Source organism: Balaenoptera ricei, chromosome 10, assembly GCF_028023285.1.
Source record: "Balaenoptera ricei isolate mBalRic1 chromosome 10, mBalRic1.hap2, whole genome shotgun sequence".
Taxonomy (NCBI): Eukaryota; Metazoa; Chordata; class Mammalia; order Artiodactyla; family Balaenopteridae; genus Balaenoptera; species Balaenoptera ricei.
In genome coordinates, this window is record NC_082648.1 from 54,254,547 (window position 1) to 54,476,624 (window position 222,078).

Sequence of the window (222,078 nt, forward strand, 5' to 3'; positions counted from 1 at the left end):
GTCACCTTGCAATTCTGCTCACTCCCTGACACTATTAAACATATGTATTTGCGGGCTATATAACACATATATACACATATGTATATATATTATATACACACGTATATATACACGTGTATATATATGTGTGTGTGTGCACGTTATATCTACATATACACCTCTGTGTGTGTATGTGTGTGTGTATCTGGCAAAATCATAAAGACAAACAGCAAACTGAGATGAGTATATGCACTAAATATGACAATGTGTTAATATTCTTATTGTGTAGTGGGGAACATCAGTTAAATGAAAGAGAAAGAGAGAGCTTGGCTATTTCAAGTAGCCAGAAGCCTCTTATGTACAATATAGCTGCACACTGGGATCATTTGGGAGCTTTAACAAACCCTCATGCCTGGGTCTCATCCCCAGTTGGGTGTGGGTATGGCCTGGGCAGCAAGAGGTTCTAAGAACCACTCAAGTGATGCCAATGTGGAGCTAAGGTAGCGAAGCACTGGTTGAGGACCAGACAGTAAGTCGTTTTGGAGCAGATTTTGTTACCTTTGTGAGGAGTCACTCTACATCTAAGGCGGATTGTTACCCTTTCCTCCAGAGGAAGAGCTTCAGGGATGGGGACCTTTCCTTGTGGTTTGACAGAGGACAAGTGTGGAGAGGAACCCAGGATATTTTCAGGAGAGAAGCGATCAAGATTTTGACCCCTACTTTTCTGAGATTCAAACTTCCAGTGGATTGAGATGGTTCCAGTGAAGGTCCATCACCAAGAAAAGATCCCAAAGGGTCCCAAGAAGAATCTTTCATGAGAGAAGGGGGAGTCTGATAATATGGGCCCAATGTGAGGCCACATTTATAGCACTAATGATAAAAACAGGGACAGATTGCTCTGAGACTTTTTACCCTAAGTGATTTTGTTGACCTGGTTCTGTGTGTTCAGCCTGCAAGTAGGTGGCATACAGTGATTAATATTAATAGTCCCATCAGGGTGACCTGGCTGGGAGAGCATCAGTTCTGTAATGGAAAGATGGATAGTCGGCTGGTGAAAACCCAGCAGATGTGCATCCTTCTTCCAGCTAGTTGGTGAACTCATTGCCTTGAGGGCAATGACTCTGTTTGGCTCTCCAGCTTCAACCTTCTTTGAAGATACTAAGAACATGGTTAATTATCAGCTTGCTCTACTCTTTTTTCAGCTGAGGCTTCACCTTAGATTTCTGCTCAGTTTCCTTGCTGCTAAATTATTTTCCTGGACTTGTGAGGGATACCTCGTTGGAACGAGGAAAAGTATTTACACAGAAGTACCTGTTCTGTGCTGAATGGGAAAGATAAGAGGCACCTCAACCGTGGTGTTCGGCCTCCAGGACCCTTTGAGCAATGGGGGCAGAGGCTGCTGGCACCCCCACTGGAAGACAATTCATTTCAAGTCTCAACAATCCTTGAAGTCCTTTGCATGCTCTTAGAGAGGCTGAATGAGTGTCACTTCAGATGTGGTGAGAAGCTGAAATGGAAACTATTATATCAAAACATTTCATTTGGTGGGGGGACTGTTTGGAAAAAATCTTAATTATTTTTTTAAGGAACAAAGAGGAGTTGATGAAAGGATTTGAGGTTATAATGACCAAAGTCTCCACTGCCTCTCTTTTCTCCCACCCTTCTTCCAAAATGGAGAAAAGAAATGAAGCCAGAGAAATGTCTTAAATATTGTCAGTCTGGCAGGCCAAGCTTTTAGCTAGGATAGCGTGTAGTAGTAATACCTTTTAATTACAGTTGTACAATTATAAATAGGAAAGAAATGAAAAGATGAAGATGCGGTTTGTAATGAAATTACCATAAATACCATGGCAAGCTTTAAAGTCGTCACAAAAATCCGTAATACCAAAACATGAATGTGGAGGTTAACTTCTACCAAGGGTAGAAATTAAAATTTTGTGGATTTGTGGTCTTCCTTGTTAGTTTGGTATTTCCTCCTAAGTACACATAAGTACCATTATTTTACAGACACAGACAGACCTTTAAAAAGTCAGAGTCCTGGTTGGCAACTCTTATGTTCTCCAAGCCACTTGGGCAAGCTGACATAGAAATAACTTGGGTTACCAAGGCAAGTGGTGGGAACATCAAAAGAAATCTAGTCCAACTGCCTGGAGGGTTTTGATTACTTCTCCTTTTGGAAGCAGGCATGTATTTTGTTTGTGATGCACAAGTTTATCTTCAGTCTTTATTTAAAGACCCATTTTACTTCCCACTGAATGGACACATTTTTATGACTGAGGATAGGGGATCATGACTGTGAACTGCTGTATTGGTCTTGAGGTGAATAAGCTGAGCTATTCGATCGGAGCCCTTAGATGCGTTACATCATCTTTTGGTGCCTTTGCTTTTCTCACAAGTTAGCTCCTGTTTGTTAAAATATTGCTAATGAGATCAACATCATGAGGTCAATTTCCATAAGTCTGTTCCCTAGCTGCACACTGCTAAGAGATCTTGAAAACATGAAACTTTGATCAGAAGAGAGATCAAATAAATGAGTTTGGCTCACTTTATTTCAAACCTTTCTCCAACATTGTGAAAATCCTTAACACATGTCCTGGTGATGGTAGATTGTGTCCTCTCTTTGCACATGACAAGAAACTTTTTTCTTTTTCTAAACCAAGAACATTGATTTTGCTACTTTTTCCTGCCATTAGCGTATGGGCTAGCACAATCAATTAAGAGGTATATTTTTCTGCCTCTGCTAGGAATAAGAAATTATGCTGTGATGGTTATCTAGGATTAAAGATGGGACAGCAAAGTAAATCTGAGGATGCCAAATAGAGGAAAGTATTGAGAAAAAAGGGCAGATTAGAGAAGGCTTTTTATGTGGACTTAAAAAAAAATCCAGTGGATAATGGAGAGTCATTGAAGGTATTTGAGCATGGAAACGACATCATGAAAGTGGTATTTTGGGATAAATCGAAAGGTAAATAAATTGGAAGCTGGTCATTGCCTGCCCTGGAGACACTGTGGGGATAGGAACAAAGTGACAATAACTTTTCCTTAGCTTGAGGCTATGGGAAACCTAAAGCCCAGCTACTAATACCAATGGTGGGTGGGAAGTCTGGCTCCTGAGAATTCCCTCTTCCTTTGTCCCACTGCCCCTACCAGTTGGGCTAGGTGATTTCAAGTGAGGAGTGCAGCTCTCCAAGTACTGCAGTACCCCAGGTGGAAGGAGAGGGAGGTTCTTGGAGGGTGGGACCTCCTGGCTGAGGATGCATGTAGTTGTGTGTGGTAGTGGTGGTGGAGTTTGAAATAGCCAAGAAGAAGTGGTCTCACTCCTCTCTGCCACTTTCTAAACTCTCATGAAAGAATCAATATAAGACTTGGATGACTTTGATTAGCCCCTCCATCTGGTGCCACATTGCTAGCCAAGAGAGCTGATATGCTGAGTTCATTGGGGGAAAATAAGGAGAGATTGGAGGAGCTTGGCTGCTGTAAAAGAAAGATAACAAGTTGAACAACTTATAACAAAGGAAGTTAGAATTAATGGGTCAGAGCACAAGCATATAAAATACACATAATAAATATCCTCAAAGGAAAAAATATCAGAAATGGAAGAAAGAAATGAGCAGTCCTAAAGAAGATCCTACCAGAGATACTGGGTAAGATGAAGACAATAGATGAAGAACTCAGTAGAGGGATTGAATAGTAGAATGAAAACCTTGGATGAACTAATCAATGAGCTGGAAGACCAAGCCCTTAGGCATCAGAAACAGACAATAAGGAGAAAGATTGGATAAAAGAAAAGTTAAGAGAAAAAGAGAAGTGCCAATATGATAGGGATCCTAGAATGGGAAAGAAAGAGAAAGTAATGAAGAAATATTTCAAGAATTAATAACTATATAGAAATATGGATAAAAGACTTTAGATTGAAAGGGTTTTAAGTAGAGATAAGGAAAAATCGTACAATAGAGATAAGGGAAAATCAACACAATCCACATTATAAAGACATTTAAGAACTTGGAAGACAAAGAAGAAATTCCAGAAGATTCTTGAGAGAAAGAGCAGATGACCTCGAAAGGAACAAGAATAAACTGCCATCACACTTCTCAAGAGCAACACTCGATGCAAGGAGACAGTGGAGTAATAGTCTCAAAGCACTAGTACATTGTTCCTGAGGTTTTATACCCAGCTAAATTATCATTGAAATGCAAGGGGTGACATGAAGATATTCTTAGCTATACAGAGTCTGAGAATGTTTACCTCATAAAGACAAGCTTCGAAATGCTATTGGAAGATGAAAAACCATTCCAGCAGGATGCTAAGAGTATGGGAAGTGTATCAGTCAGTCAGGGAACAAATCATTTTAGATGTTTCAAGCTGAGAGGGATTTAATGAGGGGAGTTGATTACAAAGATGTTGAAAGACTCGGAGGAGCAAAAGGGAAAGGGTGGTCTACTCAGAGCTCAAGGAGCTGCTATTGCACCTGGGCTGGAGCCTCTGAGCCCACACTCGCTCTGGCTGCTCCTGGAGCTGCATTGCCAGTGCTGCTGGAAGCATGGGGCTGACACTGGGCAGGAGCCATCACTGTTGAAGCTGAGGTGCTATCAGAAACAGAATGGCTCTGATCAACTTTCTACCTGCCGATCAGGTGCAGGTGCCTCCCATTGGCAGAACCTAACTAGGATTTGGCCAGCAAGGAAGTCTGGGAAATGTAGAGCCTTTTGCTTGCCCTTCTCCCAGAAAAGAATATAGAAGAGTAAGTGTGAGACTAGGAGCTGAAGACAAATATCTGGCCTGGGAGCTAAGGGCATGTAAATAAACTAGAAAAGTTAATTCCTGTCTAAATAAGGGGAACAAAGAGAGAAGACAAGAAGGTCACGTCCATTATAATCTAGAACAAAAATGAACAGTACCATTTCATTGGCAGGGAGGTGAGAGTGTGCTAAAGTATCTGTCTGGTAAAGATATAGATACTGAAAAATGTAAGAGACTGATAGTGTTCTATCTCACTAGTCATTGTACAAAACATAACTAAAGCAATAGTGAGATAACACTTTACAGACATCAGAGTGGCAAATATTATAAAATTGAATGCCTTCAAATATAGGCAAGAATTTGGTAAAAAAGGAACCCTCGTGCATGTGAGAGTGACTGGTACAGCCACTGTCTGGCAATACTTATAGACACTGAGGAGCTAGCCAAACCACTCCTGGGATTATAGGCCAGAGAAACAGATGCATCATAAGGGGACATGAACAATGATGTCCACTGCTGCATGTGTGTGGTAGCAGACTGGTGGAGGCTAAGAACTTAGATACCTATCACTAGGAGACTGAATAAGTAAAACATGGGGAAGCTTACTATGGAATATAAACTAGGTACCTAGGGCATTATGAAAACACAAAAACATAATGTTAAGTGAAAATAGTAAGATATAGAATAAGATGTATAGGGAAATATTACTTATGAAAAATAACATGTATACCCAAAACCTCCACATAGCATTTAAGGATACCATAGTGGGTTGAATGGTAGCCCCCGCAAAAGATATGCTCACATCCTGGAATTTGTGAATGTGATTTTTTTTGTTTGTTTGTTTTGGAAAAAGGGTCTTTGCAAAAGTACTTAAGTGAAGATCCCAAGATGAGATCATCCTGGATTATCTGGATGGGCCCTAAAGCCAATGACAAATGTTCTTAAAAGAGACACACAGAGTGGAAACAGAAGAGAAGGCAGCCAGGTGAAGACAAGCAGAGACTGGAGTGATGCAGTCCCAGACAAGGACACCTGGAGCCTCCAGAAGCTGAAAGAGGTAAGGAATGGAATCTCCCCTGGAGCATCCAGAGGGAGTGTGAGCCTGCTGATACCTTGACCTTGGACTTCTGCACCTCCAGGGCTGTGAGAGGATAAATTTATGTTGTTTTAACCTACCATGTTGGAGATAATATGTTACAGTAGTCACAGGACACTAATACAGATGCCTTTTAAACCTTTATTTGATAGATTTCTAAAGCTGTACATGAGGTGCAGTCAGTCCACCAGGGGTCCACAGGGACTAGACGGCAGTGTCAGGAGGCTGCCTTGGTGACCTGTGCACTGTGCTCCTCTTCCACACCATCTCCCCCTTCCCCTTAGAATCTGTCTTTACCCTGTGTATTGGTTATCCACTGCTGGGTAACAAATTACCCCCGTATTCAGCAGTTTAAAACAACAAGCGTTTATCATCTCACAGCTCCTGTGGATTGGGAATCTGAGTGGTGTGGCTTAGCTGGGTGCCTCTGACTTACCATCTCTTATAAGGCTACAATCAAGGTACTGGCCAGGGCTGGAGTCATCTCAAGGTAGGATTCACTTTCAAGCTCACTCATGTGGCTGTTGGCAGGCCTCAGGTTTTCACTGGCCAGAGACATCAGTCCCATAACCTATGGGCTCCATAGGGCTGTTGACGACGTGGTAGTCTGTTTCCCCCAGAGTGAGGGATGAAAGAGATGAGAGAGAGAGAGAGAGAGAGAGAGAGAGAGAGAGAGAGAGAGAGAGAGGGAGGCCACAACAGAAGCTGTGATCTTTTATAACCTAATCTTGGAAGTGACATCCTGTCACTTCTCTCTATTCTGTTCGTTAGAAGTGAGTCACCACATCTAGCCCGTACTCAAGGGGGTGGGGAGGTTACCCAAGAGGTGGGTACCAGGAGGCAGGGATCACTGGAGGCTGTCTGAGAAGCTGCCTAAAATACTCCAAGAGGAAGTTAGAGAAATAGAGTACTCTCTCTCAGTAGGGAGTAGGATGTACCCGAGTTGAGAGAGGCCATAGGAATTCTTATGAGAAAATGTGTCATAAGCAGAGTTAAACATTTACTCATACCTCTGCCATTTCTCTCTGGCCTCTTCTCTGGGTTCTATGTGATTAACCAAACCAACTGAACAAAAACTAAGAAACTGACTTCCATGCCGATCACTTCTCCAAATTTCAAATTCCATCTCCCTCCACAAACTGTTTGCTGTTGTTTAGTTTCCGAAATCCTCAGGAGTTATTTTTTATATTTTGTCCGGCGTTTATAGTAGTTAGCGGGAAGGTTGTTCTGTAAGCAACTTACACCGCTGTAGTAAACATGCAACTCTATTTAAAATGCATTTGATCAGTGTTTGAAAATATGTTACCCTGGTTACAGTGGGAGGGAAAAGGATGAAAAAGCCTAGGAATTGCTGGGTCAGAACAACTTGTTTGGGCTTCTGTAAAAGACTCTTAAGTATTCTAAAATTCATGTTTTTTCCTGGAGTAGAAAGAACATGAACTGGAGAGCTTGATGGATCTGGTTTAAGTTCCAGTTCTACCATTACTAGCAGAGTGACCTCATGCAAGTGACTTAATCTGTGCTTTAATTTCCTCATCTGTAAACATCAGGTAAAGATATATGGCTCTTTGGAATGTACAGGGTCAACCAAAGCAATGTATGTGAAATGCACGCAGTACCCTGCACGGAACACAGGCGGCCTTCTTCAGAGCTCTGTACGCTGTCCTTCCCTCCCTTCATTATCCAGTTATCCGGTAAGCGCATAGAGCCAACATAGTTTGGCATTTGCTAGGCCATCATCCGGAGCATCCCAGCGTGCACGGAAAGGAAACAGCTCATTGAGAATAGCTGTCTTTGTAGGGAGAGTGTGGTGTGTGCGTAGGGCTGGCTCCCCGCCTGGGATGCAGGGGTCAGCGGGGCTGCCGCCAGCCGTCTGCTGTGTTAGCCCGGGAAATCAACTCACAGCCCTCCTGGCACCTACTGCTGGCCTTGGGTAAACATAATTAGAGTCTCTAAAAAGAGAAGAGGGAACAGCAACCAAGATCCCCACTCACCACGTAAACAGGATGTCCACTGAATGGCAGCCGTGGAGATGTTTATGTTCTGTTCAGGGGACAATTGACAAAAGGCCTCTGGGAACCTTTATTGCTGCCTGGAGCAACGGTCTGCCAACAGTGGTGGTGGCTGCGTTCTTCCCCGGTTTGTACTGTGGCTGCTCAGCTTCCGCTGAGAGCTCTGGGGCCGTGCTGTCTGGAACCAGATGTCGTCCTTTCGCATGCTGGGTCTGGTTATCAGCTCGAGGCCCTTTAATACACAGAGGAGGGCATTCTGGCCTCTGTTGCTCAGTTTCCAGCGTGCCTCCTATGACCTAGAGGCTGGCTGGTTGAGGCCTTTATGGAATAATAATCACTGATAGCTACCATTTACCCAGAGCTAGGCAGCGGGCCAAATACTTCACATGGATGATCTCATTTAACCCTCATTATAACCCTTTGTGGTAATTTTATTGTCCTGAGGAGGCCCTGCAAAGCTAAGCAACTGGATTAGAAGTCAGATCAGTTGGATCTCAAACCTGTGCTTAAATAGTAAGCTTAGGTGAAGGCAGGGACCATTGTCAAGTTCAGCACTCCATCTCTATGGCCCAGCATAGTGTGTGAGAAAACACTTGTTGAATGAATAATTTTTCAGAAAAAAAAAATTCTACCCAAATGCTGCTCTCCACTGATTTTCTGGGGAGCACATTTTCCCCTAGTAGTGAGGGTGTGTTGCGTGGTTTACTCCACACATTCCTTTCCACCCTGGCAACTCAGGGCGCTCACTGGTCAGTTCTGGCTGCAGTTGGGTCTTGGGTATGGACTGAGGCACCAAGGCAGTGACCAATTGGCTAAGTGTCTAACCAAGAAGCCAAGTCCTAATTTAGTCCGGTCTTCTCTGGAATTCCAGGCAGGGAAAGCATCTCTTGAGACCATCCAATTGCCTGCCCCCAAAGCAGCAGTAACAGTGAAAGCAGATGCTCATCTCAGCTGGCCTTTGTCTCTGGTGCACAAGCCCTGGAGAGTGGTTTCACTGCCCTTCTTCCAGGACACAGGAGGGTTTAAATGGAACTGTGAAGATAGGCTGAGCAGATTTTCCAGGAATGCCAGGAGGTGGTTCCTCTCCCCTTATAATTCCAAATGCAATAGACGGAGACCCAAGAACCCTTTAGTCTTCAAATTCCTGAATAGAAGGGAGGGGCATGCTTGTTCTGCAGGATGGATTAAGACATCGACATGTCCAGGTCCAGAACAGAGCATGGGCTTTATCTTAAGGCTGAGTTTTTAGATTAGAGGGAAATGCAGCCTTATCTCTCTCTATTCAGGTCTCCTTCTGGGGAGGCACTTGGGTGGTGGCAGGGACCCTCCCTGGAGTTGATCATTTCCCTGCCTAGAGCTGAGGCCATAGTGATCTCAGTATTGTTACTAAGTCTTAGTCAAGTGCAGGTGGTTGTTTTAAAGTGGCCCAAGTTGTTGGGATATTGCTGGAAAATAAAAGCAAGCCAAGGATTGCCCAAACTGGTATTATTTGGTTGATGGTAAAATGATGGAAATGATGAGGTCTTGTGCTGTGTGTGTGTTCATTGTTGATGGTGGATTTTTTTTTTTTTTTTTTGCATTTTAACCATCACATCCCTCTGTCCCAGATTCTGGACCCATTGGTTGATGATGTGTCCTCTTGGGATACACCAGACTTGCAGATAGGCCTGGGATTTCTGGGAGCAGTCTGGGACCAAAGGTATAATTCAACATGCTTCTCAGTGATCTCTTTTCCTTATGTTTATTCATTCCTGCACACGGCATGGCCTTCCACCATATTGCTGCCTCTCATCTTTCAGTCCCAGTGTCCAGTCTAGGCCCCCATTCCAGCTGCTTCTCACATAGGCTGTAGCTTCAGGAAGCAGAGTGGCCTGTCCGGCTCCCCTGGCATGCCAGTGTATAACAGCTTCTTTATCTTGCCTTATGAAGAGAGATCCTATACTTGTTTTACCAGGGGCAGAGCTCGCGGTTCCTCAGCTCTAAGAAGTAAAGGACAGCCTGCTGGGGACTGGGGCAGGAGGGGAAGCAGCTGCAGCCACGGCAGCTGGGAAGACTGTGGGTTCTGCTGACCCTCATTTGGCTGAGTCAATAGAAGAACAAGCATGATAATGGAATGGATACTCTTTTTTAAAAAATTAATTAATTTTATTTATCTATTTTTGGCTGCTTTGGTTCTTCGTTGCTGCACGGGCTTTCTCTAGTTGCGGCGAGCGGGGGCTACTCTTCGTTGCGGTGCGTGGGCTTCTCATTGTGGTGGCTTCTCTTGTTGTGGAGCACGGGCTCTAGGCGTGCGGGCTTCAAGAGTTGTGGCTCGCAGGCTCAGGAGTTGTGGCTCACGGGCTCTAGAGCGCAGGCTCAGTAGTTGCGGCGCACGGGCTTAGTTGCTCCATGGTATGTGGGATCTTCCCGGACCAGGGCTTAAACCCGTCTCACCTGCAGTGGCAGGCGGACTCTTAACCACTGTGCCACCAGGGAAGCCCTGGAATGGATACTCTTGATTGATACGTACTGATAAAAGTCTTGGTGGAGGCTGTGGGAGGCTGGGGGAAAAGGGTTAAGATCTGAGTAGAAAGAGTTTGAAAACCGATTCAGTTTCATTAAAGTTGCTGGTGGAGATTGTTAATGATTCAAAGTGTTTCTGTGGATCAGAGAGTCACGGGGCTCTTTTAAATTGAGCATTTTTTTTTTAATTAAAAAAAGGAACTAGCAGATTCCCCCAAAATATAAATTGGGCTTTGGCAGTAAACTGCTTCTTCTTGCCATCAGAGAGTCATGCGAGTCTCAGGAATGGCAAACATCTGTTTGACGGGCATCCCGACCTTGGTTTGGCAGAGAACTCAGAAGAAACAGCAACACAATTTGATGCGTAGTTTTCATTTGAGATAGCAAGCACGGTGGGTAGCAGTGAGGCCAAGTATTCAGAGCAGAGTAGCTATTTAATAAATATTTACTGAGTGTCTACTACGAGCCAGTTACTATGCTATGTGCTGGGGATACAACGGTTACTAGGACACACCTAGGACACAAATAGCTTAGCTTCACACAGACCCTGGGGATAAAAGTTCACAGAATGTTGTCATGAGTATTCTATACCTTATTGTGGTTCTTTCTTGTGCAGCTACTGGACAGCCAGGCATTTTTTTCTCTTCACCATTTGCTCATTAGCCTACTAGCAGACCTTTTCAGGGTGTTTGTATTAAGATTAAAATTATAAAAATAGTCGGAGATTCATGAGTGCAAGTTTGCTCTTGTAAACCTTGTGTCAGATACTTTTCAGAATTCATAATTTTTCAGACTTTATATAAGTAAAATGGTAGATTTATAATATAAATACGCCCAGCAGGTACTGGGGCGATATCTTTTAATAAAACATTTAAATATTTTTGCCACTAGGTGGATATATATGAATATTGACACTGATTGTGATAAAGATTGTAAGTAACCTCATATCATTTCAAGTCAGGCAGGCATTGCTGCGAAGTGAATTATGAAAAATATTCAATTTTCAAAGATTTAAAAAATTCTCACAATTGTAGATAAAGGAATTGTGGAGAGTATCGATGAAGATCATTCACTATGACCCATATAGTTTATTGCTTCATACAGACACTGGAATAAAAGTTTACAAAGTGTGTTGCCATGAACGTAATCACCTTTGCTGTGATTATTTCATCAGATTTACCTAGAAAACAATTTTGACTTTTCCCTACAAACAAGTTTAATCAGAGGAAAATCAACACCACCACCCACCGCAGATCTTCTGCCATTCATGTTTGGATTCTTTCCCCAGGCTGCAAGGCTGGCATTCTATTGGAATCACACTGCTAGTTGACTTCTTGTGAACCGTCATGTGAAGTGGGAAATAGAATTCCACCAGAGCTACGCTAAATCTTCTAATTAGAACCAGGAAGTATTTTATTTGATGCACAAAACAACATAAAGCCACCATCCTGGCCCATGGGCCCCATGACATCCACATCAGTGGCTGGATGGAGAGTAGGGGCAGGAGGGAGCTATGGATAGGTTGGTGAATGTAACCACGCTGGCCTCGTTTCTGTATCTTGTGCACTCCAAACTTCTTCGCAGCCTATGTGCTTTCTGTTTCTTCTTCTTGGAATACACTTCTTGTGACTTCTGAAGAACTAATTCCTTCTTGTCATTTAGGCATCTCCTAATGGCACCTCCTGTGACAGACGTTCCTTGACCACCCTATTTAATGTTGTCCAACTTCAGTCACTCTTTATAACATTACCCTATTTTATTTTCTTCAAAGCATTTCTATGAGATGACCCTGCTATTTGTTAACTTATTTACTTGTTCATTATTTTTCTCCTTCACAGAACAAAGACCTTTCTGCCTCACTGATAGGATTTTTAGTCCCTGGAGCAGTGCCTGGCATATGAAGGGGCTCACTAAACATTTGTTGGATGCATGAACGCCCCCTACAATGTCACTAGTTCCCCTATTTTACGGTGCCTCCCTCTTCTCCCCTCCCAACATCCCAGTGTTCCTTTTGTGACAGACGTCTCAGAAGAAAAAATACTGCAAATGTGGGAAACGTGATAGAGCATGAAGTGTGGTAGAATATTAAATTAGCTTCATAAACTGTGAGTCATAAATCATGGTTCCATCTGTTCTGTGACAGAGTGAAAACAGCACAATCTTCCACAAGATAGGGGCTAAAAACAAAGAGAAGCCATGAGTTTTGACTCATGAGCCTGTTACTATTATTTTGGATTGTCTTCTCTTTCCCACACTCCTCAGCAGTCATTTTAGTCATGCTATGCCCTTCTGAAATAAGCCCAGGAATCTGTTCATAGTAGGTATTGGTTCCCTCCAACCTACAAGTTTCTACCCCTTAGCTCCATACCTGGCACCTTGAAGCCATTCAACAAATATTTGAGGGCTATTAATGGTAAATTCCACTGTTACAGATTTCTTCTTCTGAGTCAATTATGTTATTTTTTTCTAAAACAAAAAGATCCTTTAGAATTAATACAATCTAGTATTCACTGATAAATCTCACTGAAAGATTTGATGGGGTATAGAGTACAGGATAGTTTTTTAAGCATGAGTCATTACTTGAGCAGGAGAGGTCTGGGTGAGGCATGGTCAGGGGCCGCACAAGGGCACAGGTTGTCCTGAGAAATGATGGGACATTCAGAGGGGAGAGAGGAATGAAGAAGAGTTTCCAAGACAGCTGGTTCACATTACAGTTTTGCCTAAGGCCAACACGGTGACAGATGCTGTTCTGGGAGACCTGGTGCCTTCAGATTATGCCTATTGGCTAAAAGCATGGCGAAGGCAGGAGGTCACCAGGACATCCTGGGACTGACAAAACCATAGTTTTATCTTGGGGAAATTAAGTTAAAATGAACATCAGTACACAGATGACATTTCCGACAGGCTTCCCAAGAAGTTGATGCCAGTGATTGCCTCTGGGGAACAAAAATGAGGGGCTGTAGGTTAGTGGGTGCGTCGGTAGAGTTTTGTTTTTCTCTTTATAACCTTTTCTAGAATTTTAATTCTCCCCCATGACATGTAATTTGTTTCACAATTACAAAATTTAAAAATCAATATCTTTTAAAGACTTTACCATATTAAAATGCTAGCTGAGTAAAAGTGAATATCACAGCAATTGTAATAAAATAGTAGTAGGGGGACATTATGACAGGGTTCAAATTAACATATTAATATAAGAAGAAAACCCTTCCATTTGTAAAACACCGTTATTCATGAATAGTTTTCAGTCTTCTGTGTAGTGTTGTTCAATCCCTCAAGACGCTATAGCAGCTCCAGAAACAGACCCGGCAATGGTTCTAGAACACAGACCCTCAGGCTTAAAATTCTCTGACATAATGCCTCCTGCTCTACTCAGTCTGCTCTCCTTGTGACTTGGTTTCCTTTTTTCCTCTCTCATTACCAATTAGACTGCTGCCTCTGAGTGTTTTGAATTCAAGCCCTGCAAGACAAGAGTTGACTGTCATTGTGCAGTACTCAGGGTAGTAATAATTTCCTAGGCTTGTTCACTCCCCTGTACCTTTATCATAAAATGCAATCACCTGAGGTCACATGCAAATGCATCTGATCTTTTCAACCTGAAAACTTCTAACGCATAACTCCCGTACTTAAAAAATCCCAATACTACCTCCTTACATTGATAGCACAATGAACAGATTTTCAAGCTCCCTTATGCAGTCCTACTTCATCTCTAGAAAAGAGGGGACTTTCCTTTTTTGATCCCCTTCTATCATGGAAGGAGCTGTTTAATTCACAATTACACGTAGGGGAAGAAGATTTGCACAAGGTATGAAGGTATCATGATCTATAGCTGTTGGGGAGTAAAAGGTTTTTCCAGTTATGATCTGCTTCCGGAACAGCATGCCTTGTTTAGTCTAAAAGACATGAAGTAAGCCGGGCACTGTGGTTTTACCCAAGCATTAGTCAAACGTTTTGGATAATTGTAATTTGTGTAAGAGAAGAGTTGTGCAGAGCTGTGGTAGTAGTAGAGCTGCACCAAACAGTTTGGGGGGTTTTCTTTTTCATTTTCTACTCTCATAATTTAGAAAGGCCAGGGGACTTTCATGAGTGAGAACTATAGGCGTGACCTTATTTGGAGCAGGAGGAAGATCAGAGAGATTGTTGAGGCATCGTCTTGCTCTGTGATTTTTTTCAGTGTTGACACAGTTAACACTTGTCTGATTTCCTCGGAATTGCAATAAGTTACAGCCCCCTTCCTGGCCTTACAAGAGCAATTCGTTGCAGATAAACTCCTTGCAGGCAGACTTCTTGTAGGTAAAAAATGGAATATCCATTGAAATTATTACTGCATCGTTATTTTAAAAATTAACAAAGCCTGTGTGTATATATAATTGAACCTTGGTGGAGAAATCTATTTGTTCACCAAACATATGTTCTTTCCCCTTTACCAGGGAGACCTGTGCTCTGCCATGTGGTGTGAAAGGGGGAATGTTCAGAGAGGTGGTGCCCAGACAGAGGCTATCTTTCCCAGGCCCTTTGCCTCATGTGTGACGGCTTCTTGCCGATAAAAGTGAGAGCCGGTGTGCATCACTTCCAGGCCGGGGTTTTAAGAAGAGATGTACATTTTCCAATGTACTTGTCTCCAGGATTCCACTGGATGCAGAGTACACTGAGGTTTAGGGGCTGGTGGAGCCAAAAGAAGCCTGGATCCCTGAATCACCATGTGTTCAGGTCAACCAAGAACACCTGCATCGGACTATTACATAGCAAGGAAAAAAACCTGTATTGTGCAAAGCCACTGAAGTTTGGAGTTTATTTATCCCCCTAGCTTGAGGGTCAGAAAACGTTTTCTGTAAAGACCCAGATAGTAAATATTTTAGGCTTTGTGGGCCACATATGATCTCTGTCTTGTGTTCTTCTTTTTTTGGCTGAAAAAAATGCTATTTATTTATTCTTTTCAGTTTTTTTAGGTATAATTGACATATAAAATTGTAAATTTAAAGTGTGCAACATGATGATTTGATACATATATATATCTTCTTTTTTTAATAACCCTTTAAAAATATAAAAATCGTTCTTAGCTCACAGGCTGTGCAAAAACAGCTGCAGGCTTAACTAAAACAGACTTTTAATACATAACAAAACAACAACAAAACCCCACACAACAAAACGGTGTAAATGGTGTGTGAGATATTACTACTATTGACCAGCAAACCATGGAGACTGGAGAGAAGACCTTTAGGCCACTTGGGCCAACCATTCCACCATTAGGATGGCTGCACGTGGTTGTCCATTGTGGTTCCCAAGACACACACAGTCCAAATTTATTCTCATAAATGCAAAAAATGCCTCCAAAGTTGAAGTTGGTGTACTGCATCAAACTACTAGAAGAGTTAAAATCTCCTAACCGAATTGGCATATCTAAGGATATGAATGGACTAGGGCTTCCTCTTCCACCATCTTCCTTTGTCATCATACAGCACTTCTTCCACCACTCTTTGTTTTTGGTTCCTTTGCTCCTGTTAGTGGGGTCTTCAAACAGTAGATCAAGATCAACTAGCAGATCTTGAAGCTCCACATGGTAAGATTCCAAGATGGTGTCTCCATTTCCCTGATCTGTCACCATCACAGACCCAGGTTTCCCAGGTGGATGGTGGGGCTGCCAGCCCTGGCACCTTCCGTTCCACCCAGGCCCTTGTCTCAGTCAGCACGGAACCCAAGACCACTCAGCTTTGAGGAAAGCGAGCATCCAACAATAAGATGAGATAATACATGATAGATTCTCCCATGAAGATTTCAAAGAATTTCCAATGGTGTGAGAAAAAGCTTGTGGAAGAATATTAAGTGAAAGAGCAGAATTGAAAATTACATATTCAATATGATCCCAATTGTATAAAAACATAGACTTGAAGGAAATACACCAGAATGTTAACAGCGGTGTTCCAGGGTGGTGGACTATGAATGATTAAAAAAAAATTCTGTTCTGTGCTTTCTTGAAAATATGTACAAATGGGCCTGTGTTATTTTTCAAAAGGATCAAGAAAATTCATGGTAGTTCTTCCTACAAAGTCTTTGGAGAGCCCTGCTCTGCAGAGTGAGTTCCAGCTCAAGTCTTGCTCTCTGAGTTTCTGCTCTGAGAAGTTCTTAGGGGACCCTGAAGCCCATGTTCAGATCAGGAGCAGGAAAGGCAAGAGGAGTGTGAATGACAGAGTTCTGAATATGAGTGAGCATAAGATTTGAACTGGAGGAAATCTGGAGGCCCAGAGCAATGTTTGTTTGGTGAGCTCTGTTTCTTCCCTGCCTGCAGGTATTCAACTTGTTTCAGATCCAGTGTCTTATCCCCAAATATACCCTGTCCAGTCTGGTTCTCCATCCCGACTCGGTACTCCCTGAGTCCTGGCACAGGAAACAAAACAAGAAAGGCTTGTAGACCCAGGCTGTCCTGTCCTCTCTTTCTCGCCCTTCCACATGGGGGTCAGAGCAGAAGCCTCCCCATGCTCTGTGCTTGCAACCCTCACCCCTGTGGTCCACACCCTTCCTGCTGCCCCTCATCCTTCTCGAATGATCGTTGCAGGCCTATGCTGTGGTAACCCCCCACAGGTCATCATTTTGTTTGCACACGTGCAAGTGTACGCACATGCTCCCTGGACCGTTTACGGGTCCGCTGCTGAGCACGGGGTTACGCAGAACACTCGTTCATTCAGCCAGTCAGCAAATTGCCTTGTAGGTGCCAGGGTACAGAAGAAGCCAGATAGAAAAAGTCCCTTCCCTCTTGGAACAGACTTTCCACTAGGGAGATAGACAGTAAGCAAATACATATATATGCTGTAATGTAGAGGAGTGGTAAGTGCTATAAAGAAAAATAAGGCTGGGGAAGAGGCTAGCAACCTGGGATAGAAGGTGCCTTTAGAGAGACTGGTCAGAGAAGGCTTCTCTGTGGAAGTTCCATTTTAGCAGAGACTTTGATGCAGTGAGAGAAAGAGCTAAGTGCAGAGTGGGGACAAGTGTTCTGGCTGAGGGAATAGTAAGTGCAAAAGCCTTGAGTCAGGACCAAGCTTGATACCCGTCCTCAGGTTGCTTGCATTGTAGTGAAAGAGACAGATGGGTAAACAGACAATTGCAATATTGTGTGATAGACATTTATCCCTCAGTGTTTATAACTGTCTAAGTTTTATGACATTTAAAAATGTATGTTATCTATTGTCTGTGACCCCAATAGAAAATAAGCTCCATGAGGGTGGAGATTTTTGCATTTTTTTGTTCACAACAGTGTCTCCAGGTCCTAAAACAGCTACAGGCACGTAGCAGATGCTCAATATTGTTTAAATGGAGGAGAGAATCCCACACTTGCCCCTATTCTCCCAGAGGCAACCACTTATTAGGCCCTGGGAGGAGTGTTATTTAAATGGACCACCACGGTCTCCACCCAGCTTTCAGGTGCGTCTCTGAGTATGCCAGGAGGTGGAGGGTGCCACCCCCCCCAGCTGTCATGTGAGCTGCAATAGACACTGGTTCCCTGGTGATACTCAGGACCTGGGTGCCCTTCCCGGTGGTTGCGGAGCGAAGGAGGTAATCAGGCAACTCCGGCTTAACCCCGCATCCTGAATTCAGGCTTCCATGAGGACTTGGCACTTAGGAAAGAACATGCCCACTGCCCTACCCAATGGGGACCATTCCTTCAGCTTATGCCATATCTTACACAGGAGATCTGGCAGCAGATATTCTTTCTGCATGTGAGTGTGTAAAGCCAGGGCTGGCACAGGCCTCAGTGCCCTAAATGTTGGGAGTCTTTGCTTTTGCAGTGGCCTTGATGCACCACCCCTGAGCGGCACCCTGGCCAGGGACCATCTCAGAATGGGAAATAACGCAAGTATCAAATCATCCACATAGAGTATCTGGGGAGTCAAACTGAATTTTCCGTCATTTCCTTCATAGACAAACAAGGCAGGAATACTCCTGAATTTTATACTTGGGGCCATTTACAATTTAAAGTATTAGGAGAAAAAAAAAAGTATTAGGTGAGAAGAAATCAATAATTACTGAGTGTCCATTATTCTTGTTAGATTAATTAGAAAACTGTGGTCCAGAAAATTTAAATGTGCCCAAGACCACACAGCTGGTAAGAGAATGGTTACTTAATTAGTTTTAGAAAATTAAAGCAGGACTCCTTGCCTCGAAGCACATCTCCTAAAAGGCAGTTTCCTTCTGATGTCTGCAAGGCCCCATTCAGGTTTCATTCTGTCTCTTTAAATCCCTTGGGTCAAGTTACTACATCTTAGGGTTCCGAGTACCCACCACAAAGCCTAGCACTTTGTAGATACAATAAATGTTTGTTAATAAACGGAAGAAAAAACTTAGTCACTAACACTCTGTGTGAATTAGAATTAGTCTACTGATTATTTTCCCTCATACAGGAATAGCGTATTTGCTAATTATAACAGTTACCATGACTTTGCTCTTTCAGTTAGCGGCCACTGAATTCTTCCATTTGTTCAGCCAAAGTCTGTGGAGCTATCCTTGACTCTTCCTCTCCTCTCACACCTTTACATCCAACATACCATCAAATTCTCCTGTTTCCCCCTCAAGAGGTGTCCTGATCTGACTGATTCTCACATCTCCCCTGCTACCACCCTGGTTCAAGCCACCAACAGCTCCTACCTGGATCACTGCACTAGCTTCCTCCCGGCCAATGGGCTTCTGCCTGTGCTCCCACCAGCATATTCCAGAATAGCAACCAGAGCAAATCCTATGAAAATGTGTCAGATCACATGACTCCTACATGGTCCGTGCCCCCCTCCCCACCTCCATCCTGGGACCTATGCCCCCCATCCAGTTTTATTGAGATGTAATTGACATGTAACATTGTATAAGTTTAAGGGATACAACATGATGATTTGATGCATGTATACTTTGCAAAATGACTGCAGTTAACATCCATCACCTCACAGAGTTACATTGTTTTTTCTTATGATGAGAACATTTCATATCTACTGTCTTAGCAACTTTCTGCTATACAACACAGTAGTGTTAACTCCAGTCACCATGGTGTACATTACATTCCCAGAGCTTACTTATCTTATAACTGGCAGTTTGTACCTTTTGACCACCTTCAGCCATTTCCCTCACCCCAACCCTCCACCTCTGGCAACCACCAATCTGTTCTCTGTTTCTATGAGTTCTGTTGTTTTAGATTCCACATATAAGTGAGATCACACAGTGCTTGTCTTTCTCTGACTTATTTCACTTAGCATAACGCCCTCAAGGTCCATCCAAGTTGTTGCAAATGGCTGGACTTCCTTCTTTTTTTTATGGCCGAATAATATTCCATTGTGTGTGTGTGTGTGTGTCTCTCTCTCTCTCTCTCTCTCTCTATATATATATATATATGCGCCACATTTTCTTTATCCATTCAACTGTTGATGGACATTTAGATTGTTTCCATGTCTTGGCTGTCATAAATAATGCTGGAGGGACCATGGAGGTGCAGATATCTCTTTGCAATAGCGATTTCGTTTCTTTTGGGTATATACCCAGAAGTGGAATTGCTGGATCATATAGTAGTTCTATTTTTAATTATTTGAGAACTTCCATACTTATTTCCATGGTGGAGCATCAATTTACCTTCCCACCAGCAGTGCACAAGCGTTCCCTTTTCTCCACAGCCTCGCTAATGCTCGTTATCTCTTGTCTTTTTGATGATAGCCATCCTAACAGGTGTGAGGTGATAGCTCATTGTGGTTTTATTTGCATTTCCCTGATGATTTGTGATGCTTAGCATCTTTTCATGTTCCTGTTTGTTGTTTGAATATCTTCTTTGGAAAAATGTCTATTCAGGTACATTGCCCATTTTTAAATTGGATTTTTTTCTATTGGGGTGTATGGATTCATGTATTTTGGATATTAACCTCTTATGAGATGTGTAGTTTGCAAATATTTTCTCTCATTCTGTATGTTGCCTTTTCATTTTGTTGATTGTTTCTTTTGCTGTGCAAAAGCTTTTTAGTTTGATGTAGACCCACCTGTTTAGTTTTTGTTTTGTGACTTACTTGTGCTCTAGGTCTCAAATCCAAAAAAATCATTGCCAAAACCAATGTCAATGAGATTTTACCCTATGCTTTTCTTCTGGGAATTTTGTGCTTTCAGGTATTAAATTTAAGTATTTAACCCATTTTGAGTTAATTTTTGTGAGTGGTATAAGATAGGGGTCTAGTCTCATTCTTTTATGTGTGAATAATTTTTCCCAGTATCATTTGTTGAAGAGACTGTCTTTTCTCCATTGAGTATTCTTGGCTCCCTTATTAAATATTAGTTGACCGTATCCTGAGACCTTTTTGACCTCATCTCCTATCGCTCTCTCTTTCCTCTTTGGTATTTTTGACTCAGTAAAAGATTTGTTTTATTTTCCTGTTGGATGCTGTTTCTTTGAATTTGTCTGCATCCTGTAGTACCATGAGTTTACAAAGGTTATCCTACAATTTTATTAACTTCTTACTCTGTGCCATGGCTTTATGTAATCTGGTGGTTTTCCACTCTGGCTGCACATTAGAATCCCCTGGGGATCATTAAAGAAATACCAGTGTCTAGGTCTCCCCTGCAGGGATTTTGAAGTAACCATTTCTGGGAGGTAGATGGCTATAGGACATCAGTATTTCTTTTTAAAGCTCCCTGGGGGATTTAATATGCAGTTGTCACCAAGAAGCACTTATGTAATTCTTTAAAAAAATCTCCTGAAATATGTGTTAGTATTCTCATTTTGAGCCCTGGGATGGCAGGGACTTCACGTGTCTTTTTTTACTGGTATAGTTTCAGTGCCTAGTAGAGTGAATGACATATAATTATTGCTCAATAAATATTTAATCAGTGAATGAGGAAACTGAGGCATTAAAGGCTTAAGTACCTTGTCTAAGGTCCACACAGTTAGTGATGAGAATTATAACCCATATCTGTTTCCAAAGCCAACACATTTAGCCATATATTACACTTTCTTGCTAGACTCTTACCCTGTAAGTGTAGGAGGCAGTGCAAGATGGAAGGTAGGTGACACTGAAGACAGATTTTTATTTCACAACTTCTGGGATTTTGACAAAAATACTGCTTTGTTAAAATGGGTTAGAATTGATATGGAAGATGTTCCAGGAATATTTGATGAGACCATACCTTTCAGGAGCAGAATGAATTACATTGGAGGAAGGGGCTTATAATTTTGTTTTCCCTGGACTGAACTGACCCATAGTATATTTTAGGGCTAAAACAAAAGCTTTCTGTAAAAATTCTGTTCTATAGTAATTGAACCACAAAGTCTTTTCTAAAACAGCATAAATCTATGTTTCCTGAGGTGAAAGTGTATGCCACAAACCATGTCTTGACATTTCGTGTATTATCATGTGGTTAGCCTCTGCTTTTAAACTTTAGTTATCTTAATGATAGAGATTTTCTATAAAACACTGTGTGAATGGAGATGTGAGTGTGGCTGTATGAAAGAGAGAAAGAGAAAGATTACAGAAAAAAAAATGGGAAAGAAATTACACCAAGAACCAAACAATGTTATATCCAGATACCTTTTGTTATAGGCTAAATGTTTGTGTTCCCCCTCCCCCCCACCCCAATTTATATGTTGAATCCCTAAACCTCAGTGTGGTTGAGTTTGGTGATGGGGCCTTTAAGGAAGTAATTAAGGTTAAATGAGGTCATAAGGGTGGGGTCCTGATCCAGTAGGATTAGTGTCCTTGCAGGTTCTCTGGTGAGAGGCACCAGAGAACTTGCTCTGTCTCCCCATGAACATATATGGAGGAAAGACCACGTGAGGACATAGCAAGAAGGTGACCATCTACAAGCTGGGAAGAGAGTCCTCACCGGAAGCTGTATCAGCTGGAATCTTGATCTTGGACTTCTGGCTTCCAGAACTGTGAGAAAATACATTTCTTTTGTTTAAACCACCATCTGTGGTATTTTATTATGGCAGCCCTAGCAGACTAATATACGTTTGGAGGAGTGTTGGGGGCTGTAAAGACATGAAAATGTTATTTTTGTGTCAAAAGCCAGTAACTAATACTATGCCAAAGTCTTTTATTGAAGTTTATTACCAGAATCTTAATTAGAGGGAAATTTCAGAAAATGGGGTGGAATGTATATGAAACTATTTTTCCCAGATGAAAAAGCAGATTAGTGCCATCTATAAGTTAACTCTTAAACCAAGTTAGAATACTACAGAAAGAAAATGGCAGTGCATACTCATGGAAAGCTATGGGCAGAATTACTCCATGGCAGGACAGATGCAGGTTTCATAGGCCAAGAGGACCTTTTTGAATAATAAAATTAAAATAATTAACAGTACATTTTGTTCATGCTTCAGGTAATATCACCTAACCAACCTTCTTAATTTACTTTAAATTTCCTAGTCCTTCAACCTTCTCTTGTGAATATATTGCATTCTCTTTGTTGTCCTTAACAAATCTGATTTTCCAATCTTTTTTTTTTTCATGTTTGGGAAACAGCTTAAAAGAATTGATTATGAACTCAGGCTTTGTGGGGGTTTCTGCTTCTGGGGAGAATAGACAAGGACACGGGAGACCTTCTCTCCCATTGAAACAATAAGGAAAACCTAGAAAAAATTATTTTCTATGGGGCCAGGCAGGGGTGGTATTCACATGAGGAAGCTTTGATTAACCTTAATCTCTCTTGAATTTCAGAGAGAAAGAAGCCTGTATAAGAGCAGAGAGTGAAGGCAGCCTTCCCTACCTAAGAAACCTTCCTCATAGGGAAACAGGATCAAGGGGAAATAGGCTAGGCTTTGGACCAGGTGGGGCTGTCAGGAGTTAAAGTTAAATTAAAGTCTGAAAAGCCCCAAATTCTGGGACAGATTCCTGGGATCTGCCTGCTCTTTTGAAGACCCTCCCCAACCATGAGTTTTGGTAAGATAGTAGCAGTGGAGGAAGGGCTGGTAAGCAGAGAGAAATTGCTTAGGTCTGTGCCTTCCTGTGGTGTTTGGATTCCAGATCCCTGCCTGGAGATGAATCCAAAGATTAAAAATATTCCAAAAATATATGAAACTGCAGCCAATTTTCTTGCAGCTCAGCTACTGAAAGCATAAAAAAGGTTGTGACTCAGGAGGTTGGGGGTTGGACTACTCACAGGTGATTTCAATCGATTTAAAGCTGTACCCCAGATATAGCTGAACTTGACTTTAAAAGAAATATTAATGATAAGCTCCTCACCCTAACTTCCAGATAGAGAAAGGGCTTGTATTTGCTGTGGAATAAAACAAAGTAAAACAAAACTAAGTATTTTACTCCAGTCATCACTGTTCTTTTATATATAATATTTAGAATACAATAAAAGAATTATGAAGCACACTAGGAAACAGGAAAATAGGATCTATAATCAAAAGAAAAAATAGTCAATAGAAACAGACCCATAGATTACTCAGTTATTGGAATTAATAAACTGAACTTTAAAACAACTAATACACATATGTTTTTTAAAATTTTCAGGAAATGATAGCTATAATGGGTAAAAAGATTGGGTATTTCAGAAGAGATATGGAAAACTCTAAAAAAAGAACAAAATAGAAATTCTAGAATTGAAAAATACAGTATCTGAATCAAACACTCATTAGATGGGCTTAACATTAGATTGAACACTGTCAAAGTGAGGATCAGTGAACTTGAAGACAGACAACCAATGTATCTATATTAATGTCAGATAGAGTAGACTTTAAGGCAAGAAGCATTACCAAATGAAAGGAGGACATTTCATAAGGATGAAAGGGAAAATCATTAAGAGGACAATAGTGTTAAGTGTGAGTGAACCTCAAAATATATGAAGCAAAAATGGATAGAAATAAAGCCACAGTATAGTTGGAGATCTTAATACACTCCTCTCTCAGTAACTGATAGATTAAGTAGACAAAAAATGAGAAAGGATATAGAAAGTCTGAACCATTCTCTCAACTATATTAACTTGACATTTACATAACACTACACCAAACAGCTCCAAAATACTCATTCTTTTCAAGTGCATTTAGAATACTTACCAAGATAGAACTCGTGCTGAACTGTAAAAAGAAGTCTGAATAAATTCAAAAGACAGAACTTATACAGAGTATGTTCTTAGAACACAATAGAAAATAACAACAAAAAGAAATCAAGAGAAGCCCCCACATATTTAGAAATAAACAACATACTTCAAAGAAGGAATTGCAAGCAAAAAGAGAAAATATTTTGAACTGAGTTATAACAAAAACACAACAGAATTTGTGGATGCAGTAAATAGTGCTTAAAGAGAAATTTATAGCATTAGTGGCCTGCATTACAAAATAAAAAATTTTTAAAAATCAGTGCTCTCATCTTCCACCTTTAGGAACTACTAAAAGAAAAGCAAATTAAGTACAAAGTAAGTAGAAAGAAGGAAAAAATAAAGAGCAGAAATCAATGAAATAGAAAGAGTCAACAAGGCCAAAACTTGGCTCATTGAAACACCTTATAACATTTATAAACCTTTAACAAAAGAGAGAAAATGTAAATTACCAATGTTAGGAGTGAAAGGGAGGCATCATTAGAGACCCTAGAGACATAAAATGTTAACAAGGTGATATCATAGCCTATGTTATGCCAATAAATCCAACGACTTAGATGAAGTGAACAAACTCCTTGAAAAACACGAATTAACAAACCTGACAAAAAAGAGATAAAATTTCTAAGCCCTATATCTGTTAAGGAAATTATATTTAAAATGAGAAAACGTCCCACAAAGAAAATCTCAGACCCAGATGATTTCACTGGTGAATTCTCCCAAATATTTAAGGAGAAATAATACCAATTTTACACAAATTAGATCAACATTAGAGGTTGTTGTTATTGCCATCAATATGCTTTTCCTAAGTCTCTTCCCTCAGTTTTCAGCATCTATCTTAAAACAGAGAACAGAAATTTTCCTTGTCTTCTACAAAAAGTCTGAGTTCAATGGGAGGTTATTTTGTAAATCCTTCCTTTCCTATCTGTGTTCCTTTGACTTCATGATATGTGGTGTTTGCAAAACACTCTATGTTGCCGTTGCCTCTGACTTTAATCTTCCGTAACCTTTTTACACAAAACCAATTGTTCTTCTGGGACTCAAGAAAAAGGCCTGCCCAGCAGCGTGATCAAAAGTTTTTCAGAATCCTATCACAACTGGTTTTTTGGTGTCTTTTAATAACAACTAAAACTTTGTTTACTTGTTTCTTCATTTCTTTTGGATAAGCCTTTTCTAGAGAATGACAGAGAATTGTTCAGATCAAGTGTTTCCTGCTTTAATTTGGTTTCATATAATGGCTGAGATTTAAATTTGCATAGTAAATGGAAAATTTGTGAGCAATCACAATAATGGCTGGAGGAAGCTTTTTTTCCTGCCTTTCTTCAGAAATACTAAGAGGCAGTTAGACTAAATCCTTCAGAAGCATTCTTTATTGCTGTTGTTTGATGTGGTTCCAGCCACATCAAACACAGGAGGCATCCAAACTTCTCTGACTTGAAATGACTGAGGTTGCATTTTTCAGAGACCCCAGGAAACTGGTAGTAATGACCAAAGAGTAGTCACAGTGAGAATGCCTGACCTGAGTGACAAAGCATTCATAACTGACTAAATGAAGAGGGAGCTGTTGCTCTGGACACCCCTTCTCCCTACCCGTTCTGGTTTTTTTTCACTTGATTTCCCCAGTGGCCGAAAGCTGAATTTTGTATCTGAAGGGCTGTGATATTCCACTGTATTAGAATACAGATTAAGCTGCTATAACAGATACTCTAAAATACAGTAGCTTTAATAAGATAATTTTTTTCTCTCTCATGTAACAGTTAGGAGGTAGGTTGGAAATCCATGGCAAGTAGATGGGTCTGTTCCACAAGGTCATCCTATATCTTATTTCTCCATCATCCCCCAGAGCAAGGTCTTAACCTTTGATCCATGGACCCTTGGGAGGCCATGCGTAGAAGTTAGGGAATCTGTTGAACTTGGATGGAAAATGTTAACTCTTTATTTTTCATTCACCTCTAAATAAGATTTAGTACTTCTTTCACTTTCAAACGTAGACAACAACCAACAATGATACTAGCAGTACCTATGACTTTGCCACCAAGAGAAACGACAGATAATTTTATGTCATATTAATTTGTTGCAAATATCTTATAATATCACACTACATCACTACTAACAATAGACCTGCCTTTAGAGCTTGCTATTTAATGGGTTAATAAACACATACTTATTATAGTAAAACTTCTAAACATAATTTTGAGATGTATATTTTAATATATTTTCCTTTTTAACCTTATGTATCTTTTTTTTTTAATTTTATTTATTTATTTATTTATTTATTTATGGCTGTGTTGGGTCTTCGTTTCTGTGAGAGGGCTTTCTCTAGTTGCGGCAAGTGGGGGCCACCCTTCATCGCGGTGCGCGGGCCTCTCACTATCGCGGCCTCTCTTGTTGCGGAGCACAGGCTCCAGACGCGCAGGCTCAGCAATTGTGGCTCACGGGCCTAGTCGCTCCGCGGCATGTGGGATCTTCCCAGACCAGGGCTCGAACCCGTGTCCCCTGCATTGGCAGGCAGACCCTCAACCACTGTGCCACCAGGGAAGCCCCAACCTTATGTATCTTATTTTATGCATTTATAAACTTTACTCTAAGAAGGGCTCCGTAGGTTTTACCAGACTGCCTAAGAGATCCACAGCACAAAATTGGTTAAAATCTCTGCTCTGAGATGTTTCCCTTGTCCTCATGGTAAAATCTTGCTTCTCTGATCCACGTCATTTATTCTAGTCAGAAGGAAGGGAGAAAGAGGAAGTGGGGTCAAGCATTTTCCTTATAAGAAAACGTCCTAGAAGTTGCATACATCCCTTCTGCTTATATTATGCTAGTGGTAATATGGTCAAATGGCCACATCTAGCTGCAAGGAATGCAGGGACTGTACTGTCTAGGGGCCATGGGTGATGCTAAATAATGATGATAATGGTGGGGTGCTCTAGAGCTAAAATGAAGAGTAGGCGAATACATACAGGGTGTAGCTGACAATCTCTACTCCCACATAATTCTATCTGGACTCTGAAATATTTCAGTGATGCTTCAGTAAAATGTATGATTTCTCTTGATCTGGAGGGACAAGCACATTTTTAGTCATATTTGAACTGTGTCTATACTGTCTTTCTCCCAAAAGTTCAGGACACATTGCAGACACTTTCATGAGAAATTGGTCTGTAAGATTTTCAGATAGACCACTGTGTTTTTGTTTTGTTTTGTTTTAGTTCCAAAAGAAAGGACTTAGTTTTCTTTTAATTGAAGTATAGTTGATTTACAATATTGTGTTAGTTTCAGGGGTACAGCATAGTGATTCAGTTTTTTTGTAGATTATATTCCATTATAGGATATTATAGGATATTGAGTGTAATTCCCTGTGCTGTATAGTAAATCCTTGTTGCTGATCTTTTTTATGTATAGTAGTTTGTATCTGTTAATCCCGTACCCCTAATTTGTCTTTCTCTGTCTGACTTATTTTCACTAAGCACAATATTCTCTAGGTCCATCCACATCACTACAAATGGCAGAATTTCATTCTTTTTTAGGGATGAGTAATATTCCATTATATATATATATATATATATATATATATATATATATATATATGTATTACATCTTTTTAAGCCAGTCCTCTGTTGATGGGCATGTGAGTTTCTTCCATGTCTTGCCTATTGTACATAGTGCTGCTATGAACTGACCATTGTGTTTGTGGGCTAGAAAAGCATTATGAATGTAGAAGGTGCTTTCGTTAAATGGGAAGACCATACAAATTCAGATAACTACATTCAACACGAGTGATAAAAACATTCATGATCAATCCATCTGGTTGTGGAAGTCCTTTGTATAGAGTTAAAAGCTTTATTCAAGTTCTGTTTCTTTATTCAAGTTCTGTTTCTGGGTAAACATACATTGAATGTCTATTCTGTTACATGCAAGATGCTGGGGACTGGGTACACCAACATTAATGAGACAGATTTCTTATCTCCAAGAAGCTCAGAATCACATTTGAATGTGGGTGTGCATGTATGCTTGTGTATGTTGGGGTGGGGAGGATGGCACATGTAAGTAAAGTAAATTGTCTTTAAGTGTGATTGTTGCTAAAATAGAGAATAAAGGTGTTGTGGATATAGAAAAAAGATAGAAGGAAATGAATGTCCAAGTAAGGAATGGAAGATTAATTCTCAGAGGTGGAATTTATTATTTTTATTATTACACATCTAATCAATAAATCATCTGTCCCTGAGATGTATCTCTGTTTTCACCCTCTTTTGACTTGGAAACAGGTATCAACAGTTCTTTGCAAGCTTCTTAAAGAATTTTCTACTATCAAAACACAAGGCAGCAGTACAAATTTTATTGAATATTTTGTAAGGGATGAGGGTAACTGACATTGCACAGTTCAATGTTATTTCTCTCCAAATTATTTCACTTCAGAACATCCCTTGAGACCTTCCTCTTTTTCAGTCTCTCCAATCCAAAGTCAGTTAGGGGTTCATCTCTGCTGTTCCTCCAGAGCTAGCTCTTCTGCTCTGGTTTCTCTTACACTGGAATCTACAGCACCCTCTCCCTGGCCTGCAACTGGTCTTTCTTCTGCAGAGCAACTTAGTTTTACCCAGCAGTGCAACTCTGTTTACCTATATCCATAGTATAGTAGGGTCTTTTAAGTATAGAAAAGGCCACTCTTTCACATTGTATCGAGATGACGAATTTAAAAAAACATTGTGGCTACATCCAGAACTGTTCAGGACATCACTTGCGTTAGTGATGTGAGTGAAGCAAGATGCCGTAACATAGTGTTGGGGAAGTAGGGTTGGGTGATAAGGTGGCTCATTTTAATGATTATGTTACTTATGATTGCCTTTAATTGTATATAACAGTGACTCAGAGTGAATCAGAGTGACTGAGAGCTCCAAAGGGGCTCTTGAAATTCTGTATCTTCCCTACTCCTTAATGCTGTACAATATTTAGGTTCATCTTTTCAAGTTTCCTAGAGAAACTAAATATTGTGCATAACTTGGAAGTAAAGGAAGGCCATGAAGAGAGAGGAGAGAGGAAGATGTACTAGGTTGGAAAAAACGGCAGAAGTAATGCTGGGACATTGGGGTGGTGGTGGAGGTGAGGGCAGAATCAGGAGCTCTTCATCCCACGTCAAACTTCTATCTCCCTAAAGTTAACATAGCCAAACATTCGCTCAGCTCATTTCTAGTTTGGAAGGGTAGGATGAGAATGCCTTTCTAGCAGCTCTCTCTTGGTGTGTGTGTGTGTGTGTGTGTGTGTGTGTAAAAATGGCTAATTGAACTGGAGTCAAGGAAGGAGAAGGAAGGGTGGAGAGAGCAGGTTATAATGGGGGTGACAGATACTAAATATTTCTCTAGGAGTGGCGAGTAGAGGAGGGAAAGAGAGAGTGGGTGTGCCTTTATTAGAGCTCCAACGGTTGTTTCACTTTATGTTACAAGTATTAGCAAACCTAACTCAAGCTTTTTTCAACGATAGGATTTTCATTAGACCATCGTTAAGAGAGTAGGCTTTGGAATAAGACTGCTTGGGTTTGAATTCTGGCTTTAACCTTCTGATCTTGAGTAAGTTACTTAATCCTGGTGTCAGTTTCATCATTTGAATTAAATAAATTCATTAAATTGAATTAATAACGGTAAAGCACATAGAAAAGTGGCTTCTGGCAAGCCTTTCAACAAGTCTTAACTACTATTTGTTATTATCATGTTAGTAAAACCAACATCCCAAATCTATAAAGTCAGTTTGCAGAAGCTCACCAGGTAAACGGAAGTAATAATATTCTTCACTTTGCTGTACTTTTATACACTGAGTATTTTAAATCATTATATTCAGTGTTAACTGTGCCATTCTCTCCACAAAATTGTGTGTGTACATATGAATCACGGGGCTCTAATTTGAAACTCTGAACAAGCTGCATATGTAGTCACTTTAATTGTACAACAAACCTACAAAATATTTAAGTGTAAATTATGATGATGATTTTTAAAAATTTATTTATTTATTTTTGGCTGCGTTGGGTCTTCGTGGCTGCACGCGGGCTTTCTCTAGTTGTGGCCAGCGGTGGCTACTCTTTGTTTCAGTGTGCGGGCTTATTGCGGTGGCTTCTCTTGTTGCGGAGCACGGGCTCTAGGCACATGGGTTAAGTAATTGTGGCTCGCGGGCTCTAGAGCGCAGGCTCAGTAGTTGTGGCGCGCGGGCTTAGTTGCTCCGTGGCATGTGGGATCTTCCCAGACCAGACCAGGGCTCGAACCCGTGTTCCCTGTATTGGCAGGCGGATTCTTAACCACTGCACCACCAGGGAAGTCCCTATGATGATGATTAAACACAGATAAGCTGCAGTTATCAAAACCTGGACCCAAATTGACTCTACAGGATGAATAATTAGGTAGCAGTGTAAAGAATGCTCGTGAGGACCCAGCTGCTGATTAGATCCGTGCTGTTTCAATGTTCTCCCAGTTGGAATGGCCAAAAAAGCAGTCAGACATTAGCCTGTGGCTTTTGGGGGTAATTTACAGTCTGTTGACACAGGGGTGGCGTGAACACTATGGCACTCCTCAGGCTGCTGGTTAGCATACTGTAGTTTTAATCTCTTAAACCAATAAATGAAGGAGAGAAAAAGAAGCCCAGACTGTAACTGGAGGAAAGGAGAGAAAGAAAGGGAAAACAGAAGGAAGAATAATTTTCATGAAATGTCTTCTTTGGGCCACTTTCTAGGAACTTTCAAATATTATTCTCACATCAACCCTGTGGGAAAGATATTCCTATCCCCACTGGTCACAGACATCGTTGGCTGTCCGTGTAACAACTATTTCTCTCCTTTTTTTTTTTCTTGCTGGTTGAGCTTCACTTTTTTTGAGTGTTTACCTCTTTCGTATAACTTAGGTCCTTCACATGTTCCCATCCCTCAGTAACAAAGGTAATCCGGATGGGTCACTGCTTTCCCATTATCCTCGACAGGAATTGTGTAGCCCTGAACAAGAGATAAAATTCTAGTCAATGAAAGGTGACGACCAGGATGCTGGGAAGATTCTGAGCAAGATTTCTTTATTCTCTAAATGAGACCCTGGAAGGAGGCAGGCCTTCTTATGCAGCTGTGCATAGTTGCATCTGCACAGGTTGCATGAATGAGTGGGGGTCGTCTTGGGGTCATAAGCGGAGCCAGCCTGAGGACAAAACAGACACACTGAAGTGCCTCCTGTCTTTGGACTTTAGTGCATGATTATAAACAGTCTCTTTGTCTAATCCTCTTTGGGGTGGGGTTCTATTACTTGTAGACAAAAACATCTAACTGATATACCATTTTCCATATTATGAGAAAACTGAGGTACAGAAAGGTAAAGAGACCTACCTACACTTGCATGCATGATAAGGAGTAGAGAGAGCAGGTTATGCCTTCTGGTATGGAGATAAGATGTGTGTCTTTTAAACAGCACTGCCTCCCACCCCCAACACACACTCACACTCCAATCTGACAATTTCTGTCTTTGAACTGGTAATTTGCACTTACTGTAGTTACTGATACATTGGATCTGTTGCTCTTGTTTAGGTAATTATTTCAATTTGTTCCACTTTTTCCATATTTCTTTTGAATACGTTTTACTTAGAAAAACAGACATCTCTGTCTTCCCCCCAACAAGATGAGAAGTCTACATATGCTTATGCTCTTAAAACTCTCCCCCTACCTTTCTCTACGCTGATCTCATCATTTTGATGTTATCTAGAAATTTAATTAGGGGTTATTATGTGTATATATATTTCTTTTTCTCTTCTTCAAATTTAACTATTTTTAAATAACAGAAACTCTAACAAGATACTTATTCATCTATCTTACTATAAATTTGTCTTATAGTTAAAATTCATAATATTTACTTATTCTAAAGTTAATCAGCGGCCTGATGAGTGGCCTTATGTTGGTCTCCAGTATGTTAAAAGTTGTGTATAGTGGTTGTTTCATTGCAAATTTAAAATTCCTTCTAAAATTTGTGAATTTGAGTCAAGCATTTGTGTACCCTTTGAAGTCCTCAGGGAACTATACTCAATATCTTGTAATAACCTATAATGGAAAAGAATATATATACCATTTTAAAAAAATACTGAAAGAAAAGATCCTAGCACTTCCTGTTAGTTAGACATGTGGGCAAGATAAAAATACATTCAGCTATTCAATGTCTCAGAAGAATGGTCACATTAAGACTCACATTGAAGAAGTGTTTAGGATAAAGTACTTTAAAAAGAAGGAAAATGCAAGAGATGCTGCATGAGATATATGAAATAAAGGTATTTAAATATCTTAGTGAAGAAAAAAAATGTATTCTACTGAGGAGTATAGTTCCCTGTGCTATACAGTAGGTCCTTGTTGTTTATCTATTTTATATATAGTAGTGTGTGTATATTAATCCCATATTCCTAATTTATCCCTTCTCCCCACCTTTCCCCTTTGGTAACCATAAGTTTGTTTTCTATGTCTGTGAGTCTATTTCTGTTTTGTAAATAAGTTTATTTGTATCATTTTTTTTTAGATTCCACATATAAGTGATATCATATAAGATCTGTCTTTCTTTACCTGACTTACTTCACTTAATATGATAATCTCTAGGTCCATCCATATTGCTGCAAATGACATTGTTTCATTCTTTTTTATGGATGACTAATATTCCACTGTGTATGTACAACATCTCTTCTTTATTCATCTGTCGATGGCCATTCAGGTTGCTTCCATGTCTTGACTATTGTAAATAGTGCTGCACTGAACATTGGGGTGCATGTATCTTTTTGAATTAGAGTTTTCATCTTTTCCGGATATATGCCCAGGAGTGAGAATGCTGGATCATATGGTAACTCTATTTTTAGTTTTTGAGTAACCTCCATACTGTTCTCCATAGTGGCTGCACCACTTTACATTCCCACCAACAGTGTAGGAGGGTTCCCTTTTTTTCCACACCCTCTCCAGCATTTATTATTTGTAAGCTTTTTAATGATGTCCATTCTGACTGGTGTGAGGTGATACCTCATTGTAGTTTTGATTTTCATTTCTCTAATAATAAGTGATATTGAACATATTTTCATATGCCTGTTGGCCATCTGTACGTCTTCTTTGGAGAAATGTCTATTTAGGTCTTCTGCCCATTTTTTGATTTGGTTACTTGTTTTTTTTTTTTTTTGATATTAAGCTGTATGAGCTGTTTGTATATTTTGGAAATTAATCCCTTGTCAGTCGCATCACTTGCAAACGTTTCTCCCAGACCATAGGTTGTCTTTTCCTTTGCTGTGCCAAAGCTTTTAGGTTTAATTAGGTCCCATTTGTTTATTTTTGTTTTTATTTCCATTACTCTAGAAGGATGGATCAAAAGAAATATTGCTGGGATTTATGTCAAAGAGTGTTCTGCCTATGTTTTCCTCTAGGAGTTTTATAGTATCTGGTCTTACATTTAGGTCTTCAATCCATTTTGAGTTTATTTTTGTATGTGGTGTTAGAGAATGTTCTAATTTCATTCTTTTACATGTAGCTGTCCAGTTTTCCCAGTACCACTTATTGAAGAGAGTGTCTTTTCTTCATTGTATATTCTTGCCTCCTTTGTTGTAGATTAATTGATCATAAATGCATGGATTTATTTCTGGACTTTCTATCCTGTTCCATTGATCTATGTGTCTGCTTTTGTGCCAGTATCACACTGTTTTTATGACTGTAGCTTTGTAGTATAGTCTGAAGCCAGGAAGCATGATTCCTCCAGCTCCATTCTTCTTTCTCAAGATTGTTTCTCAAGATTCGGGGTCTTTTGTGTTTCCATACAAATTAAAATTTTTTTGTTCTAGTTCTGTGAAGAATGCCATTGGTAATTTGATAGGGATTGCATTGAATCTGTAGATTGCCTTGGGTAGTATGGTCATTTTAACAATGTTTATTCTTCCAATCCAAGAACATGGTATATCTTTCCATCTGTTTGAGTCGTCTTCAATTTCTTTCATCAGCATCTTATAGTTTTCAGAGTACAGGGTCTTACAGTTTTCAAAACTCCTTAGGTAGGTTTATTCCTAGGTATTTTATTCTTTTTGATGTCATGGTAAATGGGATTGCTCCCTTAATTTCTGTTTCTGATATTTCATTGTTCGTTTAGCGAAATGCAGCAGATTTCTGTATATTAGTTTTGTATCCAGCAGTTTTACCAACTTCATTGATGAGCTCTAGTAGTTTTCTGGTAGCATCTTTAGGATTTTCTATGCATAGCATCATATCCCCTGCAGACAGTGACAGTTTTACTTCTTCTCCAATTTGGATTCCTTTTATTTCTTTTTCATCTTTCTCTGATTGCCATGGCTAGGACTTCCAAAACTATGTTGAATAAAAGTGGTGAGAGTGGATGTCCTTGTCTTGTTCCTGATCTTAGAAGAAATGCTTTCTGCTTTTCTCCATTGAGTATGATGTTAGCTGTAGGTTTGTCATATATGGCCTTTATTATGTTGAGGTATGTTCCCTCAATGCCCACTTGCTAGAGAGCTTTTTATTGTAAATGGGTGTTGAATTTTGTCAAAAGCTTTTTCTGAATCTATTGAGATGATCATATGGTTTTTCTTCATTTTGTTGATGCAGTGTATCACACTGATTGATTTGCAGATATTGAAAAATCCTTGCATCCCTGGGATAAATCCCACTTGATCATGGTATATGATCCTTTCAATGTATTGTTGGAGTTGGTTTGCTAGTATTTTGTTGCCGATTTTTGCATCTATGTTCATCAGTGATATTGACCTGTAATTTTTTTGTGTGTGTGACATCTTTGTCTGGTTTTGGTATCACGATGATGGCCTCATAGAATGAGTGCAGAAGTGTTCCTTCCTCTGCAATTAGAGATGGTTTTTTAAAATAAACCAACCTGTTTCATCTGTGCTATAGGCTATGGAGGGAAGGGTCACATGTCTACACGTGAGCCAGAGTATTTATTAAGTGGACAGGAACATGGCCTGACTCCTCACTGGCCACCATGGTGTGAGACCTCACCAAGGAGAAAGTGAATCTGGAAGAAGAGTGAATAGCAGAGGCCATCTGGTTTTGTGCCACACCCCCACAGAGAGATTCTCTTGCAGAGGTAAACTTAAAAGATTTGGGCTTTTATAAAGGGAAGGACAATTTTCACTTTATACCTCTACCCTCACAGTGGCATAGCAGGGCAGGTTTTCCTGACAGGGTTCTGTAACTGTCACTCATCACTCACTATCAAGCCTCCAGCAAGGCAGATACAAGAAACGACTGCAATTCTTTTTCCTACAGAGCCTGTCTGCTTTCAGACTCCTTCTCAAAGCAGAGCTCCAGGCACCAGCCAACACTAATTGTGGAGGGCTGACACACTAGATAAAACTTATTTGCTGCTCCACCTCTGTGCTTTTCCTAACTTCCCTCAAAAAGAAATACACTAGTGCCCTGCCCATTCTATGAGGTGCTGCTTTTGCTAAGATGCAAAGCTTGTTAATGGGTTGATGTGTTTTCCTTCCAGGTAATATATTTCTCTTTAAAGTGTAGAGAGTGTTTTAATGTGGAGGAATGATCTAAAGGCTGGAAGTTTCAGTAAGTCAAGTGAACAGGAAGGCAGCATAATATGGCAAAAAGGGCACAGATTGTGGCATAATAGGCACTCGGTAAATGTTAGTTCCAGTTCTGTTTTTGTGTTGAGTGCCTCCCGATTATCTAGTACTGTAACAAAGACCTGATCTTGGGTGGCCTCGGCCTGCAACGGCTTGAAGCAGGATTTTGGTTCCTGGCCAGAGAGTGAGGTCGGGCAGCGGCAGTGAGAGTGCTGAATCCTAGCCACCAGACCACCAGGGACCAGCGGCCAGTGACAAGGCCCTGGCCCATCGGCTTTGTAGAAATGAATTTCCCCATAGAGACGGAAACTAGTGAAGCAAGTAAAGTATTTATTAGGAGGAAAACAGTACAGTAGGTGTGGATAGACACACAGGTGGGCTCAGAGAGAGAGTCGCACCCTCATGGTAGTTTGAATCACTTTTTTGGGGCATTTCTTCCGGGTTTCCTTTGACCAATCATCCTGCTTTGCCTGGTTCTGAGTCCGTATTTGGTTTATCTCAGAATCCTCCCGTGTGCTCACGCATCTCTTAGCCAAAATGGATTCTAGTGAAAAGGCCAATGGGTAGTTGACATCACTTACTATGGGGTGGCACCCCCTCCCTTTTTGACCTCCAAGGAGCCTTTCTGTGCATGTGTAGTTGGGAAGGTCTCCTTGACTTCAAGAATGAGGAATATGTGGTCTTTTATCTCTTATCTGGGCAGGGCCCAGCCTCCTCTATCATCCTGCTTTTATGGAGTTTCTGCTGTTACGGAGTTTCTGTCCACAGGGGAGAAACTGTTCAGCCTGGGACCCATCTATCTCCTGCTTCATACCCACAAAAGTTTAAGATATGGACCTTTTCTTTAAGAAGGTTTTATTTATATTGATGAGATGATACAAGACAATCTTTTCTTTTTCTTCAGAGACTACTGTATTACAGGCAGCAGTGTGGGCAATACAACTGACTTAAAATTTGGAAAGAAAACAGCAGTCAGTTATCTGCTGTGTTGTCTACACAATCTCAAACCAGCAGCTGAGTTTTTTTCACTGAACTCTTTTGGGTATTAGAAGGCAGACTAAATATTTTACTTTCTGCCCAGCAACTTGAGGATGGAAAACACATCGTTTGATTAATTAAAAGCAAAAGGTTGGAACTACTTACCTTTCCATTCTTTAATTAACAAAGCCCACAGGCCACATGAGGAAGTAATAACACTCATTATGTTGTGATGAAGGACTGTGATGATGAGTTAAGTCAGACAGGACTCCAGGCACGATTCCCTTCAAGGCTTCCCCAAGATGTTGTCCCGAATGTAGACAGATCCTTACTTGTTGAAGAATTCGATCTCACCAGTCCTGGCACATGCTTTTTCAGAGAGTACATTTCCTTTTGCAAGGGAAAGAAGAGCCCTTGAAACAAAGGGTTATATTTTAATTAAGCCTAGGCATCCTTTCTGGAATTTCCTTTATTGAAAGAACACCTCCTTTGATTTGTATCTGTTTGTGTTAGTCTTTGGCACAAAAAAAAGACTGATCCCTTCCAGGCAGAACTGTCCCATCTGAATGATCAAAAACTACATCAACTGACTTACAAACCAACAAATTATTTTCTTATTGTCCCTTAAATCTCCCAGGAAGCACTGGGAGATTTTTGAAGATAGTCTCCATTCCCCAGGCTTTGTTCACCATCCTTCATGCCTGTGGGTGGTCTCGAGGAATTTGAGGAAATGACACTCATTCTGCCTGCAGGTGGAAGCCCCCCCCATCCCCTTCCTCCAGAGTCCTTGGCTCTGGTGCTTAGTGTGAGAGCTTCCCGTGCTGTATCACCGAGGCATCGCTGAAATTTTTAGTCAAGTGGCTTGTCACCCCCAGGAAAAGTGAGCTTTAAAATAATATTTGCTGCTTATTCAACTACGGCAGCATCAGTTAAGACGCTTTGTCCACATAAATGTAAAAGAGGAATGAAATAGCAGACTCACTTTCTTTTCCTAAGTCCACTCTCTGGTGGGAATAAGAAATAACTCTTGGGAGATTGGGATGGACATATATACACTAATATGTATAAAATGGATAACTAATAAGAACCTGCTGTATTAAAAAATAAAAAAATAAAAAAATAAAAAAAAAATTCAAAAAAAACAAAGAAATAAATCAGTAGCATTAGTATGAGACATTGGGTGTCAAGATTTTTGCCCTCGTTTCCATTTTTTTTTGAGATTAAATTCAACATCTCCATTATCTTTAAGAATCAGAGATGGTGATAGGTTTTCAATTGGATTTTTTTTTCCCAGAAAGGAAATAAAGGCCTGTAAAAAAAAGACTCTTTTTAAATGATCTCATGGGAAGCCCCAAATTGAGCAGCAATTGGATTTTCTAGAAGTCTAACAAATATGCTTTTTAAGTGACCCTCTGATGGAATACCTGTAAAAAAAATCCTTGCTTCTTCACATGAAGATTCATTCACCAAGTTTGATTGTATAATAGAAGTCACCATTTTAAGTTAAACGAATTCTAAACTGTTACTTACTTCTTGTTTTTATTTTAATGGCGTGATGGAGTCTTTGCTGGAAATTTAGAAAAATTTTGTGGCTGACTTTGCATGCCACATTTCAGCAAGTTGTAAATTTTATGGCTCTGGAAATACAGTGTTAGCAGTGGAAATGCTGACCCCTCTCTGATTATAGTGGCACAAATAACAATGCTATAATCTCTGTCATTGAAAATATTGCATAATGCTAGAACCTTGAACATGACCTGAATTGTAGAATATTTTAAAACTAGCTGAGGGAAAGCATCCCCAATTCCATGGAGTCAGTGCCTGTCTTCACCAAGCTGGTTTAGCTGCAGGTACGGAAGGCCTCCAAATGTACTTTCTCCTTCTTTTAGATCCTGACATAATCTGGTAGGATATGAGGAGCCCCACCTCCAGTAATAGGCAGGTGGAATCTGAAACTTGAAGTCCCTCATTAAATCTGGTATCTGTTGTGATTAATGTGAACCTGGGCTGACACCACCCTGGTACAAACTACCACTAACTCTTGCCTGGTTATTGACCTTACCTCTTGTCTGGTCTTCCCAGATCCCCTCTGACACGCCTATCATCCATTCTCACACAGCCTCCAATTTGGCAATCAGATTATGTCTTTGAGTTGTGTTAGTTTGCATCCTCTGAGAAGCATATGGCAAAACAGGATTAGACGTGCCTGCTTACTTGTTGGGGGAAAAGGAGAGAGGGCTGAACAAGATGGAGAGAATCTTCAGACAGACATACAGGCCTGATCCCTCCGAAGGAGGCTGGTGGGAAGAGTGTCAGACTGCAGTGCAGGTCTAAGAAAGTTTCTCGCTGCCTGATGAGGAGTACGTGAGTCAAAATTGCCATGTGTCATGTGTTGTGAGAATGAGTCTGCATTATTATCCCTGTGTCAACAAAAAAATAATCAGTCGATCTAAGAAAGAAATGGAAAATTTTATTCAAGCCAAGTTGAGGATTATAACACGGGAACAGCACCTCAGAAAGCTCTGAGAACTGTTCTGCCCGTTAGAAGTCAAGGCACAGTTATATAAGTATTTTGAGATAGAGGGCTGTAGAGTAAATGACACATTATTGTACGTATTATTGACAGTTTACACAATCCAGATCTAAGAGTCATTGTGGCCCCTTACAAGATCAAGAAGGAATGTTATCTTTTAAGGACCTGTCTTGTTGATGCTAGGAGAATGTTTCTCTTTTTGGTTGACCAGGTATTTCTGCCGATGGGGAAGCTTTGGTCAATGCATAATGCAGATACACAATGCACAGTAGAGGGGAGAGAGGAGGCCAAAGGGCAGAGAACATTTTTTTATGTTTAAATTTTTCTTGTGTTGCCATGAAATACGAACTTTATTTCACACCTGCTGTACTTTGTCCTTGGCTGACAGCAACCGTGGGAAGTGTGGCCTCAGTGTGGACATCTATTACAGATTCAGAGCACAGCACTTGGGGAAATCTGAGACAGCCACCATGGGTGTGCTCTGGAGACCTCTAGCTCCTTGCTAATATCATCCTCAGAGGTCTGTCAAAGAAACAATCTTAATAAAGAGTGTTCTGCAAATCGAGCTCAAAGACTGGGCCGTTTTTGAATCAGATTGTCACCACTAAGTACTTCCATCTTTGGTGTCTCCCTCATTGTGATGGTTCATTTTATGTGTCAACTTGACAGGGCCACAGGGTGCCCAGATATTTGGTTAAACATTATTTCTGGGTGTTTTGGATGAGATTAGCATTTGAATCAGTAGACTGAGTAAAAGCAGATTGCTCTCTTTAATTTGGGTGGGCCTTGTCTAATACAGTGAGAGCCTAAATAAAACAAAAAGGCTGAATAAGCCTCCTCCCGACCTTCTCCCCGGCCGGCCGCGCAGGAGGGAGGCCAAGATGGCAGATGAGATCGCTAAGGCTCAGGCCGCCCGGCCTGGTGGCGACACGATCTTCGGGAAGATCATTCACAAGGAAATCCCAGCCAAAATCATTTATGAGGATGACCAGTGTCTTGCTTTCCATGACGTTTCCCCTCAAGCACCAACACATTTTCTGGTGATACCCAAGAAACATATATCCCAGATTTCTGCAGCAGAAGATGACGATGAAGGTCTTCTTGGACATTTAATGATTGTTGGCAAGAAATGTGCTGCTGATCTGGGCCTGAAGAAGGGTTATCGAATGGTGGTGAATAAAGGTTCAGATGGGGGACAGTCTGTCTATCATGTTCATCTCCATGTTCTTGGAGGTCGGCAGATGAATTGGCCTCCTGGTTAAGTGTGTTGTAGGGATCATTTTCCCTTCTCTATGCAGTGATCAGGTCTGCAAGTTCCAATATGCAAAACAATACTTTTTTTTGGCCTGTGTATGGAGAGATTGCAGAAATAATTTTAAAAACCCATACGTAATAAAAGACATTGTTGCATGGTCAAAAAAAAAAAAAAAAAAAAGCTGAATAAGAGATAATTTGCTCTTTGCCTGACTGCCGAGCTGGGGTATCAGTCTTCTTCTACCCTCGGACTGGGACTTCTACCGTTGGAGCTCCTTGTTCTCAGGCCTTTAGACTCAGACTGGGACCACACATTGGCTTCTTGGGTCTCCAGCTTGCAGATGGCAGATTGGCAGATTTGTATAAATTTGTCTCCTTCATTGTATAAGCCAATTCCTTATAGTAAATATCTCTCGCCATGTCTCTCTCTCTCTCCCCTATTGGTTCTGTTTCTCTGGAGAAGCCTGACTAATACACTCATGCTAAAACTATTTTGTGCTTTTCTGTTTTTCTTCAGATAAAACTTAGCATCCTTTTAAAAACCTTAGAAGAAAAAAAAAAGAAAAACAAAAAACCTTAGAAGACTTCATATCTCTACCTCTAGTTTCATCTCACTCTTGTAAGGCATGGAGAGACCTGAACACTTTTTAAGTTGATGAGGACTTATCAGTTAAGGTTTTTGGTCATAAGTAATAGAATCCAATTGTTGTTAACCTAAAAGAAGGAAAAAAAGACTGAAAGGATATGGGGTGATTCACATCACACCATCAGATGACTTCCTGCCATCAAACAACAGTTGGATTTCACACTAGAGGGGAGAAACCATTAAACTCTGTATTCTCCAGTGTAATGGCAGTGTTTTGAGTCCATAACAATGAAACCATTGCCTTGGGTCATCTGTTAATTCCCTATGTGGCTAAACATTAAGCCTGGACAGTCATCAATTACAAAAGAAAAGGGACTAGAGTAAGACATAAAAATAAATAGAAAAGGAGCATCTGAAAAGGCATGAGGCAAAGCTCTCCAGAGCCCAGGATGCTGGCTTCTATGTAGTAGCCAACTGTGGTCTGTAAAATCCAGTAATCAATTGTATGAGACTTGGAGGAAATGCCAGGTCAGGGATTCATCAATGCCATGTGTATATTGCCACGCAACAGTCAACAGTTTGGGAACTGTGTGAGGCTGTTTTCTGGCTGGACTGATTTATGGATTTAAAAATGCTTTTTGTTCAAGCTGGAATATCCAAGGGGGAAAAGGCCGTCTTTTAGACTTCCCCTTGTGATGAAGGACTCAGAGAGGCTGTGAAGTTGGTGGATTTGGTAGATGGGACTTTTACCCTTTATGCCTTTCCAACAGTTACACTCAAGATAAAGCACTCCACAATCTGAGCAATAGAACCAGGGAGACACAAACACTTTCTGGCAGGAACAACTTCTAGGCTTTTTCAAAGTTGCCAAAGATCATGGGAAGAAGGGAACATGAGAGAGTAGTGGAAACATCCAAGAATGTGTTGAAAGAGTCACAAAATTCAGCATGAAAGGAAATAAATATTAGAGATGACAATTAACTAAGGAGAAAATGAATTCCAGGATCCCTGTGCTACTCATTGAATTGAAACTGGTTTGCTGTCTTGAAGCTAATGAATAGAGGGTAATCTAGAAAGTCAGGCCATATTATGATTTTAGATCTAGTGCTGATAGAAATTATTATATAGGATTTGAGTTTGAATTTTCTTATATCCTGTTTCTCTCTATAAAGTTAGTTGCTGCAGCTGTGATAAGGAACAGGGAACAAAAGTAAATATAAAACTGTGGCTTCTTTAGAAGCTGTTTTGTTTACTGCAACATGTGTGATGGAAGGCACATTAGAGATTTTCTAGCATACTATTCCTATGACTGAGGTCCAGAGAAAATAAATGACATACAGTTAAAGATGAATGAAACAGGACTTTTGCATTCTGCATAGGATGTAGGAAGCTGGAAAGAGCATCATTCTCACTCTAACAACCACAAAAAAATGCCAGTATGCAAATTCACAATTTTCTTGAGCCCATCAGAGCACTCAGGGCAATCAACCAACATGAAGTCTAAAGAAAAACAGGTGCTTCCAAGGAGCAGTGAGACTCAACTACTTGTTTACAGGGGCAGACCCACTGATAAGTAGAATTTGAGTATAATTTTTAACAAATCGCTAACGGCTGAATGTGGGCTAGGTTGGAGAATATATAACCTCAGGAAGCTGCAGACACAAGGGGACTTCACAGCACTTTGGAATTTTTCTCTATGGACCTCATCAAGTGCTCACAAAAAGACTGGGGGCAGGATGAGAATCCCGAGAAAGCCTCCATCACAGAGCAGACCTGGGGGAGGGGAACAGGTGCCACTGTGGGAAAGGCACAAGTCCTTCTTCTCCCCATCTCTCATGTGGGACAAACACTTAAATCACTAGTGCATTGTTGCTTTTAGGACACCGGAGAAACCCAGTGTAACTGTGGGAGGGAAACTGCAAAAAACTCTATCATGGGGGTGGGGCAGGAATATGAGCTGGTCCCAGACCCACAACTGAGGGTGGGGTAGGATCACTGAAATAGCCCAACTCTGGGGATCCAAGGAACATGGTGCTTGACGAAGACTGCAGATAAGCAAAACAACTGAGATATTCTCTGCAAACTGCCACCTGCTGTCTGCTCCCAAAACCAGGCTAAAAAAACAATTGGACAATTAAATAAAATTGTACTTGTACAATTAACAAGTAACAGCACTGAGGGGTAGTGAAATGGAAGACCTAAAGCTGTGTGGAACAGACATTCAGAAGAAAACCTCCTACAATCCAGCACCCACCCTAAACACCAGGTAATGTTAGAGTAATTTAAAGCTGTTGGTGCACTCAAGGTAACTATAACAACAAATCACAAACTCAGCTCAAATCCTGACTAGATTGATTCAGCTCCTCCACACTAAAGACCTTGCAGAAGGAAATGCATGCCCATATGTAGACACACAAACTAGTAGCCTTAATGTCTACTGACCTACACAAGAAGTTTGGCTTTCAACAAACAGTTACAAGGCAGACAAAGAAGCAAGAAAACAGACACAGAGTCAGGGGGCAAAGCATTTAACAGAACCAGACTCATATGTGACGCAGATGTTGGGACCATCAGACAGGGGCTCTAAATAGCTATGATTAATATGTTAAGGGCTCTGATGGAAAAGGTGGACAACATGCATAAAAAGGTGGCTACATTCAGCATAGAGATGGAAACAAAAGGAAAAGAATTGGTGGATAAATGGAAAACAGGAACAGAGGTGAAGAATTCCTTTGACAGACTCATCCATAAACTCAAAACAGCTGAGGAAAAAATAAGTGAACTTGAAGATAGACCAATAGAAATTACTCCGATTGAAACACAGAGAAAAACAAGTGAATAAACAGAACAGAATGTTCAAGAGCCATGGGACAATTTCAAATGGTCTTAGATTAACAATGATCTGAACACTGACTTTCAGTAGCATTTGACACAGTGGCTACTTCTTTTCCATGATGAACTTTCTTCACTTGGTTCCAAGGGCCCAACACTCTCTTCATCTCCTTTGTTCTTCACTGGCTGCTGCTTTTCAGTTTTCTTTGCAGGTCCCTCCTTTTCTTCTAACCCATAATGTTGGAGTGACAAAGGGCTCAACCCTTGGTCTCTTCTCCCTTCTACAGTCATTCCATTGCTGATCTCGTCTAGTCTCATGGCTTTAAATATCACTTATGTTCTGGTGACTCTCACATTTATATCTCCAGCCCAGACCTCATTCCTGAACTCCAGATTTATATATTCAACAGGTTATTGGCATATCTTCCTGAATGTCTAGTAAGCATCTCAAAGCTTATATGCCTCGACTTAAACTCTTATATATCTCCCCACAAGACTATTCCTCTTGTAGCCTTCCAGTGTCAATGGTAGCAGTTCCATTCTTCCAATCTCAGGCCAAAAACCATGGCATCATCCTTGACGTCACTCTTTCTCTCACATTCCACGTCCTAATCACCAGGAAATCCCATTGACTACCTTAGAAATATATCCTGAATCTGACTCTTTTCCTCTCCTCTACTGCTACCACTCTGGACCTAGTCACCACCACTTTCTACCTGAATTATTGAAGTATCCTCCTAACCAGTCTCCTTGTTTCTAGTCTTATCCTCATTCCACTTTAGCCTGTTTCAAACAGCTGCCAAAGTGGACATTTAAACCATAAATCAAATTATGCCACTCATCTGTTCAGAACCATCCAGTGGCTCCCAATATTCAGAGTAAAAGCCTGGTATGGGCTGAATTATGTCCCCCAAATTCATATGTTGAAGTCCTAGCCCCCAGCACCACAAAGTGTGTCTGTATTTGGAGATAAAGTCTTTAAAGAGGTAATTAAAGTAAAATGAGATGCTATGGGTGGACCCTAATCCAATATGACTAGTGCCCTTACAAGAAGAGGAGATGAGGACACAGATAACATGAAGACCGAAGGATGACTATGTGAACACACAGCAATAAGACAGCATCTGCAAGCCAAGGAGAGAGTTCTCAGAAGAAACCAACCGTACCAACACCTTGATGTCACACTTCCAGCCTCCAGAACTGTGAGACAATAAATTTCTGTTGTTTAAGCCACCTAGTGTGTGGTACTTTGTTATCACAGCCCCAGCAAACTAATACAAAGCCCAAATCCTTTCAAAGGCCTGTAAGGACCTACATGATTTGGTTCCCAAATCTGTATCTTACCTCATTTCCTCCTCCTCTCCCCCTTTCTCATGCTACTCCAGCCACACTGGTTTTGAGCAAGCCAGGCATACTCTTGCTTTAGGACCTTTGCCCAAAACTGTTCCTATTGCCTGGACTACTCTTCCTCCAAATATAAGTGGCTAATACACTTTCCTCTCTCTAGTCTTTGCTCAAATGTGACTTTCTTAATGAAACCTACCCTGAAAACTCTATTTAAAACTTCAGTCTTTCCTCTCTCCCTTCCCCAATACTCATAACCCACTTTTTCTGTTCTGTTACCTTCTAACGTGATATAATTTACTTGTTTGTTATTGTGCCAGAAATGTCCTTTGCTCCTTCAGATCCACTCTTTACCCTTTTCCACCCTGCTCTGTGCCCTGAGAAGGTGACATCTGTGGGTGGTATCAACAATCTTCCTTGCTCTCTGGCTTCTAGTTGAGTTCAGCCACGGGAGGCTCAGTCAAAAGATTGGATGTGGGGAAAAGAGAGAGTTCAGGGTGTGTATGTCCCCAGATTCTTCTGTCAAAGGAGACTAGACTGGTCAGCACAGTGTCCCTTTGCTTTTGGAGAAGGAAGGAGTTGAGGGATCAGCAGACTTTCAGAGGCTTCAGTTGGTTGGCTTCACCTGTAGAATTTGTTACTCACAAGTCTCTTGTTGGTTGGTTGACTCTTAGAGGCGTGTTTACTGAGTGAGTCTGTCCCTGTTCGGCTGACTTTCAGAATGAAGGCCTGACAGTAGTTGGCTTGCAAAAGTATGTTCACTGAAGTGTGTTTTTGATGATCATTTGAACTGGTTTAAAAGTGGTTCTGATGACTACTTATTACCATGGATATAACTTTTTCTAAGTGTGTGGCAAGTTCTGAATTCTCACCTCTCTGCCATGCTGTGCTTTGCTCTTTTCAATCCTCTGGTAATGGCTTCCTCCTGTTGCTAGCCTTGGGGTCCTTTATCAGGAAAGAGTCATTGAACTATGTGTATTCACTCCTTTTGAGTATGTAGTCTATTTTCTGGAGGGATTCTGATACACTGTTTGTTTGTCCTTCTTCCCCTGCTAGAAAGTATACTCCATGAGGGCAAGGATTTTTTTCCCCCCAGTTTTGCTCATTGATGTATCCAAGTGCCTGGAACAGTGTCTGGCATATAATGGTGCTCAATAAACATTTGTTGTTTGCTTGATATACTGGTCCTAAAATTCTTATTGGATATGAATTTATACCTCTCAATCTGTACCTCTCTGTATCACTTTTTTTTTTTTTTATTTAATTTATTTTATTTTTATTTATGGCTGTGTTGGGTCTTCGTTTCTGTGCGAGGGCTTTCTCCAGTCGCGGCAAGCGAGGGCCACTCTTCATCGCGGTGCATGGGCCTCTCACCATCGCGGCCTCCCTTGTTGCGGAGCACAGGCTCCAGACGCGCAGGCTCAGTAATTGTGGCTCACGGGCCCAGCCGCTCCGCGGCATGTGGGAATCTTCCCAGACCAGGGCTCGAACCCGTGTCCCCTGCATCGGCAGGCAGATTCTCAACCACTGCGCCACCAGGGAAGCCCCTCTGTATCACTTTTAATATTTATTTCTCTTTTTGTTCTCTGTATAAATATCTCAGTACTATTTCCCAATTTATATTTCTCTCTTCATCTTGTCCAGCCCAGAATTTATGTCATCTAATGGATGTCTTATTTCAATGACTATATCTTTCATTTTATTTCTAATTGTTCTTTTTCTAATCCAACTGTTCTGATTTCATTTCTGGCTGTTTATGCTTCATAATTTTTTGTTCTTTTTATAGCTATTTTGGCTTCTTTTGTCTCTCTGAGGACCATAAACACACTTATATTAAAGTTGTTTTTATATAGTTCAGTATTATTTTGCTTGGGTTGATTTTTTTTTTAATCTCTCGATTGTAGATTTTATGACTATTTTTCTTAGTTTTCCTCACATGTTTTGGAATTTTGTTATATAGGCTCATCTTGAATTGGAGTTTTCTTTTTATTCCTTGATTTTGCTCTCTTTCTCTCTCTGGGCTCACCTCACCCTGAGTAGACATTTCGTGGTTGACTCCATACAGTACTCTAGGGATCCTTAACACAGAACCAGGTCTTGGTTTGGGCTCCAGACCTGTGGTGATGTTAAAGAGAGAGTAAATCCTATCACCAAGCATGTGGACAAGTTGGTCCTGGGACTGGGGGTTATATCTGCATTCTCCTCCCATCATAGAGAAGTGGGCATAAGTAACACATAGCCTCAGGAAGTAGTCAGTTGAAGCATTTTCAGCCTTCTTAAGGGCAGGAAAACCTACTTAAGTCCCTGGGTTTGAACAGTGAATCTGGCTCAGGTCCCAGACTATCTACAGCTTCATAATATTTTCTGGTTTGTATTTCTGTTCTGTCTGTGGTTCGCAAAATGATAAACTTCTGTTTGAGGTTAGGCTGTCTCTATTTTCTCTTTTTATATTTTATCTATCATTGCTATGTGATTAAAGTAGGGATGGTACTTTAAAGCATAGATTTCTAACATATCTTGACTTGGAGTCAAATGGTCTCCCATAGCATAATTTTTTTAAACATCTTTATTGGAGTATAATTGCTTTACAATGGTGTGTTAGTTTCTGCTTTATAACAAAGTGAATCAGCTATACATATACATATATCCCCATATCTCCTCCCTCTTGCATCTCCCTCCCACCCTCTCTATCCCACCCCTCTAGGTGGTCACAAAGCATCGGTTATCTCCCTGTGCTATTCAGCAGCTTCCCACTAGCCATCCATTTTACATTTGGTAGTGTATGTATGTCAATGCTACTCTCTCACTTCGTCCCAGCTTCCCCTTCCCCCCTTGTGTCCTCAAGTCCATTCTCTACATGTGACTTTTTCTTAAATTCAGTCATCTTTGTCTCTATCTGGTAATGGGTTCCCATTGTATCAACAGTAAGTATGGAAACTGGCAGTTGCAGTTTACTTTTATTTCCCAACGGGATTAAACAAATTATCATTGGCTAAAATCTTGAATTGTCTGGGTGCATTCTGCTTTGTTCTATAGATCAAAAACCCTGAATGAGAGTTCAGAGAAATCCAGTATTGCTTAGAAAACGGTTCTGTGATGCCCAGCTTGCTTAATTTCACCACTGCTGACTCAGTGTTTGTCTATTTTTATATTTTCTAGAAAGAACATATTTTGGACTGCTTATCAGGTTTATGAACTTCTTATGGGTTCACATAAAAGACTGAGCTCTAACCAGCCTAGCTTAGAAAAAGAAGCCTAAGTTAGACAAAAGGAAAAGGTAATTCAGTGGAGAGAAAGAACTTCCCTGCATTTCCAGGTATTTAGTTTCCTTGGTATCTTTACTAGTGAAACTTACTGGAAAAAAGAAACTGATTTGACATGAAAGTTGTAGCTTACTAACTGGTATCTGGTCTCTTGGAAATGAACCAACCAGAAACTTTTAACTCAGTAAATTTAATAAAAGGCAGAACTGAAAGGGCCAAAATTGATGGTCTCCAAATGAGAAAGTTGGAGCACTGCTCCCCACCCTGCCTTAGAAATAAAGTGCCTTTTGTTAGTGGTTTACAGATGCAGAGAATAGTTGCTATACCGATTCCACATTGTTTTTCATGTTTGAACCAAAACAAATTTCCAGAAAGTTTGGATTTTTCCAGAAAAATTTCTAGGAAAGAGGGATAGGATATAGGTTACATAAGAGGCTGTATTCAGTTGCTCAGTAGACAAACCTGAACATAACTTCCTGTTACTGTTGGACCAGATGGTGACTTTAAGGCATCTTTAAAACCAAAAACCCCACAAGAAAACAACACACACACACACACACACAGACACACCAGACACACACCAAAAACCAAAGACCTCACCAACATGGCCAGACTGTTTTCCTTGCTCCTGAACATACTACTCATATGGGATTTTGAACTGTTAGGCACACTATCCCTCCTTAACATTCTTCCTTCAGTTTACTTCAGTCCAGCTTCCACTTCCACCATTCTGCCAAAGCTGCTTTCATCAAGATCACCATTGACTTCCATGTTGCCAAATGCTACTTATTCTTTTCTCAACTTACTGTTGAGAAACGAATGAATAAGCTACTTTTTGTTAATTTTTCTTTACTCTTACCCCTCTTTTAAAATATTATAGGTTAACTGTGCATACTAATGAATCTCTTAATTCAAGTTTGTGAGTTGTAATTTTGGCTATTTATAAGTGATGACATTTTGTCCTCTAAAATCTCAGTGATTTAGATAAAACCTATCTTTCTTTCCCTCCCTTCTTTCTTTCCTTCAACTTCCTCCCTCCCTCCCTCCCTCCTTTCCTTCCTCTGTTTTTCACTTTCTTCCTCCCTTTCTTCCTTCTCCAAACATTTATAGAGCAAGAATACTTGATTAAGGAGACTTCCACGATCACCTCTATTACCCTTAGCACTGCTAAGATGTAGTCATAGATGGGCTAGACCAAAAATAGACTCTAAAATAGAAGCAACTTCATCCTCATTCTTTAGGTCAAGATTGAAGCACATGTGTGGAGCTGTAATGGAAAAGAACATTTAAAATTTTTATTTTCTTGAAGTATAGTTGATTTACAATGTTATGTTAGTTTCAGGTGTACAACAAAGTGATTCAGATATATATATATATATATATACATATGTATATATATATTCTTTTTCATATTCTTTTCCATTATGGTTTATTACAGGATATTGAATTCCCTGTGCTATACAGTAGGACCTTGATTTTTATCCATTCTATATATCGTAGTTTGCATCTGCTCGTCCCAAACTCCCAATCCATCTTCCCCACCCCCCTTCCCCCTTGGCAACCACAAGTCTGTTCTCTATATTTGTGAGTTTCTGTTTCATGGATAAGTTCATTTGTGTCATATTTTAGATCCCACATGTAAGTGATATCATATAGTATTTGTCCTTCTCTTTCTGACTTGCTTCACTTTGTATGATAATCTCTAGGTCTGTCCATGTTGCTGCAAATGGCATTATTTCATTATTTTGTATGGCTGAGTAGTATTCCTTTGTATATATGTACCACATCTTCTTTATCCATTCACCTGTTGATGGACATTAAGGTTGTTTCCACCTTTTGGCTATTGTAAATAGTGCTGCTATGAACACAGGGGTGCATATATCTTTTTGAATTGGAGATTTGTCTGGATATATGCCCAGGAGTGGAATTGCTGGATCATATGACAACTCTATTTTTAGTTTTTTGAGGAACCTCCATACTGTTCTGCATAGTGGCTGCACCAATAAACATTCCCACCAACAGTGTAGGAGGATTCCAAAAAGAACATTTTTAATCTACTATTATCAGTTGGCACCTTATATTCATACCTGGTTCACTCAGGCTAAGGCAGAAATGTTACATCATTCTAAATACTCAAATCTGTGATTTAGGTAATAAGACAAGTAGTTAAATAATTGAATTTTTTCACTGTAATATTGGTAGAAAGTATATTGGATTTGGGCTATCTGGTTTGAGAAATAGTTCTGCCCATACTGGGAATGTGATTGTGAGCAAGTCATTTGACCTCTTTGAAATTTAGATTCCTCTGCTTTAAATTGGGGCCATGTGACTTCATCTCGCTTAGTGAAGTATGAATAGAATGGAAACATTTAGGAACTGGTGCATGACTCTCTAGCCTCATGCCAGGGTGACTACTGATGTTCCAGATGGCAGAGCCTCCATCAGCCTTTGTCCTGAGTGAGTGTGCTGCAATGGACATGTAAATGAAGCCTATGTAGCATTAGTAAGCAGTTAGCTTTTTGCATATTTATATTAGGTCACTGAATTTTAGGGGTTGTTTGTTACTGCGACCTAACCTAGCCTATGGTTCTGAAGAACCTAGGGGCAGGACAGGAATTAAGACACAGACGTAGAGAATGGACTTGAGGACACAGGGAGGGGGAAGGGTAAGCTGGGACGAAGTGAGAGAGTGGCATGGACTTATATATACTACCGAATGTAAAATAGCTAGCTAGTGGGAAGCGGCCGCATAGCACAGGGAGATCAGCTCTGTGCTTTGTGACCATCTAGAGGGGTGGGATAGGGAGGGTGGGAGGGAGATGCAAGAGGGAGGAGATATGGGGATATATGTATATGTAAAGCTGATTCACTTTGTTATAAAGCAGAAACTAACACATCATTGTAAAGCAATTATACCCCAATAAAGATGTTAAAAAAAATAACTAATATAGAGGGAAGAAAAAAAATAAGGCAAAAAGTAGAGGAAAATCTAAGATTTAAGTTGGATAATTTTAGGTTGGAAGAAACTTGAACCTACCTATAGGCTAAAGAGAAGGAGCTAATAGAGAAGGATAAATTGAATATATAGGGAAGAGGGTGGCAGGTCATGGAAGGATAAGAAGCAGGCTGGCCTTTAACATGAGGAAAGAGACTTCATCTCTGAGACTGGATGAGAAGCTTGTAGATTGTGGGGTGAGATGTTTAGGGAATTAAATCCCTGATCACTCATTTTCTTTGGTTAAGTATAAAGTAAGTTTATTTGCTGAGGGGGAGGAAGGATGGAGTTGAATGAAAAGAACTTGAGGAAGTTGGATTGGTGGAGATTTGGAATGGTTGCCAATGAGCGTGAGAAAGGGAGCTGACCAAAGACAAGTAAAGGACTTGACTGTCTCTTACACTCAATTATGAGCTCTTAAAGGCAAAGGATGTATCTTTATTCCTCTGTATTATCAGATTCAAGCACAGTGCCTGACATACTAGAAGTGCTCAAGAAATTCTTGCCAAAAACATGACTGCCAGTCATTGCTATTTGACCCATAGCTTTGACACTGAATGGCTGGGATTTTCCCCTTAACCTTGAAATATCAGCTTGCCCCAGACTTACTCTTACTTATTTCCTATAAAAGTTATTATTAAAAGAAACAAAAACAAAATCCAGTTCCTAATTGGAAAACTAAATCCCAGTATACCCAGGAAGCAAATGCACAGACACAGTAAGACTAATCAGTCGTGTTTCTCTTGTTGTATTTCAAACTCTTTCAACAGTAGTGGCAATTTTCCAAAAGGACTTTTTTTAACAGAAAGCTTTCATCATGTTCAGTTCTCATATCAAGCAGGTAGTATTGCAATGCATTTGCAGTGTGAATTGCAGTTAACATTCTAAAGAGATATGTGAATTTTGGGGATGCCTCGTGTGGCAATTAAGCTCTGGAGGAGTTAACATCATGGCTCCGTTTTAAATAAAGTGATGCATTTTTAAAAACTTTAAAAATTACCAAAATAATGTTTACCCATTGAAACCAGTAAAACAATGCAAAAATACGTAAAGGATAAGTTAAAAATTTCCACCTTTCCCATGCCCATCCACTGGAGATGATGTTAATAGCTTGGAGTATATTCTTCTTTATGCTTTTCTCTATGCTCAGACAAATATATGTAGCCCTATGGATGACTTTTTCTTATTGTTTTATGTTTTACTAAAACTACATACATTACTCTGCAACTTGCACGTGTAATCGTCTAATTTATCATGTATATTTTCCCCAGATTAATGACTTTAGTTTGAACTGTATTCCCTAATGTATTAAATTTTCCCTTTTTCGTAAATATTCAAGTTTGCTAGTTTCCTGCCATTTAAAAAAAGCTGCAACAAATGTCCTTGGTTGTACCTTCTCATGTTTTTAATTTCTTTTTCATAGCATCCCCAGAAATACTCTTTTGGGGTTTGTTATGAGAAAGCCCATTCTAGATATCGGGGGGAAAAATGTGTCCAACAAAAGCTAACGTGTGGGACAGTGCACCAAATGGGGAGCAGAGTGAGAGAAAATCAGAAGTGGGTTCTAAGTCTTGTTCCAGGTTTGCTGTGTGTTGGGGAAATCTCCATGACTTCATCCCTTTCCTTGAAATTGAATTTTTAATGTTTTCCTTGTCATCACAATAGCCCCTCATTATTTCTGCTATACAGAAAATGCTGCTTATTTATCATATATACATGATTATGCATATAATACAAATGACTGCTGGCTCCATAGCTCCCACTCATATTTCCCCCAAACCATTTACTTTAAAAAATTTTCCAAAGGGATGCTTATATGCTGCCCAAAAAGTTATTTGGAGAAGCTTTATGCTCACTTGCCATCAGGAGGTGACAATATTCTTGTCAAGGGACTGACTCCAAATGCTCCATGCTTCCAGTCCTCTTGGTCCCTAAGGGTCCCAGGTTCTGCCATCTGCCACTGGGATGCCCAGACAACTCTGCTAGGTACAGTCATACAAGGTTTTTCCTGAACTGCCCCCCATGACTTTCTGACCCTCTTCTCTCCCTAACCACTGGGCCTCAAACTCGGTCCAAGGGGCTGGATGGAAAGCACACCCTTTCCATTGTTGACTTCTTCTTTTGGAAGCTCTGATCTTTTGGGCAGTCTTCTGATGACCTCTTTCCAAACTCTTGTTCCAAGACAAGTTTCAGACGAAAGTTCGCAAGGTTACAATAGAAAGCAAATAGATATATTTAGAGGAGGAGGACAGCCTATTCCAAATGCCCTGTTACATATATACCTATAAGGTGTAGCTATGTTCAATATTCTGAAGCTTAAGTGTTCTGTTAATTAAATATGAGGGTTTTATGAATGAAGAATAACACAGAAAGTAAGAAAACTCAAAAGGGAAGTCATTACTTTCACCACACATACAGGTGAAGGGGTGGTTCTCATATTTGGTGGCATTTCATATGCAAACACACATATAGTGAGGAAAATGTAAACAAAAAAGTATCTGTAAGGAGAGATTTTTTTAAGGAAGTATTTTTTTAATGGCTACATTTAATTTTTTTAAGACTTTATTTTTTAGAGCAGTTTTAGGTTCAGAGGAAGATTGAGAGAAGGTACAGAGATTTTTCATATACCCCCTACCTCTACGCATATGTAACTTTCCCCATTATCAACATCCCCTACTTGAATGTTACATTTGTTATAATCAGTGAACCTATACTGACATATCATAAACTCCCAAAGTCCATAGTTTATGTTAGGGTTCACTCTTGGTGTTGTACATTCTGTGAGTTTGGACAAATTATGATGACATGTATCCATCATTATAGTGTCATACAGAGTATTTTCACTGTCCTAAAAATCCTCTGTGCTTTGCCTATTTATCCCCCTCACCCACACCCTGCCAACCACTGGCAATCACTGATTTTGTACTATTTCCATAGTTTTGCCTTTTCTAGAATGTCATATAGTTGGAGTCATACAGTATGCAGCCTTTTCACATTGGCTTCTCTCACTTAGTAATATGCATTTCTGTTTCCTCTGTGTCTTTTCATAGCTTGATAGCTTATTTCTATTTAGTGCTGAATAATATTACATTGTATGTTCTGGGTATACTACAGTTTATTTATCCATTCACCTACTGAAGGACATCTTTGTTGCTTCTGAGTTTTGGCAATTATGAATAAAGCTGCTGTAAACATCTGTGTGTAGGTGTTTGTGTGGACATTAAGTTTTCAGCTCCTTTGGGTAAATTGATTGCTGAATTGTATGGTAAGAGTATGTTTAGTTTTGTAAGAAACCACCAAACTATCTTCCAAGGTGGCTGTACCACTTTGCATTCCCACCAGCAATGAATGAGTTCCTGTTGCTCCACATCCTTGTCAGCATTTGGTGTTGTCAGTGTTCCAGATTTTGGCCTTTCTAAAAGATGTTTAGTGGTATCTCACTGTGGTTTTAATTTGCATGTCTCTGATGACATATGATGTAGACCATCTTTTCATAGGTTTATTTGCCATCTGTTTTTCTTCTTTGGTGAACTGTCTGTTAAGATCTAAGGCCCAATTTTTAATTAGGTTGCTTGTTTTCTTATTGTTGAGTTTGAAGAGTTCTTTGTGTATTTTGGATAACTGTCCTTTATCAGATGTGTCTTTTGCAAATATTTTCTCCTATTTTGTGGTTTGTCTTCTCATTCTCTTAACGTTGTGTTTCACAGAGCAGAAGTTTTTAATTTTAATGAAGTCCAGCTTAACAATTATTTCTTTCATGAATTATGCCTTTGGTGTTACATCTAAAAAGTCATTAACATACCTAAGGTTATCTAGGTTGTCTCCTATGTTATCTTTTAGGAGTTTTATAGTTTTACGGTTTACATTTAGGTCTATGATCCATTTTGAGGTAATTTTTTGGAATGGTGTAAGGTCTGTGTCCAGATTCTTTTTTTTTGCATGTGGATGTTACAGGACCATTTGTTGAAAAGACTGTTTTTGCCTATTGCATTGCCTTTGCCCCTTTGTCAAAGATCAGTTGTCTATATTTATGTGGTTCTATTTCTGGGTTCTTTATTCAGTTCCGTTGATCTATTTGTCTATTCTTCCATTAATGCCATGCTGTCTTGATTACTGTAGCTTTATGATAAGTCTTGAAGTCATGTAGTGTCAGTCCTCCAACTTTGTTCTTTTTGAATATTATGTTGGTTATTCTGGATCTTTTGCCTTCTGTATAAACTTTAAAATCAGTTTGTCAATATCCACAAAAAAAAACTTGCTGGGATTTTCCTTGGGGTTGCATTGAATCTATAGATCAAGTTGGGAAGAACTGACATTTTGACAATATTGAGCCTTCCTATCCGTGAACATGGCATATCTCTCCATTTATTTAATTCTTTGATTTCATTCATCAGAGTTTTGTGTTTTTCCACATATAGATCTTGTACATATTTTGTTAGATTTTTACCTAAGTATTTCATTTTTGTAAATGATATTGTATTTTTAATTTCAAATTCCACTTGTTCATTTCTGGTACTGGCATACCTCGGAGATATTGTGGGTTTGGTTCCAGACCATCACAATAAAGAAAATAAGACAATAAAGTGAGTCACATGATGTTTTGGTTTCGCAGTGCATGTAAAAGTTATGTTTACACATTACTGTAGTCTATTAAGTGTGCAATAGCATTTCTTAAAAAAAACAATCTACATACTTTAATTAAAAATACTTTATTGCTAAAAAATGCTAAACATCATCTGAGCCTTCAGTGAGTCATAATCTTTTTGCTGGTGGAAGGTCTTGCCTTGATGTTACAGCTGTTGACTGATCAGGGTGGTGGTTGCTGAAGGTTGGGGAGGTTGTGGCAGTTTCTTAAAATAAGACAACAATGAAGTTTGCCACATCGATTAACTCTTCCTGTCATGAACTATTTCTCTGTAGCATGCAGTGCTATTTGATAGCATTTTACCCACAGTAGGACTTCTTTCAAAATTGGAGTCAATCCTCTCAAACCCTGCTGCTACTTTGTCAAGTAAGTTTATGCAATATTCCACATCCTTTGTTGTCATTTCAGTAATCTTCACAGCATCTTCACCAGGAGTAGATTCCATCTCCAAAAAACCAATTTCTCTGCTCATCCACAAGAAGCATCTCCTCATCTGTGAAAGTTTCATTACGAGATTGCAGCAATTCAGTCACATATTTGGGCTTCACTTCTAATCCTAGTTCTCTTGCTATTTCCACCATATCTGCAGTTACTTCCACCACTGAAGTCTTGAACCCCTCACAGTTATTCAGGAGGGTTGGAATCAACTTCTTCCAAACTCCTGTTCATGTTGATATTTTGACCTCTTCCCATGAATCACAAATGTTCTTAATAGCATCTAGAATGCTGAATCCTTTCCAGAAGGTTTTCAATTTACTCTGTCCAGATCCATCAGAGGAATCACTATCTATGGCAGCTATAGCTTCATGAAATGTATTTCTTAAGTAATAAGACTTGAAAGTTAAAATTACTCCTGGATCCATGGGCTGTAGAATGGATGCTGTGTTAGCAGACATGGAAACAAGGTTAATCTTGTACATCTCCATCAGCGCTCAAAACGAACAAAGACCCCCGTCTTTGTGAAGTTTACATTCTAATGAGAGGAGAACCAGTAGACATAGAAAATAAGTAAATTATATAGTATATTAAAACTTCATAAATGTTACTGAAAAAGAAAAAGAAGGGCAGGGGAAGTGGGGTCAGGAGTGTGGGGCTGGAGGGCAGGATGCAATTTTAAATAGAGTGGTCAGGGTAGGCCCTATTCAGAAGGTGAGATTGAGCAACGGTTTGAAGGAGGTGCCCAAGCTGGTCATTTGGGCACCTGGGGAATAAGCATTGCGGGCAGAGGGAAGAGCAGTTGCCCTAAGGTAAGTGTGTGACTGACACACAGCAAGGAGACCAGCATTCCTGGAGAAGGAACAGTAGTGACTGCAGTAAGAGAGCTTATGAAAGTGGTGTAGGATCATGTAATCATCTGTAATCATTTTATATAGCTCATTTTACCATCAACTTTTTAGCTCCTTCAGCCAAGATGTGTTTAATACTTCTTTTTTGCTGGCACTGGAGGCATTTAATAATTACTGATTTTTTTTTAAATTAGAAAAATTTTTTTATTGAAGTATAGTTTATTTACAATATCGTTTTAGTTTCAGGTGTACAGCACAGTCATTCAGTTACACACACACACACACATACACACACACATACCATATACATATATTCCTTTTCAGATTCTTTTACCTTATTGATTATTACAAAATATTGAGTATAGTTTCCTGTGCTATACAGTAGGTCCTTGTTGGTTATCTATTTTATATATATTAGTGTGTATCTGTTAATCCTAACTTCCTAATTTATACCTCTTCCATCACCCTTTCCCCTTTGGTAACCATAAATTTGTTTTCTATGTCTGTGGGTCTATTTTCATTTTGTAAATATGTTCACTTGTATCATTTTTTTTTAGATTCCATATGTAAGCAATATCATATGATATTTGTCTTTCTCTGTCTGGCTTACTTCACTTAGTATGATAATCTCTAGGTCCATCCGTGTTGCTGTGTTTTTAAAAAAATTAAAAAAAAAAAAAGAAATTTGTGGGAATTATTTGAGCATGGGCCTAGAGTAACAAGGTGACCAGCTAAATTCTCTTTTGCAGTTCTACATATCTCTAAATTCTAGACAAGGGTTGCACTTAGTCCTGAATTATAGCGAAACATCTCCAGTTTCCATTCAGATCCATGCTTGTTCTGTTGGCAAAGTCTCAAAGAGTCCGGCTGGAGCAAGAAGATACTCATTCAACATTGTGCCTTGATTCCATAAGTCACTCAAAGATCACATTCCAGGAGATAAAGAAGTCAGCAGGTTAACATGGCACTTAGCTCAAAAGCACAGGGACTCATGGTAACAGATGCTTTTGCCTAAAAAAGAGCAACGTTCTTATTTAACATTTAGGTAAAGGAGATAGCTGTAAATAGTCATCCTAGGAAATTTATTGCAGGATTTTTCCTGGCCCACCCCACAGAGACACTTCAACTCAGTGATTTATATTTTCTATCTTTGAAATTGATATTTGTATAGCAAATCTAACAAAAAGAAATTAACAGGTGTCAGTCCTGTCTAATTGATTAACATAATGTCTGGCCCCGAATCCCATCTTATATAAAAACTTTATTTGAGCAGAAATTACTTGTTTTCTGAAGGGGATCTGGATGAGAAGCCAGGAGCTGAGCATCTAACAAGTTACTTTCCTGTTTGAACAACTAGAGAAATGTGAGGAGCATGTTGGAAAAAGAAGATTGCTCTTCAGTGTCTGTTAAGAATTAGCTGTCTGTCTTTGTACCGTGTACAAGTACAATCTGTAAAATATCACATTCCTAGAAGGCAGATTAATGAAATTCTGAAACCATCAAAATACGCTACACCTCTTGGGTAATCTTACATGTGTTAAAATTATTACAGACATTTTCCCATCACCACAATGACAATCTTTTTTTGGCGTGTGAGGAAAAAGAGGGAAAGAATTCATAAAATTAACATTATGTCCTCAACATGTGGCAAGTCGATCAGCTATGTGATAAATCTTTTTCAGAGCTGCACTCTATAGGGCAAGAGTGCCTATTCTCTTCCACTACGTCCTGGCTTTCAATAACTCAGTACTTCAATTTGTCTAATTGAGCTTTGCATGAGAGCAAAGTTCCAAAGGCCCCCCAGTGGGCAGTTTGTTTCTTGCTGAGCACATTTTAAGGTTGTATTTTGACTTGTTTGTCTTTCCTCCCCTTGAATGCCATGAAACAGTTTACTGGAGCAGAATTGCTTTTATGTGTCCTTTCTCTTTCATGTCCATTGCTGGCTGGCTCTTCAATAGTGTGGTCATTAGCATGAGCCCTAATGCTCGGCTAACTGGACAAGCAATTAGTCAAGCCAGACAGATCTTCTTTTTTTTTAGCCAGGCTCTCCTGGCTTCTCCAAACACAGCCAGAGAAACAAAGGCCATGGGAAGAAACCAAACAGTAAGTCATTTCTTTCTTTAAAAGAAACAAACTCAAAACATCATTAAGTTGCCATTTTGTAGCTGAGGACAAGCTGCTTCAGGAACCAATGCCATAGGGGTAATGTTGGAGGGGATGGCTGGGTGCCATCCCAGCCCGGAATTTCCTGTGCTGACCCTTCTGTGCCACCCTGCCTCTGTTGTAGCACATCACCTTGGGGAAAACATTCAGATTCCACATCAACGCATGGCTAGTGGAAGACGCTTCTGGAAATCTCCAGACATACTGAGAAGCCGGCTCGAAAGGGAAGAACTCTGTGAGACACCTCTTCAAACATCTTGGAAACAAATGACAGATTAATACTGGAGCTGTAATTAGAGGCTGAGTTGAGATTTCTTCCGTCCTGGAAACTAAACAAACTAGAGGAAGGAAAAAAAAAATCCAAATATAATTTATAGACACAAAAGGAACAATTGAATTAGTAAGAGTAGGCAAGAGCTCAAAGATAAATTGGAGCATGAATTCTGTCAGCACGGGATCAGATGAAATGTATTTTTTAAAGCTTTTCAAACCTCTGAATCCTGTTGCTCTTGAAACACGGTTGAAGAAATGGAAAAAGCATGACTTAGAAGGTCTGTTGAAGCCAGGAGAGTAGAAATTCTTGGTTCTAGCAGGCTGAGCTCATCTCAGGGATGGGGAATGAAGAGTGAAAGAAATTGTGTTCCCACATCATCCCTGTAGAGTACATGAGAAATGTAGCCTCACCCCTCATCTTTGTAGACACCATATGGGATCAATCTTGGTGATGATGATAAGTCCTTGGTGACTGTGATATTTCCCTTTAAGATCCTTCAGATTTGACATGAGAGTGGGTTGGAGTGGAAGGGTGGAGAACGGGAGGGAGAAAAAGGGATCATAGGGGATGAAAGAGGGTAATGAATTTCAAACAAACCACAGGAAGACAAAAGATTGGACTCATCAGAAAAGTTTCAACACTTCCAAAACAAGTAAGTTAGGGAAACCTCACGAAATGTGCTGCCCATGATTAAAGGTAGTAAGGGAGAGGGTTCTTTTGTATTCTGCTTTCCGAAGCTGGAATAATTCTGATGGCTGCTTTTGCAAAAGCTGTAATTCTTCCTTTCTCAACTTGCTGGAGCTTGCCACTAAGCAGGACACCTAGGATGAGTCTCTTGTGTGTTTTACCAGTTTACAAGAACAATCATGAGGGAAAGAGCGCCGAGTTGGGAGACTGCAGATGTGGGCTTCTGCCACTACTTGTGCAACCTTAGGCAAATCAGATAGCATCTCTGGACCTGCTTTCTAATCTGTAAAATGAAGACATTGGGTTGGATGACCTTTCAGAACCCTCTAAGTTCTTTATGCCCTCAAATATAACATTCTATGGCTTTATCTTGTGTCTCTTAGTCACCCCTTCTGGCAACCTCCTCAAAATTCTCTTGAAAAGGAAAATTTCATATAAAATATTTCTTATATAGTGAAAGAGTTCGGAACACACCACCCCCAAATATTCTGCTCTTGCCTTTAACTCAAAATGTTGAGTTAAAGGCATTTCAGAAACAGCAGAAGGGCATTCTGACCTTCCTTTTTCTTCCTGAAAGCAGGAGATGAAACTCACATATGGAAGATGTCCTGCATATTTCAGGAGGAAAGAAACATTCTTATCACCAGGGATGGGGAGAAATTAGTTCAAACAAACCCTATTAAGCTCATTCTCATCCTCCTAATCACTCTTCGGCAATTAATTACTCTAGCCCAAGCCCCTTTGCCTTGTTGTATTTTCACAATTTACTCCACCTTAATTGTCCAACTTAATGTATAAGTGTTCGGCTTTGGCTGCTTCTTTGGGTCTTCATTTCTCTTGTGAGGGCTCCAATGTACAAGTAAAAAGAAATTGAAACTTGTATGGTTTTTCCCTATTAATCTATCTTTTGTCCTTCTAATTCTTTAATTAGACCCAGTTGGAGACCCTAAGAGATTAGAGGAGAAAATTTTCTTTCCCTACAATAGCAGTATATGTCTCTAGTTTTTATTTGCTAAAGACGTGACAGGGACTTCCCTGGTGGCGCAGTGGTTAAGAATCCACCTGCCAATGCAGAGGACATGGGTTTGAACCCTGGTCCAGGAAGATCCCACATGCTGGAGAGCAACTAAGCCCGTGCGCCACAACAACTGAACCTGTGCTCTAGAGCCCGCGAGCCGCAACTACTGAGCCCGCGTGCCACAACTGCCGAAGCCCACGTGCCTAGAGCCCGTGCTCCGCAACAAGAGAAGCCACCGCAATGAGAAGCCCGTGCACCACAACAAAGAGTAGCCCCTGCTTGCCGCAACTAGAGAAAGCCCGCACACAGCAATGGATACCCAGTGCAGCCAAAAATAACTAAATAAATTTATTAAAAAAAAAAAAAAAAGACCTGTGACAAACATTGCCATCCATAGGCGTGTGCTTCTCTTCCCTGCCTTTCTTCTGCGGGAAAGTCTTCTTCCTTTCTTTCTGTTCTTAGTAGGAATTGCAGATGATGAGGCCCAAGTAGAACCCTTAAAAATAATATAAAGTGAAGGAAAAAGAAAGGAAGAGAAAAGTGAAAAGGAGAATCTGGCCAAAATGAGAGGAAAAGGAGGAGGAGATGAGAAAGGAATTGGTGAGGGAAGGAACTACAGCCACAGTGAGGAATGGACTTTACCCCTGGGTAGCCCTCAGGATGAGAGGAGTTCAACAGTTGTGAGTTCGACAGCCGTCCAATTGCTCAAAATTTCTAAAAAGAACTAGAGATGCTTTAACTGGCCTAGCTGAGTCTATGCACCTACTTCTTCTTGAGCTCTATGGACTTTATGTTACACCAATAAAAGGACACGTCAACTTAGTCTGTGAGACAGACGTGGGATCTACTGACTATAAAAGTGAGCAGTCCTACGGGCGCAGCACCACCATGGGAAACTGGGGCGGCATCCCTTCAGGCTTCCTGTTAAAGAAGCCGGGGCTAGGTTCCTTTTGGGATGCCTAAGACTCATGCAAGCCCATGACTTGCCATTGGATCTGTGAATAAAGGTCACTCTGCCTCTCCATTCACTTTCCCAACCCAAACAACTCGCACACTCAGGGTTGCCACTAGGCCTTTGTGTGAGATGGACACGCAGTATCCCTCCATATTCCATCTGGTCTGGCGAAAGGGGCCCGGCTGGATTGGAGCAGGGGTCCCTGCTGGCAGCTGTATTCAGCAGCCCTGCTCAAACTCTTTCATATGGGAATTATTGTCCAGGTCCGTTCGAGGCAAAACTCAAATTGCCACCCATTAATCAGCAACTTGTAGCATTACGGAGAATCAGAATCTGGTAAAGCACAGGGAGTACAATGTTAGTATTGTTCCCCAGAAGGAGAGGCTCTGTTCTGGAAAAACCAGTACTTAGTTTTCCTCCCTTAAATCTCCTTGAAAAGTGAACTTCTTTCTGAAAAACTTGGCTTTGTTAAAGGTCAGGAGAGTGCTTAACCTTGGCTAGGGGTCAGGGAAGGAGTGGTAGTGATTGGAAAGAGCAAGGAAACTTCTGGGCACTGGTAAAGTTCTCTTTCTTGATTTGGGTTCTGGTTACACAGGTGTGTTTGGTTTATGAAAATTCACTGAGCGGTACAATTATGATCTGTGTGCTTTCTTGTGTATATGTTACAGTGCAAGTAAAAAATGTTTTCTTTAAAAGGTACCCAAGTTGTACTCTCCTTGAGGTGAGGGATTGTGATTTTTTTTTTTTAATAGCTACTCTATTTATTTATTTATTTATTTTTAGCTGTGTTGGGTCTTTGTTTCGTGCGAGGGCTTTCTCTAGTTGCGGCAAGCGGGGACCACTCTTCATCGCGGTGCGCGGGCCTCTCACTATCACGGCCCCTCCCGTTGCAGGGCACAGGCTCCAGACGCGCAGGCTCAGCAGTTGTGGCTCACAGGCCCAGTTGCTCCACGGCATGTGGGATCTTCCCAGACCAGGGCTCGAACCCGTGTCCCCTGCATTAGCAGGCAGATTCTCAACCACTGCGCCACCAGGGAAGCCCAGGGATTGTGATTTTATTCACACTCTATCCCCTGCTTTGAGCACAATGTCTGGCTCATAATAAGTACTTAATAAATTTTTTTTTCAATGAAACAAAAGGAGGGAATGGCTTTCCTCTGGTATCCCAGCACCAACCATTTGTCGACCTTCAGAGGCGTTGGCTCCTGACCAGTGAGCTGCTGCAACTACACAGTTTATAGAGGTCAGCTGGTCAGCACTACCTTGGCAAGGGTACTTAAGGGACAGGTGCCTGGCTTTTTGTGTTCTAAGTTCTCTTAAGCATAGGATAGATTTTCAAGCCTGGAGAAACCATGTTGATTACAACATTTATCATAAATGGGTGTTGAATTTTGTTGAAAGCTTTTTCTGCATCTATTGAGATGATCATATTGTTTTTATCCATGTTTGTTAATATGGTGTATCACATTGATTGATTTGAGTATATTGAAGAATCCTTGCATTCCTGGGATAAACCCCACTTGATCATGGTGTATGATCCTTTTAATGTGCTGTTGGATTCTGTTTGCTAGTGTTTTTCTGATGATTTTTGCATCTATGTTCATCAGTGATATTAGCCTGTAGTTTTCTTTCTTTGTGACATCTTTGTCTGGTTTTCTTTCTTTGTGACATCTTTGTCTAATCACCGCTGTGATTAGAACTGATCATATGAATAGTGGTGTTTGGAATTGTGTTATAGCAGGTGGTTTTATGTTGCTAATAATAGTGATCAAATTAATAGCCCCGAGAATTGAGGATACACCAGCTAAATGTAGACAGAAAATAGTAAGGTCAGCTGAAGCTCCTGGATGTGCTAAGTTTCCTGCTAAGGGTAGATACACAGTTCAGCCTGTACCTGCACTGGCTTTGACTATTGATGATGTTAGTAGTAATAGGAAAGAAGGAGGGAGTAGTCAGAAACTTATATTTTATTTTACGGGGGAAAGCTATATCGGGTGCCCCAATTATTAGGGGCACTAGCCAGTTTCCAAACCCACCATTTATAATGGGTATGACTATAAAGAAGATTATTACAAATGTGTGGGCTGTTACAACCACATTATAAATTTGGTTGTCTCCGAGCAGTGTGCCCGGTTGGCCTAGTTCAGCGCGAATTAATAAACTTAGGCCAGTGCCCACCATTCCTGCTCAGGCACCAAATAGTAAGTATAAGGTGCCAATGTCTTTGTGGTTGGTTGAGAATAATCAGCGATTTATGAACACAGGTAAAATGGTCGAGCAGGTATTAGACTGTAAATCTAAAGACAGAGGTTGAGCCCTCTTTTTGCCAAGTCCTGTGGTGAATGATCATTTTGAATTGCAAATTCAAGGAAGCAGCTTCAACCCTGCCGGGACTTCTCCCGCCTTTTTTTTCTTCTCGCGGCGGGAGAAGTAGATTGAAGCCAGTTGATTAGGGTATTTAGCTGTTAACTAAAAGTTTGTGGGAAATGTATCCCTGCAATCTAGTGAGGATTTAGCTTAATTAAAGTGTTTGATTTGCATTCAATTGATTGCAATCCTTATTGGGCAGGAATTAAGTAAATTGTACTTGCTTAGGGCTTTGAAGGCCCTTGGTCTGGTCTAACCTAAATTCCTATTCTAGGATTGACAGTATTGGTGTGAGACGTAGAAGTATTGTGGATATTACGATTATGGTTGTTAAAAGGGTTATTTGTTTTGTGGAGTTGAATTGTCACTTTATCTTCATGTTGTTTGTAGAGGGAAGTAAAGTTAGTGCTGTGGAGTATGTGAGCCGTATGTAGAAGTATAGGTTGAGTAGTGCTGTGATGGCTATGAGTGTGGGCAGGATAATGGTATTATTTTTTGTTATTTCTGGAATGATCATTCATTTAAGCATGAATCCTGATAGGGGTGGGAGTTCTCCCATTGAGAGTAGAGTGAGTATGGTGAGGGTTGTGGTGACAGGTATTTTGTTTCATGTGTGATAGTTATAGTGTGGTGGTTGTTGAGCTTTGAATAAATAGTATGAATATAGTGAGGGTTGTTATGATGTAGATTAGTAGGTTTAGGATGGTTATGGTTGGGTTATACAGTAAGATGGCTGTTATTCATCCCATGTGGGCAATTGATGAGTAGGCCATGATTTTTCAGAGTTGTGTTTGGTTTAATCCACCTCAACCTCTGATTAGAATAGAAAGTATGGATAGGGCTAATATTAGATTTAGATTGATTGATGGTGAAATCTGATATAGGATTGACAGGGGTGCAAGCTTTTGTCATGTTAGTAGGATTAGGCCTGCTGTTAAGGGGATGCCTTGTGCTACTTCGGGCACTCAAAAGTGAAAGGGGGATAGTCCTACTTTAATAGCTAGTGCTATTGTTATTATTATGGATGCTGTTGGGTTGAATAGTTTTGTGATGGTTCATTGGCCGGAATGCAACAGGTTAATGATGAGTGCTATTATAAGTAATATGGATGCGGTGGCCTGTGTTAGAAAATATTTAGTGGAGGCTTCTATGGCTCGTGGATTAAAGTTTTTTATTATAATAGGGATGATGGCTATTATATTTATTTCAAACCCAATTCAGGTTAGCAGTCAGTGAGAGCTGGTAATTATGATTATAGTTCCTAAAATGACAGTTGTAAGGATAATAATAAAGATAATGGGATTTATTAGTATGGGAAGGATAGAAACCAACATTTTCGGGGTATGGGCCCGATAGCTTGTTTAGCTGACCTTACTGTAGAATGTAGTGTAATGTGGTAGCACGGAGAATTTTGAATTCTTAAGGGTAGGTTCAATGCCTATGATTCTAGAAATAAGAGAGTTTGAACCTCTATTATTTACTCTATCAAAGTAACTCTTTTATCAGACATATTTCTTATGTTTGTGGAGGGTGCTTGCTGTTATGATGGGTAGTGACACATGTCATATACATAGGGCTAGTGTTAGAGGTAGGAAGTTTTTTCAGAGTAAGTGTATTAGTTGGTCATATCGAAATCGAGGGTAGGATGCTCGAATCCATAGGAAGGATGTTGTTAGTAGCAGTGTTTTAATAATGAAGTGAATTGTGCATAGTTCTGGTGTGTAGGGGTTGTGGAATGTTCCTAGGAATAGAATTGTTGTGAATATATTTATTATAATGATGTTGGCATATTCTGCTAAGAAGAATATGGCGAAGGGGCCTGCTGCGTACTCTACATTGAAGCCGGATACGAGTTCGGATTCCCCTTCTGTTAAATCAAAGGAGGCTCGGTTGGTTTCTGCTCAGGTAGAAATAAATCATATTATGACCAGTGGTCATGATGGGAAGACTAGTCATAGTTGTTCTTGTGTTGTGGTTAGGGTTGACAGGGTGAAGGATCCATTTTTTAAGAGTACTGATAAGAGGATGATTGCTAGTGTTACTTCGTATGAGATTGTTTGTGCTCCTGCTCATAGGGCTCCAATTAATGCGTATTTTGAGTTGGAGGCCCAGCCAGATCATAGAATGGAGTATATGGCTAGACTTGATATCGCTAGTATGAATAATACTCCCAGGTTTATGTTCATGAGGGGGTATGGTATGGGTAGAGGGATTCATATTGTGAGGGCTAGGGTTAGGGCTAAGATGGGTGCAATGATAAATATGGAGGTGGAAGATGTGGCTGGTCGTAGGGGTTCCTTAGTGAATAGTTTGATTGCATCGGCAAAGGGTTGGAGTAGGCCACGAGGGCCTACAATGTTTGGTGCTTTTCGGAGTTGTATGTAGCCTAGGATTTTACGTTCTACTAGTGTCAGGAATGCTACGGCTAGGAGCATAGTAATGATCAACATTAAAATGTTAATTATAAACATTTTGTTGGGGAGAGGGTTTGAACCTCTGAGTATAAAGGTTTAAGTTTTACACAATTACCAGGCTCTGCCACCCCAACAAAACCCTGGTGTTGGGTGATTAGTTTGTGCTTGCTTATTAAGTTGAGATTAGATCATTAATTGTTTTGAAGGCGCTTATTTAAAGTGGGCCTTATTTCTCTTGTCCTTTCATACTGGGAGAAATGCGTAATAGATAGAAACCGACCTGGATTGCTCCAGTCTGAGCTCAGATCACGTAGGACTTTAATCATTGAACAAACGAAACCTTAATAGTGGTTATACCATTAGGATGTCCTGATCCAACATCGAGGTCATAAACCCTATTGTCGATATGGACTCTAGAATAGGATTGTGCTGTTATCCCTAGGGTAACTTGTTCCGTTGATCAATTTTTTGGATCAATAAGTGATATTATGCTTTGGCTAGTAGGTCTAGGCTTTAATCACTCAGGGGGTTTTTTGTGCTCTGAGGTCACTGAAATTGTCAACCCATGTGAAATTTTGTTATTCCTTGGTGGTTTAAGATTATGGTTTTGGGGTTGATTAATTGAAGCTCCGTAGGGTCTTCTCGTCTTATTTTGTTATCCCTGCCTCTTTACAGGGAGGTCAATTTCACTGATTAAAAGACGAGACAGTAAAACCCTCGTGTGGCCATTCGTACAAGTCCTTATTTACAGAACAAATGATTATGCTACCTTTGCACGGTCAGGATACCACGGCCATTTAACGATTGTCACTGGGCTGGCGGTGCCTCTAATACTGGTGATGCTAGAGGTGATGTTTTGGTAAACAGGTGGGGTTTGTGTTTGCCGAGTTCCTTTTACTTTTTTAAATCTTTCCTTAAGTGCACGCCTGTGTTGGGTTAACAGTGTTTTTAATAAACAGTTTAGTGTTGGATTATATTTATTTACTGTTAATTATCAGTATATTATTTGTTGCTGATGTAAGCTTGTGCAAGGAGAAATATTTCTTGTTACTCATGTTAACAGTATTGCTTCTATAGTCTTATAGATTAGTCCAGTAATAAGGCTAGGAGTTGATTTACTTAGTATTGGAATTGAAATGTGTTTTGTTGTTGAGCTTGAATGCTTTCTTAGTTGGTGGCTGCTTTTAGGCCAACTATGGTATTGTTTGCTTTTACTCTCTAGTCAAGGTTGTATCCATTTCTAAAAAGCTGTACCTTTTTAGACTAACGTTTAAATATACGTTGAAGCTTATTGTGGTTTTTAGTATTATTTAACATTGAACTGAAATTCTTTTCCTGGACAATCAGCTATCACCAGGCTCGTTAGGCTTGTCACCTCTACTTATAAATCTTCTCACTATTTTGCCACATAGATGAGTTTGTTCTAGTAACTGTTCATAAGTAGCTCGTCTGGTTTCGGGTATTTTAGCTTAAATTCTCTTTGTTAAATTGTTACTAGTTAAGACATTATGCAAAAGGTACAAGGGATAAGCTTTGCTTTTTATTACTTTTAATATTTCTTTCATCATTCCCTTATGGTACTTTCTCTATAGCACCATCAGTGTTTAAATTTCTATCTCCTATACTTTAGATGTCTGGTGAATGTTTTATTTGACTAGCTTGTGTTAGTATGGTGGGAAAGGTGTGGGCTAGGTTTAGTTCAAGACATACATAGATCATGAAATCTTCTAGGTGTAAACTAGGTGCTTTATTTAAGCTATGTCTTGTTTTATCCAAACACACTTTCCAGTATGCTTACCTTGTTACGACTTATCTCCTCTCATATAATTGTTTAGCATGTATTGATAGATTATGGCTTTGTCATAGCACTTGAGGATGGTGACGGGCAAGGTGTGCATGCTTCATGGCCTTATTCAATTAAGCGCTCTACTCTTAATTTACTACTAAATCCTCGTTTAGTTTTTTAGGTTTCATAAAAACTTTCGTGTGGATAAAGGGTGTTCTTGATGTAGAAAATGTAGCCCATTTCTTCCCACCCCATAGGTTACACCTTGATCTAAAGATTTTATGTGTCATAATTATGCTTACTTTTGCTTCTTTTTAGGGTTTGCTGAAGATGGTGGTATATAGACTGGAGTAGCAAGGGTTGGTGAGGTTTATTGGGGTTTATCGATTATAGAACAGACTTCTCTAGAGGGGTGTGAAGCACCACCAAGTCCTTTGAGTTTTAAGCTGTTGCTAGTAGTACTCTGGTGAATAGTCTAGTTCTTATGATTATTTGGGTTTAGGGCTAAGCATAGTGGGGTATCTAATCCCAGTTTGGGTCTTAGCTATTGTGTGATCAGGATATATTAAAGTCACTTTTGTAGTTTATTTTTGTTTTAATTATGGCTTTTTACAGCTTAATTAAGGTTTAACTTTATCTTGTATGGTTCTTTAACACTCTTTACGCCATAGTTCTATTAATTCGGGTCAGTCATATGACCGCGGTGGCTGGCATGAAATTTACCAACCCTAGTTAATATGGCTTAGTCAAACTTTCATTTATGGCTTAATTTTTATCACTGCTGTCTCCCGTGGGGGTGTGGTTGAGCAAGGTGTTGTGAGCTGCTGGTGTGGCGTGATTGATACCTGCTCCTTTTAATCTTAGTGATTTAGAGGGCATTCTCACTGGGGTGCGGATACTTGCATGCGTAATTCTATTAAAAACTAATAGAAAGGCTGGGACCAAACCTTTATGTTCATGGGGCTGGTGAGCCCATCTAGACATTTTCAGTGTCTTGCTTTATGAGATGTTTAAGCTACATTAACTTGCTGCATGTAGGTGAGGTTTGTATGGTTGTATTATGTGGTTTATGTCAGATTTAGTATTAGATTTTTGATAGGATGGTTGGCGAATCTAGGGGGAAGTCTGTCTTTATGGGTGGTGAATATCTAAATAGCTCATTGGTATGATAGGAGGCGGAGTTGAGGTTGATTCATTATGATATATAACTATTTTAAGCCAGGGGGGAATAGTGAAGTGCTATGTCCTGTAACCATTAACTGACTGCACAACGTAGGTTGCTCTAGCCAAATAACAAATACATACAGGTCCAGCTACAATTTGCTTGACTGCGTTAAGACCTTTTAAGGTCATAGCTGAGTCCAAGCAATTTCCCCCCCAAAAATAAAAGACACCAAATGTATGAAACCGCAGTTATGTGTGAGCATGGGCTGATTAATCACTAACCCATCGAGATGTCTTATTTAAGGGGAAAGAGTGGGTGATTTTAGGTGAGATGGCCCTGAAGTAAGAACCAGATTGTCTGATAAAGTTCACTAATAGAAATCCCCACAAGCTATGGGCCCGGAGCGGGAAGAGGGACACCTGCCGAACGGGTTGTTGGTTTCACGTGGCCTGGTGATCAAGCTCGTGGTCTAATGGACAGGATTACCAAACATGTTGGTTTAAATTGATTTAACTTAGTGTACTATGTACAATCAATAATATATATGTACTGTGTAATATTAATGATAGAATGTACATGTTCATTAGGCATGGGGTAAATAATGTAATGCACGATTATACATACGATGTACCTGTATACATACGTGGGGAAAAGACATTATAGCAGTTATGTGGTGGTAACAAATATGTATGGTACACATAGCATGTATGTAGTAGAATGAATTATTTTTAGTACTGACATAGTACTGTAGTTTTATGAATGTCTTATAATATACTTTTTTCAGGGAATAGTTTATATAGAATTTCAGCTTTGGGTGCTGGTGGTGAAGTTTAGTGCTTCTTCCTTGAGTCTTTGGGAGATATGTTGTTCTCCTTTTCCGGCTTACAAGACCGGGGTATTGTGTTATACTACAAAGACTCTTCATTTTAGGAACTTGTTTTCAATGAGACTAATTACTGGTATTAACACTAGGATTAAAAGAAAGTATAAAATGGATGCAAGTTGTCCAGTAATTATGTATGGGTGTTCCACGGGCTGTCCTCCGATCCATGTTAGTGTTAGTAAGTCTGCCACTAGTACTCAAAATAAGAATTGGCTGAAGGGCCGAAATATCATGCTTCATTGTTTAGATGTGTGGAGTATTGGAATAAATGCCAGGATTAGGATTGAGAGCAGCAGGGCCAAGACTCCTCCTAGCTTGTTGGGGATTGATCATAGAATTGCATACGTGAATAGAAAATATCATTTTGGCTTGATATGTGGTGGTGTGCTGAGTGGGTTTGCTGGGGTGTAGTTGTCGGGGTCTCCTAGCAGGTCAGATGAGAATAGGGCTAATATTAGTGAAGTTAAGATTAATAGTAAGGCGCCCAAGATATCCTTAATTGTATAGTAAGGGTGGAATGGGATTTTGTCTATATTGGCTGGGATTCCTGTGGGGTTGTTGGATCCTGTTTCGTGAAGGAATAATAGGCGGACGGCTGCTAGTGCTGTGATGATGAAAGGGAGAATGAAGAGGAAGGCGAAGAATCGTGTTAGTGTTGTCTACAGAAAAGCCGCCTCAGATTCATTCGACGAGGGTAGTGCCGATATATGGGATTGCTGAGAGTAGGTTTGTGATGGCAGTTGCGCCTCAGAATATTTGTTCTCAAGGTAGGACGTAGCCTATGAATGTGGTGGCTTTGACTATAAGTAGTAGGATAATTCCAACATTTCATGTTTCCTGAAAGGTGTAGGATCCATAGTATAGACCATGTCCTACGTGGGCATAAGGGCAGATAAAAAATATGGAAGCTCCTTTTGCGTGTATATATTGAATGATTCAGCCATAGTTGACACCTCAGCAAATGTGTTACTGATGAGAAGGCACTTTTCGTTGTGTCTGGTGTGTAGTGTATTGCTAGAAATAGACCTGTTAGGATTTGTAGGATTAGGCAGATGCCTAGTAAGGAACCAAAATTTCATCATGATGAGATATTTGATGGGGTAGGGAGGTCAATGAATGTGTTGTTGAGGATTTTTATTAGTGGGTGGGTTTTTCGGTTGTTGGTCATTGATGTTCTTACAATTGAATGATAACAATGATTTTTCATGTCATTGGTCATGGTTGGAGTCTATGTGAGAATAATGATGACATATATTGTATTCATTTTAAGTATTATTTTTGTGATTAGTTTTGTGGGAGTTTCTTCAAAACCTTCGCCTATTTATGGGAGTTTAGGGTTGATTGTGGGTGGTGGTGTTGGGTGTGGGATTGTGTTAAATTTTGGTTGTTCATTTTTGGGTCTGATAGTATTTTTTATCTATTTTGGGGGGATATTGGTTGTGTTTGGTTATACAATGGCTATAGCCACTGAACAATATCCTGAGGTTTGGGTTTCTAATAAGGTTGTACTGGGGGCATTTCTTTTAGGGCTGATAGTAGAGTTTTTAATGGTGTTTTATATTTTGAAGGATGAGGATGTTGAAATTGTGTTTAAGTTTAATGGGTTGGGGGATTGGGTTATTTACAATACTGGTGACTCTGGGTTTTTTAGTGAGGAGGCTATGGGGATTGCGGCGTTATACAGCTATGGTACTTGGTTGGTGATTGTTACTGGTTGGCCATTATTTATTGGTGTTGTGGTTATTATGGAGATTACTCGGGGTAATTAAATTAGGAGTATACTGAGGGTGATGGTAATGAGAAATGATAGAAAGTATAGTTTAATAAGGCCTTTTTGGTTTGAGATTAGTGTGGAGGATTTTAGTTGAATGAAGGCTGTATGTAGTCTTTGGTAGGACAGTTTCTAGTCAGATCAAGTCTAGTAAGGAGGTTGCTAATTTTTGGCTTATTAATAGGTTTAGATGGGGAGGTAAGTGGTGTATTATGGTGGGGAAATATCCTAGGAGAGTGGAGAATTTAGAGGAGTTTGAGGGGTGAGTATATTTTAAGTTTTGTTTGTTAAGATTGATTTCGAATGCTAGTATGAAGCCCAGAGCTGTTACTATAAGGGCAGTTAGTTTTAAGTGCAAAGGTATAGTTATTAGGGGGATGGTTGTTGGAGGGATGTTGTTGGAGATGACGAAGCCAGCAAAAATACTTCCGATTAACAGGGGTTTGATGGAGTTAATTAAGAGGGGGTGGTTTTCATTGATAGGAGCTGAAGGAGAGAAGCGGGGCTGTCCCAGTAGTGCGAAGAAGATAATGCGAGTGCTATAGATGGCTGTGAGGGAGGTAGCGGTTAGAGTTATTAATAGGGCTCAGGCGTTGGTATAAGACGTGGTGGTGGTTTCGATTATTAGGTCTTTAGAGTAAAAACCGGTGAGAAAAGGTATTCCCGTTAGCACTAGGCATCCAATGATAAGGGCTGTTGCAGTGAAGGGTAAGGTCTTGCATAAGCCTCCTATTTTTTGAACGTCCTGCTCATTGTTTAGGTTGTGAATAATGGATCCAGAGCACATGAATAGTGTGGCTTTAAAGAAAACATGTGTGCAAACATGTAAAAATGCTAGATGAGGTTGGTTAATACCGATTGTTACTACCATTAGACCTAATTGGCTTGAGGTAGAGAAGGCAATAATTTTTTTAATGTCGTTTTGGGTGAGAGCACATATGGCTGTGAATAGGGTGGTAAGGGCTCCTAGGCAAAGCGTTATTGTTTGAATAAGTTTGTTGTTTTCTGTTAAAGGGTAAAATCGGATAAGTAGGAAAATTCCCGCTACAACTATTGTGCTTGAGTGGAGTAGGGCCAAGACTGGGGTAGGACCTTCCATTGCTGAGGGGAGTCAGGGGTGAAGTCCAAACTGGGCTGATTTTCCAGCTGCAGCTAGTAGGAGTCCTGTGAGGGGGAGGTTTAAAGGGCTTAGGTCTAGTATGAAAATTTGTTGTAGGTCTCATGCATTTGTGTTGGATAAAAATCATGCCATTGATATAATGAATCCGATATCTCCGATGCAGTTATATAAGATTCTTGAAGAGCAGCTGTGTTTGCGTCTGTTCGTCCATGTCATCATCTGATGAGCAGGAAGGATATGATTCCTACCCCTTCTCATCCAGTAAAAAGTTGGAAGAGGTTGTTGGCTGTAACAAGGATTAGTATGCTGATGAGGAAGAGGAGTAGATACTTGAAGAACTGGTTGATGCAAGGATCTGAATGTATATATCATATTGAGAATTCTGTGATAGATCATGTGATAATGCCATGGGTATAAATATAATTGAGAAATAACCTAATTTGAAGCTAAGTGTCAATTTAAGTGTTTGGACAGTAATTCAGTGTCAGTTTGAAATGAGTATTTCTTGGCCTGTGTGAAGGAATATTATTGTTGGGATTAGACTGGTAATGAAAGCACATAAGATAGTATTTTTTACATATGATGGATATTTATCATTTTTGTAGAAGTTTGTACTAGTTATCATGAGTGGAATAATTAGTACTAGTAGTGTGATTAGGCAAAAGAAGGGAATAGCTTTATTACTTTTATTTGGAGTTGCACCAATTTTTTGGTTCCTAAGACCAATGGATAACTACCATCCTTTAAAAGTTTGATAAAGCCATACTATGAGGTATGGGGGCATGAATTAGCAGTTCTTGCAGTACTTTCTCGGTAAATAAGGAGTCTTAGTCTTCTGTTGCTAGATCCACAATCTAGTGTTTTTTTTAAACTATATTTACAGTATAGGGGACCCAAGATGATTTTAGGGTTTAGTGACAGGAGTAGAAGTGGTAGGATATGGAGGACTCTAAGAGCATGTTCTCGTGTGAAGGAAGGTATAATATTATCAATATGGTATGTACATTTGCCGCATTGTGATTAGTATATACATGGAGTATAGGGCTGTAATTACAATATTGGTTCCTATTAGGATAATAGTGAGATTTGACCATGAGAAAGTTGATATAACTACGAGCAGTTCTCCGATTAGATTAATAGTTGGGGGTAGGCCAGGTTTGTTAGGCTTGCTAATAGTCATCAAGTGGCTATTAGTGGGAGGAGAATTTGCAGGCCTCGGGCTAAGATTATAGTTCGGCTATGGGTTCGCTCGTAATTTGAGTTTGCTAGGCAAAATAATATAGACGACGTGAGGCCATGAGCAATTATTAGGGTGGTAGCCCCTATGTAACTTCAAGGGGTTTGAATGAGGATAGCTGCAATAACGAGTGCTATATGGCTGACTGAGGAGTAGGCAATGAGTGACTTTAGGTCTGTTTGACGTAGACAAATAGAGCTAGTTATGATTATTCCCCAAAAGGAAAGCATAAGGAAAGGGTATGCTATGTATTCTGTTAGGGGGTTGAGTATTGACGTGATTCGTAGCATGCCGTGGCCCCCGAGTTTTAGTAGTATGGCTTCAAGGACTATGGAGCCTGCGATGGGGGCTTCTGTGTGTGCTTTGGGTAGTCAAAGGTGGAGGCCGTAGAGGGGCATTTTTACTATAAAGGCTATTATGCAGGCCAATCCTATAAAGATGTTGGATCAGGAGTTGGAGAGTGGTTGGGTCCAATATTGAAGTACTAGGAAATTTAGGGAGCCTATGATGTTTTGTATGTATGTTAATGCCACTAGCAATGGGAGTGACCCAATTAATGTGTAGAATAGAAAGTATAAAGTCCTGCATTAAGTCGTTCTGTTTGGTTACCCCAGCAGATAATGATAATAAGGGTAGGGACTATCGTGGCTTCAAATATAATGTAAAATAGGATTAGCTCTGTGGCAGTGAATTATGATTAGAAGTGTTTGTAATATGACTAGTATTGTGATGTATAGTTTTTTTCAGATTAGTGATTCTTTGAGTAAGTGGGATTGGCTGACTATTAATATTAGGGGGAGGAGTCATATTGTTAGGATTAGTAATGGTGCAGAGAGGGAGTCGGAGAAGAATATTAATGAGTAGTTGAGGCTATTGTCGTTGAATTGGTTAAGAAGAAGTAGGCTTGTAAGGCTAATTAATAGACTGTGGGTTGTGGAGTTAATTCAGATTATGTTGCTTTTTGATAGCCAATTTAGAGGTATTAATATGATTGTGGGGATAATAAATTTTAGCATTGGAGAATGTTGAGGTTTTGTACGTAATCAGTCCCACATGTGTTTGATACTATTACTAATAGGGCTAATCCGAGGGCTGCTTTGCAGGCCGCAAGTACCAGTAGGATGATTGGTATTATGCTGGCTAAGGTGAAATGTGAGTTTAAGATTGTCAGGGCTGCTAGGATAAATAGTGATAGTATCATGCCCTCCAGGCAAAGTAGTGAGGATATTAGGTGGGACCGGTATATTAGTAACCCTACAAGGGATATAGTGAAAGCTATGATAATGTTTAGATGTACTAAGGACACTTGGTAGTTGTGAGTTTAACCATAATCTAAGGAGTCAAAATCACTTGTTTTATTTTAAACTAAATACCATATTCAGGTCATTCCAACCCCTTTTGAGTTCATTCATAGGCCAGGCTAATTGCTAATAATGAAATTAAAAATAGGGCTATGATAAGTATTGTTTTTAAGTTGTTTGTTTGGGTTGCTCAGGGGAGGGGCAGTAGGAGGACAATTTCTAGGTCAAAAAGAAGGAAAGTGATTGCTACCAGGAAAAATTTTATGGAAAAGGGTAAGCGGGCGGATCCTATAGGGTCAAATCCGCATTTGTAGGGGCTTGTTTTTTCTGCGTAGAGTTTAGTTGAGGAAGTCAGAAGGTGATAAGTAGGAGTAATGAGGCTAGTATTGTGTTTGTTAGTAAGGTCAGTATTAGGTTTATTGTTCTTTTTCGGGGTGTACCGAAACTAGCGGATTGGAAGTCAGATGTACTAATTAATACTAAAAGGACTATGAGCCTCATCAATAGATAGGTACGTAAAGAAATAGTCATGCAACATCTACAAAATGTCAGTATCAAGCAGCAGCTTCGAAGCCAAAGTGGTGAGTGGATGTGAAGTGGAATTTTAGTTGGCGTAGGAAACAAACAATAAGAAAAGTAGACCCAATAATTACCTGCAGTCCGTGGAATCCTGTGGCTACGAAGAAAGTTGATCCATAGGCTCCATCTGAGATTGTAAAGGGGGCTTCGTGATACTCTGACGCTTGTAGGAGTGTAAAATAAACACTGAGGGCAATTGTAATAAAAAGGGCTTGGAGTATGTGCTTGTGATTTCCTTCTATAAGGCTATGATGGGCTCAGGTAATGGATACGCCAGAGGCTAATAGCACAGAAGTGTTGAGGAGTGATACTTCTAGGGGGTTTGAGGGGTGAATGCCTGTTGGTGGCCAGCATCTGCCTAGTTCAGGAGTTGGGGCGAGACTTGAGTGGTAGAAGGCTCAAAAAAAGCCGGTATAAAGTAGGACTTCTGATATGATAAATAAGATTATTCTGTATCGAAGTCCCTTTTGGACGGTTGGTGTGTGGTGGCCTTGGAAAGTGCTTTCTCGAATGACGTCTTGTCATCATTGATATACTGTTAGAATATTAGTCAGTAGGCCCAGTATTAGGAGAACTATTGAGTTGAAGTGGAATCATATGATTAGGCCTGATGTTATGAGAAGTGCTGAAAGAGCTCCTGTGAGGGGTCAAGGACTGGGGTTTACTATGTGATACGTGTGGGTTTGGTGGGTCATTATGTGTTGTCGTGCAGGTATAAGCTTACTAAGAGGGTAAGAACATAGGCTTGAATTATAGCGACAGCAAATTCAAGGATGGTGAGTAGGATGAGAATAGTAAATGTAATAAGAGCTGTGAACGTGCTGGTGCTTACTAACACGGGGGTTGTCTCCCCGATTAGGTGTATTAGTAAGTGGCCTGCCGTAATACTGGCTGTTAATCATACTGCCAGTTCTACTGGCTGGATGAATAGGCTAATAGTTTCGATAATTACTAGCATAGGGATGAGGAAAGTGGGTGTGCCTTGTGGTAAGAAGTGGGCTAGGGATGCTTTTGTTTTCTTACGGAGGCCCGTATTGACGGCACCGGCTCATAGAGGGATGGCTATTCCTACATTGACTGGGAGCTGTGTGGTGGGTATAAATGAGTGGGGTAATAGTCTGAGGAGATTGGTTGAGCCGATAACTAGAATGAGTGATATAAGTATTAGCGATCAGGTTTGTCCTTTATGATTATGAATACCTATTATTTGCTCTGATGTGAGTTGAATTAATCACTGTTGAAGGGAGATTATGCGATTATTAATTAGTCGTTTTGATGTTGGGAATAGAACACTTGGGAATATAACGGTCAGGATGACTACAGGGATACCTATTACTGGGGTTACGAAAGGGGCAAATAGATTTTCGTTCATACTGTTTCTCAAGGGGCATATTGTTTTCGTATTTTAGTGAGTGTTGATTTTGGGTTGGGGTAGTAGATGTGCTTTGAGATTTTTAGTTGAAATATAATAAATAGTGTTAGAAATATAGATGAAATAGTAACAAATCATGTTGATATATCTAGTTGTGGCATGTCATCAAGGAGAACTTTGGCTCTCAATTTTTAACTTAAAAGGTTAACGCTAATCTAGCTTCTTAATGAGTTTATAGTATAAACGCTGATCATTTCTTGAAGTATTTTAGGGGCACTAGTTCAAGAACAATTGGCATGAAGCTGTGGTTTGACCCACAGATCTCTGAACACTGTCCGTAGAACAAGCCTGGTCATGTTGATATTAGGGTTTGGTTTAGGTGCCCTGGGATTGCGTCTGTCTTTAGGCCCAAGGAGGGTACGGCTCATGAGTGTAGTACGTCTTCAGAGGAAATTAGTACTCGGATTGTTATCTCTATAGGTAAAATGACTCGGTTATCTACTTCTAGTAGTCGTAGTTCTCCTGGTTTTAGGTCTGGTGTTGGGATTATATAGGAATCAAAGTTTAGGTCTTTGTAGTCAGTGTTTTCATAGCTTCAGTATCATTCGTGGCCTATAGTTTTTACAGTAAGAGATGGGCTGTTGATTTCATCTATCATATAAAGAACTCGTAATGATGGCAGGGCAATTAAGATTAAGATAATGGCCGGCAGGATAGTCCAAATAGTCTCCACCTCTTGGGCATCTATTGTGCTAGTATGTGTTAACTTAGTTGTAAGTATTAGTGTAATGATAGAGAGGACTAAGGAGCTAATTAGGAAAACAATTATTAGTGTGTGGTCGTGAAAACGTAGCAGTTCTTCTATGACGGGTGATGTTGTATCTTGAAAACGTAGTTGGAAGGCGTATGCCATAGAGATATACAATATTTTCACTTGTGACTTAACTTCGACAAAGTTGTATAAAATTTTACTAATACCTAGTTCATGAAGAAAGACATAGTGGCTATGATGTTGGCTTGAAACCGATAAGAGAGGGTTCGATTCCTTCCTTTCTTGACTATTTTAGATTAATGTAGGTTGGTTCTTCGAATGTATGATATGGTGGAGGACATCCATTTAGTCATTCTAAACTTGTGATAGTAAGCTCTACTGCTAATACTTCTCGTTTGGATGTGAATGCTTCTCAGATAATGAAGACTATCAGTATGACCGCTGTTAATGAGATGAATGAGCCTATTGATGAGATGGTATTCCATGTTGTATAGGCGTCTGGATAGTCGGAGTATCGTCGAGGCATGCCAGATTAGCCTAGGAAATGTTATGGGAAGAAGGTTATGTTGACACCCACGCATATGATCACAAAGTGAATTTTTGCTCATGTCAAGTTGAGTGTATACCCTGAGAATGGTGGAAATCAGTGTACAAATCCTCCTATGATAGCGAAAACAGCTCCCATTGAGGGCACATAGTGAAAGTGTGCGTCTACATAGTAGGTATCATGAAGTACAATGTCTAATGATGAATTAGCTAGGACAATACCTGTTAGTCCACCGACTGTGAAAAGGACGATGAAACCCAAGGCTCACATCAGGGCCGGTGATCATTTAATATTGCCTCCATGGAGTGTTGCCAATCAGCTAAATACTTTTACCCCTGTAGGGATGGCAATAATTATAGTAGCTGATGTAAAGTATGCTCATGTATGAATGTCCATACCTACTGTGAATATGTGATGGGCCCATACAATAAAACCTAAGAACCCAATTGATATTATAGCTCATACCATACCCATATATCCGAAAGGCTCTTTTTTTCCCGAGTAGTAAGGTACAATGTGTGAGATCATCCCAAACCCAGGTAGGGTGATGGTGGCCTCGTAGAATGAGTGGGAGTGTTCCTTCCTCTGCTATATTTTGGAAGAGTTTGAGAAGGATAGGTGTTAGCTCTTCTCTAAATGTTTGATAGAATTTGCCTGTGAAGCCATCTGGTCCTGGGCTTTTGTTTGTTGGAAGATTTTTAATCACAGTCTCAATTTCAGTGCTCGTGATTGGTCTGTTTATATTTTCTGTTTCTTCCTGGTTCAGTCTCGGAAGGTTGTGCTTTTCTAAGAATGTGTCCATTTCTTCCAGGTTGTCCATTTTATTGGCATAGAGTTGCTTGTAGTAATCTCTCAGGATCCTTTGTATTTCTGCAGTGTCAGTTGTTACTTCTCATTTTTCATTTCTAATTGTATTGATTTAAGTCTTCTCCCTTTTTTTCTTGATGAGTCTGGCTAATGGTTTATCAATTTTGTTTATCTTCTCAAAGAACCAGCTTTTAGTTTTATTGATCTTTGCTATTGTCTGCTTTCCTTTCTAAACGATTCACATTTTTTAGAAAAATAAATTAATTAATTAATTTATTTATTTTTGGCTGCATTGGGTCTTGCTGCATGCAGGCTTTCTCTAGTTGCAGCAAGCTGGGGCTACTCTTCGTTGAGGTGCGTGGACTTCTCACTGTGATGGCTTCTCGTGTTGTGGAGCATGGGCTCTAGGTGTGCGGGCTTCAGTCATTGTGGCACGCAGGCTCAGTAGTTGTGGCTCGCGGGCTCTAGAGTGCAGGCTCAGTAGTTGTGGTGCATGGACTTAGTAGCTCTGCGGCATGTGGGATCTTCCTGGACCAAGGCTCGAACCCGTGTTCCCTCCATTGGCAGGTGGATTCTTAACCACTGCACTACCAGGGAAGTCCCTGAATGATTCGCTTTTTAATGCAGGGACTTATTCATCCTTAAATGATACATGGTAGGAATTCAATGAATATCTGTCAGCTGATTAAATAAATGAGCAACAATTTACTTCTGCAGCCACCTTTGCTGGGTAAGACACTTTGGATCTGAAGATTCTATTGAACACGGGGCACCCTCCAGCTCCTCAGGAAATAGTGGACATGGAACCTTCCCTTGAGGGAGAGAAAGCATGTTTCTGGGAGCTTTGCAAATGTTTCATGGGAATCCCACTTTTGGTTCTCTTAAGGACTCTTTTTTGGTTCATCACTCCATATGCCTCTTGGACCAAATTACTACATGTTTCTGGTGGTTCAACATGTTCTTGGCCACAGAGGCTGATATCCTGCTACAAACTGAGCCTGGTAGGAACTTAAAAGGAGATGCTTCTCATCTGTCCTCTGGCATGCCTTCAGTGAGACTCAGGCATTTGAAGACATCAGACCCAGACACCAAAATGAAATTAACAAGAAGGGGCTCCCATGAGGGAGACTGGGCGCCTCAGATTCAAATGAGCAGTCGATTGAATCCAGTGAAGGCGCTAATGAGCTGTTCTACGCAGCTCTGGCAAACTCACCCCGCACCTATAATTTTCTCTCTGGATATCATTAAAATCAAATGATTCCCTTATTTGGGGTATCCATTTACAGTGTAATTATTTTGGTCTTTTGTAGTGACTTTCGTGGTTAAATTAGGCAATTCTTCTGCCTGTGTAGATAATGTAATGACTTTTTAATCATTTGTTTTCTACCAGCCAAATTGTTTCCATGATCCCATTAGAATTCTTCTGTAGTGATTCCAATGGATTTATTGAACTACTGGTGACAGCCTCACTGATGAACTGCAGGCTGCCTGCTGTTAAACTCAACCAATGAATATCAAATACCTTCCATTTTCCCAGGAACCCAGAAAAAAATCTAATAATTTTGATCGATGGATATATTTCCTGACATTCAGCATAGAAATTACAAAGAATACCATATGCTTATGGTAGGTTTTAAAAATATAAATTTATTTTTTTATGATTATAAAAGTAATACATTATTATTCTTAAAAAATCCAGAAATACCCCAAATACAACAAATACTATAAAAATGCCTGTAATTTCACCACTTACTTAAAACCATCTTGTATTAGATGGTATCTCCCTATAGTTTTTTTTTAAAAATCTATTTCTCTTTCCATTATCTATCAATTATCTACATACCTACCTATCCAAAATTGGAACCATAATTTTTTAACCATATTTTTTTCGTTTAATATGCATGATAAGAATTTTTCCATGTCCCTGAATATTCATTGCAGTTACAGTCTTGAATGGTTGTGTAATATTTTAGTATATACATTTGTTCTCCAAATACTTTCTGAGCTCCTACTCTGAACAAGCAAAGACTTACTGTAATTTATTTAGTCATTGCTCTATTGTTTGAACATTGTTTGAGCTTTTAAAAATATAAGTCATATCATAGCTCTCTGCTCCAAACACTGCAAGGGCTCCCCATTTTGCTAAGAGTAAAAGCTTACATCCTTATGATGGCCTTTGAGGCCCTTCAAGGTTGCCCCCAACTCTTACCTCTCTGGCTTCATCTCCTATTCCTCTCCCTGCCCAGGCCACACCAGCCCCACTGGACTCCCTACTGTTTTTCTGATTGCCAGACAAGCTGTGCCCCTGGGTCTTTGCACTAGCTGTTCTCTCTGCCTGGAATTCCCAAGGACCCACTACCCAGATTTCTCACCTCCTTAGAATCTTGTGCTTAGGCGTCATCTTCTTACTGAAGCAAACTGTTCCTTTTTGTCTTGCCTCCAGCCACTCCTGATTGCTCTTATCTTGTTCTGCTTTGTCTTTTTTTTTTTTTCACAGCGTCTATTATTTTCTCATGTACTATTATACTTTATTTACAAAGTTTACCATTTATTATCTACTCCTCCCACTGTAATGTAAATTCCATGAGGGTAGAGATTTTTGTCAATTTTGTTCACCAGTGTATTGCAGGTGCCCCAAACACTACTTGGCACATAGTAGGTGCTCAATAAATATTTGTTGCATGAATGTATAAATGTTTTTGCATTTTTGGCTACTTGTGTACAATGCTATATAGAGTCTAAATCTCTGTATCAATCTCTTGTGATTTTCTGAGATTTCATGGAATTACTGAATCAAAGGAACAACTTTTAAGACTTTCTGATATATGTCATCAAACAGCTTTTTAGAAAACTTGTGCTGATTTACGCTTCCAGCAGAGTATAACTATGTCCATCTCATTGCATTAACACAGGCATTAGGCATTATTTTAAAAATATCTTCGTTAACCTGAGTGCTGAAGAACACTACTCATTTTAAAATTTTATGTTAAAAAATTTTACAACTATTTGACTACTAGTAAGTTTGATATTTAAAAATCAGCTTATTAGTTATTGATTTCTTTGGGGGATCACCTGATCACATTCCTTATTGATTTTTTGTAGTGAATATTAAGATTTATTTTCATGTTTATTAGGAATAATTTGTGCACACAAGAGAATATATTTAGAGAAAAAAAAAATACTCTTGAACCCACCGCCCAGTTTAAGAAATAGGACATCGTCAGTTCTTTTGAAATCCTAATGTGCCAGTGAATGCCTACCAGTCGCATTCCTCAACATCTTCACAGAGAAACCATTGCTTTTTTGTGTGTCCCCAATGGCATATTGTTTAGTTTTGTCTGTTTTGAAAATGGAGTCATACTGCAGTTCAACGTTGTGTTTCTAAAATGTTTGATTGCTGGAATCTGGCCGCAGCGTCCGCCGCGCCCGCCGCCTCCGGACAGTGGACCCGCACAAAGTGAGCGAGCCTCGAGCCTTCGTGAAAATGTGCAAGCAGGACCCGAGCATTCTGCACACCGAGGAAATGTGCTTCCTGAGGGAGTGGGTGGAGAGCATGGGGGGTAAAATACCACCTGCTACTCATAAAACAAAATTGGAAGAAAATACCGAGGAAGAAAAAACAGATAGTAAGAAGGTGGAGGAAAACATAAAGACAGATGAACCATCAAGTGAGGAAAGTGATCTAGAAATTGACAATGAAGGTGTGAATGAACCAGACACTGACGCCCCTCCAGAAATGGGAGATGAAAATGTAGAGATAACTGAGGGGATGATGGATTAGGCAAAAGATAAAAAAGTGGCTGCCGTTGATGCCCTAAATGATGGTGAACTCCAGAAAGCCATGACTTGTTCACAGATGCCATCAAGCTAAATCCTCGTTTGGCCATTCTGTATGCCAAGAGAGCCAGTGTCTTCATCAAATTACAGAAGCCAAATGCTGCCATCTGAGACTGTGACAGAGCTATTGAGATAAATCCTGATTCAGCTCAGCCATACAAGTGGCGAGGGAAAGTGCACAGACTTTTGGGCATTGGGAAGAAGCTGCCCATGATCTTGCCCTTGCCTGTAAGCTGTGTCATGATGAAGATGCTAGTGCAATTATGAAAGAAGTTCAACCAAGGGCCCAGAAAATTGCTGAACGTCGGAGAAAGTATGAACAAAAACGTGAAGGGCGAGAGATCAAAGGAAGAATAGAAAGGGTCAAGAAGGCTCGGGAAGAACGTGAGAGAGGCCAGAGAGAGGAAGAAGCCAGATGACAGTCAGGAGCTCAGTATGGCTCTTTTCCAGGTGGTTTCCTGGTGGAATCCTGGTAATTTTCCTGGAGGAATGCCTGGAATGGGAGGGGGCATGCCTGGAATGGCAGGAATGCCTGGGCTCAATGAAATTCTTAGTGATCCAGAGGTTCTTGCAGCCATGCAGGATCCAGAAGTTATGGTGGCCTTCCAGGATGTGGCTCAGAACCCAGCAAATATGTCAAAATATCAGAGCAACCCAAAGGTTATGAATCTCATCAGTAAATTGTCGGCCAAATTTGGAGGTCAAGCATAATGCCCTCTGACAAATAAAGCCCCTGCTGAAGGTAAAGCAACTTAGATCACCTAATGGATGTCACAGTAATACAAACCGTGTACCTCTGACCTTCTCATGAAGAAAGCTGGGGTGCTGTGAGGATAATCCCTACCCCTCTGCCCCAAATGCAGCTGAAATATTTTACAGTGGTTTGCCATTAGGGTATTCATTCAGATAATGTTTTCCTACTAGAAATTAAAAACTTTAAACAATTTAAAAAATTAAGTAAAATTAAATGTTTGAATTCAACAACTACAGTTCATTTGTTTTTACTGCTATGTACTATTCTCTTGTGTATATATACCACTGTTTATTTATCCAAGCTCAGTGGGCAGTAGGATTGTTTCTAACTCTTTGGTATGATAAATGACGCTGCTACAAACATTCTTGCTCATGATTGCTGAGGCATTATACAAAAATCTCTGCAGGGTATGTACCTAGGAGTGGAATTTCTGGGTCATCGAGGATGTGTATGTTCAACTTTTCAAGATAATGTGAAACTCCTTTCCGATTTGGTTGTATTAATTTATATTCCTACTAGCAGTGGATGGGCTTTCCCGTTGCTTCACAATTTTTCTAACTCTTAGTACTATGCTGGAGTGGGTGAAAAGTGGTATCTAATTTTGGTTTAAATCTGCATTTACCTTTCAAATGATTATTGGCGATTTACCTTTCCTCTTCTTTTTATTTATATTTAAAGGGTGGTAACCACTGTTACCACAGTCATTGACTGGGTACTACATTGTGTGCCAATCCCTGCACATTGCATCATCCACTCACCAACCTTATGAAGTAGTTGCCATCATATTCTGGGGCCCCAGAGAGATTACTATCAGAGTACATATTACAAACTGTATTTCTTCCAAATGATGACCTTCACATCTTTATAACATGTGACTTGAGACCCAAGACTAACCTGTAATCTTGTTAGACTGCAATTTGACAGAAGGTATCTAACTTCTAAAGTCTGTCCTAGGTCTTTCAGAGATTAAAAAAGAACACTAATAGTCGTATGAAAGAAAAATTTCTAGAGTTTATCTCCAAGGCCATTTTCTTGTTACCTTAGCAGAAAGGAAAAGGTCAATGACATTTTTGTCATTATGTCTTGAATGATTTAAGAAATCCCTTACACGTGAAAGTACCAGCTGGAGCAAGATACATGCCTCCTCTCAGAGGAGTTGTCTCCTGAAGGAACCTATTATTATTTTTTCAATGAATTACTTTTTTTTCTGTTGGATTTCCAAAGGGGAGTTGGCTGGTTCCAAAATCGAGTCTGGAATTTTAGAAAAAGGGAATGTTGTTATTGTTTCTTTTGAACTAATCAATCCAATAAGCATCTATTTTGAATCTGCTTTCTATAAGACCCTAAGACACAGAGATGTTTGAAAGAACAAGAGGATATCATTCCCATGTCCACTCTGTTTCCTATTAAGTTGGAAGGTTTCAAACTCTCAAAAATAGAATTCATTCATTTTTATTAATTTTCTGTCATTTATGTGTACCCCTGGTGTGTGAGGGTTAATCCAAGGTTAGGTTAGGGGGCCTGATTGATCCCTAAATACATGGAAAGCCATCATTTTAAGAAATGTTTTCAACAATATTTATAGTATATCAGAGGTAAACAACCAGCCCAGAGCTTCCTGTCAATCTCCCTGTGAGAAAACCCATAGGAAATAATGTGGGACGGATCCAAGGGGACATGGAAAGGTGTTATCATTGTGCTTTGGAAGGCTAGGGCTAGACCACTGCAGGCTAAGCAGGTCTTCACTCCCAGAGTCCCCTCTCTGATGGAGGAGGCCCCAGCCAGCCTGATGGAGAGCTAGGTATGTGGGAGTGGAGAGGGGTGACATGCTTTGCTGACACTTGCCTTTGAGTCAAGCTAGGCTCAGGAAGTCCACTGGGCCACAGACCACTGGGTCTCCAGGCAGCCTGCCAAGGGTGAGCAAGCAGGAGGTCAAGAAGTGGGCAGAGGAAAGAATGACACTGTGGGCCATGGGGCCAGACCTGAACCTGATCTCTCCTGTTGAACCTCTGGTTGGGTCCATCTGTGCTTGTCTGCCAGCCCAAGATAACACATACAGCACATACACACACGCATATTCCACACTCATATCCTTTTTTCAACCTTTCCATCACTCACTTTACCTTTACTGTATGTGGCCTTGTGCTGTATTCACTTTAAACAAATAATTTTATTGAAGTATAATTTGCATACCATGAAAGTTACCCATTTTAACTGTACAAGTCAATGGTTTTGTTGTTGTTGTTTTGTTTTTGGTAAGTTTACTGAATTTGGCAACCATCACCAAAATCTAGTTTTGCAACAGTTCTGTTACCCCAGTAAGATCCTTCATGTCCATTGGCAGTTGAGCCCTGTTTCCTACCCTCCAGGCCCAGACCAACCAGTCATCTGCTTTCCATCTCTTATAGGTTTGCCTTTTCTGGATATTTCATATAAATGGAATCATGCAAAGTTGGTCTTTTGTGTTTGGCTTCTTTCAATTAGCATGATGTTCATCCATGTTGTAGCATATATCAGTTTTTCATTTCTTTTTATTGCTGAGTGGTGTTCTGTTGTTTGGACACACCACATTGTGTTTGTCACTTTCCAGTTGATGGACATTTGGGCTGTTTATACTTTGGGGCTATCATGAATAAGGCTGCTATGAACATTCATGTGTAAGTCCTTGAATAAGCATATGTTTCCATTTCTCTTGGGCATATACATAGGATTGGAATTGCTGCATCATATGATTAAGTCTATGTCTAACTTTTTAAGAAACTACCAAACTGTTTTCACATCAGCTACACCATTTTATGTTCCCTGTAATTGACTTTTTCATATGAGTTCTGTCTCCCTTTACAGGCTATAGTCTTCTAGGGGACAGCACTCCTGCCTGTAGCTCTGTGTAACCATAACTCTCAGCATAGAGTAGGTCTGTGGTCATTAACGATGATTGCTGTAGTGGGCTGAATGGTGATTGCAAAGATATATCCACATTGTAATTCCTGGAACCTGTGAATATTACCTTATATGACAAAAGATGTGATTAAGTTAACGGTCTTGAAAGGAGGGGCTCCTCCTGGAATATCTGGGTGTATCCTAAATGCCATCACAAGTGTTGTTGTAAGAGGACAGAGGCAGAGGGAGATTGCACACAGACACACAGAGGAGAAGGCCACGTGAACACAGAGCAGAGAGATAAGGGGCCACAAGCCAAGGAATGCTGACAGCTACCAGAAGCTGGAAGAGGCAGAGAACAACTTCTCTCCTAGATCTTCCAGAAGGAGTGAGGCTCTGATGACATCCGATTTCAGCTCACTGAAACTGGTTTTGGACTTCTGGCCTCCAGAACTGTGAGAATAAATTTCTGTTGCTTTGGTAATCTGTTACAGCAGCTGCAGGAAACTAATACAATTTGCTAAAAATGGTAGCTGAATGGAGCAGGAGTAAAAGCTGAAACACAGCATATCTGGAGATCGTAAACATAGTCTTGGATGTAGGAGACAAAGAGTTTTCCATTTCCTTTGGAGTAAGCCTTTATTATGAATGAAATGCATTCATTTACTCATTTAGTCATTAATTTTCAACCATTGAATTTCTAGTAGCTTTATTTGACTGACTTTCCTTTATAGTGGATATGTTTTCCTTTCCCTCTGGAATGAAATTACATATCTGCCATTGCTTGATATACTTTATTTTATGTTGTGTCCAAATCAGTGTTACTGCCTGTAACCATCGGGAGGGCAAGATTCTGGAACCAGACCACCTGTGTTCGAATACTGGCTCCGCCACTAACTAGCTATGTGGCTCTAGGCATGTCATCTGTATAATTGGAATAATAAGTGTACATAACTCATAAGGTTTGTGTGAGGATTAAACAGTAACAGTTTAACAACCAGCTCTCTCGATTTGTAATATTTGCCAATTTCTGTGGTATAAGTACTCCCTTCGTGAACAATTTTAAGCTATCAAAGTAGCATCACTGAAGGTAGAAGTTGGAAGAGATGCACAGTAGCACACCATGATGTAATATCTCCTCTAATACAGATACAATAGATACTTAAACCCAAGAATGTAGATAATAGTAAAATGCAGTAAAATAATTAGGAAGACATTAGTTTTAAGTATTTCTTAACCTTGTTTTTTTGATAATTTATTTAATTGTATTTATATAATTTAATTTTTAATAATGGGCTGGGTTTAACAACTGGCTCATAAATTTCTTAAAAATTTAATAATTGACACTCCCTCGGGAACTGGTATAAACTGACTCTAGCTCACCTAAATTACTGTATGTAAAGAACTATAAAGGCTGAAGTTAGGTATTTTTCTTTATTATCCTGGAAAAGCCCTGGCACTAGCCTAGGATCCTGTCTTGTCTCCACAGATGATTAATCGCTGTTAGGAGAGACCTAAATTTAAGGACATGAGCGCCCAAGAACAGCACTGAATTGGTAGCAAAATGAAGGAAATGGTAGCTTCTCGATCTCTTTATCAGAATGCTTGATGCATTCAGACCACTTTGGGCTTGAGGGCCCTTTAAGAATAAAGAAAGAGCCCAGAGAGGGGAATGCGTAGGGCAACATCTAGCTTAAGATGTACCATAGTTGGGGTCTTGGGTAAGAAGCCTAGCTAGAGAGTAGCAGAGTTGGAGCTCTTTATTCCCAGTCTGTCTCTCTATTAGTCTTTAGATGGCGACCTTTTGTTCTCTTCCCACCACCTCCATCTCTGATTTAAAGTTGACTAGTTTTTAAGAAGCGATGTGCTACAATGAACATTGTGGTGCATGTCTCTTTTGAATTATTGTTTTCTCAGGGTATATGCCCAGTAGTGGGACTGCTGGGTTGTATGGTAGTTCTATTTTTAGTTTTGTAAGGAACCTCCATACTGTTCTCCATAGTGGTTGTATCAATTTACACTCCCACCAACAGTGCAAGAGGGTTCCCTTTTCTCCACACCCTCTCCAGCATTTATTGTTTCTAGATTTTTTGATGATGGCCATTCTGACTGGTGTGAGGTGATACCTCATTGTAGTTTTGATTACTCAGCCATAAAAGGAAATGAAACTGAGTTATTTGTAGTGAGGTGGATGGACCTAAAGTCTGTCGTACAGAGTAAAGTAAGTCAGAAAGAGAAAAACAAATACCGTATGCTAACACGTATATATGGAATCTAAAAAAAAAAAAAAATGGTTCTGGCGAACCTAGTGGCAGGGCAGCAATAAAGACGCAGATGTAGAGAATGGACTTGCGGACACGGTGCAGGGAGGGGGAAGCTGGGGCGAGGTGAGAGTAGCATCAACATATATATATTACCGAATGTAAAATAGCTAGCCAGTGGGAAGCAGCAGCATAGCACAGGGAGATCAGCTCAGTGCTTTGTGATGACCTAGAGAGGTGGGATAGGGAGGGTGGGAGGGAGGCTCTAGAGGGAGGGGATATGGGGATATATGTATGCTAACACAGGATTGTGAAGCAATTATACTCCAGTAAAGATCTATTTAAAAAAAAAAAAAAGCAATGTGTAGATCAAGAATTGATGAATCACCATAAACACAGTCCAAAGGCAGCTGACTTAAAGTGCTTTAGCTAGGTAACTCACGTGGGCTCCCTAAATGTTGGATGTTACTTAAATTCTTAGAAAAGTAATTCATGATAAGTATCCATTTATCCTTTTGCTGATGAAACTAGTTCCATGAATTGTAAACTTAAATCTATATATACATATGTACATATGTACATGTATATGTACATATATACAGTGGAATATTACTCAACCATAAAAAGGAACAAAATTGGGTCATTTGTAGAGACATGGATGGACCTAGAGACTGTCATACAGAGTGAAGTAAGTCAGAAAGAGAAAAACAAATATCATATATTAACACATATATGTGGAATCTGAAAAAATTGGTATAGACGATCTTATTTACAAAACAGAAATAGAGACACAGACGTACAGAACAAACGTATGGATACCAAGGGGGAAAGGGGAGGGGTGGGATGAATTGGGAGATTGGGATTGACATATATACACTATTGATACTATGTATAAAATAGATAACTAATGAGAACCTACTGTATAGCACAGAGGACTCTATTCAGTGCTCTGTGGTGACCTAAAGAGAAGGAAATCCAAAAAAGAGGGGATATATGTATACGTATAGCTGATTCACTTTGCTGTACAGTAGAAACTAACACAGTATTGTAAAGCAACTATACTCCAATAAAAAAAAAAAGTTTAAAAGTACTTATAGTAATGAAAGTGTTTTCTAATACTCCTTTGAATGAGTAAAACCAGAATATAACAGATCAATTTATTCTGGAATACATAGGGAGAAAATAAGCAAATTACCTAAAACCAACTGATTCACAGTTTAAATTGAAAGTTCTTTGTATTGCGAGCTACAAATTTCAGTTTTCCTTGGATTACCTTCAAACAGATAGGATAACATAAAAAATTCTGAAGAAAAAAAGGGTGTGGTAAAGACCTGCCTCCAGGAACTTCATGGCTTTGCTCCCCAAAGTGTGCTGTGTGGAATTTTATTCCTGGGAAATGCTTTAGGGGAAAAAGGTCTCTGATCAAATAAGCTTGGGGAATGCTGCATATAAATGCCCTCTCAGAGATGTACGAGGCTCAGCAGTACAAGCTCTGAGCAGGGCTATTGTAGAGACAACTCCCTAATTTAGCATCACTCCCCATCTCTTAGACTTATTTGACCCCAGAATCCTGTTTTCATGTAACTCCTACAAACATCTCGAGCAACCAGTGTCCTCCAGGACACGATTTTGTAATCCCCACAACTAGGATTGTTATTATTGCTTCTAAATTGTTTTATGATCTTCAGCAAACCCTAGCCTCAGTTTCGCCTTTGAACTAATAAACCCCTCACAGAGATGCTGTGAACCAAAACTTCCACGGAAAGGTCCCCTAAAAACTTTGGCATGCTACTTCTGTCTTGGGCTAATGTTCATTTACCAGAAAGCCACCCTGGTTAGTTCTTCTATTACCCCATTCTGCCAGGACTCTCAGTAATACCCCTCCGTGGAATGTCCGTCTCCGGTTGGCATGCACATAAAAGTGTGGACACTCGGCAAAGCCAAGGAAGCTACGACTTGCTTATATTTCAACCTGATGGTCTGTTTTAAAGGTCATTTTTTTCTTCTAAAGGCGCAAACGCTGCAGTAATTTCCTTTAGTACATTTTTAGCCACCTATATCGAGACAAGTTGTCATGGAATAACCTGTGTTCACATCCTCATTTCAAGGGTGGCTTAAATGTGGAGCCAGGATGGCTGCAGCCTTAAGGCTCACCTCGGCTGGTTACTCTGAAGCTGCCTTCTCAGTCTGGTTTTGGTTTAGAAACAAGGTAGTACGTAATCCAAATACGCCAGGGCAGAAGATCCAAATGACTAAAAAGCAAAGCAGCTTTAAAACTCCAGTAAGATACTGGGGGTTTAGCTCTTGTGACACTAGCCAAGGATTGATTATTCAACGAGGTGCCCAGTGGACTAGGTGCCCGCGGCTGGCTTGCTTCTGCAGAGGTAGCATTTGCTTCTTCCCAAAGTGTGTTATGCTTTAGGCTCAAATGCAAACTCTGAATAAATATTGATCTTTACAAAGTAGGAAAAAAAATGACAGATTTGCTTTTTAGTTATTGGGTGTTTCCCTGAAGTGAGGCAAGACCAATTTGGACTTTGGGGACATTTGTCTTTGGAGTTTCTGGAGAGTGTCATAAAGGCTCTTCATTGAATCAAGCTTCCATGGGTAGAGATGGACTTAATTTCTATCACAAGGCTGAAGATCCCAACTCCAGCCAGGTTTCTGCCTTTCTGTCTCCTAATAAAGAACACCAGTTATAAGTTGGAAAAACCCAAGATTATCTTTTTGGTTAAAATGGATTATTCACAGAATTCTGAAATATATCTTTCCCTCGTGAGCTGTAAACTTAAAGCTACAAACTCTTTCTCAAGCAGGAACTGAAGTTCAAAGAACTTGACTGGACTGAAGCATAAAGCAATAAATATGTGTCCCTTAATTTGCCCTCTAATTTCTTTCCTGTTTTTGTGTTTGTGATATTAATGCAGGAGAAATTCAGTAAATGGTCACTGACTTTGGTTTGATAGCTACTGAGTCCTTCGTTCTTGAGGCTTGGGTAAGGGAAAGGGAAGAGCTCATTTGGCCAGTGTCTAAGGAGGGGCTGATGTCCTGCATTTTATCTAGACCTCCTTGTCCGTGGACCTAAGGCCTTGCTCCTGGATGTGTGAGTTGTGCAGTTGCATGGGGCCCCGCACAAAGAAGGATCCCAGGCTTGGTTCAGTGCCCTGTTGTCACCATCTTGATAGTCTTAATACTTTTTGAACAAGAGACCCCACATTTTCACTTTGCTCTGAGCCCCTCAAATTTCCTAGCTGGTCCTTCCCCTGGATTACGGTTGATTAAGGCTCTCTGCTCTCCTCTTGCTCTTTTCTCCCACCCATGGCCCCAGATCCAGCCTGAAGACCATGCTCAAGGCTGGACTGTCCAGTGTCCTGGCCACTGGAGCAGGAAGCTAAGCATTCACCCTGCAGTGAACCAACTTTCAATGATTCTCCTGTGGAGTTTTTACATTATTTGTCATCTCAGAGTAGCTCTTCTTCGTTTGAATTTTCAAAACGTACCAGGTAATTTCAACGGTTGTGCAAGCCAATCCTGGTTACGAAGGGAAATATGTTACCAAGGAACAATCCCATAATGCCAATGCTTAATACAAATCATTTTTCATCTGTAATTTTTATACTCTTACTGATAATAAACCAGTAAACAGGTGCAAAATCAATTTACATTTGGAGTTTACATTAGAATTAAAGAAAAAAATCTTGCTGAACACCTGAATACTTTGTTTTATGATGTCAGTTTCCTATACATGGTTTCTGTTTCTTTATGTTGAGCCATATGGAGGACATTTATTCAATATGCTTATTAAACTTGTATATTTGCACCACTTGCATAAACTGCCTAAAATTATGATGATGAAACCCCTGTCTTTGGATAGGCATTTGTTTTCTTTCCTTTTCTGTTTTTCTTTTTCATTGCCTCAGGAAATTCTTTGAAAGGGCCATGTTTCTCATTTACCCAATTTAAAAATTGCTCTCCTCCAATAGCCCCTTCCTCTCTCCTACTTTGGTAGAAAAGTTTTCATTAAACTGTACCTTATTGTGATGATCTGTGCCTTCTTGAAGAATGTGGAAAGAAACAGGCCTATCTGTTGTTACTCTGTCTGTATTACTGAGAGCATTTTGTATTACGTGACACTCTGACCTCATTACGAGAACCCACAGGAGACATTGTTCTCTGCTGTCAATTGGAGTTGGTATAAGGCCTGGCTCATCTGGGGCTATGCCTAGCATATCAAGCTCAGATTGTGTCATTAGGCTCACTGGACATGGATGAGATGAGAAAAAAAAATCTAGTTAATAAAACTTCTTTGGGACTTCCCTGGCGGTCCAGTGGTTAAGACTCCGCACTTCCACTGCAGAGGGTGTGGGTTCAATCCTTGGTCGGGGAACTAAGATCCCGCATGGCACTGCCAAATAAAATAAAAAGCATCAAAAAACAAAAACAAAGAAACTCCTTTTAGGAGGAGTACTGTATAGGGTTGAAGGGAATACTTTGAGAAGCCACTTGCAGAGGTGTTAAGAATTTCAAGGGGTGTGATCAAGTAACAGTATGCCCAATAATCTTCCCTCTGAGTAGTTTGGCTGGATTTAACTGGAGAGCTTTTGTTTGCTGGTTGGGGCATAGAATTCTGGAGTCAGAGAAAAATTGCCTGGGATACTGGATGAGAAGCTGAACCCTGTCGGCAACCCTTATATAGAAACCTTTTATTCGTGCAGCTCCTCTGTAAATAAATGTGGAAGAGGTATTTTAAAGACTGTCAGCTTGAAGGTATGCCAAAAAGTAGCTTTCCCACAGACCTACATGTCTTGATCAAGTCCTAATGTGAATTCCTTGTATAATTTAACTTCCCCTGAGCAACTATTTAGTTTCTGTGTTTATGGTCTTTGGGACTCATAACCAGCCATGGTTTCCTCTTTGAGGTGCTGGAGCAGAGCTTAGAGCTAAGTATGCAGTCCATCTCTCCCAAGTGTGAAGAAGTCCCTGTACGCCTTTGTCCTAAGCTCACTCCTGGATCCGTTTTACTGTCTAACTTTTATTTCCTCTTGCCTCATTTCTCCTACTTATATTATCTTGCCAAATGGTGTACATCTTCTCAGGCTGCCTTCACTCCATCCTACTTCAACTTTTAAATGATTTTTTAGGTATATTAATATTCTCTCCTCTTTCTTCTTTGTCTTCTTCCTCCCTCTCCTCCTCTTCTGTGGTAACTTCATAAGAGTAACAACAATTATTTCATACCCCGTATTATTGGCCTTCGTTTCAAGAGCTGGCCTCCATTGTTGTGATTCTACATAAATTGACAAAGTGACCAAAGGATGAAGATTCATAATACATATGGTGGAGGGAAGGATGAAGGAAGGGCTCAATCAATTTGCCAAATAGTAAAAGCCTTACTGTTATATAAGTAAACATATACATAGGTAAGCAGCAAAGGATGTTAACTGTATGTAGAATCTAAAAACACAATAAAATACAAGTGAATCATACTGCACCTCACCAAATAAAGCCATTATGTATATTTTTATTAAAAGTAATTCAATATATAACTAGTATTATTCACTTATAATATGACTAATAGTCAACAAATTTTTGGCTTAACCTCCTAACTGTATTTCCAAATGCCGTAGCAGATATTTCCACCAAGATGTCTTAAAGGCACATTAAACTCAGCATCTTCAAAACCAAACTCAGTATGTCTGGAAACCCTCACCCCTGCTCACACTTGTTCCTCTTTACTCATTAGTGTCACTGTTCAGATTCCTCTCTTTTCTTAACCCTTACATCTGATCAGCCATCCAGTCCCCTGCTTAGATTTGAAATTTCTCTTGAGTCCAAACTCTCCTCTCTGACACTAAAGACATTTCAGATCCTGTTGTCTCTCCCCTTTACCTGAAGTCTCCTGGGGCTGTGTGTGTACTCCAGGTGTACATAAAGCTACCTTTTGGGGTAAGTGAAGAAAGTATTAGAGCTGTTACATATATTTTTACCTCTTCCTTTTAAAATTTATTTTTTTATTGAACTGTATTTGATTTACAATGTTGTGTTAATAACTGCTGTACAGCAAAGTGATTCACTAATATATATATATGTATATATATACACACACATTCTTTTTTTCTTTTTTTGGCCGCGCCGTGCAGCATGCAGGATCTTAGTTCCCCAACCAGAGATTGAACCCGCACCCCCTGCATTGGCAGTGTGGAGTCGTAACCACTGGACCACCAGGGAAGTCCCTACATAGTCTTTTTTTAATGTTCTTTTCCATTATGATTTATCATAGGATATTGAATGTAATTCTCTGTGCTATACAGTAGGACCTTGTTGTTTATCCATTCTATACGTAATAGCTTACATCTGCTAACCCCAGCCTCCCAATCCATCCCTCCCCCAACCCCCTTTCCCTTGGCAACCACCAGTCTGTTCTCTATGTCTGTGATTCTGTTTCTGTTTCATAGTTAGGTTCATTTGTGTCATATTTTAGATTCCACATATAAGTGATATCATATGGTATTTGTCTTTCTCTTTCTGACTTCATTTAGTATGATAATCTCTAGTTGCAGCCATGTTGCTGCAAATGGCATTATTTCATTCTTTTTTATGGCTGAGTAGTATTCCATTGTGTATATGTACCACATCTTCTTTATCCGTTCATCTGTCAATGGACATTTAGGTTGTTTCCATGTGTTGGGTATTGTGAATAGTGCTGCTATGAACATAGGGGTGCATGTATCTTTTTGAAATATAGTTTTGTCTGGATATGTGCCCAGGAGTAGGATTGTTGGATTATATGGTAACTCTATTTTTAGTTTTCTGAGCAACCTCCATACTGGTACAGTGGCTGCACCAACTTATATTCCCACCAACAGTGTAGAATTTACCTCTTCCTTTTAACATTTCTGGCTTTTATGATGTACATATTGGAACAGTTATATATGTAAATAAATAATAGTCATATATAGGACTATGTGTTCAAAAATTTCTACTGGAGTGTGCAATCAAAATCATTTGGAGATGACCAACCTAGACTATTGCAGTTTGTCACCATGCCTTTGATCTAACTTCCCCACTATTCTGTTATTCATTATGAGTTAATACAAGTAATGTGTTCAGAATAAACTAAGCACTACCTAAGTGTCAACTATTATTATTATTATCCTGTCCCCAAACTTAACATTCTGCCACCTTTTAGATCCTCATAATCTTGCATCTGGACTTTTTATTTAAAAGTCTTTAATAAATAAGTCAGTTCTCATATTAGAATTCTCAAGGTTAGCTCCCTGGCTCCTGGCCTGCTTTGCCAAGTCTTTGTGAGCACAGGCTGACACTCTGGGCTCTGGCTAGTTAGAGGAGAAAGGTCGCTGTGGTCTAGCACCGTAGCAAGATGCGGTCACTCTGCTTCCAGCCTCTCCCTTGATTTCTTCCCATGACACATGTCACTTCCCTAAATCACACATCTGATTATGCCCCTGCCTGGTGTAAGAGAACTTGTGGACTTTAGACTATCTATAAAATAAGGTCCACATTCCCTTGGGAGAATGAGAATAAAATATGTTGGAAAGTTGCTACCTAGGATTTGTAGAGTTTTGTGTTCTGCTGTATTTGCTGAGAAAAGGAAGGGAGGAAGAACAGCATAGTGTGAAGGCTTCAGAGGCAGATGACATGGATTCAAAACCATCCCTATCATGTGTGATCGTGGGTAAACTGCTTCCTATCTCCATGACTCAGTTTTCTTATATGTAAAAGGGTGTAATGATACTTGCCCCATAGGGTTGTAAGGTAACATATATTTTTCTTGGGAACCAATAGGTTCTTAATAAATGGTAGCCCTTTTTTAAAAAATTGAAGTATAGTTGATTTACAGTGTGTCTTAGTGTCTGATGTATAGCAAAGTGGTTCAGATATATATATATATATATATATATATATATATATATATATATATATATATATATTCTTTTTCAGACTATTTTCCTTTATGGTTTATTACAGGATATTGAATATAGTTCCCTGTGCTATATAGTAGGACCTTGTCGTTTATCTGTTTTATGTATAGTAGTGTTTATCTGCTAATCCCAAACTCCTAATTTATCCCTCCCCCCCTCCTTTCCCCTTTGGTAACCGTAAGTTTGTTTTTTATGTCTGTGAATCTGTTTCTGTTTTGTAAATAAGTTCATTTGCATCATATTTTAGATTCCACATATAAGTGATATCATATGATATTTGTCTTTGTCTGACTTAGTATGATAATCTCTAAGTCCATCCATGTTGCTGCAAATGGCACTATTTCATTCTTTTTTATGGCTGAGTAATATTCTATTGTATATATATATATATATCACATCTTTTTAAAATTTTTATTTTACATTGGAGCATATTTGATTAACAATGTTGTGTTAGTTGCAGGTGTACAGCAAAGTGATTCAGTTATACATATACATGTATCTATTCTTTTTCAAATTTTTTTCCCATTTAGGTTATTACAGAATATTGAGCAGCATTCCCTGTGCTATACAGTAGGTCCTTGTTGGTTATCTATTTTATTTTTAAATTAATTTGTATTGGAGTATAGTTGATTTATAATGTTGTACCAGTTTCCGCTGCACAGCAAAGCAAACCAGCTGTACACATACATACATCCACTCTTTTTTCGATTCTTTTCCCATATAGGTCAGTACAGAGTATTATGTAGAGTTCCCTGTGCTATACAGTAGGTCCCTATTAGTTATCTATTTTATATATAGTAGTGTGTATATGTCAATCCCAATCTTCCAATTTATCCCCCCACCTTACCCCCTTGGTAACCATAAGTTTATTTTCTATATCATCAGTGACTCTATTTCTGTTTTGTAAATAAGTTCGTTTGTACCATTTTTTTAGATTCCACATATAAGCGATATCATATGCTATTTGTCTTTCTCTGTTGGTTATCTGTTTTAAATATAGCAGTGTGTACATGTCAATCCCAAACTCCCAGTCTATCCCTCCCCCCACCCTTCCCCCATTGGTAACCATAAGTTTGTTCTCTAAGTCTGGGAGTCTGTTTCTGTTTTGTAAATAAGCTCAGTTGTATCATTTTTTTTAGATTCCACATATAAGCGATATCATATCTTTGTCTGACTTAGTTCACTCAGTATGACCACCTCTAGGTCCATCTAGGTCCATGTAGCTGCAAATGGCATTATTTCATTCTTTTTTATGGCTGAGTAATATTCCACTGTGTGTGTGTGTGTGTGTGTGTGTGTGTGTGTGTGTGTATGTACATGTACACACACACATCTTCTTTGTCCATTCATCTGTTGATGGACATTTAGGTTGTTTCCATGTCTTGGCTATTGTATTGATAAATAGTGCTGTTAAGAATGTGCACGTATCTTTTTGAACTATGTTTTTCTCCAGATATATGCCCAGGAGTGGGATTGCTGGATCATATGGTAACTCCATTTTTAGTTTTTTAAGGACCCTCCATACAGTTTTCCATAGTGGCTGCACCAATATATTGAATACATTCCCAACTGGTAGCACTTTTATTTGCAACATTTTCACACCTTTAGGAAGTCTTCACTAAGGGATATTTAACACATCCTAGATAGAAAAGACTTTTTGAAGAAAATGATAACTAAGCTGGGAGCTGACATAAATAGGAGTGTTGCAGGCTCTGACAACAGAGCGTTGTGTGACATGGCTGGAGTAGAGACAGAACTGGGAGGGAGAGATGAGGCTAGAGAGCTAGGACAGAGTCAGGGAAAGAATATCTTCTGTTTTTTTGTGATACTGCAAAGTTTTAACTTCCACTCAATTGCAACCAACTTTATTTTCATAAAATAACACATGCAAAGACCACTCCATACAACACTCAGAAAACTAAAGCAGCACCTTTATTTTATACATACAAACAGTATAAAATGTTTACGTAAGAGCTGTGTTTGTTTACAATATATTATATTGCTTCAAGCCAATGCCAAAAGTTCATACATTATATTCCCTAGTTTATTGTGTTTACAATATATTATATCGTTAAATGCCACTACCACAGTGTTATTTCTTTCTCTGTTTTTTTTTTTTTTTTTCAATACTGAATTCTCTGGAATTATGGTAAGGTCAAAATATATTGTATTGTGAGTTTAGAAATAAGGGGAATTTAAAAAATGTGACAAATGTCTAAATACATGACAATATAATTTGAAATGCTATAACTTCAGCACTTTAACTGCTTCATCCAGACCCTTGTGATTTATGCATTTTTGTTCCATTTATCTTCTCTAATGTTGCCCAGCCCCTCGACATCATGAATGCATTGTACTTTTGGAAATTATCTGCCAACTACACACTGAAAAGACAAAAATTTAACCTGAACAACTTACATAACATAAAATCGGTCCCAAAGCACTGAAACAAGAAAATCTATACCATCACGCTACAGATGTACTTAGAAAACTTAAAAGGAAGAGTAAATATCAGCTCGGTGATTTATAATGAAGCTAATAAAATTCAGGCCAGTATTCTTAACTGTAATGAACATTATTTGAACATTCAACACATGAAAGGTTAACAAAGGCTATGAACTTGGTGTAACTTAAAACGTTTCAGATGTCGGAGTTCACCAGATGTAATTGGATTCAGGTGGGTCCTGCCGTTCCTCGGCCTTTTTAAGTGAAGGCGTGTGCTGCCTGAGCCCGGCGCCTGCTGGCCTCAGGGCATGCGTGAGGCTGGCTCCGTACCCTGCAAAATTATTCACAGCTTAAAAGAAAAGAAACTACAAAAACAGGCTCTTCAGATTCATTATTAATCATTCAAATGAAATCCATTTTCCCTTTTCAACCCAGAGTAAAAGACCACAGCAATCACAAAAAGCTACCTGAATGAAGAGATGTTACAGGTTCAAGATCTCTGTTAAAAGAAACCCATTTTACTAACTCCATCAAATCTGGCTTCCACTGAATCTCTGATTCACTATGTATTTTGGCCATGCAGATACTCTTGATGCAAACTTTGGATGAATGTGATTGAATGGAAGGATGTTCTCCACCCAAGGGTTGGTAAGGATCTAGCACTGAGGTCTCAATAGCAGGGATGCTTTTGCAGAGGACTTGGTCATTGATCCTTTCACTGCCTTGTAAAACCAGCCTCCATTATATTGATCTAGTTCGATGTAACAACCCCCATTCTTCATATAGGTCACATGATTAGGCGTGGCTATTGCGTTTACACAAAATAGGAATTTTATAAGAATTAAGGACTCCAGTACACATGTTAGAGAAAGGTTATGATTTGAACTGACTCCTTATCAATGGAGATTTGCGCGTTTCGGTGAAGGTGGGCATCTATCAATAGCATTTCCAGCTCATTGTAAGTGGAGTATAACACTGAGTTACACAACTTGAAGCCTCTTTTCTTATTACTTGTGAACTTCTGGAGATGCTTCTGGGCACTGACTCACTTCTACTGATTTCCTAAAACTGATCCAAAACAGCAATCACACTTTAAAAATCTGCCTCCATCTTCCTGTGCATTAGAGTCAAGTTTGGCATTTCATTTGTTCCTTGTGGTTTTTTCTAAAATTTATTTTAATTAATTAATTAATTAGGCTGTGTTGGGTCTTCGTTGCTGTGCGCGGGCTTTCTCTAGTTGCGGTGAGCAGGGGCTGCTCTTCATTGCACACAGGCTTCTCATTGCAGTGGCTTCTCTTGTTGCGGAGCACGGGCTCTAGGTGCGCGGGCTTCAGTAGTTGTGGCACATGGGCTCAGTAGTTGTGGCTCGTGGGCTCTAGAGCACAGGCTTCAGTATCTGTGGCATGTGGGCTCAGTAGTTGTGGCTCGCGGGCTCTAGAGCACAGGCTCAGTAGTTGTGGCGCACAGGCTTAGTTGCTCTGCAGCATGTGGGATCTTCCCGGACCAGGGCTCGAACCCGTGTCCCCGTACTAGCAGGCGGATTCTCAACCACTGCCCCACCAGGGACGTCCCTTCCTTGTGGTTTTTAAATGCAAGCATGGGGGGACTTCCCTGGTGGTCCAGTGGCTAAGACTCCGCACTCCCAATGCAGGGGCCCGGGTTCGATCCCTGGTCAGGGAACTAGATCCCGCATGCCACAACGAAGACCTGGCGCAGCCAAATAAATAAATAAATAAATGCAAGCATGCCATTGAGTAACTACTGAGAACAGAATACTTTGTTCCTGAATGTGTCTCTCTGAATTGTCAGTATGTAGGCTAGTAGCTCACGGCGCAGCCAGAACAATGAGCCAACAATTCGCTGGAGTAAATCCCTACCCTGCTGCTCGCCCTGCCACCCATGAAGGCCACGCCTCCCTGGTGAGGGGAGCCTAAGCCGGGCAGTCTGTCTCCAGTGTCCTCCTCCCAAGTAGGATGTCTGGGTGCCTGGGACCTCTCAGCGTGTCACCCTGCTGGGGGTCTGTTCTTAGCAGAACTCTGTGCCTCAGGGCTTCCTTGTCCCCTCCCTTTAAACAAAATAAACCTCATTCTTTCAGCCTGATTCTCTCAGCCAATGTACAGAATGGCTGGGGGGGCCTCTCCCGGAAAACACGTTTGCATTTGAATCAAACACCAAGGCATCTTCTTGACATGCAATGCCTGGATCTGAAGGAGGAACAGATGACAGAAGCTTTCAGCAGCAAAGTCTACAAGTGGGAGTGCTATTTGGTGGCTGGCAGACCTGTCAGAATTGCTCATCTAAACTACATGCATGAGGGCCCCTAACTTGCCTTCTTCCTGGAAGAGCGACCGGGTGTATCAGCAGGAACAGCGCCTCTTGTACTCCCCTCCCATCACCGTTGGCGGTCACCAGGCCCCGAATGTGAGTCCCAGAAGACCTTTGTAATTGAGTCCTGGGACGTATGGTCTCACTTCAGGTCATCCCTAGGCCCAAGGACTTCTGGAAACTTACTCTGATTTGGGGACCAACTGCACAGTTCGTATCCTGAGTTAAAGGTGGCGTAAAGGGTTTGGTTTAACTCTTTTCCAAAATGGCTCCAGAAATGGTTAGTTTTCTACAGGTCTTTTACTCCCAAGAAGGTCCCCCCACCAAGTATGTCCTAACAGGAATACGATTCAATCATTCCCACCTCGGTAACGGAACGCTTTTCTAGAGGAGCTCCACTTCTTGTTAAGCTATGCCCACCTGAAGCCAATTCAATCTACCATCCAGCCAATTCAGTGGGTGAAAAAGACTCAAATCGATGGCTTAGCCTAGACCAGACACCAGTATACTTTAAAATAAACAAATAAACATGTATACCTACACATAAATGGTATATATACATATCAGAATAATATAATGTGAGTTATAAAATATGCACAAAAATTAGAAATTAGAGATTGAGATATATAACTATATATACATTACTTATAAAATTTATACATAAACGTAATAAAAGAATATAAAATATAAAAAATGTTTTCAAACTATATTTTCCCTCAGCACCCAGCTGATCATTCCACACTCACTGGGCTACATGCATCACCCTTTGGAGACCACTGATTTAGAAAAACATCTGATGTGAAAGTGATCTGTTCAATTTGTGTACATTATTTTGGAGACACAATTTGGTAGACACAATCTGGATGTCTGTTAATCAAGGGAGTTGTATGACTGAATGAAGCCTTTCTTTCCTCAAAGGAAAATGGCCAGTGGGTCCATACTCAGGAGACTGAGTTCAAGCTGCAGGATGAACCTGCAGAAACGGCATTGTTTATTTCCTTCACTTGCTGATTGACTGTCCCTCCCTCCTGAACCTGGGTGCTACCAGGAAGGGCCTTTTCTGTCTGTTCACTGGTATGTCTCCAGTGCCTGGATTCATGCCTAGCATATCAATCAGAACGGAATGATTGAATTTAGCAACTTTCATTTTGTGTATAAAATAGGTCAGTGGTTTATTAGCCTATAGCTAGTTCACTTTTGGTACTCAATGAATTTGAAAAAACACAACTCCATGATAACATCTCTCCTGTACTTCACAGACCTTTACTCTCCCACAAAAGAACCCATTTAAAGCATACCATAACCAATACAGTTTAAAGATTTTACAGAACTCTTCATGTTCTATATGCTGACTGATCAATTGTGAATGATAAAATCAGAACCATGTAGATACCGATCTACATCTGATTTAAAATCTTACTTATTTCTATCACAGTTAACATACCGTATTACCAAATCACCACGTAGTACTAATTTAACCTGGGAGATATTTGTGGTGCTATTTTACAGTGATGCTTTCTTTCCTCTTTATACTCTAAAGCTTAGGCTCTAACGTTTAGAGAGTACAGGGTGGGGCGGGGTGTGGCATGCAGAGAAGCACGGGGGAGAACAGGCAGCGGAGGAGAAGCTGCTTTTATGAAAAGGAAAGCGGGGCTGAGTTAGGCTTGTCCATCCGCCTTTGGAGCCAGGAAACAGACATGCAAAAGGCTGGCTCGCCACACGGCTCGCACTCACTTTTATTGCAGTGTCTTCCATGCCAGCCTTCCTGACATTGGCATTTGTTGGGTTCGTGGCAGGTTCCGTGTGTACCGCAGCCAGGCTCGCAGACAGCTAGAGTCAAAGGAGATAGAGAGAATGTTTCCTGAGCTTTCATTTGTCAACAGAATTACGCAGCTGCTTTTCCTGCAGTTCTTTAGAATGTGTTAGTTTTGGCTTCATCCCTTAATTTTTTTTTTTTTCTTTCTTTCTTTCTAAGTCAATCTCCAGCTAGAAGTCAGTTTTGGACTTTTGAAACAGTCCTGAGAGTAATCTTAAACTAGACTTGATGCTTCTCATTCACAAAAGACGCTCAGGAGGACTTTGAAACTGCTGGGCAATGGAAGTTCATCTTCCTTAAGAAAACTCCTAAGAGTGAAAAAGTTCGGTTGTGTGTGCGAATGTGTCTAAGTTTTTTTTACATGCATGGATTTCATACAACGTCTTTGGTCTACTTCAAGGAAACATATGTCAGTGAAGAAAGGTTAATTGTGATGCCCAAGCAACATGCAGTAGGTACAGAAGTTATGAAGAGAGAAGAGACTCCTACTAGTTTAATTATCCTGTGACACAAGATCGACTATGTGTACGGGGTACTTACGCTTTGAACAGAGGTCTCCTTGGTAACCTTTGGAGCACTTGCATTTACTTTTGCCAATGCATTTACCTCCATTTCGACAGGGCTGTGGGCATTTGCCTGAGATAGAGAAGAATGCAAATAAGCAAGGAACTCTGTGCTTCTTTCAGAGGCAATTACATTTTTTCAAAGGAACTGCACGGCTTTGAGAGGATCAAGCCTTTTAAGTGGCAGTTATTTCCACTTATTTCTGATCTACCCTGGCTTTGTTACTGTTTGAGTCTCGCTTTTGGAACAACCAGGCTAGTATTTTTACTTATGATTCTGGATATGTATCTACTACAATGAATATGTTGTTCAAATGTATTCCTATTACTTTTTAAATAAGCAGAATAATGTTTTAACAGATTCATAAACGCTTGTAATTTAAGGTATACTAAAAATGAAGAAATGAATGACGCCCTAACTGATCTTTTCTGAGTTCTGATTTTTGTATGTCACTTTTTCTGAAAGCAGGCCTATACCTGGACATGATGACTTCTGTCTTAGCCTCGGATTCTCCAGAAAGCAGGGCCTGCGTGCAGAGTTTATTTGGGAAGTGATCCTAGGGATCAGGAATGGGGGGTGGGGAGAGTAAAACGGCGAAGGAGGGAAAGCCAACACAGAAGTATAATATGTTTGTGGGTTGGTCATCACTATGGGCAACTGGGCTCTATCCTGCAGCGTCTTTCTGAGGAGCCAGGTAGACTGACTGCACCTTCAAGTTGACTGAAGGAAGGAAGAGGGGAGCATTTATTCATCTGTACTTGTCTCCCACTGATCAAAGGTCACCCCATGGAATAACTTTCTTGCGTTTCCATTCTGTGACTGTGTGAGTGCAGATTGTATTTTTTTTTTTTTTTTAGTACTCAGGAGTCTCTGGGTGGAAAGCAAGAGAAGTGTGACACAGCTAAGGTGCAATTAGGCTATGTCTGTGCAAAATAGGTCATAGCAGTGGCTGGAGTGAAAGGCTAGCTGAGAAGGATATGAGGTGGGGCACAAAAGGTGCCTGATTCCACACCTGTGCATTTTTCTGGAATGTCTTAGATCCTAATGATACATCATTCTTTCTTTTATCTCTGTGCCAAATGAGTATTGCTAGTCTTTTCACAGATCTTTGAATCACAGGATTTTAGAGCTGGAATAGGGCCTTAGATGTAAAAATTATATAATATTTTTCTTCTTTCTTACTTTTGAAGCTATTTATTCTCCCTCTGCAATCTAGAATTTGCCATCCTAAGGCTGAAGTTTTTTTCCAGGCAAGCATTATGCTTGACAAACATGAAGTGAATCCCATATGAAAATAATTTTGCTAAAAACACTTTCTTCTCTTTTTATTTCTCCAAAAATGACTTTCTTCATATATAAATCAACCAAAGCAGCATTTAGTCATTGTGGAGATAATAGAGACATAATATTGAGATGTTAGAGTCTCTCAAGAACCTGGAATGCCATTAGACCTGTAGGTTCTTCTGACGCAGGGATGTTCTAGAAACATGTATTAAAACAATCTTAATATTAGAATGCCACCTTTTTATGGACCGTTAAAAATCCAAAAGTGTACTTTTTGATAGGTTTGGATACAAATAATAGCATTTACTATTTGGTCAAGATCCCAACTCTAATTTAAGGAAAGGAATACCTAATTCTGAATTTCCATTTGCATCAGAGAAACATCTGTCCCCATCATATGCACAAAATTGGATCATACCACAGTACTTGCAATGCACTGGGTTTTTTCAAGTAAGCAAGATGTGGGACAATAGCTATAGGGCAGAAGAGATAGAGGAGTTATTGTGAAATACTTGGAGAGCCCAAGTTTCCCCATATTCTATGAGATGTGAACTTGGTATCCAGGGATAATGCAGAGAATGATTGATGGAGAGAATTTTTTTTTTTTTTTTTTTGGCTGCATACGGTATTTGTTTTTTTCTCTTTTTGGCTGCTTTTTTTTTGGTCTTCGTTTCTGCGCGCGGGCTTTCTCTAACTGTGGTGAGCAGGGGCTGCTCTTCATTGTGGTGTGCGGGCTTCTCATTGCGGTGGCTTCTCTTGTTGCGGAGCACGGGCTCTAGGTACACGGGCTTCAGTAGTTGTGGCTCGTGGGCTCTAGAGCACAGGCTTAGTTGCTCCGCGGCATGTGGTATCTTCCCGGACCAGGGCTCGAACCCGTGTCTCCTGCATTGGCAGGCTGATTCTCAACCACTGCGCCACCAGGGAAGCCCCAGGAGAGAATCTTCTCATTGACTCCAAGGATCTTTTTGTTTTCTTGGCAAGAGGGAAGTGAGGACCGTTAGGATCACTGAAGCCAGGAAGGAGGACGTTCTCTCCTGGTTATCTCACCACAGAAATATGATCGCTGGTGACGGTTAGAAGGCCATTCCTAGATCAAACTTCATGGAGCCAAAACATCATGAAGAGATGATTGTTTTAAAATTACAAATTCTGTAAGTGTCTGTAACATTGACTTCCTTTTCCTGAAAATATTTTGCAACCAATCTGTCCATTGAACAGTGGTAAACTGAGTCATCTTGAGCGATTACACATTTTTACCCAAATGAGACTAAATATTGCCTGAAGACAAACAGATTTGACTAATTCTAAACAATTTGAATTTTAACTCTAACCAGTGAGAACAGTGAGATTAAGGTATTGACAAAATAAAGATATTAAACTTCCTCTGCCCATCAGATTGTGAGGTAACTTAAATTTGTGACTATCCTTCACATAGAAAAAAGATAAAAATAGTTTACAATAAGCGCCAATAACTGTCATCTCTGGGTCTTAGAATTATGAGTGATTTTTGTTTTATCCAATATTCTAATTTTTTATGGAGAACACTTTATACAGATAAGTTTTATAATAAGAAGAACCCATTAAGGTATTAAAAAAACGTTTATAGTACAGTATAAATAATTTGGTCTTTTTAACTGAAGGTTCATTAAAGATTCTTGTAAAGTCTGTGAACCTTAAAGAACAAGATAAACATAGGTACATACATCTAGATACTTCTAACCATGGTTTTATTTGTTAAACTGCAAGTATATCTCACAGTCAAGTCAGAATGCAGTTTGAGAAGATATCAATTCTGATAGAGGCCAGAAGAAATGAAAATATAAATAGCATCAGAATACATATTTCATTAAAAAAAACAGGCAATAACAAGTGTTGGTAAGGATATGGAGAAATTGGAACCCTTGTACATTGCTGGTGGGAATGTAAAATGGTACAGCCACTTTGGAAAACAGTTCAGCAGTTCCTCAAAAAATTAAAGAGTTAACATGTGGTCTGGCAATTTTACTCCTAAGTATATACCCAAGAGAACTGAAAACATGTTCACACAAAAACTTGTCCACAAATGTTCGTAGCAGCACTATTATTCGTAAGAGTCCTAAAGTGGGAACAGCCCAAATGCCCATCAACTGATGAATGGATAAACAAAATGTGGTTGGTATATCCACACAATGGAATGTTCTTTAGCAAGTAAAAGGAAGTAATGATATATGCTACAATGTAGGTGAACCTCAAAAACATGCCAAGTGAAAGAAGTCAGACATAAAAGGCCATATATTGGATGATTCTATTTATATGAAATGTCTAGAATAGGCAAATCTAAAGAGACAGGAAGTGGATTAGTGGACTCCAGGGGCTTGGGGAGTGGACAGTGAGGAGTGACTGCTGGTCGGTACAGGGTTTCTCTGGGGGATGATGACATGTTCTGGAATTAGAGAGAAGAGATGCTGCACAACTTTGTGACTATATTCAATTATATACTTTAAAATGGTGAATTTTACAGTATGTGAGTTGTATCTCAATTTAAAAATAGGATACGTAATTCAACTTTTTGTCTCTATTACACGAGAGGCACTTTTCAACTCAAGACCCATTTTAATTTTTTCCTGGTAATTTGGTTCCTGTAATAGAAACAAAAAATTTCCTAAAAGGATTTTAGTATAACTTGTGATGGGGATAATCAGGAGCTTTCAAAAGGCCCACATTTTTGGTGCAGTTAAAAAAAAAAAAAAAGAATAGAAAACAGTTTCTGCCAATGGAAAGGTCATAAACCTAAGGGCATGAAACAGATACCCACATGAAGAGAGATGAACCCATGAACAAAGATTCATAAACATGAACCAACTAAATATGCGAAGTTTGAGAGTAAGTATGGGAAGAAAACTGAGGGGAGTGAGCTCAGAGATATCTTTATCAGGGCAGGGTAATTAATAAGAGCAGAAAGCACGTCCTGACAATTAATTACATGTCCTATGGAAACTTCAGAGGTACTTCATTTGAACTCTATAAAAAACCGTCACTTCAGCTACTACTTATTAAACTACAAAAACCCACAAATAAATTAGAGGTTGAAAGTTAAAATAGGAAGTCAGTATTATTTAATTTTGAACCCAGTACAACTTCAAAAACTATGGCTGTACCAAACACAGTGGTGTTTTATGGATACAATATAGCTGGAGGTGAAAATGCCATATTCCAGAACTTCCAGAAAGGCAGGGACACAGCACCTTTAGCAGACGTGCTCACTCACATTCCTTTTGCTCCTTCCCGAGCGGGGCTTCGGTGTTATCTGTCTTCTGGGTCATAGAGCAATTGAGAGTGGGGCTGGCTCATTTCTGAGTTGAGCAGAGAGCTTCAGTGACGTGACTGGGAGGTGACAGGGCCAGGGCAAGCAGTTTGGTATCCTGATTCCCAAAACAGTGATTACCTACCACATTCCACCCTTATATTTTTTTTTTTTTTTTGTATCAAAGCATGACAAACATCTAGTGAAGGCATAATGTGCACTGATTTTAAGTTTATGGCTCAACTATCTTTTTTGTTTTTTACATAAATAAACACTCATGAGACACTTCCTCAATCAAGATATAGTGCATTTCTGGCACCCCATAAAGTTCCTTTGTGCCCCCAATCACTATTCTTGTTTCTATGATCATCCATTACTTTTGCCTGTTCTTGAACTTCATAAAAATGGAATCATGCAGCATGCACTTTCTTGCGTCTAGCTCCTTTTACTTAGCATAACATCTGTGCAATTCATTCATGTTGTTGCATGTGCTATTAGGTTTTTGTTTGTTTGTTTGTTTTTATTGCTCTGCACCTTTTTTTCCCCTCTTTTTTCTTGAGTCTATCCTTTTCTCTGAGATGAGTTAATAGGCTCCGTCTGGTTAGGAAATGTGGCAGTGAGTGCCAGAGAAAAAACTCTCTATGCCTGCAGGTAGGTGATCAAATTCCAGCTGTCCTAAAGCTCTGATCTACATTTCCAGGCTGAAACTATGGGCTCTGCACAATGAGAAGGGGCAAAAATCACTAACAAGAAACAACGCAACATGGTGAATAACCCAAACCCAGATAACTGAGTCAGAGAGCATTTGCTCTGAGTCATCTGTGCTGAGCTATGTCACTCTTTGCCCACCTTTAGCCAAAACAGATGGCGGCTCAATCTAGTAAAAAGAAACCACTGGCCTGAGACCTTAGACAAGCAATTCATTGTCTCTGGGCTTCAGATTCCTCATCAATAAAACGAAGGGGTTAGATGGAGCTTCTAAGTTTTCCCCCCAAAAAACAAAGACAATGCAGGTCAATACTCACTTATTTCACACTGTTCCCCCTCAAGTGCTGGAGGGCAAATACACTTTCCAGGGTAGAAACAGGTCCCTCCGTTAAAGCAGGTGGCTGAGCAGTTTGCTGTTAGAATGAAAACAGAGTATTGCATTAGACAGTAGCTTAAATCTAACAACAACAACAACATTTCATTAAGGCTAAGTGATTCTTCTTAGGCATCTGCTACTTGCCCATTTACTTATTTAATAAAACAAGCCACTTTACACATACAGGAATTGTAAGCAATTGCTTGACCATTTGCAGATTCCAGCAACATAACAGGATACCACGCACATTACACAGGACCCACCTCTAGGGGTTTACCTCTTAGTGAAAAAAGGCACCGTGTGTAAAAAAATATATATATCTTTTTTATTTTCTTATAAATATCTATGCTCTTAAAGGAGAAGAACTCTATGAACCCAAGAAAATATTTTTTAAGATGAAGGAAGAGTAAAAGGAGAAAACTTGCTTTGGAATAGATAAAGGGGAGAGAAGTCATAAATATTGGGATCAGACAAAGGAGAAAGCAACTTCTTTTCTGAATAAGAGGAACAGAGATGCATCTTATATAACAGGAATTTTTTAAAAATAGACTTTTTTGACATTTGCAGGAAGGAGTAATTATATTTAGGAAAAGACAGACTGTTGCCCCTTGCGGGTCCCACAGTCAGGGAAGTGGCGGCAGCATGAGCTGGAGGGATGAAGAATGTGGGTATATTATTGTGGGAGTCCAATTAACTAGATTTTCCAGGTAATAATCATACTGTTTGTGATTCATACTAAGCCCTCTCTCTTAGAGTCAGCTTCTGAAATTTCACGGCTCACTGGCACCTAAAATAGAGGGAGGACAGAAATGGGGACGGGGGAGAGCAAATATATAAAAATAGACAAGTTGGCTCATTCTATAAAGGAGATGAAAATAAGAACTTGATTCTCAGCTATTCCAGTTTTATGGCCTATTTGTTCTTGTCCTATATAAAACAGGCCAAAGTTGGCTATAGATGAACGAAAGCTGGAATAAGCTTTCGGTAAGAAAATTAGAAAGGAAATCCAAAAGTTCTGAGTGTATGCTTTCTTTGTGGAAAAGAAGTCCAACTGGAATAGTCTATGAAGTCATGCTTCTTAAATGATAAAGCTTTTTGTTAAAAATCATAAGGACCTCTCAGCTTAAGGCCATGCTGTACCTGCTTTGGCAAAATCAAGCCTCCTGATGTAGAGGGGAGCGGCAGCATTGGGGTATAGAATTTAGGATTTAGGAAAATCAGCTCTTGGACTTCCTCTTTACTACTTGCTGCTAGTATTGTTAGGGCTGGACAGTTTGTTTTTAAAATTATGGAATGTTTCACGAATTTGCATGTCATCCTTATGCAGGGGCCATGCTAATCTTCTCTGTATCATTCCAATTTTAGTACATGTGCTGCTGAAGTGAGCACAAGACAGTTGTTTTTGTGAGCGTGTCCTGTCTCCCCACTTGTCCCTGTTTCTCCTGGGGATAATAAGAAGAGATGAGAAAACATCAGGACCTGTGTCCACTTGGCTGGAGCCCTCTGGGCACTATCCCTTACTAATGTGTAGAATGCAATGAACCTGGGAGTGTAATCAAAAGTTACAGAATATGACAAAGCTGATTATTGAATTTGGCCACACCCTTAGTATTTGCATAATACTTTACCATCTGGACCAAGCTTCTCTACATTTCTGTTGTGCAATGATTCTTTTTTTTTAAAATTAATTAGTTAATTAATTTATTTTTGGCTGCACTGGGTCTTCGTTGCTGTGTGCAGGCTTTCTCTAGTTGTGGCAAGCACAGGTTACTCTTCGTTGCGGGGCGCGGGTTTCTTGTGGCGGTGGCTTCTCGTTGTGGAGCACGGGCTGTAGTCGCTCAGGCTCAGTAGTTGTGGCACACAGGCTTAGTTGCTCCACGGCATGTGGAATCTTCCCGGATCAGGGATTGAACCCGTGTCCCCTGCATTGGCAGGCGGATTCTTAACCACTGTGCCACCAGGGAAGTCCCACGTGCAATGATTCTTGACTCAGAAAATGAGCCAGAGACACCAAGTAACTTTCACTGGGGCTAAGGGTTTGCTAGGCCAGTGTTTAACTACTCAACTGTTAAAGTTTGCAACAGATGTCCCAAGAGCCAATAAAAGTTAATCTTTAGTGTTTCTTCAAATATGTAGGGCTAAGGTCTAGCTCCATGCCAGTAATTAAACCATTTTTCAGAAGCTCTACACTCCCTCCTGGTTAATAAATGCATCTTTTTGTTGAGGGAGTAAAAAACATTATTTTTTAATGTTCCCAGATCTCTGGGGAAACCAAGTGGAATTTCAACAGACTTTCCAAAAGAATAAAAAAAGTTACTGGAGTCTAACAAGTAAGAAAATCTTTCATCTGAAAGGTAAAATATTACAAACGTAAAAGAAACGGGAATACACATAGATCTTTTCCTTCAACAGAGACCATGCAGCGTTTGTGACACCATAGCGTAAGAAAAACATTACAACTGACAGTCCACGGTGCAGATACACCAGTAACAGCCTCATCTACATAAGCAGGCCTCACAAATGGTCTTCCTAAACCTGATAATACATTCATTCTTCATCCAAGTCTCTGAAGGATTTGCTCTATTTCCTAATAGGTTTGAGATAATATGAGTTTAATTCTGCTTCAAGAATCAACTTCTGCTCAGTTGTGAAGTAGCAGAGATGCTGAAGGCTACATTTAGACAAATGCAAAGAAGCTTCACAAGAAAGAATTTTATTCACTGGCTATTATTATCAGTGTCATTAGTGCTTAATCTTTATGAACATAAAATTTTAAAATTATTTTCACTCCAATGCTGTAGTTTTAGAAGATCACTTACAACTAAAAGGTAGAGATGCTCTCACACATGATCTCATTTAGCATAGAGGTGGGGGAACCAGGCGTCAATGGCTTAATTTCCAGTTTAGAGTTGGGAAAAGCATGGCCCACAGAGATGAGGTTCTCTGCCCAGAAGCAGTCACTGGTAGAGGATCTAGGATGTGAAACAGGTAGCCTGAGTGGCAACATGGTACAGTGGAGGGTGTGAATTTGGGCCAAGCTACTCAAGCTCTATAAACCTCATTTTGCTTAGCTGAGATTGAGATGGATGATGCTTTACATATCTCAAAAGATGGTTGAGAGTAAAGTTAGGTAATTGTATGAAGGTACTTTGTATATCATAAAATAACAGACTACCATAAATGATTATTCTGACTCATATTAAGGGTTCTTTCCTTTAGCTTTTCCTTCTTTTTTAAAAAGCTGCTCATTTCAATCTTAACTGGTGCTATCTGCATTATCACTAAAGAGACACTTCTCTAAAATAACACATCATTTTATTTTGAGGCAAGTAGTTATTTAAAAAAAACCATGCCCTACTCATGCAATTAGCATTTTGGACACAAGGATACATACATACACTTTAAGGATATAATTTAATTTTTTTCCATAAAAGATGTGAACTGTGCAAAATAGATAGGTGTCCTGTAAAGAGTATGAATCATTTAGTACTATTTTAGAGCCACATTTGAATCCACTTTCTGAGAGTAAAATCTGGCTATGATGCAGCATCACAGGAAGGAGGATCCTGATCTCTCAGGGACGTGATCTGTGAGCAGAGAATTAAATTCGGGATCAGTGAACTTCTAGGTCAGGCAATTTGGAAGAGATTGTTTCATTTCAGTCTTTGAAGCTCACCCATAAAACTAATTTGGGACATACCGAAACCCCAATGGGGAAGGAGCAGTTAATTGTTCGCAAAAATCCATGCTCCCCTCCCATAAAGTTGTCGTTGGGAGATGGTTGTCCAACCAGGGATGACATTTCTCCTGGCTGCATCCAGGTAGGATCATGGAGCTAATTCCTATCCATGGAATAGGTGTTGAAGTTTTGTAGGTCACTTCTGGGCTTTTCTTTGTTTTGTTTTTTTGTTTGTTTTTTAAGCAGTACCTACTCCAGTCTTTCTTCCTCTGCTTATTGGCTGCATCTGGAGAGCTCCAAAGTTCTAGGCAGGACCACTGATGGAAGGCACCTGGGACCATAAATCACTGCATGGAGAAGAACCGCCCTGCCCACTGACCAAGTATTCCTGCACTGGAGCATTCTGTGAGCAAATGTAAACTTGTACTGTGTTAAGCTACACTAAAATTTGGGGTTAAAGTTATAGCAGCCAACTGAGCCCACGTGGCACAACTACTGAAGCCCGCACGTGCCTAGAGCCCATGCTCCGCAACAAGAGAAGCCACTGCAATGAGAAGCCTGCACACAGCAATGAAGAGGGCCCCCGCTTGCCGCAACTAGAGAAAGCCTGTGCACAGCAACGAAGACCCAACGCAGCCATAAATAAATAAATAAATTTATATAAAAAATAACAACAACAAAAAAGTTATAGCAGCCAGTGAAGTGATACATCCTATCTAGAGAGCTGTTATGAAGAGTGATGATATAGTAAATATACGTCTTTTAATCAAACATTTAAAAAGTAAAAAGAACCTTGTTCTTAGAAAGTTACCTTTATCACAATTGACTCCATAGAATCCAGGTGGACAGATGCAGAAACCGGGAGTAACACAAAGCCCGCCGTTCATGCATCGTGGTGTGCAAAGGGCTAATGGGGAGAGAGAATTCTGATTAAGATCAAATAGGGTTTTGCGAGCAGGACCATTTTGGAAATGTCAATAATACAATAGGTCTGTGTTTTCAAGCTTTGTAGTTGACACTAAAGTAGTCACTCTTTAGAGATACAAGTTTGCTATATTAAAAATTATTTTTATGCAGTAAATAGGCTATTTTCAACCAATTTCATAGAAGAGAACTAAAATTTGCCCAGAATCATTATTTTAACTAAGATGTGGTCTTCTTAAGACTGTAAATATTTTTTCTTGCCTTATTTCCTCAATCTTCCAATTTCAAAATCAGTGCAGATGAAGGTCAGGACAAGATGGCAGAGTAGGACCTTGACCTCACCTCCTCTCACGAGCACACCAAAATCACAACTAAATGCTAAACAATCATCGATAAAAAGACTGGAACCTACCAAAAAAGATATTCTACATCCAGAGACATAAAGAAGAAACCACAACGAGACAGTAGGAAGAGCACACTCATGATATAATCAAATCCCATACCCCTCGGGTGCGTGACCCATAAACTGGAGAATAGTTATATTGCAGAAGTTCTCCCACAGGAGTGAGAGTTCTGAGTCCCACATCAGGCTCCCCAGCCTGGAGGTCTGACATTGGGAAGAGGAACCCCCAGAGCAGTTGGTTTTGAAGGCCAGCAGGGCTTGAATGCAGGAGCTCCACAGGACTGGGGGAAACAGAGACTCCACTCTTGGAGGGTGCACACCAGTTCTTGTGTAACTGGGACCCAGGGCAAAAGTAATGACTTCATAGGAGCCTGGGCCAGACTAATCTAGTTTTGAAGGGTCTCCAGGGGTGGGGGCAGCTGTGGCTCACTCTGGGGACAAGGACACTGGTGGCAGAGGTATCAGGGAGTATTCATTGATATGAGCTCTCCTGGAGGCTTTGCCACCAAGACCTGGCCCCACCCAACAGCCTGTAGCCTCCAGTGCTGGGACACCTCAGGCCAAACAACAAACAGGGTAGGAACACAGCCCCACCCATCAGCAGACAGGCTGCCTAAAGACTTCCTGAGCCCACAGCCGCCTCCAGACATACCCCTTAACATGGCCCTCCCCAACAGAGGGCCAAGACCCAGCTGCACTCACCAGTGAGCAGGCACTGGCCCCTCCCACCAGGAAGCCTGCACAAGGCTCTAGACCAGCCTCACCCACCAGGGGGCAGACACCACAAGCAAGAATACTATGACCCAGCAGGCTGCAGAACTAAGTCCACAAACACAGGTCAGAATCTACCAGCTGGTCCCTGGCCCCTGGGCAATGAGAGGGGAGTGTACTTCTGAGACACACAGGAAATCCCCTACAGAGGGCCATTTCTCCAAGGTCAAGAAACATAACTAACCTACCACATATATAAAAATTCAAATAGAAGTTTAGACAAAATGAGATGGCAGAAGAATATATTCCAGACAAAAGAACAAGATAAAACCCCAGAAGACCAACTAAGTGGAGACAGGCAATCTACCCAAGAAAGAGTTCAGAGTAATGATGGTAAAGATGATCCAAGAACTCAGGAAAACAATAGATGCACAGAACGAGAAGTTACAAGTGTTTTTAACAAAGAGTTCGAAAATATAAAAAACAACCAGTTGAAGAATACAATAATTGAAATGAAAAAATACACTAGAAGGAATCAACAGCAGAATGAATGAGGCAGAAGAACGTACAAGTAAGCTGGAAGACAGAGTGGTGGAAATCACTGCCGTGGAACAGAATAAAGAAAAAAGAATGAAAAGAAATGAGGACAGTTTAAGAGACCTCTGGGACAATATCAAATGCACCAGTATTTGCATTATATGGGTCCCAGAAGGAGAAAATAGAGAGAAAAGGCCTGAGGAAATATTTGAAGAGATAATAGCTGAAAAATTCCCTAACATGGGAAAGGAAACAGTTTCTGGAGGAAACTCCAGAAAGTGCAGAGAGATCCATACAGGATTAAACCAAGGAGGAACACACCAAGACATCTACTAATCAAATTGACAAAAATTAAAGATAAAGATAAAATATTAAAAGCAACAAGGGAAAAGTGACAAATAACAAAGAAGGGAATCCCCATAAGGTTATCAACTGATTTTTCAGCAGACATTCTGCAGGCCAGAAGAAGGTAGCATGGTATATTTAAAGTGATGAAAGGGAAAAACCTACAACCAAGAATACTCTACCTAGCAAGGCTCTCATTCAGATTTGATGGAGAAATTAAAAGCTTTACAGACAAGCAAAACCTAAAAGAATTCAGCACCACCAAATTAGCTTTACAACAAATGCTAAAGGAACTTCTCTAGGTGGAAAAGAAAAGGCCACAACTAGAAATAAGAAAATTATGAAATGGGAAAGGTCACCAGTAAAGGCAAACATACAGTAAAGGTAGGAAATCATCTGCACACAAATACAATATCAAAACCAGCAATCATGAGAACAGGAGAGTACAAATGCAGGATACTGCAAATGCATTTGAAATTAAGAGATCAGTAACTTAAAACAATTGTGTATGTGTATAGACTGATATATCAAAACCTCATGGTAACTGCAAACCAAAAATCTATAATATATACACACACAAAAAAGAAAAAGGAATCCAAACACAACACTGAAGATAGTCATCAAATCACAAGAGAACAAAAGAGAAAAGGAAGAAAAAAGACTTACAAAAACAAATCCAAAACAGTTAAAAAAATGGCAATAGGAACATACATATTGATAATTACTTTAAGTGTAAATAGCTTAAATGCACCAACCAAAAGACACAGACTGGCTAAATGGATAAAAATACAAGACCTGTATATATGCTGTCTATAAAAGACCCACTTCAGATCTAGAAACATATACAGACTGAAAGTGAGGAGATGGAAAAAGGTATTGCATGCAAATGGAAATCAAAAGAAAGCTGGAGTAGCAATACTCATATTAGACAAAATAGAGTTTAAAATAAAGACTGTTGCAAGAGATAAAGAAGGACACTACATAATGAGCAAGGGATCAATCCAAGAAGAAGATAATAACAATTGTAAATATATATGCACCCAACATAGGAGCACCTCAATAATATGGCAAACGTTAACAGACATAAATGGAGAAATTGATAGTAACACAGTAAAAGTGGGGGATTTTAACACCCTGCTTACATCAATGGACAGATCATCCAGACAGAAAATCAATAAGGAAACACAGGTCTCAAATGACACATTAGACCAGATGGACTTAACTGATATTTATAAAGCATTCCATCTGAAAGCCTCAGAATACACATTCTTTTCAAATACACATGAACGTTCTCCAGGATAGATCACATATTGGGTCACAAATCAAGCCTCAGTAAATATAAGAAAATTGGAATCATATCAAGCATCTTTTCTGACCACAACGCATGAGATTAGAAATCAACTAAAAGAAGAAAACTGCAAAAAACACATGCTATTAAATAACCAATAGATCACTGAAAAAATCAAAGAGGAAATCAAAAAATACCTAGAGACAAATGAAAATGGAAACACGATGATCCAAATGCTATGGGATGCAGCAAAAGCAGCTCTAAGAGTGAAGTTTATAATGATACAAGCTTACCTCGGGAAACAACAAAAATCTCAAATAAACAACCTAACATTACACCTAAAGCAACTAGAGAAAGAAGAACAAATAAAACCCGAAGTTAGTAGAAGGAAAGAAATCATAAAGATCAGAGCAGAAATAATGAAACAGAGACAAAGAAAACAATAAAAAAGATCAATAAAACTAAAAGCTGGTTCTTTGAAAAGATGAATATAATTGATAAGCCTTTAGCCAGACTCATCAAGAAAAAAAGGGAGAGGGCCCAAATCAATAAAATTAGAAATGAAAAAGGAGAAGTTACAACTGACACCACAAATACAAAGGACCATAAGAGACTAAGCAACTATATGCCAATAAAATGGACAACCTAGAAGACATGGACAAATTCTTAGAAAGGTACAATCTCCCAAGATTGAACCAAGAAGAAATAGAAAATATGAACAGACCAATTACCAGTACTGAAATTGAATCTGTGATGCAAAAACTCCAACAAACAAAAGTCCAGGACCAGACGGCTTCACAGGTGAATTCTAACAAACATTTAGAGAAGAGTTAACACCTATCCTTCTGAAGCTATTCCAAAAAATTACAGAGGAAGGATCACTCCCAAACTCATTCTATGAGCCCACCATCACCCTGATACCAAAACCAGACAAAGATACCACACACACAAAAAAAATTACAGGCCAATATCACTGATGAACATAGACGCTAAAATCCTCAACAAAATACTAGCAAACTGAATCCAATGATACATTAAAAGGATCATACCCGGTGATCAAGTGGGATTTATCCCAGTCATGCAAGGATTTTTCAATATCCGCAAATTAATCTGTGTGATACACCACATTAACAAATTGAAGAATAACAATCCTATGATCATCTCAGTAGATGCAGAAAAAGCTTTTGATAAAATTCAACATCCATTTATGATAAAAACTCTCCAGAAAGTGGGCATAGAAGGAACATACCTCAACATAATACAAGCCATATATGACAAATGCACAACTTCGTACTCAACAGTGCAAAGCTGAAAGCATTTTCTCTAAGATCAGGAACAAGACAAGGATGTCTATTCTTGCCACTTTTATTCAACATAGTTTTGGAAGTCCTAACCACAGCAATCAGAGAAGAAAAAGAAATAAAAGGGATCCAAATTGGAAAAGAAGTAGTAAAACTGTCAGTGTTTGCAGATGACATGATGCTATATATAGAAAATCCTCAAGACACTATCAGAAAACTACTCAGCTCATCAATGAATTCAGTAAATTTACAGGATACAAAATTAATACACAGAAATCCATTGCATTTCTATACACTAACAATGAAAGATCAGAAAGAGAAATTAAGGAAACAATCCTACTTACCATCGCATCAAAAGGAATGAAATACCTAGTAATAAACCTATCTAAGGAGGCAGAAGACCTGTACTCTGAAAACTATAAGATGCTGATGAAAGAAACTGAAGATGACCCAAACAGATGGAAAGATGTACTGTGTTCTTGGGTTGGAAGAATCAATATTGCTAAAATGACCATACTACCCAAGGCAATCTACAAATTCAATGTAATCCCTATTAAATCACGAACGGCATTTTTCACAGAACTAGAGCAAAAATTTTAAAATATGTATGGAAACACAAAAGACCCCGAATAGCCAAAGCAATCTTGAGAAAGAAAAATGGAGCTGGAGGAATCAGGTTCCCTGACTTCAGACTATACTACAAACCTACAGTAATCAAAACAGTATGGTACTGGCACAAAAACAGACACATAGATCAATGGAACAGGATGGAAAGCCCAGAAATAAATCCATGTACCTATGGTCAATTCATCTATGACAAAGGAGGAAATACTATATAATGGAGAAAAGACTGTCTCTTCAATAATTGGTGCTGGGAAAACTGGACAGCTACATGTAAAAGAATGAAATTAGGACATTCTCTAACACCATACACCAAAAAAACTCAAAATGGATTAAAGACCTAAATGTAAGACCAGATACTGTAATACTCATAGAGGAAGACATAGGCAGGACACTCTTTGAGATAAATTGCAGCAATATCTGTTTGGATCCATCCCCTAGAGTAATGGAAATAAAAAAATAAACAAATGGGACCTAATTAAACTTAAAAGCTTTTGCACAGCAAAGGAACCCATAAACAAGAAGAAAAGACAACCCTCAGAATGGGAGAAAATATTTGCAAACAAAGCAACTGACAAAGGATTAATCTCCAAAATATACAAGCAGCTCATGCAGCTCAATATCAAAAAACCAAACAACCCAATCAAAAAATGGGCAGAAGACCTAAATAGACATTTCTCCAAAGAAGACATACAGATGGTCAAGAGGCACATGAAAAGCTGCTCAACATCACTAATTAGAGAAATGCAAATCAGAACTACAGTGAGGTACCACCTCACACTGGTCAGAATGGCCATCATCAAAAATTCTACAAATATGGGCTTCCCTGGTGGTGCAGTGGTTGAGAATCTGCCTGCCAATGCAGGGGACACGGGTTCGAGCCCTGGTCTGGGAAGATCCCACATGCCACGGAGCAACTGGGCCCGTGAGCCACAATTACTGAGCCTGCGCGTCTGGAGCCTGTGCTCCGCAACAAGAGAGGCCGTGATGGTGAGAGGCCCGCGCACCACGATGAAGAGTGGTCCCCACTTGCCGCAACTAGAGAAAGCCCTCACACAGAAACGAAGACTCAACACAGTCATAAATAAATAAATAAAAGAACGTGAATTTCTAAAAAAAAATTCTACAAATAATAAATGCCGGAGAGGGTGTGGAGAAAAAGGAACCCTCCTACACTGTTGGTGGGAATGTAAATTGCACCCAGTGTTCATTGCAGCACTATTTACAATAGCCAAGACATGGAAGTAACTTAAATGTGCATCGACACATGAATGGATAAAGAAGATGTGAGAGATATATATATATATATATATATATATATATATATATATATATACACACATACACACACACACACACACACACACATACAATGGAATATTACAGCCATAAAAAGAATAAAATTATGCCGTTTGCAGCAGCGTGGATGGACCTAGGGATAATCATACTAAATGAAGTGAGCTAGACAAAGACAAATATCATATGGTACCACTTATATTTGGAATCTAAAAAAAAAGATACAAGTGAACTTATATACAAAACAGAAACAGACCCATAGGCATAGAAAGCAAACTTATGGTTACCAAAGGAGAAAGGGAAGGTGGGGGAGGGATAAATTAGGAGGTTGGGATTAACAGATACACACACTACTAGATACCCAAGGACCTACTGCATAGCACAGGGAACTATACTCAATATTTTGTAATAACCTATATGGGAAAAGAATCTGAAAAAATATATATATATATATAACTGAATCACTTTGTTGTACACCTGAAACTAACAACGCTGTAAACCAGCTATATTTCAATTAAGAAAATAAAATAAAGAAAAAAATCAATGCAATCAAGTAAAAAATCTATTTTTTGAAGATGAAAAATATTTTGCTTACTCTGGTCAAATAAGCTCAGTATATGTGAGCTTGTGGTTTACACACCTTTGTGGTTAATAAACATTTTCATGTTCATCTCTTTTTTTCATATAGCTTTCTTAGTAGTAATTTCACCAAAATATATATATTTACTACACAAATGATCTCATCCTTTTTTTTTTTTTTTCTTTGCCTAGAGCACCTTCATAACTCAGGTGTAGACTTAATTGTGAAACAAGCTACTTTTAATTGGAGTAGATACTTTCAAATCACTCATAATACTAGCTTTTTAATACCGACTTTAGTGGAGGGAAAAAACCTCAAAACTTTCATAAGATTATGCTAAAGCACAGTATATATAATAGTGAATTGCGGAGGGGGGTGGAGGAGAGTGAAAGGGGCCACAAAGAATGTAGACACTGTGCCAGTTTTCTGCTCCTGTCACCACATATTGGATTTAACAGAAAACCACTCCTAGAAGAATACTTTCCAATAGCTTTTCTGTGGCTTTTTAAGACTGCACAAATTCTTACAATGTGACCAGAAAAATAATTTCAGGTGATGTGTTAAAAATACATGTGGGGCTCCTGAGTAACACCCATTTCATTAGGAAGCAAGCAGGGAAGCTGGCTGTCTCTGTTCTTACCTTTCTCACAGTGAGGTCCGTAGAATCCATCAGGACACTGGCAGACCCGTCTTTCATTACAAAAGCCTCCATTTCGGCACCCTCCTGGGCACTCAGCTTCACCAAAGAGAAACAAGGTTTATTTAGAAAGCTTTCAAATCATGTTGAGTGAATTACAGGGAGCATGAAGAGGCTAACGGTCACTTTTTCCCCAGCACACCAATTATCATAATTTATTGAATACCAGTACTTCCACTTCATTCTCTCTACACTGCCTGTACTTCACTAAGTCTTCATGAAAGTAAGATACTGCCTCTCAATCCTACTTCCAACAGTAGGGAGCTTGTGGAAGAAGGCAAAGCAAGCTTTATGTTCTGCCTTCCTCCCACCCATCAATCTACTGCACCTCCTTAAATTCACACTGAAACAGAATGATGGATATTGCCCTCAGTATTCATTTTCAGAGGGGGGAATGACCTTTTGGTGCATCTTTAGGGCACTGAAAGCCTCCAGAGCTTAAATTCTGTGCTGGAAGAGCTTATATCAGGATGGGAAAGGAGACAGCATGGGAAAGCCTTCATGCTTAACTGGGTATCAGGGCTGTGGTGGAGAGGTACCTTTGCAGATCACTGGCGTGATCTTTGGAAGTCAAAAGCACCAAGCTTTTGGCAGGGGGTATGGGTCATAGTAGTTGCTGGTGATGACTGACACCCTTGCTATGAGGTTGGGGACTCCCAAAGATTGTGTTGGAGGAGGGAAAGAAGAGAGGTGGAAGACAGGGCATTTTGAAGGGTACTGGAGTTCCTAAAATTGTGAGTGCAGTCAAAGCAGAGAAAGTCTGTCTTAGTACTATTACTGGACCCTACGTTTACCCCTCCTCCCACTGGTGTGGTTTTAATTATACAAAATAATTATCTATCTATCTAGCTACAATTTTTGGCCCAAATCACACCTGGAAGCCTTATGAGCCTTCTTTGGAATCACCATCACTGATTACCTTGTTGACATGTTTTAAAGAAGATGGCATTTTGAGGAGTCTGCAGGATGGTGTTGCCTTCAGAATTCATTACAATCACATTCACTTCAAACGCTGCCACTCCATCTTGTTTGCCGAGACATGGAAAACCAACTTGAACAACTAAAGAAAAAGAAGGTATGGAGAAACAGTTTATCTAGTTGATCCCAGTTTTACAGAAATCTTGGTAAGAGAGACAAAGAACAAAGCAAAAATGTTCACATTTTGTCATCAGATATGCTTGTATCTCCACTAGAGTAGGGACTGTATTTTGATTATCTGGGCATTCTCCACAGAATGTGTACATCATGCTGAGTGGAGAATTAATGACCCTCATTAATTTGTACCCTACTAATATGAAATTGGGGATATTTTGTTCATAGTCTGAACTTGTACCATCTTGAAAAAAAAGATGGTAAAATGTTCTCTAAAAAGTAAAGGTAGCATAGATTAATTAGGGGAAGAAACTTTGTGAACACCTTCACCAGCCTCCATATAATTCAAAAAGAGCTAAAAGTTAACACTGCAGAATCTATTAAATAAAGCCCTATAAGCAACACCCCACTGGTTTATTTTTACTCTGTGTGCTTGAAAGTGACAAAATATGTTCTTTGGAAAAATTCTACAACTCAGACTAGACCCCAGTCATTGGACTGAGTTAATAAATTTAATATTTTCTCAGGCTATTTGTTAATATTGAGAAGTGTCCATATCTTGGGGATCTAGAAGAGTTTGCTGTGATGAAGTAATCTCACAATAGACATATCTAATGGTTTAGGTTCCTAAAGAGGAGCCACTTCTTTTTAGTGAAACTGATGATCACTTGGGGTATGTAGGTGTAGACTAAGCAGACAGTGGGAACTAATAGTGTTGCTGTACAGAGGCGGTGAGGAGTTGTCCACAACTTCAGCTGTGAAATACCCACAAATCATTGGGTGGAAATTGTCTCAAGTCATTGGCTGAGAGGCTGACTTCATAAATTTCTGAAATCCACTGGATAATCCTAACGTATCCACTGGAGAAGACTGATCTAGCTGATCCACTAGACTCCAGTTCTTCCTTATGAATAGAACAAATATTGCTAAGAGGTATACATATGAAATTCTGTTTCATATTGTTTCTATATGTCAGGTTATGGTTACTGCCAAGCTTGGGAAAATCGTACCATGCCAAGAAAAATCCTTTCCCTTCGGAGTTTTCATAAACCTTTCCCCTAGTTTTACAAGAAGAAATGAGCTAGAAATCAGTGTGCTCTTTTCCATAATGCACTGCACACCAGTTGGTCATACAATCTTTTTAACGTGCTTGGCAACCAGAAACCACTCTCAAGGCTTTGGCATTGTCAGTGTTCATTACTGTGCTCTTCTCCAAATAACATGGGTTTCCAGTTCTCCTGAATCTTGAGATCTGAGCATTATAAATAATTAAATGATGAAAAAACCCAGATATTTTAACAGAGATAAAAAGAAAAAAAACAAACTTGTTTCTGAAGTCCCGAAGTATAATTGTCCCCACTGAAAACCTTGGTTTAATGAAATCGTATATATGAAAATGCAAATTTACAAAATACAAAAATTCATAGTAGGGATTTCCATTTCAAAAGGAAGCAAAGGACTGTACAAGGAAAACCCCGTTGGATTTGTTATTGCAGGATACTTGTGAAATATATATAGGATTCTTTCTTATGGCTGCATCCCGGATCTGGAAATTTTACTTGGGGACCAAGGGGATCTGAAAGGCTACATGGATACAGAAGATATGCAAAAAGCAAGACTCCGATTCTTGTCGTAGAGCTCACAGACTTCCTCACTTACTGGCCTTTTCTTTCCTTGTTTTTACAAAATGTCTTCCCTTTTTTTCTGCCCTCTCCTCTATCAGTCTCTCCTTTTCTATCTGCCTCTTCTTTTTTCTCCCAGTTTTCTTTTTTTTCCCCTGCTCTGCACCTGGATTGTATCTTCACCGAACAATTGGGCACTTTGAGAACTAACTGGAGGCAGTCTTGTAGGGAAGAGCTGTATGGAATTATCTGCTTTTATGGTGAACTTGTCATTTGTGAATGGGTATCCTGTTCATGATATTAATTGCTAGCAAAAACAAGAAAAAGAGCACAGGAGTAAAACGTGGATTTTTCTGAATACGCATTGTGATGACCAGCAGTTACCTTACTGACTGATATCCAAAGGAGAATAATTTGGAAGACTCTTGTGGCCGTGTGGATGACAGGCTCTTGGTGCTCCAGCCAGGCGTCAGGGCTGTGCCTCTGAGGTGGGAGAGCCAAGTTCAGGACACTGGTCCACAAGAGACCTCCCAGCTCCACGTAATATCGAACAGCGAAAATCTCCCAGAGATCTCCATCTCAACACCAAGACCCAGCTCCACTCAACGACCAGCAAGCTACAGTGCTGGACACCCTATGCCAAACAACTAGCAAGACAGGAACACAACCCCATCCATTAGCAGAGAGGCTGCCTAAAATCATAATAAGGCCACAGACACCCCAAAATACACCACCAGATGTGGTCCTGCCCACCACAAAGACAAGATCCAGCCTCTTCCACCAGAACACAGGCACTAGTCCCCTCCACCAGGAAGCCTACACAACCCACTGAACCAACCTTAGCCACTGGGGACAGACACCAAAAACAACAGGAACTACAAACCTGCAGGCTGCGAAAAGGAGACCCCAAACACAATAAGTTAAGCAAAATGAGAAGACAGAGAAACACACAGCAGATGAAGGAGCAAGGCAAAACCCACCACACCTAACAAATGAAGAGGAAATAGGCAGTCTACCTGAAAAAGGATTCAGAATAATGATAGTAAAGAGGAAATCTTGGAAATAGAATGGAGAAAATACAAGAAACGTTTAACAAGGACCTAGAAGAACTAAAGAGCAAACAAACAGTGATGAACAGCACAATAAATGAAATTAAAAATTCTCTAGAACGGATCAATAGCAGAATAACTGAGGCAGAAAAACGGATAAGTGACCTGGAAGATAAAATAGTGGAAATAACCACTGCAGAGCAGAATAAAGAAAAAAGAATGAAAAGAATTGAGGACAGTCTCGGAGACCTCTGGGACAACATTAAACACACCAACATTCGAATTATAGGAGTCCCAGAAGAAGAAGAGAAAAAGAAAGGGACTGAGAAAATATTTGAAGAGCTTATAGTTGAAAACTTCCCTAATATGGGAAAGGAAATAGTTAAGTCCAGGAAGCACAGAGAGTCCCATACAGGATAAATCCAAGGAGAACCACGCCAAGACACATATTAATCAAACTATCAAAAATAAAATACAAAGAAAAAATATTAAAAGCAGCAAGGGAAAAACAACAAATAACACACAAGGGAATCCCCATAAAGTTAACAGCTGATCTTTCAGCAGAAACTTGCAAGCCAGAAGGGAGTGGCAGGACATATTTAAAGTGATGAAGGAGAAAAACCTACAACCAAGATTACTCTACGTAGCAAGGATCTCATTCAGATTTGACAGAGAAATTAAAAGCTTTACAGACAAGCAAAAGCTAAGAGAATTCAGCACCACCAAACCAGCTTTACAACAAATGCTAAAGGAACTTCTCTAGGCAGGAAACACAAGAGAAGGAAAAGACCTGCAATAACAAACCCAAAACAATTAAGAAAATGGTAATAGGAACATACAGATCGATAATTACCTTAAATGTAAATGGATTAAATGCTCCAACCAAAAGACACAGACTGGCTGAATGGATACAAAAACAAGACCCATATATATGCTGTCTACAAGAGACCCACTTCAGACCTAGGGACACATACAGACTGAAAGTGAGGGGATGGAAAAAGATATTGCATGCAAATGGAAATCAAAAGAAAGCTCGAGTAGCAATTCTCATGTCAGACAAAATAGACTTTAAAACAGAGACTATTAGAAGAGACAAAGGACACTACATAATGATCAAGGGATCAATCCAAGAAGAAGATATAACAACTGTAAATATTTATGCACCCAACATAGGAGCACCTCAATACATAAGACAAATACTAACAGCCATAAAAGGGGAAATCGACAGTAACACAATCATAGTAGGAGACTTTAACACCCCACTTTCACCAATGGACAGATCATCCAAAATGAAAATAAATAAGGAAACACAAGCTTTAAATGATACATTAAACAAGATGGACTTAATTGATATTTATAGGACATTCCATCCAAAAACAACAGAATACACATTGTTCTCAAGTGCTCATGGAACATTCTCCAGGATAGATCATATCTTGGGTCACAAATCAAGCCTTGGTAAATTTAAGAAAATTGAAATCGTATCAAGTATCTTTTCCGACCACAACGCTATGAAACTAGATATCAATTACAGGAAAAAAATCTATAAAAAATACAAACACAGGGAGGGTAAACAATACACTATTTAATAACCAAGAGATCACTGAAGAAATCAAAGAGGAAATCAAAAAATACCTAGAAACAAATGACAATGAAAACACGATGACCCAAAACCTATGGGATGCAGCAAAAGCAGTTCTAAGAGGGAAGTTTATAGCAATACAATCCTACCTTAAGAAACAAGAAACATCTCAAATAAACAACCTAACCTTACACCTAAAGCAATTAGAGAAAGAAGAACAAAAAAACTCCAAAGTTAGCAGAAGGAGAGAAATCATAAAGATCAGATCAGAAACAAATGAAAAAGAAATGAAGGAAATGATAGCAAAATCAATAAAACTAAAAGCTGGTTCTTTGAGAAGATAAACAAAATTGATAAACCATTAGCCAGACTCATCAAGAAAAAAAGGGAGAAGACTCAAATCAATACAATTAGAAATGAAAAAGGAGAAGTAACAACTGACTCTGCAGAAATACATAGGATCATGAGAGATTACTACAAGCAACTCTATGCCAATAAAATGGACAACCTGGAAGAAATGGACACATTCTTAGAAGTGCACAACCTTCCGAGACTGAACCAGGAAGAAATAGAAAATATGAACAGACCAATCACAAGCACTGAAATTGAAACTGTGATTAAAAATCTTCCAACAAACAAAAGCCCAGGACCAGATGGGTTCACAGGTGAATTCTATCAAACATTTAGAAAAGAGCTAACACCTATCCTTCTCAAACTCTTCCAAAATGGAGCAGAGGGAGGAACACTTCCAAACTCATTCAGCGAGGCCACCATCACCCTGATACCAAAACTAGACAAAGATATCACAAAAAAAGAAAACTATAGGCCAGTATTACTGATGAACATAGATGCAAAAATTCTCAACAAAATACTAGCAAACAGAATCCAACAGCACATTAAAGGGATCATACACCATGATCAAGTTGGGTTTATCCCAGGAATGCAAGGATTCTTCAATATACATAAATCAATCAATGAGATACACCATATTAACAACTTGAAGGATAAAAACCATATGATCATCTCAATAGATGCAGAAAAAGCTTTCGACAAAATTCAACAGCCATTTATGATAAAAACCCTCCAGAAAGTAGGCATAGAGGGAACTTACCTCAACATAATAAAGACCATATATGACAAACCCACAGCCAGCATCGTTCTCAATGGTGAAAAACTGAAAACATTTCCACTAAGATCAGGAACAAGACAAGGTTGCCCACTCTCACCACTACTATTCAACATAGTTTTGGAAGTTCTAGTCACAGCAATCAGAGAAGAAAAAGAAATAAAAGGAATCCAGTCGGAAAAGATAGAAGTAAAACTGTCACTGTTTATAGATGACATGATACTATACATAGAGAATCCTAAAGAAGCTACCAGAAAACTACTAGAGCTAATCAATGAATTTGGTAAAGTAGCAGGATACAAAATTAATGTGCAGAAATCTCTTGCATTCCTATACACTAATGATGAAAATTCTGAAAGAGAAATTAAGGAAACACTCCCATTTACCATTGCAACAAAAAGAATAAAATACCTAGGAATAAACCTACCTAAGGAGACAAAAGACCTGTACACAGAAAACTATAAGACACTGATGAAAGAAATTAAAGATGATACAAACAGGTGGAGAGATATACCATGTTCTTGGATTGGAAGAATCAACATTGTGAAAATGAGTATACTACCCAAAGCAATCTACAGATTTAGTGCAATCCCTATCAAACTACCAATGGCAGTTTTCACAGAACTAGAATAAAACATTGCAAAATTTGTATGGAAACACAAAAGACCCTGAATAGCCAAAGCAACCTTGAGAAAGAAAAACGGAGGTGGAGGAATCAGGCTCCCTGACTTTAGACTATACTACAAAGTTACAGTAATCAAGAAAGTATGGTACTGGCACAAAAATGGAAATATAGGTCAATGGAACGGGATAGAAAGCCCAGAGATAAACCCACACACATATGGTCACCTTATCTTTGATAAAGGAGGCAGCCTCTTCAATAAGACAGCCTGGAAAAAAGACAGCCTCTTCAATAAGTGGTGCTGGGGAAACTGGACAGCTACATGTAAAAGAATGAAATTAGAGTACTCCCTAGCACCATAAACAAAAATAAACTCAAAATTGATTAAAGACCTAAATGTAAGGCCAGACACTATAAAACTCTCAGAGGAAAACATAGGCAGAACACTATGACATAAATCACAGCAAGATCCTTTTTGACCCACCTCCTAGAGAAATGGAAGTAAAAACAAAAATAAACAAATTGGACCTAATGAAACTTAAAAGCTTTTGCACAGCAAAGGAAACCATAAACAAGACGAAAAGACAACCCTCAGAATGGGAGAAAATAGTTGCAAATGAAGCCACTGACAAAGGATTAATCTTCAAAATTTACAAGCAGCTCAATATTAAAAAAACAAGCAACGCAATCCAAAAATGGGCAGAAGACCTAAATAGACATTTCTCCAAAGAAGATATACAGGTTGCCAACAAACACATGAAAGGATGCTCAACATCACTAATTATTAGAGAAATGCAAATCAAAACTACAATGAGGTATCACCTCACACCAGTCAGAATGGCCATAATCAAACAAAAATCTACAAACAATAAATGCTGGAGAGGGTGTGGAGAAAAGGGAACCCTCTTGCACTCTTGGTGGGAATGTAAATTGATACAGTCACTATGGAGAACAGTATGGAGGTTCCTTATAAAACTAAAAATAGAACTACCATATGACCCAGCAATCCCACTACTGGGCATATACCCTGAGAAAACCATAATTCAAAAAGAGTCATATACCACAATGTTCATTGCAGCAGTATTTACAGTAGCCAGGACATGGAAGCAACCTAAGTGTCCATTGACAGATGAATGGATAAAGAAGATGTAACACATGTATACAATGGAGTATTACTCAGCCATAAAAAGAATCGAAATTGAGTTATTTGCAGTGAGGTGGATGGACCTAGAGACTGTCATACAGAGTGAAGTAACTCAGAAAGAGAAAAACAAAGACCGTATGCTAACACATATATATGGAGTCTAAAAAAAAAAAAAGGTTCTGAAGCACCTAGGGGCAGGACAGGAATAAAGACGCAGACGTACAGAATGGACTTGAGGTCACAGGGAGGGGGAAAGGTAAGCTGGGATGAAGTGAGAGAGTGGCATGGACATATATACACTACCAAATGTTAAATAGATAGCTAGTGGGAAGCAGCCACATAGCACAGGGAGATCAGCTTGGTGCTTTGTGTCCACCTAGAGGGGTGGGATAGGGAGGGTAGGAGGGAGGGAGACGCAAGAGGGAGGGGAAATGGGGATAATTGTATATTTATAGCTGATTCACTTTGTTATACAGCAGAAACTAACACACCATTCATTATAAAGCAATTATACTCCAATAAAGATGTTTAAAAAAAAAAAAACCTCTTCCACACTGAGACCAGCATGGTGCTCATACAGCCTCAGCCTCGGTCATGCAAACCACTGCCTCACAACAAGGGAAGAGATGAATAAGGTGGGCGAGAGCTCATCCTTGACACCACATGATTATAAGCTGTTCCATGAATATAAATCATCCAACACAAATAGTCATCCATTCATTCTCTCAGCAAATACTTACTGAGTACCTTCTCTGGGCTTTACTTTCTGCTAAGGATGGGGGTCATCAGGAAGAAGATGGTCCTCCCAGAATTAACACCTATTTGACAATTTCTACACATTGGATTCCTGATGGTCTTGGTTGAGAAACACCCCTGCTCTGTTGGTTTCATGGGATGACAGAGAAAGAGTGTGCCAACAGGTAAAGCCTTGGCTTGATGGAAACTGTTTTTCGTTATCCAACTCAGGAATTTTGCTGAACCACCCTGCAGTTTGTATTTCCTGTTTTTGTTCTCTTCAGATGCCAGAAAGCAGGCACTTCATAACTGTTAAAGATCAAGAGTTTTCTTTTTCATGCAACGCTTAGGCATATAGGATTCTGTAGGATGAAAGAACACCTTAGCAGCTTGAGGGTATTAAATAGACCAGCAGAGTAATGAACGGTACCTGGATGCTTAGGAGCAAGACACACTGATTTGGTTACTTTTTAATAATTCAAGTTACCCTCACTGCTCACGCTGGGGGGACTGAGCTTAATGAGGCTAATGAATAACTGCCCTGAAATGAACTAAAATTCCCATAAACTTCTTGCACCTGCATTTCTGCAAACAAATCCTACATCTGCCTCCAAAAAGATCTCTGTGGGGGGAGGGGGGGTTGTCCATGTAAATGTGTGTGTGTGTGTGTGTGTGTGTGTGTGTATAAACGCACACACATGTGCATGAGTCACCTCATCCCAGGCTTGTTCTTTTTAGTCTCACCTTGCCCAAAGTATCATCCACTTTTTCCTCTACATTTTATGAAAGATTCTAAATTATTAGCAAATGATGTTTTCTCTAAACATGACCTATTAAAATATTCTCATATCATATATTCAAAACCTTACTGCTTCAATATCCTAAGAAGTAGAATTTCAGTAAGCTTTTTTTTACTAGACACAAAAAATTGATAAAAATGGGAAGATTTTGGATATAAGCATTTGATTAGAAATCCAAAAATTCAAGATTTATTTTAAGTTGAGCAGGTATAACTGTGCAATTAATTAATACCTTTTAATGGGCTAAATGAGTTTGTACTTCTTTAATAATCAGAAAAAGACAAAAGAAAAATTCAAAAATATGAAATGGAAATTGAGAGACATGCTATGTATTTATCTTACCCCTGACCACTTAAGAAAAAGAACAAATATGATCAAGAAAAATTTTATAGAAAATTATCTTCGACTAAAAAGGAACACCAAGTGACATGGCATGAGACTGAGTAATGCCCTATTCCAAGAATTTGGTGGTCATATTCTAAGAACTTTCTTGTCTCCATGATGTAGCAGTACGCAATAGTACTAGCATTATCATCTGAGTGGAATTGGGGTGCCCATGTATCTGGAATGGGATATTCATATCCTTGAGGCTACAAATCTTAGGTGAGTGTACCTCCAGAACCCAAGGCCTTTTTCCTTCAGAGGAGCTTCCTAGAACTTAAACCCATCTGGATTGGAAGTAAATCCTCTGGGAGGGCTGTGAGTCATATCGGCAGCACTGGGATGACCCAAGAGAAACTCAGATTCACACTCTTCCTGTCTATACCCACATGGGCACCTATGCCAGGAAGTTAGAGAAACTCTGTGCTTATTTAGTCCCCAGCTCTTACAGTGCTGGGATGTGGCAATACAGATACATTGGAAGTAGTAGATAACTACAACCTGAAAACGGACTCTGTAAGCGTGCCTGATTTCCTGATTATTTCATCAATTTAAATTAGCTCCTCAGCAAAGGAAACCATAAACAAAATGAAAAGACAACCTACAGACTGGGAGAAAATATTTGCAAATGATGCAACCGACAAGGGGTTAATTTTCAAAATATACTAACATCTCATACAGCTCAATATAAAAAAAAAAAAACCCAATCAAAAACTGGGCAGAAGATCTAAATAGACATTTCTCCAAATAAGGCATACAGATGGCCAACAGGCACATGAAAAGATGCTCAACATCACTAATTATTAGAGAAATGCAAATCAAAATTAAAATGACGTACCACCTCACACCAGTCAGAATGGCCATCATTAAAACGTCTACAAATAAATGCTGGGGAGGGTGTGCAGAAAAGGGAAGCCTTCCTACACTGTTGGTGGGAGTGTAAGTTGGTGCGGCCACTATGGAAAACAGTATGGAGGTTCCTCAGAAAACTAAAAATAGATCTACCATATGATTCAGCAATTCTACTTCTGGGCATATATCCAGAGAAAATTCTAATTTGAAAAGATACAAGCACCCCTTTGTTCATAGCAGCACTATTTAGAAAAGCCAAGTTATGGAAACAACCTAAATGTCCATCAACAAATGAATGGATAAAGAAGATATGGTATATATATACAGTGGAATATTACTCAGCCATAAAAAAGAGTGGAATAATGCCATTTACAGCTACATGGATGGACCTAGAGATGATCATACTAAGTGAAGTAAGTCAGAAAGAGAAAGACAAATACCGTATGATATCACTTATCTGTGTAACCTAAAATATGACACAAATGAACTTATACACGAAACAGACTCACATAGAGAATGGACTTGTGGCTGCCAAGGGGGGAGGGGTGTGGGGGAGTGATGGATGGGGAGTTTGGGACTAGCAGATGCAAACTGTTATATATAGACTAGATAAACAACAAGGTCCTATTGTATAGCTCAGGGAACTATATTCAATATCCTATAATAAACCCTAATGGAAAAGAAAAAAATTAGCTCCTAACGAGATCTTCATTTGATGTCTGACAAATTATTCTAATGTTCCTCTAAAAGAATAAGACTAATCTTCTTTTTTAAGAGAAAGGATTGTGCTATCAATTATTTTAATATATTATAAAACTATAAATATTATAATATTAGAACAAACAGTAGTCTCTAAAACCAACTCTTATCTATAAAAAACTTATTGTAAAATAAAGAGCATATCTTGAGTCAGTCCAACCTCTTACACTGGAAAAGTTGACAATTCAGAAAAATAATTCAGGTTGAGCCCACCTCATACTACTGCCAAAATAAATTTTTATAAAATATTAAAAGCATGTGTAAATTATCACCTAACGGTTCTCTGGAATAGGAATTAATTTCCAAGCATAAAAGTAATAGGAAAAACATCACAAAGGAAAAGATAGTTTTGACCACACAGGATTTTAAAGCCTCTGCATATCCCTCCGCAAAAAAATAAAATAAAACATAAATTGAAAAAATTGCAATCAACAGTCAGTACTTTATAGTGAGCTTTGCAAGTTAATAAGAAGAACCACAGTATTTCAATATAAAAATGAGCACGGCACACAGACATTTACACTGCCTAACAGATACAAGAAAATAACTTCCTACCTCATAGGAATTTAAAAATCAAATTGAAAGAACACTGAGAAACCACTTTTCACTTTTTAAGTCAGCAAAACAGCTAACATGATTAATAACACATGTTGATGAAGTTAGTAAGCCAGGCACTCTCCAACACTGCTAGCCAGGGTGCAAATAGGCACAACCTTTGTGGAAAGTAATTTGGCATTTTGGCAATTTAAGAGCCTTTTAAAAAGTTCATAGTTCATATCCTTTGACACAATAATTTTACATCTAAGAATCTATTCTTAACAAAATAATGAGATGAACTTTAAGATTTTGCTACACACATGAATCCAACAAGTATTTTCTGAGAGCCTGTTCTATGCTGGGCCCTGTGTTGGCAGTCATGGTGAATAAGACAAACAGGGCTACTGACCATCTGTTACTTTAAAAATGACGTTTACTGTGATATTTCTAGTATGCCAACCCTAAAAACAATCTAAGTAACACAATAAGGGAATGAGTAAATAAATTACGGTATGTTCATAAAACAGAATATTATAAGGGCATTAAAAATAACTTTTGGAAAAATCTGTAATGACATGGGAAAATGCTTATGTTAAAATGTTAAAAGCCAAAAAATCATTATGCAAGACCAAATATATAATATTACTACAATTATGTAAAAAATATATATACTCAATGTAACATAAGTTACATAAGTGATCTCTGTATTTTTCTACAAGTCATAAAGCCTGGGCTCTAGTCTCAGCTCCACTGTTTATTACTAATACATGACTTTGGAAAAGTCAGTTAAACCTCACAAGCCTCAATTTTCTAACTTGTAAAATGGAGCTGTAATTCAGGCCTTGACTCCCTCCCAGAACACAAATTAGATAATGCATGAACTGGTGTTTTGTAAGTTGAAAAGTTCTAAACAAATAACTGCATACTGGATTTTCTTAGTAGAGAAGGATGATTAGATCTGAAAGACTGAACCCCTTTCTCTGACTTTTCTATGTCTCCTCTCTACTTCAAATTCCTATTCAATACAATGCTCATTTAGGGGATGTTTTTCTTGACTTGTCCCATTCTCTCTCGATCACTTACTTTGCATCTTTGCCACATTTATATGTACTACATTAATTCACACTTGTTGGCCAAGTATATCTCACATAGTGACTTTTCTTTTTTTAATCTGGAATCATTTATGAACTGAGTTTTTAGGAAATTGTAAAACTTCCATTTCTTCACGCCTATCCTAATCTTTTGCCCAAAGGAAATAGGGACATAACAACTGATTTGCCCTAAAATCAATAGATCTCTTCAGGAAAACATTCTGTAATCTCTCTGATGGGTGACATATGGAGCTAAAATATTATTCCCATCGCTATTATATTTTAAGTGTAAACCTTTCTCTGAGGCAAAGACCACCCACCTGATGCCTTGTGAGGCACTGTTCCCAGCAGAGGGACATTGACGGTTGGGTCTGCCATGATGCCTTTATCCAGGGAGCGCAAGGACAGGAATTCATAGAAGTATTCTGCCTACAACAAAAGGCATTGACAGTCAGCACCATGGAAACCACAGAGAGTGGGAAGGCACTTCTCAATTCATCATCCCTCTGATGGAAGACTGACATTTTTCACTACAGGAATTCTGGAGCACACGACACTTAAAATATTGTGTAGGCATAACTCTCTCTTCTGGGTTTTAGAACTCTAGAATTAGACTCTGCTTGGAGAGAAGTGATTCTTTAAAAATATTAATAACACATATCCAAGATATTCACAAGGTAGCCTTTTAGCTTAAAAGGATTGAGAAAACTTCTCTTAAGGAAACAGGTGATGTCAAAACAATCTTCAACTAGCCCTTAGAAAATCCATCTCAGCTTCTTGGGTCATTCTTTAATTCTTTTCAAATCTGATGTGAGTCTTTGACCAGAATTTGGAAAGATGTAATAAATAAGTGATAATGAAAGCAGCAACCTATTGGCAAAAGAAGACATGAAAGTCCAAAATTTAATTATCTTGGTGTTAATGTTTATTTTTCAGTATCATTCCCTTTGGAAGGTTTATATTTAACATTTCAATTTAATTATGGAGAGAAAAGTCTAAAAATGTAAAAACCACCTCTTGAATATGACAACAAGCCGTAAAGCTTTACATTGTAAACATTTTCATTTTCCCACTGAGTCTAGTTGAGAAAATGATTCTTGCTACTTGAATGGCCATGAAATATTGAAAGTAGTGATGTATAATCTCACTGTAGAGCTTTGATGCTTAACTGATTCTCAGCTGGATTATTAAAACGGTTTGTGATGGAAACAGTGTGTTCTTGCTTAGGAATAAAGAACAATCAATAAATAGCACAGATTCTGAAATGAAAGATAGGCAGATTAAGTGGTTCTGCAGTTACCTGTAGAGATATCCAGAATTTGGATGGGTTAATTAAGTTGATTACATAAACATGGGCTAGGAAGAGGTTTAAAAAAGAATACAGCCTTTCTTATATGCAGTATAAAAATTTATATGCAGTATAAAATTTATTTTCCAATGTGCAAGATATAAGAGATATATGGTAGACATTGACACAACTTTCTGCCTTAAGTCACAATAAAAATGTATTAGGCATTAAGGACTTTACCATGAGGGTGCTAATGCAAGAGGGTAATCTCAGCAGCTATAGGGACACTGTCCATGCCTGGAGTGAGTTGAAAAGCACTTGCAGGTCTCACTAGGTCAAAAGGGGCACCTTCACTGACCAAATTCCCTCTGCAACCGCTTCTTTGAATTGTGTCAGTGGTTCCAGAAGACCACTGTGAAAGGTTCCCTGGGTGGGTAAAAAGAGTTGTGTGAATTAATTTTACTAAATTCATTCACTAGGAGGGCCCTGAGGATAAAGGGTCATAAGACAGTTAATTTCTACCCTGTCTAAGGGAAGGATTGCAAGAATTCTGATGAAAGGAGTGTCATCAGGAAAGGTCATTCAATTGGAATGAATTCCTTTGAAAAAGAAAACATTATTTATGTCCCTTCAGGAAAATCAACGACTATTAAAAGTGGGCTACTCCTTAGATGGCGTTTCGTGAATCTAGGTGTTGTAAATGACTTCCACCAGCTGTGCTTCCCTCTATACTTTACTAGGTAATATTTGTCATTCCCCTTTTTGTTCTAAAGCATATCATGGTTGGTATTATGAAGGGATTTAGCACCGTATGCCCTTGTAATTAATAACTTTTGGTTATTTATATTACCAAGTACAGTAATATCAGCTAGCAACAATAACACAACAACCACTTGTGAAATTCCACATGCCAAAATATTCGAAATATTTGTATTTATAGTACATTTAACAATGGAAAAGAGCTGAATGGACAGTGCAAATATGTTGAAAATAAAACATTTCAGTAGCTATATTGCTTCAAATAACACATAATGTTATCATTTGCTGCTCCATAATTATACCTTTCACGTTATAAATTAAATCTATGTTTACATGGATGATGTATTTTATTTTTTTTTTATTTTTTTATTTTTTTATTTATTTATTTTTTAATTTATTTTTGGTTGTGTTGGGTCTTCGTTTCTGTGCGAGGGCTTTCTCTAGTTGCGGCGAGTGGGGGCACTCTTCATCGCGGTGCGCGGGCCTCTCACTATCGCGGCCTCTCTTGTTGCGGAGCACAGGCTCCAGACGCGCAGGCTCAGTAGTTGTGGCTCACGGGCCTAGTCGCTCCGTGGCATGTGGGATCTTCCCGGACCGGGGCACGAACCCGTGTCCCCTGCATTGGCAGGCGGATTCCTAACCACTGCGCCACCAGGGAAGCCCCTGGATGATGTATTTTAAAATTGCATTTATAAAAACTACTATAATTTCAGTAAGTTTTTAAAATCATTTTTTTGCATTAATAAGAAAGAGGATGAAAGACTAGACACCAAGATTAAAAAAATGACTGTAGGATTTTTTTTTTAAATTGGAGTATAATTGCTTTACAATGTTGTGTTAGTTTCTGTTGTACAACAATGTGAATCAGCTGTATGTAGACATGTATCCCCTCCCTCTGGAGCCTCCCTCCCACCCCCCAATCCCACCCCTCTAGGTCATAACAGAGCACTGAGCTGAGCTCCCTGTGCTATGTGGCTGCTTCCCACTAGCTGTCTATTTTACACATGGTAGTGTTATGTATGTCAGTGCTACTCTCTTCACTTCGTCCCACCGTCCCCTTCCCACCCTGTGTCCACAAATCCGTTCTCTACGTCTGCGTCTCTTTTCCTGCCCTGCATGACTGTGTAGGATTGATAGTAACTGATTTTCTTCCTTTTTCTCTCTTTTCCAAATTTTCTATATGTGGTTCCATGCCTTTTATAGTGAAATAAATACACTTATTTAACAACAGACATTAATCACATACCCTGCTTTCAGTTCTGTGTGGCTGATGATAATCATTGGCTGTATTTGTATAAATCTCTGATCATAGTTGAAATATTCTTCTTGGGCTTCTGTTTAGTGGGGCCACGCTCACGTAACAATGTATTTAAATCTCTTGCAGTCTCCCTGAAAGTGTGCTTCCAGAAAACAACACTCGGTATTTAAGCAGATCCTGAATGTCTCTTTCAAAAGCTTTTGATGATGTTCACAGAAAGTGGGACTGAAAGAATTTCACTCAGTCCAGAAATATAACTTCATAGAACCTTTGGGTCTCCTGTTGTTGCTTTTGAGTGTGGTCACGTAAAGTAGGTTGGGAAGCACGAATGCGCTATATTCAGTTCCAGAGAGTTTATAATTAGCATTGGCATGGCCTCGCCACAGGTTGCAGCTAGGTTTAATGAACTTCTCTGGCAAGCCAATACTCTGATCTTATCAATCACAAATTTTACACTACAGGTTTTAGGGTGTCCCTTTGATTTCTTTGAGAATCAGTAAACATCATGGCTTTTCTACTACAGTTCTAAGACTATCACAAGGAACTGGTCAAAACAGTTTCTTCTTCGGATCTTATCAGCAAAAGGCAGCTGCCAGAGAAAACCTTCTTACTTATTTGGCTTTCTTTTTAGAGATGATGATGCTATAATCTCTAAAGTATATAATTTTCTTCATACCTGATATATATTTTTCAAAAGGACTTTGTCCATGTTCATGTCCACTGCCTTCTTAAAAACTCCAACTTGAAAACCACTTAGAAATTGACCAACCCTTTGTCTGGTCTCAACACTGACTTCTTTCAAAGTTTCACCTTTTCATTATAAAGCAATCTATCAAAACCGCCAATACCATATAAATATTTTTACAAATAAATTATCATCACCATGAGGTAGAGATGAAATATATTCCTCATTTAGCTTAAGGGCTTAAATATTTCCCTCAAAATCACAGAAAATGGCTGATGAAAGAGGTGATAGATTTATTAATGTCATATTATAACTCCTAGACAGGACTTTCTGTTTTTACTTTATTTATAATAAACATTCTTAGTCCCAAACCTCTCTCCTGGAAAGACTTATTTTGGGGCAAATAAAACCTAAATTCTATGCCAAAGAGAACAGAGAGCTAGCTTTAAAGTTTGGGAACAAGTTTCACAAATTGCAGATTTATTATTGAGATAAAAGTAACTCAGAGCATGAACTGCAATAAGGAGGTGGCATGTTGGAGAGCATAAAACCTCTATTAGGAAAAAGTACATTCTGTTACATTAAATGACACTAGTGGAAACTCAGGTAGCGGTAACTAGGATGCTTATTTGGGAAACACATGAAAGGATTGCCTTGTATTCAAACAAAGAATGGGTCTATTCAGAAGAATAATTCACTTCTAAATTAAGTTGCTGAGAAATCTTGCTGGCCTGGTTTGCCACGCAGTAAATTTTCTTTTCATAGAGAGGTATAAAAGACACCCAAATATTATCAAGAAAGGAGGGCTGGAAGCCATTTAACTTGCTTCCAAGCAACTTGGCTGAATATTAGAGTTGTTCCTTCCAGAAGAGATGAAGACATCATTTAAACAGCAAAATGGGATAACTCATAAGGCCTTTGCTCTGGCACTCATTTTTGGGTAGACATGGAGAAAGGAAGCAGAGAATTGCATTAACCATTGGAAGGAATGGAGAGAATCCAGTATTTCTTTTCCACCTTTGAAGTTCTGAGTTTATGGTGTACACTTAATCTAATAAGCACAATAATTGCAGGAACCTCTGAGTTAAGAATCAAAGGTTCTTCATAAAACCATGGCTCTCAAACCTCTTTTAACTTCATGTATTACGATGTTGGCCTGTGTTCATGGGAAAACTTAAACAATAAAGGTATCGTATTTGTCCCTCCAGAAATTTCAGGTGATTTAAAAATACAGAACAGGACTTCCCTGGTGGCGCAGTGGGTAAGAATCCTCCTGCCAATGCAGGGGACATGGGTTTGAGCCCTGGTCTGGGAAGATCCCACATGCCGCAGAGCAACTAAGCCCGTGCGCCACAACTACTGAGCCTGCACTCTGGAGCCCGTGTGCTGCAACTACTGAAACCCACACACCTAGAGCCCGTGCTCCGCAACAAGAGAAGCCACCGCAATGAGAAGCCTGCGCACCGCAATGAAGAGCAGCCCCCACGCACCACAGTTAGAGAAAGCCCGCGCACAGCAACGAAGACCCAACGCAGCCAAAAATAAAAAATATAAATAAATAAATATATTTAAAAAATACAGAACATACTGCCATAGAGTTTGAAATTTTACAAATAATTTTTGCTGAGTGTTCATTATACTCTAGTCACTGTTCATTTAATTGTCACAACAACCTACTATTACAGCATACAAGTATGTTCAGATTAGCCAGGCCCTGAGCATGAGAATTACTAAAGGGATATAAAATAGCTCCTACACGGTATGTGAAATGCAAGAAGAAATCTAAAATAAGCAAGAAAGGAAAATAGTTCAATGCTGAAGTCCCAAACAAAACGAATAAGCATGCCCAATGCTTAAAATAATCTGACACCTGAACGTCTAGACCAAAAATGCCAGATCTCACGTTCTTCCTCGGCATTCTTCTTGTTACCTCTCTGCAAAATTTCATCCTTCAAACTCACAACTCCTTATCCTTGGATTCTGGGACAGTCCGCTGATTCTTCTCCCACATCTTGACTTTCCTGCATGTCCTTATTAAGTCTCCTCTCAGCTCACAGTCTCAGAAAATCATTCGGACTCAAGCCTCGGCTCTTCACTCTTCACATTCTGCCATAAAACTCCTGCACTTTCACAGACTGAAGTACTGAATAGTTCCTTCTGAGCAATGATGCTCAGCGCGAACCATTCACACCACGTCATGGCGTGCTGTGTCAGCACGGAGCCTCATTCACAAAGCACCATCCCCACCTGCTTTCTTTGCATCTGTCCACAGTATTATCATTTTTCCATAATAAAGGCACCAAACCTTAGGGTTGTTTCTTGCCTCTCCCGATAGCCAGACACCAAAATCTTCTCCTTTCTCTTTTCGTAACCTCTTTTGATTCTGTCTCTTCCTTTCATTCCCACTGCTCACCCTCACCCAACCTTTATTTCTTCAAGGTGGCATTACTGTAACATTTCTGAAATATCCTGCGCCTCTTTAAAATATCTGCCATAACATAAGCCAATATATCTAATGAAAACATCACTTTCTTATTGAAGTATAGTTGATTTACAATATTGTGTTAGTTTCAGGTGTACCACATAGTGATTCAGTATTTTTGCAGATTATATTCCGTGATAGGTTATTACAAGATAATGGGTATAATTCCTGGTGCTACACAGTATATGCTTGTTGCTTATCTATTTTATATATAGTAGTTTGTATTTCTTAATCCTATCCTCCTAATTTGCCTCTCCCCCCTTCCCTCGCCCCTTTGGTAACCACAAGTTTGTATTCTATATCTGTGAGTCTGTTTCTGTTTTGTATATACATTTATTTGTATTATTATTATTATTATCTTTTGATGTGGACCATTTTTAAAGTCTTTATTGAATTTGTTACAATATTGCTTCTGTTTTACGTTTTGGCTTCTTGGCCGCGAGTCATGTGAGATCCCAGCTCCGCAACCAGGGATTGAACCCACATCCCCCTCTGCACTGGAAGGCGAAATCGCAACCACTGGACCGCCAGGGAAGTCCCTGTATTATTTTCTAGATTCCACATATAAGTGATACAAAGTATTTTTCTTTGTCTGACTTATTTCACTAAGCATAATATTCTCTAGGTTCATCCACACGGCTGCAGATGGCAGTATTTCATTCTTTTTTACGATGGAGTAATATTCCATTGTATGTATAAACCACATCTTCTTAATCCAATCATCTGTTGGGCACTTGGGTTGTTTCCATGTCTTGGCTATTGTAAACAGTGCTGCTATGAACATAGGGGCTCATGTATCTTTTTGAATTAGTATCACTTTTGCCACATCACAATCCTTTCCTGTCTCTCTTTATCTCCAGGATAAGGCCTTTAGCTTGTTTGAATGTCCTCCACAATTTGGCTCCACATTTCCTTTATTTCTTACTACTCCCCAACAGGGATACACTGATGGAGCTCAACTGGCCTGCTCTGTACATACCAGAGCCACACCTGTATTCCAGTGTTTTGGCCTATACTGACCTGTGATAGGACTTAAACCAGCCTGGCCCTTAAACATGTACCGCCATGTATTATTATGAAACTTTTCACATGTGTATATCATGTATTCTCATAGACATTTTGGATTATTTGTGTTGAGGATGGGATTATATTTTTTTTTCCAAAACTCTGTTGGAGATTCACTCAGCCTTGTGCACAGCACAAGGTATTTAATAAATATTTGCTGAATGAATGAATGACCTACCAAGAAACATCCAGATGTGTAAGCCCACTGCGTTCCAGAACACATTGTTGTGGTGAAGTGGCATTAGCCTCTGATTCTACTGATAGGCAGCAGCTTCTCTGTTTTGGCAATTGCTAAATTACTTTTATGGGTCAAAAGATTCTCTTTTACTTTGCTGTATGGCAGTCACCGCAGCATACATAGAGAATAGAGAACATTTTAGAAGAAAGGAGCAATCAAACAAACATTGACATTTGATATCCAGCCAATCTGGGCATACTTTGTAACCGTTTTATGCTTGTTTGGGGACAAAACCTTGGCAATCAGGCTCCCAGAAGGAATATAAGCAAGTCGTGTAAACAAGGTCCAGTTCTGAAACATGACTGTCCAATGCTCTTCTGGTTCATATTTCCCACTTGCATCTCTCCTATAAGTTACATATATATAATTATAACGACATGCAATTTATATAATTTAAAAAGTTTATAAATTTTGTAAAATTGTATAAATTTACATAAATTTTGCATTCTGTAAGTTACAATATGCAATTGCCAATGTCACTGAAATATCAACAATGACTTTTTTCCTGCTTTCTTTTGAAACTGGCCCTAAGAGGAACTTGTTTCAACAACAAAAAGAAAAAGCACCTTCTCATGCAGAGTAGTTATTTAATTATGTCGCTGGCTTGGATTAAATTGACATTGAAATTAACATTTTTAAGGAGAGAATTTCAATCAGCCTAGTTCTTCTGTTTTAGTAATCGTTTTTATACACACTAGAATAGACCACAGTCAGTGGGCTGGTTGAGGGAGTGAAGTTATTGGAATATAATGGTAATAGTAAAACTTAAAGTCCAAGTAAACACACCCGGGACCACAAGAGTTTTGTAAACTAAAACTGGCAGGAGATCACACGGTTTGGCTTCACATGAATCTGAAATATCTAAGACATTTTCCATTTTTTCCTCCTAGGGTTTGGAACCATCATCGCTCATGCAAACCAGAAACAGACCCGGTTATCTGACAAATCCCTGGCTAGTCACTCTCTTTTAAGATTCCTAAAGACAGGAAAGCAATGCAAGAGAGCTAGCTATATTGCTATTTTGTATTAGATAAAATGAAAAGTTAGGTTTTGTCTTCTTTTTAATTTTTTTGAGGGAGGGGTATAACAAGGCAGCAGAAAAGCAAAGCATTAGAGAATGGAAAAGGTTTTTTTAAAGTTTTTTTGAAGACTGAAAAAAAGGGTATCAGTATAAAGACCATGTAGGCTCTAAACAAAATACAGCCCCGTTCAGCACACATTCACCAGACTGCCAAAATTTTCCTTGGAAAGAGCAATGTTGGTAGGGTAGGAGATAGATGGGCCCCTGGGCTGGATGGCTGGTGTTTGTCAGGTGGAGTAAAATTGAAGCTTTGTTCTCACCAGACTCCAGAAGCTGAGCTCTGCTGAAGTAAAGAGATAAGATGACCACTGCCGAGGTCAAGGAAAACTTCCCCGTCTGCACATGCACAGCAAAGCTCCTTGGGGGTGAAAAAGGGAGGGGGCGCCACCCTCATAATAAGTGTGGACATACGCTCCACAGGCCTCTGCGGTGGGATCCATATTAGCAAAAATTTGCGCACACATGTTGGGGAGGATCCTAGGACCAGTCAAGTGTGGAAAATAGAACAAGATAATTGTCCAAAGGTAAACAAAGACCCGGAAGGACTGTTCTATATAAGTGATTTAAATCACCTCTTTACTGCACTCGTCCTCATTAGAGAGGACGCCCGTACCCTTTCTCTCTGGGTATGGATGTCTGCCTAGCTTCTGACTTACTGCGCTCCTCCGCATTAGGAAGGATGCCCATACCCTTTCTCTCTGGGTGTGTATTTCTGCCTTGCTTCTGTCTTACATAAACAAACTCCTTATCTGTGTGCTCTCCTACATGTTACGCTGTGTCTCTGATAATAAACTTTGTACCTGTTTTTTACCTCCTTGAAACATTCTTGCTTTCAAATGGGGATAAGAGCCAGGGAAATTTTGTCTTTAGCCTCTAGCCCCTGGTGGTCCAGCGGCTAGGATTCCTGGTTTTTTTACATCCAGGCTACCCGGGTTCAATTCCTGGGCACGGAACTAAGATCTCTCTTCAGGACCGCTCACTGCTGCCTCTCTGAGATCATCGACAGCAGTGGGGTTTCTGAAAGCTTCATTTCTTTTTATTCCTCAAGCCTTCTGGGACGAGTACCTCCTTCTCAGAATAAGCCTGCCCTAATTCAAGCATTTGCAAAGTTATGGGTCAGTGCCAACCTAAAAACTGGGCAGTAGGAAGAAGGACCGTATTGGGCAATATTGCGTGGGGTAAGGTAAGGGACTGAGGAAAGAAAACATCATTACAAGTGGTGCAGCTGGCACTTTGAGGGCTAGGGACAGTCTATACAGGAGGTATGGGGGAAAAAAACAGTGTGGAGGAACTCAGGAGCACAGCTACAATGTCTCCTGGACACTAAGAATAATTATTGGAGACCATGGAAGGGCTAATAAAGCAGCAGTATGAATGCAAGTGTTCTAGAGGAGATGGGAGAGGGAGAGTTCAGTTCTGACAAAGGAAAAGGAATACTTTTTCTATTTTTTCCTTCACATCTCAAGATTTATATTTGAATATTTCTTTTCTTAAAGCTTCAGAAGCAGTCATCGGGTATTCACGGAGGCGGTGGGTGGGAGAGAATGTGCTAAGAGCTATTTTTCTAATAATAATTTAGAAACTGTGCAAGTACCCTTATACCTCGTTTATTCTTCATCAGTATCTCATCCCCTTATTCTCTTTCACATAATTCACTTGGTGGTATATTTCAGCGTATCACATTTTTGGGGGGCAGAATGACACTTATAAAGTGTACCAATAAATTTGGGTAGTACATATAAGTAGCTCAAAAGAGGCAAAGTTAATATTCCATTTCTTTCAGGGTTCTTTATAATTTATCTCTAGAGGTATATATTTATTACATTCTATTGATAAAAAGTGTCTGAAATTTTTAATGGACTTAGAAATGTCAGGAGATACTCTCAGTGATGGCTTTTAAAATATTTAATATTAGGTCATATTTTTCTTAGTTTAAGCTTCAGGTAAAGAATTGCTTCTGCAATTCTTTAATTTTTTTTTAAATTGAATCCACATGGACAGTATTAACTTCTTTGATAAAACCCAGAAAAAACAGAGTTTCTCCCTTAACTTTATGTTTTAAAAAAATGCATTAAACTAACTTGTTAATGGTTATGAGATATGCCTTAATTTGACTTCTTTGTTCATATCATTTCAATTTCATATATCAGAATACTATGTGACAAGATATCCTCCAATGGCCAGTTGTTCTGTTCCTACCTAAGAGCCAAAGAGAAAAAAAAATCTGTAACCTTATAATTAGATTTTCAAAGTCCAAAATTTAGAGAACTAGTCTTACTAGCAAAAGATTCAAATAATAGTCACCACTATAAATTTTTTTATACTTCAGAAAAAGCCATTGCCTCGAACATACAGCACAATTAGCCTTTTAAATCTTCTAAGCTCCTCTGGATATTTGCTGTTATAAAATTGTTAGTCATCCATGCACCAATCATCCCTCTTTAAGAAAAAGAGAAACAGAACTGAAGCAATTTCCTGGAGACTACTGGTGCTGAAAACCCATAATCTGAGGACTGGCTAAATCTATGTGGCCAACTCCAGTCGTCTCCGAGGACCCCTGCGCAATTCTTTTAAACATCCCTAGTTTCTCCCTTCTCCTACACACAATTCCATAGATTCCCCCAGTCCTCTGCCCCATTCCTGCTGTCTTCACTCAACTGACGACAATATCTTATCCACAATGAAAACAGAGACTGCTAGATAGGAATTCTCTCAACTTTCTTCCGTCTACCTACAGATAGGCCACATCCACATTCCATCCTGCTTCCTTCCCACATCCTCTGAGACTGGCTCCATCAATAATGTCATCTTCTCTCATCTATAATAATGTGATGAAAAGGTTAAAAACCCAACCCTGTGCCTACCAGGCTATCTTTCTTCCTTCCCATTATTATGATGCTTCCAGAGGAGGCTATACTTGTGGCTTTGGTTTTCTTGCCCATCGGTCTTCAGCTCACTAGAGTATGGCTTTTTCTCTCATTACTATTAAAATGTTTTCCTAAAAGGTCACTGATGACTTCCAAGTTGTTAAATCCATTAAGCACTTTTCTGCCTTAATCTCTCCTGTATTCTCTTAAATTTTTTAACACAATCAACTTCTCTCTCTCTTTGACCTATACATAGCAACAATCTGGATTTTCTGTCTCCTTCTCTGATCAGTCTTTCTCTATGACCTTCACATGCTTCTCTTTTTATAACTGCACCTTACAACGAGTTTGGAATGTGGGCCCATACACCATTAGAGAATCCATAGCTTTTGTGTTTATATGTATATGACTATTCTGGGGGGAGAGTAGACCCTAGCTTTTATCACATTCTTAAAGGAGTCCATGACTCAAAAAAAAAAGTTAAGAACAACTGCCTTCAAGGTTGATGTTTCCAGGATACAACTTCTGGTCTGCTCTTCTTGCTTCTGCTCTCTTCTTGGGGTATCTTAATTGTTTCTATGTCTTCGATTTACACCTACATTTCCATGATCTCCAAATTTTTATCTCCAGTTTTCACTCTTCTTCTGAGCTCTAGATTCATATCTACAGCTGTCTACCAGACATCTACCCTTGGACTTAACATGCTTGAACCAAACTCATTATCTTCCCAATGAACCTGTTCACTTATATGTCTTTAGACAGCAAGCACTCTATAACCAATGGCCCAAGCTATAAACATGGCAGTCTTTTTAGACTATTCTTTCAACACCCACCTCCACAAACTTTCACTGATTTCTCAAATCGATTTCCTTCTTTCCTTCCCATTGTTACGACCAAAATTCAGACATTTCTCACTCATGCCCCTGTAATTGTCCCTCAACAAATCTTCCTATTAATTAATGACCTCCAGATGTATCCCCTCCAATCCACATTATCATCCAGTTTTTCCTCCTGAATGCCAGCTGGACCACATCACCACTCCTACTTAAAACCCTTAATAATTTCTAACCACAAGGAGGAGTTTAGCTACAGCTTTGTATTGGGCTCTGCCCACCAGCCTCTTCTCTCATGTCTTTCCTCACAAGGCATTGATCCGGCCACAGCAAGCTTTGAATCCACTAAGCTGCCATGCTCTCTCATGAACCCGGCTCCCTCCTCTACACTTGGAATGTCTACCCCTGCCCTTGTCCACCAAGCAAAGTCCACCTTGACTTACCTCTCCAGACTCAGGTGAAATGTCACCTCTTTGGTAAAACTTTTCCACTTCAGATGCTTCTTTCCTGTACTCTTCCTTATCTTTACTATTGTATTTATGCTAACAATCTATTTACTTGTCTTCCCACTCTCCTCTAGGCAGAGGATCTTGTCTGTTCTTATTTGAATCCCCGGTGACTAATATATTTTTTGTGGCTCAAAAATGATTATAAAAAAACAGATACAAGCTTTAAGTCCAATTAGTCATCTCCTTAAAAATAACAGGTAAATCATGTCTTACCATGTCTAATCCAAGTCACGTAATTTCTGACTTTAAATGAAACAGAAGCCCCAGTATACTTGTGAAACTTTGATTGAGAGAGGTAGACTGGAATTCCAATCACAAGTCAGCAGGAAACGGGTGACAATGAGGCCACACACAAGAAAACCAAGCTGCTCCTGAGCTGGCTCTCCACTGAGACAGCTAGCAGTCCAAATAACACCATCCAGACGCTGGGGTGAATTTGGGTGAGACTTGGGCTACAGTCAGCCCAACCTGGCTCGAATTCTAATTCCACTACTTACTAGCTTGCCTTGGGCAAAATCTTAGCTTCTTATTCATTTCAACACATATGTATTGAGTGTGCCAGGCACTAGCCTTTGTGTATGCCTACAATGCCAAGGATGAGTAAAAACAGATCTAGTTTTTGTCCTTATGGAGTTTGCAGGCTGGAAGGGGGCTGATCATTAATCAAATAATTAAGACTGTGATAACATACTTCAGAGGAGAAGTATGTAGAGCTTTGAGAATACGTAATTTGACTTAGCTTGGGGTCAAGAAAGGCTCGCCTGAGGTCTGCTGAATGCACAGAAGTTAAACAGGTGAAAGAGGGAGCACCGTTTTCGGCCGAGGAAAGATCAGGTGTGTGAGCTCTGACGGGACTTTGGCAAGCAGGAGGAACTGAAGGGAGGCCAGAACCTGCTTTATAGCACTGTTGCAAGGATTAAAATAAATAATGTGTGTAAAGTACACAGCCAATGTTGGCACATAGTAAGCATTCAACAAATAGTAGGATTAATACGCAAGTCCCTTATTGATGGGGTGTGGCAGCAGTTTCTAGACAGTGGGAGAACCCATAGGTAGAAAGAAACAGCCTGAGGATTTCTGGGTGTTTGGGGCTGGAGTAGTGTGATCTAGAGGGTTCTCACAGTCCTGAAGGATGTCAGCCATGTGCTGTGGTTATAGGGAGAAGAGTTCGAAAGGAGAGCAGTGGCTGTGAAAATTGTCTAAAAAACGTTTCCTTTTATGCTTATTGCAGACATGGGTTTACAGTTCAGGTTATCCTATGTAGCCAAAATTGCAATTACCTTATTTCTTTAGCTTTAAAACAAGTTAGAAATGTCTTTTCAAACTATTAATTTAGAGAACAGAAGAATAAGTAGGACTACACCACCCAGATGTAATCAGAAAAATCTAGGCTATGGGAAACTCTATATGCCAGAAACCTAGTCTCCTCAACAAAAATTTGAAGAAATTTAAAAATGAGAGCAATGGAGGGAAAACATAGATTAAAAGAGACCTAAAAGACTTATCAACCAATCACAATATGTGGACCTTATTTTTGGATCCTCATTCAAATAAACAAACCTTTAAAAATGTATGATGTTTATGAGAGATAGTTGGAAATTTAAACACTAACTGGATATTTGTTTGTATTAGAGAATTATTTTTAATAATTTAATAGTGTGGGGTTTTTAAAGTTATCTTTATAGATACATACTAAATATATTTGTGGGTGAAATGATACGATACCTGAAATTGTTTCAAAATACTATGGGAAGGGGAAGTAGGTGGGGAGTACAGATGAAACAAGACCGGCCATGAGTTAATAATTCTTGAATTTGGGTGACAGATACATGGGTGTTCATTTTTCTATTCTGTCTATATTTGTATTTTTTTTTACATTTTCCATAATAAAAGCTTTTTAAAAAAGAAAATGAAGTCTCATACTGGCATCTATGTTGACTGAGTAAGCTTCAATTCACAGAGAATAACACATCCCAAGCGATACGGCAATGCTTCCCCTCTGGCCGGATGCTTGTAACTAAGGCTCCCCACCTGCTCCAGACACACTAGCTTCCTGCTGTTGCCTTAACATGCCAGGTATATTCCCACCTGAGGAGCTTGGCACTAACTATTCTTTCTGCTGTGATGCTCTTGCCCCAGATATCTGCACAGCTTGCTCCCTGAATTTTATTCCGGTTTCAAGTAAAATGTCATCCAAGCAGCCTGGCTCGTTCATCGTCTCTGAAATAGCAATACCCACCATGCATATTCTTATTTTCTGCTTTAATTTTCCACATAGCACTTATCATCACTTGATATATGTCCATTTAAACTTTTAAAAGTTATGTCTCCTATTCACCACATGGCAAGTAAGCTCTATGAGGGCCAGCACTTCACCTCTTTTGTTCACTGCTGCATCCCTGGCACCTAGAGCAGTGCCTGCCACATGGAAAGTGCTCAATCAATATTCATAGGATAAATGAAAGGAGGAATAACTAAAGAAAGCTCCGCTAAATACAATGACCTATTCTTCTGTTCATGTTTCAATTTGGAAACGTTTTTATTAATTAATTGGAATTAATTTACTTTAAAACCTCTGCCATCATCAGAGCTGTTGGCTGAAATTGATCCCTAGGATACAAGGCAAGATATAGGAAAATCAAACATATTTTTGGAAATATAAGCACAGTATAATTTAACCACAGTAACATTTTACCTATTGTCTGATTTCTTTCCATTCAAATGGTAATATAGGAAATTGGTTGTATGGGATAAAACACTGAATTTAATTTAAGCAGAAGACAATACAGCCGGTCAACCAACCATGGATTCAAATTGGATGAAACTGCCGATGCGAAACCGCAGATACAGAGGGTCAACTGTATTCACTGCACTGAGCCACTTTATATACTAAGGGATGGAGCATCCTCGGATTTGGGTATTTGTGTGGGCTCTTGGAACCCATACCCTGTGGATGCCGAGGGATGACGGTACTCTTATATTCTTAAGTAAGTTCAGGCAAATAGTATTACTATCAGAGTTTCTCTAAGACAAAAATTAAGACTTCTGTAGCTCTTGCCTTGTTTAACACTGTACTATACAGTAGACAATGTAGGCAATAAATACTACTGACTTAAACCAGTACTTTAAAAAAAAAATTTATCTGTTGTTTTTGTCAGAAAAGGTTCTATATCAATACAAGTAGGTGAATATGAGTGTGAGGAGAACTTGTAAATAATTGAACAAATATCTGGGGGAAGAGCAAGCCAGCAGAAGGAATAGTTAGTGCCAAGTCCCTCAGGTGGGATGGTACCTGGGACAATCAGGAAGCAGCTCGGAGGCCAGTGTGGCAGGACCAGAGTGGATGCGGCACTGTGATTATGTGCTCATAAACTGCCCCCCTGGTTGTAGGGGAAGCATTGCCCTGTCACAGGCAAAGGGGTCAGATCCTCCCAGTGGAGGAACCCAGGAAAGCTGCTCATAAGAACAAGATCAGCTGTAAACATCCTCTGGGGCCAGAGTTAAACACTGTGGGTGACATCAACACCCTGCCTCTTGTCTCCTCTCACTTCTTCGTGCTCCCCCCACCCCCGCCTGTACCCCCTTGCCCCAATCTAGCCTTGGAGGAGTGGGAAGTGGTCTAGTGAGAAGAGTCAGCCATGGTGCCTTCCAGGTCACAGCTAAGGGAGGAGAGGAGTTTTAACTATGAATAAAGATCAGAATTTTTACTACTATACAGAAATGGATATTTTAATTATGGAAATGAGAATAGTCTTAGCACTAAAGTACTCAGAGGACATTTTATATCTCTGGCTGACTAGCGAAATTCCAGGATCTGCCTGAGGATTCATCCAAAGGCTCAGGAGAAAGAAGCCTACATAGTAAGTTTGGAGGTGCTGTTGTGAAAAAGATAGTTCTGTGGTGTTTTGCTTATTTAGTGTAATAGTTTTAAGCCCTTAGATTCTTACAGGAGGATTTTTAAGAGCCAAAGACAGGGCAGCATATTTTCCATCTGAATATTAGCCAACCTCACGGCCTCTCTATTTTGCCCACTTAAAACATGTCAGAATATTAGGGCCAATCTGAACCTTCCCTTGTTACTTTTTAATTGCCATGTTACATATTCGCTTTCTCATTTCTAAAAATTATTTCCTGTAGATTATTTATTTAGTACTTGCAGTTCCTCTTCCTAGAGGTAAACCTAGTTAATGATAATCACTCTTTTCCAAAAGCACAGTGAATGACAGCGCTTTACAGTTAAGCAGTTTGAGGCAGATGCGAGCAGACACCACGGTTAGTCAAGCTGATTCATTTAAAAAAAAAAAAAAAAAGGCACATTAAAGCTGAATCAACTGTCATCTTTTAGTGATGACTGTTGATCTGATGTGATGAGAGAAAGTTCACGCACGTGGATGGGTCGATTTGGCTCCCGGATGGTCTGGGACATCGTTAACTCATACAGACTGATTCTGGGCCTGGTTCAAACTTCTAAGCCTTTGTTCTTGGGGCTCAGAGGACGGCTTTGAAGTTCAGGATAAAGCTCTTCTAACACACCATTACCAAAGAATAACCTTTTGATTATGATCTCATGAAAGTATAATCAATAACTTACATAAGTTAAAACCATGGCAAACAGTGATGGTCCTGTAACTGGACCTTTATGAATTCCATATGTTACAATCTCTGCATTAGCTATCAGTCTTGCATAATACATATATCTCTTCCCCAAACATAGCCATTGAACTTCCTTAAAAGGCCATGAAACTTTTCACAGCTACTGAAAAGAGTTCAGCCTTGAACTCTTCAGGCCCTTAAGCTAGTATGTGGGTACCTAACGGGCAGGATTTTTTGGAAAGCTTAAAAGGATACTTCCCCCAAATCCAACAGACACTCATCTGTGCAAAGCAATTTAATCAGAGCCAGTAACTTTTTACTTAATTGCATGACTTGTGTGCTTTAAAAAAATATATCAGGGGAATAAAAGACTTTTCCAACAAATCACTGTTAAAATATAAACGGAAAATATATTCATTTAGCAAAAGGCATGCTCTCATGTGAAGTTCTCAAATGACTGGGACCTGGCTAGGAAGCCATTATGTCATTATCTACATTATCTAAGATTTATATTTACTTCTATCTCTCTCTCTCGTTGAACTAAATTACATTTTTACTGAATTTAAAATGTGGGTGTTTAGTGTAGCTTAATTAGCTTCACTTTGGGAGGAAGGGCAGTAAGCATGCAAGAGAAGAGAAGATTTGGGAAGAAAAGTACCTAATCCAGGGCCATGGCAGCTAAAAACAAACAGACAAACAAACAAAAACAAACCAAAAACCCCCAAAACAGAGTTTTCTGATCTATGTAAGGGACAAAGAAGAAGTCTAAATTGAAGGAACACTTAATGACAGAATAAAAGATATCCAAAGAAAGATTAGCCCCATCTTTTTGTACTAAACACCAGACCTTTAAAGAGAGATAAGTATATAAAGTAAATAGAGGACACATCAAAGGAATTATTTTGGCATCTTGACCCCCTCCCTCACAACTATTACTACCCCTGCCCCAGTGTCACCTATTCAGTTTTGTTACCTGTTATCACAAATTTTTTCTTTTGGAACATATTTGAAGGTTGGAAACCTAATGTCCAGCAAATGTATATGCCTTTAGAGTCCTTAGTTCAAAATAGCACTGCTCAATCTTTGTAACTCTACTGTTACTATATAGAACTTCTCCACTTGCAAATATGTTACCAGCTTTCAAATTAAAATTTAAATTACTGACTCACAATGCATTCATTGTACCCATCTACAGAGAAATGTGATATTTGGCTTCATATCTATTTGCTTATAATTCCTAGAGGCTGAGACCATAACTATTTACCAATCTCTTTTCAATGGTCCAACGTCATTTTATAAAAGTAAATTCAAATATCTGTGTGCATGCACACACACACACACACACACAAAGGGATGACCAAAGAAGACCAGTAACATCAAAGGGAAGAAGGATCAGGCTTTTTTGTTTTTAACATCTTCAGCTTGACTGTTTTTTAAGAAAATATCAGTGAGCTAGTTTTGGTCCCTAGTTGTGACAGAGGATAATACGTTACATAAAGAGGCAAATAGGCCAATGGGAAAACTGTATGGATGCAAATGAGCACAGCCGATATGATCTGAATCACGATTTGTGTGAATATGTGGAAATTGAAAAGCACTGAGAAATGGGTCTCCTGTATTCAGGAGGGAAAAAAAGGATGGCTCTGGAAATTATAGACTGGTCAGCATCAATATCTCTTTTAATACCTAAAAGAATAACATCAACACAGAGTCACATGACACAAACAGTGCCTGACTAAACTGATGTCCTTCCTCAAAAGAGAGGACAAGAAGCAACGGAGAGAGTCCACCTCTATTTCAAAATTACTATTGAGTCCTTCCCACAACTGGGACGTCCAGCCTTTCTACCATTCTGTGGGATGACAAAATAATCAAATTAAGAGCCACACCCAAAGCATAAACCTATGTCAGCCTGGTCTGCATACTGGATGGTGTTTCATTCAGAATGGTCTTGGAAAACCAATCTATTAGATATTCTTATTAGTGACTTTTATAAACAAAATGTGAAGTTGCTCACAAAAGCTGTAGACTTGCTTAAATTAAGTAGATTTTAATACTCTAGAAGACAGAAATATCCAAATCTTAACCAATTAAAATACAACACTATTAAAACTAAAAAAAAATATTCCAACCACTGAAGCATACTGGGGCAACTGAAACTAGGCAGATCAATCTAGAAAACTATAGTTTATCATAACCTGGATTTGAGTAAGCAATTTTACGCTATCTGAAAAAAGTCAACTTGATTATGAAACTTATGGTGTGTAAAATCCTTCCTTCATGCCATGCATTAGATATAATACTAGTATTTATTTTAAATGATATGAATGAATCCCAAGGATTCAGAGAAGCATACCAAAAGCTTATTAAAACCATTTAAAACGGCTTATGAAGGACTGTTTTTGAAAATTAAGTATCCAGATTGATTAGTTTTCAAATTTCGTTTTTGTCTTTAATTCTTGGTAGGTTTTTGTTGTTGTTGTTGTTTGTTTGTTTTTGTTCTTTGTTTTTGTTTTACATATCAGTCTGGAAAACCAGTCTCTGATTTCAGTGAAGTTTTGCTACATGGCTGTTCTCAAGTCCTTAAAGGAACAACAAAAAGAAATGAGATTTCACTGTAGCAAGTAAGATTCTGGATGGATAGAAAGTGAGGGCCATCAACATGATGAAAGTCTGGATAGCTAAAATGACAGGTGAGTTCTTACACAAGGCACTTAAAGATCTGCCCTGCATGCTTCCTATGACAGGCTGAGATTCCTTCCAGCTCTACTAATCTATAGTTGACCTTGAACGTCTCTTCATTCACAAGCAGCCTCCCTGTCAACATTTCCTCCCCACTCTTCATGTTCTGGACTGGTGCTTTGCCTACTTCTTGTTTCGACTTTTTCCACTCCCAAACTTTATCATTTGTTCATGCTACTCTGTATCACTCTTTCTAATTCCTCCAAAATTGCTTTGCTCTAAAAAAAAAATCAAACCTTCCATAACATTTATTTCTGAGTTATCTCCCTCCCACAGAACTCTTTCCATCAGCATTTTTTTTTTTTTTAAGAATCACCTTGGCATTATCTCTTATGTATTTCTATCTCTATTGTTTTCCCTCAATTTTCTCTGGTTGTGCCATATCACTTTGGTTCATACTATTAGAGGAAATTAAAGTAATAGAAGTTCTAATACCATGGGGAAAAATCATGTTTATTAAATGGAAGAGGGAAGGAAAGGGAGAGAAGCTGTAATTCTAAGATCAGTGGATTCTAGGGGAAAGAACTAAACCCAAAAAAGAGCCAGCATACTAAAATGAATTGAGAGGACAACAGAACATAAGGGTCAGTACAAGTTGTGCTAACATAATGTCTTTCTTCCTTCTTAGGTAGTGGACAAAAGACAAAGCCAATCTATGAACCCAGGCCAAATTTTCAAAGTCATGTAAAAACAGTGCTATTTTTAAAGATATATATTATCCGGCTATTAAACACTTTTCAACTCTCATTGAAAAATCTGTATCTGTAGTTCCTTTTGATGCTGTTGGGATTTCCACAATTCGGGATCTCAGAGAGCTTTGTAAACAGATCAGGCTTCACAAAGCTCCTCTAAGGTAAAATGGTAGAAGGTGACATTTTAGAGCTGGAAAATTCTAGGAGATCATATGGGGAAACTGAAGGCCATGGAGGTTAAGTTATAGTTCCAAGGCCCATCCAGGCAGGTCTGGCCCAGCATGCTTTCCACAATACCACATTGCCTCCCTACCAACCATTTCCAGTATGCTAATGTTGAAATTAAAGGGGAAAACCCCACACTGACATTAGCCTGAGATTTGGGGGACTACCATTGTTAAATATCTACCATGTCCTAGGCACTGTGCTGGGTAAAAAATACCATGGCCAGAACTGAGTGGTGCCTATAAGTATCCCATCCAGCTATTGCCCCCAGATTGAACATTAAAGTGTGTGTGTGTGTGTGTGTGTGTGTGTGTGTGTGTATGCGCACGCGCTTACAGGACTGGAAAACACAAGAACAGATCAACTGACTTCCTCAGCTCCATTCCAGGAGAAAAATTGTAGGCAATTCTTTCCTTCCACATTTTATGGGACCGTTGAATTGTGATGTGGTGATGCTACACCTTCTCACAGCTTAAACATTCAGACTAAAACAAAATGGAAAGCTCTGCTCCGGCTGTCAGAAGATACGTGCTCTTTTGCCAGTTCTGTGGCCAGCCTTCTCTGTGATCCTCAGAAAGTCAGTCATCATCTCTGGTTTTCTGATCTGAAAAGGAAGGTGTCTGAAGGAATCTTTAAGACTCCCTCCCTTTTAAGAGTTTATAATTCTAAGTGGAGGCAGCCCTTGACAAATTCTTCTAAGGTTTAACATAGAGTCCGAGCATTTGGGAAGAATATAGTTCATTCTGCATAGATAGCCAGGTGGAGAATTGGGCTCAATAAAGAGTTGGTTCTCAATGTTAAAGTCTTGGCATATTAGATCTGTGCTCTTAGTGATCTAAGACTCATTACTCATTAGAGTAACCTCAGAAGCATATGAAAACCTGGACATTCGCAGCAACAGACATCCTTGGATGACACTTTTGTCTTTATCAATATCTGATGTTTTCAAAGTGCAGAGATACATTTTGAGAAGCAATTGATGAGATTACTGAGGGCAAGCCAATGGGATGGTTGAGAATGATTTACCTCCATCAGACCTGCCCATTTCCCTTCTGTTCACCACGTGTTCATGGCAGAAGATGTCACTCAAAGAAGCGTGTGAGGGCCCTGCCTTTGAAGTGGCTGCAGAAGACACTCAGCAGCAGAGAAGCCAGCAGTTTATAAACAATAATTGGAGTCTACCTACCAGGCTTTATTTCCCCCCTGAATATTTTATTCCACAGAGAGCAAATTCAGCAGAAGTTAACAGACACTTCAAAGGCTAAAATGCAGAGTATTTACTCAGATATCAAGACTGCTGGATCAAGTGAAACCATCTCTTTAGCTGCTTGAGGACTTTCTCTTAAATACTCCCCTTCTACTCTTTCGCCTTCTACCCCCTTGGATGTTCAGCTCTGATTACAAAGTAATACGTCCTCCCTTTTACAGAACACCCATAAGAATTCCCTTATTTTGATAAATGTAGCAAAATACAACATTCTTCCTCTGAGAAAGATAGCACTTAGAAGTGCTATCTTCTAGCCACTGATGACAATAACTCTCTAGGCTTTGAAGTTGATCTACTTGCTAATCCCTCTCTGCCTTGTTCCTGTCAAAAGTGAGAAAATTATACCGCTGAGTGTTGGGAGAATAAATTACATAATATATTAAAAAAATTTTTAAAGAGTATACATGCAAAAATAAATGTTCCAATCACTGTTATTTCAAAAATACTTCTGGATAAATATGTCTAAATGTGTATATGAAACACAAAGAGAAACATAAATATCCACATTCACTTAAAATTAGTAGAAAATATATTTTGTTGCTATGTTAAAAAGGAATTACCTGTTTTATTCTTTAGAAATCGCCCACCAGTTGTATTTGTAGACTAGAAGTATAATTTATAATTAATATATATCTGAAGAGTCCTATTTTCACAATTAATAATCATCCCTAGGCAGAGTTACCTTGGCGGACTTAACATCCCTGTATGGGAAGCGAGAGCCACTTACTGATCCCCCACTGCCCCCTACAGTATGAAATTCCCACTAGATGAACTAGTCAGAACTTAGCAAAATGCAGGCACAAATCAACAACCATCAGTACCGTTTGGAAAGCTTCATTTGGAGGTTTAGAAATAAGCCACAAAAGAATACCGAAAAGGACACCCTTGCATAATTCTGTTGGAAGTATGGAGTAGCCAGTGCAAGCCATTCAGCAATAGTGTATGTGCCAAGAGCCTGTACGATGATCCCAGGTACTTTGACTCAGAAATTCCACTTGTGGAACTCAGTCCTAAGGAACTATTATTAATATTATTAATCATAATAATGGAAAAACTTTTAGTCATCAAGTTGCTCTTCACAGTATTATTTATATGGTGAAAAATTATCTAAAGACATAATCAAAATAGGAGAATGTTTAAATAAACCAGAGAATAAACGTAATAACATGAGAAACTGCCCCACTGTCCTTAAGCAAACAACAAACAAAAAAGGACACAAATCATTACTTCAGTGCAAACAACTAGATGAAAAAACACCAAAATATTAACATTTCTTAACTATACATGACTTCCCCATTCTTCTTTCTCTTTTTCTGTATTTTCCAAAATTTTTTAGAGGGTATACTAGTTTATGATGGAAAAAAGTAATGAACTTAAAATAAAACTCTGTAAGGATTCATAAAATGAAACAGTTATACCCAGGAAATTAAGTACTACAAACTCTAATGAAGTTCAGTTTATGCTCCTGAGTGAGTAATGGGTTTCGCAAGTCATAATCACTACAAAGACAGCTCGCAATTTAAAAAAATCTCAATTTGTAACAGAGAGACAAGATCTCAGAGCTGATTCCTTGCTTCTTTGTAAAGAGCCAAGGCAGGAATAAATATTATGAATACCCAGAAAGGAGCTACAATTCGGAGGTCTTAAAGGATAACTATTAGTAACATAGCTGTCCTGCCTTACCTGCCTCAGAGTTTTAACTCCAAAAGTCGGTCAAACTGAATGGACTGACACCAAGCTAATAAGCAAACCAGGGAAAAATTGTCTAAAGTCGATCTTAGGAGATTTGATCAGCCTTATGAAGGCAAACAGGATTTTGAAAAGTTAATTCTGCTCAAAGTTTATTTTTTTGATACAATAAACCGTACTGTCGAAACTGTTTTTCTTCCTGGGGTTTGAATTCAGACACAAAACCAAGAACAATGCGGAAATGGTAATGACAAATAATAAATCACAGACATTTCAGAACTGAAAGGAACCCTCCTATTTTACAGATGAGAAAGGAAATGAAATACTTGTCTGAGGTCCCAGAGAAATGGTGTAGGAGCCAGGCAGGCAGGAAGCCAGGCCTCCCGAGGCCAGCGCAGTGTGACACTGCGTTCAGAGAGCTGGACGCCATCACTTGGAGTGGCATTTGGGCATCCTGCCAGTACACTCCCTTGCCTGGGATCTGACCCACTACCTTCCTTTGGCCTCATGGCCCCCATTTAGCACTAACAGCTCATTAATACAAAGGAAAGAAAAGACCTTACTTTTTCAGTGTCTGCTATGTGTCAAGTGCTTTGTACACATTATGCAACTGCATTTTGCTGCCACTGTACGAAGTAAATTAATTCTTTTCTTTTAGTACTTGAAGAAACCAAGGCCCCAGGAGTTTAAGTGATCAAGATTTGGCCCGGGCTGCCATTTGCCTCTCTTTGATGGTAACTTCTCCCACTGTTAGGCAGCTAACACAGAAAACTGATGTGTTAAGAGTTCTCCAGAGAAAAGGAACCAAAAGGATAAATAGTTAGATAGATGGTACATATGATTTTGGAGGCTGACAGTTAGCAAGCTGGAGACCGAGGAGAGACAGTGGTGTTCTTCCAGCCAGAGTCCAAGGCCTGAGAATGAGGACAGCCAGTGTTTCCAGTCTGAAAGAAGGTGGGCTCAAGACCCAAGAAGAGTCAATCTTTCCATTTGAAGGCTGCAGGTAGGAGGTGTTCCCCCTACCCCTTACTCCTTCACAAGGGTCAACCTTTTTGTTCTATTCAGGCCTTCAACTGACTGGATGGGGCCCACACACAATGGCCCAATGTATGTGGGCCACACACTCTCAGTCTACTGATTCAAATGTCAATCTCATCCAAAACGCCCTCACAGATCTATCAAGAATAATGTTTGACCAAATGTCTGGGCACCCTGTGGCCCAGTCAAGTTGACACATCAAAGTAACCATCATGCATCGTATTCTTCAGTATGTTGAGGACCTGGACTAGGGGGAGGTAAGCAAGACACCCAGAGCACAAATTTATGGAGGCACTCACTGCCAGGTTCAACAAGCACCCTGGGTGCCTTACTTCTCTAGCCCTGGTCCTGGCCCCATGTTCCACTCAACAGGGCAGATTTGATTACCTTTTTTAAACTGAAGTGTTTTATACCGGGGAACAACTTTCTACAATCACGTAAATACCATTCTAGAAAAGTCTTGGGTATGCAGAGTTTCTCAAGGAATTGATAGCAAAAAATATCTGAAATACCAAATAAGGAAACAGAAGAAGGGTAATTATTTCTACACTTACTATGGAATGGAATGATAACTCACTTATATTTTCCACTGAAAATGTTTCCTTATAATTTAAATAGTATTTACTGCATGGGGCCTCATTTATTTTTATTGAAAGGCAGAAGCCTTTCTACAAAATCACAAACACACAAATCTTCTGTGCATTATAGAAAAATGCATAGCTATTAAAGATTAGGTTTGAATTATTTTACTTTTGGCTAAAGGCCACTCATTGCAAATTATCATAGTTATTCCTCACTTTTGGTTATCTGCAATTTCACTGATGCATGATTTTTTCACAGTTATTGGGAGGACTGAATGAACCTAATGAGATCATATAAATGAAAACATGTTTTAAACTATTAAGTGCAATATAGAAAAGTGTCACTACTATTAGCAGAATGATAGAACAACCTCTTACCTCAATTCAGGAGAGCTGTATCAGTTCATACACTCTCCCTCAGTTAACAAGTAATGTTTCCTCAAACCCTGGACAACACAGGACATGCAATGATAACTCTCCAAACTCAAGGCTGCAGATATCCAAGAAATCAGATAAGTTTAATGATCAAACTTTGGGAACCAAAGACATTCAGCCAGTCTGGGGTCAAGTGCTATTTGGCATCTGAACTAGATCTTGACTTAGATGATTTGTTATTTGCCTTGTAAAGTAGGACTCTCTAAATGACATGGGCTGCGGGAACTCAATATTGGTGGCTTCAGTTGATGTCAGGGTCTTAAGTTGTGCTGCATTAAGTAGCAAGTGACAAAGTTCAATGCCATACTGTGGACAGGGGTAGATTCCTCATTTTTGCACAGAACACCAAGCTTCTCTGAGGCTGTAAGCCTTGTGGAGAATATAGCCCAGCTTGACCCCTTGAGTCTGTATAGCTTGGGGAGCAGGGAGAGGCTGAACCTGGACCTGAGAAGCAGACTTCTCTCAGTGCCGCACTGCAGCAGCAGAGGTCAAGACATTCCCCTCCAGGATGGCATGGGTAGAGCCTTTCCAAGAACTCACAGAAATAGTTGGTCTTTGCTAGGGAAGAAGTAGGAGTAAATGAACCAGAGGCCTTACATCAGCAACGGAGGGGACAAGTCAGTAAATTTTAGGGTATAAATGCAAAGTAGGACTCACCAAATGTGAGTCTATAGACTGGTAGAGTCTTGGTATATTCAAGTTACAACAGGAAGACAGGTTTTGGCCTATTACGAAGAACAACTTTCTATAATTAACACAATCAAAATTACTAAATAAAATCTGCCTTACTAAGTTCCTTGCCACTGAGCATGTTCAACTAGAGGTTGAGCGACCACGATCCCTGGATGCTTCAAAGAAAGGATGGGATTCATGGGATGGATGAGTTCTGAGATCTCTTCCAGCTCTATTCTGTGACATCTAAAGATACAGCCAGAGAAAGCAAAGAAAAAATTGGATGAACACAGACATGTAACTCAAAGCTTGACTCCTGCCTGAAATTGAGCAACTGTTTAAAAGGAAGAAATGGGTAATCAGTGTATAATGAAATCATTCACATTTTTAGTTATTTAGGATGAGTTCTCAAACATAGGATGAGTTTTAATGTTTTCAGGGGCACTGAATTTGAGCAAGTTGTTTTCTCACTTGCTGAATATATTAAAGATCTACTGAAATGAGTTACATAAAGATCATAGTTGTCCAAAATGGGTCTCTGTTATACAGAGAGCACCCCTACAGCCTTTAAAAGTATTGGGGTGAAAAATTCCACAAAGGAGTAACCTTTACATTGCCATCTGCTGGCTACTGGCTACTGCTGTAAGTGACAGCAACATAATATACTCTCAAATCCTAATCAGATTCCAACTGGAAATAGGAATATTGAATTTACAAATTATAGAAATCAGATGACTTCACTAAGTACTCAAAACCCAAATAAATACCAGAGTACTTTTACAAGTCTATTGGAGACCCATCTGGTTATTGCCTTGATTAGGCGATGTCCTACTTGGACTTGTGAATCCTCCCAGTGGTGCATCCATGACCAGTACTGAAATAACCCCTTGAAATGAGGCATCCTAACAAGTCCTACATTGGAGGTTTATTCAGGTGTATCTTCAGCTCCCACAGAAAGTTTCCTAAAAGTAGTTTTAAATGTTTAATTTGGGAGAGCTGACTTACGCTATCACCTAGCAGTATAGCGACATTTGTTGTAGTCATTTCAAAAAAAAAAAAAAATATGGCAAGTGGAAGGCAGAATACATTAGGCCAAATTATCTCAAGTACATAAAAGCCATGAAGTTAAGCAGAGAAGATGTTCCAAATGTGCATATCTTAGTTTCACAGGTCTCAGGCTATGCCCTGAAGAACACTGGGGACCCTATGCTGCTAATTCACTCCTCTCCCAACAGAGGTAATGACCCCTCTCCAGTACTTTCATAGAATCTTGTTCATATTGCATTATTACATGGTTGATATTTTATTATTGTTATTTTGGTTCATATCTGTTTCTGTACCAGATTGTAGTTGCCTTGAAGGCAAGCATCATATACAATTCACATTTTTTTTTTTTAGCATTCAACACATGCTTTGGCATTAGGTAGGCCCCCAATAAATATTTATTGAGTTGAGGTCAAAAGAAGGAAGAAAGGGAGGAAGAAAAGAAGGTTCCAAAGTCTCCAAAATCAGTATTTCTATTCTATTCCTCAAGTCTTAGCTCTAGACTTCAGTTTTCAAATGCACACCAGACTTTGCCATCTGAAAGGTTCAGCACAAATTTCATGTTCAGCAATTTCCAAATGGACCCTACTGTCTTTGTACCTCAAACTGTTCTGCTTTTGCTCCTGTAATTAATTTCTCAGTTAAGACATAATTATCTGCCCAACCATCTGAGTCATCCTCTATTCCCCCATCTCCGTAATACCCACATTCAATAAGTCCTGTCAATTACACTGAGAGAGACCTCTCAGTGGTATCTTCCTCTCTCCTCCCTCTCTCCCCCAATTACCTGCCTTAGTTCATATCCTCATCACCTCTTGTGGTGTCTTAAGTAACTTCCTAACTGGCTCCTGTCCTCAGCCAGGTACTTCATCATCTGTCCTCCATCTGCCACGGAAGTTATCCTCTACACAGATACGACATTATCATCTACTTTTAAACTTTCAATGGCTCCCCACTTTTTACAAGACAAGTCAACTATGGCATACAGAAGTCATCATAATCTTCCTAAACTTACTTTTTTAGATCTATATTCTTCAGGTCTGTTCCATAAACCCTAACCATTCTGAACTAATTGTCATTCTCCAACCACACCAATGATTCTCAGTCCTGTGTGCCTCCCCACAGGTCATTCAGTAGACCTAGAATGCCCATCCAATCCCTACCTGCCTTGGCCACTCTCTGCCTACTGAACATTTTTTGTGACCCAGTTTAGATGTTACCTCCTCTGTGATGTCTATTCCAGAATATAAGCAACTGCAAATTTACCTGATCAATGGCAAAATCCTCTGGCTTTATGCTCCAGTAGCACTTTTCTTAGGGCACTTAATGGGGGCTACAGCTAGCCCATATGAAGGCTCTGTGCAAATTAGGTATAAGTGACCCCCCCCACCCCACCCCAGGCAGAGGCAGCTCTGTGTCAGGCTATAAGACTTGACAAGTGAAACAGGGGCTGGATTTCAGCTTGGTCAGGTTGAACCTGCCTCTTTGGTCAGGTTCCCTCATGCAATGAAAAACCTTGTTCAGCTGTACATGGTGGCCCTGAGAACTTATCACAATGATTATGATTGCCTTTTTGATGTCACAGTCTTCACCACCAGCTGGTGAATTCCTAGAAGGCAGTTAGATCAATCAAAATTTGTACTCTCAGAACCTATGACATGTAAACATTGATAAGTGTTCTTTGAATTGCTATTTTTTGGAATGAGAAGATATTACAAAAATCATCGGGCTTCCCTGGTGGCGCAGTGGTTGAGAGTCTGCCTGCCGGTGCGGGGGACGCGGGTTCGGGCCCTGGTCTGGGAGGATCCCACATGCCGAGGAGCAACTAGGCCCGTGAGCCACAACTACTGAGCCTGCACGTCTGGAGCCTGTGCTCCGCAACAAGAGAGACCCGCGCACCGCGATGGGGAGTGGCCCCCGCTTGCCGCGGCTGGAGGGGGCTCTCGCACAGAGGCGGAGACCCAACACAGCCAAAGATAAATAAATTAATTAATAAAAAAAATAATCAAAGAAAGATCTCTGAAGTATATAAATGTGTACATAAGTGTTCTTAGCTGTATAGTCTTGGGCAAGTAATTTGACTTCCTTATGCCCTAGTTTCCTCATCTATGAATTGGGGATAATAATAGTATCTACCTCAGGACTGTTGTGAGGATCTGATGAGATAATATCTGTAGAGTGCTTAGAAGAGTGCCCAGTTCAGAGTATGCTTTATGTAAGTATTGGCTGTTATTATTAACATAGGATAAAGAAAGGATTCTCAGATGAATCTCTTTAAATTTGACAACAAGACCATTTTGGAGGAAGAATCTTTCTGCCTTGATTTAAAAAAATCTAGAGACAGACGTTACAGTTTGTATAAAGATATTACCATTAATATTAAATGATTGAAGATGTTCTACTTAAGACATAGAATCATAACATTTCAGAATTCAGAAGGTGTTTAGAGGTCATCTAAACTGCTTTTCTTATAGATTTAAGAATTGGGTCAAGTGACCTTTCTGTGGGTTCTAGTGTTTCTTCATCTGGCCCTTACCAAATATCCAGCCTTATCACCTCATCTCCCCCCATCCCTAGCCCCCAGTATTCTCCCTTCCACTCATCAACCCTCAGTCTCGGGCACCATCAGCCTCTCCCAGAATGCACTTTCACAACTCTTTTGCCTCTGCCTGTGATAGCCCTCCTTCCTGTGCCTTGCTCCCATCTCAGCTGATTAAACCACCTCATGCACATTCTTCAAGTCCCAGTTCAATTACTGTATCTTCTCTAGTGAAGCCTTCCCCTACTTCTTCAGCCAAAATTAGCTGCTTCCTCCTCTGTGTTCCCAGAGCTCGCTCTGTGTTCATACCTCTATTTAGCACTTATCAGAGCAAGGGCTCTGGATCTCACCTGCCTAGGATTAAATCCCAGCTCTGTCCCTTGCTACCTGTGTTTCCTTTGCTCCTCTGTGTCTCAGTTGCTTTATCTATCAAATGGGAACAATAGTATATTCATTCATTCAACAAATAGTTATTGACTACCTATTGTGTATCAGGAGATGTTCCAGGACCTGGAGTTATACGGTGAATAGGACACAAAGTCCTTGCTCTCATGGACTTACATTTATTGGGAGAGTCAAACAATTAAAATCCAATATAATCAAGTATTATCATTATTTTAGGTGCCATGGAAAAATATGCAGCAGAGCAGAAGACTCAGAGTGCTGGGCATTGGGTAGCTCTTGCTTTAGAGGGGGCAGTCAGGAAAAGTTTCTTAGAGGAGGTGACATTTGATCAGACATCGGGGAGACGAGGGAACAAGCCACACAGAAATCTGGCAGGAGTGCACCTAGGCAGAGGAAACTTCATGTGCAAAGGCCCTGAGGCAGGAAGGGTAAGCTTGGGGGTAAGGGACAGAAAGGCTAACAGGGCTACTGCCAAGTTAGTGAAGCAGAAAGTGGAGGAAATGAGGCACTCCTTATTCTTAGCACCAAGACTTTCAGATTTTTATCTCTTAAATGTTTCCCCAATCCATTTCCCTTCTTTTCATCCTTGATCTTGTATCTCATTATCTCTGATTTCTCTCCTTGCTGTCAACTCCCCTCAAAGCTCTCCTCCATTCTGCTGACAGGATGACCTAAAGACTGTAACTCTGACTCTGTTGTCCTCTGCTTTATACTTTTTCACAGACTGACTCAACACGGCCTATAGAGTAAGTCTCAGATGCCTTAACATGAAGGACAAAGTCATCTAGACCTACCCCCTGCCTTCCTCTCCACTTCCTACCTTGCATATACACTCCAGCCACACCAAAGTACTAGTTCCCCAGATAACGTATCTCTGGTCTCTCTGCCTTGTCTGACGTTGTCTCCTTTCGCTAAAAATCATCCCCTCCTCCATGTTTGTGCTTGTCCAACTCTATAGTCAGACCCAGTGCCGGAGTTACTTCTCCTGTGTACTCTCATTCCAACCTGGGAATGCCTCAGTACTTCTACAATACCACTTACCAGGAATTATTAAGATGATGTGTTTATATATAGCTGCCTCTCCAGTTAGCTTCTAATTTTCTCAAGGGCACGGACTTGGTTCTTAATCATGTTTTGCACGCAGTGCATGATCCGAGTTCTGGCCAAGAGCAGCTATGCAAGGACTGGGTTCACGTCCTTTCTCTCATCACTGCCAGGTAAGAACTCACTCCCCAAATCTGTCCCGTTGTCCCAGGCCCACAACACACTGCTGCCCTGTGAGATTCTGTTCAGGTGAATGGGTTTCAAAAGATGCCTGATATTTTCCAAGATTCTTTAATCAGATTCATCCATAAAATCCAAAAAGAAGACAAAATGTACAGCTCAGAGGCACAGACAGCCATATCTCTACCTGAGGAAAACAGGGAAGAGAGAATTTGTCCTATGACTTTAGAGTTTTAACTATTAGGTTTTGAAAGAAAATCAAGTACTTGAAGAAGCAGGCTTAGTTTGAATTAACCCATTTCCAGTGTTCGACCTCTCATTATTTTAACTGAAAGATCACCTGCCAAGTGTAATTTCTATATCTTTATTATACTTTTCTTGATACTTAGAAAAGTTTTCTTGATAATCAGAAAGGTAGTATGGGAGTTGAGAATAGATGCTAAGTCAATTCTTCTTCAAATTAACATTATTTTCTTTACTCAAGCATCCTTTTACAGTAAGTTCAAAGTTCTAGATTCCATTAGAAAAAATTTTTCCTATGCACTCACATAAGTGATTTTTTATAGTTCTGTGCCCTAATCACCTAAAAAAATTTAACGTGGAGCTGAGACTAATCATTGCAAACTCTTCCAAAAGTTTAGTAAGAAAGAAGAGCTAAATGGTAGTTGTAGAAAAGCCACTGTCATGGAATCTAAAATAGGATACAAATGAACTTATCTATGAGACAGACTCACAGACATAGAGAACAGACTTGTGGTTGCCAAGGGGGAGGGGGGTTGGGGGAGGGATGTTTTGGGAGTTTGGGATTAGCAGATGCAAACTATTATATATAGAATGGATAAACAACAAGGTCCTACTGTATAGCACAGGGAACTACATTCAAGATCCTGTGATAAACCATAATGGAAAAGAACATGAAAAAGAATGTATATACATATATATGTATGTATAACTGAATCACTTTGCTGTACAGCAGAAATTAACACAACATTGTAGATCAACTATACTTGAATAAATTTTTTAAAAAGAAAAGAAAAGCCACTGTCTACCCAACAGAGAAACCAAAGATTTACTTAATACTTCCCTGGGACAAAGCTGCAAAATGTTGAGTCCATTCTCTTCACAGCAGAGAAGACAGAAACCTCTCTGAATTGTTTCTACCTTCTTCTCCTCCCCCAAAACCCTTCTCCATTGTTTGACTTTGACATCCCCTTCACTGAATTTCCCTTACCTCGCAGATGAGATACAAGGTCCATCGTGATCACCTAGAACATGCCTTCCCTTTAAGACCTCCATGCACTTGAACATGCTGAACTCTTCACTTGGAAGGCATTTTCCTCTCTTGCTGGTCTGATGAAACCTTACTCATTCTGCAGGAATGAATTCGGACATCACATGCTCGGCTCCTGGCTCCCTTCCTCCTCCAGACAGGGAAAAGTGTGGCCTTCTTTGTGTTCTCTGTCAGTCCTAGACTTTCTAACCTCATTTGCCTGAGTGTGATGGCTATCTGTTTCCTAGACTATGAGCTACCTGAGAGCAGGGACCATGTTTACTCCTCCTTGTATGCTCCTGTGACTGACTGAGTGTCTGTGTTTGTTGACTGACTGTGTGCTGAAGGCAGAGAACATGTTCTCCTGAATGGGAGAACAACTCCCCGTCCACTAAGGTTCAGGGGAATGTAACCAAGTTCATCCCAGGTTGGCAAATGGAGAAAGCTGGCTAAAAAACTGCAGCAAAAGAAGCCCTGATCTGACAATACCTCTTCCAGAGATCTGGCTGAAGGATGAAAAGCATTTTCACTATACTCTCAATCCCCAAAGTTTTTTCCTCACGACACCCATCCTATTCATTAGGGACATTTAAGTTAAATGAGCTTAATCCAAAACAAAATGCTTTATTGAACATCATTCCTTTCCACTTCACCACAATGATTTAAAAGATTTCTACTGGTGCAAGCATTTAAAAGTCAGGAATAAAGATAGAGGATAACGGCAAAGGGTTTGTTTACGTGCCTTACACCACTGTGTAAGGAAGACAAAGCACAGTTTACATTTATACCATGTAAATCGCTCTAGAACCAGATGTGGCTTACAAGGTACCTTGTAACTCATCTCCTCTAAGCTATAAAGCCTTTTTTTTTTTTTTTTTCTTGCAAAAGTTTGAGAAACTTACTGCTGTTTTCTATCAGCAGATACGACAGATGGCTGGCACATGCCTGCTTTGCTAAATGAAATGGGCCCTCTGCAGAATTACTCTTTGATTCCCTTGTGGCATGTCCACAACACCACAATGCAAAATACTACAGCATAGCAGAATTTAAACACTAAAGGTTTAAAGCTGTGTTGTTGTTTTGGTTTTTTTTTTTTGTAGAAAATGGATTTATTCGAGTGGAATAAAATGCATCAAATATTAAAAAAAAAGGGGGGTTTGTTAAAGCTGTGCTTTTGATATAAGTACCTTCTTTTAAAAAAATCATGCTCACAGTATGTAAACATATTCACATTCCCACTTTGAAACCATGGAACAGGGGTCAAAAAACGAGGCATTTCCTCCATTTCATGACATAAAACCACCGCAAAGGTATGACGGCAAACCCCAGGAGTACAAACGTATGCAACTACTCGGCTGTAACTACCAACACAATCATAACTCCATTAGGAAAAAATGTGGACAGTACACATTAAGGGATTTAAATAATAATAATAAGTGTTACCATAACTTCAGAGTTGGGAGGAGATGTTTAAGGGCATTTGGCTGTTCTTTTGAAGAGGGAGAGGAAGTACTTGAATGAAAATTCACTCTCAATTGTTTTTCTTTGATTTTTGTCAAGGGGAGAAAGGAAGGAAAAAACCATTTCAATACAGGTCTCCTTAACTCAACCAGTCCAAGGGGAAATTTGAGACCTCGAACTGCAGCTAGTTTAAGGGGGCCAGTGTTACATCATATCAAACACAACGTTGCAAAAACAAGCTATCTGGAGCTTTAGGGGTATTTGAATGACGAAACTAGATTATCCAGTTGATCTTACACATACATGTCAGTAGAATGATTCTATTTTTTTAAAAATTAGCAAAACTGTGAGTCAGTTGTCAGCAAAATGGCCTGTTTCTAACTTTTTTTTTCCAGTGGTACTTTCCTCATTTTAAAGCTGAATTTGGATACAGATACACACATGTATACTGTGGACAATTGACTTTATTGGGTTAAACTGCAGAAACATGCTCCTTTGTTCAATGTGTGATCACTGAAAATAGAAAATATTAGACATACTCAAGATACAGTGTAGAAAGTGAAATATTTTCCAACATGTAAGGTTAATTTAAATGTGTTCATAAACTTTACTAGCTACCTATCAATTAAAGAAAACTTCTTGAATTATTGAAAACTGCCAGAAATAACAAGAATAACCATTGTAAAGCAATTATACTCCAATACAGATGAAAAAAAAAGAAAGAACAACAATAATAATACAAAATCAAGTATAAGGAAAGTCTGAGAACTTTGCCTGGATAGTTGTTTCTTTGTGAATGACTCCGGTCAGTAGCACCCAAATTCAGCTTTTTAAAAAATCTGAAGTGTAGTTTATTTACAATATTGTGGGGAGACCTTCAACATGGTGGAGGAGTAGGATGTGGAGATCACCTTCCTCCCCACAGATACATCAGAAATACCTCTACATGTGGAACAACTCCTACAGAACACCTACTGAAAGCTGGCAGAAGACCTCAGACCTCCCAAAAGGCAAGAAACTCCCCACGTACCTGGGTAGGGCAAAAGAAAAAAGGAAAAACAGAGACAAAGAATAGGGACGGGACCTGCACCAGTGGGAGGGAGCTGTGAAGGAGGAAAGGTTTCCACACACTAGGAAGGCCTTCGCGGGCGGAGACTGTGGGTGGCGGAGGGGGGAAGCTTCGGAGCCACGGAGGAGAGCGCAGCCACAGGGGTGTGGAGGGCAAAGCGGAGAGATTCCCGCACAGAGGATCGGCGCCGAGCAGCACTCACCAGCCCGAGAGGCTTGTCTGCTCACCCGCCGGGGCGGGTGGGGGCTGGGAGCTGAGGCTTGGGATTCAGTTGGATAGCAGGGAGAGGACTGGGGTTGGCTGAGTGAACACAGCCTAAGGGGGCTAGTGCGCAACAGCTAGCCGGGAGGGAGTCCAGGAAAAGCGCTGGACCTGCCTAAGAGGCAAGAGACCATTGTTTCAGGGTGTGCGAGGAGAGAGGATTCAGAACACCGCCTAAACGAGCTCCAGAGACGGGCACCAGCCGTGGCTATCAGCGCGGACCCCAGAGACGGGCATGAGACGCTAAGGCTGCTGCTGCCACCACCACGAAGCCTGTGTGCGAGCACAGGTCACTCTCCACACCGCCCCTCCTGGGAGCCTGTGCAGCCCACCACTGCCAGGGTCCCGTGATCCAGGGACAACTTCCCCGGGAGAACGCATGGCGCGCCTCAGGCTGGTGCAACGTCACACTGGCCTCTGCCACTGCAGGCTCGCCCTGCATCCGTTCCCCTCCCTCCCTCCAGCCTGAGTGAGCCAGAGCCCCCTAATCAGCTGGTCCTTTAACCCCATCCTGCCTGAGTGAGGAACAGACACCCTCAGGTGACCTACACGCAGAGGCAAGGCCAAATCCAAAGCTGAACCCCAGGAGCTGTGTGAACAAAGAAGAAAAAGGGAAATCTCTCCCAGCAGCCTCAGGAGCAGCAGATTAATTCTCCACAATCAAACTGATGTACCCTGCATCTCTGGAATACCTAAATAGACAACGAATCATCCCAAAATTGAGGCGGTAGACTTTGGGAGCAACTGTAGACTTGGGGTTTGCTTTCTGCATCTAGTTTGTTTCTGGTTTTATGTTTATCTTACTTTAGTATTTGAGTTTATTATCATTGATAGATTAGTTTATTGATTTGGTTGCTCTCCTATTTTTTTTTTTTTTACATATAGATATATATATTTTTTTCCTTTTCTCTTTTTGTGAGTATGCTCACAAAAGAGCATACTTTTGTGTATGCTCCTTTGTGTGATTTTGTCTGTATAGCTTTGATTTTACCATTTGTCCTAGGGTTCTGTCTGTCGTTTTTTTTTTTTAGTATAGTTTTTAGCACTTGTTATCACTGGTGGATTTTTTGTTGGTTTGGTTGCTCTCTTCTTTCTTTTTTTTATTACTTTTTTAAAAATTTTTAATAATTTTTAATTTTTAATTTTAATAACTTTCTTTTCTTTTCTTTTCTTTCTTTCTTTCTTTCTTTCTTTCTTTCTTTCTTTTTATCTCCCTTTTCTTCTGAGCCATGTGGCTAACAGGGTCTTGGTGCTCTGGCCGGGTGTCACGCCTGTGCCTCTGAGGTGGGAGAGCCAAGTTCAGGACACTGGTCCACCAGAGACCTCCCGGCTCCACATATCAAATGGCGAAAGCTCTCCCAGATATCTCCATCTCAACGTTAAGAACCAGCTCCACTCAACAACCAGCAAGCTACAGTACTGGACACCCTATGCCAAACAAATAGCAAGACAGGAACACAACCCTACCCATTAGCAGAGAGGTTGCCTAAAATCATAATAAGGTCACAGACACCCCAAAACACACCACCAGATGCGGTCCTGCCCACCAGAAAGACAAGATCCAGCCTCATCCACCAGAACACAGGCACCAGTCCCCTCCACCAGGAAGCCTACACAACCCACTGAACCAACCTTAGCCACTGGAGGCAGACACCAAAAAAAATGGGAACTACGAACCTGCAGCCTGCGAAAAGGAGACCCCAAACACAGTAAGTTAAGCAAAATGAGAAGACAGAGAAACACACAGCAGATGAAGGAGCAAGGCAAAAACCCACCAGACCAAACAAATGAAGAGGAAATAGGCAGTCTACCTGAAAAAGAATTCAGAGTAATGATAGTAAAGATGAGCCAAAATCTTGGAAATAGAATGGAGAAAATACAAGAAACATGTAACAAGGACCTAGAAGAACTAAAGAGCAAACAAACAGTGATGAACAGCACAATAAATGAAATTAGGAATTCTCTAGAAGGGATCAATAGCAGAATAACTGAGGCAGAAGAACGGATAAGTGACCTGGAAGACAAAATAGTGGAAATAACTACCACAGAGCAGAATAAAGAAAAAAGAATGAAAAGAATTGAGGACAGTCTAAGAGACCTCTGGGACAACATTAAATGCACCAACATTCAAATTATAGGGGTCCCAGAAGAAGAAGAGAAAAAGAAAGGGACTGAGGAAATATTTGAAGAGCTTATAGTTGAAATCTTTCCTAATATGGGAAAGGAAATAGTTAATCAAGTCCAGGAAGCGCAGAGAGTCCCATACAGGATAAATCCGAGGAGAACCACACCAAGACACATATTAATCAAACTATCAAAAATTAAATACAAAGAAAAAATATTAAAAGCAGCAAGGGATAAACAACAAATAACATACAAGGGAATCCCCCATAAGGTTAACAGCTGATCTTTCAGCAGAAACTCTGCAAGCCAGGAGGGAGTGGCAGGACATATTTAAAGTGATGAAAGGGAAAAACCTACAACCAAGATTACTCTACCCAGCAAGGGTCTCATTCAGATTTGATGGAGAAATTAAAACCTTTACAGACAAGCAAAAGCTAAGAGAATTTAGCACCACCAAACCAGCTTTCAAAAATGCTAAAGGAACTTCTCGAGGCAGGAAACATAAGAGAAGGAAAAGACCTACAATAACAAACCCAAAACAATTAAGAAAATGGTAATAGGAACACCCATATCAATAATTACCTTAAATGTAAATGGATTAAATGCTCCAACCAAAAGACACAGTCTGGCTGAATGGATACAAAAACAAGACCTGTATATATGATGTCTACAAGAGACCCACTTCAGACCTAGGGACACATACAGACTGAAAGTGAGGGGATGGAAAAAGATATTGCATGCAAATGGAAATCAAAAGAATGCTGGAATAACAATTCCCATATCAGACAAAATAGACTTTAAAATAAAGACTATTACAAGAGACAAAGAAGGACGCTACATAATGATCAAGGGATCAATCCAAGAAGAAGATATAACAACTGTAAATATTTATGCACCCAACATAGGAGCACCTCAATACATAAGGCAAATGCTAACAGCCATAAAAGGGGTAATCAACGGTAACACAATCATAGTAGGGGACTTTAACGCCCCACGTTCACCAATGGACAGATCATCCAAAATGAAAATAAATAAGGAAACACAAGCTTTAAATGATACATTAAACAAGATGGACTTAACTGACATTTATAGGACATTCCATCGAAAAACAACAGAATACACTTTCTTCTCAAGCGCTCATGCAACATTCTCTAAGATAGATAACATCTTGGGTCACAAATCAAGCCTTGGTATATGTAAGAATATTGAAATCTTATCAAGTATCTTTTCCGACCACAACGCTATGAGACTAGATATCAATTACAGGAAAAAAATCTGTAAAAAATTCAAACACATGGAGGCTAAACAATACACTACTAAATAACCAAGAGATCACTGAAGAAATCAAAGAGGAAATCAAAAAATACCTAGAAACAAATGACAATGAAAACACGATGACCCAAAACCTACGGGAAGCAGCAAAAGCAGTTGTAAGAAGGAAGTTTATAGCAATACAATCCTACTTCAAGAAACAAGAAACATCTCAAATAAACAACCTAACCTTACACCTAAAACAATTACAGAAAGAAGAACCAAAAAAACCCCAAAGTTAGCAGAAGGAAAGAAATCATAAAGATCAGATCAGAAATAAATGAAAAAGAAATGAAGGAAACAATAGCAAAGGTCAATAACACTATAAGCTGGTTCTTTGAGAAGATAAACAAAATTGATAAACCATTAGCCACACTCATCACGAAAAGAAGGGAGAAGACTCAAATCAATACAATTAGAAATGAAAAAGGAGAGGTAACAACTGACACTGCAGAAAAACAAAGGATCATGAGAGATTACTACAAGCAACTCTATGCCAATAAAATGGACAACCTGGAAGAAATGGACAAATTCTTAGAAAAGCACAATCTTCTGAGACTGAACCAGAGAGAAATAGAAAATATAAACAGACCAATCACAAGCACTGAAATTGAGACTGTGATTAAAAATCTTCCAACAAACAAAAGTCCAGGACCAGATGGCTTCACAGGCGAATTGTATCAAACACTTAGAGAAGAGCTAACACCTATCCTTCTCAAACTCTTCCAGAATATAGCAGAGGGAGGAACACTCCCAAACTCATTCTACGAGGCCACCATCACTCTGATACCAAAACCAGACAACACTGTCACAAAGAAAGAAAACTACAGGCCAATATCACTGATGAACATAGATGCAAAAATCCTCCACAAAATACTAGCAAACAGAATCCAACAGCACATTAAAAGGATCATACACAATGATCAAGTGGGGTTTATCCCAGGAATGCAAGGATTCTTCAATATACGCAAATCAATGTGATACACCATATTAACAAACATGGATAAAAACAATATGATCATCTCAATAGATGCAGAAAAAGCTTTTGACAAAATTTAATACCCATTTATGATAAAAACCCTCCAGAAAGTAGGCATAGAGGGAACTTACCTCAACATAATAAAGGCCATATGTGACAAACCCACAGCCAACATTGTTCTTAATGGTGAAAAAATGAAACCATTTCCACTAAGATCAGGAACAAGACAAGGTTGCCCACTCTCACCTCTAGTATTTAACAAAGTTTTGGAAGTTTTAGTCACAGCAGTCGGAGAAGAAAAAGAAATAAAAGGAATCCAAATTGGAAAAGAAGAAGTAAAGCTGTCACTGTTTGCAGATGACATGATACTATACATAGAGAATCCTAAAGATGCTACCAGAAAACTACTAGAGCTAATCAATGAATTTGGTAAAGTAGCAGGATACAAAATTAATGCACAGAAGTCTCTTGCATTCCTATACACTAATGATGAAAACTCTGAAAGAGAAATTAAGGAAACATTCCCATTTACCATTGCAACCAAAAGAATAAAATACCTAGGAATAAACCTACCTAAGGAGACAAAAGACCTGTACACAGAAAACTATAAGACACTGATGAAAGAAATTAAAGATAATACAAACAGATGAAGAGATATACCATGTTCTTGGATTGGAAAAATCAACATTGTGAAAATGACTATAGTACCCAAAGCAATCTACAGATTCAATGCAATTCCTATCAAACTGCCAATGGCATTTTTCACAGAACTAGAACAAAAAATTTCACAATTTGTATGGAAACACAAAAGACCCTGAATAGCCAAAGCAACCTTGAGAAAGAAAATCAGAGCTGGAGGAATCAGGCTCCCAGACTTCATAGTATACTACAAAGCTACAGTAATCAAGACAGTATGGTACTGGCACAATAACAGAAATATAGGTCAATGGAACAGGATAGAAAGGCCAGAGATAAACCCATGCACATATGGGAGGAAGCAAGAATATACAATGGAGAAAAGACAGCCTTCTTCAATAAGTGGTGCTGGGAAAACTGGACAGCTACTTATAAAAGAATGAAATTAGAACACTCCCTAACACCATACACAAAAATAAACTCAAAATGCATTAAAGGCCTAAATATAAGGCCAGACACTTTAAAACTCTTAGAGGAAAACATAGGCAGAACACTGTGACATAAACCACAGCAAGATCCTTTTTGACCCACCTCCTAGAGCAATGGAAATAAAAACAAAAATAAACAAATGGGACCTAATGTAACTTAAAAGCTTTTGCACAGCAAAGGAAACCATAAACGAGACGAAAAGACAACCTTCAGAATGGGCGAAACTATTTGCAAATGAAGCAACTGACAAAGGATTAATCTCCAAAATTTACAAGCAGCTCATGCAGCTCAATATCAAAAATACCAACAACCCCATCAAAAATGGGCAGAAGACCTAAACAGACATTTCTCGAAAGAAGACATACAGATTGCCAACAAACACATGAAAGGATGCTCAACATCACTAATCATTAGAGAAATGGAAATCAAAACTACAGTGAGGTATCACCTCACACCAGTCAGAATGGCCATCATCAAAAAATCTACAAACAACAAATGCTGGATTGGGTGTGGAGAAAAGGGAACCCTTCTGCACTGTTGGTGGGAATGTAAATTGATACAGCCACTATGGAGAACATTATGGAGATTCCTTAAAAAAACTAAAAATAGAACTACCATACGACCCAGCAATCTCACTACTGGGCATTTAGCCTGAGAAAACCATAATTCAAAAAGAGTCATGTACCACAATGTTCACTGCAGCTCTATTTACAATAGCCAGCACATGGAAGCAACCTAAGTGTCCATCGACAGAGGAATGGATAAAGAAGATGTGGCACATATATACAATGGAATATTACTCAGCTATAAAAAGAAACGAAACTGAGTTATTTGTAGTGCGGTGGATGGACCTAGGGTCTGTCATACAGAGTGAAGTTAGTCAGAAAGAGAAAAACAAATACCATATGCTAACACATATATATGGAATCTAAAAAAAAAAAAAAAATGGTTCTGAGGAACCTGGGGCAGGACAGGAATGAAGACGCAGACATAGAGAATGGACTTGAGGACACGGGCAGGGGGAAGGGTAAGCTGGGATGAAGTGAGAGAGTGGCATGGACATATATACACTACCAAATGTAAAACAGATAGCTAGTGGGAAGCAGCTGCATAGCACAGGGAAATCAGCTCAGTGCTTTGTGACCACCTAGAGGGGTGGGATAGGGAGAATGGGAGGGAGATGCAAGAGGGAGGAGATACGGGGATATATGGGGATATATGTATATGTATAGCTGATTTACTTTGTTATAAAGCAGAAACTAACACACCATTGTAAAGCAATTATACTCCAATAAAGCTGTTAAAAAAAAATACTGTAGTGCACACTTAGAAAAAAAAATATAGTGTTAGTTTTAGGTGTACAGCAAAGTGGTTCAGATATATAGATTCTTTTTCAGATTCTTTTCCATTATAGGTTATTACAAGATATTGAATACAGTTCCCTGTGCTATACAGTAGGTCCTTGTTGTTTGTCTCAAATTTAGGGAAAAACTAGAATAAGGAATGCCTCATTGAAAAATATCAACTATTATAAGTTATGTACAGTAATAAAGAGTATTTTCACTTTAATTACCAAAAATCCTTTAAGCCTAAGCCTCTGTAGTAGAAATTCTTCTCTAATCTAAAAGGCTTGTGATGTGCCACACCTAGAGAAGCCCACACGCCACAACAAAGAAGAATCCACCGGCCACATCGAAGACCCAGTGCAGCCAAAAAAAAAAAAAAAAAGCCTTGAGAAGGAGCGTGTCAGAAAATGAATATTTTAAATTGCAGATAAAGTGGAGACAGGGTTTTCCATGGAAAATGAGGATTACAGGGAGAGGAAGAGGCCAGGGAATTGGATTTCAGGCAGGAAAGCTTTGCAAAGCAGATTTTTGAAGATTTCACAAGAAACTGGTAGGTAAGAATAAGGTAAACATTAGCAAATTTGTGCTACATAGGTTACAATTGGCCATGAAATCAAATTCTTTTACCATTTTGTGAGTGATATGTAGTGGATAAATGATACTGGATAATAAATGAAATAAACTACTTACAATACAGAACATCGTACAATTTTAAACTCTAAAGTACAACTCTTTACACATGTTTAATGTAAAATAATTTTTAAAATTACAAATCAATACACATTCACTGTGGAAAAACCAAAACATAATACATGTAGATATAACTAATGTGAACACCTTGGAGGATTAGACCTTTATCAGACATGTTTTCCTATGCCTCCCCACATATTCTGTAATGGAACCAAACAGAATATACTGTTAAAGATGATTGACTTAATTTGTCATGAACATCCTTCCATAGCATTGAGTAGATGTCTAGAATATTCTTATTAATGCTTCTTGCCACTATCACGGACCTCTAGGTTCTGCCGTTTTTCACTTTTATAAATAGCATGACCAGGAACAGACTTGCACCAAAAACTTTATTCATATCCATGATTATTTCCTTAGGAGGAATCTCTGGAAGTAAAATTTCCTAGTCAAAGGATCTATGTCAAGCCTTTTGCCATCAAAGTCAAACTGCCCTGCAGAAAGGCTAACATACGCATCAGCTACAAATAAGTATGCATAATTCTCCACATACTAAAAACACTTTTAAAAAACTTGACCAATGTGATGTGAGGAAATGATTCTCACTGTACTTTTTATTTGCATTTGTTTGAAGTAGAACATGAAAGTTATTTTAAATGGCTCCAAGAACCCCTTTGGTTACTGGATAATACTTTATTGGAAGTAGATAACACCTACTGCCTCTGCTAGATCTTCAATCCTAAAGTTATTTTAACTTTTTCCACATGTTTCCAAAACACTTAAATATTAAGTTTAAAATTTCATTAATCAGCTATGTATTTTGCTTGTGTTGAAATTCCTAAATGTTTGATATTCTTTTGAATGAAATAACTAGATAATGGACTGAACTTTTCATTTTCCATGTAGATATTTTGATGTGGTTTGGCTTTAGCCAAAGATGCCTTTCAAAATACTTAATTGGTATTGAAGTCATTTTTCCCATATTCAAAATTTCCATGCATTTCAAAAATTATGGTGCTGGAATCACAGAACTTTATTGGCATTAGTCAAATTTAAATAATATTTTAAAACATCTTGCTGTTTGGCATTGTGTAGATCCTTTCCCCCTTCCCAGTACCCCACACTGCTCCAAAAAAAAACATACCAGATTTCACACAGTTACCTGTGGTAACCTATCTGGAGCAGACTGGACATAGAGAGTACGATAACTGAGGTGCTAATATTGGCCTGCATAATCCACATGGGTAATCAACACCTAAACAAGAGAGGGAAAGATTCTAGAAGCTTCATCTCCATGCCAGTTCTACCATCTTCTCTAATCCCCTACAAGAAATAGTCCTGAGATTGTTTGATATGCAATCCATTTTGTACTCAACAATATGCCAACGTTTGCAAAGGGCAGACAGCATGGAACTTAAGCCTTTGCTTCAAATTCCATTCTTCAGAAGACAAACTCATAGGAAAAATAAATTGATCAATCAATCAATCAATCAGAGCTATTGACATTTTCTACTTCAAGTGCAGTTACTGAACCCTTTCAGCTAGGGAGGGGTGCAAGTCAAACTACCTTCTAATGGTTCTTACAAATCCATTTTCTTTATTAAGTAAAGAAAATGTTCTTTTTAAAAATATTGATCCCAGCTGACAAGCAGTCAAACACAATAGATTCAGGTGAAAAAGAAAAGGAGATAATAAAAGGTCATTCACTGATTTATTACTGATTTCATAATATTTCCAAATTAGTTGTCCATAAAGTATCTATGAAGAGGAAACTGTAGGAAAAAAAAAAAAAAAGAGGAATACTCTCCCTATAGAGCAATAGGAGCCTCAGTGAACTTATCTGCAGAATGGGGGTATTAGAATAGATGACCTTCCTGTTAGGAACTTTGGTGGATCCAAAACATCTATTCCTTTATGACAATGGAAGTGTTGAAGGGTCTAGATTTGATCTGTTTTAGAAAGGAAAAATGAGAGAACAGACCTGAAGGAAAAAAGGCAGCTAAAATGGCCACGCCCATACTACAACAGGTAATTAGAGGGAACGCTAGTGGTGTCTCAATTCAAAATAGCTAATTTTTATAAAGTGTTTTCTGGACCACATTCTTTATGAAGATATCCATTTAAACAGTTTTAGAATAAAAAGACCTGAAAATGTGACTTTAATTATAATTACAATGATTTTCATAAGTAGACACATTTTACCAACTAACGAGCAAAAGAATTTCTTACTTATCATTTGGCCTCTACAGTAAATTCTCCAACTGCACAAAAGAAACTAAACTCACATAATGTTTATTCTCCCTTTCTTTCCCAAATTAGAGGTCATTTATGTAATACTGAACCTCTACAAAAGGTAACATACAAAAGATGCTAATGTGCTAAGAAATAAAAGGAACACTTCATAAAAATATAGTTTTTTTTTCCATATGAAAGTATTTAAAAAAACAGTAGCTTGCAATATGTTACAAACATTCTTATATGACACTTTTTGAGTCTGTGAATTCTTGCCAGAAATATATAGTGTTCACATCATTCCAGTGAATAACACTCAACGTACCAATTTTTTTCAAAGGCACAATGTCAAAAATACTTATCGACTTTAAAATTTGTTGTGAAGTGTAAACAATGTCACAGGTGGTTGGTATATACTACAGAAAAAAGTCTTAAATATTATGTTAAATTTCAATGTCAGTGAACACAGAAAAAAAAGTAATGTTGGTATTTGATGTCATTATATTTCCAGCAGCCTGAAGACATTGAGACTTATCAAAATAGTGACCTTAGGCACTTTGTCTACCCCTTTCTTTTGGGAATCTTTAATTTATGTGACATGTTTAAATGAGAGTTAACTCTTTATATGCTTTGGAGATCAGATGAGAAATCACTCTTAAAAACTGTAAAAAACATGTAGCCGACTACACACTATATAGTATTATTTCTACCTGCCATCAGGTGCTGTAAATATTAAAGGGTAATTTTCCTCAACCTTTCTGGTTAACATAACTCACCTGCCCTTCAGCTTGCCAAGTGAAATTCATGGAATGGATATTGACAGGAATGGCTGGCATTCTCTGTTGTGCTCTTCTGAAATCATGTGTAAAAGGGGCCATTTTCCCCTCTGAAACAATCAAGATATCTTCTTCAAATCCTGGTTTTAAAAAAACAAATAAAACTATCAAACTAGCTGGACTTAAAAGCATCCAAATAAGAACTTGCACGCAAAAAGAACACCAAAGAATTAGTAATGGGTCATTTCTTTTCACAAGGCACCTGCCTTCGTACCAATTGATATTCCTGTGGGTGATAAAAATGATGCCAAAGACGCATGCTTTCAGGGAAAAGGACTGGACGTGGAGTTAACTGGTGCTAGCAAATGCTGGGTCCACCTAAAAACGTAGGATTGTAGAAACTAGTAACAGCATGATCAGAACACTAGATCAGCTTAAGTCTCTTGAGAGAGAAGTTTCTACCGCTTTTAGATGGAAAATAGCTAATTAAAAGGGGGAGACCAATCTTCCTTGGAAATTAAGCTTTGAAAACATACTAAATGTATGCATCTCTCCTCCTTTAATGGAAAAGCTGGACAGAGAGCGAAGACCCAGGCAGGGGAAGAGGCAGAAGCTCCCGTGTTAGGCGCGAAACCTTACCTATGAGCACTCTCGCCTGGTGAGCATCGATCCACAGGTACAGGCTTTCCTCCCGCGGCTGCCCGACCTCCGCCTGCAGCACGAGCAGGCACGGGAGGATGCTCCAGACTCGGAGCGCGGCGGCAGGGAAGGCGCTTCTCCGGGCCATACTACTCCGGACCTCCTGGCTGGTGGCTCTCGCAGCTGAAACTCCTGCCGCACCTACCCAACCTGCAGCCGTTAAGTTGTCTCTCAACCGGAGCCGTTCCCGCGTAGACAGCTGGGCGTGTAGCCTCCCGGCTCTGATGCGAGTGAGCGTGAGGAGGAAGAGGAGGAGGGAGTGGAAGAACCGGCGAGAGCAGGGCAAGGGGGGTGGGGTGGAGAGCAAGAGGAAGAGGGGAGAGCAGAGACGCAAGACTGGCAAAGTAGGAGATGCCAGCCCGCCGAGCGAGGCCAACAGTCAGAGGGTTAAATACAGCGGGAGAGGAAGAGCGGGAAGGGCCGGCGCAAGTGCGCTGCGAACGAGGAGGCGCTCGGCCCACTCGGCCGCCACTGGGCGGCGCTGGGGAGACGCGCGGGGGTGGGGCGGCGCGGGACCCCGGAGGCCGCGTCCACGCCGCTGTGCGCCGCGTGGGAGCACGCACGAAAGGCGCACGTGGTGGACGGAGATGCGGAGAAGGGCGCTTATAGGCGCCTCTGGGACGTCCCTCGCTTCTGCCTCTGGCCAGACGAGGCAAGAATGGAGGGAAGTGGGGTGAACGGACTTCACAGGGCTTGACTGAGCGCAGATGATAACGATGATAACTCTCATTTGTACCCCGGGGCTAAATGAAGGCGCATATTCCTCCACTTCTCCCTTTCCGCTACTGTCATTCCTACCTCTGCAAACCCTATCCTCACCCATCCGCGCTAGGCTGACACGGCGCATTCCCATCCATTTAAAACCCGAGACGCGACCGTCCAGTGGTGCCCTGATGGCTGGCGTTCAGGATGGCGGGGCCGTGGGGTTTCATTACTCACTTGCCTGACACCGTGGAGGATGCTTTTTAACAGCTGTGGAGGCTCTTCTCCCTGCTCACCGGAAGCACTTGGAAGAGTTCCCTGAGCTCTGGATGACAGGCTTACCTGACCTGCTGGCATAGGGCTTCCAAAAGTTGTGAATATCTTCATAGTTGCCGGTATTTTAAGAAATTTGGAGGCGTGCCGCGCTGGTACTGAAATCGCAGGCGCTTTAGAGCAACACCAAGGATCTGGCCTTGCCTGTGGGAAGAGTAGTCGGCTGGCAGTGGGCTCCAGCCCAACCACACCGACTCGACCCCAGCAGAGAGGATTTGTTTTACCCCTTGCCTAATCCCTTGGATGAGCAATGAAAACGGAAGCAAAGGTTTTTTTTTAAATTTTTTTAACTTAGATTTCAGACTCAGAAAAGAGTTGTTTACTTCTGCATTTTTTGGCATCCGAATGCTGGACAAATGTCCCAAGGATTGAGCATCTGGGGCTGGGCGTGTTGTTTCACTCAGTCCCTTGCAGAATAGTGGATACCTCAAGAGGGGAGAGCAAACCGGCAACAACGGAAGAGAAGCTGAACACGTGCATGAGTTCAGCTAAGCGTTGGGTCATGAGAAGTTACTAAAAAGAACAGAATATGTATTTCCAATTATGAAATATTTTCAACTGTGCAACTGTTGATCTTTGAAAAGAACTAGACGAAATCTACAATGGATTTGAACTTTGTGTTTTAATTGTAAAAGTACTTTAAAGTGCTTACTTAATCCTCACAACTCTTTTAAATAGGTACTATTATTTTCCTATTTTATTGATGGGGAAACAAGGCTCAAAAAGGTCCAGTAAGTTAGTTGACTGTGGTTACCCAGTGGTAACTATGGTTACTTACCGGGTCAGAGGCAGAGTCAGGGTTCAAATTTCCATTCAAAGCCTATTCTCTTAACCACTATACCTCCACTGATAAGTAAATCATAATTAAGTCTGTTTGCATCCAAAGCTTCACAGCCATTCTTCTTTACAATAATATTTACCTCTTTTCAAAGATTTCATGAGTTTTTATTTCAGTGAATATTCATTTATGTAATGTATTCATATACATTCGGCAACCCTTAAAGCACTTTAGCATTGTAATGCCAGTTGTCCCCCAGTTGAAGATAATAATTTTGCAACACAATGGACATTTTCCTTTACTCCAGAAAGTTGTCGTTTTAATTGAAAATATTTTTTCCCCTCAGTAGTGTTCAAACCCCTACGACTCTTGATGCAAGGACTCCCTCTACAGGTTGTTATAATCAAATACTAACTGAGAAATAGCCTTCATAAAATTTACTTTTTATGTAGAGAAAAAGAGGGACTAAATTCTCTCCTAATTCACCTTCCTCTGAGTGAGGTCCTTCTGCAACAGTTGAATTTGGTGTTGGTGATGCTGGTAGTATATCGTGCTGTAAGGAATTTTTCTTTCCAGAACAACGGGTCTCTGTTCGCTTCTCCCCAGCAGTGGACACTTAGAAAAATTACATTTTATGATAGAGAAAAGTGTTATTTAAAAATATTGGATTCGGGCTCTTTTGGTTTTTAAAGGGAAGGAAGGAACCAGTCAGCTATTTTCAAGAGTAATATGGTGTATCTTTTGGGGGAAGGTCCTGGACTCTCCCTTCTATTGTTAAAGAGCAAAGAGGCTTTTTCATTCAGAAAAAAGTCATGTTTTAAAATTTCTCTGCTCAAATAAAAATGCAACAATATTTATTTGCACATGATAAAATGTTGGAAATAATATGCTAGGAGGTATTGCGAGTTAACTTCATTTAGTTTGAAAATCCTACCATTTATTTTTCCAGTCCATTATCCTTCCTTTCCTTGTGTAATTCATTCTTGTGAATTACATTTGCAGGCAACTTCATGTATTTGTTCATTAACTCATTCACTCATTCAACAAATATTTATTAAACACCCATTTTGTGCAAGACACTGTCCTAGAAACAACAGGAAAGACAAAGCCGGTGAAAAATATCACAAAACTACATGAGAAACAAAACACGATCCCAGCCCTTGAAGACCACTGGAGCTATTAAAATGAATAAGATAAGTACCCAAATAACCATAATTCAAGGCAGAATACAATGATTGTTGACAAGACAAAAGGACTGGAAATTCAAAGGAGAAATCTCATATCTGGGATTCTGAAAGTTTTTTAGTTCATTCATTCATTAAAAAAAAACACTGACTGTGTGTCTGATGTATGCACTGCACAGGTACAGGGGATAGGAAGGCAAGTAAAAAGACAGCCCCTGCTCTTGAACGCTCAGTCTAACAGGGGAGATTGTTAAGAATGAACAATAAAGAAGAATGAATGCCAAGATGGGGATGTGCACAGGGTATTTTGGGACTGGGAGAGAAGTCCCCTAATGCAGACTGGGTTCTGGTAAGACTTCCTAGGGGCCAGGGTACTTGAGCAAGCAGTTCTGAAGGTTAAAGGGGGATTGAACATGCAAGGGAGAGAGACAAGGGATGTCCAGCAATAGTGAGAACAGAGATGAGAGAAGGAATGGTACCATCCAGGACCTGCATGTACTGATCTGCAGTGTGATGAGGCTGGAGTGGGGGAGAGCGGGATGGATGAAGCCAAAAAGGGAAGTAGAAGTTGGTTATGGAAACGGTGCTGAGAAGAATTCTCAGTAATTTATGGAGGGACACTGTCCTCAAGGAGGTGGAGCGTAACCCCCCACTCTTAAGTGTAGGCTACGCATAGTGACTTCCTTTCATAGAGTTCCATATGGAAAGAGGTAAAAAGAGTAACTTTACAGCGGAGAGACCTAACAGACATGGGTGATCTTGTCCAGGTGATCAAGGTCAATATCAACAGTGATAAGTCATGCTGATAGTATGTACCCTGGATATGATGTGATGAGAATGGTACTTCACCTCTGTGGTCTTCTCTTAAAAACCCGTAACTTCTGTCTAATCATGAGAAGAATATCAGAAAAACCCAATTGAAGGACATTCTACAAAATACCTAACCAGTAATCCTTAAAACTGTCAAGGTCATCACAAACAAGGAAAGTCTGAGAAATGGTCACAGCCAGGAGGAGCCCAAGGACACACGACAAGTAAATGCAATGAGGTATCCTGGGTGGGATTCTGGAACAGAAAAAGGACATCAGATAAAAACTAAGGAAATCTGAATAACCTATTAATAATAATGTATCAATATTGGCTCATTAATTGTGACAAATATACCATATTAATGTAAAATGTTAATTGAAGGAAAACTGGGTGTGGGATTTATGGAACTCTCTGTGCTACCGTTGCTATTTTTCTGTAAATGTAAAACTGTTCTAAAAAATAAAGTTTATTTAAAAAAATTAGGGCTTCCCTGGTGGCGCAGTGGTTGAGAATCTGCCTGCCAATGCAGGGAACACGGGTTCGAGCCCTGGTCTGGGAAGATCCCACATGCCACGGAGCAACTGGGCCCGTGAGCCACAATTACTGAGCGCTCTGCAACAAGAGAGGCCGCGATGGTGAGAGGCCCGCGCACCGCGATGAAGAGTGGTCCCCACTTGCCGCAACTAGAGAAAGCCCTCGCACAGAAACGAAGACTCAACACAGTCATAAAATAAATAAATAAATAAAAGAACGTGAATTAAAAAAAAAAAAAATTAAAAAGTAAAGTTTATTTTAAAAATGAATGGTAGACCTAGATACATTCAAAAATACTAAAATACTACGAAAAGATGCTCAACATCACTCATTATTAGAGAAATGCAAATCAAAACTACAATGAGGTATCACCTCACACTGGTCAGAATGTCTATCATCAAAAAATCTACAAACAATAAATGCTGTAGAGAGCATGGAGAAAAGGGAACCCTCCTACGCTGCTAGTGGGACTGTAAATTGGTACAGCCATTATGGAGAACAGTACGGAGGTTCCTTACAAAACTAAATATAGAACTACCATGTGATCCAGCAATCCTTCTCCTGGGCATATATCTGGAAAAAAACATATTTCAAAAAGATACATGCACCCCAATGTTCACTGCAGCGTTATTTACAATAGCCAAGACATGGAAGCAACCTAAATGTCCACTGACAGAGGAGTGGATAAAGAAGATGTGGTATAAATATACAATGGAATACTACTTAGCTGTAAAAAAGAATGAAATAATGCCATTTGCAGCAACATGGATGGACCTAGAGATTGTCATACTGAGTGAAGTAAGTCACACAGAGAAAGACAAATATCATATGATATCGCTTATATGTGGAATCTAAAAACAATGGCACAAATGAACTTACTTACAAAACAGAAATAGAGTCACAGATGTAGAAAACAAACTTATGGTTCCCGGGGTGCAAAGGGGGATAAATTGGGAGACTGGGATTGACATATATACACTACTATATAGAAAATAGATAACTAATAAGGACCCACTGTATAGCACAGGGAACTCTACTCAATACCCTGTAATGACTTACATGGGAAAAGAATCCTAAAAAAAAGTGGATATATGTACATGTATAACTGATTCACTTTGCTGTACACCTGAAACTAACACAACATTGTAAATATCAACTATATTCCAATAACAAAAATACTAAAGTGCTGACATTTGAAAATCAAAGGATTTCTCATAAAAATTTGGATTTTTAGGTTCTCGAGGCTTTTTTTTGGCTTCTCATGGCTTTCTCAAGTAAAACTGAGACATCTGGCAATATTCCCTTCCAAGGGGATGTGTGTGAGTAGTGGTGTAAGTACAGTTACAATATTCTTCTTTCCAGCCTGCTCCACTCATTTACTTGACTTGCTGGGCTTCTGGAGGCCCAGAAGTTTGCTACTTGCTACTCATGGCCTGCAGGAGAGGCCATGGGACAGGGAGTGGGAAGGTGCCTGAGGGGGCTGAGCCATCCCTCAGCCTGGAAGTGCAGTTGTGTGGGAACAAGGACAAAGCCTGCTGTAGAGGAGGATCTTGCCACTGCCCAGCCACCCGTTCACCCCAGCAAACTGCCATCCTGCTGGCCACTCTGCCTTGTGGTCTCCGCCAGAGCTATTTTGGTGACGACAGGTGTTGGGACCGAGACTAGGGCATATCAGCTGCACCCTGAGCTGCGTTTGGAGAAAGAGGGGAGCAGGCACCCCTGTAGCACACTGGTATGGAAAGGGAGCCACAAGACACAAGATAGCAAGTAAAGAGAGCAAGTTGCCAAGCCTTGTTTTAATGCAGCCCTGTTTTTAAAAACCAAACACAATATCTATCTGCCTATCTATCTATCTAGTTAATATGTATATAAAACCATGCAGAGAAAATGTCTAAAAGGTTGCATACCAAAATATTTCCAAGGGTAACCTATGAGGAGTGAGACTGGGATGAGGGAATGATTTTTCACTTTATGCACAAATATTTTCTGATATTTTTTTTAATGGGCAGATGCTCTTGTAATTAAAAGCCACTTTGAAGAAGAAAGGTTGTTTCTCTCCTGCTCAGTCAGTTTCTCTCAAAGTAGGCAGCTGTCACCACCCTAGGCCAGCACTTCTTGCTATGCTGCTTGCATACTTTATCACTTAAGAACTGTACATCACAACCCATGACAGCTCATTACTGAAGCACAGCACAGCTAGAGGATTCCTCATCAGCGCATGTAACACTCCTGCTCTTCTTTCCTCACGTGATGGCATTGCCAAGCAACCTAGCATATCTTGTCTTCCACAAACCATACCCATTATTTTCTGTTCATCCATGCTGTTTCATCCCTATGACATTTAACAGCACTATTTTTTTTATAATTGGGAATAAAAGGAAAACAATTGTACTGCCCACTATTAGAAAAATGGAAAACAAATTAGAATACTTTCATAAGATGAATTATTATTGAACTATTAAAATTAATGTTCTGACCTATGTATTCAACCATGAAACTATCATCACAGTCAAGATAAAATCCATTATCCATCACTCCCAAAAGTTGAACAAATCATATACTTTAAATATGTGCAGTTTATTATATGGCAACTGCATTTAATTAAATCTGTTTAAAAAATTTTTAAGAAATAAAAAATATTCATGTTTCATCAGGACACAAAAAACACTAACCATAAAAGAAAAAATTGGTAAATTAGGTGATATTAAAATTAAGACTTTTTTTTTATCAATAGATAGCACTGAGAATGAAAAGACAAGCTATAAAGTAGGAGAAGATACTTGGGCATATAGGACTCTTATCCAGAATATATAAAGAATTTCTACAAATTCATAAGAAAAAGGTCAAACAATCCGGTAGAAAAATGGGCAGAAGGCTTGAATAAGCACTTCACAAAAGAGCATATCTAAATGGCCAATTAACACATGAAAAGCTGCTGAACTTCATTAGCAATCAGAGTTAAAACTACAGTGAAACCAGTTCACTGCCATCAGAATGCTTAACATTAAAAAAGAAAGACTATATGAAGTTGGTGAAGAAGTGAAACCTATACTGCTGATGAAAGTGTAAATTAGTACAATCATTTTGGAAAACTGTTTGGAAATAGCTAGTAAAGCTCAGTGATTGCACTCCTATGGATAAGCCCAAGAAAAAAAAATGTGCACCTATCCATCCAAAGACATGCACTATTTATCTTGGCCCCCAAATGGAGACAACTCAAATATCAACAGTGGAATGAATTAATAAATTATTATTATTGGTACGATGGAATACTACACGGCAATGAGAATATGCAAACTACAATTACACACAACACAGATGACTCTCACAGACATCAGGTTGAGCTAAATAAACCGAAAGGGCACATACTGCATGATTCCATTTACTAAAATTCCCAAAACAGGAAAAACTAATATTAGAAGTCAAGATAATGAAGGGATTACCTTTGGAGGGGAGTAATGACTGGAAGGGGATGTAAAAGGTGCCTCAGGGTGCTGGTAATGTTTTGTTTCTTGATCTGGATGTTTGCTACATGGGAATGTTTGTGATAATTCGTTACATTGAACGAATTTATGATTTGTGCACTTTTCTATGTGTATATTTCAATAAAACATTTACTAAAAATTATTATATCATATAAAAAACAAAATTATAAAAGATAGAACACATAGGTGAATGTATGTATAAGCTTAGAATGGGAACGACCTTTCTAAGCAAGACACTTGAAAGCCATAAAAGAAAAGATAAATAAATTTGGCCGGAAAAAATGTTTTAAATAGCTATGTAGCAATTAATATAAAAATAGCTACACCATAAACAGATTACTGGGGAAAATATATGCAAACATATGACAGAGGGATAATCTTCAAATTTCCAAAATGCTTATCCTTACCAATAATGCTTATGCTTACCATGTCAGCTAGTAGAAAAATGGACAACAATATAGATTTCTGTTTCACAGAAATAGAAATACAAAAGGCTAAAAGGTGCTTAACTTCATTCATAATGGAAGAGGTGCAAACCAAAACAATGAGATATTGTTTTATTTTACTGATGTCCAAAATATAAAAATTGACAAATATAAAATTAGATAAATTAAAAATTAGATAAATTTTAAAATAACTGAATATAAAGTATTGTCAAGAAAGTAAGCAAACAGATACTCTCATATATTATTAATGAACGTGTTAATCAACTTATACATTTCGGAGAATAATTTCTAATTTTCCAATATCCATCAAAAATTCAAAATGCATATATTCTCTGACTCAGTAATTCCACTGTTAGGTATTCCATGAATATACATGGAAAAACACCACCAAAATACATTTACAAAGATAATTCTCTTTGTAATGGTAAAAGACAAAGAAACAAAAAACTTGAGACTATCTAAAGATCCATTAATAGGAAAGTAGTCAAAGTATGGTACAGTATTCAGTGGAATATCAGGCAGCCATTATCCAGAAAAAAGAAACTCTGTGCTGATTATGAAAGTTCTCCAAGATTCATTATGAAGTGAAGAAGATGCAAGTAAGATGCAAAGCAGTGTTTGTAGTATGTGTTCCTTAGTGTACATAAAAAATTAATACACACACAAACACTTAAACACAGATGTACATGTACATACAAAAACACAGACATCATCACCACGTGCACACATAGCCAGCCACACACACACATAAATTTATCTGCAGGAAAAATACATAGGAAACTTGATGCTAGTTTCCTTTGGTGAAAGGAACTATGGTTTAGGAAGAGTTTGGGGAGAGAGGATTTTTTAATTCTATTTTTCTCTATTATTTGAAATTTTTTAGACATATAGTTGATTTCTACTTTTTGAAATATTAATAGAAATTACTTAAGTAACATGCTATGAGCCATTTAAATTTTCTTCTCTTTGCTTTTCTGTTTTCAAAAATAAAAGTCTAAGAAATGTTTTTTTAAATGACATTTCCAAATACTTTCTGATAGCTCATAATATAATTTTGAATGAGAAAAATAACCCCAAGAAAAGAATGTTTCTGTGTAATATATAATGTGTAACATAAACACACAAAAATAATATAAAAATGCTCTGAAATGTTAATGAGAAATGAGAAACTTGCCCCAATGGAATAACCAGAACAATCCTGTACCTATATAGTAGGGAGAGGCAGACTAGATACAGACACTCAGAATATCAGCAGGAAAACCATGGAATATTGAATAAATGATATTGAGGTAACTGGTTTCTGCTGGGAAATAAAAGATCTCTATTTCATACCATATTCCAAAATAGGTGTCAGATAGGTTATACATATAAGTATATTTATGTATAAATGTAAATATTTATATATATTTAAATATAAAACAGGAAACAAAATACTATAAAAAAATATGAGTTAGTGTTTACCTGAGAAAAGGAGGAATTTAAGGCAGAAAGCATAAAGAAAAATGTTTAAACTTAACTACAATGTTCACTGCTATTTTACATATAGTAGTAAAAAACTAGAAACCACCTAAATGTCCAATCATCAGTTTTAGTTTAAATACAAATTTTAAAAAAACTATGCACAGTTAGGAGTATTGGAAAGTTACATAATCACATTTAACAACATCTATGATATATTGTTGAATGAAAAAAGATCCCATTAAAAATATTACGTACTGTGGGAACCTACTTAAAACGTGTGTGTGTGTGTGTGTGAAAATACATGACTGCAGGGATAATACTTCAAAATGTTAACAGTAACACCAGTGTTTATAGCATTATTCACAATAGCCAAATGGTAGAAATATCCCAAATGTCCTTCGATGGATAAACAAAGTGGTATTAACATACAATGGAATATTAACAAATTTCTTAAAAGGAATTAAATTCTGATGCATGTTACAACATAGATGAAACATGAAGACATTATGTTTAGTGAAATAAGACGGACACAAAAGGACAAATATTGTATGATTCCACTAATATGATATACCTGGAGTAGGCAAATCCATAGAGGCAGAAAGTAGAACAGTGGATACCAGGAGGGGAGGGAGAATGAGGGATTATTGTTTAATGGGTACAGAGTTTCAGTTTGGGGTGATGAAAAGTTCTGGATGCAGATAGTGATGGTTGCATAACAATGTGCATATTTCAATATTTAATGTAACCTTAAAATGTTAATAGTAGCTATCTCAAGTTTTTATTTTCTCCTCTTACTTTTACCTTCTTTTTGTTTGTTTTAATTTTATTTGCTGGTCATTATTTTCTAACATTTCTATAACAAAAAAGTTACTTATATATCGAAAATTATTGCTAAAATAGTAGTTATGGATTCTTATGAAAGGAATGAAGGACACTAACAGTCACATTAGTCACTTCTATGTAAGAGGCATTGGTTTTATTAATTTACTCCTCACAAAAGTTCTGTCAGGGGGTCACTATGCATATTCATATAAGAGGCTCAATGAGGTTAGGTACTGTGTATAAAGTCACACAGCTAAAACTCCACAGAGCTAAGGAAATACCTCAGGCAAGTTTAACTCCAAGTCTGTGTCAATGTCACACACAGCTTATGACTGTGGCCTTTTAAATTATTAAAGAGTCAGGTCCCAGTGAAATCCCTAATTAAAATTCCTCCCAGACAGTCTAGGAAAACATTCCCTGTATGAGAAATTGTGTCAGGAACGAAGGCATTGAGATATGAAGTAGGAGCTGGGAGTTGACTGAGAGATGGACAGAAAGGTTGGACCCATCCAGGAATGTAATTTTCTCAGGCAAGAGACAGAATTGCTGAAAAGGAACTCAGAATACAAATGTGTTGTTTCAACAATAACTGGATAGTTCACATGAAAGCACTTTGTAACCTGCAAAGCCCCACTCGTAGCAGGTATTTTATGAGTTCCAGCAGCAGTGGTCTGAATAGCCAAGACTCAAGGCCTGGGTGTGGAGCTGCTCGCTCACCTGTATATCTGAGGCCATCCTCAGGACAGAGGAGTGGGAGGCTTTTCTTGTTGTGATCACTGATCTCTGAAGTCTCCAGAACACTATGAACCTTCCTCCCTTGATTCTTCTCTCCAGCTTATTTGCTAATCTGAGTTCTAGTCCTTGACGCATTCCTACATCCAGAAAGTCATCACAGACACAGACATCCTAGAACACAGACTCCTAAAGCAACGGAAAATTCCATGGGTAACAGAAGTACTATGTGAAGGAGCTTCATTCAGAATGAGCCTCAAAAAAGCAGCAGGACAGTTTTGACATAGAGCTTTGATGATGGCCATTTTGCCTAGAGCAGGTGCAGACACACCATTCTCCTTCATCCTTTTGACAGGGTTGTTTCGGGGCCAGTAAGAATGGGGCTGCTACCACCACAAGGTAACCCTCACTCCTTCCTTCCCTGAGTCCTTCTCTGTCTGGTGAGGTTGAGGGATGGCAAAGAGCTGGTGGGTGGGGGGAAGACATCTAGTTTGTATACCACTTGGGAAAAGGAAATCTTGTGTGTGATAGTTTCTAAACATTTTAGAAAAAAATTTAGGTGTGCGTTTGGCAATCCTTCTAAACAAACACACCAAAGATATACAAGGATATATATCATATATATGTACCAAAGACACATGTAAAAGATATACGTACATATGTATCTTCATCTTTACATGGTTTCTGTATGCATATAGATACATATCTTTCTATATATGTATCTATATATCTACAGCCATATCTAAATCTATATCTCAGGGATATAAAAAATATTTAACATTAAAAGATAAATGAGGGCTTCTCTGGTGGCGCAGCGGTTGAGAATCTGCCTGCCAATGCAGGGGACATGGGTTCGAGCCCTGGTCTGGGAAGATCCCGCATGCCGCGGAGCAGCTGGGCCCGTGAGCCTCAACTGCTGAGCCTGCGTGTCTGGAGCTTGTGCTCCGCAACAAAAGAGAGGCTGCAACAGTGAGAGGCCCGCGCACCGCGATGAGGAGTGGCCCCCGCTTGCCGCAACTGGAGAAGGCCCTCGCACAGAAACGAAGACCCAACACAGCCAAAAATAAAAATATATATAAATAAAATAAAAATTAAGAGCTTTGAGATAATAATTAAAAAAAAAAAAGGCAGGTGGAAATTAATCTGCTTTAAAAAAAAAAACAAAAAAAGATAAATGATATCCTGGGGGGAAAATGTTGGGTTAAAATCCTTAATATAAGACAATTCATGCCAAAATTTTAAAAGAGACGACTATCCCAATAGAAAAATGGCAAATATGGGCAAAGCTCCACATAATTGACATACACATACAAATAAATTAAAAACTATGGCCATTTAAAGACATGGAAACAACCTAAATGTCCATCGACAGATGAACAGATAAAGAAGATGTGGTGTATATATATACAATGGAATACTACTCAGCCACAAAAAAGAATGAAATAATGCCATTTGCAGCAACATGGATGGACCTAGAGATTATCATACTAAGCGAAGTAAGTCAGAAAGAGAAAAACAAATACCATATGATATCACTTACATGTGGAATCTAAAATACGACACAAATGAACCTATCTACGAAACAGAAACAGACTCACAGACATAGAGAACAGACTTGTGGTTGCCAAGGGGAAGGGAGTGGGGAAGGGAAAGATTGGGAGTTTGGGATTAGCAGATGCAAACTATTATCTATAGAATGGATAAACAACTAGGTCCTACTATATAGCACAGGCAACTATATTCAATATCCTGTGATAAACCATAATGGAAAAGAATATGAAAAAGAATACATATATGTATAACCGAATCACTTTGCTGTACAGCAGAGATTAACACAACATTGTAAATAAACTATACTTCAATAAAATTTTTTTTAAAACTATGGTCGTTTAACATTTTAAGATATCCAACTTCACTAGTAATTGCAGAAATACAAATAAAAACAATGAGATATTTCCCTTTACCTTTCATTAGAGGAAAATGATTGATAGCATTCGCTGTTGTTGAGAGTAGGAATTGGTGCAATCTTTCCAGAGAGCAATATGTAATCTCATATCGATGTTTTAGATAGGCATACTCGTTTTTGTTTAAAGCAGGTTTTGTTAAAGTAATTAATTAATTAATTTATTTTCGGCTGCATTGGGTCTTTGTTGCTGTGCATGGGCTTTCTCTAGTTGTGGCGAGTGGGGGCTACTTACTCTTCGTTGCGGTGCACAGGTTTCTCATTGCGGTGGCTTCTGTTGTGGAGCATGGGCTCTAGGCGCACGGGCTTCAGTAGTTGTGGCTCATGGGCTCTAGAGCGCAGGCTCAGTAGTTGTGATGCACAGGGGCTTAGTTGCTCCGTGGCATGTGGGATCTTCCTGAACCAGGGCTCGTACCCGTGTCCCCTGCATTGGCAGGCGGATTCTTAACCACTGCACCACTAGGGAAGTCCCAATGGGCATACTCTTTAACAAAAATTTTTACTTCTGAGAATTTATGAAATAATTAGATATGCATAAAATGTATATGAACAAGAATGTTCTTGACAAACTTTACTATATTAAAGAATTAGAAATAATTCCCATCAAAACTGAACAAACAAGCACACAGTAGAATGCCACGATGCAAGTCAAAATGGGTTCTAATGGAATTTGTTGACATTAAAAGAAATACTCATTATTTTAAATGAAAAAAGCATGAATGATTGTGGTATAATCAATAGTATAATTACAGAATGGTTTAAAATATGTCTATGCATGTTAACATATTTGTGTACATCTGGACACTACTTATGTTAACAGTGATTAACTAAATGATTACGTTACTACAGATTTTCACTTTATCTTGTTTAGTTGTATTATCTAAATCTTTTAAAATAAAGCTGTATTAATAAGAAAAAGTAGTAAAGCTAGTTCACTGTGTTTGAAAAATATTTAATGGCTTTTTTTTTCAAGCAAAGAGATTGAATCAAAATGTCATGTACCTCCATGAATGATGACTGTTTTGGAGTCTGCCATAGCATTATGTGAGGTTAGCTATCAACAATCTTGATTAAAGTCAGGTTTTACAAAGACTGCTCTCATTTATGCAAGAATACCAAGGGATTACAGGCTGTTTGGAGCCTTGTTTACAATATATTTATAGTTCCCACAAAATTTCACCTTTTCTTTGGGCCTTTAGTGCCACTTGGGAGGCAATGTAGAGTTATGGAAGAAATATGGATTGTGGAAACAAGACAGCCTCTTCACTTCTCCACACCCCACCAATGAATATTTGAGGACACTTTGTTTGATTAGCTACTTCAACTCAGATTTAGTTTAAGGAATGCTTCTGGCACTTTAACGTGTCTGAAATATAATAGGTACTTCATGAACGTCTGCAAAATATACACTGAAAGACTTAATGCAACATTTGGATCCACATGGCTATGGTTGGTTCCCTCTTGTAAATTACTAGCTTCTTCCAAGTTACTACAGGCTGTCTGCAAAAATTTACTCTTAACAGAGGTTATTCTAATGGCACAAATGCCTTGAATATTTATCACTAATTTACATGAAGCCACATAACTTGTGCCCAAGAGGAAATTTTGCTCTGCCCTTTGGTTATGGCAATAAAAACTTTACCATTAATAGACAATGGGGGGCATAGGTCTAGCTTCATCATCTGTGCAACCCTAGCAGCATCAACTAGCATCTTAGAAAACACTGTGACTCTAAAAACTCTTCTCACATATGAAAAAATTATCTTTATAATGAAAAAACTTTTCCCAAGGCTTTTTATAAAATATATTGTGGAAGTTGCCTTATTAATAACTGATAATCACAATGAGGGTTGAATTCTACTATCTTGCACTCATTCTTGAGAATACTCAAGTTTCCTCAGGCATTTTTCTCTGGACCATCTGAACATGATACATATTCTTTCCATTCATGGAAATAATCACAATCAAACAATGCCAAACAATGCCAGTTTATGTGACTGGCTTCATTTAGGTAAAATACTGAATAGCATTTGGCCCATAGTAACCTTTAAAAATATGCACTTGTGAATTTTCGAAAGGACACATTCAAAATTTCAAGGGAGATCAGCTAATTGTGAAAGTAACACCTAATGAGGGAAAAATTCCTTGGCAGAGTTAACACAAAATAGGAAATTAATTTGGGGCAGACAAATCTCAATTTTGTCACTTTCAAGTTGATCATGTCCTCAGAGACTGTTTCAGGATAAACAAACTCAAAACAGAAGTGGGATAAACCAAAATGATAATTTGTTCATCTCTAACAGGGGGAATCTATTTTTGGAAACTAGAATACAAAAGTCAGCATTCCAAGACTTCCCTTTCCTAGTATGAAGATATCTGCAGAATTCACTTGGTAATCACAAGATTGGTGAACATTGATCCCAGCTGACAGTATTGGATGGTATGAGAGTTACTTCATCTTGGCCAGTGAGTCTCAACTGCCACCCACTAGGAAGCATTTTAGAAATGCCTTGTGGGGGATATTTTTGGTTGTTACAACGACTAGGGGGCACTTTGGGCTCTTACAGGGTGTGGGCAGGGATAGTAGATGTCCTGCTATGCACGAGACAGGACCACACATGAATTGTCCCACAGTCTACACATCTTTTGATGACCCCATTGGAGATTCATGTAGATGAAAACCTGTTTATAATTATCTGAACCTAGAAACCTAGCTCCATTTTACATATAAACATACAGTTTTTAATATACACTGAATTTTCCAGAAATGCAACTACTGGGAATAGTGAGATTCTGTGAAAAGTAAGATAGTACTTGGTTTTGCTTGGATCTTTACCAAGAATTATCCACGTTTTGGAAAAATCACATCATACCTCTGCTTTTCTCATTTTCCTGTACTTTTATATATAATAGCTTCTGATCTTCTTACTTCCCTTGAAACCAAACTTTTCATTAAAGTAGATGCAAGCATCCATTTGGATTCTATTTAAGGATCATAAAGGGGGAATAACAGAAGGCAGCTTTGGGTCAGTCTGTAAAGTCTATATACTATGTGATTCCATTTATGTGACATTCTAGAGAATCAGGGAATACATCAATGATTACCAAAGGCCATGGGTTTCCAGGATGGTTTAATTACAACAAGGCATCATGAGGGAATTTCTTGGGGGACAATGTTAGCTATTCTGAATCTTGACTATGGTAGTGATTACTATATGACTGCATGAATTTGTCAAACGTTATAGACATGTATACCAAAAAAATTGAATTTTACTGTATATAATTTTTTTTTTAAAGACAGCCTTCTCTCTCTCTTTTTTTTTAATTAATTAATTAATTTATTTATTTATTTATTTTTGGCTGTGTTGGGTCTTCGTTTCTGTGCGAGGGCTTTCTCTAGTTGTGGCAAGCGGGGGCCACTCTTCATCGCAGTGTGCGGGCCTCTCACTATCGCGGCATCTCTTGTTGCAGAGCACAGGCTCCAGACATGAAGGCTCAGTAGTTGCGGCTCACGGGCCTAGTTGCTCCGCGGCATGTGGGATCTTCCCAGACCAGGGTTCGAACCTGTGTCCCCTGCATTGGCAGACAGATTCTCAACCACTGCGCCACCAGGGAAGCCCCTGTATATAATTTTTAAAATGTTTAAAAACTTGGGGAAAAAACCCACAAACAAAACACAGAAAATAAAACAACCAAAATGGTAGTGTTGGGTCTTAGTGTTGAGAACCACTGAACTAGGCCATAGACACTCTGATGATATTTATGCTCCCACAGTTCACATCTCTAGTGACTGAACTACTCATTCTTATCACTCTCCTGTGAATAGTGTCAGATATGTGGAGAGATATAAGTTCTTTTTTAATAGGATTCATGACAATAAATGAACTATAGCTCAGTCAAAGCCAGCAAGTTATTGGCAGTTAGGATTAAAACCTAGCCACTAATTCTAGTGAATATTTACTACACCATACTGCCTCACTAGTTTTGTGCTTAAATGGAAGAATGCTGTGAATTCTTAAGCTTTTCCATTCATTGCTATATTACAACTCTAAAATAAAATAAAATAAAGTAAAATAAAATAAAATACCAGGACTCACATTATACTACCTCCTGAGTTTACAAAGAATGCAAAAAGAAAAAAAAATTGCTTTTGTTTCCTAGAAGAAAAGTGTACTAAAATGTCACTTCTACTGAGAGAAAATACAAGTCTCTTGTATTTTTATAAGGTGTTTACAATTGGTCAGCATTTTGGCTGGGGTGTTAAAGACTTTTTACCATTTAACAGTATGTATTCTGCAGCCTTCTGAAACTGCTTTGGGAAATTTTAACAGGTAGAAATGTTTAGTTCGCTTATTGTAGGTGATTAAAATGGTTAAGGAAGGAACATTACCTAATAAATGCCTTAATTTGGATAACATCCAAAGAACAGATGTCAAAATGATGAATTACTAGCTTTTTAAATTTTCTTGCGTAACAACTATTTAACCAATTAAGCTATATGAATAAGTAACAAGAATATAACATTTAGATAATCATTAATTGATACTTGTGCTAAGAACCTGTAATTCATATCCAGTATGCTGGCTTTCTAAAAGGAGAACTAAATAAATGCCACTTTAATAAATTTGCTTCACAATAACTGACTTGGAATTGTGAATTCAAATGACTTAAAAACAAAAACCAAAATATACCTCTACTGATTGTAAGCTGAACCATGGATTTGAAGTCAAGATGAAGGTTCCAATGCTCACACTGTACGTTCTAGCATCTGTGGTACACCATCAACCCTCAAGTGGTACTCCTATTTTAGTTACTCATAATTGTGGTTGGAATTGTCCCATCCACCATCAACTGAAAATTGGAGGGGTGGGAGTGGAGGTGGAGGTATAGACAAAATAAGGTTGGCCATGAGTAGATAATTATTGGAACTGAAACTTCCCCTGATGCTACGATGGAGTAAGTGGTGCTGAACTTGTCCTCTTATTTCAAACAACTAGAAAAGTGGACAAAATATAAGAAATCTGTTTGAAGACATTGAATGATAGGAAGTGTTAAAGTTTGTAAATCCTAAAAGAAAGGAGACAAATTATTTAAGCTCAATGATCACTCTGGCTGTTTTTCTGAAGGCACTTTCCTGACTATGGGGTAGGGAGAGGGAATCCAAGCAGAGCAAGGTAGTCTCTGAGGAGACAGAGATGGAGAAGGCCGAGGCAGCTGGAATTTGTGAAGCAAAGAACTTAGAAGAAAGATTATGGGGGAAAAAAAGTTCAAGAATTCTTCATAGAAGTCTCCTTGAGTCTGTTTCTGAATACTAAGATGAAAATCCATAGGGGGAAACTTCACAAGGCTGGTTAAGGAACTACTCAAAAGCAGTAAGCTGAAAAGTTCCCAGAGCTCATGCAAAGCAGGGAGACATTTGATTTCCAACCAACCAAACTGTAGAGACTTCGGTGAACACTGAGGCACTTGGTGGAGATCCCAGAAGGATAATCCTTTAACGGTAGGGTTAAACTAGCTCTAGAATGAAAATTACCCTAGATCGACTCTAATGAAGCTTAACAACAAGATTCAAAAGGATCAAACTAATCTGCAAGTAAGTTAACTTCCTTCAGAACGAGACTCAACACTCTTTAAAGAAAAATTTTAAAATCCAGACATTTGAAACCTAAAATTCATAATGTTCAGAATCCAATAAAAAATTACTAGGCATGTAAAGAAGCAGGAAAAGGTAATACATAAACCAGAAGACAAATGAATCAACAGAAAATGATCAAGAAATGATAGAAATGATGGAATTCACAGATAAGTACTTTCAAGCACTACTTTAAATATGCTCAAGAGTTTAAAGAAAAACATGAATATAATGAGGAGAGAGATGGCAGCTATTATAAAGATAAAATTGCTGAAAACAAGTGATAAAGAGAAGAATCTTTAAAGCAGGCAGAGAGTAAAAGACACATTACTTATAGAGGAATAAGCTTAAGACCTCTTTAGAAACAATTCAAGGTAGAAAAAAATGGATTTTACAATGCTGAAAGAAAAAAAAGCAACCTAGAAAGCTATATCCATTTAAATGTCCTTCAATAAATGAAAAATGAAATGAAAACTTTTAAAACAATAGTTGAAAAAAATTTGTCATTAGAAAATTTGCATTACAAGAAATAAGAAAGGAAGATTATACAAGATGGAACTCAGAAAAGCTAAATATGTGGATAAATATAAAATAATATTTTCTTTTAAAAAATTTTCCTTAAAAGCAATTAACTCTTTGAAGCAAAAATAGTATTGCGAAGTTTATAATACGTAAAAGTAAAACATATGACAGCAATAGTACAAAGTATGAGAGGGAGGAAACAGAGGTATAGTCTTATAAGGTTCTTCAGTATATATGAAGTGGTACAATATTATTTGAAGGTAGACTGTGCTTAGGTATAGATGAATGTTGTAAATGCTAGAAAAAACACTAAAAAATAAAACAAAGAGGTATAGTTAACAAAACAATACTGGAGATAAAATAGAATACTAAAAATACTCAATCTAAAAGGGGGGGGGCTTCCTTGGTGGCGCAGTGGTTGAGAATCTGCCAATGCAGGGGACACGGGTTCGAGCCCTGGTCTGAGAGGATCCCCCATGCCACGGAGCAACTAGGCCCGTGAGCCACAACTACTGAGCCTCTGCGTCTGGAGCCTGTGCTCCGCAACAAGAGAGGCCGCGATAGTGAGAGGCCCGCACACTGCGATGAAGAGTGGCCCCCGCTTGCCACAACTAGAGAAAGCCCTTGCACAGAAACGAAGACCCAACACAGCCAAAAATAAATAAATAAAATTTTTAAAATAAATAAATAAATAAAAGGGGGAAAATAATATAGAACAAATATAACAAGTAGAAAACAAATTGCAAAATTGTAGACTTAAAGCTAACTGTATCTTTAATTCCATTAATGGAATAATGTCTAAATACCCCATTTAAATAGCAGAGATTGTCAGATTGGATTTTAAAAAGGAAGACTCAACAATGCTGCTTACAAAAATAGTATTTTAAATACAAAGATTCAGGTAAGTTAAAAGAAAAGGATCAAAAAAAATGTATACCAAGGAAAAACTACTCATAAGAAATAGAGGCATTATTAGTATCAGAGAAAATTGACTTCAAGATAGTGAATATTAGTGATAATTGTTGAAGCTGGGTGATGGCTATATGCCAGTTGGTTATACTATTCTATTTACTTTTGAATATGCTTGACAGTTTTCAAATATAACATTAAAAATTGAAAGAAGAGAAATATGTGTTAAAACAAAGTTGTTTTTTTTTTCTGTGTAGACAATATACCCATCCCTTATTTCACTTACCCATTTTGAAACAAAAATAGCTTATGCTGTGTGTTTGCATTACCAGCTTTAGTACTATAGAGACATACTTTTTCCTTTTTCAATTACTTTAATTTCTCTTAAAATGATTATAATACATATTTTTGAAATAAAGATACTTAGGGATATTAGAGAAGGTTAATAATTCCCCTGGTGGATGTGGATATTAGGTTCTGGAAAGCTGTGGGTGGATTTCACTTTTATAGAGTTCCCAGAGTTGCTACATATTTGGAACACTGTATTGCAATTCACATTTTAGAGCTATTATCTTCAAACCCTCCAGAACAGAAAAGAATGTCTTCCATTATTAACAGAATATTTTTCTTTTTCTTTTTTTTTTTGCAAAAAAGAGAAGCAATTTGAAAACTGCCAGATTGAAAATGGCATATAATTTACATGACAATAAAACATTTCACAGAGAATTGCTATAAACGGCATTTAGCCCAGTATAGAAAAGATTTGTCATTTAACTTCCATCTTCTCCATTATTATTTATCATCCTTACAGGAGTTTCAGACAGTTTATCACAGGTAGACATAATTTCCAATCTCAGACAGGATTTTGTAGATAAGCATTAAGCTATTATTCTCATATTCACAAGTCTATGCATATTCTTCCCTAATTCACTGGGTAACATTCAATAAATTTCCAACAGAAACTGAAGGATAATACTTAAGAGAATTTTACCCACATATACCACCTTAAACATGAAGCATTTTTTGTTATAATGTTTATATCTTATATTTTTATGAAACAATACTCATACATGGTAATACATTAACACTTACTTGTGTCAAATACTTTCATGAATATAAACATGGTTTTATTCATTTTAATTTATACCCGACTGTTTCAAGAGAGATTTTTAAGTGGTTTAAAAGATACATTGAAGCTTTGTAGTATAGTCTGAAGTCCGGGAGCCTGATTCCTCCAGCTCCATTTTTCTCTGTCAAGATTGTTTTGGCTATTCAGGGTCTTTTGTGTTTCCATACAAATTGTGAAATTTTTTGTTCTAGTTCTGTGAAAAATACCATTGGTAGTTTGATAGGGATTGCATCGAATCAGTAGATTGCTTTGGGTACTATAGTCATTTTCACAATGTTGATTCTTCCAATCCAAGGACGTAGTATATATCTCCATCTGCTTGTATCATCTTTACTTTCTTTCATCAGTGTCTTATAGTTTTCTGCATACAGGTATTTTGTCTCCTTAGGTAGGTTTGTTCCTAGGTATTTTATTCTTCATGTTGCAATGGTAAATGGGAGTGTTTCCTTAATTTCTCTTTCAGATTTTTCATCATTAGTGTATAAGAATGCAAGAGATTTCTGTGCATTAATTTTGTATCCTGATACTCTACCAAATCCACTGATTAGCATACTACAAAGCTACAGTAATCAAGACACTATGGTACTGACACAAAAACAGAAATATAGATCAATGGAACAGGATAGAAAGGCCAGAGATAAACCCAGGCACATATGGTCACCTTATCTGATAAAGGAGGCAAGAGTATACAGTGGAGAAAAGACAACCTCTTCAATAAGTGGTGCTGGGAAAACTGGACAGCTACATGTAAAAGAATGAAATTAGAACACTCCCTAACACCACACACAAAAATAAACTCAAAATGGATTAAAGACCTAAATGTAAGGCCAGACACTATAAAACTCTTAGAGGAAAACGTAGGTAGAACACTCTATGACATAAATCACAGCAAGATTCTTTTTGACCCACCTCCTAGAGAAATGAAAATAAAAACAAAAATAAACAAATGGGACCTAATGAAACTTAAAAGCTTTTGCACAGCGAAGGAAACCATAAACAAGACGAAAAGACAACCCTCAGAACAGGAGAAAATATTTGCAAATGAAGCAACTGACAAAGGATTAATCTCTGAAATATACAGGCAGCTCATGCAGCTCAATATCAAAAAAACAAACAACCCAATCAAAAAATGGGCAGAAGACCTAAGTAGACGTTTCTCCAAAGAAGATATACAGATTGGCAACAAACACATGGAAAGATGTTCAACATCATTAATCATTAGAGAAATGCAAATCAAAACTACAATGAGGTATCACCTCACACTGGTCAGAATGGCCATCATCAAAAAATCTACAAACAATAAATGCTGGAGAGGGTGTGGAGAAAAGGGAACCCTTTTACACTGTTGGTGGGAATGTAAATTGATACAGCCACTATGGAGAACAGTATGGAGGTTTCTTAAAAAACTAAAAATAGAACTACCATATGATCCAGCAATCCCACTACTGGGCATATACCCTGAGAAAACCATAATTCAAAAAGAGTCATGTACCACAATGTTCACTGCAGCTCTGTTTACAATAGCCAGGACATGGAAGCAACCTAAATGTCCATCGACTGATGATGAATGGATAAAGAGGATGTGGCACATATATACAATGGAATATTAGCCATAAAAAGAAACAAAATTGAGTTATTTGTAGTGAGGTGGATGGACCTCACTACACTCTGGACTGTCATACAGAGTGAAGTGAGTCAGAAAGAGAGAAACAAATACCGTATGCTAACACATATATATGGAATCTAAAAAAAAAAAAATGGTTCTGATGAAGATAGGGGCAGGACAGGAATAAAGACACAGACGTAGAGAATAGACTTGAGGACATGGGGAGGAGGAAGGGAAACCTGGGATGAAGTAACAGAGTAGCATTGACATATATACACTACCAAATGTAAAATAGATAGCTAGTGGGAAGAAGCTGCATGGCACAGGGAGATCAGCTTGGTGCTTTGTGACTCCCTAGAGGGGTGGGATTAGGAGGGTGGGAAGGAGATGCAAGAGGGAGGGGATATGGGGATATACGTATGCATATAGCTGATTCACTTTGTTATACAGCAGAAGCTAACACAACACTGTAAAGCAATTATACTCAAATAAAGATGTTAAAAAAAGATACATTGAATATAACTGGATGACATACATATTCAAGCCAGAGATTCTTTAAAGTCTAAATCAGAACATATAATTTGTGTCTCCATACAACTTTTAAGATTTTTTGTTCTGGTTCTGTAAAAAAATGCCATTGGTAATTTGATAGGGATTGCATTGCATTGAATCTGTAGATTGCTTTGGGTAGTATAGTCATTTTCACAATATTGATTCTTCCAATCCAAGAACATGGTATATCTCTCCATCTGTTTGTGTCATCTTTGATTTCTTTCATCAGTGTCTTATAGTTTTCTGAGTACAGGTCTTTCACCTCCTTAGGTAGGTTTATTCCTAGGTATTTTATTCTTTTTGTTGCAACAGTGAATGGGATTGTTTCTTTAATTTCTCTTTCTGATCTTTCGTTGTTAGTGTATAGGAATGCAAGAGATATCTGTGCATTAATTTTGCATCCTGAAACTTTACCACATTCATTGATTAGCTCTAGTAGTTTTCTGGTGGCATCTTTAGGATTATCTATGTATAGTATCATGTCATCTGCAAACAGTGACAGTTCTACTTCTTCTTTTCCAATTTGTATTCCTTTTATTTCCTTTTCTTCTCTGATTGCTGTGGCTAGGACTTCCAAAACTTTGTTGAATAATAGTGGTGAGAGTGGACATTCTTGTCTTGTTCCTGATCTTAGAGGAAATGCTTTCAGTTTTTCACCATTGAGAATGATGTTTGCTGTGGGTTTGCCATATATGGCCTTTATTATGTTGAGGTAGGTTCCCTCTATGCCCACTTTCTGGAGAGTTTTTATCATAAATGGGTTTTGAATTTTCTCAGAAGCTTTTTCTGCATCTACTGAGATGATCATATGGTTTTTATTCTTCAGTTTGTTAATATGGTGTATCACATTGATTAATTTGTGTATATTGAAGAATCCTTGCATCCCTGGGATAAGTCCCACTTGATCATGGTGTATGATCCTTTTAATGTGTTGTTGGATTCTGTTTACTAGTATTTTGTTAAGGATTTTTGCGTCTATATTCATCAGTGATATTGGCCTGTACTTTTCTTTTTTTGTAGTATCTTTGTCTGGTTTTGGTATCAGGGTGATGGTGGCCTTGTAGAATGAGTTTGGGAGTATTCCTTCCTCTGCAATTTTTTGGAAGAGTTTGAGAAGGTTGGGTGTTAGCTCTTCTCTAAATGTTTGATAGAATTCACCTGTGAAGGCATCTGGTCCTGGACTTTCGTTTGTTGGAAGATTTTTACTCACAGTTTCAATTTCACTACTTGTGATTAGAGACACAAAAGACCCCGAATACCCAAAGCAATCTTGAGGGGAAAAAACAGAGCTGGAGGAATCAGACTCCCTGACTTCACACTATACCACAAAGCTACAGTAATCAAGACAAAATGGTACTGGCACAAAACCAGAAATATAGATCAATGGTACAGGATAGAAAGCCCAGAGATAAACCCACGCACATATAGTCAACTAATCTATAACAAAGGAGGCAAGGATATACAATGGAGGAAAGACAATCTCTTCAATAAGTGGTGCTGGGGAAACTGGACAGCTACATGTAAAAGAATGAAATTAGAACACTACCTAACACCATACACGAAAATAAACTCAAAACAGATTAAAGACCTAAATGTAAGACCAGACACTATAAAACTCTTGGAGGAAAACGTAGGAAGAACACTCTTTGACATAAATCACAGCAAGATCTTTTTTGACCCAACTCCTAGAGTAATGGAAATAAAAACAAAAATAAACAGAGGGGACCTAATGAAGCTTAAAAGCTTTTGCACAGCAAAGGAAACCATAAACAAGATGAAAAGACAACCCTCAGGATGGGAGAAAATATTTGTAAATGAAGCAACTGACAAAGGATTCATCTCTGAAATATACAAGCAGCTCATGCAGCTCAATATCAAAAAAACAAACAACCCAATCAAAAAATGGGCAGAAGACCTAAATAGACATTTCTCCAAAGAAGATATATAGATGGTCAAGAGGCACATAAAAAGCTGCTCAACATCACTAATTATTAGAGAAATGCAAATCAAAACTACAATGAGGTATCACCTCACACCAGTTAGAATGGGCATCATCAGAAAATCTACAAACAACAAATGCTGGAGAGGGTGTGGAGAAAAGGGAACCCTCTTGCACTGTTGGTGGGAATGTAAATTGATACAGCCACTATGGAGAACAGTATGGAGGTTCCTTAAAAAACTAAAAATAGAATTACCATATGACCCAGCAATCCCACTACTGGGCATATACCCAGAGAAAACCATAATTCAAAAAGACACATGTGCCCCAATATAATAAGTAATAATGGAATATTACTCAGCCATAAAAAGGAACGAAATTAGGTCATTTGTAGAGACATGGATGGACCTAGAAAGTGTCACACCAAGTGAAGTAAGTCAGAAAGAGCAAAACAAATATCGTATATTAACGCATATATGTGGAATCTAAAAAAATGGTACAGATGAACTGGTTTGCAAGGCAGAAATAGAGACACAGATATAGATGACAAATGTATGGATACCAGGGGGGGAAGCGGGGGGTAGAGGTGGTGGTGGTGGGATGAATTGGGAGATTGGGATTGACATATATACACTAACATGTATAAAATAGATAACTAATAAGAACCTGCTGTAAAAAAAATAAAAAGGATAAAAATTAAAAAAGAACATGTAATTCACTCTGCAGCTCAAAACCTTGCAGAAGCCTCCCTTCTGTCACAGGAAGAAGTTTTCAGTTGCTTACATTGTTCACATTAGTGGTTCTCAATCCTGGCTGCATAACAGAATCTCATGGGGCTCTTTTGAAACCTACCCATGCTAAGGTCCTATCCCAACCCAATACCATCAGGGCTGGCAGCAACAAGCTGGGGTTTTTCAGGTGATTCTAACGTGCAATCAGTGTTCAGAACCTTTGCTTGTACCCAACACGTACACTCTCTACCTCTCTGACTTCTACAACTCTTCCCTAGCTCATTTCAGTCAGCCACACTGATCTTCCAACCCATCCATCACACTCCCCGCTCAAGGTCTGTATATCTACTATTCTCTCTGCCTGAAATGTTCTTCTCCTACACAGCCACCGGCTTGCTCCCTCCCCTCCTTCAGGCCTTTGCTCAAATTTTTCTTTGCATTGAAGTCTCCTGTCCCCCCTATGTAAAGCCATATCCTCCTCCACCCTGCTCTGACACTCCCTGTCTCCCCTCCCTGCTTCATTTTGATCAGTAGCCTTTATCGCCATCTGACATAGCTTATGCACTTAATACACTCTCTCTTCTCCCTATCTCCACACTCCCCAAAACTAAGTTCTGTGAGCAGGGATTTTGTCTATTCTGTTCACTGCTATATTCCCAGGACCTAGGATCATGCCTGGCACTTATTTGGCACTCTATGCGTATTTGTTGAATCAATTAAGACAGAGAGAAAATAAAAAGCTCTATATAGGAACCCTGTGTGTGACATATTTTACAGTTAACCATTACCACAACACTAGAAAATAGATATTGGTAATTTGTTCACAGCTTCCCTCCTTCTAAGGTCACATCCCTAGAATATGGTATAGAAGAGATACTTCTCTGGACTACCATGTATTTTGCTCCTTGTTGCCACCCAAAACTCCAAATTTATTGTCATTGTCACATGATGCTCTTAAGCTCCACACAAGTATCAGGAAGAAGTGACTATGGGGTAGGCTGCACTTCCTATGCTGGCTTTTTCTTCCTCACTCACTCACTTACATGTAAGAACAGACAGGTCAGACTTCAGTGAATTCTTGGGGAAGGAGAGGGTGTTTACATCAAAGAAATGCAAACATAGACTTAAATACTAGACATCTCTTTTCCTTAAAGTTCCTTTTGTTTCACCCTACAGTTCCCACTGGCTAGCTTTCTCCCCAGGCACCAGCCTTGTTCTCTCACCTTTTTTCTTCTCTTCCCTCCCTCATGTTCTCCCTCATCTCTAATCTGATTACCTCTCCATTAAGCACAGTTTAGGTAAAACTTCCCCTTTCAGTACATGCTCTGAGATCCCACTTGCACTTCCCAATTACTGTTAATGTATTTTCCTAAATGAAAACAGCTCTCTCCCACCTTGGGAAGAACTATGGTGAGGGCTGTAGAAATCATTTCTCTCCATTAAACATGTTTATATATAATGAAGGGAAAGAAAGAGGTTAAGGACTCATCCAAGGTAAAATATCCAGTAATCAGGACTCAAACCTAGATCATCTGTGATACCTGTATTTCTTAGTGTTGATGACAAAAGAATCCTGTGTTAGGCAAAGATTAGTGTAACCATTTCACAGAGGAAGATACCATCTCACAGCAGGACTACCTTGTTCATTCAGCCTTGTTTATAAATGTGGGTCAACCCATTATACTTGTCTTTTCATTACACTGTAATAATAGCTCTAATACCTTATGTTGAGAAACCATAAGTTTGGTTAATATAATTAATAGAACTGTATTAGTTAATGTAACTAATATATCTGTAACATTCTATTTTGAGGAACTAAAAGTTTAGGGAGATATATAATTATAGCCAACAATTATATGGTATTTACCAGGTACTAAGCACTCTTCTAAGCATTCTACATGTGTTAGCGTATATAACTCATATAATCTTTGTGATGACTCTAATGATAATGATGATTATCCCCACTTGACAGTCAAGGTCACACAGCTAGTTAGTGATAGAGCTGGGATTTTAAACCAAATAGCCAGGCTCCAGAGTGTTTGCTCTTAATCTCTCTGCAGTATAAGGAAACCATCCCTACATTCTGACTCCACCCACACATGTTATTCTACATGCTTTATATATGTTCAAGTTCTCACTTAATCCTTACAAAGTCCAGTGAGGTGGGTACTCTTACCCACATTTTACAAATATGGAAACTAAGGTTCATAGTTAAATTATTCATATAATATCATGGAGCAAATAAAGGGTAGGGCCAAGATTTGAACCCATATCTTATTTACTATACCATATTCTCTTTTCAGAATATATAGTACATATATGAATATACTTATACAAATACATACACACCACATGGAATCGAAGTTCTCAATGAGTTTACATGTTAAGAAAAAAGACAAACATATGAACTTCTGATTTTATTTTTGATTTAAAAAGTATGATTGGAACCATGTTTTCCCCTTGACCTTGAGGGCAAAGATGATGTCCTATTTTTTTAAAATAATATGCTTTTTTTTTTTTTGGTCACACAGCGCGGCATGTGGGATCTTCCCTGACCAGGGATCGAACCCAAACTCCCTGCAGTGGAAGCGCAGAGTCTTAACCACTGGACCTCCAGAGAAGTCCTGATGTCCTATTTTTGTCTGTATCCCTAACACTAAGCACAGTGTAAGTGAGTGAAAAAGAAATGTTCATTCCAATGAATAGGGATTTACTTTTTAAATTATGAATATTGGAATATGATGGACTCCTCTAAAAATGACTTTTTAATGCTTTAAGTGTGATGCAAATTGGAAGTGACCATAAGTATAAGAGATAGTATAATATTTGGCAGATGTTTAGCTTCACAAATGAATTAGCTTTAGTTATTCAGTATAGTTCATGGGATTCAGCCAAATGGTAAGTCTGAAGTAAAACAGGCTATGAATATGGGGAATTTGGTTATAGAAACTGCTCTTTGGGTTATGGAGAAAACTGTCATAGTCAACAGATACTTTAAGATTCTGTGGGTGATTTACAAAAGAAAGGGGATAATAAAACGGTCTTTGAACAAAAGGTTATTTCAACCTGGAAAGAGTGCCTGGAAAATATTCTTTGAAGGAGAATAAGGGCAATGTACCTAGGTGGGTTTCTACACTGGACCATGCTGGGAAGGAGCTAGAATGTGGTGGTAGGAACTGTGGTCAGCAGAATAATGGCCCCCAAAGATGTCCATGTCCTAATCCCCAGAACCTCTGGATATGTTACCTTACATGCAAAAGGACTTTACAGGTGTGATTAAGTTAAAGATCTTGAGGTGGTGAGATCACCTTGGATTATCCAGGTGGGCCCAATGTGATCAAAGGGTCCTTGTAAGTGAAAGAGGGAGGCAGGAGAGTCAGACTTAGAGAAAGAGACGTGGTAACAGAAGCACGGATTGCCGTGATGTGCTTTGAAGAGAGAGGAGAGGACCACAGGCCAAGGAATGCAGGCAGCCTCTAGGAGCTAGACGAGAAAACAGAGTGGTTTTTCCTCTAGAGCCTCTAGGTGCAACACAGCCCTGTCTATACCTTGCTTTTAATCCAATTAGACCCATTTTGGATTTCTAACCCCCAGAACTATAAGATAATAAATTTGTATTGTTTTAAGCCATTAATTATGAGACAGTTTTTTACAGCAGTGACAGGAAACTGATAGAGAATCCAAGCCAAGCCAAGAAACCAAGTTATAAGGTTAATAAATTTGATGATGTAAAATTTCCATACATCCAAAATAAAAAACAAATGACAAACTGAGAAAGATACCTGTGACAAATATGACAGACATAGAAGAAATCATCTTAGTATCGAAAAAGAGCTCTATCGAATTAGAAAATTTCCTAATGGAAAAGTGGACAAAGGACATAAATAGATAATAACTAGGAAGAATGCAAATGGCAACAAGCATATGTTTTTAAAAAATTATCTCATCTTAAATGAAGAAATGCAAATTAAAACACAACCAAGATACCATTTTAAATTGACAAAACTGGAACAGACTTTTTTTTAAACTCATATTCAGAGTTAGCAAGAATTCCACCAGACTGGCAGTCATAGCCACTGCTGGTAAAAATGTTTATTTATGAGTACTTTATGAAAAAAATTGCTAATATGTATTAAAAGGTATAAAAATGTTTGCCTTTTTGCTCCAGTGGTTCTACATACAGGGATTGGCTGGTTTTTCTCCTTCTGTCCCTCCATGTCACCACTCCCCCCTTTTTGGTCCTACTCTATGTTGTCTAGGGAAAGATCCCTGAGCTCCCTTGCTTTCTAGCTTCTAGTTGGGTTTAGCCAGTGAAAGCACTGAAAGGAGAAGAGAGGACAGAAAATGGGAGATCTGGGGACATCTACTTCCCACCACCTGATTCCTCACTGCTGCCATGGTTTTGTGAGCAACTTTGTTCCTTAAAGCCAGTGGTTCTCAAACTTCAACACATCAGAATCATCTGGGAGCCTCGTTTCCAAATTGGTAGGACAGGGTAAGGCCTGAGAATTTGCATTTCTGATAGGTTTCCTGGTGTTGCTGATGCTACTGGTCCGGGGACCACACTTTGAGAAGTACAGCTTTAAGGCCACGGTTCCTTGTGGGGTAGCCCTAGTTGCTCAGCTGAGACTTTCTTTGTGAGGCAGTGACACTGTAGCCCTTTTCTCTCTCTGGTTAGGCATGGGAAGGGTGTGTTTGCCAGTCCCTGAGTGCTTCACCATTCCTTGTTGATTCTTTAACCCTGCCCACACCTCTTGTCATCAGTCCCTTCATGAAAGTCTCTTGAATTAAACATTTGGAATATGCCATCAGTTCCCTGCTAAAACCCTGGCTGATATAGGTATTTATCCTTGAGAAATAATCAAAGGTGCAGACACAGACTTAGGGGCAAGAATGTTGTTTGCAGCATAATTTACAACAGCAAAAACATTAGAAACAAGGTGCATGGCCAACACAAGGGAAAAGATGGAATATGAGGCAGCTATGAATGGCTAACTGCATAATTGTATTGACTAACCTAAGGAATGCTCATAAAACAACGTTTAAGTGAGAATGAGATATAAAACCATACTTAGTGAATGTCCACAATTTTTATAATTTTGTGTGGATGTGCTTGTATAAGGTTTGAATTGAGATGAAATTGGAGAGAGTAGTTTATTGAATGAGGATTTGATTTGCCAGTATATTTGTATTTTTCTGATTGAATGTTTTGAACCACAGGTGTAAATCCAATTAATAGGGGGCCCAGGTTTGATCCCTGGTCAGGGAGCTAGATCCCACACGCATGCCACAACTAAGAGTTCGCATGCCACAACTAAGGAGCCCGCCTGCTGCAATTAAGACCAAGCACAACCAAATAAATAAATAAATATATTTTTTAAAATGGGCAGAAGACCTAAATAGACATTTCTCCAAAAAAGACACACAGATGGCCAACAGGCACATGAAAAGATGTTCTATATCTCTAATAATCAGAGAAATGCAAATCAAAACTACAATGACATACCACCTCACACTGGTCAGAATGGCCATCGTCAAAAAGTCTACAAATAATAAATGCTGGAAAGGGTGTGGAGGAAAGGGAGCCCTTCTACACAGTTGGTGGGAATGTAAATTGGTACAGCCACTATGAAAAACAGTATGGAGGTTCCTTAAAAAACTAAAAATAGACTTGCCATATGATCCAGCAATCCGACTCCTGAGCATATCCAGACAAAACTGTAATTCAGAAAGATACATGCACCCCTGTGTTTACAGCAGCACTATTCACAATAGCCAAGACACGGAAACAACGTAAATGTCCATCGACAGATGAATGGATAAAGAAGATGTGGTATATATATACAATGGAATACTACTCAGCCATAAAAAAGAATGAAATAATGCCATTTGCGGCAACATGGATGAACCTAGAGATTATCATACTAAGTGAAGTAAGTCAAAAAGAGAAAGACAAATACCATGTGATATCACTTATATGTGGAATCTAAAATATGACACAAATGAACATATCTACAAAACAGAAACAGACTCACAGACGTAGAGAACAGACTTGTGGTTGCCAAGGGGGTGGAGGAGGGAAGGATTGGGAGTTTGGGGTTAGCAGATGCAAACTATTATGTAGAATGGATAAACAACAAGGGCCTACTGTATAGCATAGGATATATTCAGTGTCCTGGGATAAACCATAATGGGAAAGAATATGAAAAATATGAAAAAGAATATATATATATAACTGAATCACTTCGCTGTACAACAGAAATTAACACTGTAAATCAACTATACTTCAATAAAGTTTTTTTAAAAAGACACAAAGACCAATGTGGGATAGTGGAAAGAACACAACTTGGGATTAAAACACTAGAATTTGATTTTAGGCTTTGTCACAACCACAATCAAGCAGTCCATGAAATCTGCTGCAAAATATATAGTAGAACATAAATTATAAAGCTCAATTATGTAATCAGGGAATCACGAAAAGCTTCTTCATCAGAGTCTGAATGCTCTGTGACATGCATAGCAAGTACGTGTTTACTAAGCTGGAGTTAACATTAGTCTATCCTTCTAATCCTTCTCTACTTCAGAAGAGACGTGCACATTGTTCTCCCTGCATATGCATAATTATGAAAGTTTTGGCATATTAGTTACAGTGAGAATGAACATTCAAAAGCCAGAGCTGATGGTTAAAACAGAGGTGGCATTATTCTTAGACAGGAAAATGAGTATCTTATCCCTGACTCTTAATTACAGTATATTTCCATAAAGAAAACTGGAAAGGCTGTCTAGGAATCTAGCTTATAGAAAATAAGCAATCCCACATTTGTATGAGCCAGAGATAAAATTATTTTTTAATTATACAATGGGAAGAAAGACAACCCAATAATGGACTAATGGCATCAAACTGATAATGACTGAGGGATTCAAATAAAATATGAATGTAGGATAAACCTGAAATGCTGAATTAAAAGGGATATGAGCAACTAAGGTGCGATCAGATTTCCAATTCTGACATTTCCTTCTCTGATCACAGCATCCTAATCATCCCATTCTTTCACTCCTACTGAACGTCCTATTTGTCCAAATAATAAATGCAGGTTTTACATTTGCCTGTTCTTTCAGCATATCTACAGGCTGCAGCTTCATTTATCTCCCTACCCAGTGTGACGCTATGTCAGTGGTGCTCGTTTGATCACTAGACTGGACTCTCTCACCGATACATATACTTGTGCCATAGTCTGTTTGGCCAGACCTCGAGCTTAGGAATCTCTAATGTCTGTTTTCTTTGCTCATACTCCGAAGCTGCCAAACCCAGCTGTAGAATCACAGAACTAATCTCGCCTTCTGCCTACAATGGTGATAAAGGACAGAATGAAGAATCTCTTCCAAATTCCCTCCTGATTAACCAGGAGAGTATCTTAAATGAGAAAACTCGTCTATGAACATGGTAAAATAAAAGATATAGTCAGATTCTGTTAAGAGACAAAATAATCCCATCTAACTTTCTGTGAAGTAGGATTGAAATATAAGAACCTTGTTCTTGCTCATTACTTGTTGCCACAGTGACCATGACTCAGTAACTAAAGGAACTGACGTTCCATTCATTCTGAGCTACCTAGGCCATTTATTATCAGGTGAGAAAGCCATAGAATGACATTTTTAGGTATCCAAGAACACAGAAGCCGGATTGTCTTCCCAAATAAATGCCCTGAAGGCCTGCTTCAGAACCCCAACATATTAATAAAAATTTAGATTCAAGAAAACAAAAGCGGTGGCTAAAGGAATTGGGGTAATCAATAAGGTAAGTTAACTACCTAGAGAGAAGTTGAATTTTTACAAATAGTGTATAAATTTGAAATAAAGTTACTTGAAACAGATGATTTATACTATTTAACACGAAGACAGTGATGCAGTTTATGACTACAGTCTAAATGAAACCACCCCCTCCCCCCACCACCAAAAAAAAAAACACTGGAGAGAAAGGAGAAGCTTCACCAAAGGAAACCAAAGCCCTGGGTTTCACATCCTTCATAATGGGGAGTAAAGTTCTTATGTTGCCCTTGATTTTAATAATTAGATGGCAAAAGTCTAAGAATGGTTTAACTGAAACAGGATGCTTTCCTTCTTAATTATTGCAGAGAATAAGAACAAACTAACAATCCATGTCTAAAAGAGGAAAGGGATTAAAACCCAGGAAGTATAAAATAAGATCTTTTAATTTTTGTAACAATTAAAATGGTCATTAACCTCTTTTTCTGCCCAGTACCTCTGCATGTTTCTGAGAAAAGAACCCCATGCCCCCATCCCCACTCTAACCATAGACTCCAAATGGAGATAACGTCGTTTTACATGATCTTATGTACCTGGTCTAGACTATGCAGAAGTGAGTATCTGACTTAAGCTGGGTCAATCCTAGAGCCTCATCATCCCCACCCACTCACCACACAGTTCTGTATACTGGTTGGGTTCATAGGCAAATAGACATTTGGCACAAACTGTGAACATCATATTACTTCTCCAGGGTTTGTTCAACAGGACTTGTGCAAATGGGTTTTTTTAACTTTGATGATAAAGCTGGGAAGATGAGTGGAGAAGTATGTGTGGACAAGGAGTAGTCAGAGAGGGACTTCCCTGGCGGTCCAGTGGTTAAGACGCTGCGCTTCTACGACAGGGGGCGCGGGTTCGATTCCTGGTCGGCACCGCCAAAAAAAAAAAAAGAGTAGTCAGAGAGAAGCAAAGAAGGGAGGTGAAGCTAGAAGATCGTAGTAGCCTCAAGTCTCTGGCTCAGGGGGTCTCTAGCTGCACTCTTGCCCTTTCTGGTTACAGGAGCCAATGAATTTCCATTTTGCCTAAGTTAATTCAAGATGAATTTCTACATGTTAAAACCAAATACATGCATGTAAGATTTATGATTATAAATGTAAATGAGCTTAATATTTTTAGTAAAAAGTCAAAGACTCAAATTCCAATGGAAAATAAATCCAGTTCTATGGCCCCCTCCTCACTACTTAACATCTTGAAATCATCTGGAATTCTACTTCTGGACAATTAACTTTTACATTGTGTATTAATAATAAATTAGTCATAGTGATAACATTTACAGATTCCTTTACTGTGATAATTAAATGAGCTAATGCATGAAAAGTATTTGGCATGATGCTTGGCACATACTAATCCTTCAACAGTGTTTGCAATGATGAGGAGGATTATCAATATTATTATCACTCCACACAGAGCTCTTCTCTCTCTGCAAGCTCTCTTTTCGTGATCTTATCCTCAGCTTTCACTATCACAACTACCTGGATGATTTCTAAACCTATGTCACCTACTTGGACACCACTCCTGGGTTTCCTTGTTTTACTTTCAATTTCTCATACAAATCACCACTTAAATATTCCACCAGCACATCAAGCTCAATGCATCCAAATTAAACTATCTCCTAACTTCCTAATTCCTGTTAATGGAACAAGCATTCTCCCCATTCCCTAATCTGGAAACCTTTGCTGCTCCTCTTACCTTGCCCGCATCCCTCAGCAAGGTAGTTGAGCCCAGTGCCTGGGTCATGTAGCTGCACAGTCCATGCCGGTCTACTTCCCTATCCTCCTTTAACTTTAATACATCGTTAAGCCCTGTAAAAAAAACTTTTAAAAATGCCGCTGTGTTTACCTTCCTCTTTATGACTCCCCCCTTCCAATGTATTACTTTTCACTAGTATTGAGTTAGACTCCCAGTTTTCCTCATTATTTTCCAATTTCTTCTCCCTTCTGCTATCCTTACAGATTAATCCTCCTCAAACATCGTGCCAATCATGCATTTGTTATATGTTAACTAACAGGTTGCTTGTTTTGAACATAAGTCTAAACCCGTCAGCCCATCATGCCAGGCTTTCTACTAACATGGGTCTAACCTACATCACCAACTGCCGCCTTTATGGACACTATGGCTCAGTTGCCCGGGCACACTGACCCCTCCCTGATAACCCCAAACATTTTCTGAACTCTCTGGTTTTATCCTTCATATTTCTTCTGCCTGGAAAGTGTTCTTGAACCATCTCTGTCTGTCAAATCCTATCTAACCTTCCAGGACATTGTCAGAAACCACCTTTGTCAAAAAGCCTTGATTCATGCACCAGCTATGGCTTGTTCTTCAAGCCACTGTAGCATTCTGTATGCCTCTAATAGTGATGAAAATATTTTTCTTTAAATTAAAGATTTTCAGGATCTGTTATCTTGATCTTTTACCAGATCGTAAATTGTTTAAAGGGTTTTGTCCCACTTATCTTTTAATTTTCTGTAGGCCCTTGTTTGTATAGCATATTTCACAGAGTTGGTATTCAATAAATATTTGTTAAATTTAATAAAGATTGTATAATTTAAGACAGAAAAAATTATTCTGAAAGCATGACCAAGGTTTCTTAAGCAGACTATGTAAAATAAAGGCTTGTGAACAGTCAGCTCTACCCACCACCAGAGCCTCCCATCAAGCCTCTTAGATAGCCTCAACCACCAGAGGGCAGACAGCAGAAGCAAGAAAAACTATAATCCTGCAGCCTGTGGAACAAAAACCACATTCACAGAAAGATAGACAAGATGAAAAGGCAGAGGGCTATATACCAGATGAAGGAACAAGATAAAACCCCAGAAAAACAACTAAATGAAGTGGAGATAGGCAACATTCCAGAAAAAGAATTCAGAATAATGATAGTGAAGATGATCCAGGACCTCGGAATAAGAATGGAGGCAAAGATCGAGAAGATGCAAGAAATGTTTAACAAAGACCTAGAAGAATTAAAGAACAAACAAACAGAGATGAACAATACAATAACTGAAATGAAAACTACACTAGAAGGAATCAATAGCAGAATAACTGAGGCAGAAGAACGGATCAGTGACCTGGAAGACAGAATGGTGGAATTCACTGCTGTGGAACAGAATAAAGAAAAAAGAATGAAAAGAAATGAAGACAGCCTAAGAGACCTCTGGGACAACATTAAATGCAATAACATTCGCATTATAGGGGTCCCAGAAGGAGAAGAGAGAGAGAAAGGACCAGAGAAAATATTTGAAGAGATTATAGTCGAAAACTTCCCTAACGTGGGAAAGGAAATAGCCACCCAAGCCCAGGAAG

At 39.2% G+C, this 222,078-nt stretch overlaps 2 protein-coding genes, 1 long non-coding RNA gene, 1 other non-coding gene and 5 pseudogenes across 4 annotated transcripts; 3 read left to right on the forward strand and 6 right to left on the reverse strand.

Moving 5' to 3' along the window:
• The first annotated feature begins 6,230 nt into the window (after nt 1-6,230).
• Nucleotides 6,231-158,223, forward strand: LOC132373378 (uncharacterized). Its single transcript, XR_009505415.1, has 3 exons — nt 6,231-6,305; nt 157,314-157,481; nt 158,159-158,223. It is a non-coding gene; the product is annotated as an uncharacterized LOC132373378 (long non-coding RNA).
• Nucleotides 40,308-40,787, forward strand: LOC132372593 (adenosine 5'-monophosphoramidase HINT1-like). Its single transcript, XM_059934674.1, has one exon. It carries the CDS (start codon nt 40,339-40,341, stop codon nt 40,717-40,719), a length of 381 nt encoding a protein of 126 aa, XP_059790657.1. The 5' UTR covers nt 40,308-40,338; the 3' UTR covers nt 40,720-40,787.
• LOC132373373 (cytochrome b-like) lies at nt 71,413-72,542 on the reverse strand (annotated as a pseudogene).
• LOC132372791 (NADH-ubiquinone oxidoreductase chain 5-like) lies at nt 73,140-75,224 on the reverse strand (annotated as a pseudogene).
• On the reverse strand, nt 78,077-78,754 carry LOC132373374 (ATP synthase subunit a-like; annotated as a pseudogene).
• LOC132373375 (cytochrome c oxidase subunit 2-like) lies at nt 79,005-79,667 on the reverse strand (annotated as a pseudogene).
• On the forward strand, nt 81,836-85,428 carry LOC132372792 (hsc70-interacting protein-like; annotated as a pseudogene).
• On the reverse strand, nt 100,528-185,328 carry WIF1 (WNT inhibitory factor 1). The gene is made up of 10 exons (XM_059936418.1): nt 184,625-185,328; nt 183,986-184,125; nt 137,451-137,559; nt 124,658-124,798; nt 123,682-123,777; nt 115,847-115,942; nt 111,298-111,393; nt 105,682-105,777; nt 105,060-105,155; nt 100,528-101,331 (listed from the first exon to the last, which is right to left on the reverse strand). Exons 1-10 carry the CDS (start codon nt 184,770-184,772, stop codon nt 101,210-101,212), a joined length of 1,140 nt encoding a protein of 379 aa, XP_059792401.1. The 5' UTR covers nt 184,773-185,328; the 3' UTR covers nt 100,528-101,209.
• LOC132373877 (U6 spliceosomal RNA) lies at nt 112,639-112,745 on the reverse strand. Its single transcript, XR_009505533.1, has one exon. It is a non-coding gene; the product is annotated as a U6 spliceosomal RNA (small nuclear RNA).
• Nucleotides 185,329-222,078: the final 36,750 nt, after the last annotated feature.

Coding starts and splice junctions, on each gene's coding strand:
- WIF1 (XM_059936418.1), bottom strand. CDS start 184,772: ATGGCCCGGAGAAGCGCCTTCCCTGCCGCCGCGCTCCGAGTCTGGAGC. Junction 123,778..124,657: donor CTTTAAAACATGTCAACAAG/GTAATCAGTGAT, acceptor TCTTTGGTGAAG/CTGAGTGCCCAGGAGGGTGC. Junction 105,778..111,297: donor GGGGGAACAGTGTGAAATAA/GTGAGTATTGAC, acceptor TCTCTATCTCAG/GCAAATGCCCACAGCCCTGT.
- LOC132372593 (XM_059934674.1), top strand. CDS start 40,339: ATGGCAGATGAGATCGCTAAGGCTCAGGCCGCCCGGCCTGGTGGCGAC.